This window comes from Dipodomys merriami, unplaced genomic scaffold, assembly GCF_024711535.1.
Source record: "Dipodomys merriami isolate MVZ:Mamm:240054 unplaced genomic scaffold, mDipMer1.0.p SCAF_4, whole genome shotgun sequence".
Classification (NCBI taxonomy): Eukaryota; Metazoa; Chordata; class Mammalia; order Rodentia; family Heteromyidae; genus Dipodomys; species Dipodomys merriami.
The window spans coordinates 3491871-3726807 of NW_027205603.1; the positions used below are offsets into that span (position 1 = coordinate 3491871).

At 41.9% G+C, this 234937-nt stretch overlaps 5 protein-coding genes, 1 long non-coding RNA gene and 1 other non-coding gene across 13 annotated transcripts; 4 read left to right on the forward strand and 3 right to left on the reverse strand.

Annotated features, from left to right (window-relative positions):
• The first annotated feature begins 4090 nt into the window (after positions 1-4090).
• On the forward strand, positions 4091-34277 carry Proser2 (proline and serine rich 2). Of its 3 annotated transcripts, XM_069990351.1 has the most exons (5): positions 12720-12936; positions 13558-13611; positions 19046-19267; positions 27427-27679; positions 30217-34277. In XM_069990351.1, exons 3-5 carry the CDS (start codon positions 19133-19135, stop codon positions 31218-31220), a joined length of 1392 nt encoding a protein of 463 aa, XP_069846452.1. In that variant the 5' UTR covers positions 12720-12936; positions 13558-13611; positions 19046-19132; the 3' UTR covers positions 31221-34277. The 3 variants fall into 3 exon arrangements, with proteins under 3 accessions (XP_069846451.1, XP_069846452.1, XP_069846453.1); XM_069990350.1 differs by lacking the exons at positions 12720-12936; positions 13558-13611 and adding an exon at positions 4091-4218; XM_069990352.1 differs by lacking the exon at positions 12720-12936 and having other exon boundaries at positions 13555-13611.
• Positions 34278-58588: 24311 nt separating this feature from the next.
• Upf2 (UPF2 regulator of nonsense mediated mRNA decay) lies at positions 58589-159920 on the reverse strand. Of its 3 annotated transcripts, none has more exons than XM_069990355.1 (22): positions 159841-159883; positions 153873-154252; positions 149085-149864; positions 139477-139637; positions 133383-133580; positions 131760-131909; positions 130817-130920; positions 122957-123042; positions 104716-104824; positions 95345-95458; positions 92451-92567; positions 90480-90665; positions 88153-88356; positions 87280-87555; positions 84402-84585; positions 77527-77666; positions 72829-72930; positions 72172-72270; positions 69183-69350; positions 65643-65784; positions 63827-63947; positions 58589-59863 (listed from the first exon to the last, which is right to left on the reverse strand). In XM_069990355.1, the coding sequence occupies exons 2-22, from the start codon at positions 154232-154234 to the stop codon at positions 59854-59856; spliced, it is 3813 nt and encodes a 1270-aa protein (XP_069846456.1). In that variant the 5' UTR covers positions 154235-154252; positions 159841-159883; the 3' UTR covers positions 58589-59853. The 3 variants fall into 3 exon arrangements, with proteins under 3 accessions (XP_069846456.1, XP_069846454.1, XP_069846455.1); XM_069990353.1 differs by lacking the exon at positions 159841-159883 and adding an exon at positions 159518-159633; XM_069990354.1 differs by lacking the exon at positions 58589-59863 and having other exon boundaries at positions 63823-63947; positions 159841-159920.
• On the forward strand, positions 159325-160065 carry LOC138805537 (uncharacterized). The gene has a single exon (XM_069990297.1). The coding sequence runs from the start codon at positions 159325-159327 to the stop codon at positions 160063-160065; it is 741 nt and encodes a 246-aa protein (XP_069846398.1).
• A 10628-nt stretch (positions 160066-170693) lies between these two features.
• LOC138805569 (uncharacterized) lies at positions 170694-189562 on the reverse strand. Of its 3 annotated transcripts, none has more exons than XR_011365587.1 (6): positions 189379-189562; positions 187249-187363; positions 186001-186196; positions 181059-181104; positions 178177-178278; positions 170694-170892 (listed from the first exon to the last, which is right to left on the reverse strand). It is a non-coding gene; the product is annotated as an uncharacterized lncRNA (long non-coding RNA). The 3 variants fall into 3 exon arrangements; XR_011365588.1 differs by lacking the exon at positions 189379-189562 and adding an exon at positions 188871-188929 and having other exon boundaries at positions 186001-186116; XR_011365586.1 differs by lacking the exon at positions 189379-189562 and adding an exon at positions 188871-188929.
• On the reverse strand, positions 172861-174353 carry LOC138806184 (PRAME family member 12-like). The gene is given in 3 exon segments (XM_069991727.1): positions 172861-173249; positions 173252-173320; positions 173408-174353. Coding segments are annotated over 3 exon segments (1404 nt in total).
• Trnaa-ugc (transfer RNA alanine (anticodon UGC)) lies at positions 176593-176656 on the forward strand. Its single transcript has one exon. It is a non-coding gene; the product is annotated as a tRNA-Ala (tRNA).
• Positions 189563-194144: 4582 nt separating the features above from the next.
• Positions 194145-232207, forward strand: Dhtkd1 (dehydrogenase E1 and transketolase domain containing 1). The gene is made up of 17 exons (XM_069990356.1): positions 194145-194371; positions 200026-200181; positions 201895-202106; positions 203043-203237; positions 206920-207189; positions 208341-208512; positions 210083-210281; positions 214332-214644; positions 215483-215567; positions 216391-216530; positions 219107-219257; positions 220547-220653; positions 223690-223854; positions 225522-225604; positions 226170-226339; positions 228798-228883; positions 229890-232207. The coding sequence occupies exons 1-17, from the start codon at positions 194215-194217 to the stop codon at positions 229989-229991; spliced, it is 2763 nt and encodes a 920-aa protein (XP_069846457.1). The 5' UTR covers positions 194145-194214; the 3' UTR covers positions 229992-232207.
• The last annotated feature ends 2730 nt before the right edge of the window (positions 232208-234937 follow it).

Sequence of the window (234937 nt, forward strand, 5' to 3'; positions counted from 1 at the left end):
GTCTAAAGCCGGTTGTTGGTGGCTCCTGCCTGTAATCCTAGCTACTCAGGAGGTTGAGATCTGAGGATCATGGTTCAAAACCAGCCGGGGCAGGAAAGTCCATGAGACTCCAACCTCCAATAAACCACCAGAAAACCGGAAGTGGCACTGTAGCTCAAGTGTAGAATGCTAACCTTGAGCTGAATAGCTGAGGGATAGCGCCCAGGCCCAGAGTCCAAGCCCCATGACCAACAAAAAAAAACAAAAGAAAAAAGAAAAAAAGAAAGAAATTCATTGTCCAAAGCCAACATCATAATTTACATATAATTTTGTAGTATTCTTTGCTGCCCTCATAATAATATATAAGGCCTTTTCTTTGTTTTGAGACAGGGTCTTACTAGATACCCTAATTCATGACCTCCCAGCCCACTCTCCCACTCAGTGGGATTATTGATGTACACCAACATGCCAACCTCTTCTCTCATCTTCCATCATTTTTTTGTTTTGTTTTTGGTGCTTGAAATAGAACTCAGGGCCTTGAGCATGTTACTCAAGGCCTCCATAACTGAGATTACAGGCATATGCTACCATGTCTGCCTGGTTTATGTGTTCATTACTGACTGAAATATCATTATGGGGCACATGACTTTTTCCTTTCGAAGCACAAACACATTTAGCGTAATGGCTTGGCGTACTTGTAAAATGTTAATGTTCATAAAGTACCTACGAATTGTCTCATATTGAGGATCCACATACTATATCAAACTTTCTATTATAGCAACAAAATATTTGAAATAATCCATTTAAGGGACAGGGTGGGTTTGGAGCTCACCGTCTGGAGGTTTCAGTCCTTAGCAGGTAGCAATAGGCCACTTGGTTTGGGGTCTTTGGGAGACAGTGCCTTAAGTGACAGAGGACACACAACCTCATGGCTGACATGAAGCAAAGAGAGACAGGAAGAGGTGGGCCCAATACCAACCCCAAAGGTGGGCCTTCCTCCTGACCTCACTTCCTCCTAGTAGACCCCACCTCTGAAAGGGGCCACTACCTTCCACTAGTCTCTCAGGCTGGTGACTAAGACTTTAATACATGACTTTTGTAGGACATTTTAGAACCAACTATAGCACACATGATGGGCATGTAGTTAGCAAAGACGACCGTTGCTGCCACATTAATTTTATTAAAGTCAAATAGAACCTTGGCTGAGGGAAGGTTAGCCCTGTGATAGAGCACTTGCCTAGCATGTGTGAGAGTCTAGGTTCCATCCCCAGGCTAGAGATTTAAAAGAAAAAATCAAGTGAAACTTTATAAATTTCATGAGTCTGTCTTTTGTCTTAATTTTAATTTTTTATTCATTTATTTTATTTTATTTTGTGCTGGTTCTGAGGCTTGAACTCAAGGCCTGGGTGCTATCTCTGAGCTTTTTCTGCTCAAGCCTAGCGCTCTACCACTTGAGCCATAGATCTACTTCCAGCTTTCTTTTTAGTGGTTAATGGGAGATAAGAGTCGTGTGGACGTTTCTACTCCAGTGGCTTTGAACCTGATTCTCAGATCTCAGCCTCTTGAGTAGCTAGGTTTATAGATATGAGCCACTGACACTTGGCTATTTTTTAATTTTATTTACTCGTTTATTTAGTTTTGAGAAAGGGTCTCACTCTGTAGCCCAAGCTAGATTTGAACTCCCAATCCTCCTACATTAGCCTCTAGAATGGTGGGATTGTGAGCATGTACCATCATACTCAGCCAGACTTGAGTTTTAATGCAGTAACAACACTGTACAACAAGATCCCCGTTTTTTGTATCTTTGTTTGTTATTTTTCTTTCTCCCCACCTCAACCCCTAGACATTACTTATCTGAATAACTGTCTTTAAGATTCCCTCTAGGGGCTGGGAAGGCGGCTCAGTGGTAGAGCGCTTGCCTTGCATGCCTGAGGCCCTGGGTTGGATTCCTCAGCACCACATAAGCAAAAAGAAAAAAAGCTGGAAGTGGCGCTGTGGCTCAAGTGGTAGAGCGCTAGCTTTGAGCTGAAGAGCTGAGGGACAGCGCCCAGGCCCAGAGTTCAGGCCCCACGACCGGACCAAAAAAAAAAAAAAAAAAAGATTCCCTCTAATCCTTTTTTTTTTTTTTTTTTTTTTTTTTTTTTTTACTTCTCCATGTGTTCTTTACTACTATGGGGTCCCTCATAGCTAGTTGGTATTCAGGCCTTGACAGAGATAGGGGCTAGAAGCCAGTCCATGCTCAATTTAGTTAAGCTGGGTCCCTGGCTAGGTCTACACCAGCTAAATGTAATGTCTACAAGGATCTGGCTAATGCTACAGGGCTGCCTCATTTCCCCCTGATGCTTCTGAGCTCAAATTCTGTTCCTTCCCCATTCCTTGCGGCCTGTCCCCTTTGTCTTTTTCTCTCTCTTTTACTCCTAATCCCATCATCCTTCAATATCTTCTTCTTTTCTTATCCACCTGAGAGAAATGGCAGCCATAAAATCCTAACAAAGCAAAACAGGAGACACAATCCAGGAATCACACATATCAAAATATTATTATTATTACTGAGGATTAAACCAAAATTGTTTTTTTTTTCCTCTCCTTTATCTGACTTCTTTAAAGGTATGGGTTACCTATATTACTTTTCACTCATAGTGTTTACTATTATTTACTTAAATTACCCCATGATAAATGCATTTGTATTTAACACAATATGGGATGAAAATATGAGAAAAAATAACATAACCAAAAAATTTATTGTTCTATTTGCCAGGGGACTGGTGAGGATCGGAACTGATTTTCTCCTGGACTTGGTTCAGAAAAAAGGGGATAATAATGCTTGCCTAATTAACTACCATATTGGGTAGATTAAAGCACTTTGTAAACATTAATTAGAGATGCAGGGAGTAAAGTGAGGCCAGTGTGTTATTAGAGAAAAAGTAGGCTTTCCTTTGATCAGGCAGGTATCTCTTCTGGGGAGGGCAGAAAAGTGACCTCAAGACTGGGAAGTGGGCTCAGTCCTGTGAGCTGCCAGTGATAATGACCAGTGACACTGTACTGTCATCTACTTCCTTCCTCAGCTTTCTGAGAAATGGGAAAACTCTGAGAATCAAAATTGATAGAATGGCAGGCACTTGGGTAGATCACAAACCCTTCAATTTATAAGACCTCACAACCTCTGTCTCCCTAGCCAGTAGTTTGCCTCCTGGAAAACAACTGGTAATAAGGTAATATTAACTACCACCCACTTACAAAGTCTTCCCCAAGTAGCTATTAGCCTTAGATATTTCCAGTGATAGCCAGAAAAAAAAAATGGCAACGGTAAGATCAAAAAGCTCTTGAAGGAATTTTTTCCAGCTCTCAGGACCCTAATTTTTCCCACCCTGAAAAACAAAGATAAAAACTCAAGAGGATTAAAAAAAAAAAGTAGAAACGGGGTTTGAATATGTCCATCTCACAGAAATCATGAAATGCTGACAGAGATCTATAGGCTCACCCTTAGATGGAAGCTACACGATTATATACATGGCCCACAAACATGGATTGATGTTGTGTCCAATTTAAAAAAAGAACAAAACTAAGTGGTAAAAAAGATTGATGATTGAAAAGGAACCCCAGGAAACAAATGTCTGTCTGTAATAAGCCCTCTCTGAGAATATTACTGTTCAATAAATGGCTGTTACCATCGAACAACAAAAAAGTAATCACCTCTCCAGTGTGGCCAAGTGGTACATGTATGTGATCCCAGCACTCTGGAAGCAGAGGCAGGAGGATTGGAAGTTCAAGGCCAACCAGGGCTGCATAGTGAGAGTCTGTCACAAACAAATAGAGTAATACGAAAATAGAGTAATACCGAAACTCCCACCTGGAACCAGGACCCCTTCCAGGCGTCCCGCGAGGCCGGTTAGGTGTCTCGGGCACGAGCAGCGCGTGCCGGGGGGGGGGGGGGGACGGAATTCCCAAGCTAGGGGGCGCGCGCACGGCCGCAAGGGGGAGCGCTGGGCCGAGAGCGCGCAGGGACGGGCGCACGCGGGAAGGGCGCGCTGGCTCAGGAGCGCGGGTAGAGGCGCGCGCGGCGGGTCGGGAGCGCGGCGGGTCGGGAGCGCGCTGGCCCGGGTGGAGCGCGCCGGCGGCGGGCCGGCCCGGGACGGTCTCTCCGGCTCGCTGAGTCGCAGGCTGACGGGGCGGCGCGAGCGCTCGGGCCGCGGGCCGCGTGGACACCTGCCTTCCCGGGAAGGAGACCTCCCGTACCGGGTGAGTTCAAGTTGGGTCCTTCGGACCCCGGGCGGCGTTCCCGGCGAGGTGGGCGCGGGCGCGGGGGGCGGCGGCCGCTGTCCGGTTCTCCTCGCGATCCCTCTCCTCCGCGCCGGCTCTCCGTCTGAAGTTGGGGGCCCCCCTGTGCCACCCTGAGGCGGCCGAGGTCGCCGAGCGCGAGGCCGCCGGGTGGCCCCCCTTGGGGGGCGCGGGTCCGGGAGCCGGGGGGGGTGGCGGGGCTCCCTCCGCGGCGCGGCGTTGGCCGCATGCTTTCTCATCAACTTGGGGCGCCCATCCACCGCCCCCCCAACTCCGCGCTCCCTCCCCGGAGCCGGCGAGGGGAACAGGAACCCCCACGGGACCTGACTCAGGTCGGCGGGGGGGAGGTGTCGGGGATCCCCCCGGGGCCTGGGGTCACATCTCTGGGGGTGTCGGGGACGGGCCTGAGCCGCGTCGCTGGGGTGTCGGGGACCCCCACGGGGCCTGGGCCGCGTCGCTGGGGTGTCGGGGACCCCCACGGGGCCTGGGCCGCGTCGCTGGGGTGTCCGCAGCCACCTGCTGGGCCCGAGGTCCCGACCCCCCCCCCCTCCCCCAGGTAATTGGATCACGGGGATGTGTGAGATCTCCCGGGGCGGGAGGGATTAAAAAGGAAGAAAATGTGGCTAATAAAGGATAAATCCCAGTCTCTCTCCGAGGCCCTGGACTTTCCCAGTATTGTTTCACGCCAGCCGAAATGCAAGCATCCAGCCTTTGCGCGCCCCGCACCCCTGCACCGCAGGAACGAGCTCTTTTTAAACTCTTTGCCTCGACCCACCGGGTTCAACGCGGAGAAGCCGCGTTGCATGGAGGAAACTGGTGTTTGTCTGTGGTTTTCCTCCGTCCCCCGGTCTTTGCTGGACCGAAGAGAGGAAGAAAACACCTCCTGGCTCCACCGTTTTACTGGAGAAATCGTCTCTTTGATTTTGTTTCTTTGTTTTTATAAAGCTTGAATTTCTGAAACACCTACAAGACACACCAAACCAGGTCGAAATGTTTACTACAAGAGAAACCTTTCTTTTAAAAACAAAAAAAAAACAACTTTTCTCTCTTCTTCTTCCTCTTCTTCTTCCTCTTCTCCTCCTCCTTCTGCTCCTCTTTCTCCTCCTTCTTCTTCTTCTTCAACCATATATTCATGCCCTAACACTTTGCCCTCCGTGTTCTGGGTCTGAGCGGTACAGATTGTTTTTTTCTAGGTAGAGAAGGAATTTTCATTCTCGCAGCCCTTTGGAAATACAAACAAATGTCCTATTTACTTGGGATTGGGTGAGGAGGCTGGAAGTTGCCTGAACCCTCCTCGCCAAACTTGACAGTGTATGTATGGAATCTTGTGTAGTTCTTGGCCAGACGGGTAACAGCCGTTTTTAAAGAAGTATGTCCTTTTCTTGGAGATCAGCATTTCAAATGAGCCTCTAAAAAAAAAAAAACAAAAAACAAAAAAAAACCCACTAAAACTAAAACCCTTCGATGTAGCTTGTCATTTAAAAAATAACCTATTTTGGGGCTGGGAAGGTGGCTCAATGGTACAGTGCTTGCCTTGAGGCCCTGGGTTCAATTCCTTAGCACCACATAAGCAGAAAAAGCTGGAAGTGGTGCTGTGGCTCAAGTGGTAGGGCACTGGCCTTGAGCTGAAGAGCTGAGGGACAGCGCTCAGGCCCAGAGTTCAGGTCCCACAACCAGCAATAAAAAAAAAAAAAAAAAAAAAACTATTTCTCCATCCATAGAAGCCAGGAATTCAAAATTAGAATAATTGAGAGCTCTAGAAAAGGAATGAGGTGATTAAAAGAAAAAAAGATTTGAGTATGTTTGACTACATACCTACCTTGTTACAGGGAGCATTTGCCTGTCTGTCTGTGAGTTCATTCATTCATTCACTCATTCATTCCTCCATATTTGTACACTGTTTGACTACCTATAGTGTACTAAACCTTGTGTGTTCTCTTTCTTTCCTCTCTCTCTCTCTCTCTCTCTCTCTCTCTCTCTCTCTCTCTCTCTCTCTCTCTCTCTTTCTCTCTCTCTCTCTCTCTCTCTCTCATACTATGGCTTGAACTCAAGGCCTCATACCTTGCTTAAATTTTTTGCTCGAGGCTGACACTCTACCTCTTGAGCCCCACTTCCACTTGCAGCATTTTGCTGGTTTGGAGTCTCTCTGGATTTTCCTACCCGGGCTAGTTTTGAACCACAATCCTCAGATCTCAACCTCCTGAGTAGCTAGGATGACAGACGTGCACCATCAGCGCCAGGCTGCTGACATTTCTAGATCACAACCATATGACCAAACTTCCTTCGTCAGAGGCTAGCAGACACCTGGCCCTGGTCCCCAAGTTCTCAGACACCGTGGGAGCTGTTTCCTGGCTCAGCTCAGACAATTGCACCACTGCATCTTGGAACCTGGAGGCAGGGGTGGGGGGAAAGGGCTAGGGTGGAGCGGGGCAGAGCACCAGGGATCCTCCTGAACAAAAGTTCAAGTGCATCTTTTTTTTTTTTGAGCCCTTCTTTTTTTTAACTATTTTATTTTATTTTATTTTGAGTCCGGCGCCACTTCTGGCTTTTTTCTTTTTTCTTATGTGGTGCTGAGGAATCGAACCCAGGGCCTCAGGCATGCAAGGCAAGCGCTCTACCTCTGAGCCACCTTCCCAGCCCTCAAGTGCATCTTATCTGCAGCCTGGGACAGCCGTGGCGCTTCTGGGGGAGGTGCCAGAATTCTAGCAGGCCCTAGAACTTGAGCCCTTTCCTTTGATGATTTGTGTTCACACCTGTTGCACTTGGGGTGGGGGCAGGAGACTTCCTCCATGCCTGCCTTGCCGTCAATTCTCCTTTTCCTTTTAATTGTAGGAGGCTACCTAATAAACAAGAAGCTGTGTATGGTTGTAGACTCCTGGAATCCCAGCTCTTAGGAGGCTGATGTAAGACTGGGAGTTCAAGGCCAGCTTGGGTTACATAAGGAACAAGGCCAGCCTGCTGTACAAAGCAATATCATGAAATTTAGCGTTTAAAGTGCCCAAAGCAAAGACACTGAGCACATTCTTAAGGGTCACAAGAGCCACCACCCCTGTCTGGTTCAGAACCCTTGCATCTCCCGTGTCCATTTAGCCCTTACTTACCAACTCTCCTAATCTCTAACATGGGTTAATTCACTCTTTGTCTTGGGATTGGCCTATTCTAGACATTTATATAAATGGAATCATAAAACACTGTCCTCCTATCTCTAGTTTCTTTCATCCAATGTAATAGTTTCTAGATTCTTCCATGTTTTAACATGTATCCATTCCATTCCTTTGGGAGGGGGGGGTGCATAATATTCCATTGAAGGTGTAAATTGCATTTTATTTGTTGGTCAGCTGATAGCTGTTGGGTTGTTTTTCCCCTCTGGCTTTTGTGAAAGTACTGCTGTGGACAGTTGTGTACATGTTTTCGTTGGAATACCTGTTTTCAGGTTTTTGAGATCCATACATAAGAGTAGCATTCCTGAGACATGGTAATTCTATGATTAACCTGAACTGTTTTACTTGGCATTAGCACTATTTGAAGGTCCTAATTCCTCCACATCCTTACCAACACTGGTTATTTTCCGTTTATTGTGTTAATTATTCTCATCCTCCTGGGCCTGAGGTAGGGTGTTGTGGTTTTGATTTGCATTTCCCTGGTGACTAATCCTTTTATGTGTTTGTTGACCATTGATAGATGTCTTCCCTCTTTGAGGATGCTTTCTCTCTCTTTTCTTTCCTTTCCCTTTCTCTTTGCTATGTTGGGATTTGAACTTAGGGCCTTGCACTGGCTGAGTGGGTGCTGTACCACTGAGTCACACCTCCAGCTCGGGTTTGCTTTTGGTTACTGCAGGAAACAGTTCATGTCCAGTGGTGAGATGGGCTGGTTTGATAGTGGGAGACAGCAAAGCCCATTCACAGGGCTTGTTAGGATTGTTCTTTGTGCTTCTTATTCATCTCTTCCTGGGCTTCATTTACAAATTGAGTGTCAGACACTGAGTGCACGCATAGGAGAAAACACACCTTGCTGTGCACTAGGAGTTCCCTGCAGAGGAGCTGGTGCTCCCTGGAAAAGGTCTGCCTCTCCTTGTGAGCCTTCCTGCTGCCGGAGCCCTGCCTTGAAGTGTAGTTATATTTACAGGGTTTGCTTTGTATACGATGTGCTTTCAGGGTTGTTGTTGTTGTTATTTTTAAATTTTCCTGCTAGGAGGCCATTTTCTGAGGAGTGCTTATTTTAATGTTCAGCAGTTCTCTGGATTACTCCACCACTGCTCCTGAGCTGAGCCCTGGACACACATACCCGTGTGTACAAATGACACTGTTGTTTTCAACATTAACAGGGTAAGGCAGTATCTGGGATTACAGGCATGCACCTCCATACCTGTCTCATACTTCATTTTTTTGAACAAATTAGTTAATTGTTAATTACCATGAATTGTTAGTTATTAATTCCATCCCACGCTGGAATTGAGGGGACTCAGTTTCCCAGGTGTGTAAACTTTGGAATATGAATGAACCTTGCGGGCCCTTCTCAAATCTCAAAACTTGGGGATTCCAAATTACTGACCACTTCTTTCTCTCAGAGACGCCACTCTCTGCATTTAAAATGGTTTATTTTGCATAAACTACTTAAAGGAATTACCTTGTGTGAAAAGAAAGCAGTGTTCTATACTAGATGTAAAGGGTAAGCGTGGTCCAGTGCTGCTTCTGAATATACGGCATATTTTCTATTAAGATTCAGATACTGAAAGGTTCTACTGAGTGATTTCAGTTGCTATTGGGCCAGGCCCAGTGGAGAATGTAGAGAAATTGAGGAAGTCTTGGGCTGGTTCCTCATTCCTTGAATCCAGCTACTCAGGAGACTGGGACTTGGGAATGTTCAGACTCAAGGAAGGAAATATGAAAATATGAGGATGAGAGAGTAGCTGGGAATGGTGGTACACACCTGTAATCCCAGCATTTTAGAGACTGAGATAAAAGGATCATGAGTTCGAGAGAGGCCTGGGCTACAACGTGAGACCCTGTCTCAAAATTAGCCATGCTAAAGACATAGCTCACTGTTTATTTGTGTCTATAGTTTTATTTTTTTTAATTCAGTACAGAGGATAAAACCCAGGATCTCCTGCGTGCTACACAAGTGCCACATCGCTAATATTTTTTTTTAATGTATTTTGGGACAAGACCTATGTTGTTCTGGCTGGCCTTGAACTCAAAATCCTCCTGCCTCAGCTTCCTGAGTAGCGGGAATTACAGGCATGAACCACCACACGTGTCTCATACTTCGTTATTTTACACTGTTCATTATCAATATTAGGTTAACCGTAGAAAATTACTAATACTCAATCATGCTAGAACCCCATAAAGACAGCTGCTTCAGAATCAATCCCATTATGTGTGGCCCTCGTTAGGCCGTCCATTTCAACTTGACTAAGAATTATGTCCTTGGGACGGGTCTGGAAAGGTGGCTCAGTAGAGCGCTTGCCTTGCATGCATGAGGCCCTGGGTTCGATTCCTCAGCACCACATAAGCAAAAAGAAAAAAGCCGGAAGTGGCGCTGTGGCTCAAGTGGTAGAGCGCTAGCCTTGAGCTGAAGAGCTGAGGGACAGCGCCCAGGCCCAGAGTTCAGGCCCCACAACTGGACTCCCCCCCCAAAAAAAAAAGAATGTCCTTGGGGAATTTGAAATTTTCAATCTCATTTCTTAACTAAGTCTCCTTTCTTTCTTTCTTTCTTATTTCTTTTTGTCAGTCATAGAGCTTGTACTCAGGGCCTGGGCGCTGTCCCTGAGCTCTTCAGATCAAGGGTAGCCTTCTACCATTTGAGCCACAGCCCGCTTCTGGTTTTCTGGTGGTTAATTGGAGGTGAAGAGTCTTATGGACTTTCCTGCCTGGGTGCTTTTGAACCGAGATCCTCAGATCTCAGCCTCCTGAGTAGCTAGGATTACAGGCGTGAGCCACTGGCCCCTGGCTTCTAGATCGCGTCTCATTGGGATGTTAGTTGTGTTGGTTTTCAAGGTCGTTTGTTAGGTTATAAGCCTGACTGCTCAGTGGGCCGCAGGCCTTTCTGGTTAGGTAATTATCAAATTCTACCCTTGAACTATGAATGTGGAGGAGCAGAGGCCAGTAGAGGCACAAGTGTCAAGGCCCCAGAGTTGATCCTAGCCCCCAACACACATAAATACACAAAATGAAGTAAAAGCAGACTCTAGTAAACAGGATGTGAAATCCCTGAGCACACCATCTTTTCACACTCCTGAGCAGCCAGTCAGCAGGTGTCGCAGAATCCAGCTGCACCCCAGGGCTTTCTACCGCAGTGCTGGACACGGGCCCCTGTTCTCTGTGAACATTTATTTTTGGAACCATTCTTTTCTTGTTAGCATTTATGTATTTACGACCTATTTCCAGTACTGTGGCCTTGCCCTTGCTCAGTCAGCTTGCTTGCTCAGCTGCTGCTCTACTACTTGAGCCATGCCTCCAGCTCTGCTTTTTGCTGGCTATTTTGGAGATAGACTCTCTCAGACTTTTTTTTTTTTTAACCTGGGCTGGATTCAAACATGGATCCTTTGATCCTTTGGATCTCAACTTTCAAAGTAGCTTGGATTACACATGTGAATCACTAGCCCCCAGCTTTTATTATTATTTTTTTAGGTAGAGAACCAAAACCAACAAGTAAACTATATGTATTTCATTATATTTCATAGTTGGAAGCCATCCCAGGCAGAAAAGTCCTTGAAACACTCATCTCCAATTAATCAGCAAAATGCTGGGCTGGAGTCATGGTTCAAGGGGTAAAGCACCACCAGCTGAGCATACATGAGGGCCTGAGGTCACACCATGGTACTGGCACACAAAAACATATTTTTTAAGGTGGGTTGAAGGTATAGCTCAGGTGGTAGAGTGCAAGCCAGTGAGCAACAGTGTCAGGTATAAGTTCTAGTCCTAGTCTCAGATGTAAAGAATTATTTTTAAAAAGAAAATGAAATGTAGGCCCACAAGTGCTTTCTCCTCCTTTTCAGCCAGCTGGCGGGTGGGGGGTGGGGGGGAAGGGTGGGCTCCTGTCTGTGGGGGCCACGGTGGTGCTGGGCAGGACAGGAGAGCAGATCGTGGGGGCCTCTACGGGACACTGGAGATGGGGAATCCCCAGCGTGGGACAGCTAGAGCAGAATCCGCCTTTGTGCACAGTCTATAAATCCTTTTTAGGGGAAAAGGAAGCAGCTAGTTTCGTGTAATGCTATTTAAAGCCCTAATTGGATTGAATAATGGAAAAGTAAGAAGGTCAGCTCAGCTCCCCCTTAGGAATTCAGCCAATGGAAGTGTTCAGGAGCGAGCAGCCCTTACTCACCTACCCATAGGAGCCGTGACGGCTATGAGGGCAATGGTGGAGGTCAGACCCCATCCTTGAGTATGACCTGAGCAAATCGCCCCTCACGGTAGCCGGCCCTGCCAGCTGGCTGCCCACTGCCCCACTGGTGCCCTGTGTGACTGTTCTTCCCCACCCTCCATGGGGCCTTACGGAAACACCCACTGGAGGTAACCACGCATGGGATTCACAGGCAGCCTCCCCACGGGCAAAGCGCTTTTTTTATTTTTTGAGCTTTGAAGGTCAAAAAGAGCATATCTTACACCTGGAATTGTAGCTACACAGGAGGGTGAGACCTGGAGGACCATGGTTTGAGGCCAGCCCTGGTGAGGAAAAGAAAAATTTGCTAGACTCCGTCTCCAAAACAGCCAGCAAAAAGCAGGAATGGAGGTGTGGCTCACATGGTAGAGTGCCAATCAACAAGGAAGACTAGCAAGTGCAAAGCCCCCAAGTTCGAATCTGTTTCCACCAAAAAGAAAGAGAGAGAGAAGAGAAAAGAAGAGAAGAGAGAATGAACGTATCTTTTTTAAAGTGGTTTGGCTATTAAATCGTATTGGAACTGCACCACCCACCCACCCCTGCCCCGGGAGGTAGTTTTAGAAATAATTCCTTTTCAAAATTGTTTTTCTTTCTAGGTTTTTGAAGAAATCTCGAGCCAAGAACCTGTGGCTCACACTGTAATCCTAGCTACTCAGGAAGCTGAGATCTGAGGATCATGGTTCAAAGCCAGCCAGGCAGGAAAGTCCATAAGATTGTTATGTCCAATTAATCACTCAAAATCCAGAAGTAGAGCTGTGGCTCCAGTGGTAGAGCACTAGCTTTGAGCACAAAAGTTCAGGGACAGTACCCAAGCCCCGACTTTGGAAGGAAGGAAGGAAAGACGGAAGTGAGGGAAGGAGGGAGGGAGGGAAGGAAGGAAGGTTCCTAATGGCTACACCTATAGATTCTTGCAGTTGATCTTTACTAATATGTAATTTAATTGCATTGTACTAAGAGCATTTTTTGGTAAAAGTCTGGAGTTTTCCTGAGAATTGCTTTTGGCTGGATATGCCATCGTTTTCATGAATATTCCTTATGAGCTTGAATTGGGGGTTTGTTTGTTTATATTGATACAGTGTCTGGCTTTCTAGCCCAGGCTAACCTTAAACTTTATTTCAGCCTCCTGAGTGCTGGGATTGCAGGCGTGTGCCACCACACCCAGCTAAAGGAATGTATATTATGAAGTTATTGCCTATGGTGTGTAGTAAATGTTGATTAAACTTTTAACTGTATTGGTCTCTTGATCAGTTGCCAAGAGAACTTTGCTGGTCTCTCCTTGTTGCTGTCTTTGAGCTAGTTGTAAGTATATGCAGGGTCAATTGTAATTTTTATGGTTCCCCTCCCCCTTTGCCTGTTACCTGGATGATTTTGTTTTCTCTTTGGAGGGGAGGGGTTAAGACTGAATGTGACTAGATAGCCCAAACTGGCCTCAAATTTCCAGCCCTCCTGTTGCTTTAGCCTGCTGAACTCTGAGATTACAGGCATGTATCAAACCACACCTGGTTTAGGTGTTGACTCTTCTATTTCAAGTGTGTTTTTCTTTCTCTTTCTTTCTTTCTTTCTTTCTTTCTTTCTTTCTTTCTTTCTTTCGGTTTAGATGTTGACTCTTCTATTTCAGGTGTGTTTTCCTTCCTTCCTTCCTTCCTTCCTTCCTTTCTTTCTTTCTTTCTTTCTTTCTTTCTTTCTTTCTTTCTTTCTTTCTTTCGGTTTAGATGTTGACTCTTCTATTTCAGGTGTGTTTTCCTTCCTTCCTTTCTTTCTTTCTTTCTTTTTGGTGTGGTTTACTTGTGAATCTTAACATAAAGACTAATAAAATTTAAAAGTTAATCAATATTGTGGTCACCCTCCAAACATGGTTCCCCATTGTTTGCATGTGCAGTTAGGTTGTCCTGTCTGCTAGTTCTACCTTGTTGATTTCAGAAAACAAAGCTGCCCTGGGAGAGGCTGAGTTCACTCACGTCTGCTGTTGTACAGGTCAGCTTTCTTTCTTTCTTTTTTTTTTCCCTCCCACCTGGGATCTTTCCTTCCTGAAATGCCATTTTTAATAGAGGTCTATTGATAGCAGACATTCAGCATTTCGGGTTTTGTTTGCTGTTGCTTTTGTTTTCCCACAGTGCTGGGAACCAACCAAGAAGTCAGTGGCTGAGCCACAGCCCAGAGCCAGCTTTTCTTTAGATTACAACCAAACTTGCTGGTTTTTCCTTGTTCTTGTTTTTTCTGCAAATATTTTAAAATCCATTGTATATGTCTTCAACAGTTATAACTTCACAGTTTTACATATGTGTGTGATATGTGTGTATATATATGCATATATGTTTGTATGTATATATATGTGTATTTTTTTAACCTAACTTGGTTTCAGATGAAATAGGACTTCTAGAAGCTATTTAGCCCTTGTTCTTGAAAACGCACTTTCTTAGCCTTGCTCCAGTGGCTCATGCCTGTAATCCTAGCTGATACTCTGGAGCCTGAGATCTGAGGTTTGTGGTATGAAGCCAGCCTGGGCAGGAAAGTCTGTGAGACTTACCTCCAGTTAACCACCAGAAAACCAGAAGTAGAGCTGTGGCTCAAAGTGGTTGAGCACTAGTCTTGAGCAGAAAAGCTTAGGGACAGTGCCCAGGTCCTCAGTTCAAGCCCCCCATGGCCAGCAAAAAAAAAAAAAGGAAATGTATACATATGTATATGGGGGGGGAGGGGTGAGCCTGTTCTTGAGCTGCTTTTGCTCATAGCTAGCGTTCTACCACTTGAGCCACAGCACCACTTCCACACTTTCTTTTTTTTTTTTTTTTGGGTCCTGTAGTGGGGCCTGAACTCTGGGCCTGGGCGCTGTCCCTCAGCTCTTCAGTTCAAGGCTAGTGCTCTACCACTTGAGCCACAGCGCCACTTCTGGCTTTTTTCTTTTTTGCTTATGTGGTGCTAAGGAATCGAACCCAGGGCCTCATGCATGCAAGGCAAGCATTCTACCACTGAGCCATCTTCCCAGCCCCACTTCCACACTTTCTGAGTAGTTTTATTGAAGATAAGAGTCTTACGGACTTTCCTGCCCAGGCTGGCTTCAAACTATGATCCTCAGATCTCAGCCTCCTGAGTAGCTAGGATTACAGGCATCCTGCTATATACTTTCTTTTTAAAATTTTTTAGCATCTGTTGGTTGAAAAGGAGGTTTCATTCTGCCATATCTGTGTTTTAGTTTCCAGTGTTCCCTGATCAAATTCATCCTCCGTTACTCTCCCCCGTCCTCTTCCTCCCCTTCTGAAAACAGTGTCAACAGGTTTCATTGTTCTGTTTTCATAAATGCATATGAAGGACTCAAGCTATCTTTGCCCTCCTCTACCCCTCCAATTGCCCCTGCTCCCACCCCCCACCCCCCAAGCCAGGCCTGCTTTAACATCCTCATCTTTCTGTTTTGTTAGGGGTCTGTTGATTGATTGTGCTATTTCACACTTGTATCTGTTACATTCATCAGACTTTCCTGCTCCATTTACTCATCCTCCCCCACCCCCACCCCATGTTCTGTAAGTTTCCAGCAGGTCCTCTTACGCCATATTGATACAAGATACAGAGTAGTGTATATCCTTCACCTTCTTAACTGTCCTTGGAGACAGAGTTCCATAGCACACAGAGGAGCAGAGGCTGGAAATCGGAGGTTGGAGGTCGGGTTAAGTTCTTAGCACAGTGCAGCTAGTCTGCTTGCTTCCCTGCTGCTGGAAGAAGTCAGTCCTATGAAAATAAGCTTCACCTTGAGCATTCTTCTAGCATCTTCTTTCCATTTTAATGGGTGATTCCAGTTCCATGACTAAAGCCTGTGGGTGAGTTCAAGCTCACTGCTTTAAATTGGTGACATCAAAGCCACGTGGCAAGATGAATCCAGGCAGAGACTCCCAACAAAAGTGTAGGAAGTGTGGGAAAGTGGCTCAGTGGTAGAGTGCTTGCCTTGCATGCATGAGGCCCTGGGTTCGATTCCTCAGCACCACATAAGCAAAAAGAAAAAAGCCGGAAGTGGCACTGTGGCTCAAGTGGTAGAGCGCTAGCCTTGAGCTGAAGAGCTGAGGGACAGCACCCAGGCCCAGCGTTCAGGCCCCATGACCAGACCCCCCCCCCAAAAAAAAAAGTGTAGGAAGAGAGGAAAGTCAGAATAGAGAGATGCCATGGCAGTGACAGGCATTTTTCACCTTGCTCTATTTTGGGGGTGGGGTGGGGGTACCAGGAAGGAAACATATACAACTAAAGTCCAAATTCACTGGCTAGGCGTGAGAGGTGACCAGCCCATGAGCCATATAAGGTTGGCAAAAAATCATTTAGTACATGGTTAGACAAACAAATACACACTTTGTGTCTGCTGTGGCTGCCCATGGCTGGCTGGCTGGCTATATTGATAACTGTGTGTGTCTGTGTGTGTGTGTGCGCGCGCACACTGGTCCTGGGGTTTGAACTCAGGGCCTGGGCCCTGTCCCAGCTTTTGTGCTTAAGGTTTAGCACTCTACCACTTTAGCCAGAGCTCCATTTCCAGCTTTTTTGGTGGTTAACTGGAGATAAGAGAGTCTCTTGAACTTTGCTGCCCTGGCAGGCTTCAAGCCATCATCCTCAGATCTCAGACTCCTGAGTAGCTGGGATTACAGATGTGAGCCGCCAGTAGTCAGCTGTGTTGGTAATTTTGTATGGCTCGTAATGTCGTAAATACCCAGATAGCCCTTGACAGAAAAAAGAGGGGGGGGGGTCCCTGGCCCTGAGAGGGAGAACAGGGCTGGTGTTTGGCTGAGATGACAGGAAGAAGAAGGAGTCTCTGTGGCCTGCGATGCTTGTGTGTGGATCAGCTGTGGGATTTGCACACCCAGAGCTGTGAATGCATAAAGACCAAGTACTTGGGCTGCTTGCCTACCTGATTCTGTCTATGTAGCACTAAGATGGTGTGGGCGGCTGTGTGCACACCAGCTAGGCCATGCTAGATCTTTCTGGAAAGTCCAGGAGAAGAAGAGCGGAAGCTGCTTTTCTCTTCTCACTCCAGTGCACTCACGTTGGGGTTCACTGGGCCCAGGGAACACAGCCCCCGTATCTCCCGGGACCTTCCCTGCAGATGCCCCTCCTGCCTCACCCAGCCAGGCAGCTCCGTAGGATTTGGTGACCTCTTTGGGATCTTGACCTCATTATTTTCTTTGCTCAAAGGATAAAATAGACTTCGCCAAAAAAATTTTAAAAAGGAAGTTTCCAATAAACACTGAAACACAAGCAGAGGAAATGGAAAAGAAAATGGGCCCTTGTGGCTGGATTTCTCTGCGCCTACGGTCCACACCTCGTTGGGTTATTCCACGGCGCTTGCTCTGTCTCCTGGGAAGAGTCAGGTTCGCCCTGGTCCGCGGGGCCTGCCCTTGCTCTGGCCTCACTTGTGCTTTATAATGTGTACTGTTTACAAACCCAAACAACAAACCCTGGGTTGATGGCACATGTGGAGATTGTAACGCGGTTATGACCCTCACCGACGCATGGCCAGGCTGTCCCTTGGGCTCAGGCCTTGCTGACTCTGGGTCCCTCCCAGGGCAGGCCAGCGCAGAAGGCTGCCTCCCTGCCCTCCCCTTCCGGAGACTTGCTGTCCACAGTGGGCCTCTTCTGGAAGTCTGTTTTCCTAGAGAACCACAAATTCTCGGGAGATCAGAGATGATTGATTCTTCTTGGCTGTGGTGGAGATAAAATCAAGGTTTGTGCCTTCTTTCCCACCACCCCTGCCCTCTGCTTTATGTTTCCTCAAACCCTTTCAAGAAAATGGCTTCACAGAAAGTCTAGATGTTATACAGTTTTGCAGCTTGGAAAGTGATAGCAGCACAGGAAAAAGGAGACTCTTGCCCATTCCCACCCTTCAAGCTATGCCCTCTCTGCCCTGACCTGGGCCTTCACAGAGCCTGTCCCACCTACACGAGCTTCTCCAGCCAATCAGCAGGCCCTGTCCCGCTTAGCCCCACACCAGCTGTGTTACAAGGCCTTTCTGCCAGATTCGTGCCAGGCTTTAGCTCTGTTGGACAGAATACAGTAGAGATTTACATTGACTGCTACATTGCAGAGTAGCACACTCTTAGCTATTTAGATTTTTATAGAAACTCTGTATTATTGTGGAGGCTCTCAGATTATTGAATGCATTTTAAGACAACATTTTTTAAATCTTTTTCAAAATTGTTTCTACTATTTGGAATAATAGTAATTTAGCAAAAGAATAAATGCTCAGAACCTTCTCATTCCTTGAACTGATTCTCCTACAAGAGAAATGGAGTAAACAATATTTTAAAGTCTTTTTTTTTTTTTACAGAGATGGCTACAGGATTTCTCTAAGAAGGTTTTCATAATGATTTTTGAACTTTTTAATAACAAGGTCCCTCAAAAGGGGTTCAGTACTGATTGGACTTTTTCCACAAATGCATGTATTAATCATTAGGAAGTCTATTCCTATTAGTGTTTTTTGATGTTCTAGAACATTTTGCCATACCCAATTGTTCAGGAGCTGAGCTAAATTTCTAGCTAAGAGCCAGGCCTATAATCCCAGCTACTCAAAAAGCTGAGATCTAAGAATCATGATTCTGAGCTAGCCCAAGCAGACACATTCATTTGACTCTTAATCTCCAGTTAACTAGCAAAAAAGCAAAAAGTAGAGACATAGCTCAAAGGTAGAGTCCAACTCTACCACATGGCTCGTTGGCCAGCCATGAGTAAAAGCCAAGCAAGAGCTCAAGGCTGGAACATTGTAAGTCATTTGTAATGTGTTCATCTTTCCTTAAAAATTTCTTTTATGGGGCTGAGAAGGTGGATCAGTGGTAGAGTGCTTGCCTTGCATGCATGAGTCCCTGGGTTCGATTCCTCAGCACCACATAAGCAGAAAAGGCCTGAAGTGGTGCTGTGGCTCAAGTGGTAGAGAGCTAGCCTTGAGCTGAAGAACTGAGGGACAGCGCCCAAGCCCAAAGTTCAGGGCCCATGACTGGCAAAAAAAAAAAAATTATGTCTGGTACCAGTGGCTCACACCTGTTATCCTGGCTACTCAGGAGGCTAAGATTTAAGGATCATGGTTCAAAGCCAGCCCAGGCCAAAAAGTCTATGAGACTCTTGTCTGGCACCAAAAATGTCCAGAAGTGGAGGTGTGGCTCAAGTGGTAGAATTCTAGCTAGCCTTGAACAACAACAACAACAACAACAAACACCTCAGGGACACCACCCAGTCCCTGAGTTCAAACCCCAGGACTGCAACAGAAAAATTGAATTCCTCTTACATCTTCAGAATGGGTGGTGATGGAAGGAGAGGTAGAAATCAGCATCATCCCCCAGCCAGCTGACTCGACAGCCCCTCATACATTGGACCTTCTGGTTTTGAGGACTAGGGACTGTCCTGCCTTGGCTCAGGGACCGATGCTGTTCTGTCTCGATTTCTCTAGAAGTACTTCTGTGCCTCAGAAGCTCAGAATGGGAGACCAGCCCCTACCCCACCCGCTGTGATCCGGCCTCGCCGAGCTTCTGTGGGGATGCCTGTAAACCACCAGAAATCCGGCTCCTCGGAGATGGACGCTGACATGTCGCCCAGCTGCGGACTCGGTGACGTGAGCAGAGGTGGCAGTGTGGAGAGCCGCAGCCGTGCTCAGTCCAGAAGTTTCTCTCTGGTGAGTGGGGGTTTCCAAGCCTTTGCCCCAACCTGTCTCCCCTTTAAGGAGTAGCTTTAAGGAGAGGCAGCCGACTGGATGTGGTGGAATATTTTCTCTGTGAAAAGCCATTTTGCGTTTCTTCCCCGTAGTGTTCTCTGCATAAGCCCAGAGCATTTTCACAGCGCTGGAGCAAACCTCCAGCTGAACCGGGAACTCTGGGTGGCTCAGAACCTAGGCTGAGCCCGGCTGTCCATGACTGTATGCCCCAGAAGACCTGTGGTGTTCAGGCTACAGAGGGTTAAAGGTAGCATCCAGAGGGGCCTTCTAACATATCAGTAATTTCTCTATAAATTTCTTTTGTGTGCACGTGTGTGCCGGTCCTGGTGCTTGAACTCAGGGCCTGGGCGCTATCCCTAAGCTCTTTTACTCAAGGCTTATACTCTACTACTTGAGCCAGAGCTCCAATTCGGGCTTTCTTGGTAGTTTAGTGGAGATAAGAGTCTTAGGGAACTCTCCTGCCTGGGATGACTTAGAACTGAGATCCTGAGATCTCAGCCGCCCGACTGATTTCTCTATAAATTCTAAAACAAGTCCTTGCCTATCTTCAGTTGCTTTCTTCTTTAGTGCCAGGCAGTATCTGAAGATGAGAGATTCACAACACTCATAACCACAGAGGTGTGAGCCTCACCCGCGGGCGCTCAGCTGAACTCACCCTGCAGGAGCTCATCAGTGACTGAGTTTTAGTTTCTGAAGTAGAAGAAGGGGGGAGGGGCAGAGGAGCCTCCATCGGGGCTACACCGGGACTTCCCACCTGCCTCTCCCTTCCCAGAGTCCCATTGGCTTCCAAGCTGAACTTAGTGCCTTCATTGCCACTGCCCGCTTCAGTTTCCACAGGAGTCCTCTTATCAGTAGTTGTCTAACTTGTTTGTCTTTGATCACGAACTGGGCTGAGGGCAGAAGGCCACCCCAAGGCCTGTTGCCCGGAGGCTCCACCAGCCACTGAGCTCCCTGTGGCCACCATTCTGACTCAGGCTGCCCTCACAGGGCCATGTGCACAGTCCTATTTCTCTAAAAGGGCTAGTGTGTGGAGGGGAGCGAGGTTGTTTAAATACATGTATTTTTAACTTGTTATTCTAAAGGTGATGTACAGAGGGATTGCAGTTTCAGAAGTCAGGTAATTTCTTCTTCTTTTTTTTTTTTTTGTCAGTCATGGGGCCTGAACTCTGGGCCTGGGCTCTGTCCCTGAGCTCTTCAGCTCAAGGTGAGCACTCTACCACTTGAGCCACAGCACCACTTCCAGTTTTCTGGTAGTTAATTGGGGATAAAGTCTCAGGGATTTTTTTCCTGTGATCCTCAGATCTCAGTTTCCTGAGTAGCTAGGATTATAGGCGTGAGCCATTGGTGCCCGGCCATGACATTTCTTTTTGGACATTTTCACCTCTTCTGCGGCAGTCACCTATAGTTTTTCTTTTTTTGGGGGGGGAGGGGGTCCGGTCGTAGGGCCTGGGCGCTGTCCCTCAGCTCTTCAGCTCAAGGCTAGCGCTCTAGCACTTGAGCCACAGCACTACTTCTGGCTTTTTTCTTTTTGCTTATGTGGTGCTGAGGAATCAAACCCAGGGCCTCGAGCATGCAAGGCAAGCGCTCTACCACTGAGCCACCTTCCCAGCCCCACACCTATAGTTTTTCTCCTCCCATCCCCACCCTCAAGTTTTATAGTTCATTTTCAACAGTGTCTAGTGAGTATCACTGCTGCATTTGTTTGGGTTTTTTTTTTTCCTCATAAGGATTTCTTCCTTTGAGCATTTTCTAGAAAGCAGTAAATAGAATTTGGACTCAACTGCCAAATCCTTGAATACGTGACTATGTATTAAAGGGAAGAGAGGTAGTTCTAATCCAGACACAGGTAGGCTTTCTTTACAAGTTGGGTAACATGGCTGGGGAAGTGACTGTCTTACGAGGGGTTCTGAGGATTTAGAGACGGTCACACACAGGGCCTTTCAGTGCTGCTCAAGGGAGCTCAGGATATTGGGTTACCTGTTTGCCTAACCTCTGGACACAGGTGTCTAAATATTTGTGCCATTTCACAAACCACCCAGAATGTCACCACCAGGGACAGAATGTCACCTGGTGCCAGTGTCTTGGGATCTGACTGAACGCATTCCTGAAGCCTGTTCTGCCCCAAGGCACAGTGGGTGCTTCCTGTACAACATTCCAGCATTTGCTTGGCTAGAAAGAGGCAGAATCTCTTCATGCATTCACCACTGCATAGTTATTCTTAAAGCATGTCACGCTATGTGCACCCCTTTAAGGGTAGGATGGGAACATTCCAGCATACCTTCTGTTCATAGGATCTCTGACTTGGCCAGAAACAACCATACAAACCCACTGGGGTGCTTGTCAGTGAGATTCAGTACTTAATGAGCTAGTGTGTGTGTGTGTGTGTGTGTGTGTGTGTGTGTGTGTGTGTGTGTGTGTGTGTGTGTGTGTGTGTGTGTGTGTGTGTGTGTGTGCGCGCGCGCGTGTGTGTGTGTGTGTGTGTGTGCGTGTGTTTGTATACCTGTATTGGGGCTTGAACTCAGGGTCTCACACTCTTTTCCTCCACATCGGTCAGGGGGCTTAAACTCTGGGCCTGGGTGCTGTCCTGATTTCTTCAGCTCAAGGCAAGCACTCTACCACTTGAGCCACAGCGCCACTTCTGTTTTTCTGATGGTTAATCGGGGATAAAAGTCTCACGGACTTTCCTGCCCAGGCTGACTTTGAACCATGAACCTCAGATTTCAGCCTTCTGAGTAGCTAGGATTACAGGCTTGAGCCACTGGAGCCTCCAATGCCCCTGAGCTTTTGTGCCCAAGGCTGGTAGTTGATTAGAAGTAAGAGATTCAACAAACTTTCCTTTGGCTTTGAACTGTGCTCCTTGGATCCTCCTGAGTTGTTAGGGTTACAGACATGAGCCACCGACACCCAGCTCCTCACACGTTCTCCCCCCTCCCCCCCCCCCCAGAGCTGAGGACCTAACTCAGGGCCTTGCACTTCCAGGCAACTGCTCTTCCACTGAGCTAAATCCCCAACCCCTCCTCACACTCTTACTTAGCTTTTTTGTTCAAGGCTGGTGCTCTACCTCTTGAGCCACACCTCCTCTTCTGGCTTTTTGCTGGTTAATTAGACAAATCTGAAACTCTTCAATTTGTCTTCCTGGGTTGGTTTTGAACCAGGAGCCTCCAATCTTAGCCTCCTGAATAGCTAGGATGATAGGTATGAGCCACTGGTGCCCAGTTTGATGAACTATCTTGAACCTCCCCCCACCCCCCTACCCCCAGCTAATGATTGCTGTGGCTCTCAAATCCCAGGATGTGTCTGTAGTCAGGTAGATGTCAGCTTTTGAGCTAATCCCTTCCTTCTTCAAAGCATCGGACGTCTCTTGGCCCTGCCCATTGGTCATAGAACGAGGATGTACAGCAAGCAGCGGGTAGTGAAGACCAGGTGGTGTCCTGGATATGTGTTGTGAGATTTCCAGAAGAAACACCAGAGAAGTGAGGAAGGAGTGCAGATCCCTATACCTGTCAGCCCTGGCTTCTAGCCACAGCGACCCCTGAGCCAACCTGGGCAAAGCATGTACACTAAGACATGGCCACATAGCTTGTCCTCAGTTCAGCAGACATCGATGAAGGCCCATTGTGTACAAGAACTGGTTAGTAACACATAATACAGCCTCAAGACAGAGTGTGTAAAGACAGGCAGGCCAGTGTGACTTAAGGGGCTCAGAACATGTGGAACGCCCCTACTCTCCTGTGCATCTGTCTCAGGCAAGAGCTCCTGTAAGCACTGTGGATGGAGAGCAGTTGAGGTAGACTTCGGCCTTGCCAGCTTTGAGAACTTGGAGGCAGCCAGGGAGCCCACTACTAATCCTCTTTCAGTTCTATAATTAAAACCATCCTCATTATCATTCCTCTCTGATTTGTTTACTTCCTTTTCCTGCCAGAAATACAGGTTGAAGTTAGCCACAGTAAATTAAAAAAAAAAAATGACAGCCATGTGTAGTTAGAAATAACCACAATTCAACCCTTGATCTAAAGCAAGCAAAGGTCATGCATGCTTATGGTCTCTTCTGGGTGAGCCCAAGTAAGCCCAGTATTAAGGCGATGTGAGAAGAGGGCCCATTGTATCTTCTCCCTGTCTTTAGTCCATTCCAGCTTCTGTGGCCTCTCTTCAGCTGAGATGATCAAACCTGTAAAACCTTTGTTCACGTGTTGGGAAAATCATTCTGGTGTCTATACAGAAAGAAGGGGTAAGCATTGGATCAGAGTTAAGACAGACAACCCGGGCGGCCCACCTGAGTGGCGTGCCTGCCCGGGCTCCGGAGGCTGGCCTGTCCTCACCAGCAGCATTGTTTTTATAATTTTGGTCTTCATATGTGTAGGTTCAACTCCATTGTCAGATCCTTCACAAGAAGTTGCTAAATTGTTTCAGTCTACATAATTCAGTATCTTGTTTAGGAATTAAAAATGAAAGGACAGCCAAAGAACTATGGGAGCAAGAGTTGGTTTTGTTTTGTTTTGTTTTTTAAGGTTTTTAAGGGGTTATTATAGTACATTTTTGTTGTTGTTGTTGTTTTTATGCTGGAACTGGGGCTTGAACTCTGGGCCTCGGCACTGTCCCTCAGCTCTTCAACTCAAGGCTAGCGCTCTACCACCTGAGCTACAGCACCACTCACAGACTTTCCTACCTGGGCTGGCTTTGAACCACAATCCTTAGATCTCAGCCTCCTTAGTAGCTAGGATTATGGCATGAGCCACCGGCATCCAGCTATTTGTTTCTTAAGACAAGATACATGCCAAGTGCTGGTGGCTCCCACCTATAATCCTAGTTACTTAGGAGGTTGTGATCTGAGGTTGCTACTAGCCTTGAGTAGACAAGAAGTGCCCAGTGACAGTGCCCAGGCCCTTGGTTTAAGTCTTAGTACCAGCGCTCACACACACACACACACACACACACACACACACACACACACACATACAGAGTGTATACACACAGAATCTACATAATCCAGGCTGACCTCAAACTCACAATCCTCTTGCCTCTGCCTCCTTTGTGCTAGGATTATAGGCATACCACCACACACATATCACCAATCACCAGGGAAATCCAAACCACAATGAGACACTGCCTCACCCCAATCAGAATGAGACTGGAGACTTCAAAGGCTGGCAAGGAGGTGGAGGAGAAGGAGCCCTCACACACTGTTGGTGAGGATGGAAATTAGCACAGCCAATACAAAAAGCAGTATGAAGATTCCTGTCAACACTAAAAATCGAACTTCAGGGCTGGGAAGGTGGCTTGATGGTAGAGTGCTTGCTTTGCATGCATGAAGCCCTGGGTTTGATTCCTTAGTACCACATAAACAGAAAAGGCCAGAAGTGGTGGTATGGCTCAAGTGGTAGAGTGCTAGCCTTGAGCAAAAGCCCCTCACAGATAGTACCCAGGCCCTGAGTTCAAGGCCCAGGACTGGCAAAAACAAAACAAAAACAACGAACTTCGCCTGATCCAGCAATCCCACTCATTCCTGGGTATGAGGGAAATGACATTAGCATATCCAAGGGACATCTGCACTCCCATGTCTATTACAGTACAAGTTACAAAAAGTAAGAAATTGATGAGGTGAGTGTGATGGGGCCTCCTGGAGACCTAGCACCCCTAAGTTAGAGACAGGAGAATCATTAGTTCACTGCCAAGTACACAGCAAGACCCCATCTCCAAACAAACAAACAAAAACAAAAAGCAAAAAAGAAACAAATGGGAACAACCATCATCTAATCAATGGGCAAGGCATAAATGGGTACCTGTACACTGTACGATTCAGCCATAAAAAAGAGTGAATCCTGTCATGTGCAACCACATGCATAGAACTGGAGGGGGGTCGTTACGTTTGGTGACATTAGCCAGGCACAGAAAGACATGTATCCCGTGATCTCACTCAGACCAGACTCTTCAAAGTGGAAGGCTGGGGAAGGTATGAGGAGGAGAGACTACAAAGATGGGTCAGTGGTCACTAAAGGATCGTGAAGTCCTGGCGTGCTGTTGCCTCGGACGGTGACTACAGATGATAATTGTGCGCTGTGCATTTCACAGCCAACAGGCAGCAGTTGGTCCATTTTCACCATAAGGAACTGTTCCGTGTTTGATCTGATTTGAGCAATATGTACACGATGGAAACTTCTGAATGTTCACCATTTTATGTCTTTAAGATCAAGTATAAATAGAATCAATGATTGAATGGCTGTGCACATTTCCATTGTGCTACAACCATTACCACAGTTGGTTTTAGAGCATTCCCATTCTTCTGAAGGGAACCCCTAAATCCGCTGGCTCTCGAGACGTGCCTCCGGTCACTGCTGTCCCTCTTGATCCTTGGTCACCCCCACACAGGCCATGCACATTCAGAGCAGCATCAGGCATCCTTTGATGGGAAGTAGGCGAGAACTCTTGGCCGAGAGCGAGGCACCCCTCTCCTAGCCTGGCGCACCCCGCCCCCTCTGCCCGCGGCCTGGGCTTTTGCTCTGCCTTCTTTCCTGTCCTGGGCACACAGTGCCCAGGGTCACTGGGAGGCCAGCCGGGAGTCAGGGATTAAGCAACAGCCTGGGCCTGCAGCATTTTTGGCCTTGTCTCCAGAGAGCAGGGCTCCAGTCCAGGCTGGCTACAAAGAAACAGGTACCTGAGAATACATTCCAGTCCCACGCCCACACTGCGGCCCCCCGAGTGGAGGACTGACAGAGTCGGGGAGGCGTGGACTAGGCTGCCTGAAGGCGGGTTGTGTGAATCGTGGAGGGGAGGTGGGGGAGAGCTGTGGTGAATGCACCGGATTACGTGAATGAGGCTGATCATGTGTCCACGCAGGTTCTGTGGGTACAGAGCAGCCTATGATTAGAAAGGGGGATGGAGCGGACAGAAGCAGCTGGACCCTGTGTTCTCACTGAGAGGCTCTTGGGAAGTCCTGGCGCTTTTGCACCCACCTTCCCAACCTCAGGGCGGGCTGGCCCACTCACCCAAGAGCTGGGAGTACTGCGCCACAGCACCCGGGCATGGCAGGCATGGGGAGGCACCTCCTAAGCCTATTTTCCAGATGAAATCTCACATGGGGACAGCCTGCTTTGAGGCTGGATTAGCCCTGGGTTTATAGCCCATTCTTGTTTTGTCGCTCCTGTAACGTGGGAAAATGGCCTGTCTTGAGCCATAGGTTTGTTTTAGGCCAGTATTATGCTTTTATTTATTTTACTTTAGTGGTATTGGGCAGGGAATCCAAGGTCTTGTGCATGCTAGCTAGGCAAGCACCCTATTATGAAGCAAGGCCCAGCCCCAGGCCAAAGGAAACAATTAGACTGAAATAAAGCAGACTCCAAAAGAGTCATGCATAGTGCCGGTGGCTCCTGCCTGTAATCCTAGCTACTCAGGAGGCTGAGATCTCAGATCAAGGTTTGGGGCCAGCCCAGGCAGAAAAGTTGGAGACTCCCATCTTCAGGTAAACAGCAAACTGTCAGACTGGAAGCATGCCTCAAGTAGTAAAGTACCATGAAGGAAAAAGTTAAGAGCTTGAAGCCTTGAATTCAAGTCCTATTACCAGTGCACACATATATAAGTGCACGTGCACATGCTCGCACGCACACATACACACATGTGTCATACATAACCCTACCGAAGCACAGTACAAGGTCAGTCTGAGCAAAGGGGAGAGAATACAAATGGATTCATTTCCCTAGATGATGCTTTTTTATTATTATTATTTGGTGTCAGGCCTGGGGCTTGAACTCCAAGCCTGAGTGGGGTTCCTTAGCTTTCTCCTTCAAAGGTAGCACTCTACCACTTGAGCTACAGCTTCCCTTCTGGCTTTTTGGTGACTAATTGGAGATAAGAGTCTCACCCAAGCTGGCTTTGCACTGTGATCCACAGATCTCAGCCTCCTGCATAACTAGGATTACAGATGTGAGCCACTGACACCAAGAAGCAGGCTTTATGTTTCCTACCTTGATGGTAAAGTGGTGACAATTTGTCAGTGGCCCGTGCAAATGGTGGGGAATTTGCAGGGTGCAGTGGCTTCTTCTGGGCTGAACATTGGCCCCTGCTTTGCCAGGGCTTTGTCTGATGGTTTGTTGCTTCCATTCTCAATCTCCTGATGTGTCTTCCAGGATGACGAAAGCCTGCAGTACCTCACACACGAGGAGAAGGATGTGATTCTGTTCTTCGAGGAGACTCTCGATTCCCTGGCAGACGACTTCGAGGATGCAGCACTGGGTGATGGCGGAAGTTGCTGCCACTCCCCACCCACTCCGGAGGAGAGCCCTGCCAGGCACTGGGAGCCGGGAGAGGTCATCGACCTGGTGCAGCCAGGACCCACAGCTGGTGGAGCTGGGCGCCTTCCAGATGTGCTCCATACAGCAGGTGAGGGCCCCAGCCCTTTCCTTTTGTTGCTGCGACCAGGACAAGGCACAGCCTCAGCTGCTCTGCTTCACTGCAGTAGTGTTGATCGTCCAGCCAGGGAACTGCCAAAAGGACTGGAACAAAGAACAAGAGCCACGGAGCTTGTGAACGGAGGTGGTATATTCATGCACATGTATATGAAGCGGCTTCTGGGAAGTAATGCTGGCCCACAAAGGAACTACACAAAGTACCCATATTTCATTGCAAGATGAGCCCCATTTCTGTAGCCCACCTTTCCAAGGTGGGAGTATTTGATCAGGAAAGTGAACGAGTTCAGAGGAATAGAACAGAACAGAATAGAACCCAGGCCCACATTGACCCTAAGTTTCCCTTGACTCTGAGCAGCCTCAAAGGAGTAGGTGCCTCTGCCGCCGAGTGGAACTGGAGGGAAATGACAAAAGTCCATCCACTTGTTTCCTCGTGATTTGAAAGGACAGTGAAAACAAATGGGGCAGGGCGCACTTGGGAGGGTAGGGAAGAAACGAGAGGAAAATGCCTGGGCACTGCTCATTATAACCCACTGTTACTGATGTAAACCTGTAAGAATGCGTGGGTGCTGTAAGCCAGGCTGTAGATCATTCAGAATCCTCCATGCTGCAATTGTGGGAAAGAATAGTTGGCTTTCTAGTCACCCCTTCAGAAAAGTGACAAGTGGATTTTGCATTTTTTAATGCAAAAATGTTTCTGCTCTGAAGTGGTGTTCCTCAAATAAATTAGAACTAGTGAACTGATCCTTTAAAAAGATCAGATAGCAAAATTGAGCCAAAGAAGATAGTTTTTGTTTTGTGCCAATCCTGGGGTTTGAACTCAGGTCCTGGGCGTTGTCCTTGAGCTTTGCTTTTTCACAAGGCCAACACTCTACAACTTGAGCCCCAGCTCCACTTCCAGCTTTTTTTGGTAGTTTGTTGGAGATAAGAGTCTCAGACTTTTCCTGTGAGCTGACTTTGAAGCGCACAATCCTTAGGTCTCATCCTCCTGAGTAGTTAGGATTACAGGCATGAGCCACCAACACCTGACCAGAAAATAGTTTTTGAAAGCACATATCCCATACCCACTGGTTTTTGTTGTTGTTGTTGGGGGGCGGGGTGGTTGTGTGGCTTGAATTCAGGGCCTGGGCACTGTCCCTGAGCTCTTTTGCTCAAGGCTAGCACTCTACCACTTGAGCCACAGCTTCACTTCCAGTTTTCTGTTTGTTAATTGGAGATAAGAGTCTTAGAGACTTTCCTGCCTGGGCTGGCTTTGAACTGTGATCTTCAGATCTCAGCCTCCTGAGGATTACAGGTTTGAGCCACCAGCGCCCAGCAACACCATTTTTCTAACTTGATACTTTTATAGCTGTTGCCAGTGTTTCTCTATGGCCAGCACTGTGTGACATTGCACAGGTATAGAGATAAAAGGATGTGGCTTATGGTTTTGAGGCCAGAGACAGATGTGGAGAAGAAGCAATGAAATGGGAAACAGAATTGAGTCCCAAGCAAGCCACTGAACGCCACCTGAGCTGGTCAGGAGTATTTCTTTTTTTTTCTTTTTTTCTTTTTCTTTTTGTCGGTCGTGGGGCTAGAACTCTGGGCCTGGACGCGCTGTCCCTCAGCTCTTCAGCTCAAGGAGAGTGCTCTACCACTTGAGCCACCACGCCACTTCCAGCTTTCTGGTGGTTTATTAGAGATAAGAGTCTCACGGACTTTTCTGCTCGGGCTGGCTTTGAACCATGATCCTCAGATCTCAGCCTCCTGAGTAGCTAGGATTACAGGTGTGAGCCATCAGTGTCTGGCTTGGTCAGGAGTATTTCTGTGGTACATTTTAGGCCACTGGCACAGCCTGAATCCTTCCTGTAGGTCAGGTATGGGAAACATTGGGCCCTGGGAATCAGACACTGTGCTTCTTGTGTGCTTCTCATTGGCTGTCCTTGCACATTGGCCTGTGATGATAATTCTGTGTGGCCCCAGTGAGATGACAAATATCCAAATGGCTCTTGGCACCTTGGCAGATAAAAGGCTCCCCACGCCTGTTCCAGGGCTCTTTGGAGTTGGTGGTGTATGCACATAACTTTCTAGCTTCTCAGTCCCCTCTGTACATCCCCAGTGTGGTAGCAAGCACTCCACTAGCTTCTGCCATCGTGGGTCTGCTGATTATCAGCCTGTGACCATGGGAACAATGAACTGATTTCTTTTACCAGTCCTAGGAGTGGGACAGGAGAGTGGCAGTTATACTAGTCGCTGTGGAGTTCAGTGGACAGGAATGTCACACATTTACTTTTTGTGTGTGTGCCAATTTTGGGACTTGAGCCACAGCTCCACTTCCAGATTTTTGGTGGTTAATTAGAGATAATTAACCACCAGAGTCCCATGGACTTAGCTGTCTGAGCAGGCTTTGAACCATGATCCTCAGATCTCAGCTTCCTGAACAGCTAGGATTCCAGATGTGAGCCACTGGCGCCCAGCCACACATTTACTTTTGCACAGGTGGAAGCTAATGCATTTTTCTCCCTTGTCTTTCAGGGAATGAACCTGCAGGGCAGGATGATGTCCCTGTCCTTGAAGGCAAGAAAGAAGATGCTGAGAATACCCCACTGCCAGACCCTGAGGCCCCTCCTCAGCCCCCCGTCCTGCCTAGCGACCCAGAGCCAGCACCTCCCAGGAAGGAGCTGCTCAGCCCCGGTCCTCCTTCAGAGCATCCAAAGCTGCTTCGATCCATCCCCACACCCCTGGTGATTGCCCAGAAAATGTCAGAGAAGCTGGCAGGAAGTGATGCCCTCTCTCCCACATCCCCCTCAAAGGAAGGAAGACCCGGAGAGTGGAGAACTCTGCTATCTGCAGCCCCTCGAAACGGGGACCACCCCTTGTGGCACAGACACACAGCCCAGCCATCCCCCAAGATCCACCGCTTCCCCAGCAACATCAGTGTGACCAACAGCTCAGGGAAGGATTTCAACAAGACCATCTCCAAAGCCGCTGTCAACGTGCAGGAGCGCAAGGCCCAGGTCTTGGCCAACATCAATGGTGTCTCCTTCCTGGCTTTGGGAGACATGGAAGGCCGGCCTCCGAGAGGCGATATCCCAGAGCAGAGGGACTTCTGCCCCGATCAGAGCAGGCCGGGCCTGGCCAAGGAGGCTGAGGGTCCCCGAGCAGGAGGGCCGGCCAGTGGGCAGCAGTCCCGGGCTGTGCAGACCGAGCAGCCCCCGCTGCTGGCCAATGGCTTCCAGAGCATCCACGAGGCACTGAAAAGCGAGCCCAGTGTCTTTGTCCCCACGGGGAAGACCATCACTTTCCGGCCTGACCCTGTCCTGGCCAGCAAACTGGCACGCCAGAATGCCAGCCGGAGCCTGTACGAGCCACAGCCACCTGACTGCAATCAGAATGCCAGGAAGCGGGCTGGCTCTCTCCCCAGGGCGGTGGGCTTCCGACCCCAGGGCATCACCGTGCAGTTCTCAGGCCGGGGCTCCACGGAGGAGGCTCGGCGGGAGGCACTGCGCAAGCTGGGGCTGCTCAAGGAAAACCTATGAGCCCAGGCCACAGGGAGGCTGGAATGTGTGGGTCCTCAACCCAGACCGAGGGCAGGGAGTTCAAGTTGACACAGGGATCTTCTCCCACAACCAGGAGCCAAGGCACAAAATGCTGCATTCTTAAAGGGGCGGAAGCCACAGCCCCCACCTCTGCCTGTGTGGGAGGGAAGCCAAGGCCTGGGCCCTCGCTCCGCTGAGCAGGGTATCCTTCTGTGAAAGAGAACCGGGCCAGTATCTTGTCATCTTCCTTTTCCTAAGGTCTCAGAGAGAATAACCTTTAAGGCGTATGGGTTTCCTTAGTTTGGAAGTGGCGTATGTGTTTAGATTGTTTGGGAGGAGGGGATTTATTACGTCTCTAGCCCTTTTCATGGGACATGAAAGCCAGTTTAGCTCTTTCTCATACTCAGGATTCTCTCCCCCTCCCACCCCCACCCCCGTTCTAAGACAGCAGAAAATTAATGCTTGTTCAGTTTTATACTTTAAATATATATATATATATCACTTTTTTTTAAGGGCTGAAAGATTGTACTTTACCCCCTAGGCAAGCTTTTGTTTCTTGATATAATTTAATAGGATTCCAGGGGGGTTTTTTCCATCAAAATTGGAATGAAAGTTTTAGAGTAAGGTGTACGTTTTTGAGGCTGAGGTTGAAAAAGGTAGTCATTTGGAGAAAGAACGTCTGCTCAAAACTGTCCAATCTGCGTTCCTGAGACAGGAGTGTGTCTATGTTGTATGTATATATGTATGTACATAAGATGTGTTAACATATTCCTGGGTTTGTGTGTGCTCACGTGCATGTCCGTGATTACATAAATACCAGTTCTGAAAACCCTGTTATGTAACTCCAGGATACCCGCGCTTCCTGCTCTCCGCTTCCCACAGGCGCCTCAGCCATGTAACCAGCTGCACCGACGTCGTTGCTCTGAACATGGAAGTCTTCTGAGGACACGTGTCTGCGATATTTTGGTGAACCAGAAGTACTTTTTCCTCAACAAGGTGTTCTTTTGTTCCCAATTAAAGAAAGCAATGTTCCCTACTTTACAAAATAATCATCTTTGCTTTTTCACCCAAGATCACCACATTTTGGTTTTGTGCGTTCCGAAGTAGATACTGGGCAGGAGGGAAACAAAAGCTTCTCAAAGTCCTCCTGTGTGAGCACAGCTTAGAATCCATTTGTAAAGGGGGAAAACATCGGAGAAGTCAGGGCACCAGCCTGAAAAGAACTCTTGTAGTCCCAGACAGTCTCCTACAGGCTGAGTACTGGCCACAGGTATTACTATCACAACTATTGAAGGCTGGAGTCCTAAATCTCTAAAAATATTCAGGGAAGGGCAGCCCTGGAGAGCCACACCCTTCTGTTGGTCCCCGCCAGCCCTGAGACAGAGCCGGTTTCTTTCCTGTTGAGTATTAACTGAAATTCAAACTTCTAAATGTGCTGTGAAGGATTTATTCATAGTATTCCATTTGCCTTGTAAGTTTCACAAAATGAATGATGCCAGTTGCTTTTCTTAGAACCACAGTATTTTGTGTCTCATCCAGCCCTCGTTGGACTATTTCTGATGAACTAATCTTTCATTTGTGATCGTAACTAGGTGCTTTACTCTTACAGCTTTTCAAAGTACTTCTTTTAAAAAAATTTACTTCAGTGTCTGTTGGATTTGTTTAAAGGATTTCATGCATGTTTCCTTTTTTATGAAGTGAGATGCCTTCCACAGTGTTTTAATAATTGAGGGTCTTGCTTTAGGCAGATATTTTAAGTATTCTTGATATATGAAGACTCTTTTTATCGTGTCCTATGATTTTATTGTGAAGTGACTATATTAGCATATCTACTCTTAAGACGTTTCTGAAAAAAACAAATTTTGAATTTTACCTTGCATATTTGCAACCTGGGTCTTACATCATACACTACATTTTCAATTGTTTTCTTTTCTTCTTTTATTATTATTATTATTATTATTATTATTATTATTATTATTTTGCCTGTCCTGGGGCTTGAACTCAGGACCTGGGCACTGTCCTTGAGCCTCTCTGTGCTCAAGGCAAGCACTCTCCCATTTGAGCCACAGCGCCACTTCCAACTTTTTCTGTTTATGTGGTGCTGAGGAATCGAACCCAGGGCTTCATGTATGGTAGGCAAGCACTCTACCCTTAAGCCACATTTCCAGCCCCATTGTTTTCTTTCAAATGGTTAGGTCTATTCCTAGTTATTCATACTTTCTATTTATTCTGGATTATTTTCTGGTTGTGTTGGCATTTCTTGATAGTTAGGAGGCCTTGTCCTGCATGTGTGTATGCAGTTACCACATAGTTGAGTTCGCTGAAGGACGGAAGTCCACCCGTCATCCCATGCCCTGGGTCTCCTTGAAGGCCATGTGGCTCAAGGTAACTCAAAGGACCATACTGCACAGCAAGATTGTAATGAAAAGGAAAGATGAATCCCAGACTCTTTTCAGGTGATGCTCGCCAGTTTTAGGAAACTCTCTTTATTTTGTATTTTATTTTTTGCACCTGTCCTGGGGTTTAAACTCCGGGCATGGGTGCTGTCCCTGAGCTTCTTTTGGCTACTTGAGCCGCACAGCTTCACTTGATTTTCCCTCCCTGAGAGAGCTGCCTGAAGGGAGGTGGCCCAGGAAAGAGCTGAGCTCCGCTGCAGGGCCACACACACAGCACAGCTTGACTTCCAACTGATTTCCCAGTTGACTTCCAAGACCATTCTTGGCTGACTCGGGGTGGGTAGCACTGCGCAGGTCTCCATGGAGAACCCGCTTTCATGATCAGCTTGGCAGGAGTTCCCTCAGCACCGACCTGATCCAGACCATCTTAGAAAGGGACCTTTGTAACCCCCCCAGAGCTCTGCGAGGATCTGGCTTCCTCGGGGTTCAGTGGTGACGTTTTCTCTGCAGGTGAGCTAAGAAATCCATTCTTTAATGATTATTAAGGAGGAAGAAGATAAGTATAACAATTTAGCCTTATCAAAAATGGTGTGCCTCCTGCCCGCGCAGAATGAAGCCTTTGTTTTATTGCTGTGAAATAAACTTTCTTTTTGTCCCTGAATTGCTACCTGGTGTCGTGCAGTAATGGTGTCCTCAGGATGAACATAGTGGCTATTTATTCTTGTCCCGCGCTGGCTGGGAGGAGGAAAGGGGGAAGGGGAGCACGGGGGAGTGTTCACTGGTGACAAGTCACCAAACAGGTTTTGTGTCTTCTTTTCACAACAAGGCTTTAAAGTGTGGGGCGCGTGTCCCCATATCCTTTTCTAATCTAGTTGGACAAGCCTTGCTTTCAAATGTCTGAGAAAACAGAAGACCGGGCTTTGAGCTGCTGCACCCTGGGAAAGTTGCAACTCTTTGTAATGGAGGCCGGGCCTCCACCCCCCAATCCCCGCCCCACAGTCCCAGCCCTCCAGCTCCTGCCTCTCCCCCCTTTTCTGTCCCTCTCTACCCCCCAACTCCAGGATGACCTGCTTTCTCAAGGCCCTAAAGCCCTGGGAGGCCCTGAGACTCACATTTGCGGGACAGTTAAGTCCTCTTAAAGGTCCCTTTATTCAGGAAAAAAAAAAAGCACACAATCGTTCATACAGTCCCAAATCCACAGGACTTGGGGAGGCCAATCCCCTGGCCTCACGCCTCTTCCTGTTTCTGGGGGTGGTGGGGAGTCTGGGAGGATTGCTTGGGGCTGCTTCCTGCAAGACTGCAACAGCCCCATGAGCCGAGACCATGCAGGTTGACAGGACTCCTCACCTGCCCTTAACGAAGTTTCCTGAATCCCAGCACTGTCTTAAAGCCATCCAGGCCCCCTCTGCCCCCTGGATCTTATTGTGGAGGCTCAGGGGTGAGGGTGAAGCAGGGTTCCCCACACAACCCCACCCTACCGCTGCCCACAGTCACGGCAGTGGCTGAATCTGTCCCACCCAAACCAAAGGGAAAAGTCATCTGTGGGGGCAGAGGCTCATGGAACTCAAATCACTGACAAACAGGTCACACGCCGTCAACTTTACCCTCAGCAGAGGAAGACTGCCAAGGATAGTAACCTAAATTCTGGAAATTCCTTCAAGGGGTGGGGCTGAATGAACAAGGAACCCATCTGTATGCCAAGCAGGTGGCTGCTCTACCTGTTTGTACATGTGTGCCTTGCCCTGTGCATGTGTGCATTGGATGTGTGTGTGTCCTTCTTGGTGACTCTGATTTCAGCGCAGTCATCATGTGGTTTATTACATAGGTGGGCTGCCCATGAGCCTGGCCACATGCAGCACTAGGCCTGCCCCGATCTACATGCAACCAGCATCCGTCCAGAAAACGGCCCTCCCTGGGAGTGTCACTTTCAGAGAGGAGGCAGATGGAAGAGCTTTGGCACACTGTATTCATGGAGGCATCTCTCGCCTTCTTGCCTTCCACACTCACACCTAAAAGATTGCTTAATAGTGTTCTTGTTTGGGGCTGGGAAGGTGGCTCAGTGGTAGAGCGCTTGCCTTGCATGCCTGAGGCCCTGGGTTCGATTCCTCAGCACCACACAAGAAAAAAGCCAGAAGTGGCGCTGTGGCTCAAGTGGTAGAGCACTAGCCTTGAGCTGAAGAGCTGAGGGACAGCGTTCAGGCCCCACGACTGGACCCAAAATAATAATGTTCTTGTTTTTCTGACACTACTGGGATTTGTACCCAGGCGCCTCAAGCTTAGCAGTTAGGTACATTGCCACTGGAGTCAGGTTTCCAGCCTCTTTTGCTTTTTTTTTTTTTTTTTTTCCCAAATAGGGTCTTACATTTTTTTTGCCTGCAGCTAGCCTCAGACCTTGGACCACAGACCACGATTCCACAGTGTGCTTCATTGCACCCAGCTTGTTTTTGAGATAGGGTCTCACTAAGTTGCTGGGCTAGACTTGAACTGTGATCTTCCTATCTGCTTCCCAAATGACTGGATTATATGCATGGGCCACCACACCTAGCTCTTTTTTTTTTTGTCGGTCGTGGGGCTTGAACTCTGGGCCTGGGCACTGTCCCTCAGCTCTTCAGCTCAAGGCGAGCGCTCTACCACTTGAGCTACAGCGCCACTTCCGGTTTTCTGGTGGTTTATTGGAGATAGGAGTCTCACAGTCTTTCCTGCCCGGGCTGGCTTTGAACCACGATCCTCAGATCTCAGCCTCCTGAGTAGCTAGGATTACAGGCGTGAGCCACCAGCGCCCGGCCACACCTAGCTCTTAACCGCATTCTTTTAAATTCATAATCCATGGTGGTGAAACTTTGTAAGTTAGGTGGTTCTCAGTCCAATCTTAAAGGCTGAAAGAATGGAATTAAAAGTGCTTATGATATTTTTACAAAAAGTTGGCGGGAATGCAATTGTAAATGAAAAAAAAAAAGTTTGAAAATTGTGCTCTGTTTAGGCAGGGTTTTGCTATGTGTGTAGCACAGGCTAGATTCAAACTAATGGGCTCAAGGCATCCTCCTACCTCGGTCTCCTGAGTAGCAGGGTCTATAGGTGTGCACCATGGTACCCAACCTGAAACCATGCTTTCTTAATTTTTGAAGTTTGGGAGACAAACCGAGTGGTGTGGAATGGTGACAGGTGACTCCTCCACTATTCCTGGGACTCCTGCTGGACGGGGATGCCGCTGCCTCCCTCTCAGAGGCCTCTCAGACTCTTTACCTCCTGGGGCCACAGCCTCCACTACCCAGGTGTCCTGCGTTCAGCAGCTTCACAGATGCTGCCTCAGCTGAAGGCTGTGGCCTTCCAGCCCTGTGTTCTCCCCAGTGGGGAGGGGTTCCTCCTCTACCCTCCCAGGGCGTCCCGTCCCGAGGGTCATCCTGCTATCCATCAGAAGGAAGGACAGATGGAGCCTGTCATCCTGAAGCCGGGTCTGGTGGAAAGAGCCCCGCAGTGGGGAGGGGTGGCATCTTTAGGGAGGAAAGAATACTGAGCAGGCTCAGGGGCAAGGGTACAGTTCCTAGAGTCTGAGCCTGACCCCTGCCTTGAGGAGGGGGAGGGGCAGCTCAAGGCAGGCACTTTGGCTCTGAGGCCCTCTGGCCCCTCCGGCCGAGAATGTGGATCCTGGGAATTACCCATTCCCAACACACCCATACTCAGGGCTCCTGCGCATAGCACAGCTAACTGGGTTGCCCAGTCAACACCCTGGCAGTGTCTGGAGTCCAGGCTGTTACTGGAAAGGCAAGAGAGCCTCAGTGGAAAGCCCAGAGACCTTCTAGCCAGAAGCCTGCCCCGGCCGGGCCTCCGCCCAGGACCTCCTGGCTCAGGAGGGAGCTGTGCAGAGGAGGTGTTTCCTGGTTTAGATTATTTTTTATTTCTGACACCATGTCTGTAACAAACCAGTGATCTCAATCCCACCCTGTAGAGATGATTATGCATAGATTATACTTATTAGTGGTGTTGCTGATATCGGTGCCTTGTGTGTGTTTGGGGGTGGCGGATCTGTGATAATGTTGCTATTGTTGATTTTTTTTTTTTTGCCTGTCCTAGGGCTTGAACTCAGGGCCTGAGCTGCCTTTGCTCAAGGCTAGTGCTCTACCACTTGAGCCACAGCACCACTTCCAGCTTTTTCTGTGTATGTGGTACTGAGGAATTGAACCCAGGGCCTCATGCATGCTAGGCAAGCGCTCTACCACTAAACCACATTCCCAGCCAAAAAAAAAAAATTTTGGGGGGGGGGGGGAGTCCGGTCATGGGGCCTGAACTCTGGGCCTGGGCGCTGTCCCTCAGCTCTTCAGCTCAAGGCTAGTGCTGTACCACTTGAGCCACAGCGCCACTTCCGGCTTTTTTTCTTTTTGCTTATATGGTGCTGAGGAATCGAACCCAGGGCCTCATGCATGCAAGGCAAGTGCTCTACCACTGAGCCACCTTCCCAGCCCCCAAAATTATTTTTAAATAAGTAGTTTTCCTGTGTTTTTTGAGGCAAGGTCTTGCTATGTATGTAATCTCAGCTGGCCTTGAACTTGACATCCTCTTAGCCTCCCAAGTGCTGGGATTACAGGCATGTACTACCATGCTTCCTTTTAAACCATTTTTCCCCTCAGCTCAGTCCTTCACCTCATACAATCTTGATCCCAAGGGTGTAGTTGCTGTTTCTACAAATCATACTCACCTGATTTCAAAGGATTTTTGTTGTTTTTCTCTAAGCGTTTCCCTGGATTTCAGATTCCATCTGGCCTGAAAACAGATGCCAGGGGGAAGGCTGGGAAGCTTAAAGGGATGCATGCTGGGTAACTTCCTGGTAGCCAGAGTAGTGGTGAGAAGTGAGATTTGAATTCAGCACAGAAACCACATGGCATCCAGGCTGATTGGAAGGGACAGCACAGCCCCATCCCATGGAGGCACGTGCTGGGGAAGAGGACCTGACGCCAGTGGCCAGTCCTGAGACTCTCCCTGCTGGCGCAGACATCCTCCTCCTCACCTGGGTTCAAACCTCCTCCCTGTCGCCCTTTTGGAGCCTCGGGCTGGCCCATAGGACCCACGCTGACCGGTCAGGCTCACCAAGAGGCCTTACTGAGATCACATGGGTGAAGGCCTAATTTTGGTGTGGCTCACCCCTTCATCACTGGGGCCCCAGAGGCGGCAGAGAATTCTCACACGGCCCTGGGGACCGGAACGGGCGGGGGAGGCTGGCAGCAGGAGAGGCCCCTCCTGTGTGTGGTGGTGGGCACTGGCTTCCTGAGGGACGCAGCCAGTTTTAGATTTCTGTTCCACTGCTCACCAAGTAACAGGGTTTGCCTCACTTGCTAAAAATACTGTATCTGCGCTGATTTTCCTTGTGGGGCGGGTGGGGCTGGCTTCCTGCTCAAAAGTACACTTGACTTCTCCCTGTCTCCTGTCCCTGCCCACAGGGGATGCACGGCTGGCCTCTCCCTGGGCCTCCCTCCTGGGCCTCCTCCCTGCCGGCAGTGCCAGCTCAGCTCTGACACTGGAGGATTGTCTGGCCTCCCCAAGGCTGGTGCTGGCTTGTATACCACATTCCAGCATATTCCACAGGCAGGGAACCAAACAGAGGCCACCCTGGCCTCCTGGAGATACAGTCTCTTCAGCTGGCCCCATAGTTCACCCACCCACCTCAGCTCCCGCCACAGATGAAATGGGATGTGAATGGGAGCCAGCTTCCCTGTGGAGGCCACGCTGGAAGGCCAGTGCAGTCTACACAGCGGCTCCTCGCTGGTGGCAGCACTCTGGGGAGCTTGTTAGCGAGATGCCCATTACCAGACTTGCTTAGGCCCAGAAACACTGGTGTGGGATGTGCCAATGTGGGCTTTTCGTGGTGGGGACATTTATACTCACCTCCGTGTCCCCTGTACCTAGGGTGACCTCTGGATAGTGAGTGTCCCCAAAGCAGCTCTATTTAAATGGAATAGCTGTGGACACTGAAAGCCGGAGGAGCTGTCAAGTCTTTAAAGGATGGGTGTCGTGGTGATGGTTGCAGTCCTAGTGAGGGCCTCACACTTGCCAGTGCTAGTCTCACTGAAACCTGATGAACCTGATCAAATCCAGTGGGAGTTTCAGAAAAGAGGCACAGTCCCTGCTCACCCGGGGCCTTTATGGTCTAGCAGTCATTCAACAAATGCCCAGGCAGCATTCTACACACGGGAAACCCAGTCAAATAAAAGCAAAACAAAGCCACGCCTTACTCCAGTGTATTATTTGTGGTGAAGAAGGCATACACACACACCAGTGCGGTGGGGAGAGGATGAGGCAGAAGGCATGGGTGGAATTCCTGACCGGGAGAGATGGGTGGGGCCAAGGAAGTGTCATCACAGGTGATTAGGAGTCAGGAATGTGCCGGCTCACCCAAGTCACCCCACCTGTGGGACTCTGTGGCTTCAACCTGCCCACGTCAACATCCCAGTTCACCACCACAGAAAGGGAAGCTGGCCCAGCTCCCAGAGAAAGAAGAGACAAGAGCACTCCGTCTGCCACCCTGTACCATGTGCACTCACCTGCAGGATTGCTCTACACAGCAGTGCATATTGTCCTCTATGGGGCACCGTATACTGTATCACATGGCAGTCTCTACCATGCTACGTATAGTAGACACTTACTATACGTAAGCCAAGGCCTCTTGGCTGAGAGTGGAGAGCCCAGTCTGACTGATGTGACATTTGGGGTCCAAGTTGTATGCCCTGAGTTTGTTCACTTATAAAGCTGGTTCTTACTGAGCACTGGTGGCTCACACCTGTAATCCTAACTACCCAGGAGGCTGAGATCTGAGGATCTCGGTTCAAAGCCAGCCTGGGCAGGAACATCCATCCATGAGACTCATCTCTAATAAACCACTAGAAAACTGGAAGTAGTGCTGTGGCTCAAGTGGTAGAGTGCTTGCCTTGAGCTGAAGACAGCTTCTAGGCCCAGAGTTCAAGCCCTATGACCGACCAAAAAAAAAAAGCTGGTTCTCTGTCCAAGTCCCAGACATGGGCAATGGTAGTCCAGGAAGACATGGTAAATGACAGGGCAGGGAGGGGTACTTGTGGGCCAGGTTAATAACCCTTAATGGGAGACAATTGCAGACGTTGGCCACTCCGGCTGATCCTTTAATGACAGAGGCTGGTGGGTTGGGTGTGTCTTCCGCTCCCCACGTTGTCCTCCAAGGATTCACTGTAAGTTCATCCTTGCTAGCTATGACCTACAATGCGGTTTTGAACAAAACCTACCTAGGTTCACAGTGGATTCTGAAGGTCTGAGGTCTGTAGGCCTGAGCGGAGCAGAGTGCCCAGTGAAAGTGGAGATGTGATCCAAGCTGGCTCAACCAGTCCCCTCCTGACTCCTGTCTCCTCATTGGTTCAGCCTGGTAGTAAATGGTGATGCTGTACTAATAAATAAAAGACAAAACAAAACAAACAACAACCAAAAATCTTGATCATCATGGTTCAAAAAGTTTATTTTGCTCACAGCTACTTTGTAGGTCAGGCATTCCTTCTCTACTGTGTGACTACGCCAGCAAGAGCCAGTGGTGTGAACGTGTGCCCCAAAGTGTATGCATTGAAAACACAACATGTGTCGTGCCCAATGCCACAGTGATAGAGGTGGGCCTAATGACTGACAGGTTGTCACGTTCATAGGCTCCATCTTCTGAAATGGATCACCATCATTATCATGACAGTGCTTTGTTACTGAAGCCAGTCAGCCCTCTTCTTGTCCACTCTTAAACACTCTCTTGCCATGTTATAACACAGCAAGAAGGCCTCACCAAACTGGGCACTGGTGGCTCATGCCTGTAATCCTCACGAGGCTGAAATTTGGGGATCAAAGTTGAAAGCCGGAGGAGGGGGGGGGAGGGGGGAGGGCCAAGAAAGTCCACGAGACTCTTGTTGCTAAGTAACCACTAAAAAGCTAGAAGTAGAGCTGTGGCTTAAGTAGTAGAGTACTAGCCTTGAGCAGAAAAGCTCAGGGACAGCACTCAGGCCCTGAGTTCAAGTCCTAGGACTAGCAAAAAATAAAAGTCAGCTTTACCAGAGGGAGTTCCTCTAGTGTGGACTTTACCACCTTCTGAGCTGAAATTCATGATGGATGAATTTCCCACACTGCAGTTTTCTATTACCGTAGCACAACCCAGTCTAAGACACAGCCAATGTTCCTGAAGCTGGGGAGGGAGAGGGACTCAGAGGGTCTCACAGGAGCCATTTGAAGACCAGGCCTGAAAGCAGCTGACATCTCCTGCCACACCTCCGCTGGACCAGACTCACTGCATGGCCACAGGTGGTGGTATGGACAATATTATGGTCTTTACCTTCCCAATTTATAATCCCTATAATCCTAGCTACTCAGGAGACTGGAGGATGGTAGTTTGAAGCCAGCTTGGGCAGAATAGTTGAAGAGACCACACTTCCAATTAACAAGTAAAAAGCCAGCCTGGAGGCATTACTCAAATGGAGACCACCAGCTAAGCAAGCAGACCAAGAGAGTACAAGGTCCTGGGTTCAAACTCTGGTACTGGGCAAAAGGAGGAGAATGGTGTGCTGGTAAATGCTGAACAACTGGCTAACTGAAAAAATTATATGTGTGTGTGTTCCTTATAATTCCACTGATATAAAGGATGTAGAACATACAACTGACGGGGCTAGGAAGGTGGCTCAGTGGTAGAGCACTTGCATGAGGCCCTGGGTTCGATTCCTCAGCACCACATAAGCAAAAAGAAAAAAGCCGGAAGTGGCGCTGTGGCTCAAGTGGTAGAGCGCTAGCCTTGAGTTGAAGAGCTGAGGGACAGCGCCCAGGCCCAGAGTTCAGGCCCCACGACCGGACCCCCCCCCCAAAAAAAAAGAACATACAACTGACAACATTAAAATATACAATATTCTACACTGTAAATTCTAAGTAGTCAGTTGATGCTCATAGAACTTGTTAGTTGACTATTGCCAAACTCAAATTCATCCGTGACTTGGCAAATGGATTTACATCTTAGTTGATGAATATTTCCTCCATTAAGTTTATTGTCCTTAAATATAATTTGTGATATACATGCAAACCATTTCCCACCTCTATACATATTATATTTATGACATAAAACCTCTTTTGGACACATTGAATTTTGTCAATGACATGGACAACTTTTCAAATGCTAGAAAAATATTTCCTCATGAAAGCATAATATACTTTTAATCTACATTACTAACATTTGTTTTCTCATATCACTTTCTGAAGTCTACACCCATCAGCAGAACAATAAGCCCTGATCTGCAGTATTAGCCAATGACACTGGTGTAAATACTTCTACCCAATCAGGGCCAATTTCCAGATGCTAACCTGACATAACTGAACTCAAGAGCTGGGAAGAGACAATGTTGCATCCCCACCATGCAGACACACTGGACAAAAAAGCATGTCAAGAGCATAGAAAATCATGAAAGAATAGAAAAGTACTAAACTTAGGAGTCTTTATTAACCAATCATCTGTTTGAAAGTGAAGGCTAGATTTAACAACTAAATAGCAAGTTTCCTGACAATGATCCATCAGCTTGGCCAGCCAGACAAGTCCGCTCCAGCTCAGCACCAGAGGCCAGTGAGAGAAGTCAGACACCTGACCAGAGCGAAGGAATGTGCTGGAGCCAGTGGACCACACCGTGGAGTGAATGGAGACCAGGGAATGACCTGCTATGTAAATGTACTTACCTTGATAACGTGGCCTAGCTTGGCCAGGACAATTCTACTTTATGTTACTGTCCTATTGCCTCCTCTTATTCTCACAAGTAGTCCACTAGGAATGGAAACTACAGGCTCTATGGCTTTCCTATAACAGCTGGCTGGGGCCTTGGCTGAAAAGGAAAGGCTGGGGAGCAGAGAACTGTGGGGGAGGGGGTGGAGCAGGATAGAGGAGGAAGGAAGAGGTGGTGGCATTGTCTAGGAAGTTGGGATAAGAAAGAAGGGCCTTGGGAGATTAGGCTGGTGCCAGGAGACAGTTAGTGAGCAACAGGCCTTCTTGGTGGGGGGGGGGGTGTTGGAGGACCCCACATTTCCCAACAAGCCGGCAGGTCTCACACAGCCAGCAAAGGAGAAAAATGCATATAAAAATGCATATGACTTGAAGGACCAACAGCAAAAGGGGTCAAAATTCTGACCTTGAAATCTCTTGGTAGACAGGTTGGGTCTTGGATTCCTAGGCCTCCAGTCTACAGCCTCCTCAGAGATTGGGGTCTATGGCCAATCTATAATACCTGCTAGCAACCTCCTTAACTCTGAATCCATCCAGCTCTCCCAGCTCCATTTTCTCCAGTACAGACAGGGCCCAGGGACTCCTTCCCTTGAGAACAGGGCCAGAAGGCAGCTGAAGGTCAGCTGTTGAAATGAGAACACATCCATGTGCTGTGGTCAAAGACCACACAGGAGAGGGAGGTGGCAACTGGCAGCTTAGACAATCTAGGGAGCCCTTCTTCAACATAAAGGCTACAAAACTGTGGCCACCAAATGTTTATGTTTTGGAAGTTGCCCATGCAACTGAAGGATCCTGAATTTGGAGCTTCTCTTGGGAAGTGGGCCCCCACCCCAGGTGATATGTAGGGTCAGGAAGGGCTGACACTCCCCAGTTATCTGCACCAGAGCTTCCTGAGCATTTTTCTTTTTCTTTTTTCTTTTTTTTTTTTTTAATTTTTGCCGAACTCTGGGCCTAGGCACTGTCCCTCAGCTCTTCAGCTCAAGGCTAGCCCTCTGCCACTACAGCGCCACTTCCAGCATTTTCTGCTTATGTGGTGCTGAGGAATAGAACCCAGGGCCTCATGCATGCAAGGCAAGCACTCTACCACTGAGCCACCTTCCCAGCCCTCCTGAGCCTTTTTCTTGTCTCTCTCTCCTCTGGAAAAGAGAAGTGATACTCCAGAAAGTAAACCATAAAGGGATCTGAAGGAAAATCCGAAAATAGCCCAGTCTTGGCTGTCTGTCGGCCCCTGCTTAGGCCAGTTGCACTGGGGTGGCTTGGTGTGCTGCCTGTGTGTGGCTAGAATTCAAGCTGAAGGCACAGGAACATACCTGATTACTCAGAAAGCAGGAGTAACCAGGGTGGATGCAAGCCCTGACACTGGGGAACATAAAAACCTAACCCCATCCCAGACCCTGCATACAGCCTGAGCCTGATGGGGAGGGTGAGAAGAGGTGGAGCATTCATCTCTGGAGACCCCCCTTCAGTGGCTTGATCGGGTCAAAAGTGACAGCCAGGAGTCCTCACCATGGCTACATCTTGGGTTCCTAAGATTCAAAACATTCAACTAGAATATTCTACCAACTAGAATATTCTATGCCATTAGAAACACTCCTACTCCCCCCAAAAGACAGCCTACAGCCCGTGAGGAGGGCCGAGCTGGATGAGAGTCTGTCCATACAGTGGGGGCTGGAGGCCTGGGTGGGGGGAGGAATGGCCGGGGCCAGGTGGTACAGGGAAGTTCAGACAGGGGTGGGGGGTTCAGGGGGCCCAGGGTTATAAGGGTGTAAGGCTTTTGTGAGGAGGATGGGAGGGCATCATGGAGGAGGTGATAGGTTAGTTAGTACACAGGTCAACAGACAATACCAGCCAGCTTCGCCACTAGAAGTGGTTACAAGCATGAAACAGAAAGCGCCAAACCCTTTGTTGTTAGGCTGGAATTGGGAGATATGGAGAAGAACTTGTGGCTTTCGATCTACATCGATGGATGTAAAAAGAAATACAGATGTAAATGTGTGCATCTACATGTACCTGTGAACAGATGTATGTCATCTAGCTCAGTCACTAGGGTGTGCAGGTAGTGAACAGCATTCATTCATTTTCTGCTAAAAAGAATCATGGCTCCTGGGAGAAGTGGGCCTCAGTGTGGCAGGGAAACCACGGGATGAGTCTGGAGCACATTTCTGTGACATAAAGGAAGGGAGTTTGGCACCTGTGGCTCACACCTGTAATCTTAGCTACTCAGGAAGGTGAGATGCAAAGGATCAAGGTTCAAGGTCAGCCCTGACAGGAAAGTTCACCGGATTCCATCTCCAAAATAACCAGTAATAAAATAGTTCCCACCCTTGTAGAACTAAATATAAGCCAATAATACTAACCAGAATAAAAAAGCAGGACTAGATGCAAATGTGAGGCCCTGAGTTCAAACCTGAATACCTCTCCTCCGCCAAAAACAGTAAGGAAATGTTCAATGATACCTATCAAAAGCACATAGAAGCCAGCTCAAAAGCGCTCCCACCGACCAAATCTGACATAATTTGAGCATAAAATAAATAATGACAATAGATTATGACCCATGAAATAAAACAGTAATCCAAATGAGGTCAAACATATTAATTAATTATATTTGTTATAGTCATAGCTATATTTGTAATTATATTTATAATTAATTATTCACCACAATTATTTAGTGAGTAATGCAACAAGAGACAAAGTTTCAAAGTACCTCCCTACAAAATACTAGCTACAAAGGAAAAATAACTTCAGGTGGAGAAGCCTGGAAGAAGTTACCTTAATCAAGCAATCGAAGTTGTATCCAACACAGGAGAGAAGGAAATATAGCACCGCCTGATGGGAGCCAGGAGAACACAGCATCACTTTTATGTTAGGTGTTCCAAGGAGCTAAAACCTATCCCTAAGTGTGAGGATACCCTGGAAAGTTATTCAGAAACCATTGAGTTTGCAAGGCACAAGAGTTAGGATCATACAAGTCAATACGATACTGGGGAATGCTCCCAGGTAGAGACATATTACAAATGTGACAATATCAGTTGCTGCATTCAAAATGGAGTTGTTTGTGTCAACCCTAACAACAATAACAAAAGTAAGTAAAGGCAGAAGTTTAGGAAGAAAGAATTTTTTTTTTTCTGGTCAGTTATGGGGCTTGAACTCTGGGCTTGGGCGCTGTCTCTGTGCTCTTCAGCTCAAGGTGAGTGCGCTACTGCCTGAGCCACAGTGCCACTTCCGGTTTTCTAGTGGTTTATTGGAGGTTAGAGTCTCACCGACTTTTGTGCCCAGGCTGGCTTGGAACCATGATCCTCAGATCTCAGCCTCCTGAGTAGTTAGGATTACAGGCATGAGCCACCAGCACTTGGCAGGAAGAAAGAATTCTTAGGCATTCTTGCCTGATAGTAATTATCACCAAAGACTGCTACAATTACCAGTTTGCATACAGGCCAGACCACCCTATACAATATGTACAGGACATTCCACTGTCACCAAACTTCTTAACTGCTTAGAATGAACAGGAAGGTCTCTTTTCCCAGCCTTAACACATTTAGGCCTAAGTTGGAGTTGAGTTTCTTAGCTCAGAAGTTCATGCTGGACCTAAACTAGCCAGAACAATGTCACTACTGGACACTTCTGCACACTGAATCTCCCTGGTAGCCCCATGATCAATGAGCAAGGTGGGATTCCTTCACAAAGCATGGTGTTCTACAGTCACCTCTCCCACCAGAAATATAATCCATCTCATGCTTTTACCATGCATTGACTATGTTTGAAATCTTAAGAGTAGGATACCAGTCATTTGACAGCAAATACAAATTTTAGATAAACAGCAGATTCTGTCAAAAGCCTGTCTCCATGGCTTAGATTTTAGGACGATCATGCATTACAGAACCTTAAAAAAAAGAAAAAGAAAGGTGTTTGTGGCGGATGAAGGAGCAGAATGAGGGCCCTAGCTGTGTCAACACAACCAAGTCATGAGAAGGATCTGGATAATACAGATTACAACCGCAACTCCATATCCAGTTCTTCTGCCCACCATGCCACCTGGAGGGCCTTTCCCTCCAAGTACAAGCATTCATTCATTAATACTTTCAATCTGTCTTCATGGTCTTTGTAAGGTTCATTTTTTCTTGTAGGCTGCATGCCTCAAACATATCCTTAACAACCTGAGATTTCTTTGTTTGTGTTGGTCCTGGGGTTTGAATTTCAGGGCCTGGGTGCTCTCCCTTAGCATTTTCACTCAAGGTTGGTGCTCTACTACTTGAGTCACTGATCCACTTTGGATTTTTGCTAGTTGATTAGCGATAAGAATCTCATAGCCTCTCTTGCCCAGGCTAACTTCAAACCATGATCCTCAAGATCTTAGCCTCCTGAATAGCTAGGATTACAGGCATGAACCACTGGCACCAGGATGCATCCTGAGATTTTTTTCAGGTTGTTATACCTGGCTCAATTTTGTTTGCACTTCTTGAAGTTTGTAGGCCTTAAAAAAGTGCTCAGAGGGCTGGGAAGTTGGCTCAGTGGTAGAGCGCTTGCCTTGCATGCATGAGGCCCTGGGTTCGATTCCTCAGCACCACATAAGCAAAAAGAAAAAAGCCGGAAGTGGCGTTATAGCTCAAGTGGTAGAGCACTAGCCTTGAGCTGAAGAGCTGAGGGACAGCGCCCAAGCCCAGATTTCAGGCCCCACAACCGGATCCCCCCCCACCCCCCGCAAAAAAAGTGCTCAGAAATGCTGAAATGTCTATGGATGTTCTTTGATCTGTTAGGCTCAGAATGGTAGAAATTCTAGCCTTAATTAAAAAAAAAGATTAGGTAAATGTTCAGGAAAGCATGTAAGTCTTATATATTAGTAATCACTACCATTTCAGCCAAGATTTTGTATTACCTAAGGGCTAGAGTGCAGCTCAGTGGTAGAAAGCCTATCTGGCACTTGACAGACTCCGGGTTGGGTCCCAAACATGACAATAAAATAAAAAAAGAGAATAATTTTTAGAATGATTTAAATGATTGTCCTATAGCCTCAGGATGCTTCTGCAGTCATCGTCTGGATGATTGCATGGGAACTGTGCTCTTCCCACTGTCTTAGGAAAGTAGATTTAACTACTTATAAGCAGAAAGGCTATGTTTTGTCTTTAGGATTCATGCAATTCTTTCTTCTCTATGACATGTATGTTTGTTTTACTAGATCATCATCTCATAAAACTGATGTTCCAGAAAAGTGCATCAGCTATCCTGTGGCTTTATCTCCTGGCACATCACCAGGAAATTCCGAGGATTTAAAATTTCAGTTTCAGAAGCCCAAGATCAAAACCAGGCCTGGTGGCACACCTGTAATCCCAGCTACTCAGAAGGCCCAGGCAAAGGTCTGTCTCAAACTGGGGTTTGAACTTAAAGCTTTGTTTGTGAGGTAGGAACTGTGCCACTTGAGCCACTCCCCCAGCCCTCTTTGCTCTAGATATTTCTGAGATAAGGCTTGCTTTTTTTTTTTTCCCAGAAGCTTAGACTGTAAGCCTCCTATTTATTTGTCCCAACCATATCTGGATGGCAAGCACATGTTACCACACCCAGTTTTTTCTGTTGAGATGGTTTCAAGAACTTTTTTGCCTAGGTTGGCCTTGAACCGGACCCTCCCACCTCAGCCTGCCTACATAGCTAGGATTATAACGCTTGAGCCACCAGTGTCTGGCCTCAAAAACAAAACAAACAAACAAAGGACTGGGGGGGGGAGGGGCATGACTCAAGAGGTAGAACTCTTACCAAACTGCTCAAGGTTCAATTCCCAGTGCCAATCACAGGAGGTAGGACAAAAAGAAACCAAGATGAAGTAATGTCAAGCTTGATAAAAAGGTTCTGAGGGAGGGGCATGATAGAATACCAAACACTCGTAGTCCTCTACATCTTCCCTATAGAGAAAGTTTAAAGTAGAGGAGAAAGATGACCCTATGAATGAGAGCATCAGAGGATCTGGGTGCAGTGGTACACACCTATAATCCCAGGTCCTGAGGAGCTGAAGTGTGAGGATAGAGACTGGGCAACTTCCTGAGACCCTGTCTCAAAAACCCAAGCAATTAAAATTGCAGCAGAGGGAATGTAGAAGGAAGTTGGGTTGGCACTCAACCTTCACCTCTGTGAGGCTGGCTTCAGGCCAGCACTGATGCTCTGACATCACCAAATAAGCATTTGGAGAAGTTGTCACACACCTACTGGCTCCAGAACATTCCATTCTGAGGCCCTTGCTAGAGCAAGGGGTGAAGCCCTGGGGGAGAGGAGATCATGCTGGGACCAGGCTGGAAGTTCAAACCATGCAATTATCAGCTTCAGTGCATCACTGGAAGGCCTTTCATCTCCCACCTGTTTATCACTTAGGGCAAAATGAGTGTCCTGTAGGTCAGAGGTCAGATGGAGCAAGTTTGAAATCAAAAGGGTACTAAACCCAGGCCTCTGGACACTACACGTTCCCTCCTCACCCCCTGAAAGTGGAGCATGGCACCGTTTCCCTCTTCCTCCGCCTCTACCAGGCAGGGGGATAGAAGGTGGGACTTAACCACAAGTGTGAGCTGACAGGAAGTGGCACCCTGGAGAATGTGATTTCTCCCAACATAAAAAGATTCCCAAAGAACCTGTGTTCTGTTAAAACTCCTTTGAAGAAGCAAATGAGAGGATGAGGACAATGATATCTTCCTTCCTTCCTTCCTTCTTTCCTTCCTCTCCCTCCTCCTCCTCCTCCTCCTCCTCCTCCCCTTCCCCCCTCCTCCTCCTCCCCTCCCCCCCTCCTCCTCCTCCCCTCCCCCCCTCCCCCTCTCCTCCTCCTCCTCCTCCTCCTCCTCCTCCTCTCCTCTCCTCCTCCTCCTCCTCCTCCTCCTCCTCCTCCTCTCCTCATCCTCCTCATCCTCCTCCTCCTCTGCTATGTAGTACAGACTATGGGAAGAGAAGTGAGGAAATGGAATGAGCTACCTATATGCTCCAATACTGAAGTCTGAACTCAGGGCTTGTGCTTGCTAGGCAGGTGTTTTACCACTTGAACTGTACTTCACTCCCAGCTGTTTTTCTACTTTATTAATTTTTCAGGCTGACCTTGGACTGCAATCTTTCCGCTAGTAAGACCCATCACACCCAGTTTGCTTAGATGGATGTCTCACTTTTTGCCCTTACTGGCCATGATCCTCCTGATGTTCATTGTGCTATCCTATTGTAGCTTCTCCAAAGACCACAATCTCTCCAGGCCAGTTGGGAGCGCCAGTGCTAAAGAGGAGGACAAAAGTCAAATGGACAAATGGGTCTTAGAAGTTGTTAGTTTCTCAAAGAGCTGGGGTTACAGGTGTGAGCTACCACACTTGGCCCAAACTTATTTTTGATAAAAACCTTGTCTTGGCTTTTTAATAAAACCTTTAAAAGAAAAGAAAGAGGCAGAGACGGAAGGGAAGGGGAGGGAAAGAAAGGGAAAGAAAGGGAAGGGAAGGGGTGTTCTAGAAATGCTCCTTGCAGTGGGTTTGGGCCCTTAGCTGGACTTCATCTACCCGCTTCATCACCCCAGCCTGCTGGAACTGCCTCCAGTGGAAGACCTCGAACCCGGTTGCTGCCTTTCCCTAGCTCCTCCTGCCCTTTCTAAGCTTGACCTTGCTGTCTAAAGCTTAGGCCACCCGCACCTCACCTCCCACAAATACAAACAGAAAGGGTGACTTAACTTGTATTGCCCAACCTAGGTAAACAGCCCTGGCTGGTCCCTGCCCTGACCCCCAAGGTTGAACCTCGAGCCAGAGATAGCACACATGGGGAGATTTTCCCTGCCTGTTTTCTCCTGGCAGGGCTTCAGCATTCTAGTGAACTATTGTTTTGTAGTTCCTAGGCATGATGGTAGTAATCTAAATATAGAAAAATCTAAACATTTTTTAGGCCCAAAGGAAGAAACACCACAACTGCCTCTTGTCCCTACAGTCCAATCATACAACTCTTTTTTTTGGTTGGTCGTGGGGCGTGAGCCACCAGCGCCCGGCGTAATCCACCAGCGCCCGGCATAATCATACAACTCTTAAACAGGAAAACCTCCAGAATTGGGGCCCCCTCCACTCTGGTCTCTCTGAGACTTGGTTCCCAGCACCTCAAGAAGCCAAGGTTTTGTAGTAAGAGCGTCAGGTATCTGAGAAGGACAATGGCAGCTGGGGCTGGGGCTCCTGTTTGAACCAGATGTGTGATGAACACAGACACTGTCAGCCCAGACCACTTGAGTTGTGTCTCCTGAGCCTTCCTCTTAAACAATGCAAAGCATGCCTCCAGCAAACAAACAAAAGTCAAATGAAAAGGAAAGGAAAATCCAGGTCAGCCAGCATAGATGCAGGCATCGGCTTACAGTCAGCCCCTTTCTCACAGTTTCTGTCACACTCTCTTCCCCCCTCAAGCCTCTAGGGGTCCCAAGAGGCTCTCAAAGTATCACTATTTAACACAGTTCTGGAGAGGAGCCCTCCTCTATCACTCCCCTTTGCATTTTCCAGAGCACAACATCTCCCAAACTCTGCAAGACCTTTGTCTGTTCACCACAAACCAGGTCCACCCAGCAATGTCATGTTCACAGGCAAACTCTGAAAACATGAGGTGCGGTGTCTGGTTATGTAAATGAAACAAATGGAAGTGGGGAGCTCTGCCAGCTGTCCCACTTAGTGAGTGACACTGTGGGAGCTTTCCACACATCTCCTTCTAGCTCACCATCCCCCCATAGCCCAGGCCAGTCTTGAGTCCCTTCACTACCCTCCTACACCTAATCCATTGTTGAGGCCCTGTCAGCTATGCTTGGAAAATACATCCTATGTCTGGTCTCCTTGGGTCCAATGACCTCCTCTTGTCCCCATTTGTTTCCCTGACTCCACAGCCTGCTTTCCAGGGGGCAGCCAGTGGAAATTTGACTTATCATCCGCTCAAATCAATCCTACCACGCTGTGAATCCACAGTTCTCAGTCTGACTTGCCAAGTCCTCCCTACTCTCAGACCTCTTCTCCCCTCCCACACCTCCTTGAACTTTCCCCACCTATTTGATGGCCATGCGTGTTCCTGTCTCTCTGAGGACAAAGTATGTGCCCTCCTCCAAGGAATGACTGTTATTCAGGTCTTGGCTCAGCCTTCTCTTGGAGGGCTCCAAGAGCAGCTCAATTTCTATAGTCCCATTTTCAGGGAGCCAACCAGTCACTGAGCCATCATTGTGGACCCAGTGGAGACTCCTGGAGCCCTGAAGTTAGACCAGCTACTCAGAGTTGGCCTGACCTGGTCAAGAATGGCCAGATCTTAGTAGCCCTGCATCAATCACTTTGCATGAAACCTCCCCAGGACATCTCAAAATTATCCTAGGAGCAGGTCTGCCAAGTGCACCCCTGCCAAGTGCTCCTCCTACGGGTGCTTTAACTTAGTCCTAGGGCCCTATGGCACAGCGCTTACCCTTTACCTATTTAACAGTCACCTTCCTTCTTGCTTATGTCCCATTCTCTCTGAGAACATCATCTCCAGAGTCCCTATAACTCGAGCTTTGCAGGTGTTAAGTGGTGAAAAGTACTTTGCATTCCTTTTTACCATCTGGAATAGTCAGGAAATTTTCTCATTGGACAAACAAGTTATAAGAGGCTCAGGTTAAGAAAATTCCAAGAAAATGATAAAATTCAAATCCAATCTTGCCTAATTCCACAGCCTTGCATCCCTTCTACTCTCCTGGGATGAGGGGGAAGGGGGCAGATAGGTAGGGGATCAGGTGTGCAAAGTCAAATGGCTTTGGAACTAGATTATAAATTGCTAAGAATGTGTGCCTTACGTTGTAATGAACACAAGTTAATTGACATGAGAATCTCCCCTCCCCACAGACTGAGAGGTAGCAATACTACTGGTCAGTAAACCTTTCTTGGAGGCTCTATCTATCTATCTATCTATCTATCTATCTATCTATCTATCTATCTATCTATCTACCATCTATCCATCCTCCATCTGTGTAACAATCCATTTACCTACCCACCCATCCATCCATCCATCCATCCATACCAGCCACGTACTAACATCGTTTCATTATCTCATTAATTCCCTATACAACCTTACTAAATCATCCTCGTTTTACAGATGAGAACATCGAGGATTAGAGGTCAGTAGCTACTCATGATTGGGAAGGCAGGAAGTGCAGAAGCTGCTGCTCAGCATACATCTAACAGGACTGGGTGATATGTCAGCCTAGGTTCTGGGTTCCCCCACTGCTCCTCTGAATGGAGATATTTCCATTATTTCTGGCCTCTGGGCTTCTAGTGACCAGAACAGAACAATTCCAAAAGCAAGTAGTGCCTGAGATGCACATGTTCTTCTCATGAATTACAAAGCCAACAGCTCATGGCACCAAAATGCTACTCTCTGCTTGTGTCTGTCCACATAAGGTATTTCCAGCACTGACTCCAGCAGGCTTCAAGTCACCATGTTGCAACCTGGGACAATAGATCCACATGGCTGCTTCCATTCTGCAAATTCCTGAGCATCACTGGTCAGACCAGACCAGACAGGTGAAAGCTCATTGGCAAGCCAAGGTCATGCGGAAGTCCTGTTCTGAACCAGAGAGAGGCAGCTGATTCTGACAACCTACTCTTTGGGGCTGAGATCTCAAATTCCCTAGACCATGAGGGGAAAGCATTTGTTGAGCACTTCTCAGGGAATCCTTCATTCCTAATCTTACATTCCTGTAAGTGGGCTACAAAATTGTAACGCCCTAACTATCCTCACTTTTTTTTTCATCTCCTACCGTCCCAACGACTCTTTCTTTCTCCCTATATCTCCCTTCCTTTTTCTCCCTTTTCTCCCCTCTTCTCTTTCCTCTTTTCTCTTCCAGGTCTCAGTACACAGCCCAGAATGTACTGAAATGCCAATCTTCACTCCTTCAATCTCCACAGTGCTGAGATTACAAATGTGCACTACCATACCTATCTTGACAGACAAGAAGATTGTGCCAGGTAGTAAAGCAGAGGCTGACTTATCAGAGGAAACAGTATATGCAAAGGTATATTATTAACAGTTGGGATCATAAAGGAATCCTTCCTACATGTCAGTCACTGTGCTAGGCACTTCATAGATAACATCATCAAATTTCACTAGATGGCTTACATTTCTTGTTATTTCCCCTTTAAAATATTAATTCCTCAAGGATAGACATCCCACCCCCACTTCTGTTATCCCCAGGTCTTACAGTGCCCGACAGAATAAACATTGTCAGTTTTCCCATGTTTCTGGGTAGCCATATAAACAAATCCAACATCAAATGACTACACAGCCTGGTAGCTTTTAAGTTATCCTATATGAAGCCAATGAAAAAGAACACTAGGAAGTGGCGCTGTGGCCCAAGTGGTAGAGCGCTAGCCTTGAGCTGAAGAGCTGAGGGACAGCGCCCAAGCCCAGAGTTCAGGCCCCACAACCGACAAAAAAAAAAAACAAAACACTTTTTCAAGCCCCACAACTGACAAAAAATAAAATAAAATGTTTTACTCTGTTCAAAAACAAACAAAAAAGAAAAAAAAAGAAAAAGAACACTAGTGCACACACACTCAACACTTTGATATAATCACCCCAGAAACTATAAAACTAGAACCGCTTCTAAGAAAAGAAACATTTGTGCAATTACCTAGCAATTTTAAGTTAGTTCTCCGGAAAAAAAAAATATCTACTGAAGTAACAGAAAATGGTTGTCCTTTTGAAGATCCATAGATTTAAAAAAGTATTTAAATGTACCAACAATCTGATTTTACTCATAGCATGCAAAGTGCATTTCTTTTGTATCTTTTAGATCTGAGACCATGATTTGAACTCCATACCTGACGCTTTTGTTCATTGGCTAGCCCTCTACCAACTGAGCCACACCTTCAATCCCACGCAAAGAATTTTTAAAACTTGCTTTAAATTGATTTCACTTTTATTTTTACTTATGTTTGAAACAAGTCTAGTGAAAAACACTTGTCTGAGTGGTAAATGCTGGTACCAAAGGAAGCTCATACATATAATAGTTTATACAAATAATACATTTGGAGTTCTATAAAAACTTATAGATAGGTGGGACACTTCACACTGAAAAATTTGATATGAATTGAGGCAGCTTCTAGGATCAGGTCACGGTCCAAGTTCATTTGGACATTTGGATTTGGTTGCAGCCCATCAAGTCAGTCTCTCAGTCTCTGTGCCTGTGCAAGATATAAAACTCAGGAGAGCTGGGAGCGGTGCTGCATGCCTGCAGACTCAGTCCTCAGAAGACAAAGGCAGGAAGATCACCAGTTCCAGGCTAGCCTTGGCTACAAAGGGAGGCTACTAATTTCTGATCTGATTACAGAGTGTTGCTGGATGTTCCTTCCTGCAAATGAGTGTTCCTCCCAATACACTCCTGTACGCAAATCTAAGATGAATGTCCTCAGACATGCTGGGCTCCTTGGGGTTTGGCTCAAAGAGACATTTCCCCTAGTTTAGCTTTGTGTCTTGCTTATGGGTTTTTATTCACTCCTCATTTTTTCATCTTTTCCTTATTTAGTATTGTCAACATTGTGCACTTCCTCCAACTTTCCTTCTAGGTGGCCTTTGGTTTTAGGTGGGTCAAATCTATGCAGGCTGTAACATCACAGAGTGTTAAGGGTTGGAAGCTCTCAGGAGAGCCCAAGACTCACCTTGGTCAGGTCCTCAGGCTGCCCAAGCACCTTCTTAGCTCTTGTCAGCTCTTCAGTATTCAGAGTGCTCAAAGGCAGGTCTGCCTCTGGTAGTTCTGAGGGGTGGGGGAGGGGAGTCCCAGGCCTTTCTATAATTCATCTGTGGCCCCTCCTCCCCCAGGGCTTTGTGAATGCTAGACAAATGCTCTATCACTGAACTCTCCTGCTACCTTTTTTTTTTCTTCCCCACTGTGTATATGTACCAGTACTGGGGCTTGAACTCCTGGCCTAGGCATTGCCCCCAAGTTGTTTTCCAGTCCTGGTGCTTGAACTCATGGCCTGGGCATTGTCCTTGAGTTTCTTTTTGCTCAAGGATAGCACTCTACCACTTGAGCCACAGAGCCACTTCCGGCTTTTTCTGTATATGTGGTACTGAGGAATCGAACCCAGGGCTTCATGCATGCTAGGCAAACACTCTACCACTAAGCCACATTCTCGGCCCTGTCCCCAAATTTTTATGCTCAATGCTAGTACTTTATCACCTTAGCTATAGCTCCACTTCTGGCATTTTGCTGATCAATTGGAGATAAGGGCTTTCCTGTGAGCTGGGTGCTGGTGGCTTACACCTGTATTCCTGCTACTCAGGAGGCTGAGGATCTGAGGATCACAGTTCAATGCCAGCCCAACCAGGAAAGTCCATGGACATATTTCCAATTAACTACCAAAAAGCTGGACGTAGAGCTCTGGTCCAAGTAATAAGGAGCTAGCCTTGAACAAAAAAGCTCTGGGACAGCAACCAGGCCCTGAGTTCAAGCCCCAAGACTAGCACAGACAGACAGACACACACACACACACACACACACACACACACACACACACACACATACACGCACACGCGCGCACACACACACACAAACAAAAGACAAAAACTTGCAAATTACTCTCTCAAACAAGAAATTAGCAAGTAACAGTGAGAGATAAATACAGTAAGGAGAGATAAATACAGTAAGGTAAGCTTCCTTTAAAAAAAATGGGAGGGACTGGGAAGGTGGCTCAATGGTAGAGCGCTTGCCTTGCAAGCCTGAGGCCCTGGGTTCAATTCCTCAGTACCACATAAGCAAAAAGAAAAAAAGCCAGAAATGGCACTGTGGCTCAAGTGGTAGAGCGCTAGCCTTGAGCTGAAGAGCTTGAGGGACAACGCCCAGGCCCAGAGTTCAGGCCCCACAACTGGACCAAAAAAAAAAAAAAAAAAAAAGGGAAACTTTTTTTTAGGTCCAAGACTAGGAATTGAACTTAGTACCTAACACTTTCCTTTACTGGCTAGCATTCTACCAAATGAGCCACCAGCCCAACCTTTTCTTTTTTTGAGATGGCTCTCACTATTGCCTCGGGCAGTTGTGAACTACTGGGCTCCAGTGATCCCCTCCCACTCTCTGTCTCCCAAGGAACAGGGAGTACAGGCATATGCCACTGTGTCTGGCTTGAAAGATTTTTTTTTTTCCCTATTTGATGCCAAGGATGAAAGCTAGGGTATTATATATGTGAGGCAAGTGCCCTACCACTGAGCTACAATTCTACCACTCTTCAAATTACAATGACTCAGCTAAAATTTAGAAACTTTAGCAACAGCAATTACAGTACTTCTACCCAATCTGCTTGGTACAGTAAGGTCCTGGGTATGATCCCCAGCACCACAAAAACAAAACAGTAAAATACCCTCCCCTCCCCCCATCCAAATGTAGTGACTAAAAGCACTCTTGCTAAAATATGGAATCAACACAAGGAAAGAAATGATTCCTGGGGTTGGTTTCTGACTTGCTTGCCTCTGGAGGCTGTTTACCCACTTTGCTGCCCAACCAAATAAAGCATATACACTGCCTCAGGCTAAGCCATGCTGTGCCAACACTTTTCATCTTAACCAACATAAGCCCCACACTAAAAAAATGATTTTTTCAGCCAGGCACCTGAAATTCTAGCTACCCAGGAAGCTGAGATATGAGTATCAAGGCTTTGAAGCCAGCCTGGGCAGGAAAGCCCATGAGACTCTTATCTCTGATTAATGTGGAGTTGTGGCTAAAGTGGCAGAGCACCATCCTTTAGCAAAAACAATACAAAACTCAGAGACAGCACCCAGGCTCTGAGTTCAAGCCCAGGACTGGCACCACAACAAAAACATTCTTTCCTCTTCTGAGCTGCATAAAGCTACTTTCTGTAATGACCCAAAAGGTAAACTCCAATATGTAAGAAAATCATGGCAATATAGAATCCTTAAAAGTGAAAGTAGCACTGACAGTGAAATGCTAAAGGAATCATCTGATCCCTACCTGCTGGGGTCAGGCACGCTAGGCAAGTGTCCTACCACTGAGTTATATTTCCCCTAGCCGTTGGGATTTTTTTTTTTTTTTGAGACACGGTCCTACTTCATAGCCCAAGCTGTCCTTGAACCTGTGATTCCCACCTCTGCCTCCCACCTCTGCTAGAATTAAGGTGTGTGCATACCTATAATTCCACATTCAGCTAAGAATATTTTACAAAGAACAAAGATGACTTGAAGATACTGACTGAATCAGCCAATAGATTTCTAAGGCCCAAAAAATGAAACCACACCAAATCTAAATTACAACACTTTATTGCAGCATCGGCAAAGGTCAGATTTCTGAAGCTGGTGAAGATTGGGCAGCATTTCCATGTGAAATGTCACAACTTTACAAGTTTTGTTTCTAATTTAAATCTACATGCAGAAACTGAAACATGGTAAAAGAAAAAATGCAAAATAGCTAGAAAAAAAGATGTAATCAAGTAGTAGCATACAGATGTGCTCTTTAACTAAATTCCTATGCCTACTGGAAAGCAAACGAAAGACAACTATTCTAATAAATTAATGGATTGTCAGAAACAGACTAAGAACCCTCATTTCTATTTAGAGTGGGGGAGAAAACAAAACAAAACGAAAACAAAAGCAAAATAAAAGCTCTACTTGTTTCCATATTTTGTTTAGACAGAGGCTGTAAACCCATGAAGGTCAACAAAATATTCTGATCCACTTCTTGTTGTCCTTCATTCGTTTTCTGTGACATGCTGACTGGCACGTTTTGTTTTCAATGATACTTACAATGGGCTCGAGTATATCCCTGTTCTTAGGCTGGTATCAGACTTTTCTAAGCCATCTGAATTAATGCTCTTTGTAAACTAACAGTCTTCACATTTCTCTTTCACTCTAGTAGGCAATTTTATATCACTGACTCTGATGGATAAACAGGTTTTTCTCCCTCATCCCTTGTTCTTCTTGAAACAAATTCCTAACAAAAGCCTTCCTGGTGGGTCATCTGGTATTTGGATAACTTTCATCATTTTGTTGTCCTGCATGTAAGTTTTCTCTACAAGATTTTACTGCTTGCTCTATACTTTTCTACTGTAGTCCTGGAGCCCCCACATGTATCTTCTTCCAACATGGGATGTTCAAATCAGAGACACCGTAACTCAAATCAAGTTTAAAACTCAAGTTCATTTCCCCCATACCATACCATCACAACTGTTTCTTCTCCGGCTCAGTCATCTCATTGACACTCTTGGTGGTGTAACTGCTCAGTAGTCAAGTGAACCATCTCTTTTCTCGACTGCCATTCTCAAGAGAAGATTAACCCTCACGTGATTTCCATTACAAAAGGCCTTTTCCGCCTTGTCTGGAAGCTTGGGCTTGTTCCGGTGTTGGCAGAGGCTGGTGTTTCTGCCTCATGGCCCCAGCCTGTCCCAGGTTTAGATTCTCAACTCTAGACCGACATGCTGAGATGTGTCCACTGCTCTCATTCAATTGCTGGAGGACTCCACTATCCACAACATCAGATACAGGACCTAATGAAATGACACGTGCTGCTGGATCAACGTCTCCTAAAGGTACAAACAGGATGATGTTAGAAACTTTTGTCCTGTGGCAAAGTTGGGGAGGGAGAGAAAGTGCCTCTCAAATACCACCATCTAGTGACTGATTTTTTGAAAGATAACATGCTCTCAGCTAGACTCATATAAAACAAGCACACTCTCAACAATAACTAGAACAGATAGCTCCTGTGGCTTTTCTCTAAGATACCTAGAATTCATGGTTTGTGTTGCAGCTGAATTCAGTAACCCACCAAATGTATAAATCAGGGTTTGACCCCAGCACCTCAGACTGACTTATTTGGAACTCTTATAGGGGCTGTTGCAAATGCAGTTAGTTAAGGCCATACTGTAGTAGGTGGGCCTTGATCCATTATGACATTTGGACACAGATGTGAACACAGGAAGAACACCATGTGAAGATGAAGACAGAGATCAGCGTAATGCATGATAATCAAGGACTATCAATGGTTGCCAGGAGCTGGGAGGCCTGGAATAGCTTCTTCCTCAGCTTCAAGAACCTGCTGACTCCTAGATCTCAGACTTCCTGCCTCCAGAACTGGAGGCAGCAAACTTGTTTAAGCTGCCCAGTCTGCCATACTTCATTATGGCAGCTGGACTGAACACTGAAAGTTTGTTTTCACAGAGCAAGTGATATCTTTAAGAAACACTCAAGGCATAATATGCAAATATGGAAAAGTATATCCCTACCTGTAGTTCACTAAGTGAACTAAAATTTTTTAAAAAATCAATGACATATTCTCTCAAAGAAAAAAAGAAGACACAAAGTATCTCCAGAAGTCAAGACAAAACAGCTAACTAAAACAGAATAAACAATGTCCAAGATCTTTGGTAAGATATACTTGTATGACTAGTTATAGCACAGTCTGTCACTTGACAAGTTTATAGGCAAGCAATCATTCTGAGTAAGTTAGAAACTAAGATTTCCTAACCATATATACTTTGGATTAAATGTTATTCTAGAGATATTCTGGTTGTTGTTGTTGTTTTTTGGGTCTGGTCAAGGGGCTTGAACTCTGGGCCTGGGCACTGTCCCTCAGCTCTTCAGCTCAAGGCTAGCACTCTACCACTTGAGCCACAGCGCCACTTTCGGCTTTTTTCTTTTTGCTTATATGGTGCTGGGGAATCAAATCCAGGGCCTCATGCATGCAAGGCAAGTGTTCTACTACTGAGCCACCTTCCCAGCCCAAGATATTCTGTTTTATAACGAAATTATCCCTAGAAGATATTCTGTTTTATAATGAAATTATGATTTTATTTAACTTAATAAAGAACATAAAGAAAATATCCAGGCTGTGTGTTATGGCTCACATCTCCAATCCCAGCCTGGATTACACAGCAAGTTCAAGGCTAATCTGAACCACAATAATAAGCCCTTATTACTACCAAAAAAATAAAAAATAAAAACAAAACAACAACAAAAAAAACAACCAGGCCCTGGGGTGTAGCTCAGTGGTAGAGTTGTCAAGTGTGCACAAGGTTCTAGGTTCCAGCCCCAGCCCTACAAACATAAGCACTTACTTTTTTTTTTTTTTTTTTTTTTTTTTGGTCGGTCGTGGGGCTTGAACTCTGGGCCTGGGCGTTGTCCCTTAGCTCTTCAGCTCAAGGCGAGCGCTCTACCACTTGAGCTACAGCGCCACTTCCGTAAGCACTTACTTTTAAAGTTAGGTTTAAAATAGCTTAGCTCAGGTTGGACCCTCCCACCAAAAAAAAAAAAAAAAAAGGGATGTAAGAGGGAATAGCTTAGAAGCAAACTAGAGAAAGAAAATTTATGACACTGCAAAAAGTTCTCTGGCCATTCAACAAGTATTTTCTAAACCATGAAGGAGACATAATGGAAAGCAAGATATGACACTGTTTTTGTCCCTATCCTATAGTCTTAATCTCCTAAAGACTAGCTAAACAATAACTAACAGGACACAGTCTGTGCAAATACAGTGAGTTAGGCAACGGTATCCCCAATGACTTAGGTCAAGTATTCTTGATAATACCAAGGTGGGCCTGAAGAAGGAACAGGTGTTATCCAGGGAGAAAAGAGGAGACTTTCACACAGAGGCAAAAAGGAACACTGAACACAAGTAATTACAAAGCCAAGCTGGCTGGGAGTGGGGAAGGCCAGAAATTATATACATAGAGTCTTGCACATACTAGGCAAGCTGAATTTAGATTTTATTCTACACACTATGAGGAGCTGCTGCAGGGTTCTAAGCAGAAAGGCTCCAGTCACAAAGTAGACCACATCTTAGAATGAACCCTGGGCACAGTGAGAGAATGAGTTGAAGAGATTGAAACAGACTGAGCTGATGGCATCTGCAGCAGAAATCTAAAACCCAAGAGCGGAGAGGTGAGAAGAGCAATAATCCTAATGGCAGGTGATGGTCAGGGAGTGGGAGGGAGGGGGACATACATCCAGCAACAGAGAGAGCTCTTCAGTAGGAGAATGCAGATGATTACATCCTGGATCAGGGAACTAGGGGAGAGGGCAGAGTTGAAAGTGAAACCTCCTTTTCTAGCTGGAACAATGGATGGGCAGTGCCTCCATGCAGTAAGAGAGTGGGAGAAAGAGGATGGGAGAAAGGACATACTGAGGTTCGTGTTTTCGTGATACACAGATGGAAGGGCAGAAACAGAAATGCAAGGAATGGGCTTGGAGATCTGGGCAGTAACTGAGCCATGGGAGGAAGGATATCTCCAGCAGAAAGTAGAAGGAGAAAGCCATGTCCAAGGAATATGGACATCTCTACACATGGGTGTACAGGAGCTGGGTGTTAGGTAGGAGTCAGAGGGGCCAGAGTACAGTCATCACAGAATCCATGGGAGTATTTACATAAGGTTAAGCCCCAAAGGAAGTTAGGAACATGGTGAAAAGACAGGGGTAGGGCTGGGAAGATGGCTCAGTGGTAGAGTGCTTGCCTTGTGGGCATGAGGCCCTGGGTTTGATTCCTCAGCACCACATAAGCAGAAAAAGCTGGAAGTAGTGCTGTGGCTCAAGTGGTAGAGCACTAGCCTTGAGCTGAAGAGCTGCGGGACAGCGCCCAGGCCCAGAGTTTAGGCCCCACGACCAACAAAATAAAAAAAAGCTCGGAGTAAGTTAATCAGTGAGTAGAAGGTGAGGAAAAAAGACAAACATGGCTAGTTCTTCCAAGGGAGAACTGGAAAGAGGAAAGGACAGAAGAAAGTTAATAGAGGCATGCACACCACTGTGTTCACACCTTCATCCATTGTTTAATATATCTATTTTCCCCTATTTATACATCTATTTCCCCCTATTTATCTTTGCTTACTACTTCCTAAGAAATATTTTGTATTTCAAAGTCTCTCAATACATTTAAAATAAATACATGGATTAGGGAAGACCCAGTTTTCCAGCACAACTATTTGGTTTCTGCACTGGACCCTAATGTGGGTAAAGACCTGTTTTCTTCTATAATTTCCTATATGGAAGGCTGAAGCTGGTCAGTGCTAGGTGAATATGCTGAAGAAGAAGAGAGCCTCCTGGAGTTGCCCAGTATGCTGTCCAACTGACTCTAAGTTCTGATACACTGATATTGAAAGCTGAGGCAGAGACACTGTACTTGTAACTGAACAAAAAAAGGATTGGGTATTAACATAAACAAGTTTAGAAAAGCTACACTGCAATGTAAAAAGGTGAAGTTGATGGAAAATATCAAGATAAAATATTCTAATACTCTGATTTCTAATGAGACAAGAGGGAATGGATTATCAAAAACACTGCAGCACATATTCAAGCTAATTTTAAGAAAATGTAATTGCAGGAATCTACCATTTTTCATTGCCAAATAAATAAGCTTAGTTTGTATGTTTATCAGCAACACAACAGGCTTCAATAAATTAGGCTTTCATCAGTAAACACAACCCAGATTTCTCTCATTTACTAACATGGATAACACAAAAATAAATCACTAAGGAAGAAGCAAATGAAAATTGCTTTACCTCCCACCAGTCTTAAAGATTAGATCTGCATTCGGTGCTCCCTTTGGATGTTGGTAACGAGGCCGCCGCTCACGGTTGGTGTTTGCTGGGGCTGGGCGCTGTGCAAGAGACTGCAACATTTCTGTGATTAGAAGGAAAAAGAAAATGCTGTTATCCCTTGCAAATGAAGCGTCAGGGAGATCAAGTTTATTAGTTGTGACAGGTAGCTGACTAAAAAAAGGGAACATTATGCAGACTAAAATGATTATGAAGTATTAAACGAGCATTATCAAGAGAAGTTTTTCTAATCTCCAATGTTCCCCTGACTCTGGATGTAGCTGCTTTCTGAGTATTGTGCAAGGCAGCAAAGCGGCCTGAAAAGCAGCATGGTGTGATACTAAGAGTGCCCGGTTTGGGGTGACTACATGATGGCTAAAATCCCAGCTTTGCCAATGAATAGCATTGAGGCTTTAGATTGTTTCCCTAAATATGAAATGCAGGTATAATCACACTTATCTCCTATATTCTACACTCAGAAGTACACAGAACAGTAAAAGCTACACATAATTATTTTTTTTGTGTGCCTGGTCATGGGGCCTGAACTCTGGGCCTGGGCGCTCTCCCTCAGCTCTTCGACTCAAGGCTAGCTAGCGCTCTACCATTTGAGCCACAGCGCCACTTCCGGCTTTTTTTTTTCTTTTTTGCTTATGTGGTGCTGAGGAATCTAACCCAGTGCCTCTGGAATGCAAGGCAAGTGCTCTACCACTGAGCCACCTTCCCAGCCCTACACATAATTATTAATGCTATCACCAAAAGGCTGTCTTACAAGATATTCACAGATTTTTATGAAAGGTTCCAATTAACCCAAGAATTCTAGCTATGTATTCATAAAAGCAGAATCCTAATGTTAATAAAACCTCAAATTTTAAAGACTATGGTCCTTGAGGTCAGGGCTCCAAATAGACAAAATAATTACTATCTTGATCTTAACTGGCTGACAGTGGGAGGCAATTAAAAATTATCATCTCAGCCCAGCACAGTGGTTTCTGGTTACTCAAGAGGCAAAGACTGGAGGACTGGGCATGACAATATGTGCCTGTCATCTCAGCTATCCAAACAGTACAAACAGACTGTAGTCCAGGCTAGTTCAGGCATTCAAAATATACCTAAAAGACTCAAAATATACCTAAAACAAAAAGAGATAGCTAAGGGTGTGACTCAAGTGGCAGAGTGCCTGCCTAGCAAGCAAAAGGCCCTGAGTTTAAGTCTTAGTACCAGACACACAAAAAAAATTCATTGTTGCTGGGTGCTGGTAGCTCACAACTGTAATTCTAGCGACTCAGGAGGCTGAGATCTGAGGATTAAGGTTCAGAGGCTGAGATCTGAGGATTAAGGTTCAAAGCCAGCCCCAGGTAGGAAAGTCCATGAGACTCCAATTAACTTCTAGAAAACCAGAAGTAGAGCTATGGCCCAAAGTGGTAGAGCACTAGCACTGAACAGAAAAAGCTCAGGAACAGTGCCTATGACCAACCAAAAAATTCATTATCACTGCATTTGGATATACATCTAACAGTATGTAATCTAACGAAATTATGAAGTTAGCAAAATACTATGAAAAATAATATATTACTTTACAAATAAGTAAGGAACAACTGTGACAATTGTTAATACCTGCAGAAAGCATCAAATTTTTCCATTATTTGTAAAGTGTTTTTTTTTTAAGCTAGTCTCACTATATAGTCCAAGTTAGAACTTGTAATTCTCCTACTTCAATTTTCTAAGTACTAGGATTACAAGTAGGCATTACCATATCACCAGTCTAGAAATAATTTCATACCTTGATAATCTTCTTGTTCTTGCCGTTCATTGATATCTAATGTGAGCTTTTTCATTCGCATCCTCTCTTCTTGTTCTGCCTGTTGTTGGTTCCAATGATTTGCAGCAAGTTGGGATGACATAGGCACATTAAGAATCTTAAACTGAGGAAAAAAATAACAAATGAATTCCTAAATAGCCTGAGAAATTTGAAAGAAAAATGAGACTTGAAATAAAAAAGTGAGTGGGATTAACTGAATATAGAGAAATCATAATGCTTTCCTTCACAATATATCGACCCATTTTTAAGAACATTGACGATCAAGTATGTGTTTTATTATAATAAGTGATAAGAAAAAAAAGGCCACCAAGTTCAATCCCCCTACAATGCCTAGGTCCTTTAGTGCAGCTTATTTTGAAGTCTATACATCTAGCAACATGAATGGAACAATTTCTCTTTCTGTAGACCCTGTAACGTATGGTAAAATGGAAAATATATCCTTTGAATTTCTATTTTTATCAGGCTATTGAACTGTAACAGTGCAAATCTCATCTACCTGCAGGGCTACTAGCAGCTGGTGGCAGCTGAAAGGAGGAAGAATTGATCCAGAGCTGGTTCTCTGTTACAGGGATTGAGTTTTTGTTTAGGAATATATTTTTTTTTAGTAAGATGTTCCTGGCTTTGGCATGAACATGGCAAACAAACCTAGGTTAAAAAAAATCTATGAATTTATGATCCATGATTCCCTGGAAAAACTTATGTAAGCTATGCTACCATTTAAGCATAGAACAGGTGTTTCATAACCTAAATCCTCTTGTACCAACCACTTGCACAAATCATGAAAAAGACCTTATCTGTTATTCTGAATCAAAGGCAGAGTTCAAGGAGCAGTGCTCAGGATCCCAGACATCTCTGCTGGATCCATGCCTTCTGAATGCTGGCATCCTTGGAATTATTATTTATTGAGAGCTCACTCATCTGCATCTGACCTAAAAATATGATTTATCAGATGTTTTCTCTTCATTCTCTTTGACAATGTACTTTGGTTAGTTAATGCTCCTTTAAGAATGGAATACCAGCCAGCCACTGGTGGCTCACGCCTGTAATCCTAGCTACTCAGGAGCCTGAGATCTGAGGATCGCGGTTCAAAGCCAGCCCGGGCAGGAAAGACCGTGAGACTCCTATCTCCAATAAACCACCAGAAAACCGGAAGTGGCCCTGTAGCTCAAGTGGCAGAGCGCTCACCTTGAGCTGAAGAGCTGAGGGACAGCGCCCAGGCCCAGAGTTCAAGCCTTAAGACAGACAAAAAAAAAAGAATGGAATACCAGAACACTAAACACACTAGGTCGATAAATACGATACGCAATAGCAAAAAATGTTAAGAGGGGCTGGGAAGGTGGCTCAGTAGTAGAGTGCTTGCCTTGCATGCATGAGGCCTGGGTTTGATTCCTCAGCACCACATACACAGAAAAAGCCAGAGTGGCAGTGTGGCTCAAGTGGTACAACGCTAGCCTTGAGCTGAAGAGCTGAGGGACAGTGCTCAGGCCCAGAGTTCAGGCCCCATGACTGAACCCCTCCCCCCCCCCAAAAAAAAGAGTGGCCAGGTGCCAGTGGTTCACGCCTGTAATCCTAGCTACTCAGGAGGCTCAGATCTGAGGACTGCAGTTCAAAGCCCAGGCAGGAAAGTCCGTGAGACTCTTTTCTCCAATTAACCAACAGAAAACTGGAAGTGGCATTGTGGCTCAAGTGCCTTGAGCTGAAGAGCTAAGGGACAGCACCCAGGTCCCATGACGAACAACAACAAATAAATTAATTAAATGTGGGTGAATAACTATACCCTCATATGACTACATTTGTGGGATAAACTTATTCATTTGTTTTTCAAAATTAAATGCACACATAAAATAATAGCTCAGCTTTTTTTGATACAAGGGATACTTGCTTTCTAGAATTAAAAGCTACAATGTTATACATTTTTAAAAACAAACTATCCTTAGATACAGAACAGTGCTACTACATTAAAACTTTTGTTTCAAAGTATTTTATTTCAATTCATTAACAGTTAAATCTAGAAAGACATTATGAATAGTATCTTTTTCTTTCTCCTGAACTGCTAACTTCATTGGTGTGATTTTTTTTTTCTTATTGACTGCAACAGAAGGTTTTCTGTAAGTACAAATCTGGTACACAAGGAGATCTTTCATTTAAATTAAGAATTAAAGATTCTTATAGGGCAACACATTTGAGTTTGTAGAAAATCACTGCACCAGAAGGGCCAACACCCAAAAGCCAAATAAAGAAATACAAGTCAGAACAAAATGCACTTTCTTTTTTAGACCACAAAATTCCATTGGTGTTTCTTCAAATAATGTTTCTAAAGTTTAACCTTTTCCAAAATTCCAAATAAAATTTAGAGTTGAAAATGTACTTAATAACTAAGAACTCTGAATTCTTACTTCATGCTTGCTAATATTTAAATTTGACATTTTAATATTAGGATTTTTGAGCTCTTCATTTTGTACAAACTTACATGAAACACAGTTTATACAGCTATCCATGCTGAACCAAAAACAGTTTTTGAGCCACATGATTTAGAATTTCAGACTACTGAAGTAAATTTCTTTTCCTTGTTATTTTTTTGGAGGTGGAACTGGGGGTTTGAATTTAGGTCCTTATGCTTGCTATGAAGATATTCATACCACTCAAGCCATGCCTCCATATGGTTTGCTTTGGTTGTTTTTTTTTTTTTTTTGTCGGTCGTGGGGCTTGAACTCTGGGCCTGGGCGCTGTTCCTCAGCTCTTCAGCTCAAGGCGAGCGCTCTACCACTTGACCTACAGCGCCACTTCCGGTTTTCTGGTAGTTTATTGGAGATAGGAGTCTCACGGTCTCTCCTGCCTGGGCTGGCTTTGAACCTTGATCCTCAGATCTCAGCCTCCTGAGTAGCTAGGATTACAGGCGTGAGCCACCAGCGCCCGGCTAGTTGGTTTTTTTAATTCTGTATTTTCTACTTTTTGGCAGTACTGAGAATTGAACTCAGAGCCTCATGTTTGCTAGCAGGAGGTCTACACCAGTTGAATCACTCTGCAGGCCCTTTTTGTGGTAGTTATTTTCAAGTTAGGGTCTTACTTTACGCAAGTTGGTGGGGACTGTAATCCTTTTACTTGGGCTTCCTTTTGTGCTGAGATAACAGGCACATAACTCTTGGTCCAGCCATTGTGTTTGTGTTTCTCCCTGTAGCTTGGAATGACACCAAATCATTGGTTTTCTGCCTAGACATAAAAGTTTGAGAAACTCTATCTCCAAAATAACAAGCAAAAAGCAGGGCTGAAGGTGTGTCTCAAGTGGTAGCATGTCTGCCTCTGAGCTCAAGCCCCAATATCACCCAATTCAAAAGAAAAAGTCAGATATACCTTCCATACATACATAATGGATCAAATTATTTTTACCACTGAATATTTTAAAAGTCTGAACTCTTATTGTTGTAGCCAAAAGATAACTTAGAATTAACTAACAATAACTAGTTGTAATCAATTGTAACTCCATAGCGGGCAGTTTCTTACCTGCTGCTTATTGCCTTTTCTCGTTAACATGACAAATGGCATAGTATCTGCAGACTCTGTCTCTCCCTCTCCACCACCAAGGGGAGGCCCTTTCCTCAGCTGGCTTTTGAGATGCAAAGGAATAGCAACATCGAGTTGATGCACTTTAACTGATTCACCACTTCGTTGCTTAAAGACAGAAATGAAGAATTATATAAATACTCCAAGATACACGTGGACATATGTAAATACAAATTACAAGTAATTTTGTAAGTAAAGTATTTCTTAAAATACAACAATTTTAAGTCCCAGAGACTCTTTCTGCAACAGAGATGAAACCAAAGACTATATTATATCTCTCTTGATTCCTAAAACCTATGGAACATAGAAGAACTATGTATGTGGTTTGGCTCCTGTTCTCTGCTCCAGCCTTCTCTGAGCAATGTCACAAGTGCAAGCAAATCTCCTTGCTCAGCTGCACTCTTCCCTTTGTCCATCCTCCAGGCACAGCTTCCCTATAACTGCCTGATAGTCTTGCACTGGCCTGCTGACTAATCTGAATCCTTCATCAGACTTAGGGGGCCACTTTACCACTGTGTTCCAGTTCCCTAGCATCAGCTTAGCCTTGCTTTACACACAAGTACTCAATAAGTATTCTAAAGTGAATGGAATTTGTGACTATTCACATTAGTTTACTGGTTGATAATATTATTTTTAATATTTACATTCAACTCTTCAATTACTTAGATGAATCTTTACTGAAGATTTAATATGTATTAGGTTTGGAGACAGTAAAATTCAAGACAGGCCACCCTGATAAAGGACTCAAAACTCTTAAGGAAGACATTTTGTAAACTGTTTAAATATAAAAATATATTTTAAAGTGTCAGTATGAATTCTTCTAGCCTAATTCTTTCTGCCCCACCTTAAGAGGCAATGACTGTCAACAACAAAGTATGTTCTCTTATGTAAACTAATAAACACAAGCAACCATTCCCAGGCATATTTTTTTTTTGGGGGGGTCCAGTCGTGGGGCCTGAACTCTGGGCCTGGGCGCTGTCCCTCAGCTCTTCAGCTCAAGGCTAGCATTCTACCACTTGAGCCACAGCGCCACTTCCGGCTTTTTTCTTTTTGCTTATGTGGTGCTGAGGAATCGAACCAGGGCCTCAGGCATGCAAGGCAAGCACTCTCTACTGTAAGGTCCGCTCCTGGATGGCGAGCAGACTCCACCCTCCTCCCTCCTCGCAGCAAAGTCTCCACCCAGTACCTGCGTTACCTAGGCAACTGGGACACCCGGAAGAGGTCACATCCGCTGAGGTCACATCTGAATTTGATATGGCCACACCTTTCTCCGCCCTTAACCTAGATAAGGCCTAGCCCAGGCCCAGAGGCTCTCTCTCACTGCTCTTTTCAAGCTCTCTTTGCTCTCTCTCTCCTCTCTCTTTCCTCTCTTTCCCAGCTCTCTCTCTCATTCCCAGGCCTTTCCCAGCCACATGGAGTGCCAACCTTGCCTGGTCCCAGCAGGTCTACTGAATAAACCTACCCCTTACCTGAATACCACGTGCGTGCTGCTGTTCTTACTCGGCTACCTCTTTTAAAAAACCTAACATCTACCACTGAGCCACCTTCCCAGCCCCCAGGCATATTTTTGTTTCTTTTTAATCCTAATCTTGAGCCTCTTCCTGTTTGATTGAATATGAATATATAAAGTTAATTATATGCATATGTCATTATTTAGTTGGTTCTCTACTGAACTTTTTTTTCTACTAGAAATAATGAAGATGTATTTTCAACTTGCATATTACAAAGTTAGTATAATTTTAGGCTAACTATCATGTCCATTTTTAAATATTTTTTCGGTCATGGGTCTTGAACTTTGGGTCTAGGAGCTGTCCCTGAGCTCTTCAGCACATTGCTAGTGCACTACCATTTGAGCTACGGCACCACCTCTGGTTTTCTGGTGGTTAATTGGATGGACGCTCCTGCCTGGGCTGGCTTTGAACTGTGATCCTCAACTCTCAGCTTTCTGAGTAGCTAGGATTATAGGCATGAGCCCCTAGCACCCAGGTTCACATCCATTTTTGTTTTAGTTTATTTATTTATTTTTTTTGCCAGTCCCAGGGCTTGAACTCAGGACCTAAGCATTGTTCCTGAACTTCTTTGGCTTGAAACTAGCACTCTACTACTTGAATCACAGCTCCACTTCCAGTTTTTTCTGCTTATGTGGTACTGAGGAATACAAACCAGGGCTTCATGCATGCTAGGAATATACTCTACCACCAAGACACATTCCCAGCCAGCCCACCATTTTTAAATTTACTAAATTAGCTAGGAGGTAATCAATAACCTCCACTGAAATTGTTATGATTCTTTTTTTTTTTTTTTAACTTTTAAGTAGTACCTCATGTAATGTTTAAAAGAGTATCATTTAACCGCCCCCAACATACTCCTTTTGTTGGTCATGGGGCTTGAACTCAGGGACTGGGAACTGTCCCTGATCTTCTTTGCTCAAGGCTAGCATTCTACCACTTAAGCCACACCTCCACTTTCAGCTTTTTGGTGGTTAACTGGAGTCTCATGGGATTTTTCCTTACAGGATTGGCTTTGAACCCTGATCCTCAGATCTCAGCCCCCTCAGTACCCAAGATTACAGGCATGAGCCAGCAGTGCCTAGCCAAAACTTTTTTTAAAGTTTACCAAATTACCAGGACTGCTGGGGCGTAGAGTGAGACCCTACCTGCTATTACGCTCTCCTGGATAACCACATAGCTTTCTGCTCAAGACACCCTGCTTTTTTGGTCTGGTCTAAGTCTAAAGGGGTTCCATTATAATTCTCCATCCTTATGTTACACCATACTGTCTTCCTATAGCTCATATCCTAGTAATACTAGTCTTTTAGTTTTTCAAGTACAAGACCTTTTCTTAGTTATAACTTCTGAATTCCTCAAATTTTTCTAGTGTACTACGATATTTGTGTTGAAAAGATTTTTTCAAAATAGAGATTTAATACCTGAAGGTTTTCTAACATCATTTTATCCAGAGCTTGAATGAAGTCATCATCTTCTACACAAGGTACATACTTAAGTCCACCTCCTTTAATCATTACCTCCTTATTAAAACAAAACAAAAACAAAATCAGATCAGAAATTTTAGCCATAATGTTTCACACGGAAGTCTTTTGTATTGATGTTTCAATATAATAAATATTAACAAGAGTAAAATATAAAAATCTTATTAAATACATAAAATTGTTAATAAAAATGGTTAAAAAAATAAGCTGAAAATGAATTCCTAAAGAAGCATTTCTCTTTTTTCTTTTCTTTTTCTTTTGGTGCTAGTCCTGGGACTTGTACACTGTCCCTGAACTTTTATGCTTAAGATTATTACTATACCACTTTCAGCCATTTCTGGCTTTTTGGCAGTTAACTGGAGATAGAGTGTCATAGTTTCCTGCCTAGCCTGGCTTTGAACCACAATCCTCAGATATTAGCTTCCTGAATAGCTAGGATTATAGGTGTGAATCACTGATACCTGGGTGAATATTTGTTAATATTCAAAAGAAATAAAACTTTAACATACTATGAAAACAATGCACTTTAGTAGCTAAAATTTAACATACTATGAAAACAATGCAGTTTCAAAAAGGAAAATTTTCAGACATACATACATTATTCTCTTCATCAGTTTCATTCTCCTTATTAGAATCTGTAAGATAATCTGTATTCTCTTCCTCTTCCTCTTCGCCCTCATCATCATCATCAGAACCCTCCTGAAATTGTTTAAAATCATTAAAATGCTTTGAAAAGGATTACTACACTTTATGTGCCTTAAGATTCTAAAATGTCAATAATCATTTATTATTGTCCTGTTTCAGAGTTTTATGTAATCTGCTTATAAGGAAATGGCAAAGTCAGCTGGCAACATTTCCTACATATCATCTGCTAAAATGCCATCATACGATCTTCCACTGAGCTAATAATACAAAGACCTGTTACAGAAACTTCCTGGAACACAAGGAAGGTGTTTCCTGAATTTTTTTATATTTCTCTCCTCTAAAACGAATCTAAGTCCAAATTACTGTAGTAATCTTTAATACCCTTTAACTGCAAAATTCAAATTTAACAATATTATCAGATAAAAGCAATGATATAGCACTATATTTATAAAGGTGATTCAGTTTGGAAGTGCTCTCACTTCATTTGTTTGCTTGATCCAACTGAAAGAGATGGATGAGTAAGTTTTATCATTCACATCTTTATACTTGAGAAAAACCAAGGCTCAAAAAAAAAAGCTCTGCTGGTCAGTGGAAGAGCTAGCAGTTCTGCTTCTCCAAGCACTGGCTACAATTCATCTTCCCCCAGCCTCCCTTCAGTTCACAACTCCCTTCTATCAGCTGAATTGCTTTCAGAAATAGAAGACAGATCAGAACAAAGCGAAGGTCGATCTCCTTATCCCTTCACTCCAATAATACACCCCCCCCCACATAATTTCATAAAAGTTGTACAAGCACCAAACTACCTAAATCTCCCATCCCCAGTCTCTAGTGACTATTATTCTACTATCTTCTAAGAGACACTATTTGTTTTTTTTAGCAACCACAAACGAATGAGAACGTAGGGTGTTTCTGTCTTTTTGTCCCCGCTTATTTAACATCATGTCCTCCAGTTCCATCCATGTATGTACACATGACAGGATTTCATTGTTTTTTTTTTTTTTGGTCCGGTCGTGGGGCCTGAACTCTGGGCCTGGGCACTGTCCCTCAGCTCTTCAGCTCAAGGCTAGGGCTCTACCACTTGAGCCACAGTGCCACTTCCGGCTTTTTTCTTTTTGCTTATGTGGTGCTGAGGAATCGAACCCAGGGCCTTGAGCATGCAAGGCAAGCGCTCTACCACTGAGCCACCTTCCCAGCCCCTCATTGTTTTTTTTTTAATGACAAACTAACAATCCATTGTGAAGACAAACCACATTTTTCCATACACATAATTAGTGATTAAGAAAATAGAAATGCTGATATCTTGATTTATTATATGCTATATACAGGTATCATATCCAATAAAAATATAGTAGAAATAAGTGTCAATAAAATTTTTTTAAGTTGGCACAGTAGTACATGCCTGTAATCCCAGCTATTCAGAAGGCAGAGGCATGAGAGTGACACATTTAAGGCCAGGCTAGGCAAAGTTAGAAAAACCCAACCTCAAAACCAAAGTATTTGTTACTGGACTTATGTAACTAACCTCTCTGTACATTACCTTTACAATAAAAATTGTATGAAAAAAAGCAATTGAATTAAGCAATAAGCTTAATTCAAGTCTCAGAACCACCTAGAAAACAAACAAAAGGGCTAGGGGGCAGGGCTGAAAAGTGGTAGAATGCTTGCCCAGCATGCATGAGGCTCGGGGCTCAATACTGGATACCACAAAAAATAAATAACACTCTACCACTTGGACCACAGTTCTACTTCATGATTTTGGTGGTTAACTGGAGAGAAGAGTCTCAGAGATGTTCTTGCCCAGACTGGCTTTGAACTGTGATCCTCAGCTCTCAGCTTCCTGAGTAGCTAGGATTATAGGCATTTACCACTGACTCCTAGAGCACAATCATCCACACACAAACACACATCCTAGCACAAACACACACGCACACACACATATACATACACTTAGGCAGGGTGTCTAGTAATGAGGTTTCAACTCAGAGTTTCATGTTTGCTAGGCTGGCACTCTATCCCTGGAAGCTATGCCTCCAGCCCACAGTTACTTATTTTAACTAACAGTGAAGCTGTTTTCTTGTGCAGTCAAATCATACCAGATGTTCATTCACTAAGTGCAATTGAAACCTTTGAAAAGTAAAGGTTACAGAATTTTACTTTTTTTTTTTGTTGTTGGTTGTAAGGCTTGAACTCTGGGCCTGGATGCTGTCCCTTTGCTCTTCAGCTCAAGGGAAGCACTCTACCACTTGAGCCACAGCACCACTTCCAGTTTTCTGGTGGTTACTTGGAGATGAGAGTTTCACAGACTATTTTCCTAACCAGGCTGGCTCTGAACTGTGATCCTCAGATCTCAGCCTCCTGAGTAGCCAGGATTACAGGTGTGAGCCACCAGCACCTGGTTTAAATTTTTACAGTTATTTACTCAAATCAAATCTTTGAAGCTTAACTTTCATTTCCCACAACAAATACTAGTTATAGATTTCTTTTCAATATTTAATTAATACTTCCAAATTATAAGACCATCCCAAATGCTTTAAGCACTCAAAGAACACAAAATTCATATACAATTATAACTATAGCAACTTACATGTCTATATAACCAGTGAACTGCTGTTTAAACTTTTACTTTCATAACTATTCCATTTTTATCTTTATTTAACCCGCTCTTAAAAACTTTCACCAGGTGCCAGTGGTTCACACCTCTAATCTAGCTACTCAGGAGTCTAAAATCTGAAGACTGTAGTCAAAACCAGCCCTGAGCAGGAAAGTTCATGAGACTCTTAATCTCCAATTAACCACCAGAAAACCAAAAGTGGCACTGTGGCTCTAAGAGTAGAGCACTAGCCTTGAGTGAAAAAGCTCAGGAACAGTGCCCAGGCCTTGAGTTCAAGCCCCATGACCAACAACAACAACAACAACAAAAAAAAAAAAGAAAGAAAGAAAGAAAGAAAAAGAAAAAATATATAGGTAGGTAGAGTAATAAACAAATCTCTTCTTATAAGTTATACAAACAATTACTAGCTCGTGGTCAGTTTTGTTTCTTCTCTTCTGTTAACTCCCCAATCTACCTCTAGACTAAGAAGCAAATCTACTCTTCTAGCTTGATGGAACCTTTAAGCTTATACAAGCTTAGAAGAAAAAGTAATAGACTCAAAACTACTAGGTTGAACAATATGAAAATGACTGTTTAGTAGATTTAAAATGGTAGAAGAGGGGCTGGGAAGGTGGCTCAGTGGTAGAGCGCTTGCCTTGCATGCATGAGGCCCTGGGTTCGATTCCTCAGCACCACATAAGCAAAAAGAAAAAAGCCGGAAGTGGCATTGTGGCTCAAGTGGTAGAGCGCTAGCCTTGAGCTGAAGAGCTGAGGGACAGCGCCCAGGCCCAGAGTTCAGGCCCCACGACCGGACCCCCCCCCCCAAAAAAAATGGTAGAAGAAGGCCTGAGAATATGGCTTAGTGGTGGAGTGCTTGCCTAGCACACATGAAGCCCTAGGTTTGATTCCCTAGCACCACATAAGCAGAAAAAGCCAGAAGTGGCACTGTGGCTCAAGTGGTAGAGTGCTGGCCTTGAGCAAAAGAAGCTCAGGGACAGTGCCTAGGCTCCAAGTTCAAGCCCCAGGACTGGCAAAAAAAAAAAAAAAAAAGTAGAAGAACAATTTCACATGGCATGGCATAGCAGAGTCATAAAAACAAAAAGTGTATGCCAAGTATTGTGGTACATGATGAGTTTTAGATTTTATATACCACTAGACCTGGAAAAAACAAAGCAAATTTTATTAATATTTAGCTAGTAATTTTTTTTTCGTTTGGGTCAGTTCTGGGACTTGACTTCAGGGCCTTGGATTAGTGTTTTACCGCTTCAGCAGTACCTTCACTTCTGGCTTTCTTGTGGTTAACTGGAGATATGAGTCTCACTGATTTTCCTGCCTGTGCTGGCTCTGAACTGAGATCCTCAGTTCTCAGCAACCAGTAGCTAGAATTATAGGCGTGAGCCACCAGCTTCTACCTAGTAATTTGTTTTTAAGATTATAAAAGTTACAGGTTAAAGTCTACACTCAACAGTGAAGTTCAGACATAAAGGGAATCAAACATTTGCCTTCGAATAAAAATTCTATCATTAGTCTTTATTTATAGTCTTTTTTTCTGTAAAAGCCCCTAATCAAGAAATTTTATAATAGAAATATGCTATTAGTGACATTTTAAATAACAAAACCAAGAGGGAAATTATCTTATTTCATGTATTAAAAAAAAATCCCAGTTCACTAGCATGGTGACATCATCTATAATCCCAGCCTTCATAAAGTTAAAGAAGGGAGCTGGGAAGGTGGCTCAGTGGTAGAGTGCTTGCCTTGCATGCATTAGGCACTGGGTTCGATTCCTCAGCACCACATAAGCAGAAAAGGCTGGAAGGGGCACTGTGGCTCAGTGGCTCAGTGGTAGAGCACTAGTCTTGAGCTGAAGGCTGAGGGACAGTGCCCAGGCCCAGAGTTCAGGCCCAGAGTTTTGACCGGCAAAAAAATAAAGAAAGAAAGAAGGATGACTGTGAGTTTAAAGCCAGTTTACAGACCCTTCCCTCCCCCACAAAAAAAAAAATCTTGGCTCAGTAAACACTTTTATACACATGTACCTATTTGCTATAAATAAAAGTCATCACCTCTTCTTCTGGCTCATTTACTTCACTCTCATTTCCAGACTGCTCTTCTGTTTCTGCTCCCCCTTCTTCTTCTTCTTCATCCTCATCAAGATTTTCCCCTTCTGTTATAGAATCTTTAGACTCTTTGTCATTTACAAGACCTTGAAAGAAGAAAATAATGGGAAAAGTAAAAATTTTTACAAGGCAAGTTTTCTCTGTATTATACTTCTTAGAATTATATAAGATAATTCAACAGCCATTTTCTCTGAACTGTAAAAGGTCAAAATTAAAAAATGGAAGAAACATTTCAAAAACTAAATGACCAGACTTATTTCAACAAAGGAGCACTACACAGCAAAAAGGAAAATAATGAGTATGTATGTATGTGTACTTTCCTTTTCTTACAGCTTCAAATACCTATAGATTATCCTGTTTAATTGCAGGCTCAGAAGAAAAAAAAAAAAAAGCTGCCCATAATCCTAGTTATTCAGGAGGCTGAGATCTGAGGACTGCCGTTCAAAGTCAGCCTGGGCAGAAAAGTCCTTATGGGATTCTTATTTTCAATTAACCTCTCAAAAGATGGAAGTGGAGCTGTGGCTTAAAGTGATAGAGCACTAGCTTTAAGCAAAAAGAGCTCAGGGACAGTGCCCAAGCCCAGAGTTTAAGTCCCTGTAACCAACCAAAAATAGCTAACTAAAGGTTTAGTTCAGACATATATAAGACACATCATCAGCCACAAACCTCTAAACCCTCAAAAATATAACATCACGTCATCTTCATGAAGAAATTCATTTGGCTATGAATCTGAATGTCTGCAAATTAAACAGAGGAGGAGACAAAGACTGCTCTGTCCTCACATGGCTTAATTTCTTTTCCTCATAACAGTATTTCCCCAAGAAGCTTCCCAGTCTAAGTCTGCTTCCCTATCAGATCACACTAAGCAGCTGGTTATGACTGTGTGAACATCATTCTATTCTGTTTCCAATATGCATGTGTGGTAGCCTCATTTCACCTGATTTCCCACCATTCTCTCCTAAGCCTCATCACTTTTTCTTTTTTTTTTCGGGGGTGGGGGTGGGGTCTGGTCGTGGGGCCTGAACTCTGGGCCTGGGCGCTGTCCCTCAGCTCTTCAGCTCAAAGCTAGCGCTCTACCACCTAAGCCACAGCGCCACTTCTGGCTTTTTTCTTCTTGCTTATGTGGTGCTGAGGAATCGAACCCAGGGCCTCATGCATGCAAGGCAGGCACTCTACCACTGAGCCACCTTCCCAGCCCCTCATCACTTTTTCTGTCACAGGCCAAGTCCCAGAGATCTGCTCACTGAATCTACTTAGTAGGGACCACCCTTCAATATGCACTTGCATCTGATCCTGTTTTATATACCTTTTATCTCCTGTTTCAAAGGATCACTGACTACACTTTGATCTATTATTTTTTTTCCTGCTTGTTCCTATATCACCTGGAGAATCTATGTTTGAACATTACATGGGTGCTCCAAAATGTTCTATTTTTTAATAAGTTCATGCTACATCAGATAAGACTTTTGAGGACAAAAGACTTATTTGAAACGTAACAGAAGCTATAGATTGGTAAATACACAGTGTTTGGTAAACACTTATTCATTCAGACTGGAGGAAAATACTGGAGTGGTTAAACTGTGTAGCTAAGTTTGGAAAGAAAGAAAACAAGCTGGATGAAGCCCAGATCTGTTATATATATGTATGTATGTATATATATATTTGTTTGTTTATTTATTTAAGTGCTGGGCCTTGGACCTGCCAGGCAGGCACACAATACCACTTGAGCCAAATTCCAGACTTTTTTCACTTTAGTTATTTTCTTGGACAGGCTCTTGTGTTTATGCCTAGATCTGGACCAAGATCCTCCTTATCTATGCCTCCCAGTAGCTGGGAAGCATAAACGCATACCACAACTTATGAGTAGAGGTGAGAGTCTCATTAACTTTTCCCCCCAGGGTGGCCTCAAGCCAAGATCCTCCCAAGCTCTGCCTCCTATATAGCTGAATTTAAGGCATGCACCACCACCACACATGGCCCAAAAGAGATCTATTTTAAAAGAGAAATACTATTTAGAATAAATTATCATTCTATTAACTTAGGTATTTTATATAGCTGAACTTAAGGCATGCACCACCACCACACATGGCCCAAAGATATCTATTTAAAAGAGAAATACTATTTAGAATTATCATTCTATTAACTTAGGTATTTTATTTTTCATATATAACTAGATTTCACACATTTTTGTAGTTATTCCAGTCTTAAAATGCAAACTATTTGACTTCTGGTTATCAAAAGCGTGGTGCAAAGTCAGGAGTTTATAAGGTAAGCATTCTCAGTAAAAACATTGAAATGATAATAAATTCATATGGCACGAAACATCATGTGATGTTTAAAGTACATATCAAGGAATAACATATTTAACTTTGTTTCGATAGGTATACTTGTAATTTATAAGGAAAATAATACTGTTTCCAATAAATGTTCATTTCTCTTGTAAAAACAATTTATAACTATGGTACCTGTATAAGAATTACCAACTTGCTGACTTCTAGGAAACTGTTAATATAAAATAAATGATGTAGATGAAAACAAGCACATAAAGGATATATGAATGAATGGCAAACTGCAAAGTAGCAATAAAATTTTAACACTAAAATGTTGGATGTATATTTAAAGACCAAAATAAAACATCTTCCATTCAGTATGAGCTGTGTGGTGCTTCCCTTTCTTGTCCATAAGAGATGGTAAAAAAAAAAATTTGATATTTCTCTGCTTTATAGTTGAACATTTCCCTACATATTTGTGAATTAGAGACAGCAGAGTTTTTGAAGCCTGTACTTAGATCAGTGTTTTAATTTTAACTCATCATCAAATGTAAGTAACAATACCTCTGCCATACGGAGCAAAAAAGCAGTACTCAATGAAAATATGTACCCTCCTCATCCCACCTCAACAGGTATGCCACGCTCACTCAGCTGCCTGTGTTCTAGTTTATCCTGAATTCTCTGTGTTCTTCATTATAAAAGTGATAGTCAGGCATGAAAATACTTTTAATTTCAGTCACTTCTCATTGCATGAAATCTTTACGTACCTGCCACTTTTGTGTGTTCTTTGTATGATGTTTCTTCAGAACATCAACAAATCTTCAGATATTTGATAACTAAATCTATTTTTTGATAACTAAATTTTTTTTTCATACTGAGGAGCAAACCCAGGATGATGCACTTGCTAGGCAAGTGCTTTGCCACTGGACAATATTCCAGCTCCTACATCTATTTTTAAATGTTAAGAAATGAGTATTTAACTCTTAATTCATCTGGTTCACTTGCAGTTCCTACCCTATTTTGAAGATTCCTAGGTTATATATGTACTTTTTTTTTGGCCAGTAAAGGCCTGGACACTGTCCCTATGCTTCTTTTGCTCAAGGCAGAGACTCTACCACTTGAGTCACAGCATCATTTCGGCCTTTTCTGTTTATGTAGTACTAAGGAATCATGTATATTAGGCAAGCACTCTACCATTGAGCCACATTCCTAGTCCTTATATTGACTTTTATATTAAGTTAGAACTTGTTCTGGCCTTAGCTCTATCCTACTGACTTTATTTCTAAATTATAAAATACATTCATTTGCTTTAAAATGTAATTTCTTTTTCTTTTTTTTTTTTTTGTCGGCCGTGGGGCTTGAACTCTGGGCCTGGGCGCTGTCCCTCAGCTCTTCAGCTCAAGGCGAGCGCTCTACCACTTGAGCTACAGCGCCACTTCCGGTTTTCTGGTGGTTTATTGGAGATAGGAGTCTCACAGTCTCTCTTGCCCGGGCTGGCTTTGAACCGCAATCCTCAGATCTCAGCCTCCTGAGTAGCTAGGATTACAGGCGTGAGCCACCAGCGCCCGGCAAAATGTAATTTCTTAATATCGACTCTTTTCCCCACATCTCTTAGTTCTGTTTCTATAATTATAATACTATCTGGATCTTCCAAACCTAAGTTAAATAATATTGCTTATTACTATTTTTATTCCATTCATATAATGTCTTTGCCATTATATTCAACCAAGGCTGAGTAAATGAAAGCACACCCAAAATATCACAAGGGGTATTACAATGAAATAAAATGTAAAATACCAAAGAACCAAACAACAGAACTAATTAATTATGACACAGTCAAGGCAAGGAATATATATATACAGTCAATTAGAAAACAAAGATTTCCAGGTGCTGGTTAAGTCTACTCACAAGGCTGAGATCTCAGATCTCAGTTCAAAACTAGCCCAGGCAGGAAAGTCAATGAGACTCTTCATTTGCAATTAACCACCAAAAAAGTAAGGAGTGGAGCTGTGGCTCAAGTGGTAGAGTGCCAGTCTTGAGCAAAAAACTCAGGACAGTGCCCAGGCCTTGAGTTCAAGCCCCAGGACACACACACACACACACACACACACACACACACACACACACACACACACACACACACACACACACACACACACACACACACACACACACACACACACACACACACACACACACACACACACACACACACACACACACACACACACACACACACACACACACACACACACACACACACACACACGATCTCAGGGATTGTTGTTCTCTACAATCACATGAAAAAATTTTTTAGACAATATGCATCAAGTATTAATACATGATTATCTTTCGAAATGGTATATTTCTATATAGAATATAATCTTACTCTGTATATTTTCAGTATTTTTAAATTTATGTCAAATATTTACTTGTGATATTAAAATTATTTAAAAACATAAAGAAATGCTCTTATGTTTCCTTATTATCTCCACTGCTGGTATGGCAGACTATAAAATAATAAATTTACTGGTCTTCAAAAGTAAATAAAAACTACCAAAGGCAAATAGTACATTATCTTATGGCATATCAACAAAATAAAATACAACTGAAACATTATTTTCTGCATACGTTGTCTTGATATTTAGATTGTAAAACCAGTAGGAAAATGGAGAGCACTTGAGTGTACACTGATTGTAGCTGCCACCATCTGTAGAGCTGCATTCATAAATGGTGGTCTCTGTTTTCCTTTCCTTTTTTTAATGGGGGTGGGGGGTTCTAAGGCTTGAACCTGAGCTTCTTTTGCTCAAGACAAGCACTCTACCACTTGAGCCACAGTACCACTCCCAGCTTTTTTGAGTAGTTTATTGCAGATAGGAGTCTCATAGTTTCCTGACTGGACTAGCTTTGAACTGCAATGCTCAGATCTCAGCCTCCTGAGTAACTAGAATTACAAGTGTGAGCCACCAATGCCCGGCTTTTTAAAAAGCCCAAAGTCTTTTAACCTTGTGATCTACTTGGAACAAAGCACAACTGTTCCTGTTACCACCACCAAACTCGGTGTCACACTGAAATTTACCCATGCCCCCCATGTACAGATACCACTTAAGTGGTAACAGCAGGATACCATGCTACCACTTAATCTCAAAGAATACAAAGTCAGTAAAATAAATCAACTAAGTACTTGGCTTAAAATGATCATTTATTTGTTCAACTAGAATTATAAGAAGAAAAAAAATGAGGCAATTTGGCAGAGCTCAAACTTTGGGAAAAATTGCCTATGCCTTTGTGAGATGAATAGCCAATACTTGCTCAAAGAGCAAGTAGTATCTTTAAATATATAGCACTTACATTATCCACAAAACAATTACCTGTAAAGACAGAAATTCTACTATATATATTGGGTACAATATATTGGGTACAATGTAAAAACAAAACAAAACACTGGGGGGGGGGGGGGCGCATCGTAAATGACTTCACCATGAAAACTAATTCTTCAGACATGCTATAAATTTACAGTTAATTTAACTAGCAAAGGTAACCCTAATGATAACCAGGGATCACAGGAGATAGAGATCAGGAGGATTTTGGTTCAAGGCCACTAAGGGTAAAAATATTTCATCTGAATCAATAGGTCAGGCATGGTGAGATATGCCTCGCATTCCACCTACACAGCAGACATAGACAGAAGGATCAAGGCCCTGACTGGCTTGGGTCAAACTACAAAATTGTATTAGAAAAACAACTTTAACTAAAAGGCTCAAGTGTGTGGCTCAAGTGGTAGAGTACCTGCCTAGCAAGCACAAGGTCCTGAGTTTGAACCCAAATACCACCCACCTACCCTCCGCCAAAATTCTCTAATGATACAAATGTAAAGAAAGGAAATAAAATAATTTCTAAAAAGCCTTATCTCTAATAGTCTCAAGCTCACGTTTTTAATAAATATGACTGTTGGCAATGTACACTGTACATATCAAAAGTAAATTTTATTAGCAACTACAGATGCTAAAATTAACAGCGGGGTGCTGGTGGCTAATGCCTACAATCCTAGCTATTTGGGAGAACTAGACATTAGGGATCTCAGTTTGAGGCCAACCTGGCAGAAAATGTTCTCAAGATCCTTTTCAATTAAGGGCAGAACCCTTTGGCATGCACTAGTAATCTTATCTAATGAGAAGCCCAAGCAAGAAGCAAGACCCTATCTCAAAAATAAGAAGCAAAAATCAGTGTTAGAGGCTTATTAGTAAGAAGGAGACTGAGTTGAAAACCCTAATACCACAAAGAGATTCTAAAACTGAGAAAGGCTACAAGATTGTTGCTCTATCACTATCATTTGCTTAAAGTCCCAGTTAACTGTGGTACTCCAATTAGATCACTTAATGAAACCAAGCATACCACCACACAGGTCTTGCCTAACTCTATCACACAGCACTCAACATTGAACGTACAAAGTACACAAGTGCAAAACTCTGACTGGCAACACGATAACGCAAAATCTGGAAACAAACTGCCCAGATTATCTTCATTTTCTCTCTGTAGTTAGTTGCTTACCTAGTTTTATTAAGAATTCTCGTTCCAAGTCGTGTACCTGCCTGATGGATTCTTCCAGAGAATTACAGAGTTTGATCTTTGGTCTTAGCAGTTCTAATGTATCACTGATCATGTAATCTATATCAATAGGAAATGGATGGTCTTTTGTCCAAACCTCCAAACTTTTCTTCCACCAAACATAACGCTGATAACAAATGAAAAATAAATTTAGCTATAAGAAATTAGTAACAAAATTATTTAAAAATAAATTATATTCTGATGTTACCTAGTTATAAAAACTAAGCTAACAGCTTTTACAAGAACCTATCATTTTTATTAATGGCCAATACTAATGATACTAATCCCAATTATTTTCCTCTATCTATACAGTTTTTAAGCCACATAGTGACTTTAAATATCTTTTTATTGTATCACAGCTTTTATTTTTAAAACACAAGGAAAAATTATAAACAAAATACCAAATTAATTTTCAGCTACTCTGAAACCAAGGCAGAAACTCTACTCTCACACCCCAAACCAGGTTTACATATTTAATTCTATTAAAATATAGTTTTGGTACATTTTCATTATTTTCCTACTGTTACCTACTACTATTTTCAAAGGGATCAATAAAAGTATCTGGAGACATGATTTTTTTTAAATATAAAAACAAAGAATCATTAACAAACATTAACTCAACATCTATTGTGTATATGGCACTGTATAAATATTTTCCCTCTCCACATAATATGGATTCCTCATTCAAATTTTTCCTTTTTCTAATTCTTAAATTGGCATACAAAGATTTATACCTCTGGTACTTCATGCCTTCTATCCAGGCTGTGCTAGGTCCCTGCAATTCAAAGTGTAGACCACCCTTGGAGGTGCTTTACAAAGACTCTTAGGCTATCACTCTAGACACTGAATCAAAATCTGTATCTTAATAATGCTACCAGGCAATGTCAGTTTCAGAAGCACTGCACCAGATGACCTTCTAAAACTTAACCCTTCACTCTACTAGGGAGAATATAATGTATCATTTCCCAGACCTCACTCATTGCTGACTTCCATTCCCTAATACATTTCTGCTATAGTACTATATTATAATTAATTTGGAAAATAGCTTGGTCTGTTTCAGCTCCTAGATATTTCCTTTTGTGTATTTTATTAGTGCATATTAATTATACAAATGGGTTTCATTTATATTTCCATACATGCATATAATGTATTTTGATCAAGTTTATCCCCATCATGAATCCTTATCCCACCTCCTCGTTTTTGAACTTCCTTAAAAACAGGATTTATTATTCTATTTTCATACATGCACATGCTCCTGGATATTTTAGAGTGGTTCTTTTCTCTATGCCTACTAGATTGGCAGAGTCCAAATAAGGTTTCTCTCTAAAAGAAAATGCTAATACTTAGGGTTGCCATTTTGGAGCTACTCTCTCTTTTTTTAATTGTCTTCAATTAAAGACAGTCCTTAGATACAATAGGAAACTGCAATTTATTTTCTCATTTTATGATCATCAATTCAGAAAATAAGGCATAACATTGCAAAGGTATGGTGGTAGGACAGAGTTAACAGTATATTCCCAAGACTATTTACCCCAAGTCAATAACAGCCACTATGTGGATATATATTTGATGCCTCAAGCTGTAATAAATCCATTTTTTATCAATGGGTAAATGAAATGGCTAAAGCTTTCTGATTACTCAAAACACAGGACTCTATTGGTTTTAACTCTAATAAACTCTAACATCTTAAGCCTTGACAATGAACTATCCACTCTAATCCATACTTAAAACACAATTTCACAGGAAATAGTGGCTGGGCTACAACCAACTTGGAGTTAACCTCCAAGTTAACTTCTGAGGCATAAATTTTATTGGATTTGTAGTAATACTCCTGTATTTGTACTGAACTTAATTTATATTGTACGTGTTTTAAATTGCAAGGGTATATGATTAGCTGAAATTAATATTAAGAAGCACAACCTAAGAGTTTACTAATAAATGAACAATATTTCTCTCTGTGTTAGAAATAACATTTCCCCAAAGTGGCAATAATTAGAATTTTACACATAAATCAAAACATAGAGGAAAGAGAAGATGTTATCAAATGTACAAAAATACAAGTGGAGCTAGGCACAGAAATACATGCCTGTAATCCAAGCACTTGGAAGATTACATAAGGATCTCAAATTTGAGGCCAGCCTAAGCTAGATGGCAAATCTCAATCTCAAAAACAAATTTTAAAACTCACAAATTTATGCTGGGCATTGGTGGCTCATGCCTGTAATCCTAGCTACTCAGGAGGCTGAGATCTGAGGATTGCAGTTCAAAGCCAGCCCAGGTAGGAAAAGTCCATGAGATTCTTATATCCAATTAATTACAAAAAGAAAAAAAAAAGCTGGAAGTAGAGCTGTGGCTCAAGTGGTAGAGCGCTAGCCTAGAACACCAAAGCTCAGGAACAGCACTAATAAAATGTTACTATAAAATGACTGTCAGGTCCTGAGTTCAAACTCCAGGACTGACACACATCCACACATCCAAGGAAAACAATCATAAACTTAATTAACGAATTACTACTTCAACTTCCATAGCCTATAAATTATTTTACCAAGCTTATAAAGTACAACCAAAATAATTCAAAATTGATGAATCATTATCAAGCATAAATGTTGCAAACAATTATAATGCCTACATAGTAAAATCCATCATTAAATTTTGAAATCTCTAAAAGCATTGTTACAGGAATACATTAATTCTAATATGTATGAATATGTAGTGTATATATATATATATATACTATAGCACTTCTTTGCTAATATTTTTGTAGGACATACAATGCATTAAGTGATGCCAAACTGCGTATTCACATATTCTGCTTGTATACCTGAAAATATACAAGGAAGCAATCGAGCTTCCGCTTACTGGAACCTCTGTCAAAGTACTGGCCACAGGTATCCAAAATAGTGCATACTAGTCTAATTCTGAAAAGATGCTCAGGAGGGTCCAGGGAACTTGGAGAACCATCAGAGTTAACACCAAATGAAGTAAAAGAATAAAGAGTTCGGAAAATAACAGCTGATTCCACCATTCGATAATTATAAAGTTCCCCTAAGAATTTAGCACTGCTGATACGCCTCTGATTAAATTTAGGTTGATTAACCTGCAAAACAAAACAAAAGCACAAATTATTATTGAAGAGAAGTAATATACTGTAAATCTATACTTTAACAGTATCAATGTACTAAAAGATCACAACAGAGAAACAGCAATGATTCTATACTCCTCTTTTAATAATATGGTCACTTCTGGTTGTCTATCTTTAAAACGTTTTAATAAAAAGAACATGTTAGATATTCTATCAAGTATGAAGCTAACACTAAATGAACTGTTTTCTCAAACAGATGAAAGGTAATTCTTCCTATTTCCCATAACCTATTTTCTCTGCAACCTATGAATTAAATAAAAACAGTACTAAAAAAAAAGTTTAACAATAAAAGGAAAGCACTTATAAAATGTCTTTATAAAATGATCATCAACTTCCTCTAAATTAATAGGTTTACAGATTCATGTCAGATGATTCTCAATAGTGACCTATAATTAATAAAAACTATCCAAACATGCTTAAAAGAACTTCAGAAAAGTAAAAAACAAAAACAACACTCCAGGGCTCACCTGAGATCACAGTAGGATATCTAATACATTAAGGTTATTACAAATAGGATTTAAAGATGGTGACTTTAAAGGAAGTCCTTGTTACCTCCATTCCCAATCGAATATCTTCTAGAACTCCATCCACAACATGGATGCCAACATCCTCTTGATAGAGCACTAATCCTGCTAAGAGGTTGGCTACACAATGAATACTATTATATTTCACATTCCAGATGTTTATCATACAACAAATAACATAGTCTTTCACTTCTTGGTCCTGCCAGGGCAACTTTCTCATCTGTCTCAAAACCTAGGTAAAAAAAAATTTGGTCTAAATTATTAGGAGAAGCACAAAAAGTGTGAACAAATTTTACAGGTTGCTTTATTACTATTGTAAAGAGGCAGCAAAATTTTCAACTGGTAAGTATTTTAGAAAGCCTATTAACTACTTTAGAGAGAAAAAGTGCAAATTTTCTAATTACAGTAAATTTGTTCTCATTTTTCAAAAGCCTTTCCTTAATTCCCTCAAATTTTCTAAAGCCACTAGGTCTTCAGTCAGGCTAACAGTATGGTGTCACATACACAGGTCACTGAAAGAATAGCTAAGGTACCAAAAGTAATGTATTTTTTTATGTGTCATTTGGTGGGGAAAAAAAATCTCACTTTTAAAAAAAATTATCAATTTTTAACAAACACATAAACTCAAGGCCAACTAGTTAAAAGACAACTTTAAACAGACAGACAAGGTACTGGTGGCTCAGAAGGCTACTTAGAAGGCTGGGACCTAAAAATCGTGATTTGGAATCAACCTGAGCAGAAAAAGCTGAGGGACTTACCTCTAGTTACCCAGAAAAAAGCTGGGAGTAGAGTCATGGCTCAAGTTGGTAGAATACCATCAATGAGGGAAAAAAGCCAAGTTAGAGCATAAGGTTTATAGTTCAAGTTCCAACACATTAAAAAATATAGATAGATAGATCTAGCTCTGATGTAGATATAGATGTCTCTATCTATCTATCTATCTATCTATCTATCTATCTATCTATCTATCTATCTATCTATCTATGGCTAAGGAAATGGCTCAAGTGGTAGAGTACCTGCCTATAAGTACAAGGCCCTAAGTTCAAAACCAAACTATGGCTCCCTCCCCACAAAAAGGAATATAGTACTTTAAAAGCATTGGGTTACAACAACTTTAAAATTACTCACACTTTATAGTTAGGATTCAGCAAACTAAAATATCTGAAGTACATAGAAAAGTGTCCCTCACATTATAAATGGCCTGTAAATGTTAGCTTTACTATTTCAAAAATTCTACTAGTAACTAGAAACTTGCAGAGCTCCACCAAAATAAGTTTTTAACACTGTCATAAGAAGAAGAAAATGGGTAAAATTGGCTGACTGGAAAATATTCCTCTATGTCTCCCTACCCCTATATCCATAGTGCCTCTGTGTTCTTCTATCACCTCTACCACACCACACAACATTCAATACTATCCAAACAGTTTAGCCAATCATAAAATTGTTTTAAACAATCACTATTGACAAACCTGAAAGGTCTAACTTCCAAAGCTGTACTATCATTCCTTATTACCTTCTACCTTGAAAAGAAAACTGTTATGTTTCGTCTTATAGAGCACCCCAGGGATATGTTTTGAATAACAGGTCAGTGCTTCCTAACCTTTCTTGAAAATTGACCCAAGAATCCAAAGAAACTATAGAACCTTTTCTCGCTAGAAAGTACAGATAGGGCTGGGATATAGCTCAGTGGCAAAGTACTTGCCTAGAAAGTATAGATAGCCAGATACTCAAAATTACAAAATTTCAGAGGGATCATGATCTTTTAAAGCCCACAGAATGTTAAGTGCTTCTGTAATGATGAAAAGTATTTTAGGGGAAACAGTTTCAAATTTGTATGTGGTGTCAAAATTTAAAGCAGGCTCATCCCTGCACATTACATGGGAGGCTGAGATCAGGAGGATTACAGTCCCAGACCAGCTGGAGCAAAAAAGTTCACAAACCTCCCCATCTCAGCTAAGGTGGGTTACATAAATAAGAAATTCTTGAAAAAAAAAAAAAAGAAAAGAAAGAAAGAAAAGAAAATCTTGCTCCAGGCCAGCCTTGGCAAAAGGCCATCTCAAAAAAAAGGTAACAATGTGGCTCAAGCAGTAGAGCACCTGCCTATCCAGCTCCACATCCTGAGTTCAAGTACCACAATTGGAAAAAAAGCTAAACTAAACTTAAAAAAAAAGTTTTAAAGAAAACAAATATGTCTCAAATATGACATGCCATCATACATATCCCTTCAAAGGATGAACTGCACAAAAATCAGTCAACGCAGGGTCCACCTCTACCTTGCTTGAATTTCTATATAACAGCACTACCACTACTACAAGTCTTCCATTGACAGTTAAGAGGGGACATGACTAAGATTACCTTCTCAGTGGTGACCTTAGAGAGATCTTTGTAGAGAAGCTTCCGTACATACTCCTGAAGAGGAGGTCGTTTCTTTTTTACCGTCTTTTCAGCCAGAGGTGGGTTGCAGTAATAATAGGCGTTCTCTACCATTGTGACATATCTTGCATCAAGATGCATTGCTTGTTTTTTTCTCATCATTTGCTCCTAAAATAAAACACTCAAATTAACCCAAACACTTTCATGGCTCAAGTAGTGAAACTCTTGTCCAGTAAGTATGAACCACATTGAAAACCTAGGACCATCACACACAAATACTAATTCTGCACTCACTCAACCATTCAAGAAAATATTTTACTTGGTACATATTATGTGCTGAACAACATGCCAGGTAATAAAAATTCAATAATGAAGAACACAGAAATGACTACTTTCCTGCAACTTAATAATCCAGTATAGTGAGACAAGTAAACAAACTATTAAGCTTTTCAATAATAATTGTGACAGGTGGTGTATGGAAAAGACATGATAATAAGACACAGAATAAAAGGAAACTTATTTAAGGGTAGACAGGGAAGAACACTCTGAGTGACACTCAAGCTAGGATATGCAAGATGGCAAAGCTTCAGAACCACAGAAGAGTGTGCACAGCAGAAAGCACAGCAAGAACAGAGGCTCTGAAAACAAAGTGATCCAGGAACTGAAAGAAGGCCAAGCTGGCCTTTTCTGCCCTGGTTGGCCTAGAACCACAATCCTCTGGGCCTTAGTTTCCCACCATAGCTTGGGATGGATGACAGGCAAGTGCTTGAATAACATGGAATAATTAAATATTTGATGAGTTAAAAAATATCAAACAAGGGCTGGTAAGGTGGCTGAGTGGTAGAGTGCTTGCCTCACATGCATGAGGCCCTGGGTTCGATTCCTCAGCACCACATAAGCAGAAAAAGCCAGAAGTGGTGGAGTGGCTCACGTGGTAGAGTGATCACCTTGAGCTGAAGAGCTGAGGGACAGCACCCAGGCCCAGAGTTCAGGGCCCAAGACTGACACACACACACAAAAAAAAACCCCAAAAACCAAAAGAACCCAAAGAAGTAGAAAGAAAAATAATTAAAATAATAAAATTAAATAATACATGAGCAAAATGGAAAACAGATGATAGAAGCAACTGCAGCTGTATCATCAGTTAACTAATATGTTTTATGTAACTGATGATAAAGTACATCAAGTTAAAGCTGTAGAACATAAGACTTGATTTAAATCACAACTGGGCATCAGCTTGAGGCTGTAGAGAGGCTGAGTCATACAGACAAAGTACATTGTAGTTTTTGGGTTTGACCAGCGAAATCAATGATGAGCTTCATAAAGGCGTTGTGGACTAGGGTGGATGCCTATAATCATAGCTACTCAGGAGGCTGAGATCTAAGGATCATGGTTTGAAGCTAACCTGGGCAGGAAAGTCTATGAGATTCTTATCTCCACTAAACTACCAAAAGAGCCAGAAGTAGAGCTGTGTCTCAAGTAGAAGAACACTAGCCTTAAGCAAACAGGTCAGGGACACCACCCAGGACCTTTCAAGCCCCAGAACAAACATAAAAAAGAATTTGAGGGGGAGTGGAGATAACTGTGTTATATAAGCTTGAATGTCTTCTTTACTGTTGTATACTTGGGACCTAAAATATTACCAAGCAGGTACATAATTAACACTTAACAATATACGAATAAATAAATTTTCAAAAACACATGCATCTTCAACATCCGCTCTTCCATATACACAAAACCATCCTAAACTGGGAGAAATACTGGGCTATTTATGAGTTCAAATGTAGCTATGTCACATTTCAGAATTGCTTCTCCATATGTAAGAGATGTTCTACTTGACAGAGAAATGTTTGTATTCATATGGCAGCGAAAGACAATCAGCCCTGGTCAATATTTTAACCACTGAAATAAATCAAGAACCTAAAGTTCTTACCAAGATGCTTAAGCTCTTACCAAAAGTACACTGGTCCTCAGGTGTGATTCTGGAGATCTAAAAAGAAATCGTCCACATGTTTCCAGTAGGGTACATGCCATTTCAATATGGTGATGAGAAAAGTCTGATAGAAGCATCTGGAATAACAAGAATGATAAAAAACTACAAAGACAACCCTTCAATCCTAGTAGAGAAAAAAGTATATACATCCAGTGTGTGTAACAACTTTTCTTTTTCTTTTTTTGTCAGTCCTGGGGCCTGAACTCTGGGCCTGAGCACTGTTCCTCAGCTCTTCAGCTCAAGGCTAGCACTCTACCACTTGAGCCACAGTGCCACTTCTGGCTTTTTCTGCTTATGTGGTGTAGAGGAATCAAACCCAGGGCCTCATGCATCCAAGGCAAGCACTCTACCACTGAGCAACCCTCCCAGCCAACTTTTGAAATGTCAAGGTAAAAATAAAATCCAGTACACTTTTAGTAAGTTTCATTGCTGGGCATCTCTGTGTTCTGCCATCAAGTATTTATAGAAAATCTTGAACATATTTAATACTTTCCTTTCAGAAATATGTATATCAAAGCCCTTTATATATTATCAGATATAAATTAAACATAGACTACATATAGCAATAACGTTTTCTCAATTAATATTGATCAAGTATCATGTGCTTATTGTATAAAATTTCTAAACATATAACCATACATTTTAGTATCTACCCTAATCTTTTACCCTAATCTTGAACTCTGGACCTGGGTGCTGTCCCTCAGCTCTTCAGCTCAAGGCCAGCACTCTACTACTTGAGCCACAGCGCCACTTCTGGTTTTCTAGTGGCTTATTAGAGATAAGAGTCTCATGGATTTCCCTGCCCAAGCTGGCTTTGAACCACATCCTCAGCTTTCAGCCTCCTGAGTAGTTAGGATTACAGGCATAAGCCACTGGCACCCAGCTAAGGACCTCAAGTTTGAGGCAGCTTTCCAGTGCAACTTAGTGAGAGTCTCAAAAAAATTATTTTTAAAAGAGAAAGGACATCCTTGTAAATAAATATGTGTACATATTGATGACTATTTCTATACTTAAGAGAATCTGCCAGTCAATATAGACATATTCTTCTTCTATATCTTTTGGAATTAGCACAAAAAATATGCTAATACATTTAAATTGTTCATAGTATGTGTCCTTTCAATTACAGCATTGAGAAATTTTCTATAATCTCTTACAATGTCATTTGAACACCAATCTCCTGAGAAGCTCCAATGAAGTTTAGAGACCTTAATCCTTTAAATTTTATACAATGGTTATTACCTATTTAAATACAGTGAACACAGCTGTTTAACTCATGGTGTTCTAAATCTATGAATTGATAACATCTACTTTGTATGATGGACCTATTAATATGCTAAGGAAATCCCAGCTGATAGAAAATTTATTATAAAGAAAAACAATTTCAGTAAAGGAATAATTGATTTCAACTGTAGAAGAATTATTTGTCATCAGTTCTACCACTTATAGTTGCTGTTACTGATTTCTCATTTAAGCCGGGTGCCCGTGGCTCATGCCTGTAATCCTAGCTGCTCAGGAGGCTGAGATCTGAGGATCACAGTTCAAAGCCAGCCCCGGCAGGAAAGTTCATGAGACTCTTATCTCCAATAACCACTAGAAAACCAGAAGTGATGCTGTGGCTCAAATGGTAGAGCACTCGCCTTGAGCTGAAGAGCACAAGTTCAGCACCCAAGCCCAGAGTTCAAGCCCCACGACAGACAAAAAAACAAAAACAAAAACAAAAAAAACCTGATTTCTCATTTAATTCCACTGTAGACAGAAAGTTTTCTCAGAATTCCTTTCTAGTTGATTTTGGTAAATAATCTATGTGCATTTAAGGATTATGAATCCTGTTGCTGTTGGGATGTTGATTACATCAAGTTGGTAACTCTGCTAATCAAATTCTGGGCAGTACATACTGAGCTCTTTTCATGTCTCCTACTATAATTGTAGATTTTTTTGCTTCCCTGTTATGATTTTTTTGTTTTATATATTTTATAGCTCTCTTATTGGCTACATACTCAGGAAGATAATACTTTGCTGTTAAATGATATCTTAGCTGGGCACCCATGGCTCATGCCTGTAATCCTAGCTACTCAGGTGACTGAGATCTGAGGATCGCAGTTTAAAGCCAGCATGGGCAGGAAAAAGGTTTGTGCAACTCTTATCTCCAATGAATCACCAAAAAGCTGGAAATGGAACTGTGGATCAAACTGTAGAGCACTAGCCTTGAGCAAAAAAAAAAGTTTAAGGACAGTGCCCAAACCCAGAGTTCAAGCTCCAGGACCAGCACACATACACAAAAATGACCTCTTCATCATTGTGAACTGTCCTTAATTTCTAATAATGCTTCATGCCTTAAAGACTACTTTGAAAATAGTTTAGTGGAACTACTTTAATTCAGATTAGTATTTGGAGAATATGCTTGCTAGGCTAAGCCATGTCTCCAGCCCTGTTTTTTTGCTCAGGTGATAACCACATTCCACTGAGTCCAGCTTCCTTCCATAGACTTCCCTCTCATAGACATTTTCTGCCCTGGTTGGTCTAGAACCACAATCCTCTCATCTGTTTCCCACACAGCTTTGACAAGTGCCACAGCTGTTGTCTTAAATCAAGTCTTATGTTGTTATAGCTTTAACTTGATGTATTTTATCATAAATTACATAAAACATAAAGAGTACTGATGATACAGCTGTAGTTGCTTCTACCATCTTATTATTTGTTTTCTACTTTGCTAATATATTATTTAATTTTATTATTTTAGTTATTACTTAATTTTTCTTTCTACTTCTTTGCTATTTTTAACTCATCAAATATTTAACTATTTCATTTTATTCAGTACTTCAAAATTTTCTATTAGAAACAAATTGGCACTAACCTTTAAACAATGTAGTGTATCATTTTTTGTGAACATTTTAAATTTCGTTAGTTCTCCAATAAAACGAACAGTTTTGTTCTTTGTTTCAATATTGATCTGGTCCTTTTTTCGAACCTAAGATTAAAAGAAAAAATATTGCTGAAATAATCTACATTCTGAATCACTGTGATAAGAACTACTATTTTTAATATGCTTGAATTCACTCCAAGCATTTCAAATTGTGCTTAAATTCTTATTACCTTCTATATAATACCCACCCTATAAAGTGTTCTACAAAACAGTTGGATAGCAAAAGAATTTGGAGAAAAAAATGCATTTTCTCATACTTAAAGAGGCTCTTAAAACACATGTACACAATACACACACACACATACAACTACTTAACTGTTTAACATTTCTCAAGTTTTTTTGAACATAAACCTTCCTTTTAAAATGTTACCATACCAGTTAACAGCCCACTAAGTTTTATTATAAGGAACATAGTTTAAGGAATGCTGCTATAAAAAATATAAATGCTGAAAGCACATTTAAGCAAAATGCTAAGTAAAGCTTGTTGGTTTAATCACAACATTTTATTTTCAATTATAAGTTCACTACAATGATACATGCAATATAATCACTGCTGCTTTTTATTGCTAGTTGTAGTGATGGGTCAAAGCTCAAATACTATGAAACTTCAAGTCCTCTACCTAATGACACATATGTGAAGATATAAATTCCAATGGAACAGTATAATATGAACAGCTACATTAAAATAAATGCAATTAGATTTAACTTCAGAATAGTCTAGTCAGAAAAGCAAACCTATAGCCTAGACATCTTTTACTTGAATATGGTTTTACCTTTAATCAGTTTAATGCTCGACATTTTCCAGAGAACATTCTGAGAATGGAACCACACTTACTACTGTGATTAAACATGTTTTTTTGGTGTGTTTTATTTTCTCCTCTCCCCCCTCCCTTCTTTTAATGACACTGAGGTTTGAACTCTGGGGGCCTTAACACTTGCTAGGAAGGCGCTCTACCACTGACTCACACCTCCAGCCCTAAACAGGTATTTTTTAAACAAAAAAAGAACACAAAGATATAAAATGATGTGACTAAGGATTAATACCAAGACCCAAACCTCCCAACTGCAAATTGAGAATTCCACTACATTATCTACAATTACATGCTGGGATTCAAGTGAAAGTCTAAACTCACTAGCACCTCAATACTTAGTGACAGTCACTTATAAACTTTTACCGACTTGGTTTTATTTCAATAGAATTTGAAAATTTTAAAGGAACTCCTTTCTATAGCAAGCAGAATAGGTATTTAGAATTTTGATTCTTAAGGAGTTTTAAGTAAAACCATATTTACTAAAATTTCAAAGCAAACTAGGATTTGACAATAACTGACTTTAAAACATAAACTGGGGGGGGGGGGGGAAGAGGGAGCAGGGAGGATTGGACGGGGGGGGGGGGTGGTTGCGGGGCGGGGGGGGGAGGATGGGAAGGGATGGGAAGGGGAAACAAAGGAGGAGGCTACAATGCTTGATAAGAAATGTACTCATTATCTTGCCCATGTAATTGTAACCCCTCTGTACAGTATTTTCACAATTAAAAAAAATATATATATATATAACATAAACTAAGCTGGGTACTGGTGGTTCACGCCTGTAATCCTAGCTACTTGGGAGGCTGAGATCTGAGGATCAAGGTTCAAAACCAGCCTGGGTAGGAAAGTCCGTGAAACTCTTATCTCCAATTAACCATCAGAAAACGGGAAGTGGCTCCATAGCTCAAGTGGTAGAGCACTGGCCTTGAGCTGAAGAACTCAGGGACAGTGCCCAGGCCTAGAGTTCAAATAAAATCACAAAAAATTATACTTTAATATATAAGCCTATTTATAGTCACATCATTCATATACACAAAATACACTGGAGACTGGAGACAAAACAGAATTAAACTCCCATTTTGACATTGACTAGCTAAAATAATACTGGACAACTAGTGGTATAATCTAAAAGGAGTATAGTCCTCAGAAAGATACTTTCACAGATGTTTGACAAGCACTACTCACAAAAAAACTGATTTATTAATTTATGTTTCTTTTTGAATTCCAAGAGTGAATGGGGCATTGAACTGTAGCTCAGTTTTGCTGGGCTTAAATTAAAGCCCTATCACTAACCAGCTCAGTCTCAACTTCCTATTCTGTAAAATGGAGCTCAAGCAAGTTAATATATGTACAAACAGAAAAGTGAAAGGCTTCAATAAATATCAGTTATCAAGTTTATCCATCTCATGTGTAATACATGGGCACTAAATGTTTACTGATTAAAAATTAATGAAATAAGGTTGGGAAGGTGGCTCAGTAGTAGACTGCTTGCCTTGCATGCATGAGGCCCTGGGTTTGATTCCTCAGCACCACATAAGCAGAAAAGGCCACAAGTGGTGCTATAGCTCCAGTGTAGAGCACTAACCTTGAACTGAAGAGCTAAGGGACAGCGCCCAGGCCCAGAGTTCAGGCCCCAGGACTGGAAAAAAAAAAAAAAAAAAAAAAAAAAAAAAAAAATATATATATATATATATATATATATATATATATATATATGGAAAAGAAATAAATAAATGAAATACCTAACCTTTACAAATGCACTATACTCAAATGAAACATCAAAAGCTCTTTTTTATTTTATTTTTTGGGTCCGGTCGTGGGGCCTGAACTCTGGTCATGGGCACTGTCCCTCAGCTCTTCAGTTCAAGGTTAATGCTCTACTACTTGAGCCACAGCACCACTTCTGGCTTTTTTCTTTTTGCTTATGTGGTGCTGAGGAATCGAACCCAGGGCCTCATGCATGCAAGGCAAGTGCTCTACCACTGAGCCACCTTCTCAGCCCCATCAAAAGCTCTTTAGCCAGAATTTTAGCAGCCTTGTGGTCATTTGGAAGAATATCATGAGCTTGTGCAAGATAGTTAACTCCCCAAACCTAACTGTCCACTTGATACAACAATGATAATGATTAGGACAATGACAATGGTGGTGATTAAGCTTCACTTGATAGGAACCAATCCAAGTACAGGGCAAAAGAAAATTTTCTTTTATATAATCCTTAAAATAATGTTTAAGGGCCAGGCGCTGGTGGCTCACACCTGTAATCCTAGCTACTCAGGAGACTGAGATCTGAGGATTGCGGTTCAAAGCCAGCCCAGGCAGGAAAGTCCGTGAAACTCTTATCTCCAATAAACCACCAGAAAACCAGAATTGGCGCTGTAGCTCAAGTGGTAGAGCACTAGCCTTGAGCTGAAGAGCTGACAGCATTCAGGCCCAGAGTTCAAGCCCCACAACCGACAAAAAAAATAATAATAATAATGTTTAAGGAATGTTTTAAATGATATGGCAAAGTAAAAATTAATAGCAATTATACATATAACAACTCATCCGTGAAACACTATGAGAACAAAAGACAAAGGGAATAGTTGTCTGTTGTCCTAACTACTCAAAAGGCTGAGAGAGGATTAAAGTTCAGCACAGAAAGGATGGTCTGTGAGACTCTTATCTCTAATAAACTACCAAAAGGCCAGAAGAAGAACATGTGGCTCGAGTGCCAGCCTTCAGCAAAAAGGCTAAAGGACAGCACTTAGGTCTTGATTTCAACACACACACACACGCACGCACGCACGCACGCACGCACACGCGCGCGCGCGCGCGCTCGGGAGAGGTACCTCAGCTGAGATGTAAAGCTGCTTAACAAAACTTAAGGCAATTTCACTAGTAGTCAAAGAAACAGTAGAGTTTTCTGATTTGACAAATCAGTAAGGCTAATAGAAAAGGGACACCACATTTTCATGTACTTCATTCAATATACTGTGTCTAGATACAAAACATATAGAATTCTGACTTAAGATCTATTATTATGACTCAAGCTAGGGTAATGAAAAAGACAGTGGAAGGATGTGTGAAGATGTGAAATTAGATTTGAGAGTTAAATGACAACACAATTTGGTAAACACCAGAATCTGGTTCCTGAATGTTAGAGGCTTCTTAGTGGTTAGATAAAACATATTGTAAATTTATGGACAGAATATCAAGTAGATTCAAGGAAGTAAAAGACAAAGACATTTTTAAGAAGAAAAATAATAAGTTGGTTTTTTTTTGTTTTTTTGTCGGTCATGGGGCTTGAACTCTGGGCCTGGACGCTGTCCCTCAGCTCTTCAGCTCAAGGCGAGCGCTCTACCACTTGAGCTACAGCACCACTTCCGGTTTTCTGGTGGTTTATTGGAGATAGGAGTCTCACAGTCTTTCCTGCCCGGGCTGGCTTTGAACCGCGATCCTCAGATCTCAGCCTCCTGAGTAGCTAGGATTACAGGCGTGAGCCACCAGCGCCCGGCATAAGTTGGTTTTTTAGATATAACTAGCTAGCAATACATGAAAACTTTCTCAGTATCATAAAAGAGGTTCTGACCAAGAAACATATATCTGAGGACTTAGTGTTGGGAAACAATGTTGACTAAAGCTAAAATATGTTCAACACAAAGGAGATGAGAGGAACAAACCAGAAAAACCACAACACCTCAATCTTGGCTAGAAAAAAAGGCAAAGGCTGGGACTGGGAATGTGCCTTAGTGGTAGAGTGCTTGCCTAGCATGCATGAAGCCTTGGGTTTGACTCCACAGTACCACATAAACTGAAAAAACCAGAAGTGGCTCAAGTGGTGGAGCGCTAGCCTTGAGCACAAAGAGGTTCAGGGACAGTGTCCAGGCCCTGAGGTCAAGCCCCAGGACTGGTTAAAAAAAAAAGCAAAGGAGACTGGAGATAGTTGGTTCAGGCACTTAATGAAAAGCTATATTCTTATCTCTTTTAATCCTTAAAAAAAACTGCTTCAAAGGACATAATTATTATCCTCATTAACAGACAAGCAAACAGGTTTAGAGTATTTGAGCAACTTAGCCTAAGTTATAATCCTAGTAATGTAGGTAAAGTCAGAATGACTGTTCCCTTAAAAAAAAAAAAAAAAAAAAAAACAGGAAAATCTAGCAGTGTAGAAGCTGCAGGGACACCAACTAACAGGCAATTAGGAAAATGCTGACAGTCATCAAGAGTGCTGCTATGACGTTGAATCAAAGGGCAAACTTGAGGAGGTATAGATTTGGGGTAGTAATTTTGCTTTTGGTTGAGAATTCAGAATGTTGAGCATATTTATGGCTTATCATAAAATTTTTAGTCAAGTTTTCAGACTGAAGGAGATAGATGATGATTAAATGCCCCATCTTCTCTCCAAGAGAATTCTTACATTGTTCACATTGTCATGAAGTATTACAACAGTGAGGAGTAGTACTCATAATAGAATTTTATTAAAAAGCACTAATAATGATTAGCTGAGCAACCTGTGTCTTGTTTAATTAAGGGTTTACTTGAAAGACTGACACATATAACTCATATATCACAACACACTGCCTCCCAGTACATCTGTTTGTTTGTGCAAGGAAATTATTCTTGGGATCACCGAGAATAATATGACTTCTGATGTATTCATCCCTAAAATAGCAGCATTTACCAAAGGGTGTTCTTTTAAGATATTACATATTCACGTCCCTCTAGGAGATTCATGGCAATTACTTTCTTAAAGCATAAACAACTCTTTCTCTAAGTGGGGAAGGGATAGGCCTGGGGGTTGAATTCAAGGTCTCATGTTATTAAACAAGCACTCTACCACTTGAACCAAGCCTAAAATCATTTTTGCTTTTATTTTTCAAATAGGGTCTTACATTTATGCTCCAGGCATTAATGGGTTGGACCACAATCCTATTTATGTTGCTCCTATAGCTACGGTAACATGTGTATCTATATACCCCTCCCGTATTGCTTTTATTGTTTGTTTGTTTTTTTTGGGGGGGTCCGGTCATGGGGCCTGAACTCTGGGCCTAGGCGCTGTCCCTCAGCTCTTCAGCTCAAGGCTAGCACTCTACCACTTGAGCCACAGTGCCACTTCCGGCTTTTTTCTTTTGGCTTATGTGGTGCTGAGGAATCGAACCCAGGGCCTCAGGCACGCAAGGCAAGCGCTCTACCGCTGAGCTACCTTCCCAGCCCTGCTTTTATTGTTTAAGATGGCAGGTCTCAAAAACTTTTTGCTCAAGCTGGCCTAAAACTTCAACTGTCCCAAAATGACAGGCATGAACCACCATGCCGGGCTGCAGAATGCTTACAATAGAAAATAAAAGCATTAACTTTACTGGGCTCAGTGTTTCCAAACTTCTCTAAACACAGAAACTTTAGCTTGGTTAATACTACCTACAAACTCTGAAATACACTTTTTTTAAAAGATGGCCCAGAAATTGTAACTATAAAACTCATAACAACAAACTAACACCTACTACAAGATATAATTAGAAATCATCCTACTCTTTGAGACATTTTTTCTTCTTCTGGACACAAGGCACTCACTCCTCAATAATTCATTTGGCAATTAAGCATGCAATCCTTATATTTGCTATACTAATCCTTATACTTAACTATTTGGGGGGAAGGGGAAGTACTGAGGATTGAACTCAGAGCCTCAGTCTGTCTCTTAACTTTTACTGCTCAAGGCTGGTGCTCTACCACTTAAGACACACCTCCACTGTCAGCTTTTAGGGAGCTAATTGAAGATACGAGTCTAACAGACTTTCCTGCTTGGGCTGGCTTTGAACCGAGATCCTCAGATCTCAGCCTCCTAAGTAGCTAAGATGGTGGGCATGGACCACTATGCACAGCTATATTAAATTTTTAAAACTTTTCTTGTTCTTGGTGGTGAGTTTTTAAACTAGTACAAGCACTCTGGACATCAGTCTGGAGATTCTTCAAAAAACTAAATATAGACCTTCCTTACTACCCAGCCATACCACTCCTAGGCATCTACCCTGAACACCATGAACCAGGATAGGGGTAAGGATACCTACACATCCATGTTCATTGCCACACTGTTCATAATAGCTAATATATGGAAACAATCCAGATGCCCTACAATAGATGAGTGGATCAAAAAAATGTGATGCCTATATACAATGGAATTTTACAAAGCCATTAGAAAGGATAAAAATAATGTCATTTGCAGGAAAATGGATGGAACTAGAACAAATCATGTTAAGTGAGGTAAGCCAAGTTCAGTGAGACAAATAGCACATGTTCTCTCTGATATGTAGAAGCTAGATCTAAAATGCACTGGGACATGACAAATTATTCAGGATTCTAGATACTGTGAGATCAAAAGAGGACACTCTTAGCAGAGAATCACAAAGGCACAATGCCTAACTGCTTCTTCATATTTACATAAAATAATATATAAATACTGAAATGAGCTCCAACATATGGAAACAAAAGATTTTTTTTTCTAAACTTTTGGATGATTCTGTCTTCTTTATCTTAGATATGGTGTATTCACATACGTATCTTTGGGACGGTGGGGAAGAGAGCACAGAACTAGAGGGGAAAAGGGTGAAAAAGTGCAGCAGTGGAGCTCCCAAGACATTGATGGAAGTGAACTATACAATTCGTGGGTGGAGATGAGAGGGAGAGAAACAGGTAACACTGTAGGAAAGGAAATTTACTCATCACCTGACTCATGTAAACACAACCCCTCTGTATATCCCTTCTATAAATAAGAACAAAAAAATTTTAATTCCCTTGTTCTTTGTATTTATGCTAGTTTCCCCACAATATCATAAGGTTCTTGACCTCAGGAATTATCTTTCTGAGTGTTCAACAGTACTAATAATTTGTGCTATAATGAATATAATAAAACATTACTGAATAAAATAAACATTTCCTGATTTTACTTATATTCCAAACAATTTACTATAAAGTTAAGATTTTTTTTTGTTTTTTTGCTTTTTTTGGGGGTCTGGTCTTGGGGCCTGAACTCTGGGCCTGGGCACTATCCCTCAGCTCTTCAGCTCAAGGCTAGCGCTCTACCACTTGAGCCACAGCGCCACTTCCAGCTTTTTTTCTTTTTGCTTAGGTGGTGCTGAGGAATCGAACCCAGGGCCTCAGGCATGCAAGGCCACCTTCCCAGCCCTAAAGTTAAGATTTTTAAACTTGGCACCAGTGACTAGCGCCTGTAATCCTAGCTGCTCAGGAGGATGAGATCCAAGGATCCTGGTTCAAAGCCAGCCCGGCAAAAAGTCCCTCAGACTCTTATCTCCAATTAATCACCAGAAAACTGGAAGTGGCGCTGTGGCTCAAGTGGTAGAGCACTCACCTTGAGCTGATGGGCTCAGGGACAGCACCCAGGTCCAGAATTCAAGCCCCACAACTGACCAGAAAAAAAAAAAAAAGCTAAGATTTAAAATATAAATTTTCACTAGCTAAGATTCTTTTTTGGAGGGAAAAGGGAGTTGATACTGGTGAATTGAATTCAGGGCTTTATGGTTGCTAGGCATGCTGCTAGGCAAACTCTCTACTACCATGAGCCACACCCCTAGTCCATCAATTCTCCAGCCTTCTATGCTCACTTACAGTCACCTCTACCATACCAGTTTTTTACTCTACCATGTATGTGGCTGAAGCTCTATCAATTCCAAAGCATTACTAAGTAATGAGGGATTAGAAGAACTACTAACACACAGTCTGTCTGGATTCCCAGGACTTGGAAAAGAAGGGAAACTTACTACTTCCTCATCAGGCCCCTGGTATTTGCCAAAGTTCCATTTAAAGAATTCCCCACCATTCAAGATAAAGATTTTTTGTTGTTGATGGTGATGGGTTTGAACTCTGGACCTGGGTGCTGTCCCTGAGCCTGTCAGCTCAAGGCTAACTCTCTACCACTTGAGCCACAGCATCACTTCCAGTTTTCTGGTGGTTTACTGGGGATAAGAGTCTCACAGACTTTCCTGCCTGGGCTAGCTTTCAACTGCAATCCTCAGATCTCAGCCTCCTGAGTAGCTAGGATTACATACATGAGCCACCAGCTCCTGGCTCAAGAGAAAGATTCTTAAGGCAAGAATTAGTAAGATACAGGCAAGAGCAAAATTCACTGAAGTCTTAGAATTTATAGAAATTCTTGTGTTCAGCATATTTGTACCCCAACTGTACTCTTCAATGTCAATCTCATTTTCTTCTGGACCAGCATTCTGTTGACTTAGAAAATGGTTTTTAATTCATAAAAGCAAAAAGTGAAATAGCAAATGAGGGAATAAGACAGGAGCAAGGGCTTCCTTTTTTGTTGGAATATCACCAATTTCAAGCTCTGGTGATTATATTTAATTTAAAATTTTAGAAGTCCATAAATTCTGAACTATTATCAAATTTCAAAAGTACACTTACACACAAAATAATTATGTTCTTAAAGGATCCTCACTTGACTTAAAATATACACAGACATATATATTACAAAATAAATGCTTAAATACATACATGGAATCTGAAATCCCCCCTCAGCATGGAACAAAGATCCTCTGCTACATCAGACATGCAGGGATGTAATGTAGCGACCAATCTTGCATAAAATGGTAGCAAATCCAACCTGCAAAAGTTATATGTGATATGTGTAAAAAGAAAGAGAGACCAGAAATAAATTCATTTTCAAATTCAACTTTCTCAGATACATTAGCATTAAGTGATTATAAGAACTAATCACTCATACAGACTTATTTATTATCATCATGAAGTATCTGGGAATTCAATAAACTTTGTGAAAGTTTTTTTTAATAATCTGGCATTTTCTATTCAGTTTATCATATCTGTAATTTTACTAAGTATATAATTTTGATAAACTATTATATGCTAAGTGGAGAAAATCATACATTTTAACAAGACTTAAACCTTTAATTATGTAATAAACAAGAGTATTTACAAAGTCAGAGGTTTCTTAAAGGGTGCAAAACAGAATCCTTTCATCTAACAAGGGGTAAATTATTTAGAATTCTCGGTGTCTAAAGTTAAGAGTAACCAATAACCTAAAAACCATCTAAGATGTGAAAATAGTATTGAAAAATCCACAGTAGCTTCCATATTTTATTGGTCATAGAACCTCTTAGACCTCATCCAAGATCTCATTTTAGATAATGCATAGAAGGAAATGGCATGCATGTCATCCTCTTCTGCTGTCAGAACACTCTTTCCCATCAAATATGGTTGCAGCTCCGGAAGCCTGCTTACCCACAACTCCAGGCAACCACTACTAAGTGGAATCAACTCTCCATTGTAGTTTACATTTCTGTCACAGATACTATCTTATAAAACTTGATTGATAAGTGATTTAACACTCTGGAGATCACAGGATGAAAATGAAAAGCAGTGCTAACACTGCTTAGAAAGCAGCTATACTGACAGCAGCAACTAATGGCAGCTGATAAAGAAAGCAAATGCAACAAGAAGTAAACCACAGGTGCCAAAACTATGACAGCCTGAAGCCATTTAGAAGAGAAACAATCCTGCAAGTTTTAATTGGTTCTGAATAGAATACTATTCTATAGAATCATGCAAAAAAGGGAAAAAGACTACATATCACGAAAGGCTTAAGGAAACTTCCAGCATGAATACATTTTCCCTGAGACACAGGATCTTGGTGAAAGAAGAATAGAGTTATAAGGGGCTGGGAAGGTGGCTCAGTGGGAGAGCGCTTGCCTTGCATGCCTGAGGCCCTGGGTTTGATTCCTCAGCACCACATAAGCAAAAAGAAAAAAGCCGGAAGTGGCGCTGTGGCTCAAGTGGTAGAGTGCTAGCCTTGAGCTGAAGAGCTGAGGGACAGCGCCCAGGCCCAGAGTTTAGGCCCCACGACCAGGCTCCCCCCTCCCCCCAAAAAATAGAGTTATATTTGAAGAGATGAGGTTAAGAATAGAAAACTGAGGAGCTGCTGGGCACTGGTGATTCACGCCTGTAATCCTAGCTACTCAGGAGACTGAGATCTGAGGGTTGTGGTTCAAAGCCAGCCCAGGCAAGAAAGTCCATGAAACTCTTATTTCCAATAAACCACCAGAAAACCCAAAATGGCATTGTGGCTCAAGTGGTAGACTAGCCTTAAGCTGAAGAGCTGAGGGACAGTGCCCAGGCCCAGAGCTCAAGCCCCACAAAAGACAAAAAGAAAAAAGAAAACTGAGGAGCTGGGAATGTGGCTTAGTGGTAGAGTGCTTGCCTAGCATGCATGAAGCCTGGGTTCAATTCTTCAGTATCACATAAACAGAAAAAGCCAGAAGTGGCACTGTGGCCCAAGTGGTAAAGTGCTAGCCTTGAAAAAAAGAAGCTCAGGATAGTGCCCAGACCCTGAGTTCAAGCCCCAGGACTGGCAAAAAAAAAAAAAAAAAAAAAAAAGAAAAAAAGAAAATTAAATCCGTACGTAAAATCCTCAAAAACTTTGTACTCCTCTTAGGCCTTTACTACTACTACTACTACTACTACTACTACTACTACTACTACTACTACTACTACTACTACCTATTATTACTATTATTATTAGCAAGTCCTAGAGCTCAAACTCTGGGCTTAGGTGCTCTCCCTGGGCTCCTTTTTGCTCAAGGCTAGCACTCTAACCCCTTCTGCCACAGTGCTATTTCAGCTTTTTCCATGATTAATTGGAGATGAGTCTCAGACTTTCCTGCCTGGACTGGCCTGGAACCACAATCCTCAGATCTCAGCCTCTGAGGAGCTAAGATTTCAGGTATGAGCTACCAGCACCCAGCTATTATTTCTTTTTAAAATATCACTTATTTCTTATTATTGTGCCAGAGCCAGCTATAGATAGTGCATACACTTTAGAGTCCTAATAACCACCTTATTAGATGGATATGATAGTCACCATTCCAGAAACCTCATATCAAAGAATGTGGAAGCTACATAGTTGTAAATTAATACCTTTAAAAATATCATCTCTCTCTGTATCTAGATAGATGGATATAGACAGCTATATATAGATACACAGTATACATATGTGTTTATAGTGTGTGCGTGCGCGCGCACGCACGCGCTGCTCATGGGGCTTGAACTCAGGGACTGGGTGCTGTCCTTGAGCTTCTTTTACTTAAGACTAGTGCTCTACTAATTGACCCATAACTCCATTTCTGGCTCCCCCCCCCCCCCCCCGTGGTTAATTGGAGATAAGAGCCTCATGAACTTTCCTGCCTGGGCTGGTTTCAAACTACAATCCTCAGATCTCAGCTTCCTCAGTAGCTAGGAGATAGGCACAAGTCACCAGCATCCAGCAATCTTATCCTTTTTTTTAGAGAAACAGTGAAAACTGTATTCCATTATATAGAGATTTGAAAATGTTTGAATTAAAATACCTGTCAATAAATTTTAAAAGCTTATTTAAAACATTTTTAGTTTTATCTACTGGAAGCTAAGCTTCTCTGTCACAAACATACAATGTGGATCACACATCAAAGATAATAATACAAAAGTAAAGTATTACTGCAGTGTTCTCATAAATATGTAACAATTTTCCTGATGTTGCTAGTGTTTTAAAAGTCTGAGGCAAATGAATCTTTTTTCTTACATAACAGACAAATTTATACTAATATCAAATTTATAATTTTTTTAAATACTAGGGTCCTCATTTGTTTTTCCATACTCATTTTAATAAGTACTCTTTTCAATTCATAATCAGTTGCCAAATTTAAATATAATACTTTAAACCTATGCCTTGATTCTGCCATTCCTTTTTGTCAAAAGCATGGGTCAGAGAGCAACAGAAAATGTATTGGGAGGTAGGAGGGCCAAGTTCTAATTCTACAGCAAATAGCCATCTGTGACTTCATGGGCACATCACAAAACCTTTTCTCTGCACTCACTTGGCCTCTCCCTCCCTCAGCCCTCACACCGCCCTTCCCTTTGGCTGGAACCTGCTTCTCCCAAATAAGTGTCTTCCCTCACAGGTCACCTCATTAATATACCACTGAATCTGAACATCCACCTCACTCTATGTATTCCTGAGCTCATATCCTGTATTAATTCTGAAAGCACAATGTACATAGCATATAGTTTATTTGTTATGCTTCTCTCCATAACTCCCCCCCACCTCAACACACACGTAAGTCAAATGGACACTCAAAATAGTGCTTCATCTACACATTTGGTATATAAATGAAGGTTGATGGTCCTACTCTTTTTTTCTTTCTTTTTTTGTTGGTCATGGGGCTTGAACTCTGGGCCTGAGTGCTGTCCCTCAGCTCTTCAGCTCAAGGCTAGCGCTCTACCACTTGAGCCACAGTGCCGCTTCCAGTTTTCTAGAGGTCTATTGGAGATAAGAGTCTCATGGAGTTTTCTGCCCAGGCTGGCTTTGAACCTCAATTCTCAGATCTCAGCCTCCTGGTAGGATTACAGGTGTGAGCCACCCGTGCCTAGCTTTGATTCTTATTTTTAAATCTGATTTACTAGTATTTTTCATATACTTTGTAGATCAAAATAAAGTTTTAAGTTTCTTGCTCCCTTCCATTAGATTCTAGCTATTTTTTAATGTACAAAATGCAATTTTTCTATGCTCTGTTGCTATTTTATAGTGAAGAAATGATTGTTCCATGAAAGACTAAATAAACCAATAAAGCTATCTAGTTTTACTCAAGACAAAATTTGATTTTAGAAATGTGCATTCTTTTCCAAAAAATTACTTCAGTTGGAGTTTCAAGTGGTTTTAAAGTATTCTTAGTATACTGTCTTATTTACTTAAAATTTTTAATGTTCTTTTTATGTATAATACATTTTCTAGATACTTCTCTATTTGGATTTCCCTAAGAACAGCACTTTTTTTTTTTCTTTTCTTTGTGGTGCTGCCTCTAGGGTCTCTCAAATTCTAGGAACATGCTCTAATACTGAGCTATATCCCCAGCTGCTCTTGAATTTCTGAAACATTAGTTCCATCATGACTTTATATAAATATATATATATGTATGTATGTATATATTTTTTTGGGGGGGGTGGTCTGGTCATGGGCTTGAACTCTGGGCCTGGGCACTGTCCCTCAGCTCTTCAGCTCAAGGCTAGCACTCTACCACTTGGGCCATAGCGCCACTTCCGGCTTTTTTTTTTTTTTTGGTTATGTGGTGCTGAGGAATCAAACCCAGGGCCTCATGCATGCACAGTAAGCACTCTACCACTGAGCTTCCCATTTTTTCAATATATTTTATTAAGCAAAGTTTGAGCCAATCAAACTCATCAAAACCTCAAACAAGCCAGGTGCTAGTGGTTCATACCATCAGTCAGGAGGCTGAGATCTGAGGATTAGATCAAAGTCAGTCTGGGCAGAAAAGTCTGTGCGACTCTTATCTCCAATAAACAACTCAGAAGAAGATGGAAGTGGCACTGTGGCTCAAGTGGTATAGTGCTAGCCTTGAGCACAAAGAGGCTCAGGGACAGCATCCAGGTCGGGAATTCAAGCCCCAGGACCAGCAAAAAGAAAAAAAAAAAAAAACAAAAACAACTTAAGTAAACGATGTCATTTCCCTTTCCTATTTCTTCATTTGTCATTTATACTTTGCTTCATTGTTTTTCTTTTTCCAATTAGCCCAATGTACTTGTAGGCTTTTTCCTAGCCGAAAAGAAAGGCAGTTATAGTTATTCACTTTACAGTAAAACAGTTTGTGTTATCTGTTCAGGCACAGTTTGGTAAGCTAACACACAGGTAAGTGCTTTCAGCTTTAACAGATTCAAAATAAATGGTTTAACAATTTAGAAGAATAGTTTAATTCTTTTAAAACATCCTAGGTAATTGCTAATTTTATAGTTTTTGTTAATTTTGAAATTGGCCATGGTCTCTTTTCTCAGACTATTCTACTGCTGGTAAAATGCTTAATTGATACTTCATTTCACTCAACTTATGTCAGTTTGTGTTTATTCATTATTTCCCCAAATAAAATCCTTTATGCACTGCAAATAAACTAATCAACTACATTTTTGTTTAATGCTAGTCCTGGCTTAAGAATGATTTCTGAACTCCATTTGCAATAGCTTCAAAAAAAATTAAAATTTGGGAATAAACCTAAACAAGGAATCAAAGATCTTTACAGCAACAAGTATAAAAATTTGAAGACAAGATCAACAAATGGAAAGACCTTCCAGGTTCATGAATAGGTACAATTAATAATGTGAAAATGGCCATACTGACAAAAATTATCTACAAACAACACAAACCCCATAAAACTTCCACTGATGTTCTTTACTGAGGTGGTAAGAACAATCCAAAAATTCATATGGAACAACAAAAGACCTCAAATAGCCAAGGCAATTCTAGGCAAAAAAAAGCAATGCTGGTGCTATCACAACCCCAGAACTCAAGCTCTACCAGAGCTATAATAACAAAAAACAGCTTGGTATTAACACAAAAATAGACAGAAAAATCAATGGAATGTACTAGAAACCTCAGAATTAAAACCATATACTTACAGCTATCTGATATTTGATAAGGGAGCCAAAGATATACAGAGGGAAAAGATAGCCTCTTCAATAACTGATGTTGGGAAAAGTGGGCAAACTAGGCATCCATATGCAGAAAGCTAAAAGTAGATCCCTGTTTTATACCATGCACTTAACTCAAAGTAGTTCAAAGACCTGAACATCAGATCTGAAACTTTAAAATTACTCTACGAGGGAGTAGGAGAAACACTAGAACTTTTAAGTAGAAAAAAACTTTTTGAGAAGAGTCCTAGGAGCACTGCAGAAAGGAGACTTGACAAATGTAATTAAACCAAAATAAGGCTCCTGGACAGCAAAGGACATAGTTACTAAATCTGAAAGATAACCAACAGCCTGGAAGAAGCTCTTTACCAATAATACATGGGACAAAGGCCTAATATCCAATATCTACCAGGAAGCTCAACAAATTAACTCCTCCCAGAGTAAATAAACCAATCATTAAAGGGGCAAAGGAGCTAAAGAGAAACTTCTCAGAAGAGGTAAGAATGACAAAGAAACACCTCATCCCTCACCATAATAGAAATGCAAATCAAAACATCTCTTAAGATTCTATCTCACTCCAGGTTAGATTGGCCATCATCATGAATTTGATCAACAAATGTCAATGGGGATGTGGAGAAAAAAAGGAACCCTGTTGGTAGGATTGTAAACTAGTACAAGCTTTCTGGACAGTAGTCTGGAGGTTCCTCCCTTATGGTCCAGCCATACCACTCCTGGGCATCTACCTAGATTATCACAAGCCAGGACACCATAAAGCTGTACATCCATGTTCATAGCTGCACTATTCACAATAGCCAAGCTATAAAAACAGCCCAGATACCCTCCAATAGATAAATGGATCAAAAAATGTGGTATTTGTACACATAATTTTACACAGCCATTAGAAAGAATAATATTATTTGCAGAGAAAGAGATGGACCTACAACAAATTATGTTAAGTGAGGTAAGCCAAGCTCAGAGAGACAAACAGGGTATGTTTTCTCTCATATGCGGAAGCTAAATCTAAAATACACTGGGATATGATCAATTATACAGGACTCAGCACTCACACACAAGAGGATACTCTGAGGAGAGGAACACAAAGGCACAATGCCTATGTGCCTCTGATCATATAAAATGGTATTTATCAAAATAAACTCCAGGAAATGGAAACAAGGTTTTTTCCTTCTTGTTGTTATTCTCTTTTCGTCTTGTTTATTTATCTCTTTGGGAGGGTAAGGAAAGGCACAAAAATGGAGGGACAAAGGGTAAACAAATGCAGCAGTGGTACTCATTAGACACTGTTGAAAATGAACTATACAACTTGTGGATAGGGACAAAGGGAATGGGTGACACTTCCAAAACATAAAAGTACTCATTACCTGAATAATGTTACTGTAAACCCTCTGTACATCACCTTTATAATAAGGGGAAAAGGTTAAATTGAAAATAAAGAATATTTTCTTGTCTCTCTTGCAGTCCTAAGAATATAAGCTTGAAAGGGACTGGAGAGTGAAAGGTCACATCATTTTAAAGCTATTAAAACACAAATCAAAAAATTGAAATTAATAAAGAATTCTCTACACTGAGACTGAACTTGGTAATTCATTTAATAAGCTAGTTGACAATTCATATAATTTGCTTTAAGAAGTAAATAAAAAATAAACTTTTCTTTTGAAAACAATTATATAATCTTTAAGTATTTTTTTACCAATAGTTAACTACGAATCACTTAAAAACTATTTTTTCTTTCAACAATAAAACTGCATGTCTCTAAATGACACATGCAAAAAATTCTGCTTGACAATAATCACCAAGTTAGTAAATATTCAGTCATTCAATTAGTAAATATTCAGTCATTCTCCTAATCAATTTGCTTTCTTCCTCTTCCCAGCCCCGCCCACCTCTCACTGGCAGTTACTGGGGTTTGAACTCCTTTTTAGTTGTTTTCCCCTGCTTTTCTTTTGAGACAGTATCTTCCAAATTATTCCAAAAAGGTAAAATATAATCAAACGATTGAAGTCACTTACTCTGAAATCCACAATAAAATACCCTGATGACTTTTTTCCCACTATGCTGCTGTTCTCAAAGCAATAGTGCCATCAAGTGGTATAATATATTAACATTTCAAAAACAACAAAAATTCTTTCATGGCTGAAAATTTAGAGAAAGATCCAACTGAAAGTTTCATAAGAGTGTCAGCAAATCCTCCTAAAAACCTAGAACAGGAAAAGCTGTTCAAGAATTAAGTGTTGTTGGGCACCAATGGCTCATGTTACTCAGGAGGATGAAGTCTAAAGTGAGGCAAATCTTCATTTTCACAGGAATTCAGACATAAAATCTGTAAATTCAAATACTACCTATCAAGTATGTCTAGATTTGGAGCAAGATCACTTATAGCAGAAAGCACAAGAGAAAGTCGGCCCAAATAGAGCTTTCAAAACCCCACTAGCATGCTTTAGTGGTAAACTGATGTCCCTTACAATTAACCACAGCTTGTGGTCTGGAGACCAAGAAAGAGGCACCGAAAGCCACATGAGGCAATACAGCAAGGGTGCAAAATAGGTTTACAGACCCCTAAACAACAGATCTCTTAACGAAGGAAAAAATTTACCCTTAAAAAATAAACCTGTTGAGCTGGGTGCTGGTAGCTCACACCTATAATCCTATCTACTCAGGAAGCTGAGATCTGAGGACAGTAGTTCAAAGCCAGCCCTGCTAAGAAAAGTATATGAGGCTTTTTATCTCCGATTAACCACAAAGTTGCTGGAAGTGGAGCCACAGCACAAGTGATAGAACACTAGCCTTGAGCAAAAGAACTTAGGGACAGTGCCCACGCCCAGGGTTCAAGCACCAAAAATGTAACAATAAATCTTCTAGTAATATGAGCCAGGGAAACCTAATTCATTAGATGGAACAAAAAGGTCAGATATAGGTGGTGGTGGCTCACGCCAGTAATCTTAACTACTCAGAAGGCTGAGATCTAAGGATCATGGTTCAAAGCCAGCTCTGGCAAGAAAGTCTGTGAGACTCTTATTTCCAATAAATTACTCAGAGAAAGCCAAAAATGGTGCTGTGGCTCAAGAGATATGAGTGCTAGCCTTGAGCCAAAAGAAACTCAGGGAAAGAGCCGAAGCCGGAAGTTCAAAAAAAAAAAAAAAAAAAAAAGAGGGTACGTACTGTATCATTATAAGTGGTCAATTTTTTTTATTTTTTTTTTTTGGGTCCGGTCGTGGGGCCTGAACTCTGGGCCTGGGTGCTGTCCCTCAGCTCTTCAGCTCAAGGCTAGCTCTCTACCACTTGAGCCACAGTGCCACTTCCGGCTTTTTTTCTTATGTGGTGCTGAGGAATCGAACCCAGGGCCTCAGGCATGCAAGGCAAGCACTCTACCACTGAGCCACCTTCCCAGCCCCTATAAATGGTCAATTTTTAAAAGTTAAAAGAACCAAGAAAAGGCAGGGGAAAGGAAAAAAATCTCAAAACTATGGCAATTCATCAAGAAAAATTATTGCTACAAAATATATGGAAAATTCTGGTTGGTCATGGTTACTTTTTAAAATCTAGATGAATAGAAGAAATGAGAAAAGGTTCATTAGTGGGAACAACAGTGGAACACTCAGTAAGTACAAGAGTGTGGAAAGAAAGGACACTGAAGAAGTGACTAATGGGGCTGGAACATGGCTTAGTGGTAGAGTGCCTGCATGAAGCACTGGGTTAGATTCCACAGTATTACATAAACAGAAAAAGCCAAAAGTGGCACTGTGGCTCAAGTGGTAGAGTGCTAGCCTTAAGCAAAAGAAGCTCAGGGACAGTGCCCGAGTTCAAGCCCTAGGACTGGCAAAAAAAAAAAAAAAAAAAAGTGACTAATATCCAAAGGAGAGGAAATCATTATATAAGAAAGATACTTAGATACTCACATTTATGTAACACTATTGATAATAGCAAAACTATGGATCAGACAGAGTGTCTAACAACTGATGAATAAAGCAAATATGATATGTATTCACCATGGAATAGTATTAGGAAATAAAACAAATGAAATTCTGTTATTTGCAGGAAAATAGATGGATGTGGAGCTCATTGTTTTGGGTAAAATAAGATAAACTTAAGCCCAACACTGCACATTCTCACGCATTTGTGCAGTACATAAATATAAAAGGGGACATGTATGTATGTATGTATACACATATACACACATGAATACAGTATAATGAAATCTACTAAAAGCTATTTGAAAAAGGTAGGAGAGAAGAAAAGAATGAGAATATAGTGGAGGAAGTGAATTTGTTCAAAGCACACTGTGTGCATGTATGGAAATATCAGAATGAAGCCTCCTATTACAAATGTATATTAACTAAAAAAAACAAAATAAAATGTAAAATAAAATGAAGAATTTTCATTCAGAATTAAAAAATGTGATGAGTAAGAAGAAAAGGACATTCAACCTATGCCAAATTAGAGCATCTAAAAAAAAAAAAGGAAAGCTAATCTGGAGAAAAGAACATGTACTGGAACATATTTAAGATTCAAAATCTAGGAAACATTCCTAAATTTGTATGAGTATGTCCATGTACACCAGTACTAGAGCTTGAACTCAGGTCCTGAGCAGTCCTTTATTTTTTTCACTCAAGATTGGCACTCTATCACTTATGGTTACTTAGAGATAATATTTTCATGAACATTCCTGCCCAGGATGTCTTCAAACTCAGATCCTCAGATCTCAGCATCCTGAATAGCTAGGATTATTGGAGTATGCCATTAACACTCAACCTTAAAAATTTTAATATGAAAACTTAAGAATCACCTGGCATGATGAACAACAAGGTAGATCTATTCTAAGAAACCTACTGTATTTGCCGGGCGGCAGTGGCTCAGGTCTGTAATCCTAGCTACAGAGGAGGCTGAGATCTGAGGATCATGGTTCAAAGCCAAGCCGGGCAGAAAAGTCTGAGACTCTTATCTCCAATTAACCACTAGAAAACCAGAAGTGGTGCTGTGGCTCAAACAGTAGAGTGCTCATCTTGAGCTGAAGAGCACAGGGACAGCGCCCAAGCCCAGAGTTCAAGCCCCATGACGGACAAAAGAAAAGAAACCTACTGGATTTATTAGAAAAAGAATTGAGTAACTATATAAATGACTCACTACATCAATTAAAAAGAAGCAGACTGGCCTCAGATGTGTTTTACAACAACAGCAATCACTAAATGGCTATTATTACAAGCTATTAAGATTTTTTTAAAAAAAGTATTACAGATCCTTTAACTAGTCAAGCTGCCTTTCAACTAAAAAAGTCACAGATATATCATTCTGTACCCAGAAGGGCTCAAAGGAGATTTTTTTTCCCAGATAAACTTCAGTAAACCCATACATAGATGGGGAAAACCTCTACAAAAGAACTGGCAGGAAATGCTGAGTAAGTGAAACTGTATAACTTAAAATAAAACCAATCTGGGTGCACAGCTCAGAGAGAAAGCATGTGCCTAGTATGAGGTTGATGGTTCAAACCTCTACACCCTTCCCCAAAATAAACCCTAGGGCTTGACTGACAAGTGTGCATATAAATATTTTATTTTCTACCGGGATGTATTATCAATAACATAGTGAAGGGAAATGAAAAACAAAGTCAAGGAAATATGAGGCTTATCTACTTCAAACACTAAAAGTACTTAACACTTAAAGTTGACAATAAAAACCCACATTTAAAATAAGAAAGGAAAATATTAAAGATATTACTATTAACTAATATCAGATGGGGGAGGAAAGGAAAAGAAAAATATAGTACAAAGTAATTTTATCAGTGTTCATTGTAGAGAAGCGAGAGTATCTAAGTAAAATGATTGCTAAGCAAAGTTACAGGTGAACACTAAGTAAAATCCAAATTCAGTAATACAGAGATTCAACTGAATTGATTTTGACAGACTAAATGTAAGAGAAAAGGTATACCAAACATAAGAGAAAAAGCAGAAATCATAATCATGTCAGATTAAGATATAATTCAGAACAAAAAGCACTAAGACAGACCCAATAGCCCACTTTTTAAAATTTACAATAAAGATGAAAGCTTTATCTATACACAAAATAAAACATTTACTTTCTGGAAGCTGAAATAATAGTAATTACTAATAAAAATAAAACACATCAGGTCAGGTGCTGATAGTTCACATTTATAATCCTAGCTATACAAAGACTAAGATCTAGAGAATTGAGGTTGAAGACCAGCTCAGGCAGAAAAACTCTGCTAGATTCCATCTCCAAAAATAACCAACAAAAAGTGGAGATGAAGGTGCAGTTCAAGTAGTATAGAGAGCACGACTCCAGCAACACGAGGGCCTTAATTCAAACTCCAATAATACCAAAAAGAAAATAAAAAAATATACACACATACAAATACACAATCCACACATACATAGACAGACAGACAGACAGACAGACACACACACACACACACACACACACACACACACACACACACACACACACACACACACACACACACACACACACACACACACACACACACACACACACACACACACACACACACACACACACACACACTAATAACTCATCTCTCTGAGTCATGAGCACTGACCAAGAAAACTTTTTTTTGTTGATCGCAGAGCTTAAACTGTAGGCCTGGGCTCTGTCCCTCAGTTCTTCAGCTCAAGGCGAGTGCCACCTGGCAGCAAGTAAACTTTTTTTTAAAAAGGGTAAAAAGAAGCAGGGCACCAGTGGCTCACACCTGTAATCCTAGCTATTCAGGAGGCTGAGATCTGAGGATCACGGTTCAAAGCCAGCCCCAGCAGGAAAGTCTGCTCGACTCTTATCTCCAATAAACCACTCAGAAAACCAGAAGTGGCGCTGTGGCTCAAGTGGTAGAGCACTAGCTTTGAGCTGAATAGCTGAGGGACAGTGACCAGGCCCAGAGTTCAAGCTCCATGACCAAAAAAAAAAAGGTAAAAAGAAAAAAAAGGGAAGATTTTAAATATTTATATAATAAAGTAGATCTGGTTACACATTTAACTCCACACAATATAAAGAAACGTACTATGTTAAATAACCATGCAATATTTACAAATATGAACTATGGAATGGACAATGGAAGAAATTGCAAAGGATTCCAAAAAGTAAAAATAATGTCCTCTAAGCTTAATGCAATAAAAACATGAATTACTAACAAACTGCAAAATAGTCACACTGCCAAAAACTTTCAAAATTCTATCAACTTGACTCACAGAGGAAATGAAAAGAAACAAAATAAATGGAAGAAACCAAAATAAAGGAAATCATAAGAGGACTAAAAAAATGAATCTAAAAGCTGGAGAACTAAAAATGGTAAATCACTAGCTGGCACAATCAATTATAAATATAGAAATATAAATAAAGTATAACTAAATAAAGTATAAATAAATTAGTAATGACAAAAGACTGGAAAGGCTGATATGATTAAATATAATACATTCATAGAAACATGCATCTTTAAAAGAACAAGGAAAACCTTTTGTACCTAAGATGAAAAGATAATCAATTGTCCCTTAGGTCAAACACAGGAAATAATCTGTAATTATATTTTCTTATATGCTCAAAAGAATTAAGATAGCTGGGTGCTGATGCTTCACATCTGTAATCCTAGCTACTCAAGAGGCTGAGATCTGAGGATTGAGGTTCAAAGCCAGCCTGGGCAGGAAAGTCTGTGAGACTTTTATCTCCAATTAATCAGAGAAAAGGCCAGAAGGGCACTGTGACGCAATTGGTAAAGTGATAGCCTTGAGCAAAAGGAGCCCAGGCAGAGTGCCCAGGCCCAGAGTTCAAGCCCCAGGTCTGGCAAGATAGCTATATCTATATATAGATATAGATATATATTTAAGACAATGGCTTCTATTGGACTTAAGGGGATAAAGAGATAAGGGTAGATAAACCAGGTGATAGTGGCTCATGACTCTAATTCTAGCTACTCAGGAGGCTGAGATCTGAGGATCACAGTCCAAAGCCAGAATGGAAGGAAAGACCCTAAGACTCTTACCTTCAATTAATCACCTCCCCCAAAAAAGCCAGAAGTAGAGCCTTGAGCAAAATTAATGTCCTGAGTTCAAGCCCCAGAACAAGTACCAAAACAAAACTCATTGTGGAAACCCTAGGCGCTGTGGGAACTGGGTACAGGAAATATGAATATGTGGAGAATGACTGATTCTAGTGGAAAACTGTGATTGCTTATCCTATATCTAAATAAAGACTCGGGATCATGAGAGTCTGACCTTCTGCAGTAATCCTGTCAAAAGATAGGAGGAATGCCTATGTGTACTTATCTTACTGCTTCAAGATATCCTGTTAATTATGCTTTGCCAGTATGGGCAGCAAAGTCTGTGAGTCTCTTTTTTTCTCCAATAAATTACCTCAAAAAACCTGGAAGTGGAGCTCCAGCTCCAGTGGTAGAACACTAGCCCAGCCTTGAGCAAGTTCAGGGACAGTGCACAGGCCCTGAGGTCAAGTTCCAAAACCAGCACACACAAAAAAAGAAACTGGAGGGAGGGGAAGTATGTACTACAATTTGGCAAGATTTAAGACTGAAGAAGCTGAGAAAGGGCATTAAATACCATGTGATATAATTTTATCACCTCCATATAAGCGATGTCTTCTTCATCACTGCAATAACCTAACTGTGCGAGGGATAAAAAGGTTAAACTAGCCTTCCTCCTTTCTTCAGCGCATAGTCTACAGAACAATGTCCTCCAGACACTGGAGGAATCTAAGAAAAGGGTTTTTGCAAAAGTTGATGTCATGATGTTCTTTTCCTGTCTGCCTGCAAATAATATTGTCCATTAGAAAAATTCTCTCTATAATCCATTTGCTCACAGCTCCTTTGTCTAGCTAATTTCTGTCAGGACTCATATTAAATAAAACAGTCTATATAGCCTTCTTTGGCTCCATCAAATGAATAAGTTCTACACACACTATATTTCAAAGCCGCATGCTATCCTTCTTCCTAATAAGACAACTTGGTATTATTGTTGTCTTCCTCAACAAGTTTTAAGCTACATGAAAGACAGAAGTATTGAGTCAATTGTGTTCCTTACCTTGTCCAGCTCCAACCACTGGATGAATTAGTTAATGAATGAATAGGTTTTAGAACCTAGACCATCAGGCTGGATATAACAAACTTAAATAACAGAATCTAGAGCATCTCAGAGATTTAACAGAACCGAGGTCTAATTCTCAGGACTTATGGAATGTCATGCATTTTAAATACTTAGATCTTATTTACACTTTAGTCTTTAAATCATCATTTTCAACTTACTAATACTTTCAAGCATATGTTACTAACAGATTCCAACTTCTACTAATTTGCAGCTTTCTATCAATGAGCTCATTAGATACATTCAGTTGTAAAAGACCAAATAACAGTATACAAATTTTAAGGACTTTTTTTAGGCTTAAAATGAAGAAGGAAAAGAAATAGATCTTTTATGGGGAAAGAAGTTGATCTTTTACAAATGAACTAAGATATTAGTCACTGCTTCATTTCATTTATTATCCAAGCTTTTTTATTTTTATTTATTCTATTCTAAAAACCTCACTTGAAAAAATTTAGTCCAAGGGGCTGGGAAGGTGGCTCAGTGGCAGAGTGCTTGCCTATCATGCATGAGGCCCTTTGTTTGATTCCTCAGTACCACATAAGCAGAAAAAGCTGGAAGTGGCGCTGTGGCTCTAATGATAGAGAACTAGCCTTGAGCTGAAGAGCTGAGGGACAGCACCCCAGGCCCAGAGTTCAGGCCCCATGATGGATTTAAAATTTTTTTTTGCATTTTTTTTGCATACATTACCCTTCAATTTTGTATATATAAAAATGGAACAAACTGGGTGCCAGTGGCTCACACCTGTAATTCTACTACTCAGGATGCTGAGATTTGTGGGCTGTGGTTCGAAGCCAGCTTGGGCAAGAAAGTCCTGAGACTGTTATCTTCAATAAACTACTCAGAGAAAGCTGGAAGTGGTGTGGTGGGTCAAGTGGTAGAGCACTAGCCTTGAGCAAAAGAAATTCAGAGACAGCACCTGGACCTGAGTTCAAGCCTCAGGAACTAGCACCAAAAAAAAAGAGAGATTTCACAATTAAAGTCTTGAAACTGATGACTTTTTTCTTAGTTGTACTTAAGCTAATGGTGCACCCAAAACTGATGATCCCTTAACTGTAAGTCATATAGTACCTACAAAACTTTCTGAATTACAATTCTCAATTATCTACTTCTACTCACTATATAAACATCCCTTCTCTCTTGCACAACTAAAATGAAAATTCAAATGTTCATATTACTTTTGTAAATAGGAGTTAAAAAATAATAAAGAAAAAGGATGAGTAGGAATTTGGTCTCATTTAGAAACCTCACTAAGAGATCTCTAGTTACCACCTATGAAAGAACTAAATTAAAATTTTGCTATAAGAAATCTTCAAAGAAAATTTTTTTTTCTTTCATGCATTTGTTTCTAACGCATTTATAAGATTATTTCTTTGTTGCTTTGTATGTCCCTCCCCCACAGTATAACCCCTGCTTTCACTGTATTTGATGTCGGTATAATTTGTGGAGGGGAAGGGGAAAAACAAGTCGTTTAAATAAGGATACAGGTGGACCCGTTGCAACAATGAGAAGTACAAGTTGTCATGTCGAAAACGAACTTTACAACTTTGGTGGGGGGGAGGATAGGGTGGGGGGCGGGGGAGGCTGGGAAGGGATGGGAAGAAGAAACAAAGGAGGAGGCTACAATGCTTGATAAAAAATGTACCCATCTAATTGTAACCCCTCTGTACAGTATTTTCACAATAAAAAATAAATAAAAATTTTAAAAAATCTTCAAAGAAATTTTTTAGAGAAAATATTAGTTATGTTGTATGAAAGCACAAAATTTCTTATTCATTCTTTTTTTTTGGAGGGGGGCGGTCATGGGGCTTGAACTCTGGGCCTGGGCACTGTCCCTGCGCTCTAACACTTGAGCTACAATGCCACTTCTGGTTTTCTAGTAGTTTATTGAAGATTAACAGTCTCACAGCCTTTCCTGCCCCACCTGGCTTTGAACCATGATCCTCAGATCTCAGCCTCCTGAGTAGCTAGTATTACAGGCGCAAGCCACTGGCACCGACTTCCTTATTCATACTTGATAAGCTATAATACATCTGTTCTAGATGCATAAGGTAAATATAGAGTATGAGTGGTCCTGAAATGTTTACTGAGGTTTAGTGTAGTATAATACAGAGCATTTGAATGACTTGTATTACTCACAATATAATCATTAACTTCTACTTCTATCCATGAATTTCTGGGTAGGGGATCTCATCTCTAAGCTGTTAAAATAACTCAAATAACTTGAAATTTTCATTTAAAATTTTTACAGATTAGATTAACACTGAATTAAAATATTTACACAAGATATATTTCCCAAAACCTGTACCTTTCAATACTTGTACTACTTATTGCCAAAAACAGAAACCAATTCCTTCTAACAATTAGTAAGTTTGTTTTTTGTTTCTTTTCTAGTACCAGGGCTTTAACTCAGGGCCTTGCATTCATTCAGCTTGCTTGTTTGCTTTGCTTGTTCTCTACCACTTAAACCATGCTTTCACACCAAAATTACTCCATTTATCATGAAGTTTTAAAGACAAGGTCTTGATACTATATAGCCCAGGCTGGCCTCAAACTCACAATCCTCTGCCTGAGTTTCCTGAATACTAGTATTACAAAGCATGAAAAAATCATGCCTGGAAAATTACCTTTAAAATATTTTTTACATAACAAGAAAAGATTATAAGAAATTAGAGATAAGAAAAATTCAATAAAAAAGTAAAAATATGCTAATAAAGGCCTACTGAATTTTTTTAAAAAAGAGATATGACTAATATAAAGAGATTATTGGGGGGGAAGAGTGACATTATGGTAGCTCACTCCTGTAATATTCAGGCGGCTGAGATCCCCTGAGAACCTTGTTTCAAAGCCATCCCAAGCAGGAAGCCCAGGAGACTCTTATCTCCAATTAATCATGGAAAAAGCCAAAGTAGAGCTGTGGCTCAAGGGTAGAGTACTAGCCTTCAACAAAAGTAGCTCAGAGACAGCAACCAGGCCGTGTTCAAGCCCCAGTACCAGCAAAAAAAAAACAAAACAAAAAAACAAGCGAGCAAGTGAGAGAGACAGAGACAGAGAGAGAAAGAGAGAGAGAAAGAGAGAGAGAGAGTTTTTTTACTACTACTACAGAGTAAAGCCACCAACAAATTACTTTTGGCAATACGTACCTCTGTCTAGGAACTATGAAGAGTGCTCGGACCAACTTCTTCCTGTTTGCTTTTGTGTTCATGTTCATGCAAAAATCCATTGCTGCCTACAAGAGAAAGAACAAACTTCTTTCTTAAAAACTCAATTTCTTCTTCCTAAACATTTCAAAATCGTTTTAAAAAACTGCCCTGTAAAAATATGCAAACAAAAAAATGCAAACAAAACAATTACTCTGGCCCGCCATGGATGGTTCATATCTATATTCCTAGCTATTTAGGAGGCTGAAATTTGAGGATAGCAGTTTGGAGCAGCCCTGGCAGACAAATGTGAGGCATACTCCAATTAGCCAGAAAAAGTCAAAGTATGGCTTTAGTCAAGTGAGAGAGAGCCAGCCATGAGCAAAAAAGCTCAGTGAGACTATAAGGCCCTATGTTCAAGCCCTAGTAACAGCGTGCACACACTCACACAGAATCTTCTTACCTATCTAAAAATATGTATTTCTGTTGAAAACAGAACAAGGGGATAGCTTGAGGACCTACCATGAGATGTCTGATAATTGTCTTTATAAAAAGTATAATCAGTGCTTTTAAAGACAAGTATATCAGTTTTAGTATCAAGGTTACAATGCTTGCCTAGGATGTGTAAAGCCCTGACTTCCATCAAAGATCTTTGCAAGCCAAAAAAATTAACTAATCTTAATAAGGATAACCAAAAAGCAGTAATATTTTAAGAGAATAAAAGTGTGTCCAATAGTTTCATCAATGTCTAACATATAATATAAATACAGAAGAAAAGCTGGGGAAGGTGTATATGAAGAAGTCTTTGGAAAACAGAAATTTAAGGGCTGAAAGGTGGTTTGGTGGTAAATGGTAGCCTAGAAAACAAAAATATGAGAAATTGGTACAGTATTCCTCAGTCTATAGGAGTTGGTCTAAGGATGCCCAGGGATATGAAACTTCACAGAAGCTCAAATCTCTCACATACAACAGCAGAGTGCTAGGAATGGTAGCTCACACCTGAATTACAGGTACTCAAGAGATAGAGACTGGGAGGATCTCAATTCAAGGTCAATCCAAGCAAAAAGTTATCAAGACTCTACCTCAACCAAAATTCTGGGTGTGGTAGCATATGCCTGTGATCACAGCTAAACAGAAGGCATAGATAGGAAGATCGCATCCCAAAGACAGCTCCACACAAAAACATGAGAGTCTAACCAAAACTAACCAAAGCAGAAAATGACAGGAGTTTGATTCAAGTTGTATACCACTAGCGAGCACAAAGATCTAAGTTCAAACCCAAACTGTGCCTTTAAAAACAACAAAAAAGAAAGCTCAGTAGCTCATATTTCTTTCTTTTTTTCTTTCTTTCTTTCTCTCCCCCCACCCCTCTTTTTTTTTTTTTTTTTTTTTTGGTTAGTCATGGGGTTTGAACTTGGGCCTGGATGCTGTCCCTGAGCTCTTCAGCTCAAGGCCAGTGCTCTACCACTTGAGCCACAGCACCAATTCCAGTTTTCTGGTGGTTAATTGTAGATAAGAGCCTCACAGACTTTCCTTGCCCAGACTAGCTTTGAACCACAATCCTCAGATCTCAACATCCTGAGTAGCTAGGATTACAGGTATGAGTCCCTGGCATCCAGCTGGCTCACATTTCTAATCTTAGCTACTGAGGAAGCTGAGATCTGAGGATCACAATTCAAAGTCAGCCTGGACATGAAAGTCCACTAAGACTCTTAACTCCAATTAAGCACCCAAAAAAGCTGGAAGTGGAGCGTGGCCTAAGTAAACAAAAAGAGTTTAGAGACAGTGCCCAGGCCTTGAGTTCAAGCTCCAGGACTGGTACACAAAAAACATATAATCCATATTTTTAAAACTACAGATGAGCTGGGACATTAATGACTCACACCTGTTTACCTAGCTACTCAATAAACTTAATAAGATCCAGAGGATCGTAGTGAAAGTTCACAAATCTCCATCTTCAAAACAACCTGCAAAAGCCCAGGTAAAGGCATGGCTCAAGTGGCAGAGTGCCAGCCAAGTTACTGCAAGCAAGTTGAGTTAATATAAAGCCTACATTCAAACCTAGTAACAACAACAACAACAAAAAAAAAACCCAAGATTAAATTTATACATCCACACAGTACAATATATACATATAAAATCAGGTATTTGGATCATGCTATGATTCTATGTAATCTTAGGAAAACCTCTTACTTTGATTTCCATAAAATGACAGGGTGGACAACAAAGATTTTGGTTTTATGAACTTTTTTGTTGTTGTTGTTGCCGATTATGGGACAAGTCCCATTCTGGACCTGGGTGCTGTCTCTGGGCTTCTTTTACTCAAGGCAAGTGCTCTACCACTTGAGCCATAGCTCTAGTTTCAGCTTTTTTGAGTTTATTGGAGGTAAGAGACTCATGGAGTTTCCTGCCCAGGCTGGCTTTGAACTGCGATCCTCAGATCTCAGCTTCCCGAATAGCTAAGATTATAGGCATAAGCTGACTAGTTTCATAAACTTTTGCTGCTGAATATCTGACTTAAGTTTATCTGCCACTACATTATTTCAGAATTATTACATCTTTCTACTTAGTTTCCAAATACTTTCCCCTTAAGCCAACATATACGGTTTGTCAACATATATGGGGAAAAATCCTCTCATAAGGACCACTGGAGTCCAAAAGGAAGGTAGTGGGCTCCAAATTGTTCATCTGCTCTCAGAGTTAACTTAGAATTTAATATGAGGTCATTACTGGCAAGATTTCTTTTGAGGGGGCGGAGAGGAAGATGGGTGGTATGAGGTTTGAACTCAGAGCCTCAAGCTTGCTAGCTCTATACCATTTTTGCTTTTGCTTTAAGTTTTTTCAAGTAGGGTCTTGTATTTTTACCTGGGATCATCCTGATGATGATACCCCTTTCTCTATCACCCTTTAGCCAGTATCACAGGCTTGCAACCTGCCTCGCTTATTGACTGAGATGAAGTCACAGAAACTTTTTGCCCAGGCTGGTCTCAAACAATGATCCTCCTAATGTCTGCTTCCCAAGTTGACAATAGCTCTTAATATCAAGCTGGAAACCAGATGAGACATTCCATTAGAATGATCTAAGAGTCACAATAGTTAATATTACAAATATACACTATACTAATATGAGATCCTTCTCCACTACAGCATTTATGTTAGTATTTAAAATGAGGGCAGGAGTATCAAGAGCTCTCTCTTATCCTGTTTACGGCCAATGAATATACCAGTTTTGCAGGGGACAGAATCAACCATAATCAAGACTTAAAAAAACAACCAATTGTTTTAAGAATGGTTTCTGCCGGGCGCTGGTGGCTTACGCCTGTAATCCTAGCTACTCCGGAGGCTGAGATCTGAGGATCGCGGTTCAAAGCCAGCCCGGGCAGGAGAGACCGTGAGACTCCTATCTCCAATAAACCACCAGAAAACCGGAAGTGGCGCTGTAGCTCAAGTGGTAGAGCGCTCGCCTTGAGCTGAAGAGCTGAGGGACAGCGCCCAGGCCCAGAGTTCAAGCCCCACGAATGACCAAAAAAAAAAACAAAAGAATGGTTTCTGCCACATGCCATAGAAAAAAGAAAAAGAAGGCAACCACTTAAACATAAATACTATACTTTTTTTTTGGGGGGGTCCAGTCGTAAGGCCTGAACTCTGGGCCTGGGCACTGTCCCGCAGCTCTTCAGCTCAAGGCTAGCGCTCTACCATTTGAGCCACAGCGCCACTTCCAGCTTTTTTCTTTTTGCTTTTTTTTTTTGGGGGGGGGTCCGGTAGTGGGGCCTGAACTCTGGGCCTGGGCACTATCCCTCAGCTCTTCAGCTCAAGGCTAGCGCTCTACCACCTGAGCCACAGTGCTACTTCCAGCTTTTTTATCTTTTTGCTTATGTGGTGCTGAGGAATCGAACCCAGGGCCTCAGGCATGCAAGGCAAGCGCTCTACCACTGAGCCACCTTCCCAGCCCAAAATACTATACTTTTAAGGAAAATATTAACTAACGAAATAGTTTCATATTTCTGATCTTGAGCCCTTTATAATCTTAAAAATTAATGATTTGAAAATTTTTGTTTATGGGGCTGGGAAGGTGGCTCAGAGGTAGAGCGCTTGCCTTGCATGCCTGAGGCCCTGGGTTTGATTCCTTAGCACCACATAAGCAAAAAGAAAAAAGCAGGAAGTGGTGTTGTGTCAAGAGGTAGAGAGCTAGCCTTGAGCTGAAGAGCTGAGGGACAGCACCCAGGCCCAGAGTTCAGGCCCTGCAACCGGACCCAAAAAATAAATAAATAAATAAAATTTAAAAAAAAAAAAAAAAGAAAATTTTTGTTTATATACACACCTATTAGTACTTACTGTATTAGAAATAAAATGTGAGAAATTGGGCTGGGAAGGTGGCTCAGTGGTAGAGCGCTTGCCTTGCATGCCTGAGGCCCTGGGTTCGATTCCCCAGCACCACATAAGCAAAAAGAAAAAAGCCGGAAGTGGCGCTGTGGCTCAAGTGGTAGAGTGCTAGCCTTGAGCTGAAGAGCTGAGGGACAGTGCCCAGGCCCAGAGTTCAGGCCCCACGACCGGACCCAAAAAAAAAAAAAAAAAAAAGTGAGAAATTTCAGAGAGGCCTTTTATTAAGGTAGTTTTTTGTTTTTTTTTTTTAACATTTAACACTTTAAAAAAAATAGGTTTAACAATGGAGGGGGTAACAATGTTCAAGAGGAAGTGTACTCATTACCTCACTCATGTAACTGTAACCCTCTGTATAGTATCTTTACAATAAAAAAAATTAAAAAAAAATAGGTTTAAAAAAATAACTACCTTGGTCTGGGAAGGTGGCTTAGTGGTAGAGCGCTTGCCTTGCATGCATGAGGCCCTGGGTTTGATTCCTCAGCACCACATAAGCATTTAAAAAAAAAAAAGCCAGAAGTGGCGCTGTGGCTCAAGTGTTAGAATGCTAGCCTTGAGCTGAAAAGCTGAGGGACAGCGCCTAGGCCCAGAGTTCAGGCCCCACGACCGGACCCAAATAAATAAATACCTACCAAATTAAAAAATTTAATGAGAGAGGGGCTGGGAAGGTGGCTCAGCGGTAGAGTGCTTGCCTTGCATGCATGAGGCCCTGGGTTCGATTCCTCAGCACCACATAAAGCAGAAAAAGCCGGAAGTGGCGCTGTGGCTTAATTGGTAGAGCACTAGCCCTGAGCTGAAGAGCTGAGGGACAGCACCCAGGCCCAGAGTTCAGACCACACAACCGGCAAAAAAAAAAAAAAAAATTAGAGAGAAATGGCAGGCATTCTTTACGACAGATGGATTTCTTTTTATCAATTTACATACTGTCCATTTCGATGTGTTTAGATAAAAGTATATAAGAACATATGGCTTTACATATACAGGTGGGTGGAAAAATAGGTAAATTTTAATTATTTTCAGTAATTGTAGTCCTTTTTGTTATACTGTCAGAGCTTGACAAGTAGTAGTTTCTGCAGGCTTAGCAGCAATGTGGAATCTGAATCCTATCAATACATTTCCTGCACTGTTAAGTTGAAATCAATTGGTCTAACTAAAACCCCTTTGTGTAACTACTTAGAGATAATAAAAAAATTGTTTTTGTTTTTTGGGTCCGGTCATGGGGCCTGAACTCTGGGCCTGGGCGCTGTCCCTCAGCTCTTCAGCTCAAGGCTAGTGCTCTACCACTTGAACCACACTGCCACTTCCAGCTTTTTCCTTCTTGCTTATGTGGTGCTGAGGAATCAAACCCAGGGCCTCAGGCATGCAAGGCAAGCATTCTACCACTGAGCCACCTTCCCAGCCCCAATAAAAAAAATTGTTTTATCTTACACTTTAAAGAAATCTAGTACTAATGAAAAGAATTTTAATACTGATCACTGAGAAAAATGAATATATATTTTAAAATTATATTATTTAATATCACATCAATTTCATCAGAATACTCATTAATAAAATCTTTTTTTTTTGGTACCACTAATAGGGCTTGAATTTAGAGGACCTCTTGCTCTGACTAGAATTTCCTATGCACACTGTTGCTTTACCACTTCAATCTCACCTCCAGTGCCAATAAAATCTTTTTAGAAAACAACTGAGAAAGTAAGTATCAAACTTAGGACTATGGACCTGTTATCCCAACTTCTAACTTGCTCTGAAAACTCATCTGACCACTGGCAATGTTTTCAGTGATGGGCTTACTGTTTACTTCAGAAAACCGTACCTTCTACCAAAATCCAAATTGGAATATCCATGGCTTGTGCATTAGCTCTTCCTAGCAGAAATGGTACTCTATAATAAAAATGACTAGGCTGAGAATGTGGCTCAGAGACTGCTTGCCTAGCATTCCTCAATACCACGTAAACAGAAAAAGCCAGAAGTAGTGCTGTGGCTCAAGTGGTAGAGTGCTAACCTTGAGCAAAAGCAGCTCAGAGACAGTGCCAGGCCCTGAATGTAAGCCCCAGAACTGGCACAAAAAAAAAAAAAAGAAAAAGAAAAAAAAAGACTAGGTTAGCATCACTCAAATATTTCTCTTGAGACAATCTTGAGACTGAAATGTTCTATATGTCCTTCTCAACGGAACATTAAAAGGATGCATGCTCAAAAGGTGAAATGAAATAAAAATCACTCATTTTTATGTGTTTACCAAGGATATAAAAGGGGCTGTTACAGTTTTGCAGACAAACATCAAAACCAATACAAAGGAGGAAAGAAGAGGAGGGAAATCTGGGTATTATTAGGAAAAGAGCTGTGATTTTATAGACCCCCTTGAAAGCACCTTTGACACAACCAGGAATCCAGGGGATACTTTCAGAACTTCTTGCTCGGTATGATGGATCTTGTCTATAATTCCAGCTATAATTTAAGAGGCAGAGATCCCAAAGAACACAGTTTAAGGAGTGTCCCATCACAAAGTTAGTAAAATATCATCATAATAAATAAGTTGGGCATAGTGGTTCATACCTGTAGTCCCAGCTACCTAGGAAGAACCTAGGTAGAAGGCTCTTGGTCTGAGGCTGACCTCAGGGAAAAATACAAGACCATATGTTTAAAAAAGTAACTAAAATAGGTATAGTGACTCACATCTGCCATTCAAAAAACACAAAAGACACAACTAGGAGGATCACAGTCCAGGCTAGTCTAGGCAAAAACCCAAAACCCTTCCTGAAAAATAAAGCAAAACAGGCTGGAGCATAGTTCAACTGCTACAGCTTCTACATAGCAAGCATAAGGCCCTAAATTTAAAGTCCAGTCCTAGCACAAAATAAAATAATAATTAAAAAAAAAAAAAAACACCTTTCATCTGAGCTAGGGGCATGGCTCAAGTGATAAAGCACTTGACTAGCAATCCTAAGGCTCTGGGTTCAATCCTTAGCACTGAAAGAGGGGAGGAAAGGACAGAGCCTATCTTATATAAAAGACTACTTTCCATGGAGCTGGGAAGGTGGCTCAGTAGTAGAGTGCTTGCCTTGCATGCATGAGGCCCTGGGTTCAATTCCTCAGCACCACATAAGCAGAAAAAACCGGAAGTGGCGCTGTGGTTCAGGTAGTAGAGCGCTAGCCTTGAGCTGAAGAGCTGAGGGACAGCACCCAGGCAGAGAGTTCAGGCCCACGACTGACCAAACAAACAAACAAAAAAAGACTACATTCCAATCTGAATGATCCCCATATGAAGGGGAAAGGTATCAAGCCTATAGGATTCTAGAGGCACTTTCACTGCTAGAGCATCCACTCCAATTTTATTGGTCTACACAAATTCTTATAAAACACTCCATTTGAAGAAATGATTTGTTCTATAGCTCAACTGGTCTGAAAACCATGACATTCCAAATCCAGAAGACTTCTACAAGACATATGTGCTTGAGTATAATTACAGAAGGATAAAGATACCTTGTCAATTAGATCCCGGTTGACACAGTTGGGCAACTGCTGGAGGAAAGCATCTACTATGAGCTTGAGATGAGATCCAGTGCTGGCTTCTTCATCTTCTTGTTCTAATATAAAATTAGTTTTTCAACAGGTTACAAGAGTAAACAGAATATTTAAGAATAAAAACATCTAATTCCAAGTAATTTGGGAACTAGATTATCTCCAGCTATGCTTATTTTAGAAAGGTTAGGTGTACCTAGAATCATAACCCCAAGTCATTACAATCTTTCAGATACTAATTATAAAAAGGCAAACTTGGGGGGAGGGAAAGTGGGAGAAAAGGGTAACAATGTTCGACAAGAAATGCACTCATTACCTTACATATGTAACTGTAACCTCTCTGTACATCTTGACAATAAAAATTTTTTTAAAAAGAAAAAAGGCAAACTTTTCTCATCAGACACAAACTTATTCAGAAAATATATGTAGTAAATCTAGTATCCTTATCTGCCAAGCATCCCATATAATGTAAATAATGTATCTTAAGATATTTACAGGAGCTGGGAAGGTAGCTCAGTGGTAGAGCACTTGCCTTGCATGCATGAGGCCCTGGGTTCGATTCCTCAGCACCCCATAAGCAAAAAGAAAAAAGCCAGAAGTGGCGCTGTGGCTCAAGTGGTAGAGCACTAGCCTTGAGCTGAAGAGCTGAGGGACAGTGCCCAGGCCCAGAGTTCAGGCCCCACGACCGGACCCCCCCCCCCCCTGCCAAAAAAAAAAAGGTATTTACAATTACGATATTTTAGATAATCAGGCTTACAGCCATATAATTTTGAATAATGTTTTGCTCTAAATCAACCCCAAAACAATGATAGCCAGAAAACAACAGAAAAATAGGGTATTAAAGACTAGACCCATACTCTTAGGCAAGAAGTTTTTTAAAAAACTGATACAATAGTTATTTTACCTTGTTCATCAAGAAGTTTCTTCGTAAGATCTTCAGCTTCATCTGGACCCTCTAACTCCAAGGTGTCATCATTAATTTCTAGATTCTCCAACTCAAGCTCTAAGTCATCAGGACTTGATACTTCCTTATTATCTTTAGGTTCTTTTGCCTCTGTTTAAAAACAAAGAATGAGAGACTGGGGTATAGCTCAGTGGAAGAGCAACTGCCTGGAATACATGAGGAGTTATGATTATTCACATCATGAAAAAAATTAAAAGCAAAACATATCTGAATTAAAAGTCATATTAAATTGCTGATAGAAAAAAATTAGCTAGTATTTCAAAGTCAGCTGAGCAGAAAAACCTATGAAACTTCTATCTCCAATTAACCACTGAAAACCCCGAAGTGGAGCTGTGGCTTAAGTGGTAAAGCAAAAAAGGGACAGTGTCCAGGCTGAGTTCAAGCCCAGGGACTGGCAAAAAAAAAAAAAAGAAAAGAAAAGTTGGGTACCATTGGCTCACGCCTGTAATCCTACTCAGGAGGGTGAGATCTGAGGATCACAGTTCAAAGGCAGCCTGGGCAGGAAAGTCCATGAGAAAACCAGAAGTGATGTTGTGGCTGAAGTGCTAGAGTGCTCACCTTGAGCTGAAGAACTCAGGGACGGCACCCAGGCCCAGAGTTCAAGCCCCCACAACAAAAAAGAAAAAAGAAAAAAGAAGAAAAAAAAAAAGCTGAGACACTGAATGTTCAGGGGGAAAAAAACACACACACACACCCCTTAAAAATGGAAACCTGGTCGGGCGCCAGTAATCCTAGCTACTCAGGAGGCTGAGATCTGAGGACCATGGTTCAAAGCTGGCCCAGGCAGGAAAGTCCATGAGACTCTGATCTCTAATAAACTACTAGAAAACTGGAAGTGGCACTGTGACTCAAACGGTAGAGTGCTTGAGCTGAAGAGCTGAGGGATAGCACCAAAGCCCAGAATTTAAGCCCCAAGACGGACCAAAAAAAAAAAAAGGAAACCTGGTCCTTAAGGCAAAACTGCTCCATTTCTGAGAATATAAAGGAAAGAAAGGTAACAGACATATTTGGAGTGGTAGACCTGAGACAAATTATGCCAGGTCATAGAGATAATGATAACAAATTTCATTTATATTCCATGCATGTATATGTAAAGCCATCAAAATAAAAATGAACACTCTAACTCATATTAACTTGAATGTACAACCTGGTAAAAGTGTATCAACCTCCCCACTCTAGTGATCTGTTCCATATTATTCTGTCATTCACTTAAGGCTCATATTACAAAACCAACCTTTTTTTTTTTTTTTTTTTGGTCGGTCGTGGGGCTTGAACTCTGGGCCTGGGCACTGTCCCTCAGCTCTTCAGCTCAAGGCCAGCGCTCTACCACTTGAGCTACAGCGCCACTTCCGGTTTTCTGGTGGTTTTATTGGAGATAGGAGTCTCGCGGTCTTTCCTGCCCGGGCTGGCTTTGAACCGCGATCCTCAGATCTCAGCCTCCTGAGTAGCTAGGATTACAGGCGTGAGCCACCAGCGCCCAGCCCAACCTTTTTTTAAAAACAAATATTATACTGATGCTAATTTCTGGACACTTAATGTTAGTTTTTTTCCTCTATAGTTTACCTTTTGAATCATCTTTGTTAGATTCTTTGTTCTGACAACTTTTTTCATTGTCTTTAAACAAGATAGCCGGAACAAAAGCTTTCAAGTCAATAAGGTTCTCATAAAAATTTCGAGCATCTTCATCTTCCCATATACCACCTTCTAAGTCATAGTCTCCAGGTTTACCAGGTGTAAATATATCGATTCCAGGCCCATGCTCTGTAATAAAATAAACCACATGTAATTAACATCATTTCAGATACAGCACAGTAAACATATTATGTATTTATTTTTCAATCTTACAGATACTGAATCTTGATGGTTTTAATCAAACAGAATTTCCCAATCAGAAAGAATTTGAAGCCAGGCAGCAATAGCTTATGCCTGTAATCATAGCTACTCAGGAGGCTGAGATCTGAGAATCCAGGATTGAAGCCAACCTGCATAGGAAAATGGGTGGGACTCTAATCTCTAATTAACCATTAAAAATCTGGGAAGTAAAGCTGTGGCTCCAGAGGTAGAACACAGGCTTTGAGAAAAAAAGCTAAGAAGTGCCCAAGCCCTGAGTTCAAGGCCTAGAACCAATACCAAAAAAGAAAAAGGCAAAAAAATTATAAAGTTTTATATAACCATTTTTAACATTAAGTCACAAATAAGAACTTAAATTAGAATACAGCAGAAAATAGCACAGGATTAACATGCTTTTCTCTTAAATTTCTTTTAAGTAATGAATGATATTAAATAGCCATTTAAGTTCATAAAACATAAAGCCTAAATAACCAATACATAAGCTTCCTTCATGAAGCATTTTTAGGGTAACTTCCAACCTTCATATCATTTATGTGACACTTGTATTCTTTTTTTTTTTTTTTTTTTGGTCAATCGTGCAGCCTGAACTCTGGGCCTCGGCGCTGTCCCTCAGCTCTTCAGCTCAAGGCAAGCACTCTACCACTTGAGCCACAGTGCCACTTCTAGTTTTCTGGTGGTTTATTCGAGATAAGAGTCTCACAGACTTTCCTGCTCGGGCTGGCTTTGAACTGCGATCCTCAGATCTCAGCTTTCTGAGTAGCTAGGATTATAGGCGCGATCCACCAGCACCTGGCTGTGACACTTGTAATTCCATTTACATACTCTGAATTCAGAACCATACCTCCTTTCTGGATTCTCTACATAGTAGACTGCTATAGTCAACTGATTAGTAATTGAAAAAAGGCAGAAAGATGAGGCTCCCACGCTTGCTCTAGCACTTAACATGGCTCTCTCTTTCAGTTTTGGGAATCAAACACAAGACATGTTAAGCATATACTCTATTATAAAAAATAAAAGCAAAAGGAAAGACTGAACTAGAAGATAATAATGGCATTATTATAAAAAGTTAGTATCCATAAAATATATATTAATAAAACATTTATGTGGTTTTGTACATGACTCTGACAAAAAAGAATTTCTAAGAGATGTATCTTCTGTTATTCATAAGAAGCTCTTTTGTATTTTATCTGGGATGGTGCTAATAAGATCAATTAGAGTGGGACATTAAGCTTCAGAATGGGCTGGACGTCAGAGACTACAAGCAAGAAGGTAAAAGTTGAGACTAAGCTCTATAAAGCCTCTTGAACAAGCAGATTCGATGAGTTTCCAGGTTGATGACAGAACACATCCACATGCAGATAGGTGCCCACCTGAGCAAGCTTCACAGGAGCAGAGGCTATGGCTTCTAGATTTGCCCCAGGTACCTCTTCATCTGGCTACTCATCTTTACCATTTACGCTATCTTTTTATAATATACAAGCTACACTAAAAGTGTTTCCTTGAGTTCTGTTAAGCCACTCTAGCAAATTATCAAATCAAAAGAGACGTTTGTTAGAATTGACTTTATAGCTCATCAGTGAGAAATATAGGAGGTCACCACACTTGACATCTTAAGTCAGAAGCAGTTTTAGGGGTCTGGGCCCTTAACTTATGAGAATAAGGCTAATTCCAGATAAACAAGATCAGAACTGCATTCAATTAGGATCCTCAAGTAGTAACAAGGTACTGATGAGTATTGGAATAGGCTAACTCACACATCTACACCAGAAGTATATGGTACCAGGAAAAAAAAAAAGCAGCAACATTTCCATCTTACTAGAGTAACTGATTATCAACATTTAAAATCAGCATAATCTTTGTTCTGCAAGGTTCTTTCACATCAGAAATAATAGAAAATGTGAACCCTACCTGGGCACTAGTGGCTCATGCTTGTAATCCTAGCTACTCAGGAAGCTGAGATCTGAGGATCACAGTTCAAAGCCAGCTCAGGCAGGAAAGACCGTGAGACTCTTATCTCCAATAAAACCACTAGGAAACTGGAAGTGGCGCTGTGGCTCAAGTGGTAGAGCGCTCACCTTGAGCTAAAGAGCACAGGGACAGTGCCCAAGCCCAGAGTTCAAGCCCCACAACCGACAAAAAAAAAGAAAGAAAATGTGAACCTTGACTTACAAGATTATCCACTGCAGCATTGCTTTATATGTCAGAACAAAACTGGAAAGAATCTAAATAAGGTAATAACAAACCACAGATATTACACTATTGCTATGATCTGAATGTTTTTAGCCCCCTGAAAATCTTACGTTGAAACTTAATCCCCAGTGGAATCTTTTGGAGATTATTATTAGGCCATAGGGCTCTATCTTAACGGCAATGCAGGGTGTCAGGGACGTAACTCAGTGAGAGTGCTTGCCTAGCCTGAACAGAGCTCTAGGTTCAGTCTCCAAATCACAAGGAGGAAAAAAAAAACAAAACTGTGTAAGAATATTCAAATACTAGCTAAGTGTGATAATGCACACCACCTGCAATTCCTGCTATTTAGGAGGCAGAGCCAGAAGGATCACAGGTTTGCAGCGAGACAGAGCAAGATACTGTCCTAAAAAAATAAAAAAATAGACACCAGTGAGCATGTTCTACATATGAAGACATAACAGAAGGTGCACTAGAAAGCAGAGAACAACTGGTTTCCAGACATCACATCTGCTAAGGCCATTTCCAAACCTGCAGAACTATAGTCAATGAATGGCTGCTTATAAATCACCTTGTGTACATCACTTTGTTATAACATCCAGAATGGATAAGACAATTAAGTAATATTTACCAAGTGTTAATAGGAAGGAGATATTTCTATATGAATTGACACAAAGCTTTCAAATCTACATTCATTATTGAAAAAAAGTCATACAAAATAAATCTTACCAAAATTAACGAGAAAGGTGTATTCATAGAAATCAAATTATGGGCCGGGTGCTGGTGGCTCACGCCTATAATCCTAGCTACTCAGGAGGCTGAGAGCTGAGGATCACGGTTCAAAGCCAGCCCAGGCAGGAAAGTCTGTAAAACTCTCATCTCCAATAAACCACCAGAAAACCGGAAGTAGCACTGTGGCTCAAGTGGTAGAGCGCTAGACTTGAGCTGAAGAGCTGAGGGACAGCGCTCAGGCCCAGAGTTCAAGCCCCATGACCAACAAAAAAAAAAAAAAAAAAAAAAGAAAAGAAATCAAATTATGTATGTTTTGTGTTTAAAGATAAGAGATTTGGACAGATTCCCATCAAGCTGTTAACCCTGATGACCTTGGTGAATGGAATGATGCTTCTAATACAACATATACTCTAATATAGCATACAAACAGACTGAAGTGAAATTTTAGACATGGACACCTCTGTTTCTACCTCCTTGTTCCTGGACCTGGGAAAGTTGCCTCTCCAGGGGTCCTTCCAAGACCCTTTGGGAGCTAGTTCGCATCCCTCAAGAATAAAAGCCTCTTCCTATCCAGAGTAACTATGCACCAAGTTTTCATGTATTTTAAACACCTGACACCTGTAGTGCTTAATTTTAAACTAGAGCTTTGTATACTACATATCATCTTTGTAAAAGATTCTGTTTAAGAGTCCTCTTTTTTTTTTTTTTTTTTTTTTTTTTAGTGCCAGTCCTGGGACTTGAACTCAGGGCTTAAACACTGTCCTTGAGCTTTTTATGCTCAAAGCTAGCACTCTACTACTTGAACCACAGCTCTACTTCCAGCTTTCTAGTAAATGGAGGTAAAAGACTCATGGACTTTTCTTTCTGCCCAGGCTGGTTTCAAACTGCTCCTCAGACCTCAGTCTTTTTTTTGTCAGTCATGGAGCTTGAACTCTGGGCCTGGGCGCTATCCCTGTCCTCTTTCAGCTCAAGGCCAGCCCTCTATCGCTTGAGCCACAGCATCACTTCCAGTTTTCTAGTGGTTAATTGGAGATAAGAATCTCACAGACTTTTCTGCCCGGGTTAGCTTTGAACCATGATCCTCAGATCTCAGCTTCCTCAGTAGCTAGGATTACAGGTGTGAGCCACCGGCACCCGGCCAGACCTCAGTCTTCTGAGTAACTAAAATCACAGGTGTGAGCCACCAGTATCCAGCTAGAGTATGACACATTGGTTATAAAGCACACATCCATTGGATTATGCAAATCAATTTCTAGTAGCACTGAGCAACTGGACATGTGCTAACACACACTCTTCCCACTAAGGCCTATGCTAATCTTGGGTTGTGAAACAGAGCATACAGCTTCTGCTTACTAGAGATACACAGAGACACATGGCTGAAAACATGTAAGAAAGAGATGCCTGCCAGGCTCTGGTGGCTCACGCCTATAATCCTAGCTACTCAGGAGGCTAAGGGGATAGCACCCAAGCCCAGAGTTCAAGCCCCACGAACGACAAAAAAAAAAGAAAGAAAGAAAGAAAGGAAGGAAGGAAGGAAGGAAGGAAGGAAGGAAGGAAGGAAGGAAGGAAGGAAGGAAGGAAGGAAGGAAGGAAAGAAAGAAAGAAAGAAAGAAAGAAAGAAAGAAAGAAAGAAAGAAAGAAAGATGTCTTTTGGGTTCTTCCAACCCCCCACACCAGCCACTATCACTAGTTCTCTCCTGCACCTGGCTTTGTGAAGCTATTTGTGATATGCAGGTCACATTTCAGATTCAGGATGGGCTTAAGTTGAAAACTTGTGTTTATAAAATGAATGCTTAGTCAAGAAATAGAAACAGGTTCTCCCTATTAACAAAATGAATACTAAGAAGCTGAAACATGTTGGGGGAGAGGAGATGGACCATAAAATGAGGGGAAAAGGGTGAACAAATAGTCATTATATTCAATATACATATGCAAAAGTTGAGGGTATACAGATGCATTGTACTCATAATCTGACTTGTGGAATTGAAACCCCTTTTAAAAATTATATAAATTTAAAAAACAGAAAGAATCAGGTTCTCAACATAGCCAAAAAAATTAAAAATAAGGATAAATCTATAAATATTAGAATCCCCAAATCCAATTCACCTTTCTCATTATCTGTTTCACAAAGTAAATCTTTCTATAACCCCAAATATGGTTTAAGATTGGTCCTGATTGGATATAATCTAAAGATACCCATCACAAAAGAATCTGAAGAAATCACCACAATATCATATGAATATTCTCTAGCTACATACCCTTTCACATTCAGGAATGTAATTCAAGTAGCTTTGGAAGGTTATTCAGTCTTAAAACCTTAATTTAAAAGAAATTAAAATTTTTTTGTGTATGCTGGTAGTAGGACTAGAACTCAGGACCTATGTGCCATCATTCCACATTTTTTGTTCAAGGCTAGTGCTCTTAACACTTTAACCACAGTTCTACGTCTAGCTTTTTGGTGGTTAATTGGAGATAAGTGTCTCACAGACTTTCCTACTTGGGATGGCTTCAAATCATGATCATCAGTTCTCAGTCTCCTGAGTAGCTTAAGATTATATAATACATGAGTCACAGGTGCCCAAAGAAACTTTTTTTTTTTTTTTGCCAGACCTGGGGCTTGGACTCAGGGCATGGACATTGTCCCTGAGCTTCTTTTAATTGAGGCTAGCACTTTACCACCTGAGCCACAGTGCCACTTCCAGCCTTTTCTGTTTATGTAGTACTGAGGAATCAAACCCAGGGCTTCATGCATGCTAGGCAAGCACTCGACCACTAAGCCACATTCCCAGCCCCAAAGAAACTATTTTCAAAAGTTAAAATTTTAAATTCGTGTGTGTGTCAAGTGATAGTATTGGTTTTTTGAAAATTAGATTTAAGGTCATCTTACCTTCTGGTGTTGGTTTGTCCTGAGGAAGATCTGGCATATTCTCATCCAAAAGGTCTGCTAAGGACTGAGAATTTGCCAGCAGCTTCTGATAAGACATGGCGAATTCTTCATATTGTTTATGTCTATCTTCACTTAGCTCCCCTTTAGAATGCAGAATACGCCTATAAACAAATGATAAAATAATCTTGAGAAGCTTATCAAAACAGGTGGGATCACTGTTGTTATATGGAAAATGCTGTATGAATATGATTTTATTAAATTGTGCCCAGTTTTTGCTAATTTATCACCTCAAAAATTCTAGACAAGCCGGGCGCTGGTGGCTCACGCCTGTAATCCTAGCTACTCAGGAGGCTGAGATCTGAGGATCGCGGTTCAAAGCCAGCCCGGGCAGGAGAGACCGTGAGACTCCTATCTCCAATAAACCACCAGAAAACCGGAAGTGGCGCTGTAGCTCAAGTGGTAGAGCGCTCGCCTTGAGCTGAAGAGCTGAGGGACAGCGCCCAGGCCCAGAGTTCAAGCCCCACGACCGACAAAAAAAAAAAAAAAAAAAAAATTCTAGACAAAAAAATTCTAAACATACCTCAAAAATTAAAATGACTATACTCAAAATCACCTAAAGCAACTAAATTTCCTCAAAGATTATGAAGCATGGACTTCAGAAATACTATATTTATAATATACTACTAAATAAGGAGGTTATTTAAAATCCTGTTACCACCATACATTCCTGTGACAGTTAAGCAAAAATGTTTTCTTGCAACTAACAAATTAGCTTTCAAAAGCACTGGTTATAAAAAGAATCAGCTACTTTTAAACTTCTACAATGAATACATATAACAAAATATAAAACAATTTAAAATTTTATTATTTTCTTAATGTCACATTCCTCTAAATCCACAGTTAACCAAAAATACTTAACACATCTATGTAAGTCACTTTTCAGAAACAGCAGATTTTAGCCAAAGGTAGTGATTCATGCCTATACTCTTAGCTACTGGGGAGACTTAGGTCCATAAGTATGTCATTCAAGGCCAAGAGAGGGAGGAAAGTCCAGGCGTCTGAATCTCCAAAAGAACCAAGAAAAAAGCAGGACTAGAAGTGTGGCTCAAGTGGTAAAAAGCCAACAGAACTTAGTGTGAAGCCCTTGAATTCCAACCCTAGTACTGATAAAAAAAATTTTTTTAATCAAAATCAATTATTCTTAAATATAAATTTCCATTATTTAAATCCAAGCAATCTTAAAAGAGCCTGCATCTCCTATATAGCTAATTCTCAATCTACAGTGTCAAGTATTGGTTGTTTTCCCATTTCAAAAATATCAACTGAACACCCACACCACTTACTCCAACTCAGGGGTTAGAGGACACAATTCCTACTCTACAACCAAATACCAGAAAGTCACCAATTATTTTGAATGCAAAACAATCAAATGTATAGTCAAAATGCCAACTATATTTGTATAAAAGCCAATAAAAAATAGTCATCTTTTGGGCTGAGAAGGTGGCTCAATGGTAGAGTGCTTGCCTTGCATGCATGAGGCCCTGGGTTCAATTTCTCAGCACCACATATGCAGAAAAAAGCTGGAATTGGTGCTGTGGCTTAAGAGGTAGGGTGCTAGCCTTAAGCTGAAGAGCAGAGGGACAGAGCCCAGGCCCAGAATTCAGTCCCCACCACTGACAAAACAAAACAAAGTTTCTGAATTTAGAAATTTTTTTAAACTCAAAACACTTAAAAATATTCACATCCATATAAAGCCACTATTTAGAATGATTTTTAAGCCTCTAGCATTTCTACAAATGGGCCTATTAAAACTTTAAATCAAAAGTTCTAATGTAAGAAATTTTGAAGATTTTAAAGCTAATAAAATTAGAAATTCAAGTTAGTGTTCAAGAGTAAACTATTTTAAAATGTCTGCAGTATATAATCAAACAAACCTAAGAGCTCATTCTGAAGGAATTTATATTAAGAAGGGATATTAATGGTTCTAATAACAATGAAGATGCAATGTACACTATTTGGAAAGAAATTGGAAATATCCCAGAATAACATCACTTGTAAATTTATTTCTCTAAAGTTCTGATAAGACTTACAATACTAAAACTTCCCAGGTATAAGCAATAGCCAAGTATAACTATTTTATCAGAACAGAAAATGAACAGTTCTTATTTTACTATCAACCTCACATTCAAATATTTGCCTGTGGTTTTACATTTTGTCAACTCAAAGTAAATTTATTCATTGATGGATTCTTGTGTGTGGGTTCCAGTCCCTCTCTAGACCTACTAGGACCAAACTAAACTTTAAGTTTGGAAGTATTCTATAACCCCTATACACCAGTCTGAATTCCATGAGCACAAATTTACCAAACTATTCAATACTTAGGTTGTGATTGAGTGAAAACAATTCTCAGGGAGAAAGTACTTGCTTAAGTAAATACTGATACAAAGAACAGACTTAACTTCTGATATCAACATGATCAGGTATCTGTAACCCTTATTATTTAATATATATTTACTAATCATGTTTAAATCCACAAAAGGGGTGTGTGTGTGTGTGTGTGTGTGTGTGTGTGTGTGTGTGTGTGTGTGTGTGTGTGTGTGTGTGTGTGTGTGTGTGTGTGTGTTTGTGTGTGTGTGTGTGTGTGTGTGTGTACAACTTACAGCAAAGAAATAAGCCATCATAGAAGCAATCATTATAGATTCTAATGACTTAAAATGAAACATCATGTGTATATTACGTATGACAGGGTGTATAATTTAAGGAAGCTCACAGAAAAAGATCTGTAGCTTCATCTTTTTTTTTTTTTTGCCAGTCCTAGGACTTGAATGAAAGGCCTATGTCTGTCCACAAGCCTCTTTGTGCTCAAGGCTAGCACTCAACCACTTGAGCCACAGCGCCACTTCCAGCTTCTCCTGAATGGTTTGTTGGAGATAAGTCTCACGAACTTTTCCGCCTAGGCTGACTTCAAACCATGATCCTCAGATCTCAGCCTCCTGAGTAGCCAGGATTACAGATATGAGCCACCTGGGCTTGGCCTTTTTTTAGAGGAATAGGAATACTGAACAGAGAAAAGGATTTGCCTAGCAAGTACAAGGTCCTGGTTGAATCCCTAACACAAAGAGGAAGGGAAAAAGGGAGAGAGGGAGAAAGGAAGGGAACAGAGGAAAAAGGGAAGGGGAGAAAAGAATGTATGTGTGAAGCAATGAAACATTATCAACACATGTGATCAAAAATTATCTCTTTATATCAGTGTTATTTAAAATGTTTTTGTTGTTGCTCACTATCAAACCCAGGGGCTCATACATGGTAAACAATTACTCTACCATAGACTACACACCCCATCTATCACTACAATTTCTTATATTCTATGAGAACATAACACTAAAAATTCAAGTAAAATAAAGCTAAAAATAACTCATCACATCATTTTAATTACTATCTTTTTAAAAACACATCTATTACATAGTTACAATGAAACTATTTTTTGAGAATGTCATAAACCAGAGGCCAGCAGACTTTTCCTACAGAGAGGAAGAGTGTAAATAATTTTAGGCTTTACAGAGGATAAGATGTTCCTTACAATTATACTTAATCCTGCCATTACAGCAAAAACACAGCAATTGTTAATTTGCAATAAATAAATACCACTGTTACAAACTTTATAGATCCTGAAATTTGAATTTCATTTAATTTACATATTTCACAAAGTATTGTTCTACTTTTAAGAATTTTTCTCCACTATTAAAAAAGGTAAAATTTGCTCTTACAACATATGCTATACAAACTCTGTCCACATGCCACAGACTTGTCATGACTGGAGTTAACAAAATCACTTCACTGTTAAATGCTCCTTAACTAGTTTATTTTCTCCCATAAACTAGTACCCTTTTAAATTATTAAAAAGTAAGCTAAAAATCAAATAAATTTTAAAAAGTAAAAAACCAAGTAGGGCTAGGAATGTGGCTCAAGTGGTAGAGTGCTAGAGTGAGCAAAAGAAGCTCAAGGACAGTGCCCAGGCCCTGAGTACAAGCCCCAGGATTGACCAAAGGAAAAAAAAACTTTCAAGTTTTATTATAACAAAAATACAAAAATAGCAAGCCTCTTTTATCCAATAGCTATGAGCTATCTTTGTCTAGAAGCATAGTTAAGATACATCAATCCTTGATTTGTGGTGTTTTTTATATTACTGGCTTAATACTGCAACCCTAACAAAACAATATATACCCCATTTCTGAATAAAGCATAAGCATAATCAAGAAAATCCATTAATGCCTTGTAATAGGTCTATGTATTTTTTATTCTCCATAGTCATAGGGATTAAACTTGGCCTGGTGCTTGCTATCCCTGAGCTCCTCAGCTCAAAGTGAGTGCTCTACCATATGAGCCACAGGAACACTTCCAGTTTTCTGGTGGTTAGCTGGAAATAAAGAGTCTCACAGACTTTTCTGCCCGGGCTGGTTTTGAACCTCAATCCTCAGATCTCAGCCTCCTTGAGTAGCTAGGATTACAAAACCCACCAGCACCTAGCCATCTTAACATTTTTATTATTACTTCATTTTTTGTTATTTTATATAGATTGCCTGTTGCTTTACATTATCTTTAAAAAAAAAAGCTATGAGTTGGGCATGGTGGCACATGTTTATAATCTCAACACTGAGGTTGAGGCAGTTCAAGATCAGCTTTGGCTACAAAGTGAGACCTTATCTCAAAAGAAAAAAAAATTTACTAAATTTCAAATGAAGGTGAGAAAGTCTCACTCAAAAGTTTTCCTAAAGATTACACAAATGACACCCTAATAGCCTAGCATTTTTACTGAACACTTTATTTGTGCCAGATGCTGTTATTAAGTGCTTTCTACACATACAAATTCACTATATGACTGTTCTTTCCCTAGAGGTACAGTATATTATCTGCATTTTACAGATGGGAAAATTGAAGGAAAAAGGTACTAGGTAATTTGCTCAAAATTACAGAATGAGTAGATGACAGGTCTAAGATTTGAAGCCAAGCAACCTGGCTTCACTATCCATGTTGTTAAATACTGGAACTATGCTTCCTCTCAAATTAGTATTACCTACATCATATTTTATACAGAAATTACAATGTCTCTCAAATGCGTATTTCAAAGGCAAGCCTAACCAGATCAGGGTGCTTATTTTTTATCTTCTTTGGGGCTTTTAAGTAGCATTTGACTAAATACCCAGTGACTTAATACCCTTATAATGATGGATGCTATGCAACTGAAGAAAAGCTATCCTTGCTACATTGGGTAAGTCCTGATACTATTTTTTCCTTCAGAGACACTATGAGGGATCAGTTAAGATTACACACAGAATGCATCATGCATTTGGCAGGAAGAAACCTGCCGAAGTCCACTGTACTAAAGGCAAGAACTTACTAGGTACAAGTGGTTCACACCTATTATCCTAGCTACTCAGGAAGCAAAGAGCTGTGGATCACAGTTCAAAGTCACCAGAGCAGGAAAAGTCCACAGGATTCTTATCCCCAATTAAACACACACATACACACATACACACACACACACACACACACACACACACATACACAAAAGCTGGAAGAGGAGCTGTGGCTCAAGTGACAGAGCACTAGCCTAGAGTATAAAAGCTCAGGACAGCACCCAGACCCTGAGTTCAAGACAGCCAGACAGCCAGACAGTCAAACAGACAGACAGACAGACACACACACACACACACACACACACACACACACACACACACACACACACACACACAAAAACGGGCAAGACTTTTTTATGCCAACTACTATTTAACTTTCCATTGGCTCTAAGAAGGAAAAAAAACAGCAATAGTACCAAACCTTATACAGTCGCATAAATAACACACTAAAATTTTTGCTTAAAAAAAAAAATCACGAAGTAGATCCAGAAAAAACTACTAGGTTTTACTTTTCATCGCCTGAACTCTTATCAAATTGTCATAAAAATTTGCTTCAAAATCATCTTAAATTTTTTTCTGAGTAAATTCTACCATCTTGACAAAAATCTTAGCTAGACTGATTTTTTTTTTGGGGGGGGGGGGGGGGTCTGGTCCTGGGGCCTGAGCTCTGGGCCTGGGCGCTGTCCCTCAGCTCTTCAGCTCAAGGCTAGCGCTCTACCACTTGAGCCACAGCACCACTTCCGGCTTTTTTCTTTTTGCTTATGTGGTGCTGAGGAATCGAACTTATGGCCTCCAGCATGCAAGGCAAGCGCTCTACCACTGAGCCACCTTCCCAGCCCAGCTAGACTGATTTTTGAGCACTATCACACCTAATAGAAGCCATAGTGGGTAAAACTACTGCACATGATTTATTCCCATGAAAACATATACTTGATAACAACTACAAAGGAGAAACTTTTAGCAATCAAGTACTTTCATAGTAGGAAAGAGATTAACTAGACTACCATTGGATTGTGTCTAATCCCCTTCCTAGATCATGTTTGCTGTCAGGTACCTGCACCTTTACTACTGAAATTGCCTAAACAGGCATGAGCAAATTAGTTTAGGCATAAGCAATTATTCTATATGGTATTTAAAGTTATCACCTCCAAATTATATCTTTAAGTGGCCAAAGTCTGCCATGATAAATAATTTCTAAAATGCTAACTACAATTCTATACTAATTACCATAATCTGTATCAAAATGGATGTTTCTCAAAGAAAGCCACAAAGCTGTTTACCAATGTCTTAAATAAGAAATGAATAAAGGTCTCTTTATCAAAGGTAGGTATCTATATATAATATAGATATGCATATAATAATGCACATATAATCAATATATAAAATCATCTTTAGTTAAAATAGTACTCCAAAAGCATCTGAATAAAGTCTAAAAAAATCAGCAAATATGTATTTAGGCTTAAGTCTTTTCTTTAGTAGTTCAAAGTGAAGAAACTGCTTGACAGCAGTTCATATGAGCAATAAGGCTTTAATGTCAATAATTCTAAGAAAAAGTCAAAAGAATGACAGGGCAGCTGAAAACTTTTAAGCAATATAAGTCAGACACAGAAAAGAATGCATCCAAAACAAATGCCCGAAGGATAGTGAAGTACCTGGAAATCATGGGACAAACTGAAGAACTGGAGGTATTTAGTCTGGAGAGGAAGAAAACACCTCTTCAGTATGCAAATATCTAAGGTTCTGTCATGTAAGGAAAGAGTTCACAGGTCCTACATCAATGTGTTTCAAGCTATCTGCCCTCAAAGACTGTTCCCCAGCCATTACCGACACTATGAAATGCTGTCAGAATTTTCTATTTACTGTTTACTCATGTGAACAGGTAAAAAGTTCATGAGCCCTCACTTTTAAGTAGCTGTACCAGAAAAAAAGAACTAAATTTATTTTTTTTTAATTATTGCATGAGAAGTCAAATTGCACCTTGATATAGCAATTTATAGAAAACAGATGTGCCCAGCATTGGAGTGGTGGAGAAAGCATGAACTCCTTGGGAAAGTGTCCAGAGGAATATTACCTGTTGATAAGATCTGCTAGGAATCCCAAAGTAGATTCCTGAACTAGAAAGCTAACTGCTAAATCATTGTAGATTTGCTCCACTATAGAACCAAAAGGAAACAAACCCTTAAAATAGCCAGTAAAACTAATGCTACCATCATATTTAAAAAGTCAGTTGTGATATACCAGAGAGATGAATGGGGGGAAAACTATGAAAATGTCCAAACATTGCAACTTGTAATTAGGAAACCTGAAATGTGGCCATTAAAATTCAAAGGCACAAAATGGGTAACAATCCTTTTTCCTATTTTTTGTAAGGGGAGGGGTAGGGCAGTACTACGCTTTGAATTCAGGGCCTCATATTTGCAATGCTGAGACTCTACCACTTGAGCTACTTCACCAGCCCAGCCCTATTTTTGATGATTATTTCTGAGATAGGAGCTCTTGATCTTTTCTGGTGTCTGGGCTTGAACCATAATTCTACGGCTGTCAGCCTCTCAAGTAGCTAAGTTTACAGATATAGCCATTTGTGTGAGCTGATTTTTTTTCTTGAGATAGGTTCTTACTATGCTGCCCAAGCTGGTCTTGAACTCATAGACTCAAGTGATCTTTCTTCCTTAACATGTAGACATGTAGACAGCTGGAATTACAAGAATGTAAAACCAAGCCTGGCTTTTTTTTTCTATTTTCCAGCTAGGATCTCATGCTTTTGGCCCAAGACCATAATCCTATTTATGTCTCCTAAGTAACTTGGATCACAGATATGAACCACCAAAGCTGTTTGTTTCTTGAGATGCAGTCTAATTTTGGGAGGGGGGGGGAAAAAATCCTTAGTGGGCCTCAAACTTAAATCCTCCTGATCTCTGCCTCCAGTACCTAGGTGTGTAGAGTGTCTAGGAATCTAGACACTGTGCCCAACTTTTTCTTTCTTCTCAACAGAATCACTGATTAAACCATTACCATTTCAGATCCTCTCAGAAATGACTTTTGGCCACCAGGACTTAGCCACATCATTTATGTACCTATTTGACCATGTCCTAACAGTACTTCTACTGGCACACACAATTACTGTCTCATCTGGTTAAGCTAATCATCTTCCAGTGGTACCTACTAAAACCAGTTCTGCTCCACTAGTCTTCTGAGAACAATAGAAAGGTACTCCCCCATACTAACTGATAATCAACAAGAATTTCAGATTCTCAACCACGTCATTCAACTAGCTACACTCAGCTATGATTGTAGTTGCCACCTTTCTTCACGCCTTCAGCCCTAAAAGTTGACCTAAAACCCACAAATTGCATCAACTTTTGCAGATGCTTCCTTGACACAGATACTAGTCTCTATGATTTCTTTTAACAATCAAAGGTGGCTCCTTATTCAGATCTTTTTACCAATTACCACTGCATAATACATTACTCTTCCAAAATCTTAAATGGACACCCCCAGAAAGACAACTTCTATAAATACTCTGTGAAATTGCATCTAAGAAGCTGTCACAAAATCTTGTTGACTGTTTCTCAAAATTTTGATCTGAAATACTGTCAAGATTTATTTTCTTGAGCCAGGAATGTGGCTTGGTGGTAGAGTGCTTGCCTAGCATGCATGAAGCCCTGGGTTCAATTCTTCAGTACCACATAAACAGAAAAGGCTGGGAAGTGGTGCTGTGGCTCAAGTGGTAGAGTACTAACATTGAGCAAAAAGAAGCTCAGGGACAGTGCTCAGGCCCTAGTTCAAGCCCCAGGACTAACAAAAAAAAGATTCATTTTCTTAAAATCAGCAAGTAGCAATAGTGACATTAATAATCTAAAGTATACAACAGAAAACAATAGCAAGTAAATTGAAGTAAAAGAAAAAGAAAATTTATGCCCAATTATTAGGCAGTTTTTGAAATCACAATAACATATCCACAAAGCAAAAGCTTCCATTTCCTTGCCAGATTCATTTCAAATCAAAAATGAAATGTACTGTCAATTCATTTGAACATGGCTCAACCATTACACTTTGAAATTTTCCTGGAATGTTAAAAAATCACCTGTAAGGAGCCCTTCTCCATAAGTTCTTTCAGTGTTGAAGACTTTAAGCATTTTAAGTATGAGCTCCAAAATAAATTCTCAATTCTGAGAAACATTTGAAAATCACCTGTTTTGTCTCTCAGTATTCTGAAGCTCCCTGTGGTCCCTTTTCAGGTGTTTGGTCAAAGATGTAAAGTACTCTTTTAAAAGGTTCTGGAAAGGCTGCTGTTTCTCTGGACTAATTATCTCACTAGGAGGAAAACTCAAATTAAACTTCTCTGCAGCACTCTTTACTCTCCTTGGTACAAGTCCAGCAATGTCATCTCCACAATGGCGACAGAAACTTATCACCACAGAAACATGAGTGTGGGATTCTCGATCAGCATTAATAATATTTTTTAGCTGTTCATAAATTAAGGAAAGACCTTCCTTATCAGTGAAAATCCCAACTATTGTCAATTCTGCAATGAAGCGCAAATCAGTTCTTAGTTTAGTAATATTAGGAGTTTTCTCCTCTTTCCTTGCTTCAAAATGTTTTTTCCAGACCTGAAGAAGTGAGGGGGCAAAGTCAGCATAGCGCTGGTGAAAGAGCGAGCACAGGTGTACGGCACAGTTCACATCAGAGATTTTCAGTTTTGCTTCCACAATGGAAGCTACTGCTTCTGCAATGTATTTGCTTAAATTTAGGCCATTAAAATCATGAGACAAGGAGTCTCTCTGTTGTTCTGTAATCGTTTTTAGTTTCTTGACAAAAGCAGTATTTTTCTTCAGACTTGAGTCTAGGCGGCTGAAGAAATTTTCCTCTGGTCGGTTTTCTGGAGCATTTTGGTTTTTGCTACGAAGTTCCTTTCTTAACTGATGCCGTTCCCAAGCTTCCTGGTGAAGCTGAAGAGATTCTTCTTTCTCTCTATGTAAAAGACAAAATACAAATAAAACTTCCTTAAGTATCAATTGTAAATCACATAAGAGTAAAAGCCAATAAAAAAGTCATCTCTCAGGCTGGGAAGGTAGCTCAGTGGCAGAGTGCTTGCCTCAAATGCATGAGGCCCTGGGATGGATTCCTCAGCACCACATAAACAGAAAAAGCCAAAAGCGGTGCTGTGGCTCAATCAGTAGAACGCTAGCCTTGAGCTGAAGAGCTGAGGGACAGCATCCAGGCCCAGAGTTCAAGCCCCACAACCGACAAAAAACAAAAACAAAAACAAAAAAAATAGTCATCTCAGTATTCAGAATCAATAAAAGATGCAGACTGTGATGGGTGCCAGTGGATCACACCTGTAATCAATCCTAGCTACTCAATAGCCTGAGACTTCAGAAATCATGGTTTAAAGCTAACCCAGACAGGAAATGTCCATAAGACTCTTATCTCGGGCTGGGAAGGTGGCTCAGTGGTAGAGCGCTTGCCTCGCATGCCTGAGGCCCTGGGTTCTATTCCTCAGCACCACATACATAAGCAGAAAAAAAAAGCCGGAAGTGGCGCTGTGGCTCAAGTGGTAGAGCATTAGCCTTGAGCTGAAGAGCTGAGGGACAGCGCCCAGGCCCAGAGTTCAAGCCCCAGGACTGTAAACAAAAATAAAAATAAAATAAATAAAATAAAAATAAAAGACTCTTATCTCCAATTAACCATACATACACCAAAAAAAGCTGGAAGTGGAGGTGTGGCTCAAGTGATGCAGTACTAACCTTGTTAAAAAAAAAAAAAAATCAGAAGTCAGTGCTCACACCTGTAACCCTACCTACTCAGAAGGCTCAGATCGGAGGACAGCAGTTCAAACCCAGACAGGGCAGGAAAGCCTGTGAGACTCTTATCTCCAATTAACCACCTGAAAACCAGAAGTGGCACTGTGGCTCAAAATGGTAGAGCAATAGCCTCGAGTACAAGAGCTCAGGATCAGTGCTCAGCCCTGAGTTCAAGCCCCACAACCATTAAAAAAAAAAAAAAAGCAAACAACAACAACAACAAAATGCAGGGACAGAGAGCCAGGCCCTGAGTTCAAGTCCCAGAACCAGCACACAAAAAAAAAAGAAAAAAAAAAAGAAAAGAAAGGAAGAAAGATGAAGGGCTGGGAATGCGCTTAGTGGTAGAATGCTTGCATAGCATTCATGAAGCCCTGGGTTCGATTCCTCAGTACCACATAAACAGGACTGGCAAAAAAAAAAAGGAAGGAAGGAAAAGATAGGCAAAGGAAGGAAGGAAGAAAAGCAGGCAGGCAGGCAGGCAAAGAAAATAATGCAGACTGCCCTTCCCCCCCCCCTTTTTTTTTTTTTGGCCAGTCCTGGGGTTTGAACTCAGGGCCTGGTCACTGTCCCTGAGCTTCTTTTGCTCAAGGCTAGCACTCTACCACTTGAGCCATAGCACCATTCACTTCTGGCTTTTTCTGTTTGTGTGGTACTAAGGAATCGAACCTATGGCTTCATGAATGCTAGGCAAGCACTCTACCACTAAGCTGCATTCCTAGCCCCTTTTCCTTACTTTTGAAGACATTTATTAATGATTTCAGACACTAACAGTCTAGAACACAGAAGGGAGAATGAAGGATTCTGATTAGATCCAAATTAGCAATCATTAACAATCATTCTGTCTATAAGCAATTAATAGGATTAAAAACATAATGTTCAATATGAAAAATAAAAAATATGCAATATTATGCTTGAGAAAGATATAAAACAAAAATATTGGGTAAATAGAAAATATGTACATTTGGTTAAAGAATAACCATTATAGGATGGATATGGTAGCTCATGCCTCTAATCCTAGCAATTGAGAGACTGAGGCAAGAGAGACTTTAAATTTAATGCCAACTTGAGCTAGACAGTGAGTTCCAGGTTAGCCTGAGATTCTGTCTCAAAAACAAAAAGAAAATAAGGGGTAAGGGTTTAGCTCAAGTGATAGAGTGCATGCCTAGTAAACACATGTCCTGAGTTCAAAGCCCAGTACCACCCAAAAAAAGCATTAAAAATATTTTGGCTGAGCGCTGGTGGCTCACGCCTATAATCTTAACTACTCAGGAGGTTGAGATCTAAGGATCGAGCTCAAAGCCAGCCCAGGCAGGAAAGTAAGTGAGACTCTTTATCTCCAATTAACCACCAAAAAGACAGAAGAGGAGCTGTGTCTCAAGTGGTAAAGTGCTCACCTTAAGCTGAAGAGCTCAGGGACAGCACCCAGGCCCAGACTTCAAGCCTCATGACCAACACCCCCCCCCAAAAAAATGGAATATTAAGATTCTATTTTTCCATCCATAGCTTAATCAACCTTTAGGTCTGGGGCCAGAAAAATTCAAGTATAACTTAGAAAATTTGTAAAGGAACCAGAGAAAAACTATCAGTTAAAAAAAAATTAAACAATAATAAAATTAAAACCCTGAAATAAAAAGTAAAAAACAAAAAACAAAAAAACTCAATGTTAAATTACCCTGAAAATAGGTTAAAAACAGTTATATACCCATTTTTCCATTCGAGATAGTTTAAATTACAGAAATGATTGTTTGGGCAAGGGTGGAAGGGAAAGAATCAATAATCTGACTTTGGTATACCCAAATATGTAATTTTATAATATAAATCAATATGAAAGTATATTTCCCTCTTTCTGAGATGATCTTTCCATAGCTATCCTATAATTTTACAATTTCTCATTAAAGGAGGTTGCATCTACTATTGGGAGCATGGATATTTGAGTATCTCTTAGAAAGCTCCCAGCCACATGCAAACATAAGACTGGCAGAAAAAGCAAATCTTCAAAAAGCACAATTCAAGCCAGGCGCCTGTGGATCATGTCTGTAATCCTAGCTACTCAGAAGGCTGAGATCTGAGGATAGCAGTTCAAAGCCAGCCTGGACAGGAAAAGCTGTGAAACTCTTATCTCCAATAAACCACCAGAAAACCAGAAGTGGCCCTGTGGCTCAAGTGGTACCATGCTCACCTTGAGCTGAAGAGCTCAGGGACAGCACCCAGGCCCAGAGTTCAAGTCCCAGGACCAACAAAAATAAATAAAAATTCTAATAACAACATGCTGCTTTGAAATATTCAAGAAGGAAAAAGTTGATAATTGATGATGTTGAGTTGATGGTGGGGAAAGAGGGACTTATTATACCATTCTGATTTTTACCATGTTTCAAATTTTCCCAGTAAAAAGTTAAGCTCTTTAATGGCAAGAGAAAGGTAGAAAAGTTACTGTGAAACTGAGCATCTCATGAGTGTGTGTGTGCGTGTGCATGCGTGTGTGCATGTGTGTGTGTGTGTGTGTGTGTGTGTGTACATATACTGATACTGGGGTCATTAAAGGCTGGGACTCTGCCACCTGAGTTACAGCTCTACTTCCATCTTTTTGGTGGTTATTTAAAAATAAAGAGACTTTCCTGCTCCAATTGGCTTTGATTCTGGATCTTCAGATTTCAGCTTCCTGAATAGATAGTATAAAGGTGTGAACCAGTGGCACCCATCATGAATTAATTTAGGAAAAAAAAAAATTAAAATAATTAAGCAAAAAGCTCAAAAAGAATTATGGTTAAGTGACAATGTCAAAACTAGCCACTATAATTGCTTTCCAGACCTAAAGTTTCAGCTCATCATGAAAGTGGAACTACCGTGACTGAGGTATGGTTCAGTTGCAGAGTGTGTGTTTAACATGTGTAAGTCCCTAAATTCAATCCCCAGCACTCAACAATAAAATAAAATAGAACAGATACTAAAGAACTGTATGAGAAAAGCAGCCAAAAATTAAGTATTATCCCACCATGAAAAAGGTTTAAAAAAATTTAGCTCACCCTAGACCTTATAATCTAGTCATTAAAAATAAATTAAGCTACTCCAGACTTAAGGAGCTGCACACAGGAAGTTTTATTTCAAATAATCCTTTCTCAAAATGTTCCAAATCTTCCCATTCCCTCACATCCAAAATCAAAATAAATTTTCTTACTTCAATTGAGCAGCTTCTTCTTCTTGCTGTCGTTTTGCCTGCTCTTCTTGCTTTTTTCTCTCTTCTTCCTCATGTTTCTTTCTTTCTTCTTCCTCTTTTTTTTTTAATTCTTCCTCTGCCTTCACCTTCTCTTCTTCTTTTTTCTTGCGTTCCTTGTCCTCCTTTTTTCTCTTATCGTCTTCAAGTTTCTTCTTTTTGTCTTCAGGGACCTTACTGACCTCCTTCTTGGCAGAGATCTTGAGATCATCTTTTGGTTTCTCCTTGCTGCTCACCGGCCGCCTTTCACTGCAGTCTTTTTCCTTGTTGTTTAGTAAAGATTCTTTTTCTTCCATACTTGCTGACTTTTTACGCTCAGCTGGCATTATGTGACCCAGGACAATCTGTGAAGAATTCAAGCGAAGATGTAGAATTGTATTTACTGATATACCATTTTTAAACAAAATATATTAATGCAATGTAGCAACTGTTAAAAATTATACAAAGCTGGGCACTGGTAGCTCACACCTGTCATCCTAGCTACACAGGAGGCTGAAATCTGAGGATCACAGTTCAAAGCCAGCCTGGGCAAGGAAATTCCATGAGACTCTTTATCTCCAATTAACCACCAGAAAACCAGAAGTGGCACGGTGGCTCAAGTGGTAGAGCACTTGCGTTGAGCTGAAGAGCTGAGGGGACAGCACCCAGGCCCAGAGTTCAAGCCCCACAACCAACAACAACCACCATGAGAACAAAACTACACAAAATTAATAGTATTCCTGAGATTTTAAGAAAATCTTGGTAAAATCCCACATTCTATAATTATTAGTTATGCTTTTCTTTTTTACTTTTTAGTTAAGGAGAAACTGAAACATTAAAAAAAAAACCCAGCCAGGCACTGGTGGCTCACATCTGTAATCCTAGCTATTCAGGAGGCTGAGATCTGAGGATCTCGGTTCAAAGCCAGCCCAGCAGGAAAGAAAGTACATGAGACTCTTATCTCCAATAAACCACCAGTAAACCAGAAGTGGTGCTGTGGCTCAAGTGGTAGCGCGCTCGCGTCGAGCTGAAGAGCACAGGGACAGTGTCCAGGCCCAGAGTTCAAGCCCCAAGAAACACACACACAAAAAAAATCCCAGTAGCTGGGCATCACTGGTTCACACCTGTAATCCTAGCTACCCAAAGGGCTTGAGATCTAAGGATGACCAGTTCAAAGCCAGCCTGGGAAGGAAAGTCCCTAAGACCCTCATCTCTAATTAACCACCAACAAGCCAGAAGGTAGAACTTTGGCTCAAGTGGTAGAGCATGGGCTTGAGCAAAAAAGCTCAGAAACAGCACCCAGACTGAGATCAAGCCCCAGAAGTGACACAAAAAAAAAAAAGTATATGTACTTTCATATACCTATGGCTCAGATTAGACGATTATCAATTCCAAAACAATAAGCCACTGTATTAAGAACATATTGAATCAGTTTTTACCGCAGTACTTTTAAGTGTTGAGAGATACTGTAGACTACAGATGGAGCTCAGTAAAAGAAAACCTACCTAACAAATATACGCTAGGCTTGCGTTTGATGCTCATGTATGTATATGTACGTATGTATTTTTTAAGTGTATTCTTTTTGGTGGGGATATTCCATAGTGGTAAATCCAGGTTCAATTCCCACCACCACATACACATATAAGGAGGTGGTGGAGCAGAAAGAATGATCTATTGTTTCATTATTTCGTACAACATTCAGCAAAAAATAAGCTAGAAAAGGAAAGGAAAACAAAAATTGACCTCCAATATAAATCAATGGGCAAAACAAAATAAAGCAAATTTTACCTCATTGCTCTAATTTTACTATTAACCTTTCCCAATTAAATAGACTGTTAATCATTTCCAACTAGCCCAGATCTTTAATCTTTTTGTTAGTACAAGCCAATTTTAATAAACATAATGATTATAAAATCTGTTCTATACCTGCCAGTATAACAGACACCAGCACAAGGTTTCCAAACCTTCCAAACACACATACATACAAATTATATGTATGTGTATGTGTGCGAGAGAGAGACAGAGACACAGAGAGACAGAGACAGAGACAGAGAGGCAGACAAGCTGGTATCACCAAAAACAACTAAGGTCAGTAGAAGTAAATTTGGGAGTTACACAACCCATTTAGTAGCCTCTTTTACTTTCCTATTTCTCCTCCTTTTCCATTGGTATTTATTTTGACCTGACACCCACTGGTGGAACTCAGTACAAAAAATGGCTGGTACTCCTGTTTAAATCATCACTTCTAAAATATAAAAAAGTGTAAGTAGCCTTAGTATGAAAATACCGTACAGTATAATGCAAATAGCTATTCACTGACACCATACTGAACATTTTATGTACATTATCTCATTTAATACTAAAATTTTTATGAGATGGGTATTCTTTTCCCTATTTTATAAATGAGTAAACTGAGAGTTGACCAAGTAACCTGACCAAGGCTGCCACAGAGGGTTTATAGAGCTAGAATCTGAATGCACAGTCTTAAAATAAAAAACCTTGAGAGGCCAGAACTGATACAATGATATGAGAAATCATAAAATTATGAATTTCAAAAATGGGAAGAGTTCCTAGTAATGGCTAAGCAGTTTTTACATAATGTTTTGAGATTATTGGCAGACACTGGCTGATAAGAATAGAGACAACTTACATATAAGATAGTAACACAATCTTACTTAGGAATATTAGTTACTATCTGAAAAAATTAATGTTTATATAGAATTTGTCATTTCTGATGTGAAATATCAAGAAGGGACATTTCAGGATTACATAACCTACAATTCTCAGACAAGAGAAAGAACTGCATCAGAATTTATAACTAATGCCTCACTCACAAAATCAAACTCAATCTTAAATTTAGCAAGGCTTGGTGGTGCCTACCTGTAATCCCAACTACTCAGGAGGCAGAAACAAAAGGATTGTAGTTGGAGCCAGACTAGGCAAAAGTTAGTAAGACTCTTATCTCAAAACACAAGCTAGCATAGTAGCACAAGCTTGTAGAATGTAGAGGTAGGAGGGCTGAAGTTCAAGGGCAGCCCAGTAAAGTCAGCAAGACCACCTGGGAAAATAAGAACAAAAGCCAAAGAGCTAGGGATGTATGTAGATCAAGAAGGACAGCACTTGAAAGCATGAGGCCCTGAGTTCAATCCCCAAGAGTACAAATTTAAATTCTCCTAAGATGTCAGAAAATTTGTTTGGTGCATGACAGATTCATAAAAGACCATCATTTATTAGCTAGAACCCCAAACTTTTCTAAGTCTACAATATTCATTCACTCAATAAACTCTAAACACCTTCTGTATTTGTGAACAAACAGTAGTTGTCATTCATAAGTTAAGACAAACCCCACTCCAGAAAAATGATAAAACAGATTCTTAATAAGACTGCTAATTCTACTTTGGTTTTTTTGTTTGGGCATATTGTAGTTTGAAGTAAAGGGCCTTGTGCTTAATAGGCTTATGCTCTACCACTTGAGCCACACCTCCAATTCTTTTTGTTTTAGTTTAGTATCTGACTTTGTACCACAACCCTGCTACCTTTGCCTCCTGCATGGCTGGGATTTCAGACTTGTACCATTATACTACATGTTTTGTTTTGGCTTGGACTAGCCTTGAACTTCACAACCCTCCTAATCTCTGTAGCTGGAATTACAGGTATCAACCATCAAGCCCAGACATGGTCTTAATGAATCATTTCACTCTACATTAGAAGCACACATCTAAAATCTAAAGTATACTTAGAACTCAATTCCAGTCAACAAAATTATGACAAAGGTTCAGGTAGAGGGGGCGATGTAACTTGTGAAAATAACATTCATGATCTCTGAAATCGAATCTTAGGTTTGCCTTCCAACCTACAACATACGGAAACTAGGCAACATAACTCTTTTCCTTAGTCTGGTTATTCATCAACAAGAGGGAGACACTACCAGCTGTCTTACAAACCTATTAAACTTGTAACACATTAAGAATGGCGATTCTCTTTTACATATAATGCTGAACAGTTTTAAGTTTTCTAACTGGATTCTACTACATATCTCAAAGATTACACTGAGGTGGCAACAGCAAAGTGATCTGCCAACACTACACAACTGATTCAGTAGCTACCGGGCACTCTTCTCCACTACATCCCGACTCTTAATATTTAAACAATCCAAATAAACGTATGGCAAACAGTATGACTCGAATGGGTATACATTCATATCATAGGAATTAAAGAAATTAAACCGAGGATTTAGTTCTATTTAGTAAAATGCTAAAACTTATTTAAATAAATTCATGATTTAATAAAATCAAGCATTTCATCTAAAATGTTTCCAAGTGTTTCACACAAAATCCAGAACTTTAAATAGATTCTATGCCAAAATGATCGATATGAAAATTATTTTTTTAGTTAAAATATGATTAGTTCTTACAAACTACTTAACTTAATCTAATTAAATTCAGACATCACTTAAAAGGAAACCATGATTGAAAACTACCTTTCCTTAGCTCCCAAAATAGCGCTCTGGCACTTGAGTTGTATATTTGATTTGGTTTTCTAAATATACTCTTAAGTTCCAAAATAAAGTAAACCTACTTAACTAGTAAAACATAGGACCACGGAGTGTGCAGGGTTGGAAAAGGGAACAGAAGGGGTGTTTCCCTACTAAAGACCTTTCCTTGCAAAGTACCATATGGACTGTGTATGAAATCACAATGAGCTGCTCTGAAAATACAACAGAGTAAGAGAATGCTGTTCTACCTTTCCATTCTGTGTTTTGAATTGAAAATGTTCTAAAGGCAGAACAACACTGGGGTAGTTTTCCCTAGTCTTTCACTTCCTTCTTTTAAAAAGTCCTCATATATAAAGGACACGTTCAAATTGGATGCTGTTTCACTAGAATTCAAGAACGGTTTTCTTGACGATTTGTACCTACAAGAACTATAATAAGGGACAAGAGCCAATGTTTTACTTCTGAATCATGCATCCCAGAAGGCGTAAATTCTTTTAAGAGACTTGAAAGGCTGGTCACCCTTGTGTGTTACCCCCCACCCCACCCCAATCCTAGAAGCGGGCTCTGATTTGCCACCCTAGACACCAAATTTCCTGTTAACACCCCCCCAACACACACACACACACACACACCCCAAATTTCCTGTACACACACACACACACACACACACACACACACACACACACACACACACACACACACACACACACACACACACACACACACACACACACACACACACACACACACACACACACACACACACACACACACACACACACACCCTACCTCTGCCCTTAGTTCAACTACACTAGCAACAGTACCGGAGACTTGGGATGATTAAGAAGCCAAGAATCAACCACTTTATGGGACTAAAAGTAAACCCAACAGCCTTACCCCACCACCTCCATAATCGCCCCAATTCCCTTCCTCTACACATCTATGCCCCCCGAAGCCCCCACACACAACACACCATCCCGCCACACGGCCCACCTAAGGGGTACCAGTCAACTCGGCCGGCCGGCCCGACCCCAACCTCTCATCCCACACCGACCACCACCCAAGACTCTCGAGCCGGCTCCCCGGTTCCCATCCTCTCCCACCTCCCCTCGCCCCGCTCCACGCCCCCAAACACCTTCAACCCGCCACAGAGGGCTCCCCGCCTCCGGCCCCGAGGCCCGGCCCAGGCATGAGGGACCGGCACCTCCGCCGCCGCCCCTCATGCCGGTCCCGGGGGGCGCCCAGGCCGAGGAGAACCCCCCGGACCGAGCTCTGAGGAAGACGGCGCCCGGAGACCCGCGGTCCCTCCACAGCTCCGCCGCCGCCCCCGGAGAGCCGGGGGTGCCGAGTAGCCTCTCGGGTCCCTCGGGGAGGCAGAGTCCAGGCCGGGGCCCTCCGGCCCCGCTTCCCTGCCCCCAGCCGTTGGAGCGAAGGGAAAAGAGGTTCCCCGGGACTCACCTCGAGCCCGTTGTCAACATTAGCTCCGGGTTTCCCAGCACCAACTCCAGCGCTCGCCTCTCCCCTCCCCTCCCCCCGCCGCTCTCGCCGCCGAGGGCCCGCCTTCCCTCCGCTCCCCCTCCTCCCTCCGCCCGCCGGCCCGCCCGCCCGCCACTCACCAGCGCGGCCGCGCTGCCAGTGGAGGCGGGGCGGAGGAGGGGGAAAGGAAGGGGCTGCCCGCAGTAGTGCCAGACCAAAACCAGTCTGGATCGGCAGGTTTTCCCGCCATTTCCAGGCCTTCTCCTTGATGTGTCTGTAGCAAATGTTCATATAGGCACAAATATTTGCTTAGAGGTTCGTTTCAATTTCCCGCTTGACAAAGAAGAGAATTTTCTTCAAACAGGCAGCATATAGGGCAGCCTATCTCAGAACCTCCAGTCAAGGCCCCAGCAGAGGGGAGGAGTATTCCAAGGACCGGAAGGCAGGAAGTGGATTGGTCGCCAGGAAAGGAAAAGAGACTGAATTGGAGATACGCAGGCGCGAACTCTAAGGGCTTGGGGGGTGTAGGGGTGGCCCTAGACTAAGGCGGGGCGGGGCCAAGTGGAGGTGAGGAAGGGTGGAGGAATAGTAGAATTACGGAGCGCCATTAAGGACAAGTTTGGCCACATTTTTACTTTTATTTTTTTCCTGGTGCGAACGTAAGGAAGAGGTCCAAGAAGGGAAAATTTGATTGGGAAAAGTGAAGAAGAAATTGAAAACTAGATATGGCTGGTGAGAAAGGTGGAAGTTAAGGAGTCTGGACTTCGGAAAGTCCCGCAGGGGAACTTCCGCAAGCCTTCTATGTCCTACGACATTAAAAATAAAAAACAAAAAACACCACCTGTGAGCGGGGAGACTTTTCTTTTTCAAAGCTTGTCTCGTTTTTCTCGAATGTTGAACCCCTTCACATACTGTAAAAACGTGTTAACAGTACTTGTTTACTCCTAAATTGCTGAACTTGTGCGTCTAACCTACGACTTTGGTCCCAACAGTTTCGTGATCTGACTGGATGTTTGTATGGGTTGACTTTGGCAAAGTAGCAAAACTGGTGACCTGGTTCCCCACCTTATGGCAAAGACTACAAAGTGAGCTGCTTCTGGACTGTCATGCTTGAAACGGGCCTAGATTCCCTTTTTTTACTTGTGTGTGTGTGTTTCTTTCTGAGCCACACCTCCACTCTGGCTTTATGGCTTTGGCTAGTTAATGGGATAAAATAGTCTCTGATTTGTTAACCTTTGCTGGCTTCAAACCAGAATCCTCAGCTCTCAGCTTGCTGAGTAGCTAGGATTACCACTTGTCTTTTATTTCCCTTTTACTCTTGGAACACAAATACCCACCCAAACTGAGGGTTGGTCTTATCATAATAATAGGGAACAAATGCAGCAGTGGTACTCACTAGACTGTTGAAAATGAAATATACAATTTGTGGGTGGAACAGGAGGGAAAAACAGAGCAAGGAAAGGGGCGACTTTGTCCAAAAAGAAATGTACTCTTTCCTTTTTTTTTTTTTTTTTTTTTTTTGGCTGGTTGTGGAGCATGAACACTGGGCCTGGGCACTGTCCTTCAGCTCTTCAGCTTAAGGCTAGCACTCTACCACTTGAACCACAGTGCCACTTCCGGTTTTCTGCTGGTTTATTGGAGATAAGTGTCGCATGGACTTTCCTGCCTGGGCTGGCTTTGAACCACGACCCACAGATCTCAGCCTCCTGAGTAGCTAGGATTATAGGCAGAGTGAGCCACGGGCTTCAGGCAAGAAATGTACTCTTAAGCTGGGCACTAGTTGCTCACCTCTGTAATAGTACCTACTCAGGAGGCTGAGATCTGAGGAGTACAGCTCAAAGCCAGCCCAGGAAGGAAAGTCTGTGAGACTTTTATTTCCAATTAAATCACAGAAAAAGCCTTATGTGACACTGTTGTTCAAGTGGCAGAGTGCTAGCCTTGAGCAAAAGGAGCTTAGGGTCAGCGAACTGGACCACAGTTCAAGCCTCAGTACCAGCAAAAAAATAAAATAAAATAAAGTGTACTCTTTCCATGACATATAACTGTAACCCCTCTGTACATCACTTTTATAATAATTTTTTATCATAGTTACAGGTTGAGTGTGCTCACACCTGTAATTCTAGCTACTCAGGAGGCTGGGATCTGAAGACAGCAGTTCAAAGCCAGCTTGGGCAGAAAAGCCTATGAGACTCATCTCCATTTAACCAGCAAAAACTAGAAGTAGAGCTGTATCTAAAATGACAGAGCACTAACCTTGAACACAAAACTCAGGCACAGTGGTCAGGCCGACTTCAAGCACCAGAACTTCCCCTCCCCCCCCCCAAAAAAAAGAAGAAGAAAGAAAAGAAATAGATATTCTAGTTTATGTTTCTTCTGGAAGCTACTATATTGTAGACTCCATAACGTGTACATTTACTTCCAAAAGTTTCCTTCCTGGAAGTTATAGAAAGATCCATTTCATTGGTTCTAGTTAAAGACTCCTCTAAACAGAAATGCCACTTTGTACTCATCTTTTCATATCCAACAATTTGAATTTAATAAGAAGCTAATAGCAATATCTGTCATCTTTTGAGTTCTTAATATGTGGCATTTTCTGTACATTTGTTCTGTTTATTTTTAGACAGCCTAAAAATAATAGCTGACATTGATTTATTTACTATATGTTAGTAATATATATACACCTTCTTTCATTATTTATTATTTACATTATTCTTAGTATACCACCAGGTTTTCTGCTCTTTTGGGGTTTTTTTGCAGGGCTGGGGGCCAAACCAGGGCTTCATGCATGCATTCTACCTTTCAGCTCTTGTTCCACACTATATTACTCCTCACATTAAGTCTCTGTAGTAAGTTGTATTATTAAGCCCATCCCACTGTGAGAAAAATAAGAGGTGAGCAAAGTAGAAAACTTCCCACACGCCCAGATGTTTTGGCAAAGCCAAACTAAGTCTCGGATAATTTAGATTAAGGGTTATCTAGACAAAACCCTATACTGTCTCTAAGAAAGGCATCATCATTTCTGCTTTATACCTAAAAACAGAATAACATAGTTAATAACTGGTGGAACTAAAATTCAGACCTGCATATTTCTCTCTAGAAAGCCTGTTTCTTTTAAAAATTTCTATAGTTACTTTCTTACTCTCCTTTGCCTGAAACTCTTCATCATCCCAAACTTTAAACCTTTGTATTCCTCAGCATGACAAGTCTAGGATCTCAGTACCCAGAATAACACAAAGATAAGTGGAATCTCTTCCACACCAAGAACTCCATAACATTGGAAACCATCAAATTTATTTATTTTCCAGTCCAGACAAGTGTATTCATTCCTCATTGACAGACCTGCTTAATATTGCACATATAGCTCGAATATCCAAAAATGAAGTTTTCTTTCCAAGTATTCCCATTTCAGTCACTGGCATCAGCATGCAGACATCTGCTCCAAAAGCAAAGAACGAACTATAAGGGATGGGCTGCTGATCCAGAATATATCTCCAGAGTAACCACACCCACAATAATGTTTCAAGACAATAGATTGACATGATAGTTGTTATGACTATGATAAAATGATGTAAGATGAAAGCAAGACCATAAACAAGTAGAGGTGAAGAAGAAACTCCATCATCTTCTGTACTAATTGACTTTCCTAAATAAATCATAAGTAGAGAAGATGGTTTACATAAAGTTCTTTAAAAATAAGCTCCCTCCTTTCACTAGGCAAGAGGACCAGGAGCTTGTTAAAACTTGAAGCTTTCTCTAAGCTATTCATCCTTGACACCTCTTTTTGCTTATCTAACTCCTACTTCATTTCAAGGTTTCAGTTTACATAAACTCCCAGTCAAGGTAAGATTCCATTTATCTAGCTTCATTCTGCACTTGTCCTTTTCATCACGAATTATTATGATTTATTACTATCTACCCTGAGACTGAAAGTTCCTATAAGCAAGGACCTTGTGTGGCTTCCATAGGGCTGCATCCCAAAGCACTCAAAATGCTGCTGGCAGATAGTAGGTACTCAATAATTACTAAGTGAATAAATCTTGCCTGCTCCTGTGTGAGCAGCACTACGAGATCCAATCAGGTCATGAGTCAATGGGTTATAGAATGCTAGAACCAGAAGGACTTTTGTGAGGTCCTCAAGATACACACAGTTAAAACATGCTCAAGGATTTTATCTTCTGGGAAGTGGAGGGGAAAGATAAACCAAATGGCACTGCCACTTAGTTTTGTGTGAGTTATAGTGATTTCACAGAACACAAGTGAAAGAGCTAGACTGGAGGAGGCTTATGACAGTTACACTTTCTTTTTTTTTTTTTTTTTTTTCTAGTCGTGGGGCCTGAACTCTGGGCCTGGGCATTATCACTCAGCTCTACAGCTCAAAGCTAGCCCTCTATCACTTAAGTCAGAGCGCCACTTCCAGCTTTTTCTGCTTATGTGGTGCTGAGAAATAGAACACAGGGCCTCGTACATGAAAGGCAAGCACTCTACCACTGAGCACTTTCCCAGCCCCAACAGTTACACTTTCTGAGAGAGTAAGCACAGACATGGAATGAATTCTGTGACTTACTACAGACATGGAATACTGTGACTTAGAAGAGTCAGACTAGAAACAGAAGGGATGAAAGAAGATGAACAAGGATTATGATGACAGCCAGTAGAAGAGTTAGATGAGCAAGTGTATGAAAGGTGGTTCACAACAATGAGCATCATGCACCCTTCATTCATTCATTACTAAAAAATGGCATAGCTTCTTGAGATGACCCTTAGCCATGCAGTTCCAACCTCCTGGTCAAACCCTTATTCACTCCTCTCATCTTGAACGAAGCCTGGACATCGTGATGCCACTGAAGTGACAGGCTGTTAGTACCAATACTCAGGTTGTGGCTTCCACTTGGAGGAAAGCAAGCTTGTTTTATTATGAGTTATGAGTGAGTACCCTCTGGAGACACCCTCTGGGCAGGAAACTGAGGTTAGCTTCTAGCCAATAGCCAAAAATGAACTCACTCCTGTCATCAAGCATGTGAATAAACATGGAAGCTGACTGTTTTTCAATTAAACCCTCAGATAAATTGACATCTCACTCAACAGTTTGATTGCAGCCTCGTGAGCCAGAGACCCTTATCTAAACTGCCTGTTAAATCATATGAACAATGGTGATCATTATTGTTTCAATATTTCAATATATACATATATCTAAATTTGAGGCGGGGGGGGGTTGTATTGTTTTTTTCCCTAAGACCAGGACTCAAACATAGTGTCTGGTGTTTTCACTCATTAGCTGGCACTCTACCACTTGAGCCAAGCCTCCAACCCCTCTCTAAGTATGATAAATTTCTATAGTGAATGATTACAATTTTATTTAGACTCAACACGCTAAGTATAGTTTTCTCATAGCGGAAGCAGTACTCAATTGCCTCCATACAATTCCATTATCATAGTCCAACACAATGGTGCCAGCTGGTAGCCAGACATAAAAATTCTCCCACCTAGAAGGCAGAGGTCTCTACTTTCTTGCCACTTTCTTTAATAGAATCATTTAGTCACTGCATACCTCTTAGTACATGCTTTGTTTGCTATAAACCTGGGGCTGGGAAGGTGGCTCAGTGGTAGAGTGCTTGCCTTGCATGCCTGAGGCCCTGGGTTCAATTCCTCAGCACCACATAAGCAAAAAGGAAAAATCTGGAAGCGACGCTGTGGTTCAAGTGGTAGAACGCTAGCCTTGAGCTGAAGAGCTGAGGGACACTGCCCAGGCCCAGAGTTCAAGGCCCCACGACTGTACCCCCCAAAACAACAACAACAACAACAACAACCCTAACAATTCAAGCTTCCATAGAAAAAACAGGTTGGATAATGTCTTGGGCCCCAAGATGACTTTGGCCCATGGGCCCTTCCTTCCATCTTCCTGCCCAAACCCTTGACTTTTGTGTTGTGTACTTTCCCCCAGTCCTGGAAGCAAATACTAAAATAACCCTTAACCTGCCCTGTTGTGTTTGTGTGATTGAAGCTGCACCCTAGCAATCTAACCATTGACTGACTTCACGACCGTTCCTGGAGACTCCTGTGGGTGGGTCCTAGGCAGGAGTGCCATCATGTCTGGGCCTCTGGGGACTTGCCAGTGACTTCGCTACCGGTTAACAGAGAATGTTTGAAGTTCATACAAAATAATTTCACAATGAAGAGGAGGAATGCACAATAACAAAGAGAAGACCATTTGTATTTGCCAGAGGAAGAAAACAAGTGGACTTTTTTTTTTTTTTTGTCAGTTGAGGGGCTTGAATTCTGGGCCTGGGCGCTGTCCCTGCGCTTTTCAGCTCATGGTGAATGTTCTACCACTTGAGCCATAGCACCACTTTTGGTTTTCTGGTAGTTAATTGGAAGTAAGAGTCTTACGGACTTTCCTGTCTGGGCTGGCTTTGAACCGTGATCCTCAGATCTCAGCCTGCTGAGTAACTAGGATTACAGGCATGAGTCACCAATGCCTGGCAAGTAGTCATTTTTTAAAGGAATTTCTATCAGGGGAAAAGTGAAATCCAGTAGCAATAGGAAATACATGTTATTTTCCAGCCCAAGAGATTAATTGATGAATATTTTAACCTCTTCTTAGGATCTGCATGCTGTCCCTGAGCTCTCTTTTTGTTCAAGACTAGCACTCTACCACTTAGAGCCATAGTTCCACTTCCAGTTTTCTGATAGTTAATTGGAGATGAGTCTCATGGACTTTTCTGCCCTGACTGGCTTCAAACCATGATCCTCAAATCTCAGCCTCCTAAGTACTTAGGATTACAGGCCTGAGCCACCAGAGATTGGCTTGTGTTTTGTTTGTTGTTGTTTTTGTTACTTTGGTTTTGGATCCAGTAAGTAGAGCTAGAATTCATGGCCTTAGTGCTATACCTTAGCTTTTTTTTTTTTTTTTTTTTTTTTTTTTGTCAGTTGTGGGGGCTTGAACTCTGGGCCTGGACACTGTCTCTCAGCTCTTCAGCTCAAGGAGAGCACTCTACCACTTGAGCTACAGCGCCACTTCCGATTTTCTGGTGGTTTATTGGAGATAAGAGTTTCATGGACTTTCTTGCCCGGGCTGGCTTTGAACCACGATCCTCAGATCTCAGCCTCCTGAATAGCAAGCATTACAGGCGTGAGCCACCGGTGCCCAGCTAGCTTTTTCACTCAAGGCTGGCACTCTACTATTTGAGCCACAGCTCCATTTCTGCCCTTATTGGTGATTAATTAGAAATAAAAGTCTCCTGGGTTGACTTTGAACCTTGATCCTCAGATCAGAATAGCTAGGATTAGAGGCATGAGTCATTGGTGCCCAGCTTCTCTATGCTTCTTAATGCTTCTAAGCAGGTAAGGATATGGGGAGGAAAGTAAAATTGGTCAACTTTGGTCATAAATTTCCATTAATGCATGCATGCATCCTATTCTAAGAATTTTAAAGTTTCAACAAGTTACTGGTATGGCTGAGTACTCTTGGCTCACACTTGTAATGCCAGCTACTCACGAGGCTTGAGACCTGAGGAATCACAGCTTATTTATTTATTTTTTTTTTTTTTGGGTCCCGTCGTGGGGCTGAACTCTGGGCCTGGGTGCTGTCCCTCAACTCTTCAGCTCAAGGCTAGCGCTCTACCACTTGAGCTACAGCGCCACTTCCGGCTTTTTTTTTTCTTATGTGGTGCTGAGGAATCGAACCCAGGGCCTCGAGCATGCAAGGCAAGTGCTCTACCACTGAGCCAACTTCCCAGCCCCAGGAATCACAGTTTAAAACCGACCTTGGGTAGGAAAGTCCATTAGGATCCATCTCCAAAATAATCAACAAAAATCAGGGCAGGATGTGTGTGGCTCAAGTGACAGAGCTGAGCAAGCCAGCCAGCATGAAACCATAATCCCAGTACCACACACACATGTGTGCACACACGCACATGTGCACATACGTTACTAGTGGAAGTAATCCCCTTTAAAAGTATAAATTCTAGTATACTCAGCACTTTAACAAAAAGCAAGGTAACAAAGCAAAGTCTTCAAAGACTAATAGAGGATTTTCAGCCTTGTGAACTAACATATCACATAATTGAACACTATTAAATAGCCAAAATAAGCTATTATCCAGAATTATTCTGTTCTGTTCACGTGTTGCTAGTTGCCAGCCTTGTCCATGAACCTAGTAAAATTCTTGATTTGCTTATCATACCTTGTGGGTTTTCAGAATACATAGTAACTATGTTTCACCATTCATAATTTAGTAAATACTAACATTTTAACGTTTGGTTCAAAATATTCTAAAGAACTAGAGCACTGCAGTGATCACAAGTGTTTGCTCATTCCCATCCTATTCCTATTTTCTTCTTTTGCTCTCAATGTTTGGGACGGGGATGGGGAGGGGTGGGGGGGTGGAGAGAGAAGAGAAGTGTTTAACATACTTGATTTTCTTCCCCCTCAGTGTTCTTTGAGGGTCCCTGTTTTTTCCTTTGTGTAAGGAAAGCTAAAATGTTGTGTTCTGGAGCTTCCGGGGATGATGGGTCTGGCAAATTGTATGGAGACGGCATGTTTTACAAAAATTTTCCCAGTTTTGTAAACTCTGGACCACGGTGCAACGTGCTTTTACCCAAGTTCAGAACCAGGTTGGTTTTGGGCCCAGAGTCCCGCCCTTATCCGGGGCGTGGTTTCACCTCCTAGACAACAGCTCCTGATTGGCTACAAGAAGCGACGCGCTCCTCTCGACCAATGAGGCTCTGGGAGCGTTGTCTGGTGGGCGGGACTCCAGATCTAGTGGGCGGGGCCCCAGGCCCGCTGTGCCTCGGCGCGCTTTGCACTCGCTCAGCTCCCTCCCGGGGAGCCCGAGGTCTTCCAGCCGCCAATGCTTTTCTTTCTTCAGCCGTGGTACCCGGGCATGACCTTGGCTACCGCGGCCGCTGCACGGAGGACCCTCCTCCGGTCCCGTCCCCTGATCCCCTGACGTGGCTTCTAGACAGATAAGAACGTCCATGGCTGCTTGCCCAGGATGGCCGAGAGCCGCGAGCCCCGGAGTGGCCCGGCGCGGCCCCCAGGTCGGGGTGGGCCTGGGACCGGGGAAGCTGGGGTGGGGGTGCTGTCGGAGCGGTTGTTGGGGGACAGGTCTGCGAAACAGACCTGGAGTCGTGGGGCTGGGGGGCTCAGCATTGGTCCCATCCTTGCACAGGATTTCCATGAGTTGAACGAGTCAGCCGCCGGTAGGTTACCGGGACACCCCATCGAGGGAGGCTGAATTTGACAGGCCTTCTGCAGTTGCCTCCACAGGTGAGGTTGTTTTCTGCGTTTCTCCCCAGCGCTGCTTAGCGCACTCAAATAATAAAACTGTGGTGGTCATTGCCCTTAGAAAGCCCAGTAAACATCTGAGCAGTTGTCAGGGAGATAAGTGTCATGAATGCACCAAACTTAATGCTGACAGGTAGAACTTGTATTCGGTTGATTTGATGTGGGTTCTTTTTTGCTTTGCTTTGTTTTGCTTTGTGCCAGTACTGGGCCTTGAACTCCGGGCCTCACACACTGGCTTGGCTTTTTTGTTTTTACTCAGGTCTAGAGCCACAGCTCCACTTCTGGGCTTTTTGTTGGGCTAATTGCAGTGTCTCAACTGACTTTTCTGCTTGGGGTGACTTCAAGCCTCAACTTCACATCTCCTGAGAAGCTAGGATCAAAGTTCTAGGCAAATACTACTCTTTTTTTTTTTTTTTTTTGCTGTTGTTTTATTTTAGCCTCTATGATGCTGTGCTGTGAGGTAGCAACATTTCATGGAATATTTATACACATGTATAGCTGACCACATAATGTTTAGATTTATGGTAAATAAATCAGTATTTAACGTCTTTGTCTGAGAAGGACAGTAAGAAAAGAACAGTTTCCCTCTCCTACGTTTTGGAACTGGGAGCTCACTTTATATTCTTCCAGTATTTTAATACCTTGCCAATCTTTTTATTATTAAAGAACTATTGTGGTCAGGTGCCAGTGGCTCATGCCTGTAATCCTAGCTACTCAGAAGGTTGAGATCTGAGGATCACAGTTCAAAGCCAGCAGGGCAGGAAAGTCCGTGAGACTCTTATCTCCAATAAACCAGCAGAAAACCAAAGTGGTGCTGTGGCTCAAGTGGTAGAGCACTTGCCTTGAGCTGAAGAGTTGAGGGACTCCCAGGCCCAGAGTTCAAGCCCCATGACCGACAAAAAATAGAAAAAAAAACTGTATTGTTGGGCTGGGAATGTGGCAGATTGCTTGCCTAGCAAGCATGAAGCCCTGGGTTCAATTCCTCAGTATCACAAACAGAAAAAGCCAGAAGTGGCCCTGAGTTCAAGCCCAAGACTAGGGAAAAAAAAAACTACATTGTTTACTCACCCTGCATCATTTATTCCCTGTCCTTTCAACCTTTCTTTCCTCTCTCCTCCTCCCCCTCTTTCCCCTCGTCCCTTCCCTCCCTCCCTTCTCCTCCTCCTCTTCTTCTTCTTCTTCTTTCTCCTTCTTCTTTCTTCTTCTCTGTGGCACTGGGGTTTGATATTTGGCTTTACGCTTGCTAGACAGTACTATACAACTTGAGTCACTCCTAGCTCAGTTTTTCCTTTTAAAGATATTTTTTAGCACAAATTAATTGGACAAGGAGGTCCCATTGTGATATTTGATAAAATGTACTTTGACCAAAATACATTACTTTGTCTTAACTCCCCCCCCCTAATTTTTAGTGGGTTTCAATATGTTGTTTTCACACACACAAACACACACACATTCAATTAGATTCATATCTGTCACTCCCCCTTCCCTCTGATTACCGATCTTCCAAACAATCCCAATTTTACAGTTATATTTTTATTTTTTAGGTCTAGATTCCATATATGAAAAGATTGCAGTATTTTTCCTGAGCATGGTTTATCTTATTCAATATGGTGATCTCCAGTTCTATCCATTTTGCAGCAATCGACACAGCAGCCTTTTCTCATTCTTCATTCCCTCTTTTCTCACTTTCTAAGAATTTCTTGACATGGAATTAATAATTCAACTCCTTTCATGACAGTTTACCTGTTGCTGAAACAGGTGATGATACAACTTACTACCATTTCACTTCTCTTTTTCCTTACTGTAAATTTCACAAGAAATTCCCCTGGATTATTCAAATATCTCAGTGTTAATATTTTAAATAAACATTTTGTCAAATTATTTTTTCTATGAAATACAATTCTTACCTTCTAGGCCATTTATTATACTTTTTTTTCTCCTGAGACTGTAGATAAAAGACACATATCTAATAGATTTCTAGAGATGCTGTGTTATTGTTAATAACGAACTGCATAATGATTTTCAGTACATTATAAGATCTAAATTTTCTATTAAAAATAGCAGTTTAAAAAAAGCAGCATGTATTAAAAAAAAAACCAAAACATTTTAGTAGAGAATTTCATGTATAATCTCTAAACCAAGCTTATCTTGACCTTTATATGGCCCCTGATTTTGGCCAGTAAGTATGAGTGGTTAGAGGGAGCATGTTCATAGTCAAAGTGCTAAGTGATATGCAAGGCTTTTTGTTTTGTTTTGTACCTGTCCTGGGGCTTGAACTCAGGGCCTGGGTGCTGTCCCTTAGCTTTTGGTTCAATTTTAGTGCTTTATCACTTGAGCCACACCATTTCCTATGTTTCTTTGTCTTATTTGGGGGAGGGTAGTTAATTGGAGATAAGCATCTAATGGATTTTCCTGCCTGGGGTTGCTTTGAACTGCCATCCTCAGATCTCAGCCTCCTGAGTAACTAGGATTACAGGCATGAGCCATCAGTACCCTGCCGTGATGTGCAGTTTTCAACTTTGAGGAACCCCATCTCTGCCTACTGAAGTACTTTTAAGTCCCAGGAATTAACTTTTCATGTTCCAGGCTGGCCTTGAACTCATCATAATCCTACCTCAGCCTCCCAAGTTCTGGGATTACAGGCATGTTGACCACACTCAACTATCACTTTCAGTTCTTCATTAAAAATCCTACTTAAGTCATTCTAAGAAAAATCTGTTTTATAATATAGAGTTCCTGTTGTCATTTAACTACATTTAAAAACATTTTACACATTTTAAAACTCAGTCTCCCAAACGATGAAATTATAGGCAAATATAACTACACCTGATGCAATTATTTGCTTTTTTTTTTTGGTAACTTATTTTAAATTTTTTGAAACAGGGTCTTGGCTTAGTATCCCAGGTGGGCCTTGAACACATGATGTTCCTCCAGAGTCCTAGGATTATTGGTATGTCCCACCATGCTCAGTTTCTCATGATTCACTCATTTATTCATCTGTTTATTTATTTATGCATCAGTATATGTTAAATTGTACATATTAAGAAGTTTCTTCAGGACCTGACTATGCCTATACAATGAGTTGGGTAATAGAAACTTCCTTGTGTAGCTTTCCAAGGCAAATCCAGCTCTACTTAAGATTCCACACCAAGGTACCCTTAACCACCCAGGTCAACTCATGTGAACTGATCATGAAGGACTCCAGAGGTTAACGCTGAGATCATGCTATGTCTGACTATTGTTTAAATCTAGCCATGGCTAGGGCTACTATATAGACATTGATTTAATATGTGAGCCCAAAACACACCTCTTTAAATTCCCCTTCAAGGGCTGGGAAGGTGGCTCAGTGGTAGAGTGCCTGCCTTGCATGCATGAGTCCCTGGGTTTGATTCCTCAGCACCACATAAGCAAAAAGAAAAAAAGCCAGAAGTGGCACTGTGGCTCAAGTGGTAGGGCACTAGCCTTGAGCTGAAGAGCTGAGGGACAGCGCCCAGGCCCAGAGTTCAGGCTCCACGACCGGACCTCCCCCCCAAAAAAATGCAATAAATTCCCCTTCAACTCCACAGTTCACATTTTACCTCTAAGACTGTGCCCTGGACCTTCTTGTCTCCTTTTCACATCCACACTGACACCATGCTGTTTCCCCACTAGGATGCACCTGCATCCTAAGTTTCATTTCTAAATGCCTAGAACAAAGCACAGGATAGACCCACCCAACTAGACAGGAAGATGAGAAGAACAAGTAACACCTGCATAACAATACTCCTCTGTGACTACCCAGTTGCCATTGGGCCCTAGGCTATAGAACTGACGCTTTTTTTGGCAATGACAGGAGTAAGTACAGATCTGGATCTTATGGGATGGCCTTATGTCCCTCAGTACCTGTACCAGCTTAGCAAGGACATGGGAAAATCTCTCATAATCAACTTTACCCCAGTAACAACATTCAGGGTGATAGCTCTCAAGAGGGGCAGGATACAGTCCTTGGCTTAATTGGCTCAGCCTGGCTGTGTGGTTCAACAGGTTCTCCAGGGTAGCCATGGAGATGTGGTTCCCATAGAAACTGAACAAGGTGAGCTGGGAACAGTGACTCAAGGCTGGTAGATGGCAGTGAGTTGTGCATCCATGATCTCACAGTGCTCTAATACCAGAGTCTCCAAGGTGCTGGCCACTTTATCTAGCAGAACTCAGAGAGGATCAGGACTGAGCTTTTCCATGGAGAAATTCTTCAGATACAGATGCTTGAGATGACTGATGCTGGGACACTGGGACAGATGCCTCAAGTCCGATTCCTTAAGTGGACTTGAACTCAGAGAGAGAATCTGCAAGGGCATCAGACTTTTGAGGATCTTGTGCAGCTTTCCATAAAGGAAAAAAACATCATGCATGTAAAGCTCCTGGAGATTGTGCAGCTTCTGCAGATGAACAGCGTATTTGTAGGAATACCATGCATTCTTAGAGCGGGAAAGATAAAATTCTGCACTCATCTTAGAGAAGGAAAGTATCCGAAGGTTACTCATCTTGCCCAGGTAAGGAACAAATTTTTTCATTGTCTCCCGATGCCAGAAATCATCCACCACCAGCTCCTGGATGCAGTCTAGTTGCACAACATGCAGAACTCTCAGAACTTTATAGATGGAGCCTGATAGAACCTGCAGCTTCTTACAGCACAGCTGGACTAAGTCTTTTCTCTTCCTGGCCCACTGCAACAGGTAGGCTTGGGATTCATCCTTGGTATGGTTTTCTATGCTAAAATCTATTAATACCTTTAAAGGATGCTTCACTTCCATGCCTGGCCTGTGATTTGCTGCAGGCTTCTCAGTCAGAGCCTCTGCAGAGAAAGCTCCATCCATGGCTATGTACCCCATGGTCCAGACATTCTGGTGCACATTCTGTAGATCTAGCACCTGTAGTTTCCATCTCCTGGGCTGAAACTTTCGGACAAGCAGCATATCAAGCCCATCCAGGGCAACTTGTAGGACCTCTAGGTCTGGTGTCTCTATCAGGGCTCCCAAAGGGAGGTAGGGGAAAGGCCAAGCCTGCACCATGGCCTTCAGGACCTCAGTGCAACTCCCAGCAAAAGCCTCCATGAACAGTGAAGGGAAGAGCCCCACAGGTAGGTCCTGAAGAGCAGAGATAGCCAAGGCCTGATTCATCAGCAGGCTCTGCCTTGCCAGCTGCAGGAGTGGGGGTAGAGTCTTGGTGCTCATCCTGGTGGACCTGCAGGGAAAGGATCCAGGTGTGGACCAGCTGGACAGGGCTCTCTGAATCCCAGCAGAGCAGGTTCCAGGACTTGGCTTCTAACTGTATTATTTTCATCACAGTTTATAAACACTTATTTGATCTGGACACTAATTTGATATTAGTATTTTCTGCCCCCTTCATAGATTCTTCACATCGGTGGCCCTCCTCAGCATCAGATTCTGTAAGCTGACCTTTGGGATTGTTTTCTAGTTCTTTCCTTCCATAGTGTCCTACCTAACAATTATTCCTCCTACTCACTTTTAAAGGTCTCAGCCTGAGCAGGGACTCCCTCAAGAAGAAAGCTCTAATCCATGTCTGTCATGTAGCTTGGCTCCAGAGTAAAATAGAGAATTTGGGTTCAAAAATAGGAGTTTAAATTGCAATGCTGGGCTGGGAATGTGGCTTAGTGGTAGAGTGCTTGCCTAACATGCATGAAGCCCTGGTTTGATTCCTTAGTACCACATAAAAGAAAAAGCCCAGAGTGGTGCTGTGGCTCAATTGGTAGAGTGCTAGCCTTGAGCAAAAGAAGCTCAGGGACAGTGCCTACGCCCTGAGTTCAAGTCCCAAGACTGGCAAAAAAATTGCAATGCTGTTCTGCAACTAGATTTTCTCTGAAAAAGGGCAGAGCAAATGGTTTGAAATACCTTATGTGTAGGCCTTTATGGCCCTGAGGGACAAAGCTGACTTATGCCATCAGTTCTCCTTAGGAAGATGCAACTTAATTTTAAAGTCCTCACTGGCTTTTGAGCCTCAAATCCCACCTCTACTCCTGCTGTGAGTACAGAACCATTTTGTGATCATTGACCTAAGGCATCCCTTACCAGGCTTTGGAACAATTACCTCTCTACAAGCACCTTTGTCCTTCAGTGCCTGGACAGGTCTCACCCATTCAACCATCCTTCTTTCTATGTTCACTTCAAGAGGTGACTGCAGAAGACATCAGGAAATATACAAATACTGGCCCCTACTTCCACAGAAGGGATAATTATAGTGGGGACTCATTTTGTGTAGGGAGGAGACTGTCAGCCTCTGGCGTTAGGAGAAGCTATGAAAGTTAGCTCTGGGCCCCAAGACTCTCATACTCAACTGCTAGATGCATTCTCTTGATCTTTAACAACCTAGATCCGGCAGGGGAAGACAGATACAGGGAACCTGATGAGAGAGACAAGAACAAAGGCTAGATAGAAGACAAGCCAATTCTTGAACCACTCTCCAAGGAGCCATAATGCCTTCAAGTCACTCAGGAATCACTCCCCTGATGGCCCGAAATGAAGAAGTATGTTTCAACTACAGACAATCTGGGAATTGGGGCCAAGAATGCCCTCAAAGATGATAACTACCAAAGACACCCTGTCCCATATGCAAGCAAAAGTTTGAAAAAAGGCTTGTCCTCACCTCCAAAGGGAGCCAAGATCAAATCTGAAAGGACAACTTTTGACCATATTTGACTGAGAATATAAAGGAACCTCTGTAGCTCCCTATGTGACTATATGTATTAGGAGGAAAGTCCTGAGAGACTTTCAATGCATCTGGTAAGCCTACCCAAATCTTCATTGACACAAGGCCACTTTCTCATCCTTGGACAATGATTTTCCAAAAAATGCAATTATGGGCCATGAGAGAAAACCTCAGTAACAGAGGTTACTTCTCCTCTGTATCTGAGTAGACCAAAGAATTATTCATCAATTCATCTTTTGTATTCTCCCCACTTTTTTTTTTTCTGTCTGAGATCAGGACTTAAACTCAGTACTTAATGCTTTTGCTTATTGGTTAGTGCTCTACCAATTGTGTCATGCCTCCAGGTCCTAGCCTTTTGTATTCTAAACTGTAATTACAATGAAGATTTTTTGTACTTTTCTTACTTTCTATTTTCTTTAGCAAAACTTAGAACATAGTTCAAAGTTTTTGAAAAGTTATGCTGTCTTTGTCACTTCTAATTAACTCTAATGTAACATTAACTAGTAGACTCATATGAGATGGGTGTGAATGTATAAAAGGATCTTTTTATCTAGGAGCTGGAGGCTCTTGCCTATAATCCTAGCCACTCGCTGAGATCTGAGGATCATGGTTCAAAGCCAGCTCGAACAAGAAAGTCCCTGAGACTCTGATCTCCAATTAATCCAGAAAAAGCCAGAAGTGGTAGTGTAGCTCAAGTGGGAGAATGCTCTCCTTGAGCTTAAAAAGAGCTTAGGTAGAGGCTGGGAAGGTGGCTCAGTGGTAGAGCACTTGCCTTGCATGCATGAGGCCCTGGGTTCGATTCCCAGAACCACATAGGCAAAAAGAAAAAAGCCGGAAGTGGTGCTGTGGCTCAAGTGGTAGAGCGCTAGCCTTGAGCTGAAGAGCTGAGAGACAGCGCCCAGGCCCAGAGTGCAGGCCCCACGACCGGACTCCACCCCCCCCCCAAAAAAAAAAGAACTTAGGTACAGTGCCCAGGCCTCAGAGTTCAAGGCCAAGAACCAGCCAAAAAAAAAAGATATTTTTAAAACTCAAGCAATAGTAAAGAGGCCTAAGCCTTGCAGCTTCTTCCAGCAGATGCCACCTTTAGCAATCAATGTTAACATCATCAGTAGTGATTAAGTATAAATTATAGTCACATGAGTATAAATTACTTTTGATATACTCTTGTCAAAGAAATGTTAGCTTTTGGTATCATCATCATGAGATATCAGGAAATTCCTACTGAGAGGCATTACATGAAATCTATCATAAAAGATTCAAGGTTATGACACTCAAGGAAAAAAATGAGGAAGTGTTCCAGACTGCAGGAATCTCAGCAGTACAACTGAGTGCAGTCCATGCATTTGCATGAGATCCTTTTGCTATAAAGGACAATCACTGCAGCAAATCTTGAACAGAAGCTGAGGACCAAATGATAGAATATATTAGTTGTTGCCTTTTTGATGATAAAGATTTTACTGTAGTTAGTATAAAGTCCTGACTTGGAGGAAATAGTAAGATAATAGGGATAATGATTAATTTAGCAATTTATACTCAAATGGTTCAGAAAGGACAGTGTCTTATGTACAACTTGGAACTTTGCTCTAATTTTGAAGGCCGTTTCCAAAAAGTTAACCAAAGATGATAAACAACAAAAAAGAGGTGAAAAGCCTTGAGTACATATGGCTTCTCCATGAGGAAAGAACTATAAATTAGTGCTTAAAATTCGATAAACTTGATGACACTCTTGATGACAATGTCTACAGTGCCAGTAGAGCTATAATTTGGTAGTCTAAATTTGTAGCATCACATATAGTGATAAAAATTGGAAATTATGGGGGTTGGGAAGGTAGCTCAGTGGTAGTCTGCTTGCCTTGCATGCATGAGGCCCTGGGTTCAATTCCTCAGCACCACATACGCAGAAAAAGCCAGAAACGGCAGTGTGGCTCAAGTGGTAGAGCACTAGCCTTGAGCTGAAGAGCTGAGGGATAGCACCAGGCCCTGAGTTCAGGCCCCACAACCAACCAAAAAAAAAAAAATTGGAAAATACAAGCAAGTCATCACTAAAGAGATACTACTAACTCCATCAATATATTAACATTTGTTTGTTTGGGTGCTATTTGAACAACTGTCATTAGGGCCCTAGCGTACATAAAACTCAAGCATACTGGTTTTCATTTGTAAATTTGGCTGAAAAGTTATCAATGCCAAAAATGTTTAATATATTTTATATATTATCATACATATATGATACAGAAGTACTTTTCTTCAGTAAAGTTTTCACATTATACATTTAATGGGAAACAGTGTTGCATCAAGAATTCAAATGAAATGGTATCTTCAATATCATACCTGTTTCCTTCAAAATCTCTACATATTCTTGTGCACTTCCTAAAGTACTAGTAGATCTTAGGGGAGAAGCTGTAAAGTGTCCAGATTCAAGTTCAGCAGAAGCTGTCAAGAAAAATATATTTTTCATCACCAGAACTTATATTGTAAAAACATGCCTATTTATATTGTAAAAACACACATGTTTTATGGTAAAAAATATACATATTACTGAGCACTGGTGGCTCACGCCTGTAATTCTAGCTACTCAGGAGGCTGAAGTCTGAGGATCACGGTTCAGAGCCAGCCCAGGTAGGAACATCCTTGAGACTCTTATCTCCAGTTAACTACCAGAAAACCAGAAGTGGTACTGTGGCTCAAGTAGTAGATGGCTCTCCTTGAGCTGAAGAGCTCAGGGACAGTGCCCAGGCCCAGAGTTCAAGCCCCACGACTCGGTGGGAGGGAGGGGGAAGGAGGGAGGAGTTATGATAAGAAAAGAACAATGCTTGAGTCATCACTACCTGAATTCAAGGTATTGTCCACAAATCAGCCTGGTACTGGCACAAAACCAGACATAAAAGGAATAAAATATCTAGAGATAACCTCAAATAACTATAGCCCTTTGATTTTTCAACAAAGAAGGCAAAGGCATATGTTGAAGACAAGACAGTCTCTTCAACAACAGTGCTCATATCTTCTACATGTAGGGGAACAATCTAAATGCCTCTCACCCTCAATAAAAATTCAAAATACATCAAAGTTCTTCAAAACTTCTAGAGGAAAACATAGGGCATGTAGGCATAAGTAATGACTTTCTGAAAAGGACTAATCACTCAGTAAATAAGAGCAAGAATTGACAAATGATACTCCCCATCAATTTTAAAAGATTCTGCATTACAAAGGAAACTACTAGAATCTAGACACAATCTATAGAATAATAGAAAATCTTCGCCAGGTATCCATTGGATAAAGAATTCATATATAGAATATATAAAGTTCCAAAAAATAAACGTCTAAACAACACATGCATTTAATAAAGGGGTAAATAAGTGAACCATTCTCAAAAGAAGTACAATTAAGTCAATAAATACATGAAGAAATATCCAACATCTTTAGCTATAAACGAAAATGAAAACATCAATCCATCAGAATGGCAATCATCAGGATGACAACAATAAATATTAGTGAAGATGCAGGGAAGGCAGAAGGAACTCATACAAACTGTTAGTGGGAATGAAAATTAATATAACCACTATGACAATCAGTATGAAGGTTCTTTAAAAAACTGAAAAGGAGCTGAGCTCACCAGTAACTCATTCCTGTAATCCTATTCAGGAATCTGAGATCTAAGGATTGCAGTTCAAAGCCAGCCTGAGCAGGAAACATCTGTGAAACTCTTTTTTTTGGTGGGGGGGGGTGGTCCGGTCGTGGAGCCTGAAATCTGGGCCTGGGCACTGTCCCTCAGCTCTTCAGCTCAAGGCTAGCGCTCTACCACTTGAGCCACAGCGCCACTTCCGGCTTTTTTCTTATGTGGTGCTGAGGAATCGAACCCAGGGCCTCATGCATGCAAGGCAAGCGCTCTACCACTGAGCCACCATCCCAGCCCCTCTGTGAGACTCTTATCTCCAATAAACCACCAGAAAACTCAAAGTGGTAGAGTGCTAGCCTTGAGCTGAAGAGCTGAGGGACAGCACCCAGGCCCAGAGTTGAAGCCCCATGACTGACAAAAGATACAACAACAACAACAACAATACTAAAAAAGAACGACTGAGTGACCCTGCTATACCACTGGTGGTCAAATATCCAGAGGAATATAAATCATCATAAAATAGAAGCACTTGCACATTCATGTTTTTGCAGCACTATCTACAATCGTCAAACTATGGAATCAGCTTAGGCATCCTTTGGCCAATGAATAAAGAAAATGTGGTTTACATAAACAATAGAGTGATATTCAGCTGTTAATAAATATCAAATGGAATCATCTGCAGGAAAATTGATGGACATCTAGATCATCATGTTAAGTGAAAGAAGCCAGACTGAGAAGACCCAAAATCACATGTTCTCTCTCATATGTGGACTCTAGATGTTAAAAAACAAACAAACAAAAAATGACAGGACTGTAAAATGGGGATTGTCTGAGAGTGAGAGCCAGCAGGAGAAAAGACACACTGTGTGTGTGTGTGTGTGTGTGTGTGTGTGTGTGTGTGTGTGTGTGTGTGTGTGTGTGTGTGTGTGTGTGTGTGTGTGTGTGTGTGTGTGTTTCTAAGGAATTTGGAACAAGGTAACTTGGAACAAATTTGGAATATGGTAAACCAATGACAACATAAATAATGGCCTGTCTTGGGTGACAGGATAATTTCTGTAAGGGTTTGAGTAAATTACTAAATGAGTCCGGATGGAGGGTTGGCCTGAGAAGTTGATAGTGCTTTTGTTTTCCTGAGCAGTTTTAGTGTGCTGGGGGCAGTTTTACAGGGATGTAGAAGTTAAGAAAATAGTGAAGCAAAAAAATAGATACTTAAGCCTTTTTGAAGTGGTTGTTGTTTCTTAAAGCTGTTGAACATTGATATTCTTATATTATGAACATTTGTGTTTCTATATCTTTCATTTGATTTGAGAAAGAAAAATTTTTATTGTAGAATCTATCGACTGAAGGAAAGCAGTGTTATTTGTGATATTGTTTGCAGTTTATTTTAGAAATCAATTTGTCTTGGCGGGGAGGGGGGAGGCTGGGAAGGGATGTGAAAGGTAAACCAAAGGAGGAGGCTGCAATGCTTGGTAAGAAATGTATGCATTATCCTGCCCATGTAATTGTAACCCCTCTGTACAGTATGTTCACAAATAAAATTAAATTAAAAAAAAAGAAATCAATTTGTCTAAATATAATTTATGTGTCGATAACATACCTTCTTGTACTTCTCTAGTTATACTTTTTTCCAACCCCTGCTGCATCTGAAATAAGCCAAATTATTTGTTTTATTTAACCGAGACATTATCATATATCATGCATTATTTTCTGGGTGATTATGACCTTTAAGTAAAATATTTAGAGAGTAGGCATAAGGATTGTGTATAAAAATAATGACACACTGGGGCTGGGAAGGTGGCTCAGTGGTAGGGCGCTTGCCTTGCATGCCTGAGGCCCTGGGTTCGATTCCTCAGCACCACATAAGCAAAAAGAAAAATAAAGCCGGAAGTGGCGCTGTGGCTCAAGTGGTATAGTGCTAGCCTTGAGCTGAAGAGCTGAGGGACAGCGCCCAAGCCCAGAGTTCAGGCCCCACGACCGGACCCCCCCACCCCCCAAAAAAATAATCACACACCAAAAAAATTTAAAAAATAAAAATAATGCCACAATTCCTACTTATTTTAACTTTAGTAAATACAGACAAAATAAATGTAATGCTCTTTAGATTAATGTGATTAAAAAGTACAATTTTAACAATGGTCTATTAAATATATATTACTTCAGAAAGTGATGTTTTATTTCATTAATAAAAGATTAAACCATTTGGCTTTTTGATTCTTAGCAAAACCTCTCATTTTGCAAAAGTTTAGTTTCTTTCACTTTAATAGAATTTTTCTTAAAATGAGCTCTCTTGAGTTCTCTACTTTTATAAAGCTGCAGATTTAACTTTTGTTGTATGTCATGAATTTCTTCAGTACCGTGTATGTAAATGGAGAAAGTAATATTGACTTACAAAAATACTACTGACAAAAGATTTATAATATTCTGCTGTCTAAATTATGAGCAGTCAGGCTGGGAATGCGACTTAGTGGTAGGGGCTGGCCTTGCATTCATGAAGTCCTGGGTTCAATTCCCCAGTACCACATAAACAGAAAAAAACGGAAGTGGTGTGCTGTGACTCAAGGTTCAAGCCCCAGAACTGGTAAAAAAAAAAAAATTATGAGTAGTCATTTATTTTATGAGCAGTCATTTATTAATATGGACACATATATTTCAGAAATGTTTTTGTAAAACAGAAATATATAGGTGGGTGCCTATCGCTCATGCCTGTAATCCCAACTACTCAGGAGGCTGAGATTTGAAGATTGTGATTCAAATGCAGCTCTAACATGAAACACTATGAGACTCTTATCTCCAATTAACCAACAAGAAGCCAGAAAAAAGAGCTGTGGCTCAAGTGATAGTATGACAGCCTGAGCAAAAAAAGCTAAGGGCTTGGGGCTGGGAAGGTGGCTCAGTGGTAGAGTGCTTTCCTTGCATGTATGAGGCCCTGGGTTTGATTCCCCAGCACCACATAAGCAAAAAGAAAAAAAGCCGGAAGTGGCGCTGTGGCTCAAGTGGTAGAGCACTAGCCTTGAGCTGAAGAGCTGAGGGACAATGCCCAGGCCCAGAGTTCAGGCCCCATGACTGACAAAAAAAAAAAAAAAACAAAAAACTAAGGGCTTGAGTTCAAGCCTCAGAACTGGAGCACACACACACATATACAATCAGTGGCAATTTTCAAACTTGAGTTTCTTTAGTTTATGACTTTCTAGACTTGGAAACAAGGAAAGAAATAGCAATATAAGATTCTTTAATTCCAACTTTCTTTTCAGAAATTAGGACTCTCTGGGAAACATTTAGCTAATTATAGTTGTTGAGTTAATGATGATATGTATAGGAATACTGCAAACAACATTGCCAGCATCAACATCAAGAGTGTTCTTGATTTAAATAGATTGATTTAAAGAATCTACGTAGGGGCTGGGAAGGTGGCTCAGTGGCTTGCCTTGCATGCAATATACACTAAAGAATTAATTATAAATGTTTATTTATTTAATTTATTTTTCTTTGTTGATTGTGGGGCCTGAACTCTGGGCCTGGGCACTGTCCCTCAGCTCTTCAGCTCAAGACTAGCACCCTACCACTTGAGCCACAGCGCCACTTCCAGCTTTTTCTCCTTACGTGGTACTAGAGAATCGAACCTAGAGCCTCATGCATGCAAGGCAAGCACTCTAACACTGAGCCAACTTCCCAGCCCTATAAATGTTTTATATAAACATGTTCCCCTTTGATTAATGCCAGACAGAATCTAGCATAGCAACTGAGCATACTTAAATACTTTGTGGTTTTAATAGCAATGTGTTATCCAGTGCCTTCACAAATTTTAGATATGAAGACAAATCTCTTTTCAATATTTGGAAAGATTGTTTTCTGTAGTATTTCTGTTACAACATTCCAGATAAGTCTGCAATTCAATACCAGATGGAAAAACCTTTTAAAAATAATCTAATAGGGGCTGGGAATATGGCTCAGTGGTAGAGTGCTTACCATAGCATGCATAAAGCCCTGTGTTTGATTCCTTAGTACCACATAAAGAGAAAGCTGGAAGTGGCCCTGTGGCTCAAGAGATAGAGTACCAGCCCTGAGCAAAAGAAGCTCAGGGACAGTGCTCAGGCCCAGAGTTCAAGCTCCAGGACTGGAAGGGGGGGGGGGGGGAATCTTATATGACCACTAAAAAAGTTGAGCCACTTCGTTCAAGCCTGCTATTACTCTTAGTGGTGTACTTTCTATTAATCTTGCTTTGCTAGTTTTAAAAATAGTATGTAAAATGTAAATCATATTATTTTTTTTTTTGCTTTTTTTTTTTTTTTTTGTGCTTGTCCTGAGGCTTGGGTGGTGTCTGTGAGCTGTTTTGCTCAAGACTAATGCGCTAACACTTGAGCCACAGCTCCACTTTTATGAGTTTTTGCTGGTTAATTAGAGAGTCTGACACACTTTCCTGCCAGGCTGGCTTTGAACCATGATCCTTAGATCTTGGCCTTCTGAATAGCTAGGATTACAGATGTGAGCCACAGAAGCCTAGAAATAAATCACATTCTTTTTTTTTTTTTTTTTTTGGGTCCAGTCATGGGGCCTGAACTCTGGGTCTGGGTGCTGTCCCTCAGCTCTTCAGCTCAAGGCTAGCGCTCTACCACTTGAGCCACAGCGCCACTTCCGGCTTTTTTCTTTTTGTTTACGTGGTGCTGAGGAATCGAACCCAGGGCCTCAAGCATGCAAGGCAAGTGCTCTACCACTGAGCCACCTTCCCAGCACCCTCTTTTTTCTTTTTCTTTCTTTTTTTTTTTTTTTTTTTTTTTTTTTTTGGTCAGTTGTGGGACTTGAAGTTGGCCTGGGCTTTTTTTTTTTTTTGGGTCCGGTCGTGGGGCCTGAACTCTGGGCCTGGGCGCTGTCCCTCAGCTCTTCAGTTCAAGGCTAGCGCTCTACCACTTGAGCCACAGCGCCACTTCCGGCTTTTTTCTTTTTGCTTATGTGGTGCTGAGGAATCGAACCCAGGGCCTCAGGCTTGCAAGGCAAGCGCTCTACTACTGAGCCATCTTCCCAGCCCCTGGCCTGGGCTTTTTATGCCTCAGCTCTTCAGCTCAAGGCTAGCACTGTACCACTTGAGCCACAGCACTACTTCCAGTTTTCTGGTTTTTATTGGAGATAAGAGTCTCACGGACTTTCCTGCCCAGGCTTGCTTTGAATCGTGAGATCCTCAGATGCCAGCATCCTGAGTAGCTAGGATCACGGACTTGAGTTACCAGTGCCGGGCTCATATTCTAAGACTTAAAGAACAGGCTGGGAAGGTGGCTCAGTGGTAGAGCGCTTGCCTTGCATGCATGAGGCCCTGGGTTCAATTCCTCAGCATCATATAAGCAGAAAAAAAAAAGCCAGATGTGGTGCTGTGACTCAAGTGGTAGAGTGCTAGCCTTGAGCTGAAGAGCTGAGGGACAGCACACAGGCCCAGAGTTCAGGTAGAGTGCTAGCCTTGAGCTCAAGAGTTGAGGGACAGCACCCAGGCCCAGAGTTCAGGCCCTACGACCGGACCCCGCCCCCCAAAAAAAAGACTTAAAGAATTACCAATGTAATATTATCATCTATTCTCCCAAAGCTCTTCCACTAAATACCTATACAGTTGAGAAAAGTCTTCATCCATAAGGAAAAATATTATTATATCATTTGTAGGGAAATGGATGGACCTGTATAAAATGATGTTAAGTGAAATTGTTCAGGCTCAGACACAAATGATACATATTTTCTCTCATATGTGGAAGTTAGATCTAAACTATATATATATGTGTGTGTGTGTGTAAATATATACAAGTTATTTTGCATATGAACACAAATATCAAAGTATGGTGTATGCAGGGGAAGAATTCAATAGTGTAACTCCTTTGAACAACTAACTTAGTGTTTTAACAAAATGAATGCTAAGAAGTTGTAATTATGGCCGGGTGCCAGTGGCTAATGCCTGTAATCCTAGCTACTCAGGAGGCTGAGATCTGAGGATCACGGTTCAAAGCCAGCCCGGGCATGGAAAGTCCGTGAGACTCTTATCTCCAATAAACCACTAGAAAACCGAAAGTGGCACTGTGGCTCAAGCGGTAGAGTGCTCTCCTTGAGCTGAAGAGCTGAGGGATAGCACCGAAGCCCAGAGTTCAAGCCCCACGACCCACCAAAAAAAAAAAAAGAAGTTGGAACTATGATGTCAAGGCGTGGTCAAGAGGAGAGGGGTAGACAAATGGAGAAAGGGCAAACATAGTCATAATATTTAATATACAAAATTCAATGGAACTAGGTAAATAAAGGATATGGGTGGTGGTCGGAGAGGTGGGGGAAACTATGAAAGGGATGACACTGATCAAGATGCATTGTACTCATTAATACGCTCACTTGTTTCAAATACTGCCATTAAATGCTGTATTGCTCTTTTTCAATCTCCAATTTACAGTGCTCTATTTGGCCATGTCGTAACATATTTTTTCTTTTTTTTCTTTATTTTTCCATCACAAGGGATTAAACCAAAGGCCTTAATCATACTAGGAAAACACTTTCCCACCAAGTTAAATGTCATCACCTACCATATTCTCTTTCTATGACTTTTTAGGTCTCCTATTTCTTCTTCCTTCTTTTGATTCTTCTCTAGTTTTTCACATTTCCTTTGTAAAGTTTTCATAAATGATGATGATATCTCAGGCTGAGGAGATTAAAGTTTTTTTCCATATAAAGGTGGGCTATTTGAAGATTATCTTCCACTTTACCTTTAACATCATCAATCTGTATAAATTATATAGTATGGGAATGAAGGCAATACAGTGACAATAATCTAACACAAATCCAGTACATTCTAATATAAAACATTAAATTTAATCTGTATGTGATTAAATATAATCTTATGTACTGCTGAATTACTCAGAAAATTAACAAATAGCACCAGGAGCCACAAGCATATTTTATCACATTCTTCATCTTTGTCATAAAATATTTGTACTTGATCTTATATTATTTTTTTATGATTGCTTCAGGTCTTTTCTTTATAAAATTATTGGCCGGGCGCCGGTGGCTCACGCCGGTAATCCTAGCTACTCAGGAGGCTGAGATCTGAGGATCGCGGTTCAAAGCCAGCCCGGGCAGGAGAGACCGTGAGACTCCTATCTCCAATAAACCACCAGAAAACCGGAAGTGGCGCTGTAGCTCAAGTGGTAGAGCGCTCGCCTTGAGCTGAAGAGCTGAGGGACAGCGCCCAGGCCCAGAGTTCAAGCCCCACGGCCGACAAAAAAAAAAAAAAAAAAAAAAATTATTCTAAGTCACTTCTTGGTAGAAAGTCTCTTAATCCTGGCCTCCCTCTTCATATCTCATAATGTCTAAAAGACATTTTGGGACATCATATTGAATTATTTTGGCCTGTACCAATAAATGCCTTCTGGAATAAGATTTTGAAAATAAGACTGATTAATGTAACTGATTTGATCCTGATAACCCTATAATCTTCTCCTATACTGCTTTTTTCCCTTTTGGTAACAGGGTATAAACTCAGGACTTCACACTTGTTCAACTTGCTTGCTTAGATGGTGCTCTACAACTTGAGCCATGCCTCCAGCCACGCTTTTGCTGGTTATTTTGGAGAAGAGAGTCTTGATGACTTTTCTACCTGGGCTGGCTTTAAAACTCAATCTTCTGGATCTCAGCCTGATGGGAAGCTAGAATTAGAGATGTGAGCTACTGGTACCAGGTTGAACTACAAATAATTTTATACTAATTTGAATTGCGTTCTAAGAAGTAATGATTATCTGTAAGCAAAAGCCAACATCTCCCAGTATAAAAGTTACCTCTATCTTAGTATGAAAACTTATATAATTCAAATCTTCTGGCTTTTTAATCTCCATGGAAACTAAGCTCTGAATTTTCATATTCAACTCTGTCAGCTTTAAGAGTCTCTGAAACCTGTAAGAAAATAAAGAATAAATGAAATGTGTAAGGAGTATTTATTGAGTTTATATAGGTAGATATTATTTTCTATTGTATAAAAGAAATTTCTCAATTATAGTATTCTTTAATTTGTTTTAACCTAATTTAAAATCATGCTCATGAAATTATAATCCTAGGTAAATAATGCTAAGAAAAATTGTATAATATGTCAAAAATTAGGTAAGATATATGATTATAACCATATTTAAATTTCTTATCATTATTAATGACCATCTTAACATGTTAACATAAAGCATTAACATAAAATATTAGTTATAGTCAATCGTCAAGGTGAGAAAGAAAAATATACATGAGAAGCCAGGTGCCAGTGGCTCATGCCTGTAATTCTAGCTACTCAGGAGGCTAAGATATGAGGATTGTGGTTCAAAGCCAGTCCAGGCAGGAAAATCCATGAGATTTTTATTTCCAATTAACCACCTGAAAACCAGTGGCACTGTGGCTCAAAGTTGCAGAGCACTAACCTTGAGCAAAAGAGCTCAGGAACAGCACCTAAGCCATGAGTTCGAGCCCCCATGACTGACAAAATGTTTTAAAAAAAGGAACAAATGCGCTTTGGGACCTGTTAACCTTGGACTATAAGAAGAAAACGCACACAGAAAATATGAAGGGGACAGAAGTGGATCCACACAATTTTAATCTCAATTACTTGGAGACATTGGTTTGAATATTGGAGATATTGGTTTGAAGCTAGCCTGGGCAAAGACCTCGTTTGAGGAACTAAAAAAAGCAAGAATTGTGGATGTTGGTCAATTGGTAGAGAGCTTGATTAGCATGTTAAAAGAAAAAAAGGAAGGAGAGAAGGAAGAAAAGACAAGCAGATGAACAAAGAAGGAAGGAAGGAAAACATCATGGAGAAGTGGACTAAGGGGTGTAATAGTGTGGTATGTGCTTAGCAGGTTGACTCAACCCCCACAAAACAAACAAAAGATTAAAGAAATCAATGTAGAAAAAGTATATTGAAGAGTCATTGAAGGGGAAAAGAAAATACAAAAGCTTTAGAAGGAAGGAAGTCAGCAAATAATGAGTAAAGAGCTCAAGGCTTTTAACAAAAAGGTGTTTGGTTGCAAACAAAGGTACAAAGCCATATACTGATCCCATGCAGATAACAAAAGGATTATTGCATATATGTAAAAATTATATGTAATTAAACATATGTGGCTATTACGTACATATATATGAGTAAGTTTAAGTGACATATACTCTTTTTTTTTTTTTTTTTGTTCGGTCATGGGACTTGAACTCTGGGCCTGAGCGCTGTCCCTCAGCTCTTCAGCTCAAGGCTAACGCTCTACCACTTGAGAAGTGGCATATATTCTTCATATACACATAGAAGATAAGCATCAAAAAGATATAATTTCATAATACAGTTTATGATTAATCAAAGAAAGTAACAAAAAAAGTATAAGATAAATCAAGATAATTTTGGGGGGCTGGGGTGTAGCTCAATTGTTAGAGCACTTGCCTAGCATATTTAAGTCCTGGGTTCCACCCCCAGCTCTGAAAAAGAAAAAGAGGTAATTGTGTTGTTCACAAATGACAAAAGTACACTTTTAGATATTTGAAATGTTGGAACTCTGGAAGGAAGCATATACCCAAAGAACGAACAAACGCATCATCAGAAATCATTCACGGAGGGCACATGGGCCCAAAACACCGTGGCTCTTGTCTTCACAATTTTCCCCCTCCTCTCCCACCCCATGTTGGTCTTGGGTCTTGAACTCTGGGCCTGGGCGCTGTCCCTCAGCTCTACAGCCCAAGGCTGGCGCTCTACCATTTGAGCCACAGCGCCACTTCAGGTTTTCTGGTGGTTTATTGGACATAAGAGTCTCATAGTCTTTCCTTGCCCCGGGCTGGCTTTGAACCTCCATCCTCAGATCTCAGCCTCCTGAGTAGCTAGGATTACAGGGGTGAGTCACCGGCGCCCGGCTCTGTCTTTACCATTATTAAAAAGTAAAAGGAAATTTGGGGACCTGATGGGGGTGTGAAGCCCAGCGTGACCATCGGCCAACCTGGCATTCCCGCCCAGGGCTTCAGAGCAGCTGGGATCAGGGACAAAGTTGCCTCCGCTCGCCGGACCCTCGCCTCTGTTCATACCAGGATCTGATGGCAGCTTGGGCCTTGTGGAGCCACCAAGCTGTGCAGATCTGAGCGCTGGGATGCCTGGCCCAGGCGAAGGAGACCTTACCTTATAGGGTCAAGGACTGGGAAAGAACCTAATGGTTCTGGAAGGTGGACAGAGCCCGGAGGACGACAGGTAAAACCGTTACTTGGCCAACCGCCAATCACTAAAACCACAGTAACTTGCCTTACTAGAGTTCCTACCGTCCTTTGGAAGATTTACTGACTCTGGGTAGAAGACATAAAATCGAAAAAGCTGTTCTCAATGCTCTCCTTCAACCTCTCCAACTTCACAAGTTGCCAAATTGCAACAGATTTTCACACACCTCTTCCCCTGTCTGTCCCACTGTGGGAAAGTTCATCTCCCCTTGCTGGGGATGGAAACATATTCTATCTTCACTGGGAAATGGGGGTGTGGCTTAAGTGATATAAGCCAAGGTAGAGCAAAAAAAAAAAAAAGCTCACATCTCAAAGCCATGAGTTCAAGCTTAGTACTGGCACAAGTTAAAAAAACACATAAAAATATTAAATTATGTCCAATCAGATACTTATAGACAAAATTGATTGAATGGAGGAAAACTCCCTTAGGGTAGCATTTATATTTTTGTATTCCAAGCTCCACTTCATCTACTGTGATTGGATAAATTCAGGTATATACATGACAGGAGCTCTGCCAGTGAAGATAAAAATTAACATTATACTAGGGCTTGAACTAAGAGCTTTGTGCTGTTGCTTGGTTTCTCCCTCAAGGCTGGTGCTCTGCTTCTCTGCTTCTTGAGCCATACCTCTACTTTTGACTTTTTGCTTGCTAACTGGAAATGTGTCTCACAGACTTTTCTGCCCAAGTTGGCTTCAAATCACAATGCTCAGGGCTGGGAAGGTGGCTCGTGGTAGAGCGCATGCCTTGCATGCATGAGGCCCTGGGTTCGATTCCTCAGCACCACATAAGCAAAAAGAAAAAAGCCAGAAGTGGCACTGTGGCTCAAGTGGTAGAGTGCTAGCCTTGAGCTGAAGAGCTGAGGGACAGTGCCCAGGCCCAGAGTTCAGGCCCCATGACCGGATCCAAATCGCAATGCTCAAATCTCAGACCTCCTAAGTAGCTAGAATTATAGGCATGAGCCATCAGCACCCCAACAGCATTAGGTTGCATCTAGATCTTTTGTGGAATAGTTTGACAGGTATCTACCAAGACACCAGAATGTCTTGATCTGAATTTCCTCCAGAGACTAGCTTTGTGATCCTGAACAATTTAACTCTGTAACTTGGTTTCTTCACTTATAAAATGAAGCTAATGGTTGTATACATACCTTACTAGATTACAGGGAAGATTTAAATTAGGAAAGAGACAAAAAAGCATTTAGAAGGGGCTGGGAAGGTGGCTCAGTGGTAGAGTGCTTGCCTTGCATGCTTGAGGCCCTGGGTTCGATTCCTCAGCACTACATAAGCAAAAAGAAAAAAGCAGGAAGTGGTGCTGTGGTAGAGCGCTAGCCTGGAGCTGAAGAGCCGAGGGACAGTGCCCAGGCCCAGAGTTCAACCCCCATGACCGGACCCCCCAAAAAAAATCACTTAGAAGAGAGTATTATATATAACAAGCTGTATTAACTATTTGCTAAAGTTTGGCAAATGTGCTCTTCTCTATCAGATTCATCAAATCATAAATGGAAGCAAATAGAAAGTAGGACACCCCACATAAGCACCTATGACTTCATATAGCTTTCCCTGCACTGGCAACAGTATTTACTTCCACCTTTAATACAGCATAGCTTATTTTCAGTGGATATGATCATGTAGCACAATGCAAATGGCAGCCCTTAGATAAAGTAGTCTGTAGCCACTATTGTTGCTATCCATTGGGTACCTCTTAACTCACTGCCACCCAGAGCAAGGCAGTAACAGAGATGGGACTATGGAATTTAGATTTGGGGTAACTGGTGAGCTATAGTCTTTTTTGGGGGGTCTGGTCGTGGGTCCTTAACTCTGGGCCTGGGCGCTGTCCCTCAGGTCTTCAGCTCAAGGCTAGCGTTCTACCACTTGAGCCACAGCGCCACTTCTGACTTTTTTCTTTTTGCTTATGTGGTGCTGAGGAATCGAACCCAGGGCCTCATACATGCAAGGCAAGCGCTCTACCACTAAGCCACCTTCCCAGCCCATGAACTATATAGTCTTAAGCCAGCTTCAGAGCCTGAGATTCCATTCACCAAGGTGTTTATTGGTTTCATATAGGGGACGATGTGCAGAAAGTAAGGTATAAACATTGAGGTGAGACAATGTTTTTGTATACTTGTGGTAGCTGGCTTCCTTATCTAGGGAATGGAGCTAAACAGTAAACAGCTTACAATTTGCATAAACCTTAGTCTACCCTCAGGGTCCCAGAAAGTTTAGGGTGGAAAGTTTAGGGTGGAATTAGCTCTCACTCAGGACAGAAATATGAATTCTGTTAAGCCAGGACTACTTACCCTTCCAGGAAACTCTCTGTGTTCTGAGAGTATGTTGAAAGAAGGCTTTTCAGCCAGGCGCTGGTGGCTCACGCCTGTAATCCTAGCTACTCAGGAGGCTGAGATCTGAGGATCGCGGTTCAAAGCCAGCCCGGGCAGGAGAGACTGTGAGACTCCTATCTCCAATAAACCACCAGAAAACCGGAAGTGGCGCTGTAGCTCAAGTGGTAGAGCACTCGCCTTGAGCTGAAGAGCTGAGGGACAGCGCTCAGGCCCAGAGTTCAAACCCCACGACCGACCAAAAAAAAAAAAAAAAAAAAGAAAGAAGGCTTTTCAAACCCCCCAATCCTTTCGGGTCTCACAGCTTGGCTTTTTTGGGATCTCACACAACATGATCATTACAGATATTTAAAGGCCTGTCCCTGAAAATATTGGACTGTATTGTGACCAGAAAGGCCTACTATCATTTATGAATCTCTTAAGCCTAGCAGGCTGCTTTGTAGGACAAAAGCCCAGGAGATCTTTATGTTTCTAGTAAAATTTTCTTAGGAGAATGGGGTGCAGCGGCCAAGCTATCCGGAATGATGGCTGGGTGGCTGGGTAGCTGGGGAAGGATGCACCCGTCCCCTCCACCTCCTCCCCCACCTCGATTCTAGCAGTAAAATAAAATCTTGTGGGAAACTCAGAGGTAAACCAAACAAGATTTTTAAGTATTCTAGTATTCCTACACTGCTGTAACAGCCCACGTCCGATTTCTTTTGACTCGTATTATATAACCTTTTCTTTTTATTTATTTATTTTTATTTTTTATGTGAAAATACTGTACAGAGGGGTTACAATTACATGGGCAAGATAATGAGTACATTTCTTATCAAGCATTGTAGCCTCCTCCTTTGTTTCCCCTTCCCATCCCTTCCCATCCTCCCCCCTACCTCCCCCCACCCAAACCTCCCTGCTCCCCCTGCCACCAAAGTTGTAAAGTTCGTTTTTGACATAACGACTTGTACATCTCATTGTTGCAATGGGTCCACCTGTATCCCTATTTAAACGATTTGTTTTTCCCCTTCCCCTCCACAAATTACACCGACATCAAATTCATTGAAAGCAGGGGTTATACTGTGGGGGAGGGACATACATAGCAACAAAGAAATAATCTAACACATGTTAGAAACAATCCTATGAAAGAAAAAAAAACATTTGAATACATATCTTAGGGTTCATTTTCCTAACATCACCTTATCTGACCTTTTCTGCTTGACTCAGACATATACTAGATATTGCAAATAAGGGAAATCATGGGACCTATGTTTCTTTGGGCCTGGCTTACTTCACTTAATATAATTTTTTCCAAGCCTTTCCATTTCCTAACAAAAATTTCTACTGCCTTCCTCTCCCTATTCTTTCTCAATGTTTCTGGTAGGGGGAGGATCTACACATCTAATAGAGATATCTATCTATCTATCTATCTATCTATCTATCTATCTATCTATCTATCTATCTATCTATCTATCTATCTATCTATCTATCTATCTATCTATCTACCTACCTATCTACCTACCTACCTACGTACCTACCTACCTACCTACCTATCTGTCTATCTATCTATCGTGCTGGTCTTGGGGTTTGAACTCTGGGTCTAGGTGCTATCCGAGAGCTCCTTTTGAGCCTCCGTGCCACTTCTACCTTTTTCGGTGATTAACTAGGAGATAAGAGTTTCTCTCACTTCTCTGCTCCAGCAGGCTTTAAACGGAAGGGCAATCCTCTAAACTCGGCATCTGAGTAACTAGGATATAGTCGTGGGCAGGCCCAACTTGGGGATAGAATATTTTATTTTATTCTTCCTCCCAATATCCTTTAAGTGTCCCTTGTGTTCTGTCATTAAAGTACACTGCTTTCTGGGGTGATGGGCGAGACCCTGCACGCTGCACGGAAATGCCCAGTTATGTACAAGTCTGCTTCAGGCTTTCCTCCCAAGTAGAAGTCCAGCCAGACTTTGCCCAGACCCCTCCGATCCTGGGCGTGGCTTCGTCGCAGCTTCTGATTGGCTCCTAGAAGCAGAGCCCAGGGCCAATGAAGCGCGGGGGCGTCGTCTCGTGGGTGGGGCTCTGGGCCTGGCGTGGCGTGGCGCGCTCTGCAGCTTGCTCTGCAGCTCCCTCCGCTCCCGCCCGTGGACCCCCCCACCCCCCGCCCCAGTCTTCCCGCGGCCACCGCTCTTCTTCCAGCCGCGGCTCAAGGCACAGGACCAGGGCGGACATGGCCTTGGCCACCGCGGCCGCTGCACGAAGGACTCTCCTCTGGTCCCGTCCCCTGCTCCCCAGACGCGGCTACCAGACGGAGAGGGGTGTCTACGGCTGCCCGCCCAGGAAGGCCGCGAGCCGCGAGCTCCGGGACGGCCCGGCGCGGCCCCCAGGTCGGAGTGGGGACCGGGGTCGCTGGGGTGGGGGTGCTGTTGGGAGTCAGGTTGGGGAAACAGACCTGGGGCCCTGGGGCATGGGGGTGGGAGTGTGACTCAGCATTGGTTCCGCTCTTAGGTAGTCTCGAACTTTCCCAGTTGGGTCCTGGTTTGGAGGAGGATTTCTGTTTTCTGTCCGTCCATAGTCCATAAACTCGGAAGTGGGAGGCAGGATCCCAAGTTCTAAATGTAACCCCAGCCTACGTGTCCCGAGTCTTCCTCGGGGCCCACGTGTGCGTGGGCATGTTGGGGTGCCAGCCCCGGGCAGCCCCTGGGGAGAGGCAGGATTGTTGGTTGTGGTCTTGGACTAGGATGGCATTTATCTGTGTCGGTGACTACCCAGCCCTCAGCTTGAATTCTGCTGAACCTAGAAAGTGCTGCTGGTTTTAGTGGAATAGCAGGCATGAACATTCACTTTTGACATCCCTGTTTGCATGCTCATGTGTAAGACCGTGGGTTCTGCCCATTCTCTGCACTTTGGCAACCAGCTGCTCTAAGGGTTTGACCCTAGGCTATGGCCCCTCCCTGGGTTTCGAACAGTGCGGAGGGAAGGTTTTCTGAAGTCATTCATTCTGTCAACATAAATCCCCAAACTTTCTTCTTCCTCTAACTGCAGTTACCCACCCTATCGCAGTCTTCACGGCTTAAGAATAAATTCATGCCTTTGACATCCAAAATTAAGTATGTAGGCTCTTTGTCTCCCTTGGATAGAGGACAAATACAAACAATGTGAGAGAAAACGTTTTGCATCTTTGAAGGGACAAAGAGTAGATCAATGTGAAAGATTCTTTTCGGCTTGTGAGCTGGTGACCTTTGAATGTTGTATCACACTCCGGTGGTAACTTCAGGATTTTGCCCTTTCTTCACCTTAGAGAACATCTAAAAAGAAAAAAAATCTGTTTTCTCCTTAGGGAATGCATTTTGACCAACATAGGTTGTAAATCCTGATTTAGGTTAAGACTATATATATTTGACTTTTCAAATTGTTGTACTTTTCAAATTTTTCTTATATTAGGAATCGAACTTAGGGTCATCTACCTCTGAGTGACAGCTTCCTCGGACTTGTATAATTTGTTCTCTAGCCCTAACCCTAACTCTAAACTTCAATCTTAAATATGCATTAATAGTTTCAGTGTTTCAAATACTGGTTCCCAGCTCTGGTCCTTCCCTTTTCCCCAGATTGAGGTGAGCTTCCAGAATACTATTTTTTTTTTTCTCTCTCTCTTATATAAAGGAGGGTTCTGGGAGGGAAGAGCAAAATGAATTCTAGAGACAATTTTTTCCCCTAGAAACAGTTGTTTGTGTCGTAGTTGCAGGATCTGATTTAAGGAATTTTGTTGGGAAGGGTAATAACTTTTTTTTTTTTTTTATTCCGGTTGTGGGGCCTGAACTCTGGGCCTGGGCGCTGTCCCTCAGCTCTTCAGCTCAAGGCTAGCACTCTACCACTTGACCACAGTGCCACTTCTGGCTTTTTTCTTTTTGATTATGTGGTGCTGAGGAATCGAACCCAGGGCCTCTTGCATGCAAGGCAAGCGCTCTACCACTGAGCCACCTTCCCAGCCCAGGAAGGGTAATAACTTTAATTTTATGTTTTTAAAATATTTTGAGTAAAATGTAGAGGCTAATGGAGTAACATTTCCAAATTACCACTATGTGTAGATATGGCAGCTTTCTTTTTTTTCTTTCTGTGTCAGAAAATTCATGTTTTAGACTTGTTTTTGTAAATTATTCTACTAGGCTGTGTGGAAGGAAGGAGAAAAGAGAGTTATATATTTGATCTCCGGTAGCATTGTTTTGGTCCAAACATGGTCAATATCCACACAAGCCTGCGATATAGATGGAAAAGCTGCCTTTGTGTGTAGGGGGAGTAGGGGGAGTGAATACTGAGGGTTGGAACTTCAGGCGGCACATTTTCAGCTTTTTTTGTTGATAAAGTCACACTTCCCAACCTAGAATCATCTCTCCCAAGTGCTCTTATTTTTCAACCTTGCCAGGCTCTGCATTCTAGGCTCTGATACCACAGAGAATCCATTCTTGTTTTGTTTTTTTCTTTATTTTTGTGGGGGGATCATGGGTCTTGAACTCTGGGCCTGAACACTCTCCCTCAGCCCTTCAGCTCAAGTTTAGCACTCTACAACTAGAGGCACTGCACTAGTGTGGTTTCCTGAGTGGTTTATTGGAGATAAGAATCTCACAGACTGGCTTTGAACCATGGTCCTCAGATCTCAGCCTTCTAAGTAGCTAGGATTACAGGCGTTAGCCACTGGTGCCTGGCACAAGAGGTGCCTGGCACAAGAATCCATTCCTGTTAGCAAGGCTAAATTTCCATCTTTGTTGAAATGGATAGCTCCAACTTCTTATTTCTTACATAGAAATAGAAATAGGCTTGGTTGGGGCTGGGAAGGTGGCTCAGTGGTAGAGCGCTTGCCTTGCATGCTCAAGGCCCTGGGTTCCATTCCTCAGCACCACATAATCAAAAAGAAAAAAGCCAGAAGTGGCGCTGTGGCTCAAGTGGTAGAGCACTAGCCTTGAGCTGAAGAGCTGAGGGACAGCGCCCAGGCCCAGAGTTCAGGCCCCATGACCGGATCCAAAAAGAAAAAAAAAGAAATAGGCTTGGTTCTCTGCAGTTCACCTACTAAATGGTATGTTTGAATTTTGCCTGTACAATCAATCAGGAGAGTAAGCCCTTTATGTATGGGGCAATATACTATCATTATGCTTTGTGAAGATAAAGATTTTCTTAGTTTTTCCTTAAATTCTGTGTAAGCATATGTTTATGGTTAATCTTGCAACTGAAATGGGAAGCAGTCTGACAAGGCCAAGGATGGCTTTAATCTTTCTTTTTCATGATGTGTGCTATTTGTCATGAAAGGTACTATCTTGGTATTGATGAGTTAGTGTTAAGAATGCTGTATGTTACTTTTTTCTATTGGCTGGCAAAGTAAATGAAAGGACAGTGAAAATGGACACATCAAAAGTCACACAGTGCTGAAATCCCAGTACGTGGGATTCAAATGTAGGAGGATTGCAAGTTCAAGGTTAGCCTGAGTTACATAGCAAGAATGTATCTCAATAAACTACTAAATAAAGAAGAACAACAAAAACTAACTTGGTGGCTGGGCTGGAGGTACAGCCGAGACCTTGGGAGGCTGAGGCAGGAGGATATCAAGGACAAGGCCAGCCTGGGCTGCATAGTGAAGTGGGAAGAGATATAGTTAGGTTATGGAGGCTCCCTGCTCTTCTTCACCCATCATTGATGTCTTTTCTACATGTTTATCTTGGTTAGAATTGGTGCTTGCAAAGGATGACTACATCATTCACTAATACTTCACTTGTACTCAGACTTAGAGGAAATATTGAATTTGATTGTAATGGACCTTGGGCTGGGAAGGTGGCTCAGCGGTAGAGTGCTTGCCTTGCATGCATGAGGCCCTGGGTTCGATTCCTCAGCACCATATAAGCAAAAAGAAAAAAAAAGCCGGAAGTGGCACTGTGGCGCAAGTGGTAGAACACTAGACTTGAGCTGAAGAGCTGAGACCCAGAGTTCAGGCCCCACAACCGGATCCCCCCCCCCCAAAATTGATTGTAATGGCCTTTTATATGGCAATGATTTCACTAGATAAACTTTGACCCATGAGGATTGATTGCTTTTTGTAGCTAACTTGATGATAGGTGTAAATCTCAGTTGTCAAGTAAATTTTATTTATTTATTTATTTTGTTTTGTTTTGTTTTTTGGGGTCCAGTCGTGGGGCCTGAACTCAGGGCCTGGGCGCTGTCCCTCAGCTCTTCAGCTCAAGGCTAGCGCTCTACCACTTGAGCCACAGCACCACTTCCGGCTTTTTTCTTTTTGCTTATGTGGTGCTGAGGAATAGAACCCAGGGCCTCAAGCCATGCAAGGCAAGTGCTCTACCCCTGAGCCAACTTCCCAGCCCCTAAATTTTATTTATTTATTCATTTATTCAATATTGAGGTCTGAAGTTAGGTTTTCATGCTTACTTGCTAGGTACTCTATACTTGAGCCAACTCACTAGCCATTTTCCTTTAGTTATTTTTTTAGAGAGAGTCTGGTACCTGGGGCTAGCCTTGAACTACAACTCTCCTACCTCTGTCTCTATGTATATAGGGTTTACAGCTATGAGCTTCCACACCTGCTTTTATTTATTTATTTATTTTGTTTTTGGGGATTAAGAGTCTGGTGCATTGATTTGGAATTTATTAAAAAAAATAGTAATTTACAATGGAGATGGGTTTAGGAGTTGTGATTCTTGGGTATAAAGAATTATAAAGAAAACATAAAACTATATGTCACTATTTAGCGCCCATCACGAGATTGAAGAGGATTTGATCTATTGGAATCCAAAGTACTTTTAGTGATTTATAGCTCTGCACTCAGCTTTGGTAGTGATTGAGGTTGTAGGACTCTTTATGTTGGAAATAATAGGAATCATTACTGCAGTTATAAAGAAAAAGCTTCAAAAAAAATTGGAGAGCTGTATAGATTTGCAAAGATAAAATCAAATTCCGGAACACGAATGCAGAACTAAAAAGTATAATAGTTAAGCTCTTTTTTTGGGGTGGAGGGGGAAGGGGGAAGGGCCGGTCATGGGGCCTGAACTTTGGTCCTGGGCTCTGTCCCTCAGCTCTTCAGCTCAAGGCTAGCGCTCTACCACTTGAGTCACAGAGCCACTCTGGTTCTCTAGTTGTTTATTGGAAATAAGAGTCTCACAGATTTTCCTGCCGGGCTGGCTTTGAATTGTGATCCTCAGATTTCAGCCTCCTGAGTGGCTAGGATTAGGAGTGAGCCACTGGCAGGGTTAAGCGCTTATGCTTTAAAAAACAAATGTCTTGCTAAGCTCACATCCTAGCCACTCAGGAGGCTGAGATCTTAGGATCATGGTTTGAAGCCAGCTGGGTCAGGAAAGTCTGTGAGACTTAACCCCACTTAACCACCAAGAAGCTGATGTGGAGCTGTGGCTGCAGTGGTGGAGTGTTAGCCTTGAGCAAAAAAAAGAAAAAAGAAAAAAAAGCTCAGGGACAGCGCCCAGGCCCTAGGTGCAAACCCTAGGACTGGCACACACATATACACACACAAAAGGTCACTTTCCATTTTTCATTATACATATATGAATTTATATGTATCGTTATTTGTACAAGTCTGTACTCATTTTCTTATTTATGTGACTTTAGCTGTCATATAGCGAAATAAGGTTTATTTGAATTCTGATAGAATTTAGTCTTGAAAATCACTGGCAGGGCTGGGAAGATGGCTCAGTGGTAGAGCGCTTGCCTTGCATGCCTGAGGCCCTGGGTTCGATTCCTCAGCACCACATAAGCAAAATGAAAAAAGCCGGAAGTGGAGCTGTGACTTAAGTGGTAGAGCTCTAGCCTTGAGCTGAAGAGCTGAGGGACAGCGCCCAGGCCCAGAGTTCAGGCCCCACAACCGGACCAAAAATAAAAAAAAAAATAAAAAGAAAAAAAAAAAAAGAAAATCACTGGCAGATGTGGTGAGTAGAAATAAGGTATTAATAAGGTGGAAGGCTGCAGTGCAGGCTAATTTTTGTGATTTGTGGGCATCTCCTTAACTGCACTGTTTTGTTTTCCTCTTATCTAGTTGATCATGGCCTTTCCAGATTGGTGACAGCATACTGTGAGCATGGTCACAAAGCTGCCCAGATCAACCCTCTCATCACTGGACAAGACCTGCTGGACAAGGTGCCTGAAATCCAAGCCCTTGTGGAGACACTGCAGGGACCCTTGACTACCACAGGTAAGAAAGTAGCTGGAAGAAGAGAAGAGACTGCCCACCCACATGAGGCAGGGTTTGGATGTTTGTGGAGAATTAGACGTTTGAAGAGCTGAGGCCTCCACTGAGCTTCTCCACTGAGGAGAAAGGAGGGACACAGTTGTCTTCAGGGAAGACTGGCCTGGAGGTGTTTTTAAGAGAGGGCCTGCTTCACGGGCTGGGAAGGTGACTCAGTGGTAGAGTGCTTGCCTTGCATGCATGAGGCCCTGGGTTTGATTCCTCAGCACCACATAAGCAGAAAAAGTCAGAAGTGGTGCTGTGGCTCAAGTGGTAGAGTGCTAGCCTTGAGCTGAAGAGCTGAGGGACAGTGCCCAGGCCCAGAGTTCTGGCACCATGACTGACAAAAAAAAAAAAAGGCCAACTTCATACAAGTGCCTGTGGCTCACACCTGTAATCCTAGCTTCTCAGCAGGCTGAGATATGAGGTTCACAGTCAAAACCAGCCCAGACAGGAAAGTCTAAGAGACTCTGACCTCCAATAAAATACCAAAAAGTCGCAAATGTAGTTGTGGCTTAGGTGGTAGAGTACTAGTCTTGTGCAAAAGAAGCTCAGGGACAGCACCCTGGCCCTGAGTGCAAGCCCCAGGACTGGCATGCCCACATGAGTGCACACGCATGCACGCACGCGCACACACACACACAGAAAGGTTGTTTTTTATTTTCCTAGTTTTACTATTTCATAGTCTTTGACCATTTTTTTTTTTTTTGGCCAGTCATGGGTCTTGAACTTGGTGTCCCTCAGCTCTTCAGCTCAAGGCTAGCCCTCTACCACTTGAGCCATAGAGCCACTTCTGTATTTTTTCTGGTGGTTAACTGGAGATAAGAGTATCACAGACATTGCTGCCTGGGCTGGCTTTGAACTGCGATCCTCAGATCTCAGCCTCCTGAGTAGCTAGGATTACAGGTGTGAGCCACCAGCACATGGCTTTTGACCATATTTTAAATTTTGTCTTCAGAATAATCTAAATAAGGTTGGCGTTATAGCTCAGTGATAGCCTACTTAATTATGATATGTGAGGCCTTGAGTTCATTTTCCCACCAAAAGAAAAAAGTATAACTGAATATCAATTATGACTTAATTTATTATTATTATTATTATTATTATTATTATTATTATTATTATTGTCAGTCATGGGGCTTGAACTCTGGGCCTGGGCACTGTCCCTCAGCTCTTCAGCTCAGTGCTAGCACTCTACCACTTGAGCTACAGCGCCACTTCTGGTTTTCTAGTGGTTTATTGGAGATAAGAGTTACACAGACTTTCCTGCCCAGGCTGGCTTTGAACCGCGATCCTCAGATCTCAGCCTCCTGAGTAGCTAGGATTACAGGCGTGAGCCACTGGCGCCCGGCAATTTATTAATGTTGAAGTGCTATGGATTGAAGTAGTTCTTTCAGTATATTCCAGAAAACTTTTTTTTTTGGGTCCGGTCGTGGGGTCTGAACTCTGGGCCTGGGCGCTGTCCCTCAGCTCTTCAGCTCAAGGCTAGCGCTCTACCACTTGAGCCACAGCGCCACTTCTGGCTTTTTTCTTTTTTCTTATGTGGTGCTGAGGAATCGAACCCAGGGCCTCAGGCATGCAAGGCTAGTGCTCTACCACTGAGCCACCTTCCCAGCCCTCCAGAAAACTTTCTGCATGGTTAATGATTCTTTGCTATGATCCCTTTGATTCATTCCCTAGGATTATTGAACATGGGCAAGGAAGAAGCCTCTCTGGAGGAAGTATTAGCCTATTTGAACCAGATCTTCTGTGGGCCAATTTCTATTGAAACTGCCCAACTTCAGACCCAGGAAGAGAAAGACTGGTTTATGAGGCGGTTTGAGGAGCTGAAAAAGGAGCCATTTACCACGGAAGAGCGAAAACATCTGTCAAAACTAATGTTAGAATCTCAGGTATGAAAGTAGTACCTTGTCTCAATAGGATAGGTCAGGTCTCTCCCTACAATGATAACTACTGAAGGGAAAAATTTACAGCACTGACTCTGAATTTGCTTTAACTTGCCTTCATTGCTTTAATTTAGCAGACAATACAACACACAGCACTTTATTCTAAGTAGCAGTGTAATAGGACCATCAGACATTTAAGCTTTTGTTTCTCCTAAGTCACAGTATTTTATGCTGGGCGCTGGTAGCTTACGCCTGTAATGCTAGCTACTAAGGAGGCTGAGATCTGAGGATCATGGTTCAAAGCCAGGCCTGGCAGGAAATTCCATGAGACTCTTAATTGGAAACTGGAAGTGGCACTGTGGCTCAAGTGGTAGAGTGCTTGCCTTGAGCTGAAATGCTGAGGGACAGCGCTCAGGCCCAGAGTTAAAGCCACCCCCCCTCCCCCGAAAAATAAGTATTTTTTTATATTTGTCTAGTTACTTTATAAAAGACAACAAAGTCCTTAAGTGCTTATTTCTCTTTGTCTTCTGCATGGAAGAGGCTCTGGATATAAATTAGTGGAATAGAATCTCTAAAAGAAGGGTGATCAAGATTCACGCATGTTTAGATGACACCAAGCTTCTTCCCAATAATTTTGATGGTTGGATAGTGATCTTGATTAACTAGTACTGTAGAAGCCTCTAATAAAACACTAATTAAAAGAGGCACAGAGATCTCATACCTAGTCCCTAGTCTAGAGCACATATGTAACAAGGTTCTCTGAATAAGTTGATTTGCAACCCCCACCGTATCCTTGGCAGAGCTGTCCATGAGTTACTTTTGTCTCCCTGGGATAGGGAATGGGCACAGCTCTGGCCACTGGTGTATTGTGGGATCATGTCACAACACACATAACTCATCTGTCTTTCACCTGAGCAGCTAACATGTCTTGATGTTCCACAGGAGTTTGACCACTTTCTGGCCACCAAATTTGCCACAGTGAAGCGCTATGGAGGTGAAGGGGCTGAAAGCATGATGGGCTTTTTTCATGAGTTGCTGAAGATGTCAGCCTACAGTGGGATAACTGATGTCATCATTGGGATGCCCCATCGAGGGAGGCTGAATTTATTGACAGGCCTTCTGCAGTTACCTCCAGAGGTGAGGTTGTTTTCTGTGTTTCTTCCCAATACTGTGCAGTGCACTGAAACGCAATAAAACTGTGGGAGTTGTTGCCCTTAGCAAGTCAAGTAAACATCTGAGCAGTGGTCCAGGTTGTGAATGGGCCAAATTTAATGCTGACAGCTAGAACTGATATTCACTACTTGGGCTGCTTTAATGTGTGTTTTTGTATGGACGCTTTCTCCTCTCAGGGAAGTTAAAGGATGATGGAAATAGAACTGAATTTTATCCTTTGACAATACCTTTTTCATTTAATAGCCCTTGTTCAAACAAAGGCTATGCAATTTTATACAATTCTGCAAGGAGTCATGCAAAGTTTATAGTTATTGGATTATAGTAGAATTAATATTACATTTATCTCAATGACCACCAAAGTGAGTACTCTATTTATTTATTTATTTATTTATTTATTTATTTATTTATTTATTTATTTTGGGTCCGGTCATGGGGCCTGAACTCTGGGCCGGGGCGCTGTCCCTCAGCTCTTCAGCTCAAGGCTAGCGCTCTACCACTTGAGCCACAGCGCCACTTCTGGCTTTTTTCTTTTTGCTTATGTGGTACAGAGGAATTGAACCCAGGGCCTCATGCATGCAAGACAAGTGCTCTACTGCTGAGCCACCTTCCCAGCTCAAAGTGAGTACTTTATAAGTGATTGGCTCTTGGTATCTCTGTACAGTCCAACTTAGCTGCTTTTTACATTTCCCAAAAGATTTGAAATCAAGAATGAAGTGGGCGGGGCTGGGAAGGTGGCTCAGTGGTAGAGCACTTGCCTTACATGCATGAGGCCCTGGGTTCGATTCCTCAGCACCACATAAGCAGAAAAGGCCAGAAGTGGCACTGTGGCTCAAGTGGTAGAGTGCTAGCCTTGAGCTGAAGAGCTCAGGGACAGTGCCCAGGCCCAGAGTTCTGACCCCATGACTGGCAAAAAAAAAAAGAATGAAGTGGGCCTGAATTCTGGGCCTGGGCACTGTCCTTCAGCTCTTCAGCTCAAGACTAGAGCTCTACCACTGGAGCCGCAGCGACACTTCTGGCTTTTTTTTTTTTTTTTCTGCTTATGTTGTGCTGAGGAATCGAACCCAGGGCCTCATACAAGGCAAGTGCTCTACTATTGAGCCACCTTCCCAGCCCAAGAATGAAGATTTTTATGTCAAGGACCCATCAGAGAGATCTAAAATTGAAGAATTTTATCTTTATGCATGGATACATTTCAGGATAAATTTATAGGCCAAAAGATTAAAAATAATTATAACTGTTAAATGATTTGTTAAGAGGCTGGGAATGTGGCCTAGTGATAGAGTGCTTGTCTAGCATGCATGAAGCCCTGGGTTCGATTCCTCAGTACCACATAAACAGAAAAAGCTGGAAGTGGCGTTATGGCTCAAGTGGTAGAGTGCTAGCCTTGAACAAATGAAACTCAGGGACAGTGCTCAGGCCCTGAGTTTTGTCAGGCTCTGAGGATTTGTCAAAGTTAGAGTGAACCAGAGCTCAGAGAATGATGTATTAATCTTCAGACCTTTAGAAAATTCATGTGGTGTTAGTTGATTATAGTGGTGTACTCTGGTAGTCTCAGCTAGTGGTGAGGTTTTGGCTGGAGATCACTTGAACTCAGGAATTCAAGGCCAGACTGGATAATATAACAAGATGTTGTCTTTTAAACACATTTCTCACATCTCCTTTGTTTTGATTTTTTAAAGGCTAGTTGCTTATCCTAATTACTCAGGAGATTGAGCCCTGTAGAATCACAGTTCAAGTGTAGCCTAGGCAGAAAAGTCCATGGGACTTCACCTCCAGTTAACCAGAAAATCCTAAAAGGGAGGCTTGTCTCAAGTGTTAGAGCACCAGCTGTAAGTAAAAGCCAAACAAGCATAAAGACTTGTGTTTAAGCCCAGTACCAGTGGGCATCACACAAATACTCATACACAAGGACTAGTAATTGAGTCAAGGTAGAATATGCCAGACTAAACTTATTGGCAGATACAGACATATGCTTAAGTAGGTACAGAAATTCTTTTTTTTTTTTTTTTTTTTGTCGGTCGTGGGGCTTGAACTCTGGGCCTGGGCGCTGTCCCTCAGCTCTTCAGCTCAAGGCGAGCCCTCTACCACTTGAGCTACAGCGCCACTTCCGGTTTTCTGGTGGTTTATTGGAGATAGGAGTCTCACAGTCTCTCCTGCCCGGGCTGGCTTTGAACCGCGATCCTCAGATCTCAGCCTCCTGAGTAGCTAGGATTACAGGCGTGAGCCACCAGCGCCCGGCTGGTACAGAAATTCTTAAACGAAAAAATGACATTCCTAAGATCACTCAGATAAAACAGTCTTACAAGATGAAGAAATTGTAAGAACATACCTATTCTTTATTGTATATAGGTCAATTAGAAGTTGTTCAAAGCTAGAGAAAGTTCTAGGTATTCAAACAGTTTGGCTAATTTAGAATTTAGGTGTTTAAATCTTAGTTTTGGATCCAGCTTTGTCACTTATCAGTGAAGAAGCCGGGCGCTGGTGGCTCACGCCTGTAATCCTAGCTACTCAGGAGGCTGAGATCTGAGGATCGCGGTTCAAAGCCAGCCCGGGCAGGAGAGACCGTGAGACTCCTATCTCCAATAAACCACCAGAAAACCGGAAGTGGCGCTGTAGCTCAAGTGGTAGAGAGCTCGCCTTGAGCTGAAGAGCTGAGGGACAGCGTCCAGGCCCAGAGTTCAAGCCCCACAACCGACAAAAAAAAAAAAAAAGAAACTTATCAGTGAAGGAGTTTTGAGAATGTATTGTTGATTTTCAAAATGGTTTATATATCTGTGTCATAGAAGACAAAAATGAAGTAGGAGCTCATATATCAAGAAATTTTTCCAGAATTCCGTGGTATAATCTTCAGATATGGCTTCAGTTAAGCAATATACATAATCTTTTATCTAAGTGGAATTGCATTCTATTTTACTGGTTTCCTCTTTTTTTTTTTTTTTTGTAGTATTGTGATTTGAACTTAAGGCCTTGTATTAGCTAGGCAGGTGCTCCACTGCTTCTAATCTTTTCTTGTTCACTGGCTAATCATTCCTAGGCATGAGTCTGGACTATGATCCTCTTAATTTTTCTTCCCCCTGTAGCTGGGATGACAGGTACAGTTTCCACACCCAGTTTCTTCCACTGAGATGAAGTCTCACAGACTTTTCTGTTCACTCTGGCCTGGAACCAAGAGCCTTAGCCTCTTACATATCTAGGATAACAAGTGCATGCTATTGTACCCAGTTGAGAGTGGATCTTGTGAACTTTTGTATCTGACCTGGCCTTGAACTCACAAACTTTCTGATCTCAGCCTCCCAAGTAGCTTGGATTATAAGCATGAGCCACTGGCATGCAGACTAGTTTCTTTTTTACTTTTAACAAAATTGATACAGAATCCTATTGGCAAGTATAACAGGTATATTTTTAAAAAGTTTTTCTAATTGAAATCTGCTTGCTATTTTCCTCTTAAAATGTTCTTCTTAAAATGTTAGCACTTTACTTGATTCTGAAGATCACCAAATAACTCTGAGCCACACCTGGATAATGAATATTTATAATAATTACAAATACATTTACATCATCGTTATTTTCATTGTATTTAAACTAGCCACTTTCTCCCTAATCTCCATTGTGATAAAAAGGTATCATTTTCCTATTTGTCTAATAGCTGATGTTCCGTAAAATGCAAGGCTTAAGTGAATTTCCAGACAATGTCTCAGCCATTGGAGATGTCCTGTCTCACCTGACATCGTCTGTGGACCTGGACTTTGGTTCCCACCGTCCGCTCCACGTGACAATGCTGCCGAACCCTTCACACCTGGAAGCCATTAATCCTGTGGCTGTGGGGAAAACTCGTGGCAGACAACAGTCTCGGCAGGATGGGGACTACTCTCCCAATGATTCAGCTCAGCCTGGGGACAAAGTCATTTGCTTACAGGTACTTGTGGCTTCAGGAAGAGAGGCCAGAGGTTGGGAAAACCAGGGAGCAAGAATGTCTGGGTTAAATAGATCTGAAAATAAGAGGAAAGTGAAATCACATTTTGGGAAAAGATGATTTCTGCAGTTGTCTTAAACTTTGTCTTCTGAGATCTTCAACCCCATCATTATTTTAGATGTGAAAAAATCGCCCTTCTTTACCACATTATCTACCAGAGTTTGTAATGATATTCTGATCTAGCAGGCTTGGAATGTTCTGGAAACTTAGCACATGGGAGAGATTCTTTCACAGTATTTCATTTTTCTTTAAACCCACCTTCCATTTGCATGTGACATTCTCTTCTCCTGTACCTTCTTGTGTTTGTCATGTTCATGATAATACAGTGAGGATTAGGTGATGGGAGCAAGTGTAGTCTCATTTCCTGGGCAAGGTGGCTAGGGAGAGGGAGAGCCCAAGTGGTGTGCTATTCCTCTGTTTTCTTTCTTTTTTTTTTTTTTTTTTATTTGGGTCTGGTCATGGGGCCTGAACTCTGGGCCTGGGCGCTGTCCCTCAGCTCTTCAGCTCAAGGCTAGCACTCTACCACTTGAGCCACAGCACCACATCTGGCTTTTTTCTTTTTGCTTCTGTGGTGCTGAGGAATCGAACCCAGGACCTCGTTCATGCAAGGCAAGCACTCTACCACTGAGCCACCTTCCCAGCCCCATTCCTCTGGTTTTACAGACTATTTTCTCGCCAGGTTTCCTAGAGCTGAGATTCTCTTTGTGCCTCTGTAAGTCCCTCCCCTTACAGGATGCTGTGGAAACTACAGTGTTTGCTGCATGGACCAATGGCACAGGGTGTGATGGGGAGGGGTGGGTTAACTGATGGTGATGGTAAGTGGAAAGAACAGAAGGAGCATCTTTGAAAGCTGCCTTTGACATCAGTCTGACCAACCAGTCCAAGAATTCTATAATCTGCATACTTTGAGGAGAACAGGAGAATAGTGATAAAGCAGTTGCTTTTATATTCTTATTAGTATTTTATTTTAACAAAGAAAAAACCTCTTGTTTTCATTTCTTAGAACTCATTTTGTTCTATTAGTATTTAAAAGCATTTTAATCTAAAAACCTAAACTTCTTAATTCTTCATGTCCCTATCCCCCTGTGTTTTAGGTTCATGGTGATGCATCTTTCTGCGGTCAAGGAATTGTTCTTGAAACATTTACACTGTCTAACCTCCCACATTTCAGAATTGGTGGCAGTATCCATTTGATTGTCAATAACCAGCTGGGTTACACCACTCCTGCAGAAAGAGGAAGGTCTTCTTTATACAGTAGTGATATTGGTACGTAACACGGCAGGATTGATGTTGATTGTTCTGAAGGATAAGGAATTTGTAGAGAAACTTGTAGGTCATTGAAAACAGTGAGTTTTATTGCATTTCTCATGTTAAAATTTGGATCAAATGTGGTTAGCAGTTATTCAGATGGCAAATTAGTATTACTCTTACAGTCTGAGTGTGGTATTTACTACTACTACTACTACTGCCATGATTATTCTTATTTTGTGATATTTTTGGGATCAAACACTGGACTTCATGCAAGCCATGCAAGTGCTCGACCACTAGCTTTGCTTTCATCCCTGAGTTTGCTCTTGAAATCCAAGGAAATAATAAAAGGATAGAGTTTAGAGTGTCCTTTCTCAAATTCCTTCAGTAGCCCTTTCTGGTAGAAGTCAGAGAATAACACAGTAACACAGTACAATACTAGAGAATTACCTTTAGAATATTCAAGCTTGGAATGCCAAGAACTTAGTAAAAAATAATATGTTCAATCCTAAGATTGTAGCCTACTGAGAATTAAACTGTGAAGAGTCAAGATCAACTTTGTGTGTGTGTGTGTATGTATGCTGGTCCTGGAACTTGAACTCAGGGCCTGGCTGCTGTCCCTGAAGTTTTTGCTCAAGGCTAGCTTTCTGCCACTTGAGCCACAGTTCCATTTCTGTCTTTTTGGTAGTTAATATGAGAAAAGCCTCATGGACTTTCCTGCCCCAGCTGGCTTTGAACCAAAATCCTCAGTTCTCAACCTCTGCTTGGCAAAATCAACTTGTTTTAATCTATAAAAATAAGCAATCTTGCCGGGTGCAGGTGGCTCATGCCTGTAATCTTAGCTACTCAGGAGGCTGAGATCTGAGAAGCGTGCATCAAAGCCAGTCTGGGCAGGAAAGTCCGTGAGACTCTTATCTCCAATAAACCACCAGAAAACTGGAAGTGGCAATGTGGCTCAAGTGGTAGAGCACTTGCCTTGAGCTGGAGAGCTGGGGGACAGTGCCCAGGCCATGATTGACAAAAAAAAAAAAAGGCAATCAGATCTTGTATTACCCATTCCTGTTTTCACAGAACCTGTTACAAGAACTGTTGGCTAATAGAAACTCTTCGTTTTTGTACCCAAAGCTTAGATAGAAGCCTTTTAGAATTGTCTATGGGAACTGTCTTTGTGAATAGTCTGGTAGAGAGAGTGCAGAACTAGTCTAGAATTTCTCTTTGAAGTAAATGTCTTTTCCTAGGATGTATTCTTTAATGACTTTTCTATCTCAGGAAGAAAGGTAATAGCAATTGTAATAGCAAAAGTAATGTTAACTATTTTGTATTAGGCATTATGATGAAGTATTAATACTGTGTTTATTAGCTCATACAATCTTGACATTTCACTAAGAGGCAGAACTGCACTCAGATTTATAACTTACCAAGTTTATACAAGATTATACAAGAAGTGATGGATCTGGGACTTGTCACTGGACTTGATTCTCACCAACCAAACCAAACTTCTTGAGTACAAATGCTGTCTTCCTATTCAGGCAGTAGGTCTTGGGGGAAAGGCTAATATTGACCTTCATCTGTGTACTTCCTTCTTCAGGGAAGCTTGTAGGCTGTGCCATCATTCACGTCAATGGAGACAGGCCAGAGGAAGTAGTCCGGGCCACACGACTAGCTTTTGAATATCAGCGCCAATTCCGGAAAGATGTGATTATTGATTTGTTATGCTACAGGCAGTGGGGCCACAATGAACTGGACGAGCCTTTCTTCACCAATCCAATCATGTATAAAATCATCAGGTACAGCCATAAACCTTCATTTGGTATGCCTTCTGACTGCATAATGCTTGCATTCTTGCAGCTATCTATCTATCTATCTATCTATCTATCTATCTATCTATCTATCTATCTATCTATCTATCTATATCTATCTATCTATCTATCTATCTATCTATTTGCAGTGCTAGGATTGAAGTCAGGGGCTTTACACCTACCACTGATCAGCACTCCCAAACCCTATTAATTTTTAATAGATACTCTCAAGTACATGAGCAATTCTCTTAGTTTCCTTAGGACATGAGACTTTCCAGAGACAGCCCTGAACAAACTGGGATGGTCAAACTCCATTTGCTTGTTGAATGGGGAAGGGCAGCTTAGCAACTCACTTAGCAGTTAGGAAGACTAAGGTAGGAGTACTTGGGCAAGCCTTGCTTGATGCTCCTTAGTATGATGCTGGTTGTATCAGGAATAGGACCTATGATTCCCTTCTACAATCCATAAATATGGACCTGCTTTGAACCTTGGTGAGAAATAGATGACCATTTCATAGTGGCTATTTAAGCCAGTAAGTGGCCATTTGAGCATTTAAAATGTGGTCAGTCCTGATGGACATGTGCTGGAAGTGTAATACACACACCATATTTCAAAGACTTAGCATATAAAACAGAAATGCTAAGTAGCTCAATAAGACTTTCTATACTGATCTGATATTGAAATGACAATTTGGGGTATATTGGCTAATATACACTTTAAAATATCATAATATGCCGCGGACCGGGTTCTGTCGGGACGACGGAGGATACCTAGGGGAGGAACCTGGAATAGGATGGGGAGATGGCAAACAGACAACTCACACACATTAGGAGTGGATGCTGAGTGCTGAGTGCGATTTAATGCAGAGGATAACAAACTTTTATAACAGAAGTCTTCATAAGAAAGGGGCAAAAGGTTACACAATCTTGCTGCAAGGCTTCGTTCTTGGATGGTCACCAGCTGGTCGCCTGAAAGGGCAAAATTTTACACAATCTTGCTGCAGGGCTTCATTCTTAGGTGGTCACCAGCTGGTCGCCTGAAAGACACTTGTTTCTGGCTTATCTCTAAGAAATATAATGGGTTTCGACGTTTGTCACCATCTCACTATTACCTTATTTCTATAGAGGCCTTAATTATCCCATAAGATTTTTCCTGTTCCTTCTTTTTTTTTTTTTCCTGTTCCTTCTTTAATAGTAAGGTCACGGAGGCCTAGATCTAGCAAGTCTCTTAGTAAATGAGAGTACCAGGAAGTTCTTTCTCCTAAGTAGTTATCTCAGCAATTGCCATACATTCCTTCTGTTCTAGCCGCGCCTACAGCTTCTTGTAAATTTCTACAATTCCTTCTGCTGGAGTGACTTTGTGAAACCCCCAATACTTTTATATTTGCTTATAACTTGTCTACTAGCCTTCATAAGAGGGGTTTCAGGGTAGCACTTAACTCTGGTGAGTTAGTCATATTTTTAAGACACTCATCAGATATTGGAGTCGTCAACACTCTTAAGAAAGAGCTTTGAATAAGGGAACGTTGACAATGAGTAAGTACAATGAACAGCAGAAACAGTAAAAGATTGATAGGCATTCTTATGAGGAGAAGAAAGACAGAAACACATCTTTTCCCAGGGGTTTTTCCAGCCTTTTCCCAGGAGTAGACCTCTTAGAAGCCCTATTCTCCGAGGTAGACTTCGGTGAAGTCCCAAAACTTGGAGATAGGTTTCTGTAAAGCCCCATTCTCTGAGGTAGACTTCGGTGAAGTCCCAAAACTCAGAGATAGGTCTCGAGGCCCCTATCATGGTCTGATAGATGGTTTCCCATACTAAGCAGACTCTACTGGGGTCGGCGTGGCAATAATAAAGCTGGGTGCCAGTGGTTCATGCCTGTAATCCTAGCTACTCAGGAGGCTGAGATCTGAGGATCACCGTTCAAAGCCAGCCAGGGCAGGAAAGTCTATGAGACTCTTACCTCAAATTAACCAGAAAACCGGAAGTGGCTCTGTGGCTCAAGTGGTATAGGGCTTGCCTTGAGCAGAATCACTGAGGGACAGTGCCCAAGCCCAGAGTTCAAGCTCCATGACTGACCAAAAAATAAAAAATAAAAAAAATCATAATAATATTGTTAAATTATTTCCATCAGTTTCCCCTAATCTTCCCCAATGTAACTGCCAGAAAATTTAAAATTACACATGTGGCTTGCATCTCATCTATATTGGGCAACACTGATTTAGAATGTTAATGAGGCAGAGAAGAGTATGGGCCTTTGATATTTCCTTTTCTAGATTATCCTGAGTAAAACAACATCCCTCCTTTCCTTCCCTCTCCCTCTCTCCATCTATAGATATAGATGAAAGCAGGGGAACAAACTCAGTGATACTCCACAGGCCTTTGTGGTCCATAGGTAGCAGAATGCTCTTCACAGAAGGCCCTAATCACTTTGGTGTAGTAGTTGAATTACTCCATGTGTCACAGGAATGCATCTGAAACAATCCATCTTGCCTACCTCTTACTTTTAGAAGTAAATATAACAAAATATGTGAACAGACTTTATGGTTTCACATATACAAACACAGATTATTATTATTGTAATATTAATAAAAGAGAGCCAATTGTTAGTAGTTCCAGCATTACTAAAGCAACCTGAAACTAATTTTTGGCAACTTTGGTTCAGTCAGAGATGAGAAATGTCCAGCCTGACTGTGTAAGGCCCCACAAATCATTTGGCACACAATGGAGAGACTCATTCTTTTCATTGGCTGCTTGTGGCCATCTGTATCAATAGTTTTGTGTGGCCTATAAAGGATATTATAAATATACAAATGGCCTTCGGTCGATAAAAAAAGCTTTTCCACCCCTGTAAGGGTACGCAGAGTAGATAAAGTGGTCAGCTTTGAAAATCACTGTCCAGAAGTTGCCAATTTGTAGGAAAACTCCACTAGTTTCTACCTGAATGTAGACAAAAACTTATAATGGCAAATTTGTTTCTCTTGTTTATCTGGAAGAGCTTGTTACTCATGAGCATTTTTTAATTGATTAGTTAAAATTTGATTAATGTCTTGTTAACTTACTGAGGTGAAAATTGATATATGGTAAATTTTACTACAGTATTTCAAAATTTCAAAATTTCAAAATTAAAGAATTAAACATTCTTTAATTTACTTTATTTATTTACTTATTAATTTATTAATTTACTTTATTGCTATTATAGAGATGATGTACAGAGGGATTACAATTACATGAGTCAGGTAATAAGTATAAGGATTGGGTATTTCTACAATACTTGGAAACTTCAAGGTAACATTTCAGTAATGAGTTGAATAATCCAGTTGAATAATGTGTGTGTGTATGTGTGTGTGTATGTGTGTGTGTATGTGTGTGTGTATGTATGTATGCATGTATGTGTATGTGTGGGTGTGTGCACATGCTTGTATGCGTGTGTGGGCATACCTGTAAAATTAAGACAGGATGCTTAGACAGGAAGATCACTTGAGGCCAAGATTTTAAGATTAGCCTGGACAATGTAGCAAGATGTGTCTTTAAAAAGAATTGAGGGCTGGGAAGGTGGCTCAGTGGTAGAGTGCTTGCCTTTCATGCATAAGGCCCTGGGTTTCATTCCTCAGCATCACATAAGCAGAAAAAGTCAGAAGTGGCACTGTGGCTCAAGTGGTAGAGGGCTAGCCTTGAGCTGAAGAGCTGAGGGACAGTGCCCAGGCCCAGACTTCAGGCCACAGGACCAACAAAAGAAAATGAAAAATAATATAAACTAATGTGATCTAACAGACTCATATAAACCATTTTTCTGAATAACAGAAAAATATACATTCTTCTCAAGTATATATAAAACACTGTCCAGGAGAGACTGTGTTAGGCCATAAAATAATTCTCAATACACCTAAAATAGAAAATATAGGAAACATTCTTCAAACAGTGCCAAGACATTTCCTAAGTGCATTTTAATGGTGATAATGTCTTTCACAATAATTGTCTCGTCTCTGCCTCTCTTGGAATTGTGCATACCAGATTTTTTCCCCCCTTCTCTTTCTCACAGGGCCCGAAAAAGCATCCCAGACACATATGTAGAGCACCTCATTGCCAATGGGCTCATGACCCAGGAGGAGGTGTCTGAAATAAAAGCTTCCTACTATGCCAAGTTAAATGACCACTTAACCAACATGGCCAATTACAGACCTCCTACCCCCCACCTGCAGGCCCACTGGCAGGGCCTGGTTCAGCCGGAAGCATGCATCACTACCTGGGACACAGGTGTGCCCCTTGACCTCCTGAGGTTTATTGGCATGAAGTCTGTGGAGGTCCCGAAGGAACTGCAGGTGCACACTCACCTTCTAAAGATGTATGTTCAGGTAGGAGCCTTGAAAGCATCTGTTACTACCTTTTCTGCGTGCTCAGCAAAGGAACTACTTGTCCAGTCTTTTCAGATGCTAATTTCTTTGGCAAGTACTTATTGTATATAATATTAGTTCTAGGAACTAAAACCCAGTGTTCTTTTGGTGTTGAGAGTCAATTCACATTTTTCCTGACTTTTATTTTTCCTTTAGCCATTTATTAATTATTTATGCATTTTAATATATGTACCCAGAAGATCTATTTACTGTAAGAAAAATACAGATTTTTTCCAATTAAAATGGAAAACAATAGAAAAAACCTGTTTATAGGCAGGTCCTGGTGGCTCATGTCTGTAATTACAGCTACTCAGGAGGCTGAGTTCTAAGGATTGTGGTTCAAAGCCAACCTGGTCAGGAAAGTCTGTGAGATTCTTATCTTGTTAACCACTTAAAAACTGGAAATGGAGCTGTGGCTCAAAGTGGTAGAGAGTTAACCTTGAGCAAAAACAGAAACAAAAAGCTTGGGAACAGTGCCCAGGCCCTGAGTTCAAGCCCCATGACTGATCAAAACAACAACAACCTATTTATAATTTTTTTTGTGTGCCAGTCCTGGGGCTTGAACTCAGAGCCTGAGTGCTGCCCATGAGCGTTTTTGCTCAAGGCACTCTACCACTTAAGCCACAGCTCCACTTCCCAGTTTATAATTTTTCTCATACTTTGATATATCTGTCTGTACTGTTTTTATTTGGCATTTTGTTTTTGTTACTTATCTTGCTTTCATTAAAATATAAAAACCTATATAAAAAAAGGATATGAACTATTGGAAATTTCTTTTTCTTCCCCCTCATGTTTACAGTCTAGAATGGAGAAAATAAAGAATGGAACAAATTTAGACTGGGCCACAGCAGAAACCCTTGCATTGGGCTCCCTACTTGCTCAAGGTAAGATATTTCTATTTAGCTTCACAGCTGGAGAGAGCACTCTGAATGTTATTTGTTACATAGAACCTGTATGATTTCCTAAATCACAACTCATGTTATTTCCATTGTCTAAAACATGTTCGAAAATATGCTTCCTGAAAGTATTGCCCTAATCACAGCACAAGTTATGTGGACAGCCTTTATTATTAGAGAATAGATAATAGAATAGTTATACCCAGAAACATGGGACTCATGGTTGGATTATTGAAAAGATATTTTTCTCTAAAAATTTTAGAGCAACTTATACAATTTCACTTTAAGTATAGATTTGGTTGGGGAGGGGTTTAATGGGGCTTGAACTCATGGCCTGGGCACTGTCCTTGAGCTTTTCTGCTCAAGGATAGTGCTCTACCACTTTGAGCCACAGTTCCTACCTTTTGGTTAACTAGAAACAAGAGTCTACTGGACTTTCCTGCCTGGGCTGGCTTTGAACTGCCTTCCTTAGATCTCAGCTGCCTGAATAGCTAGGATTACAGGTGTGAGCCACCAGCGCCTGTCTTAGACTTTTGAATATAGGACAGATAGATTTTTAATAAGGAAAAGCTATCATTCTAAGAAAAACCTCAAAATAAGCCAATTTACAACACCTCTAGAATCCCAGCTACTCAGGAGGCTGAAACAGGAGAATTGTATGAATTATGGAAGCCAATTTAAGGCCAACTTGAGCAACACAGTGAACTTCTGTCTCAAAAAGAATTAGAGTTACCATGTCTTATTACCAAGGCTATCATGGATACCTTGGTTTATTGTTTGCTTATTTTTATTTTGTACTTGCCCACCTAAGGTTTTAATGTCCGCCTAAGTGGCCAAGATGTTGGCCGTGGAACTTTTAGTCAGAGGCACGCAATGGTGGTTTGCCAGGAGACCGACAACACCTACATCCCCCTGAACCACATGGATCCTAACCAGAAGGGATTTCTGGAGGTAGGAGATTTCAATATGTTATTATTGTAAAGTCCAACTGCTAGTTATTACACTTACAGAATTCTTTTTTTTTTTTTGGGGGGGGGGTCTGGTTGTGGGGCCTGAACTCTGGGCCTGGACGCTGTCCCTCAGCTCTTCAGCTCAAGGCTAGCACTCTACCACTTGAGCCACAGGACCACTTCCGGCTTTTTTCTTTTTGCTTATGTGGTGCTGAGGAATTGAACCCAGGGCCTCATGCATGCAAGGCAAGCACTCTACCCCTGAGCCACCTTCCCAGCCCTCTTTTTTTCTTTTTAATTAGCATATAAGTTATAACAAATTAGAATTGAGGTCAGAAAGATAAATTATGCATAACCTCCCATGCTAGAAGATAACCTATTGCCATCTTTACTTACTGTGTTTGAATTACTGTCTATTGAGATCACACTTTTTTCCCTCTTGTCCCAATACTAGGACACAGAAGAGGGTGATGGCTATACACTTTTTAGATAGGGGGCCTGGCTCAAGCAGTAGGGCACCTTCCTAGTAAACATGAAGCCTTGAGTTCAAACTCTAGTGCTGCCAGATGTGGTAGCCCATGCCTATAATCTTAACTACTCAGGAAGTTGAGATCTGAGATCTGTGCCAGCTCAGGAAGAAAATTATGTGAGAACCCCCCCCCCACCCCCCCGTCCATCCTTCAAATAATCAGCAAAAGTCCAGGCTGAAGGTCTTGCTCGAGTGAATATATTTTTTAAAAGTTAGGTGTGTAATAGAAACCTTACTCATTCTGAACCATTTGAGAACAGGTTGCTAACATGATGCATATTTCCTGTATCTCCTGTATCTTCCTGTATTAAGACCAGAAAATAAACACTTACACATTAATACTATGTTTCTCAAACCAACTTCACAATCTTGTTGTATTTTACTGTGGTGTCTCTAGCTTTCTTAGAGATTCATTTTCCATCCTGCTTTTTTAATCCTAACATGATGACTCTTTTGATTTGCCATGCTAACAGGATGCCAGAAAAATGGATTCTAATATATGGTAGGCCTTTTATAACTCTTTTATCTTTGTTTTAGGACTTTTAAAACTTTTTCATTTCCAGGAAATGGAAACAAGAGGTTTGTTTTTGTTTTTATGTTCTGTTGTTGGTGAAGATGGCATCTGTTTTGGTTTTTGATTTTTTTTGTTTCTTTTTTTTTTTTTTTTTTGGTCTTGTTTATCTTTGGTAGGGGGTAAGGAGGGACACAGAAATGGAGAGACAAAGAGTTAACAAATGCAGGAATGATACTCGCTAGAACTATGTTAAAAATGAACTATACTAATGTGGGAGAACTAAACTAACTAGGAGAGAGCAAAGGAAGGAGTGAAATTGCCCAAAAAGAATTTTATTTATGATCTAACTAATGAAACAGTAACCCCTCCTTTATAATAACAATTTTTAAAAAAACCCAAAACTTTATTTTGTTTTTACTATGGCCAAGTGAATATAATATAACAATTCATCATTTCAAGTATTTCCAAGTGTTGAGTTCAGTGGGATTAAATACATCACATCACCGTGCAGCCACCCTCCCCCCACACACATCCAGGAACTTTTCATCTTTCCACACTGAAGCTACCCACTCACAGACACCTTCCCACTGCTCCCTCCCCAACCCTTGGCAGTCACTCTAGCTCTTCCCGGCCTGTGTTCTAGGTACCTTAACAAGTGGAATCATGTATTTGTCCTTCCATCCCTGGTTTATTTCACTTAACATAATGTTTTCAAGTATCATCCATGTTGTAACATGCCAGGATTTCCATTCATTTTAGTGTATTATTATTGTACATTTATTATGTGCACATACTGTGCTGTCATAAAAGTCACCCCTCTATTTCTCTCTCTCTCTCTTTTTTCTTTTTGCCAGTCCTGGGGCTTGAACTCAGGGCCTGAGCACTGTCCCTGAGTTTCTTTTGCTCAAGGCTAGTACTCTACCACTTAAGCTACAGTGCCATTTCTGACTTTTTCTGTGTATGTGGTACTGAGGAATTGAACCCAGGGCTTCATGCACGCTAGGCAAGCATTCTATCACTAAACCACATTCCCAGCCCTCTAATACGCTCTTATCCCCCACTTTGTACAATTTTAATGAGTTCCTCTGTTCTATTTTTATTCATGCATATAAATTAGTTTGGTCATATTGGCCATCCTCCTCCCTTTTACCCTCTTCATTTCCATTGGTTCTCACTCTCAAGTCCATTTTACACTTACGTTTATGACATTTGTTTTCTCAAAAAGCTTATGGGACACAGTTTTATTCTTAGCTATATAGGTTGTCTAAGAGGTGTGTTATTTATCTCTGAAGATCATCTTCAATACACATATGCAACCTCTCTTTCTTTCCCTCTCTGTCCCAACTTTTCTCAAGTGGATCATTGGTACTGAGCAGTGGGTAGGCACTAAGAATGTGGTAATCAGTGATAGCAAAGCTCTCCTCAGTGCCCTCCTCCCTTTGAGAGATGCATATGCATGTGATGCTGTACCTCTGCAGGCTCCTGCCACATGACTCACCTCATGCCACTGTTTGGTTCTCTGCCCTGTGATTAGGTCAGCAACAGCCCCCTATCAGAAGAGGCTGTCCTGGGGTTCGAGTATGGGATGAGCATTGAAAGTCCAAAATTACTGCCCCTATGGGAGGCTCAGTTTGGCGATTTTTTCAATGGAGCCCAGATCATCTTCGACACATTCATCTCTGGAGGTTGGTGTCAGCGTGTGGCTGGTGTAACAGATCCATGGCCCCAGCCTCATGGGGACAAATGCATGATAAGGGGCCATTGCTACTTCTCAGATTACTTCTCTAGAGTTTGGGCAGTTGTCCCAGTTGACAGGCACATGGAAGCCATCAGACAGTGGAAGGGGCTGCTGGGAAGAGCATCATAGCTCTTGGTAAGCAGGGGACTGTGTGTCACTGGGTGATTAAACAGACCCTCCCCAACCCCCCCGCCAGTCTCCTTGAGGAACATGGCTGGATGAGGTGAACAGTTGTGTGCCTGCATGACTTCCGTGTCTACTGGGGTGTATTGAGTAGGAACTGTGGCACTTATAAACAGCAGAACAGTGGTTCCAGAGTGACGCTCTGTAGTGAGTCACTAGAACCCTGAAAATCTGCTCCCCTCAGTCCAGGTCCTGAAGGCTGAGTTTCAAAGCAACACCTGCTGACTGTAAAAATGCATGTGTACAAAGGAAAAACAGAAGTCTCTCTCTAGACCTTCCCATCCTGTTTTCTGGAGATACCCACTATTTAGTTTTGAATATTTGCCTCAGATTTTTCATATAGTTGTGTTTTTCTTGTAAGCTGTGAGAAAGAAAAATATGGCCACCAACTGTTCGTGCATGTGCTTGCACCCAGATTTGGAGCTTGAATTCAGGGCTTCATGGGCCTCATGCTCTTACTTGGCTGTGTTGCTAATGGATGGTGCTTTACCACTTGAGCGACTCTTCCACTTCTAGCTTTTTTGCTGGTTAATTGGAGGTAAGAGTCTTACAGATTTGTCTGCCCAGGCTGCTTTTGAACTGTGTTTTTCAGCTCTCAGCCTCCTGAGTAGCTAGCATTATAGGTCTGAACCATTAGTGTCCAGCAAATTTTTCTTTTTGGATGTGCCAGCATTGGGGGCTTAAACTCAGGGTCTTATGATCTGCTCAGCTTTCTTGTTCCTGGCTGGTGCTTTACCATTTGAGCCAAGCCTCTAGTCTTCCTACTGATTTCTGAAGTTGTGGTGGAGTCAGTGGTACCTGCTATCTAAGTTGGGACATTGACCTTTGACCTCTGAGTTTGTCATGTATTTGCTAAAGCCCAAGGTAGGCATCATCATAGGTTTTCAAATGAATATTCCCTTCAGATATGGTGTGGTATGTTAGAAAAATGCATTCCATGAACCCATGCTGGCTGGGGGCTCAGCCAGCAAACATTTGCTTTAATCGCTAAAGTCTGTCAGACTGTTTTGTTCTACTTCCTAGAGATTTGACTCCCACCTCATGCTTTCACAGGAGAGGCAAAGTGGCTCCTGCAGAGTGGCATTGTCATCCTTCTTCCACACGGCTATGATGGAGCAGGGCCTGACCACTCATCCTGTCGAATAGAGCGCTTCTTGCAGGTATGTTGAATGCCTAATGCCCTACTCCAGACAGTTCTCCTGCTTCCTAGGTGCTTTGACAGTTCAAACTACCTCCAGTAGATAGGGTCACATGCACCTTAACCTGCAAGATATTTTAGTATTGAAATAGAGCAAATGCAAGTTCAATATTTCTTAGAAACGGGGCTGGAAAGGTTGGCTCAGTGGTAGAGCTCTTACCTTGCATGCCTGAGGCCCTGGGTTTGATTCCTCAGTACCACATAAGCAAAAAGAAAAAAGCTGGAAGTGGCGCTGTGGCTCAAGTGGTAGAGCGTTAGCCTTGAGCTGAAGAACTGAGGGACAGCGCCCAGGCCGAGTTCAGGCCCACAACCGGACCCCCCCCCCAAAAATATTTCTTAGAAACATAACGCCTCAGATATAATATCAGTTTTTGTTTTGTAGGTCCTGAGGCTTGAACTCTGGGCTTGGGCGCTGTCCCTGAGCACTTTAGCTCAAGCCTAGCCTTCTACCACTTGAGCAACAGCACCACTTCCAGTTTTCTGGTGGTTAATTGGAGATAAGAGTCTCACAGACTTTCCTGCCAGGGCTGGCTTTGAACTGCGATCCTCAGATCTCTGCCTCCTGTGTAGTTACGATTATAGGCATGGGCTACTGGCACCCAACAACATAATATCAGTTTTATGGCAATTTAAAATGTTTTCAGTATCAGGATGTAGCTCAGTGGCAGAACACTTAGCCAGCATGTATGAGGCTCTGGAATGAATGTTCCCAGGTGGCCAAAAACAGTGGTTTCTATATCAGAATCACCCTGGGAATCCCTTAGGAAGCTTTTTGTAAACTGATTCAGATACTGGGACAACTCCAGACAATATGCTTAGGAGGTAAGGCCTAGGAATCTATATTTTTACCTTAAATGAATACTAAATTATTAGTATTATAATTGTAAATGCATATTAATATGGGTTATTATCACCATTGAATCTTGTTTCCCTGTGGTTATCTCAACCCTTTGTTTATAGCACTAGTTTTATTTTTAGTCCTGCAAAAAAGATTAATAAGTGTAAATCTTAGAGGAGTGTGCTATTATATAAGTGCTCGCTTATTTCATCTGCTTTCATTGTGTGAAGCTCTCTGTTGGTGCCATTTACAGTATTTTTAGTCCTGTCGGTTCTGTTCTTGATGTTTTTTGTTTTATTAGGCATATACTGGTAGATTTGGTCTCTAACTTTGTTTTCTTAGCATCATGCTCCCTTTTTGTCTAGTTCTGTGTGTTTTCTTCAGAATTCTGTCCTTGGCATGCTATGTTCCTTTCCTTTCTCCTTTTTTTTTTTTTTTGTCAGTTGTGGGGCTTGAACTCTGGGCCTACGTGCTGTCCCTTAGCTCTTCAGCTCAAGGCTAGTGTTCTACCCCTTGAGCCACAATGCCACTTCTGGTTTTCTGGTGGTTTATTGGAGATAAGAGTCTCAGGGACTTTCCTGCCTGGGCTGGCTTTTGAACCTGGGCCCTCAGATCTCAGCCTCCTGAGTAGCTAGGATTACAGGCGTGAGCCATCAGCATCCGGCTCTTCTCCTATTATATAAAGTTATTGTATTGCATATGTATATTTTTGCTACATTATTTTATTGCCTCTTACCTGCTTTTAACTGTTCTTTTAACTGATTTTCTGGTGGTTAGTTGGAGATAGTCTCGTGGACTTTCCTGCCTGGACTGGTTTTATACCATGGTCCTCAGAGCTCAGCCTCCAGAGTAGCTAGGATTACAGGCCTGAGCCACTGGCACTTGGCAATAGATTCTTATCTCCAATGAACTACTGAAAAAGCCATAAGTAGAGGGGTGGCTCAAAGTTGTAGAGTGCTAGCCTTGGGCAAAAGAAACTCAGGGACACTGCTTAGACTCTTAAGTTCAAGCCCAAGGACCAGCACACACATCAAAAATTTGCTCACTGAGCAAATGCAGTCATTATAGTCCATGTACATTATGTATATGTTTAACTGCACAACTTGAGGGTGTGGATAGATGGGGACAAATAGGAGGAAGAACAATGGAAAGAGTGACATTGATCACAATGCATTGTAATCATAATCTGACTTGTGGAATTGAGACCTGTTTGTACAACTTCTTAAAAAATAAAAAATAGGGATTTGGAAAATGGTTCAGTGGTAGAGTGCTTACCTTGCATGCATGAGGCCTGGGTTCGAATCCTCAGCACCACATAAGCAGAAAAGGCTGGAAGTGGGGCTGAGGCTCAAGTGGTAGAGCTGAAGAGCTGAGGGATAGCACCCAAGCCCAGAGTTCAGGCCCCATGACTGAAAAAAAAAATCCCAACTGGGCGAGAGTGAGCGAAGGGGTGACATTGTCCAAAATAAATGTACTCTTAACCTGATTCATATAACTGTAACGTCTCTACACATCACCTTTATAATAACAATTTAAAATTTTTAAAAAGAAACCACCTGGAATCCTAGCTACTCAGGAGGCTGAAATATGAAGATCATGGTTCAAAGCCAGCCAGGGTAGAAAAGTCCATGAGACTCTTATCTCCAATTTACCACCAGAAAACTAGAAGTGGCACTGTGGCTCAAAGTGGTAGAGCATTAACCTTGAGTGAAAAAGCTTAAGGATAGCACCAGACCTTGAGTTCAAGCTCTAGGATCGCTCTCTCTCTCTCTCTCTATATGTGTGTGTGTGTATACACTATATATATATACACACACGTGTATGTATATATATATAGTGTATATATACATATGTCACATATATGTATTGTGTATATATGTCTACTATATATATAGAGAGAGTGTGTGTGTTGACTTTTTCCATCAGCTGTGTTTGGGAACAGCTGTGTTAGATGACACAGAATTGGGCCAAATGGAGAAGACCATTAGAGCTCTCCTTTGGTTAATATTTTACAGGTCACAGATTTACTTCTCCTATTTCTCTGAAATGGAGAGACATAACTTTGAGTGCTTATACCTGAGAACACCTGGCTTTCCCTTTGGCTAGCATATTGTGTTCTTGATTGCAGTGGATGATCTGAACATTCTATTTTCCTTCCAGATGTGTGACAGTACAGAAGAGGGGGTGGATGGAGACATGGTGAACATGTTTGTGGTACACCCGACCACTCCCGTGCAGTATTTCCACCTGCTCAGGAGACAGGTGGTCCGGAACTTCAGGAAACCACTCATTGTTGCTTCTCCCAAGTTGTTGCTCAGGTTCCCTGTAAGTGGCAAAAGCTGGCTTGTCATTTTCTTATTCCATTTTTCTATTTTCTAAATCTAATAGTATCTCTAAATTATATAGAAAAATCTTTATAGCTTGAGTTGATTTGTCCTCTCATTATTTTAAAACATTTCCACTGTAATGAAGGACATGAATAGTAAATATTATACTGATATCCTAATCTGGGCAAATAAAACTTTAGAAAAAAATTAAAATCGAAATGGTATAAGAACTCCTTCCGGGGCTGGGAAGGTGGCTCAGTGGTAGAGCGCTTGCCTTGCATGCTTGAGGCCCTGGGTTCGATTCCTCAGCACTACATAAGCAGAAAAAATCCGGAGGTGGCACTGTGACTCAAGTGGTAGAGTGCTAGCCTTGAGCTAAAGAGCTGAGGGACAATGCCCAGGCCCAGAGTTCAGGCCCCATGACTGGAAACCCACCTCCCCCACCACCAAAAAAAAGAACTCCTTCCTTCCTTTCCTACCTTCCTTGCTCTTTCTCTTTTTCTCTCTGTCCCTCCCTCCTTCTATCCCTTTCTTCCCTCCTTAGTCCTCTTTTTTTTTTTTTTTTTTTTTTTTGCTGGCAGTGGGGCTTGAACTCACGGCCTCACACTCTCTATTGGCTTTTTCTACTCATGATTGGTGCTCTACCACTTGAGCTCCACCTCCAGCTCCCAAAATATAAATTCTACAAGGTAGTTTCAATCCCCAAAACTTAACATGTATTTTTTTTTTTGTTGGTGGTGGTGGAGGCTGAACTCTGGGCCTGGGTGCTGTCCCTTAGCTCTTCAGCTCAAGGCTAGCACCCTACCACTTGAGCCATAGCTCCATTTCCAGATTTTTTCTGCGTATGTAGTGTTGAGGAATTGAACCCAGGGCCTCAGGCATGCAAGGCAAGTGCTCTACCACTGAGCCACCTTCCCAGCCCCAGATGATGACACAATCTTATTATCAATAAAAATATACGTTAAGGGCTGGGAAGGTGGCTCAGTGGTAGAGCGCTTGCCTTGCATGCATGAGGCCCTGGGTTCGATTCCTCAGCACCACATAAGCAAAAAGGAAAAAGCTGGAAGTGGTGCTGTGGCTCAAGTGGTAGAGCACTAGCCTTGAGCTGAAGAGCTGAGGGACAGCACCCAGGCCCAGAGTTCAGGCCCCATGACCGGACCCCCCCCCCAAAAAAAATTGTGTCATCAGACTGAAAGTTTATTCTTAAAATTTTGTTGTGGCACACACAAAAGGCACCCATATTGTTTCTAAGTAGAACTAGCATTTCTGGGGAAAGATTCAGTGTTTATTGGTATGTGTGCATAATTGAAGTAATAAACTAGAAAAAAATTTGTTTTGGTCATTCATGGGGCTTGAACTCTGAGCCTAGGTGCTGTCCCTAAGCTCTTTAGGTGAAGGAGAGCACTCTACCACTCGAGCCACAGTGCCACTCCGTTTTTTTGGTGCTTTATTAGAGGTAAGAGTCTTATGGACTTTCCTGCCTGGGCTAGCTTTTGAACCCCAATCCTCAGATCTCAGCCTCCTGAGTACCTAGGATTACAGGGAGTAATTACAGGCTCCCAGCTAAGCTAGAATTTTTGTCCTGTTTTTATAAAATTCCTTGTAAATTAAAGATGCTGCTCTTTTCCTTTGCTTGATACACATATGGCTTTTGCTCTTTCTCAGGCAGCTGTGTCCACTCTTCAAGAAATGGCACCAGGAACAACATTCAAACCAGTCATCGGTGATTCATCTGTGGATCCAAATAAGTAATCTGATGTGTTTCTCTGTTTTCATACTCTGAGGTAGAAGTTTAAATTACTGGGAAATTTCATGTTAAGTGACCCCAAACACCTATAATCCTGATATGAATTTTTGTGTGTGTGTGTGTGTGTGTGTGTGTGTGTGTGTGTGTGTGTGTGTGTGTGTGTGTGTGTGTGTGTGTGTGTGTGTGTGTGTGTGTGTGTGTGTGTGTGTGTGTGTGTGTGTGTGTGTGTGTGTGTGTTTTGATGGTGGTGGTGGTGTTACTGAAGATTGAGGCCAGGGCTTCACTATTGCTAGTCAAATGCTCTATTACTGATCCGCATTCCCAGCTCCCATCCTGATATATAGCATTGTCAGTGCAGGTGCAGTTAGAGTTTGCAGGAGAAGAGTGAACTTTGGAGGCAAACATTCATTGCTAAGCGTGGATTGTCAGATGACTGAATCCAGTAATAGAATCCCCTTTCCCCACCCCCCCACCCCCAGCTTCAGTGAGGCATTGAACAGACTTTGTTCTCTACGATTCTTAAGGATACTTCTCCCTCACTCTGTTACCCTTTCTCTCCCCAACAGGGTTAAGACCCTTGTGTTCTGTTGTGGCAAACATTTCTATGCTCTGCTGAAGCATCGAGAATCTTTAGGGGCCAAGAAGCATGACTTTGCCATCATCCGAATAGAAGAACTCTGCCCTTTCCCTCTGGACTCATTATGGCAAGAGATGAATAAATACAAACATGTGAAAGGTAAAAAGGTTTTCTTGTCTGTGCCAGTGGCTCATACCCATAATCCCTGCTACTCAGGCAGCTTGAGATCTGAGGATCATGGTCAAAAGCTAGCCTGGTCAGGAAGTTTGTGAGACTTTTTTTCCCCCAGTTCTGGGGCAAACTCAGGGCCTGGGCACTGTCCCTGATCTTATTTTGCTTAAGGCTAGCACTCTACTACTTGTGCCACAGTGCCACTTCTGGCCTTTTCTATTTATGTGGTACTGGGGAATCAAACCAAAGGCTTCATACATGCTAGGCAAGTACTATACCACTAAGCCTTATTCCCAGCCCAGAGACTCTTATCTCTGGTTAAGCACTCAAAAAGCAGGATGTGGAGCTCTGGCTCAAGTGGTAGTGCACTAGCCTTGAACAGAAGTAGCTTAGGAACAGTGCCCAAGCCCTGAGTTTAAGCCCTCCCCAAAAAAGGTTTTTGTGTTAGGGGACTCTTCAAATACCTGAAACCAATTCAAACTATTTTAGATAGAAGGAGCAGTGTGGGGATCAGTGAAAGTAATTAGAAAACCAAATTCATGGAATCTGAGCATATGGAAGCAAAGTACCACAAACGTCAGTGTCTCCCTGTTTCTCCTGATATCCTTTTCAGACTTCCTTTCCGCATATAAAACAACTAATATCTTGAGAGTTTGGGGGTTATCATAGATATACTGTTATGTGAGAAATACAGTAGAATTGTAAAAGACAAAACTTTCCAACAATTGTGCCTGGCATGTTGGATGTCTGTTTATACCGTATATAGAAACTAACTCAATTGATTATATTCCTAAACATAAAATGATAAAACTGTTAGAAGAAAGTAGGAATAAAAATCATTGTGTTTTTGGTTAGATGAAAAGTTCTTAATTATGACTCTCAAGATATACTCTATAGGGCTGGGAAGTTGGCTCAGTGGTAGAGCGCTTGCCTTGCATGCCTGAGGCCCTGGGTTCGATTCCTCAGCACCATATAAGCAAAAAGAAAAAAGCCGGAAGTGGCGCTGTGGCTCAAGTGGTAGAGTGCTAGCCTTGAGCTGAAGTGCTGAGGGATAGTGCCCAGGCCCAGAGTTCAGGCCCCACGACTGGACCCCAAAAAAAAAGAGAAAAAAGGAAAATTGCACGGGGCTGGGAAGGTGGCTCAATGGTAGAGTGCTTGCCTTGCATGTATGGGGCCCTGGGTTCGATTCCTCAGCACCACATAAACAGAAAAGGCCGGAAGTTTTGCTGTGGCTCATGAGGTAGAGCAGTAGCCTGATCAGAAGAGCTGAGGGACAGTGCCCAGGCCCAGAGTTCAGGCCCCACGACCGACTAAAAAATAAGAAAATAAAAAATAAAAGGAAAATTGCAGCTACTCAAAGAATTTTGCATTGTGTAAAATAAATAAAAGTTAGAAGGCAGGCTACAAGCTGGGGAGAAAATACTTGCAAATATGTATCTGATAGGACTATCGAGTGTTAAAATCTCTTGAAACTCTATAGTAAGAGAGAAGTAGTCCAGCTTTTTAAAATAGGAAAAACGTTTGCAGCAACAGCACTTTTCCAATGAACTGGAGCATAGATAAGTAGAGAAATGCTCCGTGTCACTAGTGATAGGAAAATAAAAAATTAACCTCATGAGATAGGTCCACACACCTATCAGAATGTCTAAAATGAAAACAGAAGGAAGTGCCAAACTGATGATATCAAGCACAAAACATCCAGAGCCTCACTCACTGTGGGAATGCTGCTTGCTATAGCTCCTCCAGAAGGCAGCTTCCCACCACATTAAACATCTACTTACCATGTGACCCCACTACAGGTATTTACCCAAAAGACATGAAGTCACGGTCACAGAAAAATCTGTGCAAATGTTTATAGCAGCTTTATTTGTAATTGCCCAAGCTGAAAACAACCAAAATGTTCTTCAAGGGGTGAATGAATAAACACAGTTCACCAGTAGCAATAAACATTTGTACAATAGTATTCTATAAAACAATTTTTATAAAGAGTGAACTACTTGGGGATAGATCCCAAAACCTTGCACATGTTAGGGAAACACTGTGCACTGAGTTACACATCTTCAGCCCCAGGAGTAAACTATGGTGTGCCCTTCAAAACACAGAGGGGTCACACAAATATCATTTGCTTATTCAAGGTAGCCAGATCCAAAAAACTACATTGTTTATGATTGCATTTATATGGTATTCTGGAAAAGGCAAAACTGTGAGCATAGAGAACAGCTCTATAGTTGGCAATGTTCAAGAGTGGGAGGAACTTCAAGGACTCAAAGAATACTTGGTATCATGATGTGGTGGTGGATGCAGGGCTATGTATTTGTCAACAAAACAAACAAACACATTACATTGGATAACCATATGTTTAATTGAGTTGAATATCTATGTCTGTCTCCCACCCCTTTGATTTGCACATTTACTTGTGGTACTGAAGTAAATTTCCTTTTTATAGATTTTATTTGGAGTCAAGAGGAACCTCAGAACATGGGCCCATGGAGTTTTGTTTCCCCAAGGTTTGAAAAGCAACTGGCCTGCAAGGTGATAGCTTTTTGTCTCATGTTGTGTTCATTTGTGTGTGTACGTGTATGTGCACGTGTGTGCATGTGTGTGGTATTTCTCATAGAATTAGAGCAAATGGGATTCTGCTCTAAGTCTAATTTTTTAACAAGATAAATGAAAATAGAACAACCTAGTTTTAAGCAGAGTGTTGTGGTACATGCCTAGAGTCTCAGGTACTTAGGAGGCTGAAGCAGAAATATCACTTGAGTCTCCAAGTTTGAGACTAGCCTGGGAAAATGGATTGTATGCAAAGGAAGAAAGGAAGGGAGGAAGAAAGGAAGGAAAGAAAGAAAAAGGAATAGAGAAGACTGGGGACTTGATTCAAGTAGTAAGAATACCTGTCTAGCAAACTCTGAGTTCAACCTGTTACCATTAAAAAAAAAAAAAAAAAAAAAGGCCAACTGGGTCTGTGCACCTGCATCCCTTGCCTTTGAGAAGCTGAGGCAGAATGAGTGAGAATTCAAGCTCAGCCTGGGCTACAAAGCAAAGAAAGCTAAATAAATAAATAAATAGACAAGAAAAGATAAAAATCTAGCTTTAGATTACTCCTTCCAAAGAAAATGCTGAGTATTTATGCCGCTTTGTATACTCAAGTTGAGTATCCCATACCCAAAAGTATAAAACAATTCAGATGTCTGACTTTTTCAAATTTGGGAATAAATTTACCTAGACTTTATTGACTAAGCAACACTTAGGAACACAGTTTACTCATTTGATAGTAGTTTGCTAAGTCTGAATTGTTTTCATGGGTAAATAGTCCTAATTAAGGAAACTACAGCTAAGACCAATAATATAAGACAAATTAAAATACTGGCTTTACCTTCTCATGCTTGGAATTTAGTTAATTGTTAGCAGTGACAAATATTCCCCTCTCATCTATTTTTTTGTAACTCATTAGATGTGATGTATAAAAGCTAAGAGAAATTTAATGCACCCCCTGATACAGTCACAATGTTAATTCATTTCTTCTTTGCTCCAATGACAGCTCCGCCTTGTGAGCCGGCCCCCACTGCCAGCACCTGCGGTGGGGATTGGTACTGTGCACCTGCAGCAGCATGAAGATGTCCTCACCAAGACCTTTGCTTGATGTTGTCCTTTGAAGAAACATGACTTCCTTTTAAGCAGACTGCCAGAGAAAGAGCAACCTGCTTTCTCTACTCTTTCCCCTTTCCCCTTGTAATGTGAAAAGCTTGTGTTCCTCCGAAGTGTCGGGACCCATTCACACAGTTAAATCTGGCACAGGTGTGATAAACAGGGAAATTGATTATAAATACATGAGTCAAATTAGTACATTTTATCCTTAGCAGTATGGGAGGGTTGTGATTTCTCCAACTCAAATGAATGAGTTGGAGAACTAGGTCATTAGCTTTATGTTTTCAGGGCTGGGATGTAGCTCAGTGACAAAAAGTACTTGCCTTGCAAGTTCACTGTCCTGGGTTCAATTCCCAGTACCAAAAAATAAAAGACAAATAGCTTTATGTTTTCAGACTCTATTGTAATTAGTTATATATGACCAAGGATATCTATATGTATATATAATATATAATATATTGCAGATATATTATATATTATATATACATATAGATAGCTTCAAAACTGCCTCTTGATTTGCTTGATGCATGCCACTTTAATTTTTATCTTCCTTTCCCGAAGTCCTGTATCAGTATTTTTGTTTTTTGTTACCTCACAGCCATATACAAAATATTCTGCCAAAATACCAGCAAAATTAGATCATTCCAACTGGTCACTGTTGGCTTCTGGCTATAATCCTAGCTACTCAGGGTGCTGAGACCTGAAAGAATGTGATTTGAGGTCAGCCTGTATAGAAAAGCCCATGAGATTCCATCTTCAATTAACCAGCAAAATTCTAGGCTGGAGGCATGACTCAAGTGGTAGATCAACCACAAGCAAGTACAAGGCCCTGAGTTCAAGTCTCAGTACCAGCACACAGCACACACACACAAAACTAGAGCATTCCTGATTTATGTTCTTCAAGGTTTACCCATTCTTCTTCTTCTTCTTTTTTTTTTTTTTGGTCGTGGGCCTTGAACTCTGGGCTTGGGTGCTGTCCCTCAGCTCTTCAGCTCAAGGTGAGCGCTCTACCACCTGAGCCACAATGCCACTTCCGCTTTTTTTCTTTTTGCTTATGTGGTGCTGAGGAATCGAACCCAGGGCCTCAGGCATACAAGGCAAGCGCTCTACCACTGAGCCACCTTCCCAGCCTAGCACTCAATTTTTAATTGAAGAGCTTTAGTTATTCTAAAATTGATCTGTGGTATATTTTCCCATAATCTTCCTGCAACCACCATAATTATTGTGCAGTGATGTTTTAAAATGTTAATAACAGATTTGGTATATGATATATTTAAGTTCATAATCAGTTTGCCTTTTAGAGTCTCAATTGCAATATCATATTTATTTATGGTATTTAAAGAGTATTTTAACTTTGACCAAGGTGCCTTTCTAATGTCAAGTGTTTGGGGATTTCTTAGAGATCACCAACTGACTTGCTTCATCTGAAATTAAACCTAAGGCCTGGTATGGCTGGTATAGTGTTTGCCTAGCATGCTTATGACCCTGGATTCAATCCCCAGTACTGCAAAAAAGAAGAAATTAGATCTAGTTCTGGAAGCATAACTAAAAATAGATTGAGCTGGGTGCCCGAGGCTTATGCCTATAACCCTAGCTACTCAGGAGGCTGAGATTTGAGGACCACAGTTCAGAGCTGGCTGGGGCAGGAAAGGCTGTAAGACTCCTCAGAAAACTACTCAGAAAAAAGCTGGCAGTGGTGCTGTGGCTCAAGTGGTAGAGTTCTATTCTTGAGCACAAAGAGGCTCAGGGACAGTGCCCAGACCCTGAGATCAAGTTCCAGGACCAAGCCCTCCCACCCCCCAAAAAAGAATAAACAGTGTAGATTCACTGCATTCGGTACTGTGGAACCCCATCTGCCATCAGGATACTTATTCTTAGAGGTCATAGAGACTTCTGGGAACTTGTATACACCTGGTCCCTTCCACTGTAATCAACAGTTGGCTGTGTTGTGCAGGTTGCTTTGCCCACATGAGTGGACTCATAATTCACATCTTAAATGTGCATTTCAATGAATGGAATAAACATTTCTGCACTGTCTACTTCCTTTTCTTTCTGTAGACCTCAATGCTTCCTTCTTGCAGAAAACCTTTTAAATCAAGTGACTTACCACTGCTTGAATAGGTCAGTAAAATTACAAATTCCTTCTTAATTAGAATGATTATCAATGTTATATATTTAATGTAAGAGAAAATAAAAGCATAATGTCATTTATTTTTCTCTCCATTCTCTTGCTTTCTCAAATTAAAAGATTTTAAAAGGTGAGTTGGAAGTTTTTTAAGTAGTTTAAATATCTCTAAATTTCTCCCTGTTGTTATTTGCACCTTACAAGTGTGGTTATGATTTTTTTCTTTGGTCAGTTGTGGTGCTTGAACTCAGGGGCTGGGTGCTATCTCTGAGCTCTTCCACTCAAAGCTAGTGCTCTACTACTTTGAGCCACAGCACCACTTATGGTTTTCTTGTGGTTAATTGGAGATAAGAGTCTAATGGAGGGCTGGGAAGGTGGCTTAGTGGTAGAGTGCTTGCCTTGCATGCCTGAGGCCCTGGGTTCGATTCCTCAGCACCACATAAGCAAAAAGAAAAAAGCTGGAAGTGGTACTGTGGCTCAAGTGGTAGAGCACTAGCCTTGAGCTGAAGAGCTGAGGGACAGTGCCCAGGCCCAGAGTTCAGGCCCCATGACCGGACACCCCCCCCCCTAAAAAAAAAAAAAAAGAGTCTCATGGACTGCCTGGGCTGTCTTTGAACTGTGAGTCTCAGATCTCAGCCTCCTGAGTAATTAGGATGACAGGCGTGAGCCACCAGTGCCCAGCTCCCTTCCTTCCTGCCTCCCTCCCTCCCTCCCTCCCTCCCTTCCTTCCTTCCTTCCTTCCTTTTTCTTTCTCTTTCTAGGTTTTAGAGCTTGAACTGTGGGCCTGGGCGCTGTCCCTCAACTCTTCAGCTCAAGGCCAGTGCTCTACCATTTGAGCCACAGTGCCACTTCTGGTTTTCTGAGTGGTTTATTGGAGATGAGTCTCACGTAGCCCAGGCTGACTTTGAACCTGGATCCTCAGATCTCAGCCTTCTAAGTAGCTAGGATTACAGGTGTGAGCCACCGACACCCAGCATTTGTTATGATTTCTTGATACATCATATCCAGTGTGAGCCATGAGGAATATGTTAACCCTCTTATTACCACTTATATTTTTAATTACTTTGCAGAAAAGGGCTATTGAAGAACTCCAAATTAAATACACATTGCTTTTTTTCATCCTAGAGATGTCATAATGTGGCATTTATATTCTGTTTATGTCAAGCATGTCTACTCTGGCTTAATGTTCAGTGAAGAATAAAGCTTAAGCAGGGCATCGTGGTGTGCTGGGCTCTCAGGAGGCTGAGGCAGAAGGACCACAAGTTCAAGGCTAGTCTGGGCTACAGAGTCTGTCTGAAAAATGTAGAGCTTAAATTTTGTAGTGAGGGCTGGGAAGGTAGCTCAGCGGTAGAGTGCATGCCTTGCAAGCATGAGGCCCTGGGTTCAATTCCTCAGCACCACATAAACAGAAAAAGCTGGAAGTGGTGCTGTGGCTCCAGTGGTAGAGCGCTAGCCTTGAGCTGAAGAGCTGAGGGACAGCGCCCAGGCCCAGAGTTCAGGCCCCATGACCGGCAAAAAAAATAAAAAAAAAAATTTGTAGTGAGTACTTAGCAACTATTGGACTGTTTTAACACTACTTAAAATGACTCATTGTTCTGAGTAAAACTAATTTTTCTGCCTTGTAAGAACTAGTTTGGGCCATGTGCCAGTGGCTCATACCTGTAATCCTAGTTATTTAGGAGGCTGAAATCTGAGGATCGTGGTTCAAAGCCATCCTGGGCAGGAGAGTCTGTGAGACTATTATCTCCTGTTAACTACCAGAAAATTGGGAGTGTTCTGTGGCTCAAAGTGGTAGAACGCTCCAAGGCCCTGAGTTCAAGCCCCATGACTGCAAATTATATATATATATATATATACATATATATATATATATATATATATATATGGTATTTGTCTTTCTGAGTCCCTTATTTAACTTAACATAATGATCTCTTAATTCCATCTATTTTCCTGCAGATGACATAATTTCATTTTTATGGCCTTTATAATCCATTGTGTATACCACATTTTCTCTATTCATTTATCTACTGATGGGCACCTAAACTGATTCTATAATATACTTATTATGAATAGTGTTGCTTTAAACACAGATTTGCAGGTATCTACATTGTATGCTGACTTAGATTTCTTTGGATGTTTACACAAGAGTGGTGTATATGAATTTCCATGTGGCTGTACTAATTTAGATTCCCACCAACAATGTATAAAGGTCCCTCTCCACCATCTTTACCACCATTTGTTGTTGTGTATTTTCTATTAGTGCACCTTAGTTATATAAAGAAGTTTCAGTGAGATATTTCACCCATGCACATATTGTACATTAGATGAAACTCTGTTCTTTTTTCCCCATCCCTATTGTTTTCTTGATGAGTATCATTATGACTGGGGTTTCATTTCAATCTGACAATTACAATCTAAAGCAGACTTATTTTCCCACTACTAATTGCAAAATCAGTTAATTTAGGAAACGTTTTAAACTTGTATTATGTTAGTATTGCTCTCTGTCTTACTCATACTGAGAATAAGCTATGATTAAACAAATATAAGAAATGAGATGAATATTTCACAAGAATATTATATGGAATACCTTTTCAATATATACCATTGCTTTTGATTTTAGAAGCACATGGAAAGGGGCAGGGCTCTTAGAAGGCAGAGATTACAGTTCAAGGCCAGTCTAAGCAAAATGTTTGAGTGATTGCTTCTCAACCAATAACAGTTTGGTGTGCTAGCCCACATCTGCTATCTCAGCCATTCAGGAAGGATAAAAATGAAGATTATGGTCCAGAATGCTTAGCCCTGTTTGAAAAATAAAG

Excerpts from the sequence above, each read along its gene's own strand:
- Proser2 (XM_069990350.1), top strand. The coding sequence starts at position 19,133 with ATGCCTGTAAACCACCAGAAATCCGGCTCCTCGGAGATGGACGCTGAC. Across the intron at positions 19,268-27,426 it reads AGTCCAGAAGTTTCTCTCTG|GATGACGAAAGCCTGCAGTA; the intron begins GTGAGTGGGGGT and ends TGTGTCTTCCAG. Across the intron at positions 27,680-30,216 it reads AGATGTGCTCCATACAGCAG|GGAATGAACCTGCAGGGCAG; the intron begins GTGAGGGCCCCA and ends CTTGTCTTTCAG.
- Dhtkd1 (XM_069990356.1), top strand. The coding sequence starts at position 194,215 with ATGGCCTTGGCCACCGCGGCCGCTGCACGAAGGACTCTCCTCTGGTCC. Across the intron at positions 207,190-208,340 it reads ACAAAGTCATTTGCTTACAG|GTTCATGGTGATGCATCTTT; the intron begins GTACTTGTGGCT and ends CCTGTGTTTTAG. Across the intron at positions 225,605-226,169 it reads TCATCTGTGGATCCAAATAA|GGTTAAGACCCTTGTGTTCT; the intron begins GTAATCTGATGT and ends TCTCCCCAACAG.
- Upf2 (XM_069990355.1), bottom strand. The coding sequence starts at position 154,234 with ATGCCAGCTGAGCGTAAAAAGTCAGCAAGTATGGAAGAAAAAGAATCT. Across the intron at positions 84,586-87,279 it reads GCTTCCTTGTATATTTTCAG|CGTTATGTTTGGTGGAAGAA; the intron begins GTATACAAGCAG and ends ATTTGTTATCAG. Across the intron at positions 72,931-77,526 it reads TAAATGAGCCAGAAGAAGAG|GAGGGTTCTGATGATGATGA; the intron begins GTGATGACTTTT and ends AAACAATTTCAG.
- LOC138805537 (XM_069990297.1), top strand. The coding sequence starts at position 159,325 with ATGCCCCCCGAAGCCCCCACACACAACACACCATCCCGCCACACGGCC.